Source organism: Archocentrus centrarchus, chromosome 5 (assembly GCF_007364275.1).
Source record: "Archocentrus centrarchus isolate MPI-CPG fArcCen1 chromosome 5, fArcCen1, whole genome shotgun sequence".
Taxonomy (NCBI): Eukaryota; Metazoa; Chordata; class Actinopteri; order Cichliformes; family Cichlidae; genus Archocentrus; species Archocentrus centrarchus.
In genome coordinates this window covers 8,870,580-9,155,584 of record NC_044350.1, presented here as the reverse complement: position 1 = coordinate 9,155,584, position 285,005 = coordinate 8,870,580, and the positions used below count along the sequence as shown (strand labels likewise).

General features: G+C 42.0%; 14 protein-coding genes, 3 non-coding genes and 1 pseudogene across 28 annotated transcripts; 14 read left to right on the top strand and 4 right to left on the bottom strand.

The window, feature by feature from the left end:
• Positions 1 to 10,867: 10,867 nt before the first annotated feature.
• Positions 10,868 to 28,462, top strand: LOC115779696 (inter-alpha-trypsin inhibitor heavy chain H3-like). Of its 3 annotated transcripts, none has more exons than XM_030728449.1 (22): positions 10,868 to 11,000; positions 11,754 to 11,789; positions 11,936 to 11,959; positions 13,917 to 14,071; positions 14,152 to 14,256; positions 14,342 to 14,504; positions 14,663 to 14,773; positions 14,884 to 15,012; positions 15,239 to 15,355; positions 15,442 to 15,610; positions 17,964 to 18,089; positions 18,963 to 19,144; positions 19,277 to 19,459; positions 23,749 to 23,888; positions 24,027 to 24,187; positions 24,289 to 24,318; positions 24,467 to 24,511; positions 26,374 to 26,487; positions 26,579 to 26,780; positions 26,943 to 27,118; positions 27,228 to 27,339; positions 27,477 to 28,462. In XM_030728449.1, exons 1-22 carry the CDS (start codon positions 10,893 to 10,895, stop codon positions 27,613 to 27,615), a joined length of 2,727 nt encoding a protein of 908 aa, XP_030584309.1. In that variant the 5' UTR covers positions 10,868 to 10,892; the 3' UTR covers positions 27,616 to 28,462. The 3 variants fall into 3 exon arrangements, with proteins under 3 accessions (XP_030584309.1, XP_030584308.1, XP_030584310.1); XM_030728448.1 differs by having other exon boundaries at positions 24,464 to 24,511; XM_030728450.1 differs by lacking the exons at positions 26,943 to 27,118; positions 27,228 to 27,339; positions 27,477 to 28,462 and having other exon boundaries at positions 24,464 to 24,511; positions 26,374 to 26,468; positions 26,579 to 26,722.
• Positions 28,463 to 88,612: 60,150 nt separating this feature from the next.
• On the bottom strand, positions 88,613 to 101,443 carry gata2a (GATA binding protein 2a). Of its 3 annotated transcripts, none has more exons than XM_030729194.1 (6): positions 101,372 to 101,443; positions 96,767 to 97,166; positions 95,374 to 95,949; positions 92,477 to 92,634; positions 90,508 to 90,633; positions 88,613 to 89,850 (listed from the first exon to the last, which is right to left on the bottom strand). In XM_030729194.1, the coding sequence occupies exons 2-6, from the start codon at positions 96,993 to 96,995 to the stop codon at positions 89,551 to 89,553; spliced, it is 1,389 nt and encodes a 462-aa protein (XP_030585054.1). In that variant the 5' UTR covers positions 96,996 to 97,166; positions 101,372 to 101,443; the 3' UTR covers positions 88,613 to 89,550. The 3 variants fall into 3 exon arrangements, with proteins under 3 accessions (XP_030585054.1, XP_030585053.1, XP_030585055.1); XM_030729193.1 differs by lacking the exon at positions 101,372 to 101,443 and adding an exon at positions 97,423 to 97,520; XM_030729195.1 differs by lacking the exon at positions 101,372 to 101,443 and adding an exon at positions 97,423 to 97,520 and having other exon boundaries at positions 88,614 to 89,850; positions 92,477 to 92,622.
• An 11,062-nt stretch (positions 101,444 to 112,505) lies between these two features.
• On the bottom strand, positions 112,506 to 118,868 carry rpn1 (ribophorin I). Its single transcript, XM_030730036.1, has 10 exons — positions 118,514 to 118,868; positions 117,752 to 117,816; positions 115,781 to 116,087; positions 115,479 to 115,688; positions 115,208 to 115,400; positions 114,993 to 115,092; positions 114,753 to 114,891; positions 113,962 to 114,081; positions 113,577 to 113,822; positions 112,506 to 113,487 (listed from the first exon to the last, which is right to left on the bottom strand). The coding sequence occupies exons 1-10, from the start codon at positions 118,751 to 118,753 to the stop codon at positions 113,305 to 113,307; spliced, it is 1,803 nt and encodes a 600-aa protein (XP_030585896.1). The 5' UTR covers positions 118,754 to 118,868; the 3' UTR covers positions 112,506 to 113,304.
• Positions 118,869 to 119,119: 251 nt separating this feature from the next.
• On the top strand, positions 119,120 to 119,192 carry trnaf-gaa (transfer RNA phenylalanine (anticodon GAA)). The gene has a single exon. It is a non-coding gene; the product is annotated as a tRNA-Phe (tRNA).
• Positions 119,193 to 121,365: 2,173 nt separating this feature from the next.
• Positions 121,366 to 121,438, top strand: trnaf-gaa (transfer RNA phenylalanine (anticodon GAA)). The gene has a single exon. It is a non-coding gene; the product is annotated as a tRNA-Phe (tRNA).
• A 464-nt stretch (positions 121,439 to 121,902) lies between these two features.
• Positions 121,903 to 126,163, top strand: rab7a (RAB7a, member RAS oncogene family). Of its 2 annotated transcripts, none has more exons than XM_030728880.1 (6): positions 121,903 to 122,251; positions 123,819 to 123,881; positions 124,063 to 124,189; positions 124,770 to 124,988; positions 125,200 to 125,328; positions 125,446 to 126,163. In XM_030728880.1, the coding sequence occupies exons 2-6, from the start codon at positions 123,829 to 123,831 to the stop codon at positions 125,539 to 125,541; spliced, it is 624 nt and encodes a 207-aa protein (XP_030584740.1). In that variant the 5' UTR covers positions 121,903 to 122,251; positions 123,819 to 123,828; the 3' UTR covers positions 125,542 to 126,163. The 2 variants fall into 2 exon arrangements, with proteins under 2 accessions (XP_030584740.1, XP_030584741.1); XM_030728881.1 differs by lacking the exon at positions 121,903 to 122,251 and adding an exon at positions 122,849 to 122,997.
• An 823-nt stretch (positions 126,164 to 126,986) lies between these two features.
• Positions 126,987 to 129,326, bottom strand: hmces (5-hydroxymethylcytosine binding, ES cell specific). Its single transcript, XM_030728879.1, has 6 exons — positions 128,910 to 129,326; positions 128,432 to 128,575; positions 128,098 to 128,322; positions 127,627 to 127,781; positions 127,350 to 127,542; positions 126,987 to 127,259 (listed from the first exon to the last, which is right to left on the bottom strand). Exons 1-6 carry the CDS (start codon positions 129,096 to 129,098, stop codon positions 127,068 to 127,070), a joined length of 1,098 nt encoding a protein of 365 aa, XP_030584739.1. The 5' UTR covers positions 129,099 to 129,326; the 3' UTR covers positions 126,987 to 127,067.
• Positions 129,327 to 129,846: 520 nt separating this feature from the next.
• On the top strand, positions 129,847 to 136,630 carry LOC115780700 (tubulin monoglycylase TTLL3-like). 5 transcript variants are annotated; one of them, XM_030730052.1, is made up of 14 exons: positions 129,847 to 129,940; positions 131,320 to 131,406; positions 131,876 to 131,979; positions 132,079 to 132,238; positions 132,357 to 132,412; positions 132,495 to 132,623; positions 132,708 to 132,822; positions 132,923 to 133,027; positions 133,123 to 133,312; positions 133,418 to 133,566; positions 133,645 to 133,888; positions 135,452 to 135,711; positions 135,858 to 136,033; positions 136,129 to 136,630. In XM_030730052.1, the coding sequence occupies exons 2-14, from the start codon at positions 131,340 to 131,342 to the stop codon at positions 136,285 to 136,287; spliced, it is 1,914 nt and encodes a 637-aa protein (XP_030585912.1). In that variant the 5' UTR covers positions 129,847 to 129,940; positions 131,320 to 131,339; the 3' UTR covers positions 136,288 to 136,630. The 5 variants fall into 5 exon arrangements, with proteins under 5 accessions (XP_030585912.1, XP_030585913.1, XP_030585908.1 ...); XM_030730053.1 differs by having other exon boundaries at positions 132,079 to 132,250; positions 133,123 to 133,273; XM_030730048.1 differs by having other exon boundaries at positions 132,079 to 132,250.
• A 690-nt stretch (positions 136,631 to 137,320) lies between these two features.
• uqcrc1 (ubiquinol-cytochrome c reductase core protein 1) lies at positions 137,321 to 144,435 on the top strand. The gene is made up of 13 exons (XM_030728955.1): positions 137,321 to 137,475; positions 138,530 to 138,670; positions 138,785 to 138,871; positions 139,695 to 139,824; positions 140,077 to 140,275; positions 141,365 to 141,444; positions 141,549 to 141,664; positions 141,855 to 141,998; positions 142,498 to 142,658; positions 142,784 to 142,869; positions 143,512 to 143,600; positions 143,745 to 143,820; positions 143,917 to 144,435. The coding sequence occupies exons 1-13, from the start codon at positions 137,413 to 137,415 to the stop codon at positions 143,979 to 143,981; spliced, it is 1,437 nt and encodes a 478-aa protein (XP_030584815.1). The 5' UTR covers positions 137,321 to 137,412; the 3' UTR covers positions 143,982 to 144,435.
• A 1,986-nt stretch (positions 144,436 to 146,421) lies between these two features.
• LOC115780808 (urocortin-3-like) lies at positions 146,422 to 147,962 on the top strand. Its single transcript, XM_030730221.1, has 2 exons — positions 146,422 to 146,643; positions 146,949 to 147,962. The coding sequence occupies exon 2, from the start codon at positions 146,961 to 146,963 to the stop codon at positions 147,330 to 147,332; it is 372 nt and encodes a 123-aa protein (XP_030586081.1). The 5' UTR covers positions 146,422 to 146,643; positions 146,949 to 146,960; the 3' UTR covers positions 147,333 to 147,962.
• Positions 147,963 to 149,510: 1,548 nt separating this feature from the next.
• On the top strand, positions 149,511 to 154,218 carry cidec (cell death inducing DFFA like effector c). Of its 2 annotated transcripts, none has more exons than XM_030730505.1 (6): positions 149,511 to 149,557; positions 150,861 to 150,929; positions 151,034 to 151,187; positions 152,077 to 152,226; positions 152,783 to 152,973; positions 153,724 to 154,218. In XM_030730505.1, exons 2-6 carry the CDS (start codon positions 150,877 to 150,879, stop codon positions 153,908 to 153,910), a joined length of 735 nt encoding a protein of 244 aa, XP_030586365.1. In that variant the 5' UTR covers positions 149,511 to 149,557; positions 150,861 to 150,876; the 3' UTR covers positions 153,911 to 154,218. The 2 variants fall into 2 exon arrangements, with proteins under 2 accessions (XP_030586365.1, XP_030586364.1); XM_030730504.1 differs by lacking the exon at positions 149,511 to 149,557 and adding an exon at positions 150,431 to 150,569.
• Positions 154,219 to 155,513: 1,295 nt separating this feature from the next.
• Positions 155,514 to 172,618, top strand: LOC115781013 (G-protein coupled receptor 22-like). Its single transcript, XM_030730503.1, has 2 exons — positions 155,514 to 155,586; positions 169,495 to 172,618. The coding sequence occupies exon 2, from the start codon at positions 169,606 to 169,608 to the stop codon at positions 171,145 to 171,147; it is 1,542 nt and encodes a 513-aa protein (XP_030586363.1). The 5' UTR covers positions 155,514 to 155,586; positions 169,495 to 169,605; the 3' UTR covers positions 171,148 to 172,618.
• Positions 172,619 to 174,976: 2,358 nt separating this feature from the next.
• On the top strand, positions 174,977 to 175,049 carry trnaf-gaa (transfer RNA phenylalanine (anticodon GAA)). The gene has a single exon. It is a non-coding gene; the product is annotated as a tRNA-Phe (tRNA).
• A 22,606-nt stretch (positions 175,050 to 197,655) lies between these two features.
• On the top strand, positions 197,656 to 204,506 carry LOC115779763 (inositol hexakisphosphate kinase 2-like). 2 transcript variants are annotated; one of them, XM_030728559.1, is made up of 6 exons: positions 197,656 to 197,813; positions 198,863 to 199,362; positions 200,816 to 201,038; positions 201,638 to 201,831; positions 202,275 to 202,450; positions 202,998 to 204,506. In XM_030728559.1, the coding sequence occupies exons 2-6, from the start codon at positions 199,101 to 199,103 to the stop codon at positions 203,697 to 203,699; spliced, it is 1,557 nt and encodes a 518-aa protein (XP_030584419.1). In that variant the 5' UTR covers positions 197,656 to 197,813; positions 198,863 to 199,100; the 3' UTR covers positions 203,700 to 204,506. The 2 variants fall into 2 exon arrangements, with proteins under 2 accessions (XP_030584419.1, XP_030584418.1); XM_030728558.1 differs by lacking the exon at positions 197,656 to 197,813 and having other exon boundaries at positions 198,615 to 199,362.
• A 13,146-nt stretch (positions 204,507 to 217,652) lies between these two features.
• On the top strand, positions 217,653 to 222,296 carry LOC115780341 (SEC61 translocon subunit alpha 1). Its single transcript, XM_030729480.1, has 12 exons — positions 217,653 to 217,806; positions 218,669 to 218,736; positions 218,836 to 218,901; positions 218,993 to 219,071; positions 219,290 to 219,421; positions 219,572 to 219,681; positions 219,923 to 220,076; positions 220,175 to 220,335; positions 220,448 to 220,645; positions 220,791 to 220,982; positions 221,065 to 221,141; positions 221,229 to 222,296. The coding sequence occupies exons 1-12, from the start codon at positions 217,800 to 217,802 to the stop codon at positions 221,413 to 221,415; spliced, it is 1,431 nt and encodes a 476-aa protein (XP_030585340.1). The 5' UTR covers positions 217,653 to 217,799; the 3' UTR covers positions 221,416 to 222,296.
• A 1,411-nt stretch (positions 222,297 to 223,707) lies between these two features.
• LOC115780971 (mitochondrial intermembrane space import and assembly protein 40-like) lies at positions 223,708 to 228,955 on the top strand. Its single transcript, XM_030730441.1, has 3 exons — positions 223,708 to 223,917; positions 225,691 to 225,789; positions 227,864 to 228,955. Exons 1-3 carry the CDS (start codon positions 223,896 to 223,898, stop codon positions 228,193 to 228,195), a joined length of 453 nt encoding a protein of 150 aa, XP_030586301.1. The 5' UTR covers positions 223,708 to 223,895; the 3' UTR covers positions 228,196 to 228,955.
• Positions 228,254 to 235,037, bottom strand: LOC115779905 (netrin-4-like; annotated as a pseudogene).
• Positions 235,038 to 245,864: 10,827 nt separating this feature from the next.
• Positions 245,865 to 280,978, top strand: LOC115780303 (dynein heavy chain 1, axonemal-like). Its single transcript, XM_030729424.1, is given in 79 exon segments — positions 245,865 to 245,983; positions 246,930 to 247,100; positions 247,205 to 247,286; positions 247,425 to 247,468; positions 247,470 to 247,609; positions 247,831 to 247,981; positions 248,063 to 248,177; positions 250,039 to 250,209; positions 250,322 to 250,577; positions 250,712 to 250,869; positions 250,981 to 251,192; positions 251,983 to 252,281; positions 252,436 to 252,586; positions 254,393 to 254,589; positions 254,726 to 254,948; positions 255,058 to 255,177; positions 255,268 to 255,350; positions 255,443 to 255,584; positions 256,776 to 256,931; positions 257,045 to 257,243; positions 257,354 to 257,607; positions 257,836 to 258,048; positions 258,155 to 258,319; positions 258,411 to 258,532; positions 258,727 to 258,832; positions 258,911 to 259,090; positions 259,168 to 259,308; positions 259,411 to 259,574; positions 259,679 to 259,792; positions 259,877 to 260,065; positions 260,167 to 260,272; positions 260,596 to 260,709; positions 260,798 to 260,947; positions 261,076 to 261,162; positions 261,268 to 261,454; positions 261,532 to 261,623; positions 261,699 to 261,853; positions 261,943 to 262,120; positions 262,210 to 262,404; positions 262,504 to 262,623; positions 264,137 to 264,295; positions 264,408 to 264,506; positions 264,594 to 264,734; positions 264,845 to 265,005; positions 265,112 to 265,269; positions 265,521 to 265,694; positions 266,079 to 266,257; positions 266,498 to 266,728; positions 266,821 to 267,017; positions 267,214 to 267,349; positions 267,488 to 267,696; positions 267,790 to 267,961; positions 269,088 to 269,279; positions 269,382 to 269,492; positions 269,746 to 269,931; positions 270,038 to 270,229; positions 270,360 to 270,527; positions 270,654 to 270,845; positions 271,279 to 271,410; positions 271,522 to 271,647; positions 271,854 to 271,973; positions 273,639 to 273,788; positions 273,890 to 274,050; positions 274,252 to 274,477; positions 274,622 to 274,817; positions 274,933 to 275,084; positions 275,177 to 275,373; positions 275,488 to 275,632; positions 275,759 to 275,917; positions 276,455 to 276,586; positions 276,763 to 276,933; positions 277,078 to 277,257; positions 277,437 to 277,613; positions 278,227 to 278,397; positions 278,544 to 278,674; positions 279,285 to 279,429; positions 279,725 to 279,931; positions 280,131 to 280,365; positions 280,735 to 280,978. Coding segments are annotated over 78 exon segments (12,594 nt in total). The 5' UTR covers positions 245,865 to 245,983; the 3' UTR covers positions 280,857 to 280,978.
• Positions 280,979 to 285,005: the final 4,027 nt, after the last annotated feature.

The following is a 285,005-nucleotide window of genomic DNA, read 5'->3' as shown; positions in this document are numbered from 1 at the left end:
ACTGCAATAGACAATTCACTGATTCATTCCTATGGATTCAAGGTAACCAATACGGAAAAGAAATTGAAGTAAACAAATATATTTTTACCTTTACAACAATAGTATAATTTATCCATAACAATTGTTAGGAATATGAATCAAACTGTGTTTCCCGACATGTGATCCATATGTTTGTAGTTTTTAGTAATATGTTAAATAGGGAAGTCATAGTATCATCTTAAGCTCTGTGCTTTACCGTGTTTCTTGTTCACACAGTCCCTTAAAGGTGAGGGAGATCACAAATACAAGCGGCAGAAATGAGCTTCCTCCAAAGGGTGGCTCTCCTCTCCCTTAGAGATAGGGTTAGGAGTGCAGTAATTCAGGTGGGGGTCAGAGTAGAGCCGCTGCTCCTCCACATTGAAAGGAGCCAGTTGAGGTGGCTCGGGCATCTGACTAGGATGACTCCTGGGCGCCTCTTGGGTGAGATGTTCTGGGCATGTCCTACCTGGAGGAGGCCCCGGGGCAGACCCAGCAGCATCTTCGTGTTTTTTGAAAACTATATGCTCAGGTTGAATTTTGTATATTGTGTGCTTTTGAAAGTAAAATGTTTTGTGGCTGCTCATGATTTCAGCTGCTGAACTGTATGAGGGCGCCTTTGTTGTAGTTTGCATTTCATAAAATGCACGTTGACTGCAGGCCGGCCTGTTTAGCCCATGCTGACCCCTGTCCACCGCTGAAAGTGCCAACAATGGCCACATGACCATCAGAACTGGACCACAGAGCGATGGAAGGAAGACGTCTTGTGTGATGAATCACGTTTTCTTTTACATCACGTGGATGTCTAGGTGCTCATGCATCACTCACCTGGGGAGCACCTGTCACCAGGATGCACTATGGGAAGAAGGCAAGCCAGTGGAGGCAGATACTTTGTGCAATGTTCTGATGGAAACCCTTGGGTCCTGCCATCCATGTGGCTGTTGTTCAAACAAAGTTGTTCTGACAAAATTCACTAGACAGCAGGGATGATAGGTGTCCAGCTACTACTGGGTTTACAAAGCAAAAGTAGGAACAAACTCATGGAAGTTCCTGCTGTTCAAGGCATGCAGACGCCTGATTAAGTAATTGGATGAACATAAAAATTTGTTGTTTTTTTTTTTTAAGATAAGATAAGATAAGATAGTGTTTATTTGTCACATGCACAGTTATACACAGTACAATGCACAGTGAAATGTATTTTGTACCTGCAACCATATATACTCACACATATAAATAAGAAGAATAAAAATAAAAAAAAGTAATTCACACTATACACTATACTCTATATACTATACACTATACACACTTTTTAAATTATAATATTTACATTGTGCAATAATGGTCCAGTTAGGGCTCAGAGTTGAGCAGACGGATGGCTTGTGGGTAAAAACTCTTCTTCAGCCTTTCAGTCTTAGTCCTCAGGCAGCGGTAACGCCGGCCTGATGGGAGCAGGGAGAAGAGAGAGTGTCCGGGGTGGCTGGGCTGTTTTAGGATCTTCATGGCCCTCAGCCTGCACTGCTTGGTGTAAATGTCCTGCAGGTTGGGGAGGGTGGTTCTGATGGTCCGTTCAGCTGAACGAACCACCCTTTTTAGGGCCATGAAGTCCTGCTTGGTGCAGTTTCCCATCCAGGTGGTGATGCTCCCACGCACGATGCTCTCGATGGTGCAGGTGTAAAAGTTCCTGAGCACCTTGAGTGGGAGCTTGAAGTCTCTCAGCCGCCTGAGGAGGTAGTCATGGGTGTACAGTGAGTACAGCAGAGGGCTGAGCACACAGCCTTGGGGGGATCCGGTGTTGAGGGTGAGGGAGGATGAGGTGAGGTGACCCACTCGTACCACCTGTGGTCTGCTGGTCAGGAAGCTGTGAACCCACCTGCACAGGGATGGGCCCAGGCCCAGGTCCAGCAGCTTAGAGACCAGCCTGGAGGGAACTATGGTGTTGAATGCTGAGCTGTAATCTACAAACAGCACTCTCACATAGTTCCCCTTACCAGTGTCTATGTGTGAAAGGGTCTTGTGGAGGAGGAAGGATATGGCGTCGTCTGTGGATCTGTCTGGCCGGTATGCAAACTGTAGTGGGTCGAGGGTGGTGGGCAGTGAGGAGGTGATGAATGTCTTGATGAGTCTCTCAAAACACTTCATCACCACAGAGGTGAGTGCTATGGGCCTGAAGTCATTGGGGCTGCTGGGGTGTGGTTTCTTTGGGACAGGGACTATGATGGACTTTTTAAAGTCCATCATAGTCGCTTTCCATAGACACCAGGAAAGCGTCTGGTCCAGCCGCTTTCCTGGTGTTTACACGTCTAAACGCCCTCCTCAAGTCGCGCTCCGTCACAGTGAGTGTCTCCGCCCCTCCGGCCGGGAGCGCAGCGGGCTGTCGGCTTCCCGACTCAAAGCGCGCAAAGAAGATGTTGAGTTCATCAGCCAGAGAAGCGTCGGCACTCACCGGGTGTGTGTGTGGTGCTTTGTAGTCTGTGATGGTGCGTAGTCCCTGCCACAGTCCCCTGGGGTCAGACTGTTGTAGTTGCTGTTCCAGTCTGCGGCCATAGCGATGTTTAGCCTCTTTCAACGCTCTGCGGACGTTGTATGATGCAACCTTGTAGTCCTCCATGTTCCCAGAGGCGAGGCCGGAGTTGTAGGCAACGGTGCGGGACCTCAGGGCGTCGCGGACAGATTTATCCACCCACGGCTTCTGGTTGGGAAAAGTCCTGATGGTCCTCCTAAGTGAAGTGTCTTCAACAACTTTCCCAATAAATCCCACAACAGTTTCCGTAAACTCCTTGATGTCTCCGCCCGCGCTGCTGCGAAACATGTCCCAGTCGGTTGAATCCAACGCACCCTGCAGAGCGGCCTCTGTTTGATCAGACCACCGTGTCACTTCTCTCACAGCAGGGGGTTCCTGCCTGAGCCGTTGTTTGTATTTCGGCATGAGAAGTACAGAGGTGTGGTCAGACTTCCCAAAAGGCGGAAGAGGCTTTGCTTTGTAGCCATCTTTGAATGGAGAATAGCAGTGGTCTAGGGTCCTCTCTCCTCTGGTGGGGCAGTCGATGCGTTGAATAAACTCCGGTATCAGCTTTTTCAAGTTTGCACTGTTAAAGTCCCCGGCTACGATGAGAGCCGCATCACGCTGGTTAGCCTGATAGGTGGAAATAGCCTCATGTAGCTCGGATAGTGCAGTGTTTGTGTCCGCCTGAGGTGGAATATAGACGGCGCTGAAGATGACCGAAGTGAACTCGCGGGGCAGGTAGTGGGGGCGGCATTTCAGGGTTAGGAGCTCCAGGTTAGGTGAATATGATTGTTTCAGAAGGACAACATTCCTACTGTCACACCAGTTGTTATTAATCATTAGGCACACACCTCCTCCTCTTGATTTTCCAGACTCACTCGTTCTGTCCGTGCGATGAACACTGAAGAACTCCGACGGCTGTACGGCGTGGTCCGGTATGAGGGGAGTCAGCCATGTCTCCGTGAGACAGATGATGTTGCAGTCTCTTATGTCCCTCTGAAACTGTATCCTGGCCCTGAGTTCGTGAGTTGCTTGTTGCTTGTAAATTGCTTGTTTATTTTTGCAGTACAGCTAAACATTGCCACCCATGGACAACCAATGCCGTGTACTCACGATGTTTAGCCTCAGGCTAATATGCAGCCTCTGTCACTGGTTAGGCTTTTTGATAAAAAGTTATATACAGTTATAAGTTAGTAAACAAGTTCCAAGAAAACACAAAAACTCATACAAGTAAAACATAAAACCTGTTTCTTTAAAATGCTGTTCGATGTCCACACTGTTGTTCTTTCTTTTAAGTGTTGCAGAGAAAAGTCTCACATCTGACCCTGCCATTAAATGCAGTGGTAAAGTGTTGAATAACTGTGAACCTCTGACTGAGAATGATGATTGATCCAGTGGTTCTGTTCCCACTTACTCCAGCTCTTCTCCTCACACCTTCATTGTAATGTTTTTGTATTAACTGACAAATAACTTCAGGGGCCAGGCCATTTACATGTTTAAACATTGTTTTTGCAAAAGAGTGATTAAGAAAGTTATCAGAACTCATTCTGATCAAATACTTTTAGAGATATAAAAGGCTTGCTGATGATAGGGCACCATATGTGATCAAATCATAGCATGCATATACATTGAGCTGCTTTGATGATGTACAGGGTCTTATTATCCAAAAAATTTGTCTTGATATTTTTCTTTATCATCTTTTTTCTAATATGAGAATCAAACTTGAGTTTTTGGTCTTCAGTTTCCTTTTGATCACTGTGGACTTGAAGCTTGTTTAAAAAGAAACACATTGAATCTGTTTTTGTATTGTTGGAGGGCAGGGATTAACAGTGTACAAATAAAAGGATCTTCACTTTTTTAAGGTTTGTGCATATTTAATAAGCTGCTGTTTGAAGACCTGGAAGAAATGTGCACATGTGGGCAAACAGTGATGAAAATTTAGCATCCAGGATGGAGCAAAGCTCGTGACCCACAGGAAATGATGTTGAAGCATGAGATATCATGGCTGCTATAACAATAATTTTAAACTGAGTGTAACCGTCCAGATGCAATATGTGTCTCCCTGAATGCAAATGCACACCAAAATTCTTTTAGTGAAAACAAATTTAATAAAGAAAGCTGCTGTTACACAAACTGTAAAGTTAAATTAAATTAAGACAATTTTTGTAAAAGAAAAAAAAAAAAACCTAACATGTACAGTAAGGATGAAAGAAAATAAACAAGGAATTCATTCAGTAGACAAACATTTTCTATTCAGACAAAGTTGGACACACTTTGTGGCTCCAAAGTACAAACATTGTGAGTTTTAAATATTTTCATGGTGTCTCTTAAAATAATAATAAAAAAAGAAATTACATTACAACAACAGTGCAGCTAATTAATGGGATGTTAAACATACATGTCCATTTACCCAAAGGGGCCTAAAAGTACTATAATTGATAATTGACCACAATTTCACTTCCAAACATAATAAATGCTGCTGAATCTTTTGATCCTCAGGACAGAAACCCGTCTGTGATGAAGCTGCTGCAGGAGATCAGGAGGACACGCTGAAATGGACAAAAATGACAGAGACGGTAGTAAGAGTGAAATCCTCAGCAACACAACATATGAATCACTGATCAATTTATGTTTAATTTTTATAAAAGTTTCAAATGAAAGAAACTTATCTTTCATTCTGCATGACGTCTCCTTCCTTCTACCCTCCATTTATCTCGTCTTCGCTCTAAAGGACAATCGACAGTAAAGGGGGACTAGCTTAATAACTTTATCAATCAGGTAAACAGAACCATAGATCAGTTTTCATACTCTGATTAAAAATAGATTGAATATTTATCTTTTTAGATGGCAGGGTTCACAGTCTAGGTTATCTTTGTGGTCTTCATGTCATTTTGTCTCCTCTCTGTTTTCTCTGAAAGACAAATGACAAACACAGGGGAAAAAAAACTGTTAATAAATGATTTCAGCAACAGACAGAAGTGCTCATCTGAGGAGGAGTTGTCATAATAATGTAAAATAAAATTATACTTATCTTTTTTTAAAAGAGAGTTTGCAGTACATGCTGTGTCCTCCCTTCTCTCTGAAAGTTAAATGGATGATAACAATTAGGGACTTCATCAAAACAAAGTAAAAAGAATTGCTGATCAGAGTCCTGATTGAGATCTAGATTAAATGTGTGAATACTTATCTTTCAAAATGAGAGTGTTTGCATCTCTTCTGGTCTTCTTGTTTTCTCTCCGCTCTCTAACAGGCTAACAGCAGATAAAAAAAGATCAATGTTAAACGACTATTTAAGCAGAAGTAACTTTCTAATAACCACAAAAATGATGTAAAAATAAACTGATTATAACAGAAATTATATTATAATAAAATGCTGTCTTATCTTTTTTTTGTGAGTGTGTCTTGCAGCGAGATGTTTCTTTTGGGATCTGTCATCCGTCCATCTGTCCCTCCGTCGATCAATCCATCCATTGGTCCATCCATCAGCAGGAGCTGTCATGCAACCAGAGGTGTGGGTAAACACTGGAGAGGCAGCCAGTCTAGGGGAGAGAGGGCAAACACAGAAACTCAAGACAAACATTTATTCCTGTGGACAAATTAGAATCACTGTTTCACCTAACAGGCATCTCTCTGGACATGGGATGAAGCTGTGTACCTTGAATGAACCCACACAGGAACGGGGACTTCTTGCTGTGAGGTGACATCTGTACAGTAATAACCCCTCAGACCAACCGTGTCCTTTCACATCCATGTTTCGAAGGTCTCAGTGAAAGATGGAGGATGGAGTAAACAGTGGAGATGACTCTGCTGACAGTGAGGTCGTCGATATCCAGAGTGTGGACACAGTTCTTCCGGTACATCTTCAGCACACAAAGATCCGCCTGCTCAGGAATAACTGGTGTCAGGATTTGAGGAGGAAAGCAGGAGCCTGCAGGTGGCACCATCACACCAGGTGGTGAGTCGGTAAGTGGAGCTGGTGTAGCATTCTCCCTCTGGCTCTGCTCCACATGGGTAAAAGGTGTCATCATCTGGACCAAATCAAAGAATCCTCTGAATGGGATATAATGAAAATCCCTGTAGCTGGTGACCCGGTTATTATACAGGCTGAGGATGAGGTTGTCCATGGAGTCAAAGGACAGTTCCTCATGTTTGGAATGACCATCTGAAGTACTGTTACTGGTCTCAAAACGCTCGGCTACAAGAAAAAAAAAACATTTTCTACATTAATCATGACGTGATCAGACAAATGTCAAGACATGGATTTATATCGTCACATGCTATTTCAAGAGAGGGCAAACACAGAGAGCCAAGACTACCATTCACACTCATTCAAATTCATACCTGTGGCCAATTTAGAATCACTGTTTAACCTAACAGGCATCTCTCTGGACCGTGGGATGAAGCTGAGTAGCTTGAATGAACCCACACAGGAACGAGGACTTCTTGCTGTTGATCGCTTTCCCCTGAAGTCTCTCAGTTGTCTTTGAGTCTTACTTCCTCTTTCTTTCTCCCAGTGTTATCACCTCTCCTCTTTTAAGAGACAAATGCAAAATAACACAGGACGAGAGTGAATTAATTCAGAACAACAGGAAAACTACTGGTTATTGTGAGGAAATGCAGACCAAGATAAATATATTTACAGCTTTGATGAAGGGAATTGTTTTCTGTGGCTTTTTCTCAGCTTGCCTCTTCTTATGATTTTAAGGACAAAAGGCAGAAAGGGAAAAATCAAAGTTAAAACCTTGAGATGTTTTCCAATATTGTGGGACATTATTTTAGAGACACTATTTACTACTTACCACTTTCTTCTTTCTTGCTCACATGTGAAGTGCAGAAGATGATCAACACTTGAAATGGTCCTTGGGGCTTTTTAGTTCATTTCATGCTGATTATATAATAAAGTCTTCTTTTCTTTATAGTCATATCAGACACACAGGCCAGCACCAAGAAATCAAGAAACGTGCAAGATGCACAACAATCGCTGACCTGTGTACCTCACTAATCATAAACTATATACATATGTACAGTAATAACCCCTCAGGCCAGCCGTGTCCCCTCACATCCATGTTTCGATGGTTTCAGGGACAGATGGAGGGGTGTTGTTTGCCTTGCCAGGCACAAGCCAGACATGAGAGGTTCAAAATTTTACTGTAAAGCACGAGGCTTTATAGTAGATGTTCCTGGTGCAAGATGATCAGTCCACAGCCTGATTATCTGTGTGGTGTTCCAGACACAGAAGCATTGAACCCATAGAGTAAAGAGGGTTTTGAGTTAATGTTGTAGTGACGGTGCTCCTGTGTGGTGGAGGTTGGTTGTATTGTTAAGTTGTAGTTGGAAGAAAATAACCAGTCGCCACGGGAGGGCGCTTTGGGTAGAGAACCGCCAGTAGCAAAAACAATAAATCATGGTTGCTGTGTGAAACTTCCAGTTGTCTGTTTGAAAAGTGTTTATGGGATCCAATATCATACACAACAATCTGTATGGACCAAAGCAGTTCACAGGAACAGTCTCAGTCTTAAAAGTAAAAGAGCCTTGAGGAAACTCTCCAGGAAAGACTTCAGTTTCCATCACAGTCTCAAACGTTTCCTCGGTGGAGCGGGGCTCCCGTTGCTGCTCTCTTCTTCAGTCGCATTTCGTTTTGCACACCGTGACGACTTTTCTGAAAACTGACACAGCACTGACATGAGGACATTGCCTTCTGCGCTGTAGTCCGTTACTCTCCATCGGTTTGCCATTTCAGTGTCTTCATTGTGGTAGACAGTAGAGATGACTCTGGTGACAACTTTGCCGTCAACATTCAGAGTGCTGACACAGTTCCTCCGGTCTGCCTTCAGCACATAAACATCTGCCTTCTCAGGAAGAGCAGGAGTCAGGAATTGAGGAGGAAAGTTGGAGCCTGCAGGCGGCACCATCACACCAGGTGGTGAGACTGTATGTGGCGACGGAGTGTCATTCTCCGTGTGCCCCGTTTGGGCAAAGGGTGTCACCAACTTGTCTGAGCAGAAGTTTCCTCTAATGGGGATGAAAGGAAAATCCTTGTCCCCGGTGACCAAGTTATGGTACAGGCTCAGGACCAGGTTGGACATGGAGTCGACATTGCTGTCGTTCAAAGGACGGTTCCTCAGGTTTGTGACCAGCATCGTACTGAGTAAGCCTTCATCAGCCGAACTACAAGAAAATAAAAAAATGTTTTCTACATTAATCATGACATGATCAGATATGCTACAGTAAGAGGGTCCACATTCAAAGTTTAACCCTTTTCATGTGGTACAAGGTGAGAAAATGATATTGAATTGTAAACGCTTAAATGAAGAATGTTAAACAAAAGATCACACCAACCACTTCAAATCCAAACCAAATTTTGCATGTTGCAGACGGACGCTCTGCTCATAGAAAAAATCAGCAAAATTGTGATTTTAACTGGATGTGAATTAAAATTTTACAGCTCCCAGTAAAGAACAATTCAGTGTGTTGTTGGTGACTGTGAACAAAGTTCAAGGGCATTCATGATTGAAGGAATTTATAATGAAATAAAAATGTGATCAATAAAATAAAAATGTGATGGATTACATTCATTGTGATCAATGAATGTAATCCATGTTTTTTGTGAATTGTGGCCACATTGACAACAAGGTTTCATGGCGTTTCAATGATGGTTTAACATGCATTCATATTTAGCACTTGCGCTTTTATATTTAAGCATTAGTCGGGGGGGGGGGGGGGGGGGGGGGGGCATCTGAAGTCAGGTGAGAAACCCCAAAGCGCTGCTTAAATCCGTCACATTTTAAATCCGTTTAAACACACATCTGGACAGCTGCATAGACGCTAAAAAAAAACAGAGGAACCCTCACACATGTCCATCCATCCATCCACCCATTTTCCTCCACTTATCGCAGGGGCAGCAGCCTAAGCAGAGAAACCCAGACCTCCCTCTCCCCAGCCACTTCCTCCCTTATCCCGGGGAACACCGAGGCATTCCCAGGCCAGCCGAGAAACATAATCTCACATAATATCCTCACATCAATATACTGGGCAAGATCGACATCTCGCAGCCAGAGTAACCATAACTGATTTTACACAAAAAGCGCGCAAGATAAAAATAATAAACTTTTCATGCACGTGTCTGTTTTTAATTCACCTGTCTGTGTAAACTCAGTGAGTGACTCAGTGAACTTTAAAAGCGCCATTTAAGATTTAAGACTTCCAATTCCAATGCCTGACGTCGTTGTTGAATTCTTAGTATTTTTCAAAACGAAAAAAAACAAAATAGTCCAGTGTCCCTCTTTGTCCTGTACTTTCAGTATTAACTCGAATATTTTGCACCTCCTAAAACAGATTTTTGGCATATTTCACCTAAAATGTTCCCACTCATGAGTTAATATCATTAATGATATGAATATGATGATATGATTGACATGTTTCTCAGATTTTAGGCCAAAAGGTCATTCACAACAGTTTAAATACAGCCAATCACTTTTTATCAGACGATCACGGCTGCAAAACAAATCTACGTTAGCCTAATAATAATATATGGTACTTTATTACAATGTTTTACCATAGCGGCGGTCCAGTATACGATGGATGCCAAGTGTGATCAAGTACTTTTCACGCCGTAAACCAGAGGAGGCCATTTTTGGATCTTTGAGTAGTTGTTGAAGTTTTTCAAAGTTTGGAAGTTTGAATTTGGAAATTTAAAGTTTCCACAGCACTTGCAGAAAAAGCTCCTGTCAGCGATCGCGTCAAACAGGCAAATGTTTCCAGTAATCAAAGAGACATTTGAAAGAAGAAAGAAACAGGCGAATGTTAATTTCTGCTTCTGCACATGTTCCGATCTCTGTTCTGTTCTGTTCGATTCCGATCACCATGACTCCCAACGTCACCTAAGCGACGTGGAATGACAGACGACTTAGCTTTTTTTTTTAATTATTGTAATTATCATATTAAAAAAATCATAAAAGAAAACTGCAAAAAAAAAAAAAAGTCTCATTTTTGTTTTACTACACAAAGCATAGACCCTACATAGTATTTAATTAGTAATTTACAGTTTCCATTGTTGTAAAAAAAAAAAAAAAAAGAAATCAGTAAAAACACACAAACAATACACACCCCAAAATCAAGCACTGGATAGGCAAGTTGGAACTAGATCATTTTAGCTCTCTTCCTTGTGTTTTTAATCTACCTGACATATGCAAATTTAAGGAAAGTACATACACACTGATTCAAATGAAGATATTCTAGTAAACAGTAGTGGGAGCAGAGTAGCCTCCTCCCACAACATAATCTGGGCGGAGTAAGTCTTATGGGAAGAGTGAACCGCTAGAATTCCCCCCACTCTTGTTTTCTGCCAGGTCAGAGGCCTTCTTGTTTCCCAGGCATGTTTGTGGTGTGGAGAGTCCTGCTGCTGGGTGCTTGCGCCTGCATCTGTCTTCCAGCTCAGACCCATGGAGCTCTGGTTATTTCCAGGAGAGATGCTCTGACACAGGTATCTTAAATAAGCCATATACAGTATTTGCATGTAAAGAAAGTGCTGTTTTGTTGTTTTCTGTTTCAGTTGATACTTTTTTTTTACTAGCGACTCTTTACCATGACGCAAGTCACATGTAAACAAAAAAAAAAGTCTCAAGTCCAAGAATGTTGTTGTATTTAAAAATTTCTTTTGAAAGGAACAAGATAGTTATTTAAAGACAACAAACTCAAACCAGCAACTCACGGTGTGAATTTTACAAGCCCTGCTTGTTTTGTTTCACTGTTCTAAATTTTTCCAGGTGAGCCTTGGAGGCTTATTCATTTTTGAAAATAAATGCATTTGAATATTGCACAACACTCAATAGACAGAGCATGAGTCACCTTTCAAGGAACTACTATCACATTTACATTAGAGAATGTTTTTTCCACCCTTGCCTTAAGTCTTGTCTGATTCTGGGTCCACAGTTTGCGTTCCACCAATGAGATGTGTGCTGTCTGGAAAAACCTCTGAAAGAGCGAGAGAAGGCAACATTAGTTGAGATGTGTTTCAAACGCACTGATAGTTCAGAGTGGGATAATTGGTGCATGGTTTGCATAAAGGTGTATAAAAAACAAACACACAAAGAATTATTTCCAGGGTGTCATCAGCGGTGTATAATCAGGAAAATGTCCAGTCTGGTGCTAATAGTCCTACTTTTTGTGCTCATGTCTTTACAGTCATGTGTTTCATTTGTGAACAACCTTACAGTCATTCTTTGTTGTGTTCCAGACGACCAAAGCCGCTATGGTCATCAGGTCAATAAAGGTACTCAGGTCACATTGTTGACTTACAAAAGTAAAATTTCTGATCCATCATTCTGTGTATTGTTTATATGTCATTCATTTATGTTCTGAGCCTGCTAAAAATCTTTATGGAAATATTTGTCACTTTTTTTCTTTTTTTTTTTACAGAAAAGAAGTACAAACTCTGAAAAAGTAAGAAACTGTTGACGATTCATTTTAAAATCAAATCTGAATCTAATAATTAGAAACAGACACTGGTCAAAATGACTGGTAGCTTCTATTTAACAGTAGTAGTAGTAGTAGTAGTACTGTAGTACTAGTTTTTCAAAATTAAGTCCACATTTCCAGTAAAGTTTATCACTCCCAGATGCACTTGTCCCAGTCCTCTCTTCCCTTTGGTGCCCACTGGCATGCTTTTATTTACTCTGTGCAAAAAATAAACATGCTGGAAGAGATGTGCCCATCTGTGTTTTATTCCCCTCCACATATAAGAAATTACATGCAATTTTTGCCTTTGGGTCTGTTTACAGAGCACTGACCTCTTTTAGGGTATACAGTGCTGTGAAAAAGTATTTTTCCCCTTCCTGATTTCTTAGTTTTTTTGCATATTTGTATCACTTAAATGTTTCAGCTCATCAAACAAATTTTAAATAGTAGTCACCGATAACAAGAGTAAATACAATACAGCTTTTAAATGGTGATTTTAAGGGAAAAAGCTATCCTAACCTACCTGGCCCTGTGTGAAAAAGTAATTGTCCCTCTTCTTAAATCACGAATTAACTGTGATTAACCACTTTTTTTTTTTTTTTTTTGGAAAGCTCAATATCTGTAGCAACACACAGGCCTGATTACTGCCAGCAATGTTGAATCAAGAAATCACTTAAATCAAACCTGTCTGACAAAGTGAATTAGGATAAGAGATATCTCAAGAACAGCTGAGAAACAAAGTCATTGACATCTATCAGTCTGGAAAGGGTTACAATGTCATTCATAAGGCTTTGGGACTCCAGTGAACCACAGAAAACTTGGAACAGTGGTGAACCCTCCCAGGAGTGACCGGTCTCCCAAATTGACTCCAAGAGCACACGAACAACTCATCCAGGAGGTCACAAAAGAACCCAGAATTACGTCTAAAGCACTGCAGGCCTCACTTGGCTCACTTAAGGTCAGAGTTCATGAGTCAACAATAAGTGAATGGCCAAAAGTGGCACCCATGAGAGAGTTCCAAGGAGAACCAACACAAAGGCTCATCTCACATTTGCCAAAAAACATCCTGATGATCTCCAAGACTTTTGGGGAAATATTTTGTGGACTGATGAGACAAAAACTGAACTTTTTGGAAGGTTTGAGTCTCGTGACATTTGGCATGCAACATTTCATAAAAGAACATCATACCAGCAGTCAAGTGTGGTGGAGGTAATTGATGGTCTGGGGCTGCTTTGCTGCTTAAGCACGACTTGATGTAAATGATGGAACCATGAATTCTGCTCTCTACCCATAAATCCTGCCATCCTGGCCATCAGTTTGTGCCCTGAAGCTCAAGCTCACTTGGGTTCTGGAGAAAGACAAAGATCAGAAATACACCAGCAAGTCCACCTCTGAATGATTCTAAAAAACATAATGAAGGTTTTGCAATGGGCTAGTCAAACTCCAGAGTTAAATCCAACTGAGATGCTTTGTCATGACTCAAAAACCCTCTAATGTGGCTGAATTGAAACAATTCAAAAATTTCTCAACAGAGATGCAAAAGACTCATTGCCAATTATCACAAACACTTGATTGCGGTTCTTGCTGTCAAGAATGATGCAACCAATTATTAGGTTTAGGCGGAAATTACTTTTTCATATCGAGTCAGGTAGGTTTTTTTTCCCTTAACAAATGAAATAATTTAAAACTGTATTTTGTGTTTACTTGGGTTATCTTTGTCTGATATTAAAATTGGCTGATGGTCTGAAACATTTAGGGGGGTAAATACTTTCTCACATCACTGTATATCAGAGTCGTCAAAGGTTCCCCACCATCTTGGCCACTACTTGTGCTTTCATTAAATTGGTGTGATGTTGTAGAATTTATTATTTTCTAAAGCTCTTAACCTACACTAAACAGCTTTTTTTCTGCACGCACATCATATTTCCCTTTTATTTAAAAGGTGGAGGTGTACAGTGTTCAAGTCGCCTGCACGGCGTCGTCTCGTTTCGCCCACACAGCCATGACTTCCAAAGTGCTAAACAAAGACAACTCATCCCAGGAAATCTTCTTTGAAGTGGATTTACCCAAGACTGCCTTCATCACCAACTTCAGCATGTCAGTCAACAGTACAGCACTTCTGACAACGAGCGCAGAGCATATCTTCTCATTTTAACATCAATCCTTGTGACTCACAGGGAAACGGAGGGTCGGGTGTATGTCGGAGAGGTGAAGGAGAAAGAGAAAGCCAAGGAGCAGTATGAGAAGGCTGTCTCCTCTGGACAGACTGCTGGGCTCATCAAGTATATTGAAATGAAGATGTCACAAAATGTTATAAAGTTGGGCCTCCCACCCTCCACCATAGTGTAATCCATCCTATCATTGCAGAGCCTCTGGAAGAAAGATGGAAAAGTTTTCTGTATCTGTAAACATTGCTGCCAAGAGCAGTGTGACTTTCATTCTGACCTACGAGGAGCTCCTTCAGAGGAAACTGGGCAGTTATGAGATTCTGACCCGAGTTAAAACAGAACAGCCGGTGCAGGAATTTCAGGTCGGGCTCACTCTCCACTTTTATTTTTTCTCATAATGATTAAAGATGAGCTGTATGAAGTAAATAGTGTGAGGAATTTGTGTTGGCATGAAGAAACTTTATACCAGAATGACTGCTGCATGTGCATGCATGTGTGTGTGGGTGTGTGTATGTAACAGATTCAGACAGACATCTATGAGCCTCAAGGTATTGCTTTTGTTGAGGCCACTGCAACATTCCTCAGCAATGAGCTGCTCCCCCTGGTAGACCAAACTGTCACAGACACAAAGGTAAAATCTCAACAGGATGCCTGGACTTCCATTTTTACTCTTTAGCATTCAAGTTTAAAGGATGTGCATGTACAGTAATGTAAAGTGAAATGAATCTTTTTGTTTCTCAGGCACACATCTCCTTCTCACCAACAGTGGGGCAGCAGCAGAAGTGCCCAGGGTGTGAGAGCTCATTAATTAATGGAGATTTCATCATCAAGTATGATGTGAAACGAACAACAAGTCTCGGGGAAGTTCAGGTCAGCGGATGAGGAAGAACTTAAGGCAACACACAAGCAGCAGTTATTTCAGCTATTATGGCCAATCTCAAATACAGTCTTGTAAAAAGCATTTTTATTTATAGAACTTTAAGCTGCAATCATTTCACTTTTAGGTTTACATTTACTTGCCTACCTATGTGATCACACCTATATATTGCTATATATTTCAATACTCATCTTAACTCGAAGCGCTATTTCCCTTCAGGCAATGAACGGATACTTTGTGCACTTCTTTTCTCCCCCTGATCTGGCCGGAGTCCCAAAGAACGTGATGTTTGTAATTGACAGAAGTGGATCGATGAAAGGAGAAAAGATGGAACAGGTAGGAGACTTCTTAATATAGGCAAATTCCAGACTGTATGTATCACAGTACGCACATCTCCGTATGTGTTTTGTGAATGTTCAAAGACCCGAGAAGCAATGGTTGCCATTCTGCAAGATCTTCATGAAGAGGATCACTTTGGTATCCTCCTCTTTAATGATACGATTGAATCCTGGAAAAACTATCTTACCAAAGCAACAAAGGGAAATGTTTTTAATGCCATCAGCTATATAAGGAAAATAAATGACAGTGGAAGTAAGTATCACTGACTTTTATGAACAGTCTTTTTTTTCTTTATTCTGCTTTTTCCCTGTGGTATTTGCTGGGTAAAAAGAGTGATGAAAGATGTCAAAAGAATGGTTTAATGATGAAAATGTTCCAAACCAAAGTTCAGGGTCAATGACAGTAACACGAGAAGATGGGCATCATTCTTCTGTATTACTGTTATGAAGCTAAAACAAGCAGCTTTGCCAAGTTCAATGGTGTTAGTGTGAGGTTGGCAGTAAACATGTACAGTTATGTACAGTTATGGTCAGAAGTTTACATAAACTCATCATGAGCTTGAATGTTATGGTAATTTGGGGATTTTAATGATTTCTTTGAATTGTACTCTTTCCAGGCTGGAATGACTGTACAGCATACATCTTTAATAACTTAAAAAAAAAAATTTGAATTGGGTGCCCAAGTTTAAATTTATTTGGGATTTTTTTCTAATTGACACAGTGTCAAAAGTATACATACAGGCTCAAATATATACATACATTCACTTAAATGTTTTAATAAGTGCTTCTGAAGGTTTTGCAATTTTGATTTCTTGTTAATGGTCACGATTGACCACAACTGGTAGTTTCTCTTTGCGAGCATAAAAAGGATCTGTTTGACAGCACTCAATACTCAGAAACAATGGGAAAGTCCAAGGAAATCAGTGAAGATCTAAGAAGGAGAAAGTTGGGAAGGTCTCTTGGAGCCATTTCTAAACAATTGCAGATTTTAAGGTCATCACTTCAATCAACTGTACAAGTTATTTTGATGTCACCACTTCACCAAGGTCTGGAGGAAGACCCAAACTGTCACCCTCAGATGAGAGGACACTGATCAGGATGTTCAGGGACAACCCAGGAACCATCAAGGCTCAAACCTACCATGAATTAGAATCTGCTGGAACACCAGAATCACTGTCCACAGTGAAGCGAGTTTTACATGAACTGAAAGGGTGCAAACCAAGAAAGAACCCCCTGCTCCAAAATCAACATCTCCATGGTGTGTGAAATTTGCAGCTACCCACATGGACAAGCCAAAAGTGTTATGCTTAGATGAGACAAAGATTGAGCTATTTGGCCACAATGTGAAGAGGTATGTTTGGAGGAGTAAAGATGAGGCTTTCAAACTTAAGAAAACTGTACCAAGTGTCAAGCATGGTGGTGGTAGCATCGTGCTGTGGGGCTGCGTTGCTGCCAGTGATATTGGTATGTTGCTCAAAGTGGATGGAATAATAAAGAAGGAGCACTTCAACTTTACCTCAAATCAATGGCTAGACAGTTGGTGGGCATACCTGGGCATAGTCGGGAATTCCAACAGGAAAATGATCCCAAATACACATCAGAAATGGTTTTGAAATGGATAAGGTAGGCTAACATTAAGCTTCTGGAATGGCCTTCCCAAAGCCCCGACCTCAACCCTACAGAAAATTTGTGGACTATGCTTAAAGAACATGTTTGTGTCAGAAAACCAATCAATTTAAATGAACTCTACCAATTCTGCCTAGAAGAGTGGTCACATATCCAGCCAGAATTATGCCAGAAGCTTTCTGATGGTTGCATCTGGTTGAGGTGCACCTTGCTAAGGAACATTTAACCAAATATCAGAGGGCTTGTATGTAAAAATTTGAGTCTGTATATATACTTTTGACCCTGTGTGGATTAGAGAAAATTCAAAAGAATTTCAAACTTGTGCACCCAATTGTTGTTTTTTTAAAGTCATCAAAGATGTATGCTGTACAATCAGTCCACCCTGGAACAAAAACAGCTTAATGATGTCCATGATGAGGGCATGTAAACCTCTGACCACAGTTGTAGAAGATCCAGGAAGTGGACCCATGCTCATAATACCATAGAAGAACAAGTAATATTTTCACACTAGTTTTTGTGTAAATAAAACAAACAAGGTGGTGTTTCCATTTGTGAACTTTAGAAGAGTTAATAAGCTTCTTTTGGACAGAGCTATAGGCTAATTAAATTGCATCCAGAGAGTAACAGTCTTTCTATCCTATCCTTCCCTTTATCTGGGTTGTGCTCTGGGCCTCTGTTGGGTCTTGGTGAGGGCCAAAGGCACTAGTGCAGACCTTCCTGCATGTTTCTGCTTTGGCACAAAGGTGCCCACTACTTCTTAGCCTTTGATGCAGGTTGCAGACACTTGGGTTCTCATCATCATCCTGTGTTGTGATGCTTGGACTCACCACACTGCCTGGTTTTGTTTCTGCTAGTCTCTTTATCCTTACTTAGGGGTCTAGATGCTGGCTTTCATTGAGGTGCATTTTCCTGGTTACTTTTTTGTAAAAAAAAAAAAAAAAAAGAAAAGTTACTCTACTCAAAGTGTCATTGTTTTTCAGCCACCGACATTAATAATGCTATTCTGGATGCGGTGAGACTGCTGAGGAAAGAAAGAGAAAAAAAGAAAGTTCTAGAGAGGAGTATGGATATGATTTTTCTACTGACTGATGGGATGCCAACCAGTGGTGAGTTTTCTTGGAAGATATGATAAAAGACTTTCAAAATTTCTGAAAGCTACTTGTGTCAGAAAGAGTAGTCAACGGATATCCCCTTTATTGTTTCATTTTGACACACCTGTGTCAGTGAAGACTTGAGAAACATCTTTGGGGATTGATAATTAGTTGCAGTAAAAGAGATGGGATTTTAAGGTGGCAAGCTGGTCAGTGTGGCAAATGTGGAAAAGATCTGGTGAGAAACAAAGGAGGTAGGTTACAAAGGACCTTACGTTTGAGAGGCCAAATCTTTAAATACTGCTGGAGTGATGGCTTCTGGCAATAATACAGGAAGATAAATTGTGAGACTCTGAGAAGACCAACTAGAGCAGAGCTGCAATAGTCAGTGCAGTAGAAAGGTTTAAGAGAATTGTGGTGTTTTTAGGTGCAAATGATGTCTAAAATTAATAGGGTGTAGGAGTTTTATACCCATTATAGCAGAGTGACATTATAGACATGCACTTCACAAGACAGTGTGGCAGCCTAGACATGACAAGAGAGTCTAAAGCTGAGAGGAAGAATGAATTATAGAATAGTGAGAGTTCAGAGGAAAAACAAGATGGTTTTAAGCTGTCACGATTCAGTTGTTAAAAAAGGAGAGTGAGCAAATAAGAGAAACTCTGAGCTTTTAAGGGCAGAAGAACTTCTCAAAGTCCATCTGTAATGAGGGTTCAGTTTGCCTGCAATGGATAGTCATTTTATTTATTCTTTTAGAAAGAGCAGATAAATGAATATTAACAATGTTAATATATGTTATATAAAGCTGACACTCAACTCAACATTGTCATTGGAAATGAAAGGTATTCAGTGCATGCTTATATGTAGTGAGTGTGTGTGCGCCTACAGGGGTTTCCAACCCACAGATAATCCAGCAGAATGTGCTCTCTGCCACTGGAGGAAACATGTCTCTGTTTGGTCTTGGATTTGGAAATGATGTGGATTACTCCTTCCTGGATGTGATGTGTAGGCAAAACAAAGGAATGGCCCGCAGAATTTTTGTGGGTTCAGATGCAGCCATTCAACTCAAGGTAGGGTAACACAAAAAGAACACCAAGGTACTGTAAAAAGAAAATCCATGTAAGCTTAGAAGTTTTTTAGGCTGTGCCTTAAAAAAATGGAAACACATATTTCAAGATTTGGATTGTGTGTCTTTGTTGCAGGGTTTCTATGAGGAAGTATCCACCCCGCTGCTCTTAGAGGTGGATCTGCGTTATTCAGACAATACAGACTTCTTAACCAAAACCCACTACAGCCAGCTGTTCAACGGCTCGGAGATTGTGGTAGCTGGTCAGCTGAATGAAAATGACATGGATAACTTCTTGCTGGAAGTGGTTGCCCAGGGGGTGAGAAATGGCAGCAAACAATATTTGTCTGGCAACATGAGTTAGACTAGAAGTCTATGATGGTGCTCAGACAAATGATACAGCCCCTGTGAATGAATATAGAATTTAAAGAGTGCTATTGTAAATAATCTGAGCTTAAATTGACTGTTTTAGTGCACACATTGAGTCTCGTTTATTCCATCCATCCATCCATCCATTTTCTTCCGCTTATCCGGGGCCGGGTCGCGGGGGCAGAAGCCTAAGCAGAGAAGCCCAAGCTTCCCTCTCCCCAGCCACCTCCTCCAGCCCATCCGGAGGGACCCCAAGGCGTTCCCAGGCCAGCCGAGATACACAATCTCTCCAGCGTGTCCTGGGTCTACCACGGGGCCTCCTCCCGGTGGGACATGCCCGGAACACCTCACCCAGGAGGCGGCCAGGAGGCATCCTAATCAGATGCCCGAGCCACCTCAACTGGCTCCTTTCGATGTGGAGGAGCAGCGGCTCTACTCCGAGCCCCTCCCGGATGGCCGCACTCCTCACCTTATCTCTAAGGGAGAGGCCAGCCACCCTTCGAAGGAAACTCATTTCTGCCGCTTGTATTCGCGATCTTATTCTTTCGGTCACTACCCAAAGCTCGTGACCATAGGTGAGGGTAGGAACGTAGATCGACCGGTAAATCGAGAGCTTCGCTTTTACGCTAAGCTCTGGGGCAGTGCCATTGGATTGGCAGACCGGGGTGGTGGTCCCCATCTTTAAGAAGGGAGACCGGAGGGTGTGCTCCAACTTTCGGGGGATCACACTCCTCAGCCTCCCCGGTAAGGTCTATGCCAGGGTGCTGGAAAGGAGGGTGCGTCCGTTAGTCGAACCTCGGATTCAGGAGGAACAATGCGGTTTTCGTCCTGGTCGTGGAACTCTGGACCAGCTCTTTATCCTCTCAAGGATATTCGAGTGTGCGTGGGAGTTTGCCCAACCAGTCTACATGTGCTTTGTGGACTTGGAGAAGGCATTCGACCGTGTTCCTCGGGGTGTTCTTTGGGAGGTTCTGCGGGAGTATGGGGTGTCTGGCCCATTGTTGCGGGCCATTCAGTCCTTGTACAACCACAGTGAGAGCTTGGTCCGTATAGCCGGTAATAAGTCGGATTTGTTTCCTGTGGGTGTTGGACTCCGTCAGGGCTGCCCTTTGTCACCGATTCTGTTCATAATTTTTATGGACAGAATTTCTAGGCGTAGCCAGGTGGCGGAAGGCTTCTTCCTTGGTGGCCTCAGAGTCTCATCTCTGCTTTTTGCAGATGATGCGGTTCTGTTGGCTTCATCACGGGGGGGCCTCCAGCTCGCAGTGGAACGGTTCGCAGCCGAGTGTGAAGCGGCTGGCATGAGAATCAGCACCTCTAAGTCTGAGGCCATGGTCCTCAGCCGGAAAAGGGTGGAGTGCCATCTCCGGCTCAGGAACGAGCTCTTGCCTCAAGTGGAGGAGTTTAAGTATCTCGGGGTCTTGTTCACGAGTGAGTCTCGTTTATTTAATTTAAATATTTGGTATTCATTACCTAATATACCTTCAAATATGTAAGTTTTGTCCCAATAGCCTGAGGTGGTTCGGGCATCTGATTGAAATGCTTCCTGGGCACCTCTTGGGTGAGGGGTTCCTGGTATGTCTTCCCGGGAGGAGGCCGAGGGGCAGACCCAAGACACACTGGAGAGATTATATCTCTCAGCTGGCCTGAGAATGCCTCGGTGTCCCCCTGGATGAGCTGGAGGAAGTAGAGGAGGAGGAGAGAGGAAGGTCTAGGTTTCTCTGCATAGGCTGCTGCCCCTGTGACCTGACTAGGGCTGCATAAAACGATTATTTTAGTAATCGAGTATTCTATCGATTATTCCAGCGATTAATCGAGTAATCGGATAAGAAATACTTTTTTTTATTAACAGTTTATCTGCATATTTTAACTTCCGTAATGCAGTTTCTCGCCATGTGAACAAACAGCGGTGAATGGAGCAGCTACAAAGTTCTCTTTTCTTCACCTTAACACTTGCTGATCAGGTGCTTGATGAAGGACCTCCAGCTGTTTCACAGATTTAATGGTGGTTACTAAAAGAAAAAGCTGCTGTTTTGGACGCTGGAAAAACGTTTCCTTTTTCACTACTTGAGCTCACCGTCACAGCTTCGCCTCTTTGCGCTTGCGCAGTTAAAACCGCTGCCTGCTATGAGTGTTTTGAAAAACTAGTGGCTGCGGGAGCCATGGCGCATGTGTGAGTAATGGTGTAATGCTTTGTATTCACAAGCATTCTCGAAAATACGTTTCTACTGCAGGTCTATATTTAGTCACTAATAAGGGATTAAAGTATAAAAAATATTTTGAAGGAGCCCCTCGGTCCTGGGGGGCGGGCCTTCCGGTACCGAACCATCGCTAGTGCTAATGGCCCGCGCTCGCTAGCAAACCAGTTCTGGTAGCTACAGCTGAAGTAAAGACAAAAATAGCAGCTGAAATTCTCAGCGAGCACAACACACACAGACACACAGAGAGCAGTGGAGGCGTGGAAATGCATGTCAGCGACAGTTGCCACCCGTCCCGTAAAGTACGGAACACGGCATGTTACGGAGTCGTATTCCACGGAGTCCCGTAACATACGGGGTTCTGTATTTTACGAGACAGGTGGCAACTCTAGTGATGATCCACTCTGTGTTAAATGAAATCCATCGCAGCGACGGAGAGCTTTTTAGAATGTGTGCTTGTGTATACGTGAGTGATTCACACTCCAGTCCAGTAGGTGGCGGTAATGCAGTTCTATGTTGGTTTGCCAGCCCCCAATAAACCCACAAAAAAACGTCAGCACAAATGCTGCTAATGCTAGTGAGGAGCGCCGCTTACACCGAGACAGCTGAGCGCTGCAGAGTTTAAACGAAGCATCGACACAGTAAATTTGTGTCGATAAATTTTTAGAATCGATTTAATCGAGTTAATCGATGAATCGTTGCAGCCCTAGACCTGACCCTAGATAAGTGGAAGAAAATGGCCTCTACCAGGGGCCTGGGAGCTTGAGGGTCCTGCACAGTATCTTAGCTGTTCCTAGGACTGGGCTCTTCGGTGAAAATCCCCGGCTTGGTCCTTGGCAGATCGGACAGAGCGGGACCCCTCGGCGGCTTGGACTGAGCCAGACCCTCAGATGCAGGCTTGGGCTGAGACGGACCCTCAGATGCAGGCTTGGGCTGAGACGGACCCTCAGACACAGGCTCAGGCTGAGCAGGTTGGAGCTGCTGGGCAGGGCACACAGCCTGCTCAAGAGACACTGGTGCAGCAGCTGAGGCTGGCAAGGACTCTGACTGTGGAGCTGCTGCAGCTGATGTGGACTCAGACCGTAGAGCCGCTGCAGGACTGAGGCAGAGAAACTGCTGTAGCTGACATGGACTCGGGCTGAAGGGCTGCAGCAGATGCTGAAGATGATGCTGGAGACAGAAGACAAAGCTAGGGCCATTCTGCAGGGCACACAGTCATCTACTCAGATGACCCGGGCTGCTTATGAGGGCCCTATGCTACTCTTTGAGGCTGGGCTGTCCCCACCTGAGAGACAGATACGGTGCAGGAGTGGGCCTGTCCTTGGCCACTCCCACCCGTGGAGCAGATATGGTAGCAGGGACGGACTGGTCCCATAGCTCATAGTCTTTTCAGAGTCAATAGTCTCTAAAAACACAGTCTCTTCTGTGGCCAATTTATTAGGAACAGTCTTTTTTGTGGGCAAAACGTGTAGAGTGGTGATTAAAAAATCCCTCACTGACCTGTGCAGAGAGTTTAACAGCCAAGGAAAACTGGTAACCAGTCCTTGGAGCTTGGCTGTTATGACTTCCTAATCCTCCACACAGGGGTCAGATAGCAATTCAAAACACAAAGTGTCCACAACACAAATGATAGTCTTCCTCACCTCATCAGAGAGGGAGAGAGCAGCAGAATCCATTGCACGAACAAAAAAAACGCTGGGTTATAAGGACCCAGGGCCATGACAGCTGGATTGTCTCAGGGGCATCTCTGCACAGCCTGAAGCCAGGATCTTGCCTGGTGTGGTAAACTCCAGCCTCTATCATGCTTAGAGCTTGTTACTGTGCTGCCATGATTAGTGCCTCTGTGCTGTCTGTCAGTCCAGCTTTGTCCAGCCATTGGTAAAATTTTTCTATATCATTCAGCCAAACTTATATCTGCCGGTGGTACATACCATGGGGAGACCTGTCCTTTCATAATGGTTCTCGTTTTGCTCGTCTTTTTTCTTGTTGGCTGTACGGGATAATATCTGTCCTTTAATCTTTCCTTTTCCTTTTTATCAAGCCCAAAGAGAACTTTATGGCACAGGGAAAGGCCAGTGTGGCCGACTGGCAGACAGTATACCCGGAAAAGGAATACATCTTTGGTGATTTCATTGAGCGTATGTGGGCCTACCTCACCATCCAGCAGCAACTGGAGAAGAGGTTGGTTCATGGGGAAATTTCACAGATTACACAGAGAAACCGTGCAAATAGTTTATTGATGTTGAATTTTAATTAGATATCATGTATGTTATACATCATAATAAATTACTACAGTCACCCCTCCCTCCCCCCTTCCAGTGACCTCAGGACTGAGCAGGAGAGGAAAAATATAACAGCCAAGGCTCTGAACATGTCCCTGAAGTATAACTTTGTCACCCCTCTCACGTCCATGGTGGTGACTAAGCCTGAAACTGAGGATGGAGCTGACAGCTCTGTCATTGCTGATAAACTGACCGAGAGTAGGAAAAAAAATACAGCTGCTTATTAAGTGGAAACATTCTTCTCCCATTACTTTTGCAATAATAATTTTTGTTTTTTTAATTGCTTTTATTTTTTGCAGGCCAGCGACAGGAAGCAGAGCGACATTTGGGTATGGAAATTGTTTTCATTTAATTTACAGTGGTTTTTATTTTATTTTTTAAAACTGCTATAATAAAAGAATTTCCCAAATCTGGGATAAGTGAAGTACGTCTTATCTGACTTACACAATACAAATAAAAGAAATGTGCTTTTAGCAGGTGCCCATGCATCACCTGCGGTCAGCTCTCATGGTCTGCCTGAGGGTAAGCTTTTCATACATTTATGCCAACATTTTAACTGAGGGGAGGGTCACAATTAAATAGCTGATAACCAGTTTCTTACAAACATGCAAAATTTAAGATATAGTTGCATTTGATGCCACTGTAACAGATAAGCAGTGCAACGTCCTAAAATATTCACTGAAAACATTTTAATGGTACATAAAAGATTCATCAAACTCAGGAATTGTGAATGTTTTCACTGAAATTGTTTCAATGGTCTGCCATTCAAACACAATAAGCATGGGGAAACTGATGGCTTGCACAAAGGTATTAAATGCACTTCTCCACTGCCGCTAAAACACAAACTGTATTTAACCCTGGACAGCGACAGGACGAGCTTCAATGCTAACTGAAGCACAAACCGCGGCACATACAGTGGCTCTAACTGTGATCAACAGAACATTTCATTTCTGCGTTCACATTATCTTTCATGCTCATCCAGGTGAAATAAGCAGGTGCATGCAACTACCTTAAATCCTTAGGACACACCCAATGTGACACGCTCCCACAACCAAAAACCAATGAAGTGAATGCACGTAAGCTAAACCCCTCAACAACAAAAAAAGGCACACAAATTGCTCCTACTATGTTGTTATGATTATTTAATCTTGTTTATTTTCTGTCAACACAGTTTTTTACCCTCAGCAATCACTATGTTAAGTACACCTGTTCAACTTCTCATTGGTGCAGATAATCAATCAATCACGTGGCAGCAATTTAGTTTGTTTAGGCTAGTAGACATGGGCAAGATGACCTCAAAATAGGGAAGAAAGGTGATTTAATTGACTTTGATTGGGGCATGGTTGTTGGTGCCAGACAGGCTGCTCTGAGGACAGAAACTGTTGATCTACTGGGATTTTTCAGCTTTTCTCCAGGATTTTACAGCGAAAGGTCCAAAAAAGAGAATATATCCAGTGAGTGGAAGTTCTCTGGGTGAAAAGGCCTTGTTGATGCCACAGGTCAGAGGAGAATAGCCTGAATACCTTAAGCTGAAGGCAACAGTAAATCAAAAATTCAAATCACCACTTGTTACAGCCAAAGTTTGCAGAAGAGTATCTCACATGCCGAACCTTGAAGCAGATAGGCTACAGCAGCAGAAGACCACGCTGGGTGTCCCTCCTGTCAGGTAAGAACAGGAAATTGAAACTACAGTTGGCTCGAGCTCATCAAAATTAGTCTGAGTCTTGATGGCAGGGTCAGAATTTGGTGTAAACAACACGAAAGCATGGATCCATCCTGCCTTGTACCAATGGTTCAGGCTGCTGGGTTGGTATAATGGTGTGGAGGATATTTTCTGGGCACCTTTAGTACCATCTGAGCACTGTTTGCCTACTGACCATGTACATCCCTTTATGACCACAGTGTACCCATCTTCTAGCTTCCACTAGGATAATATGCCATGTCAAAAAGTTCAAATCATCTCAAACTGGTTTCTTGAACATGACAATGAGTTTATTCAAATGGCCTCCACAGTCACCAGATCTCAGTCCAGTAGAGCACCTCTGGGATGGAGTGGAACAGGAAGTTCATATCACTGATGTGCAGCCAACAAAATCTCTGAGGAATGTTTCCAACATCTTGTTGAATCAATGCCACAAATAATTAAGGTAGTTCTGAAGGTAAAATGGTACCAAGATGTACCTAATAAAGTGTCCAGTAAGTGTATTTGACTTAGTTTCAAAATATTTAATTCTGAAAAATCAGGACAGGTTATACACTGCTGTAATAGGATGTGTAAGCAGATGGTATTACTGTTGCTGCAGACTTTATTTAAACATCACAATAACACACCTGCGAGCTTGATGATTATATTTGTTTTTTCTCTGACACACATCTTTTTGCAGTTGATGGAGATCCTCATTTTATGATAAAGATTCCAGACAGAAATGACGCTCTGTGCTTCAACATCAACGACAAACCAGGAACCATTTTCAGTCTGGTGAGAGACCCAAAATCAGGTCCGTCCTGAGTCTTACTAAAGGAATCGTTGTAACAGGAGAATTATCTTTTTTTAAAATCACCCTTATTCATTGTCCTCACTCATTTCAGGCTTTGTGGTGAATGGCCAACTAATTGGCAAGAAGAAAGTTGTTCAGGATGGTAACATGAACACCTACTTTGGTCGTTTTGGTATCACCCATCAGAAACTGGGGGTGAGGCTGGATGTCAGCACTCAGGATATTTCGGTCTTCTACAACAACAAGCAGGTCAAGCTGCTGTGGTCTGATGCCACCTCCCTCAAAGATACTGAGTGAGTAAAGTCCCTGAGTCCCAGATGTTTTAAGGTGAAATTACACTATTTAAACCAGACTCTTTTTTTGGTTACACTGACTACTACATGTACTTTAATCACACTGACAAATAAATCTTTGTTTTCCAAATCATCTCCTGTGATTTGATGCCTCTTCCCAAGTATGGAGCTCAGGCTGGCTAAAAACTGCAGTCTGACAGTGATGCTGAGGCACTCAGTGAAATTCATGATCATCAGACACACAAAGGTTTGGAAAAGACACCATGACCACCAAGACTACCTAGGTTTCTACACTCTGGACAGTCAACACTTGTCTGCTTCGGTTCACGGTCTGCTAGGTAGAAAATTACAGGAAACTTTCATATCATATTTCATATCTTTTTTATTAAAATAAAGCCTAGTTTTCAAAGCACAACAAGAGATATAAAATAAGTCATTTCCCTCCAGGTCAGTTCTACAACGGGGCTGCGTTTGAGCTGACAGACCTGCGTCCAGGTGAAGCCCAGGAGAAACTGGATGCCACCATGTATGTGAAGGGGCAAACGATCAGTGTGACCAGGTGAAGTGACACCATAACATTTAGACATGTACAAAAGTTTATTTCTTTTCATGTATGTGCGTATATATATATATATATATATATATATATATATATATATATATATATATATATATATATATATATATGTTCTATAGACACTGGCAGAAGGATTTCAGCAAGGATGTGAAGAATGGAGAAAGCGTCCCCTGCTGGTTTGTTGACAATGATGGACGAGGCCTCATCGATGGAGCAGCCTCGGACTACATCGTCTCAGACCTTTTTCTGGCTGTTTGAAAAATCAAAATGCGAGCGGCATTGCACCAGGAGCCGCGGGGTGCTTGTAAATGCCAAGAGTGGTGCGTGGAGAAAAGGCACTGCAGTGAGTCACTGGGTGTTTTCATTTTCAAATGACAAACATGCAGAAAATGAAAGTGAGCACAATAATGGCATGTTTATATATTAAGGCAAGCATATCACGTTACGGTATATTTTCAGATGTGGTGAGTGTGTGTGTTTGTGTATGTCAGGCATTACAGAGCATAATCAAACTGAACCTCTCCTGCTAAACATTACTTACTGCTAAATATTTGGTCAGATAGCATCGGCGAGATAGTTTGCTGTGTCCAAAAAAATAACTGACGCTGTGTGAGGTTTGTGAAAGTTATGACACAAATAGTTTCTAAATAGTTTAATAAGTTTGCATACCTCACATACCACATTAGTTTTTCTATGATTTGTTGGAATTGAATAATTATTTTGCTTTTAAAAAACTGATTACTGCCTGTCAGCACAGAGAAGATGCTGGACTCATGGATGACATACAGTATTCAAATTTTCTGCTCTTCAGCTGTTGACAAACCGGTTATTATACAGCAGGCTAAGTTCTGTCATGTTTAGAGTTGTGCTTGCTCAGCAAATATTCTTTAAAAAATAATTTTAGAGCACAGCTCAGTGCAGATTTTTACTTTTACTTCAAGTATCAAACATAAATAAGTGCTTAATATGCTCCACAGCGGGTGATGCACTATTCTAAATGCTTTTTCACTTTAAAACAAACTAATAATTTTTTTTTTTACTACACAATAACTAATTTGTTATTTCACTAACTGTATTTCACTGGCTGCACCTTGTGTCAATAAAAAAATCACCAGCTGTATCACTTTCCTATTATTTTTAACGCCATGCATCCTTTGTATAAAAAAAAGAAAAAAAGAAAAAAACTTCAGTGTTAACACAATGTCTGATGACCTGTGGTCCATCATTGTGCGTGTGACTGCTGACAAAGCACTGACGGCAGTAACAACGCTAATGAGAGCTGATAACTTTGGCTTGTTCAACTGCAAGGATCATTGTAGGTAATGTATGACTGCGCCACCAACTGGAAGTCACAGATATATACATGTGTGGTGCTCCACCAGCCGTAATTGGGTCAGTGACATAATGTTGAGCGACTGTAGACAGATACTAGCTAAAGTGGAAATAATTTCAGATGAAGCGAAAACACGGAGACGCTGGAAAACGCCTCAGGTAAACATGTAACCTGCAATTAAAAAAAAAAAAAAAAAGAGAAAGCAAACAGGTCACGAGCTTACACGATGCTAATGTGTGAAAATTCTTGTTTATTATTTGCTTATATTTTGTAGCCAACGCTTGACATTACTATCATAAACTACCCAGAATGACTTAGTTATGTTTCCTCAGTTTTGAATGGTTTTAGGAAGGAACACACCGACCTCACTGCACTGTGTGCAGGCCAGAGCCCTCTGGTGCAGGCTAGCCTTACAAACATGTTCAGTAAGTAAACCTTTTATTGACAGGTAGCGTCCACTCACCAGAAGAGAGAGAGAGCAGGTAACGTGGAACAGACCAGATTTAACATGTGGAGATGAGGTATGCCATTCTTCCAAGACTGCAAAAGGTACTGCGCGCGCGTGTGTGTGTGTGTGTGTGTGTGTCACTTCCCATGTTAAATAAATACCTTAGAATGCATAAGTACCTTTAAAGAGGCAGTTACCAAATAATTGATTCATTCATTTTCTGTATTTTTGTCTTTCTGCACTCTTTTTGTTAAATTCATGAATCCTTTTAGTGTATACAGTACTGTGAAAAAAAAAATGCCCCATCCTTTTTTTTTTTTTATTTGTTTCACATTTCTCACACTTACATGTTTTATATCATCAAACAAATATTAATATTAGGCAAAGATAACCCTGGAAAATACAAAATGCAGTTTTTAAATGATGATTTTATTTATTAAGGGAAAAAGGTGAGCCAAACCTACCTGTTAAATCATGAACTAACTGTGATTAATGACAGTTTGTGGAAAGCTGAGTTCAGTTTCAGTTGCCACACCCAGGCCTGATTACTGCCAGACCTACTGAATCAAGAAATCACTTAAAGAGAACAAAAACAATATCATATCAACATATCATGCTGGGTTTTAAAGAAACAGCTGAAAAGCAAAGCCATTGACATCCATCAGTCTGGAAAGTGTTACAAAGTCATTTCAAAGGCTTTGGGACTCCAGTGAACCACGGTGAGATCCATTATCCACAAATGAAAAACTTGGAACAGTGCTGAACCTTCCCAGGAGTGACCGCTCTCCCAAAATGACTCCAAGAGCGCATCAGCGACTCATCCAGGAGGCCACAAAGAACCCTGAACAACATCTAATGACCTGCAGGCCTCAGTTGCCTCAGTTAAGGTCAGAGTTCATGATTCAACAATAAGAAAGAGACTGGGCAAAAATGGCATCCATGGGAGAGCTCCAAGGAGAAAACCACAGCTGACTAAAGAGAACACAAAGGCTCATCTCACATTTGCCAAAAAAACATCCTGATGATCACCAAGACTTTTGGGAAAATATTCTGTGAACTGATGAGACAAAAACTGAACTTTTTGGAGGGTATGAGTCTCGTGACATTTGGCATACAACATTTCATAAAAGAACATCGTACCAGCAGTCAAGTGTGGTGGAGGTAATTGATGGTCTGGTGCTGCATTGCTGCTGCTTCAGGATCTGGACGACTTGCCGTAAGTGATGGAACCATTAATTCTGCTCTCTCTCCACACCCGTCATTTGTACTCTTAACACTGAAGCTCACTTGGGTTATGCAGCAGGTCAATGTTCGGAAACACACCAGCAAGTCCACCTCTGAGTGGCTAAAAAAAACAAAAAAAAATGAAGGTTTTGGAGTGGGCTGATCCAAGTCTAGACTTAAATTCAATGGAAATGCTTTGACAGGACCTTAACCAGGCTGTGTGTGCTGGAAACCCCTCCAATCTGGCTGAATAGAAACAATCCTTCAAAGAAGAGTGTCCCAAATTCCTCCACAGTGATGTGAAAGACTGCTAGTTATTGCAAATACTTTATTGCAGTTCTTTTTACTTTTTCACATGGGGCAGGTAGGTTTGGATAACTTTTTACCCTTAATAAATGAAATCATCATTTAAAAACTGTATTTTATATTTACTCTGGTTACCTTTGCCTAATATTAAAATTTGTTTGATGATCCAAAACATGCAAGTGTGACAAACATGCAAAAAACTAAGAAATCAAGAAGGGAGTAAGCATTTTCTTACAGCATGGTATGTTTGAAATTTAGTGACTCTAACAGTTGTCTTATTTAAAGTCCTGCACACAGTTTTGTTGTATGTTTTTGCATGCTTTGGTGGTGTGGTGCTGTAGCTGCCCCGATGCAATGAGCCTGGAATATATTGTGTTTGTGTGTCTACGCGTTTTTATTGCGTTTGTGTCTTTGGGACCTTATCCAGTATAAAAACAGATCTTGTCAGAACCAGTGGTCCTCTTGGGGACCAAACCCCGCTCCTAATGAGGCCAAGTGTAATTTAGGGTCCTGGTCAGGGTCTTTTCAGCATAAAGGATTTTAAAAAAAATTGCTGTTCAAACAAGTTTCAGCCTGAGCCAAAGTAAAATTTCCAGGATTATAATAAAATTATTGTTAATTGGGGTTTAATTTACTCAAGCATTACAGACAGCTTTGTTTTTAAAATGGTCAGCAATAACAGAAAAATGCATGGATTTTGGTTAAATACAGTAACACAGACTCATTACCTTTACAGTACACTGACCTGTTGTGCTTACATGTATACTTAACCCCCCCCAAAGGCACACTCTGAGCATGGAAAAACCCTGGCGGTTAGGGTTAGGGTTTGTCTACCCGCAGCAAGTCAAGTCCTAACAAGAATAGCTGTGCAAACTTGTATGAAGGATGTGAGAACTCCTTGTACTGTTACAAATCTCCAGCTCCTATTACATAGCTGTGTGCACCAACAGGTCCAGGGCGAGTGTGTTGACTCAGGTCATGTCGGAAGTTCAGGAGTTCAGAGGGATTTTCTGAAGGGGGTTCTTTGCAGAAGCGTTAGCCTATGTGTGTCCATCTCTCTGTATGTATGTGTTAGTGTAAGCTTTGCTGATTGACTCCAGATGTGCATGGCTCGGGGTGTCGGCAAAAGCTTCAGAGGGCTCCACTGTACTCCGCTCGTTCTTTGCTGCAGAAAATGCTCGAGCGACTTCTTCACAGATATTTGATATTACTATCTTAGCTCTTCATGCCTCAGATCCCCACAAAGTTAGAGACATGGGGTCAGTCTGAAATAAGGTTTTAATAAGGAGTTTGTGTAGCTGAGGTGTGATTAAAGTGTAGATCTCCTGGTTCTCCACTAGAGTGCAGGAGAGCTTCAAACATGTAGCACCGATAAACTCAGGATTGTATGCAGCAGTTTTCTCAGTGATCTTTGCAGTTTTTTTTTTTAATTCATGTACAGCAGGGAAACACTTTTGTGTTTTATTGCGGTGTAGAAATGATATTTTTAAGACAAATGCTAATTTTACATTCAAAAAAAAGTTTTGAATTTCATTAGTGCTGCATAATCTCTTGATTGTGATTTTGATTATCTGTTAATTGTCACAGCGTATTAGGAGAGACACACCCGTCACACTGAAAGTGTAAATGATTATGCTGTCCCATCAACAACTATTCAGTCAACTTTCTGCAAAAGAGAGACCAGAGAGACTGCCTGCCCACAGTCCCACAGCGAGGCATCTCTCTGAAATGTCTTAAGTTTATCACATTATTGTTCCATGTAACTTCTTTCTATTTCGATCTCACGTTCTTAAACCATTTCCTCCATCCTCGCCCCCCAGGTCTTCCCCCTCGCCCACCCTGTCTCCACCTTTTGTCCCCGTGTGAATATTTCACATTGCTGCTGCCGCTGGTGCGTGATGCAAGGGACTGAGCGCTCATTGTGTGCACGCAGTGTGGGCGCTGCGGTATGTGGCTTCTTGGCGTGCGGTGTGTCGTGACAGGCGTGTGGCTGCTGACGCCAGCCGGCCGCCTGCCCGTCTGTCGGTTCGGTTACACCTGACTGGCGATGACATTGCTGTAACACACACGTACACTCACACACACATATAGATTATGAAGCACAAGACATGATTCCTGGCTGTAGGCTGTCCGCGTTCCCTATAAACAGGCTGAATGTGACCTATATAATTAAATAACACTTTCATTTTTGTACTTATTTCTACAGCCTTTACATTCCATTTAGGCAATGTAATGTGAATGCTGTTTGCGCTCATGCACTTAGCATTTCTGATGATTATGTTCCAAGCACGTCTAACCCTATATCAGTAGACACTTGGCTGTGGAATTCTTTTTTTTTTTTTGCTGAAAATGCATGGTTTTGGAAATGGGCTGCGTAGGTCCCTTCTGAAGTGCGCCGGAAGGCCGGGCGATATTGCGGTGCACCTTGGTGTAATCCTCAGTATTTAGTGTGTACTCTCAGGCTGCCGAGGTGAAAAGTTGAACCTGGTGTTGACCTTCTCTTGAGAGCGGGCTTAGCTCTGAAGTCAGGCGCAGGCCAAAGGCACAGGGAGGATATTCTCAAGTTCCTACTTCACTCCCTCACGTGCACCACTCCGGTCCTCTCCGTGCCCCCCCCCCCCCTCACTTACGGAAACATTTAGGATCTGCGATAAGATGTCAAACATTTTTTCACCATTTTATCTCATCGTGTTTGTTTGCTTGTTTGCTTTTCCATCATGACGAGAGTCTTGTGTCCTCTTGTCACAGCGTTGTTAATCACAATTACATCTGATCTAGGTGCAAGGATTTGGAGAGAGAAGGAAGGAGAAAGAGACTGAGAGGGGCCTAATGTTTATCACTGCAGGGAGTTGAATTCCAGATGCTGAGATAATGAAGAAAATAAGCAAACAATTATGCAAAAATAGACAAAGTAGGGGGAAAAGGCACAAGCAGACTGACAGACGACACTAACGATGTTCAAGCCAAACTAGACAAGTTTTTATTTCTACGCCCTTGAGGGGACTTTGAGACGTCGCAACATCACAGCAAACGATTACAGTAACATTTTCCTTCATCAAACCTTGCCTTGATGTGCATCCGTATGCAAGTACGGCAGTGTAGAGATTTAACAGCTGTGCAAGGCTTAGAAATCTTATCATGTGTCGTATCGTATGCCTCAGACTTTTGCTAAAGCAACATGACCCAGAATTCAAAACCCAAACTAACTCTGACATTCTTCCAGTCCAGCAGAGCAACAGAATACATGGCCTACAAATGTGAGTCTGACAGTAGATGTTGAGTTGTGCTGCGCTCCGTTCTCCATCTGTTTTAGTTTTGGAGTGGTTGTGATAACCTCAGCCTGACCCCTGATTGGTCTAATCTCACCCTTATCTTTTCTCACTGGTCAGCTGACAGAACGGTGCGCTGCGATTGGTGGGCGCACGCCTGAGGAGGAGGAATTCGTTTAGCATTGTGTTGGGGTAGCAGTTAGACAGTGAGAAGTTTAGTCCACAGTCTAAACTGTGGCAAAGCTTCAAAACACAGAATAATAAGCAGTGTTTAGAGTGGGAATTTAAAGAGCCAAACACCGGCTTTCTCAGGCAGTGGCCTATGAAATAATCCTGATGCTGTTCCCTCCCTGGGCTCAAACATGACTGGATGACAGTGAATTCACTACAGTGGTCTACAGTAATAACTGAGATTCTGTTTTAACTGTAAAATCACAGTGATAAGAGCTTGTAAACTATTGCGGTCATAAGTTGCTGTAAAAGATATGACAGGCAGTGTAGTAGCTTTTCCAAGCAGTCTGTTTGGAGGGCAGATTCAGAGCCAGATTAGATCAGAGGGCCACTCTGTTTGTTTGTTTTGTTTTGGGAGAGGCCAAGCTCCTGAGGGATACCCCCTCCTACCCACCGACTATTCTACTATCCCTCCCCAGGATTCCCCCTCAGGGCACAGTCAACTGGAGCCCCCCTGACCTCTCTGTCACCCCTTCCTGCCCCACGTTAGCCAAGGCAACCTGGGAACAAAAAAAAGGAAAGAAAATGAAGGAAGATTCTGCTCTCTCTTAGTGTCTGCTGAACCAAATCACAACCAGACCTTTTCATTCACGGATGTAGGCGAGGGACACTGCCACCCAGGCAGGCAACCCTCTAGCTCTAGCAGAGGTTCATCCCAGTGAGCTGACCTCGCTTTTATGTGCATGTGGGTCTCACACCCAGTCGTCATTCAAGGTGAAAGGATTAGCTATAGGTGGTCGCAGCTGCATTTGTTCTTGTGTGCAATAATTGTCAGAACTGCTTTTAGGTAAACATCTATCTTCATTTAGCTTTGAATATGAGCATATTTATGAGTAAAAACGTTATTAAAATGGCTTCTGTTATTGGTTTGAAAACAGATGAAAGGTTATCCAGTTTAATGCCCTTTTCACATCACTTTCTGCTACTGCTTATGAAGGCTTCTGGCTTCCATGAGTGTGTACACTCATCTCATTTTCCACCTATTCCCATGTCTTGTCATTGAAACACTACCCATGCCTTGTTTCCCTTCTCTCTGTCTGTCCTGGCTGTATGAACTGCATCAGCACATACAGGCACATACACCTTTTGCGTGCACACATTAACACACACAGAAACACTCCCCCCCGCACCTCTGCTGACCTCTTCTTCATCTCCCACAAGGCCTTTGGGGTGAGGCAGCCTGGCACCAGACAGTTATTCAAACCCTCGGGCAGATTCACAACATGTCAGAAACAGAGAGAGTTAGTGAGGGAGAGAGAGTGAGACAGAGAGCAGCTGATTATCCACTGATTAAGTGGTTTGTTAACTCTTAGTGCCAGTAATGACAAGCTAACGGCTGACTAAGTTTAATGTGGGCGAAGCGAGCCTATGATCAAGGGGAAATGGCTGGAAAATTATTATCTGGGAGGTTAAAGAAAATGCAAACTGAGCTAACAACAAATAGTATAAAGACTGTGTCTGGTAATTTCACCATAGATCCTTTACATATACATACATAATACATTTAGATATTGTTATATGTCATTATTTAAATCAGAATTCATTTCTTGACCAGCTACAGTTTCCAAGAACAAGCAGTACTGGATAGTCTTTTAACAACAGAACATGCCCTGCCATTAGTAGTGGCAGGGCATCTGGACCAGACAGTTTGCAGTTTTTATAAAAGATTTAAAAAACAACTCTTGCAGAAACTCTTGCGCTTGCAAATTCATTAAGATTAGCTTTAATAACCCTCATATGAAAACCCAAATAAAACCCCAACTGAATGCTCATCATATAGACCAATTAGTTTAATGGGATGTGACACAAAAATCCTCTGTAAAACACTTTTTAGCAGATTGGACAGATATATTTCCCATCTAATAAATAATGATCAACAAAGCTTTGTGCAAAAAGACAAGGACTCCACGATATTAGAAAATGCAGTTTTTTATTATTTAATTTATCAGGGGAAAAAAGATTTCCAAACCTACCTGGCCCTGTGTGAAGAAGCCATTCTCTCCCTTGTGAAATCATGCATCTGCCTGTCACGCCTGGTATAAATAAATAAAATAAAATAAAAATACAAACTAAATACATACTAACAAGAGTAGCCTATTGTAAAACTTACAGAGCTATTCTTGGAAAAGCAAATATGTTTGGTACACCAGCGTATTCGGATCATATTCTGATTGCGAAAACTGCCAGACATGACAGGCTAAAAAAAAAAAAAATCATGCATTAACTGTGATTAAACACATCTTTTGGAAAGCTGAGTTCAGTTTCATTAGCCACACCCAGGCCTGGTTACTGCCAGACCCGTTGAATCAAGAAATCACTTAAATAGAACCTGTCTGACAAAGTGAAGTAGGCTCAAAGATCTCAAGATGCAACACATTATACCACGATTTAAAGAAACTCAAGTACAGCTGAGAAACAAAGTCAAAGTCCATCAGTCTGGAAAGGGTAACAAAGGAATTTCTAAGGCTCTGGGACTCCAGTGCCATTATCTACAAATGGAGAAACAACAGTGAAGCTTCCCAGGAGTGGCCAGCCTACCAAAATGACTCCAAGAACGCATTTATGACTCATCCAGGAGGTCACAAAAGAACTCTGAACAACATCTAAAGAACTGCAGGCCTCACTGACTCAGTTGAGGTCAGAGTTCATGATTCAACAGTAAGAAAAAGGACTGGGGAAAAATTGGCATCCATGGGAGAGCGTCAAGGAGAAAACCACAGCTGACCAAAAAGAACACAAAGGCTCGTCTCACAAAAACCAGCCTGATGATCTCCAAGACTTTTCTGTGGACTGAAGAGTCAAAAGTTGAACTTTTTGGAAGGTTTTCATCTGGCTTAAGACTATTATGCCTAAATTACTGTATTATTTTCAAACAATCCCACTGCCTCTACTAAAGATGTTCTATAGAAACCTTGACATATTTTTTATCGGGTAATATATGGAACTGTAGAAAACCTAGACTCGACTTTAGGTTATTATACTTGCCTTATTGTTATTGATATTAGATGTTAGATTCAACTCATTGTGCACACAAGGCACACAACGAAATGATCGTTCCAGATGCACCCAGACAAGCATCTGCGGTCATGCAGGCAGAGACCGGCGCTACTGTTAGGCAATGTGGTTTAAGTGTCTTGCCCAAGGACGCAAAACAGCGCAGGGACAAGGGCTCGAACCAGCAAACCTCTGGCTGCAAGGTGAGCGCCTACTCACTGCACCACTGCCACATATACATACTATTTCCATACAACAGCACCGCAAGCCTGGGTAAGCATCCATCCATCCATTTTCTTCTGCTCATCTAATTTTGGATTGCAGGTGGAATTTGAGCCTATCCTAGCTGCCACGGGGGTATACCCTGGACAGGTCGCCAATCTGTCACAGGGCGAGCACAGAGTTCACACTCACACCTATGGTGAATTTAGAATCACCATTTAACCTAATTGGGAGGAAGCCAGAATACCCAGAGAGACCCGCAAACACAACATGCAGACTCCACACAGAAAGGCCCTGGCCATATGGCGGACTTAAACTCAGGACCTTCTTGCTGTGAGATAACCGTGCTAACCACTGCGCTGCCCTGAGCCTGAGTAAGCACAGTGATCTACTGTTACATTTATATCTCTGCTTTTCAGATGTTAATTCTAATTAATAATCACAGGATGATGGCTATAAGGGGTAAGCCATCGCTGAGATAAAGTGGAGTTATACCTAGGGATGGCACGATACCACTTTTTTATGTCCAATACCGATACCGATATTTTACATTTGGATATCGGCCGATACCGATATAAATCCGATATTTAAAATTGATCCAGGCATTTAAAAACATTAAGAAAAAAAAAAGAAGTCAACAGTCTCTCACACAACAAAATCAAAGTCTTTTACTTGTCCCACATACAAGACTAAGGACCAGGGCGGGCAGAGCTTTTTAGGCAGTGGCACCAAAGCTCTGGAACTGTTCACCACTCCAGCTCCATTTAGCTGACTCTGTGGCACCATTTAAAAATAGTTGAAAACTTTTCTGTTTAACCAGGCTTTCTGGTTTCTGACTTTATTTTTATTCTTTTTCTTTTAATATGGTAATGTTATTATGTTTTTAACATAGTGTTTTCTGGGGGTGGGGGGGGTGATATTGTGTTTTAATTATTGTACAGCGCTTTTCTGTCTGTGAAAAACGCTATATAAATAAACTTTACTTACTTACAACAACTATCACCTGAATCCTGTTGCTTCTGTGTGAGAAGGTGACGCTTATGGCGTGTTGCAAATTTCATTAGGGCTGCAACTATCGATTATTTTAGCAATTGTGTATTCTATTTATATTGATTACCCAAGTAACTGGATAAGAAATACTTTTTTTCATATTAACAGTTCATCTGCATATTTTAACTTCTGTACTGCAGTTTTTCCCTGTGTGAAACAAACAGGGTGGATGGAGCAGCTACAAAGTTCTCTTTTCTTCACTTACTGATCAGGTGGTTGATAAAGGACCTCCAGCTGTTTCCCAGTAAAGGTTTAATGGAGGTTACAGGGACGAAAAGGCTTCTTTTGGACACTAGAAAAACATTTCCTTCTGCTCCATCTGAGCGCGCCGGCTCCGCCTCTTTCCGCCTCTTTCCGCCTCTTTCCGCTTGTGCAGACAGACTGCACGTAAATCATTACATTTTTTTATTTCTTTCCGATATCCGATCCAGTAATTTAGGCCAGTATTGGACCGATACCGATACTGAATATCAGATCGGCGCATCCCTAGTTATACCCAATTTAAAACACAAAAACGGGGAGGTGACCATATACCACAATGCTAAACGCAGCAGCCCGGGTTTGACCCTGACCAGATGATAAACACGAGATGTAAATTGCTTCAGTACAAGTGGTTGATGAGAATGTGTATAACTCCTGTCGAGCTACATCACATGCCTGCTAATATTCCAGAGATGTGTGCTAAGTGCCTGCATGAAAAAGGTACTTTGTTTCATTGTTTGTGGGAATGTCTAAAGATCTAAAACTTCTTTATATGAAAATCCCTTTATGTGCCAAACTCTGTGTGCTTGGAATATATTCAAAATATTTAACAGCAAAACAGACCAAACTGTTGGACTTCAGACTCCTTCAAACCAGGAGAATTGCTGGTTAGAAGAATACGGATGCGCCGTCATTGGAAATATGAACGGGTGCTTTTATGCTGCATTGGTCTGGGGAGAATAACTTGCATTGCTAAGGGCAAGTGTGAAGACTTCATCCAGCTGTGGGAACCTTATATAAAAAAATATTTGTCTGAGTGTGGTGTGGACAACGTAGGAAGTTGATTGTGTTAATAGGCATCTTTCATTATTAGTAATGCACGGTGAAAGTGAGTATGTGAGTATGGACGTATATGTCTAATGTTTGTACTGCCGGCTTTGTTGTAGTTTTTGTTTGTTCATTTGTTCTTGGTTTGTTCTGTTTAAAAAACACTGATTAAAAAAGTGATGTGTTAACATCAGATGGGGGAGGCGGAGTTTTTCTGTTGAACAGAAGAACTGAGAGTTTTTGAAGTCCTTTTGAATAATATTCAAAGACTGTCTTACATTGTTTTCTGGATTCACAATAGAAATTCTTTGGGAAAAATACAAAATAAAATTGAAAGTCCGGGAAACTAATGTGCTTCTTTGGCTAATTATTACCTTTGTAGATTTCAGCTCAGTCTTTCAAACCTTTAAAACAGAAGAAAATATGTTTTTCAGCCATAAATTAATTTCGTTTTAATATATTTCATTTAATTTTAATCCCATGAAACAGGAAATAAAAGCTGTGGGGATGCTCTGACTGGATTAAAAGTCGTCTTTGTAAACATTGTGACCCATGTCTTTGACACGCCTTCTTGAAGAAAGTCTCTTCATAGCACGAACAGCAAGAGATGAAGGTCTCTTTTTAAAACAGGACATGGGATGGGGAGGCAGACTTTGGAGTCTTTGTTAGGCACGTGGGCCTGTGTTTTGTGTTGGTTTTGTTCTTCTAAATCCTCCTTGGTTTGTGTTTGTCTCCGAGCTCTGCTTTGAGCGATTAGGGACGAGGGTTTAAACAGCTTGGTTAAATGAAGACATAATTTCAGCCCTTTATTGCAGCTTTGAATAGTCTTTCTTTATATCAATAAATGACACTGGTTTGAATATTAGCTATAACAAAGGGCTGCTCTTTAAAGAGATACAGACCAGAGTGTTTTTAAAAATGTTTCTGTCACATTAGACTCGAGGCTCATTTGTTCTTTATTGCAGGGGAGTATATTGTATTGGACAAGTGATGTCAGTAAACCGTGCCACCAGAGATGAGCCATATCACAAGAGGCATCGCTAGAAATCTGAGTTGTGCCATTAGACAGAGAGAAAGGCAGTATCTTGAGAGAGAGACACAGAACGAATTGTTCCACAACAGACTGACGGACCTTTTAGCCTTATCTTCCTGAGCTACTCTTACAGAAAACCAAGGAGAGGAGGGAAAAGAATGCCCTGCTCTTTCTCTCCCTCCCCAATTCCCATTCTCTCATTTCTCCTGTCTGCTTCTCCCTTCCTTCTTCATTTCTTCTTCTCCTTTTGTCCATCAGTCTTTACCCAGTGTTTCTTAAAAATCCTCTTAACCCATGAACCTCCTCCCATTGTCCCCTCTCCTCCATATCTTACCTTGATGTTTTAATATCTTGTTTCTCTCCTCACCCACAACAATCTTATCCCTCCTCAACTCTTTGGAGAACTCCCAGAGACCGTTGCTCCGACAGACTGTTAAAAGGTAGGTTTGTAAGCCACTTCTAAGCAGCGATTGGGTGTTAGCATTACAGTCTGAAAAACAGATCCCTCTCTCCATCTCAGGCTCGTACTGTATGCATGACAGCTTTTCAGGAGGGGTGCCACACAAACACGGGCCCAGCCGCTTCTGCAAGAACATCTTATTTGCATTTGTTTACATGTGCCACTCTCTGCACGTTTGGATTTGCTGCATGTCACAGTGTTTTGGTGCAGCCCCTTGCCCGTCTCCCGATATACACACACACACACACACACACGCAACAGTATTTTGGCAGTGATGACACTGAGTCGTCCCTCTCCTCCCTCTCTGACAGAATGAAACGGATGGATAATTAGATATCAAAGGAAGGCAGGCTGGGTGTGGCAAGGCACGCAGGCCCCTACGATGGTAAAGCACTTATTAATGAGATAGGCCTTATCTGCTCTCCTCCCAGGAATTCTGCCTTTGATCGGCCCAGACTCCGGACTTAATACATTTTTGATTGATAGGCCAAGATGACAGAGAGAGGCGGTGTGGATAGGGTAGGTGGGTGGAGGGGAGTGTGCATGTGCATGCAGAGGTGGGGGGGGCAACCCTCAGATGCAACTGTAATGATGCCCTTCATATGATTAAATAACTTGTGACAATAATGTTTTACCTCATAGAATAGAGGCATACACAACTTAGGAGTGCTCACATGATGAATAAATCTTCACAGTACACACGTGCAGCTCCACATTCCTCTGCCCACACAGACATAAATTCACTAAGACAACCCAAACAGACAGGCCTATTCAGTCACCTTAACCCCAACTATAACTCACACACCGGGGCACCGGAAAATCTTTTCCCCAAGACAGAGCAGGCGAGGGGCAGGCCTGCGGAGGGGGACTGAGATAAGGTCCTATCCCCATATGAGGATGAGTTATAGCCCACCCAGGAGGATGTGGCTAGCAACGACCCACCCAGACACACTGCTCAGCTCGAAGGGATTGGTGTGGCTGCTCTGCTCCTGTTAGTGAGGCAGCGAGCGACCTCATCGACAGAGATAACAGCACCACTCTCAATAACACCTTGACCAGAGGGAGGAGAGGCAGCCGCATCGAATCAGTGAGTGCCACACAAACCAAATCCACACAAATCATACACCTACGCCCCCCGCTCCCATCTCTCCGCCCGACAAGAGGTGACTGAGCGTAACCATTACCGCGCCGTGTCACCTTGTTATGAGTCTCTGTCAGTGTGAGGCGTCGGGTAAATTAAAGAAGCCATAACTGCTGCTCCGTCACCTGCCCGTCAGCCCCCATTTATTACCATGCCAACGGGTGGAGGGATAAACCCCACCCTCTCTCAATGAAATGGACAGATCGATCAGTGTGACAGGCACATTTCAGGTCTTCAAATCAATCAGGCGAACAAAGGCAGTTGAAAGGGGAGGTGTTTGTAAAGGACCACAGATGTGTTTCTGGATGAGTCAGGAGAACAGGCCAGACCCAAAGACTCAAACTTTATCTAATACCGTGGGTCCGTGCGCCCATCTCTGTGCTTTTTCATGTCATTCAGGTGTTGTGTCTTCATGCCACAATAGCAATTTTAACAATTTTATTCATTTGGTATGATAATCCACCGTGGAAGGTGCTGCGTCAGTGGTCGAAAAATAACCACAGGCAGGTTTTTAAGTCACACATCAAAGTTTTTATTTAATAGACAGACTGGGCTTTAATGCTGGACTCAGCGTGAGAAAGCGGCTCCCTGAGAACAACGATGAAACAGAAGCAGAGCTGAACGGAGATGGGGTGGGAAGCGAGACGGCACGAGGAGGGGGTTAGATGATAAGAGTGGGAAGAACTGATAGAGTGGGGAAAAAAAAAAACGTGTAGAGAAAGAAAATGATTAAAAACAGCAATCACCCGTTGGAGACTGATAAACCAAGCAGTTGTTAATTGGAAGCGTGCAACTCGTGGGGATGTGGTTGGATTAGATTCACTTCTTCCCTTTGCTCTCTGCTTCTCTTTATTCTCTGCCCTCCTCCGACGACTCAAATGTGTGAGAGACACAGTCCATTATCAAAAGTTAAAATGATCATAATGAATGTAATATTTCTATATATTTTTTTTCACATTTGCCAATCAAAGAGGAGAAATTGAATGGACACTGTTATAGAGTCCTTTTCCTTCTTTATGTCTGTAACAAACTTGCCTACGCCATTTGTTAGAGCATAAAATGAAAAAGGAAGACAGTTAGAGATGGAGAGACAAAAGGCAGTAGGTAGTAGCCTATTTTTGAGTGATCTTAGTTTTTGGGGCATATTGGAGATGGGAGATGGGTGGTGGTCCATAAACAAAGGGCTGACAGCCCACCCATCACCCCAGCAAGTCTGGCTTGCACTGCCTAGATAAAGCAGGGCTGCTGCCTCCTGTATCAACACCATCCATCATCCATCTTTGCCTGCCTGCCTGCCCTCTCATTCGCCCTCACATCAGCCACTCTCACTCCCTACACCTGCTTCTCTGCCAGCTGTGTGTACCCTTTTACCCATTGGAGAAAACTTTCAATAGAGCAGCAGCAGCTATGTACATTTTTTGTTTTCACTGAAATCAAACCTTTAATGAACATTTGTGTTTTAAATACAGCAGTCCGTACAAGCTGCATCGTCTCTACTGAATTTGTTTGCATCTGAAACCCAACTTTGGAAGAATGAGCATTAATCACTGATATGTCCACCAGCCTCACGTGCTCTCCATATTTCTTTTTTCCAGCGATATCCTAGGATTCTGTCAAGTAAAATGAAAGGCTTTGTTTTCCTTTATATTTCGTTCTTGAATATTTGAAGACTATTCACGTTCAGAGTATTTTGCTCGTCCAATCAGACAAAGCAGGGGTTTGATTGAGCTCTGGCAAAACAGTGCCTTCCAAAATTAGCCCGACAAAATATTAAACCTTGATTTAGAAAATTTTAGCCCCCTGCAAAATGACCCTTCAGGCCACCATTGTTCCCTCGTCAATTTGGGTTTTGTGTGAGCATCTCCTTCTTTTCTTTGTAGCCCGTGGGGAATGGAAATTATGCAAATGGAGATGGGCACTCTGAAGGAAAAATGTTGACATCTCCCATCCATGCTGCCCCCTAAATACACACACATCATGCACACACCATTCAGTTAGCTTTCTTTTGGCCCACTTTGGTGGGTCTGTCTCTTTTGGCTGTCTCTCAAACATACTTTAACAATTGCAGCCATATTGCCTGCGCTTCATCCTTTCTTCTATCCATCCGTGGCCATTTTAGTCATATGGACAGGTGCTGAGACAGGAAGACAGAACGCTGTCAGCAGCTGTAACAAACAACACTGGGTTATCTAACTTTGGAAGAAAGAGAACAGAGGAAAAGTTGTCTTGTGTTTTGAGGAGAGGCGTCCTTTGATTACCTGCCTTCATCACTGCCACCTCTCCACATGCTCAAATTTTTAATGCAGTGTATCCTTACACAATGAATGGCTTTTTTTTCCTTCTTTTTTTTTTGGCTTCAAAGACACGGACAATTTAGTAATGGTTTGCAGCGGCAGAAACTTTGCAGATGCAGTTCTTATTTCTTTGGTGCTTCATTCAGTTCCACCAATCACAGGGGAATTAAGAGATAGAGTAGAGACCTGGAGACTGAGCAGAGCAGCACGGTCGGGGAAATGGCTCAACTAGCGGATGAATTAAAATGAATAAAAGCCAAGAAATGAGAAAATGGGCTATCACTTGTGCAGCATAATGAACAAAGTGCAGATATCACTGTCTTTATATGCCGGGGGGCTGGAAGCTCTATGTTCTCACACTAGAAGAACAAATGAGAGTGAACAGAGCCAGAAAGCATAATGACCATCCATTAGGCCATCCCTAAACTCTACTTCCTGTTGTTGATGCAGAATTTCTGAATTGTGGCAACCAATCACGTGACCTCAGTCCACCCTCAATACCTCAATACCTCTATCCTGTCCTAACAGCCCAGACAAAGCTACCTGTGGCTCTCTATGAGGCTGGAAGTAGACTAAAGGACAAATTGGGTGACTTTGTATTGCAGTATAATGTAACTTAACAAAAGGCTATTTTATGGATTGTTTGCAATAAAATGAGAATTAAAAAATTAAAAATGATGACATTTGTGCACAGTTCAGCTGTGGTGATACAAGGTTAATTATTTTTCTTTAATTTCATCACTTTTCATACATATGTTAATGTGATTTGTATACACAGTAAGGGATGTGAAGCACTGACAGTTTAATGTGAGTTGTAAGTAGCCAGCTGAGCATTTGCCAGCTGGTGGTTCTGGCAGGCCAGCGGCAGGTTTTCAAAGTCTTCATTCCATATTTAGTGATGAGTCGAACAAAATTCAAAATTTGGTGGCTGTTAAGCTACATACAGGAGAGGTACACTGAACTTGACATGTGAAAGAATATAATGTACATTCGCAACAGGAGAATGAAATGTACATACTATACAATACCAGTCAAAAGTTTGGACACACTTACCCGTGAGTGTGTCCAAACTTTTGACTGTTACTGTTCATGAAGATCAAGAGAATTGGGAATTATAATAAATGTTTTAAAAAAAAACAAAAAAAACAGAGATAATAATTTCTCTATGTGTGTGGTGATGTTCAAGCAAAGTTTCATTCGGGTTGGCCCACCCGTTAAATGAGGGAGATAGAGTACATACAGACGTATGCCACGATCATTATAGTAAGATTACTTGTTGTCTTGTACTGAGTTGTTGCTATTTTGTGGTTTATAAAATGTGAAACAGTGTAAATTGTTCTTTGTAATTTGGAGGACCCTTTTGAACCTCAGTCCAAAACCAAAGATATAAATGTTACCGTGAAATGAAACAGATAAGCCACTGTAATCAGAGGGTGTTTGGTATTTCTGCTTGAAAGTAAACAAAAAGAGTTCATCTGTGTCATATCGTCTCGCCTATGATACATGCTATAAAAGTGTCATGTCACAATACCACTAATGACGACAGTTTCCTAGCACACACAACAAGCCCAGACATGTCTGACAGTGAGAGCCTTTAAGCAGCTGGTTGAAACACTCGACCCAAGATAAAATATCCCAGGTAGAAAGTAATTTTCAGTTTTATTATGTGATAATATTGTGCAGGCTCCTGAGAAGTTTAAAGGTTAAGTTACTTTAGTTATCGTTAAGCTAAAGTGTTAAACATGTATGTTATACTTTTACTTAAAGGGTTAAACACTATCTAGGCTACTTTTGTTCTTCGATTTGCCTTATGCTGTGTCACTATTGCACTATAATGCAGCTGTTGGCACCTTGTGCCAATAGATTCACTCTTTGAATGAGGTAGTCTGTCATCAATGACAGTAGGTCATTGGAAAAGAAGGATTCAAAAGGCACTTTGTCTTGTTTGCACTCATAAATGCTGCTGCCTGCAAGCTGGACTCAACAATAAAAAACACTGTTAACCTTTTTTTTCAGTATGGTCATCAATATAAGTATCTCAGATTTCCTTGAAATATCATGATTTAATTTTGAGGCTATATCACTCATCCCTAATTATCAAAATTATTGCTAATCAGTGTTTTGTTAATTGACTATCAAATTATTATTAATTTGTTTGTAGCTACTTGAAAGTAAATCTGGTGTATAGACAGGGCCATCAGTGTGACAAATAGGGTTGGGTACCTTGATAACTTGATACATTTTAAAGTTCCAACTGAACAGCATAGTATTACTAATGACTGATTGATTCACACTAAATCCGTTGGTGCCAAATTTCAGTACCAGAGCACATCTGGGTTAAGTCATCACTGTTTGCCCTTGTCACCGTTGCAAACTGTGGCACACACCAAAAGTGATGTTACAACTGCTGCCGCACACCAGGTTTATGAGCATGTCTCAATTTCAGACAGTGCAGCCGGCCCTCCTGCAATGATGGTAATTACTGCCATTTCAATGTTATATCAGTACAGGGGCTCAAAGATTCCCAGATTATATAGAAGGAAATGTGACAAGAGCTTGAAAAGATGACACACACATTCAATCGTTGAGAAGAATACTGCAGCGAGTATGGCTCTCACACAATCCTCTCCACAATAATTTTAAGTGCAAAATGCTAAGCTGGCCACAGCAACACATCTAATCTGGTCAAAACACAAAGGTTTTATTTTGTATGATGTGTGAAATGTTTTAACTAAATCACACGTTTCAGTTGAGAACGGTGGATTTATATTGTAAGAGAAAATTAATTTCAGAGTGAAAGATGAGTGGAAGAGGATGGATGGATGGATGAGTGTGTGAGTGAAGTTCTGAAAAAAGGTATCATTGGATCGTTGGATACCAACATCAGGGTTCACTGTACTGCATTACATTTTTTTTAAATATTTTTTGAAATCCTGGAGCAGACAAAATATTATTAACAGTTAGCCTGTTGGCTTTTTGAGAATGTCAACAGAAACTAAAAGTAGAATCTTGTGAAAGATGAATTTATTGCAGATCTGGTTTATAGGATCGCATTAGATTTCATGAGTGTTTGTCATCAAGCGGCTTGTGAGTGCGTATCAGTTTTGTAAAGCAAAGGAATCAGTTATATTACTGTCAAAACACGACACTTTCATTGAGTGAATGAGTTACACCCCCCCATAGACATGACAAATGAGCCTGCTCATTGCTTCATCATGAGTTCATAGCTGCATACTCTCAGTTCTAATGATGATGATCTTCAGTCACGCGTGCCTAAAGAAAGACCCTCACACTTGCTATGATCTCCATTAACCCCCCATGACTCAGCTGCTAACACTAAGCCCCCTTTCCCAGCTTAAAATTCACACATCACACATCCCTGACCGACATCTCAGTCTGAGCTGCTGGACTGACATGATCGAATGTGACACAAGCAGACGGAGACTGGACAAGTGCAATATGTGGGAGAGAGAGAAAGGAAAAGCGTTTCATGATTTTAGTGCTGAGGAATGTTATGTGTTGGAGGTCATGTGAAACACCGCTGGCACTCTGAATAACCTTCAGGAGGGCGATCGCGACACGACCCGGAAGTATTCAGGTCACGATTCAGTCCAGAAAGCTCGACTCTGTTGACAGCACCCTTTCCAATCTATACACAACTCTCACTCCTCAGTTTCCTGGGAACCTTACTCCCTGGCTGTTCAGTTTAAAGGGCTCTGTCCACACAGGAAAAGACATGTTGACGTGACCGACAGAAGCATAGAGAGCCTTTGTTGGCACCCCAGTGATCAGGGAGCCATTTTCAGGAGGTGCTAGCAGAGAGGAAAACTTCCCCAGGAAGTTCTGTGGCGGACCAATCGAAACCACATCTCGATATCTTGATACATCTCGCTGATCAAACCTCCTGTAGTTTACAGTTTTAAACCAAGGGAAAGGTGCCTCTGGCTTAAGCTACATGAACCATTGATCAGTGTTTGTGGGTTTAAGAGAGCGGGACAGAGGCGGAGAGGCAACTGGTGGAGGAAGGGCTGACGTAAAAGTCACAGAGTTCAAGTTGCATGTTAAACAAACAGCGAGGCTTTTTGAATGGCCGGAGCCTGACGTAAATTAATGTAAATTTGCAGAAGTAACTTAATTTTGAGGGAAAACAAATGGCGGAATTTTAATTGAGTGCAACAGGCAAGTGGCCGACTCACCAGGCAGAATATGGAAAATGAAGCGAGACTGATGGAAAGACTAATGGCATGTGTAAGCTGCAGCCACAGCAATTATCACTGGCCTTTATCAAAGAGGGCAGAATAAGCTCAATATAATGATCTTGTGAATGGGAAATCCAATCTCATAAAAGACATAACAGTGGCGCAAATTGTCACGATCATTGTTAGCCAACAGCAGTTGCATTATGGGCATCTAAACCTCAGCTTTGCTGCTGTGCTGCTCTTTGTGAGAAAATGGCGTAACACAATATTTAAATAGACCAATAGATAGATACTTTATTGATCCAGAAGGTTTATAGTTTATGTAATATATATTAATGATTTGTGGGATTAATCATTTAGTGCTGAAACTTTAGTTCATAATCAGCAAAAAAAAAAAAAAAAAACTATTTTGATCATTGATAAATCAATTAAAAGCTCAGATTCCTTAATTAATTTTCAGCTGACTTTTGTATAATTGTGATGACAGTTAATGTGCTGCGTACAGTTTCATCATGCTTACACTATTAACATTTTTATTTAAGAGAAAAGAAACTATTTGTGTCTAAAATGAGCAAAACAACTGACTTGGTATCATTAAAATATTAGGGTGAGACTTCAGTAATTTGTGCTGTTAAACTGCTAAGCAGTGTCAGTGTGTGGGTGCTTTTTTTGTTTTTCCTTGATAATCTGTATGAAGAAGCTTTATTTAAACAAATCCCTTCCATGTCAGTGGCACAGCTTTTTAGCAAGTTCAGAACAGCGCAACTTGTTAGGGTGTGCGCATCTGTATGCAGCACTAGTGCGTGTGTGTGTGTGTGTGTGTGTGTGTGTGTGTGTGTGTGTGTGTGTGTGTGTGTGCATGCGCTCTAATGTGCACTTTAATGTTTTAACATATGCAACCCCTTATAAACAGTGTTTTATGCAAACAGTGGCAGAGCTCCCATCAGATAAGACTCCAGGAAAGGGAGAAGGATACAGCCTTGTGAGACAGAGAGGGGGATGGAGGAGAGACAGAGTGAGTGAGGGGGTGAAGGCGGAGGCGATGGGAGAAATGAGCACGAAACATTGTGACCAAGAGAAGTTTCTCTTCGGAGCATTTTTTGAGACAGCTAAATAAAGAGGAACGTTTGGTTTGGTTGAGGAACCTCCCTTTACTTTTTGACCTTTCAGCATTTTAGCGTGCGGCATCTTTGGCCTTCGCTCAGCGTTGTTTTGTGATAAGAACTTTAAGGGGAAAAAAAAAATACAGTTGTGTATATATGTATAAAGTCATGTTGACACAATTTAGCTGCAGCCTTTCACACCAGGTTTTTATTTTTGGCAAAATCAGACATGTGTAGGCGATATCAGCTGTCCACTGTGGTCCGGGGTTTATCTCTGCACTGTTTTTTGGTGTAATCTGTGGTGGTGTGTATCTGATGGTAAGACACAGTCCGGCATTGGTCACTTTATCATTGCTAATGTAATCTCTCTCTCTCGCCTCTACTTCCCCTACCAACACTACATAAAAGAGTGCTGCCTGATAGAGAAAAATACAACGCCCGAGCCATCCTTCTTTCTATCTTCTATCTCCCGGTCTTTCTTTTGCTCTCTCGCTCTTTTACTTGCTAGCAGCGGTGAGAAAAATGTCTCCCATCCTCTCTGACTTTTGATTTGCCTTCCATTTTAACTTTCTCAGCATTTCTTCTTCTCTGTATTATGATTTCTTCTGTTTTGAAGATTGGGGAAGCACTGTGGTGTTGACTGAACTACTACTCTGCCCTAGATCAGCTAAATCTCTCATTTTGAACACCCCCCGCCAATTTCTGTCACTCCAGGAGACAAATGTGCATCGCCGAGTTCATTCCCCCCTCTCCCTGTGCCCACTGGCTCCCTGAAACTCAGTTCCTTTCTCCTTTGAAGTGCTGCGTGCAGAATGGAGATTCTTTGCATGGTAAATTCACCCAGTTGCCCGCAGCGTATCCATTACACAAGTTTAAAGAATGCTTCGGAGTCGTTTTGGAAGGGCCCTTTTTTCTCACTTCACAACCAATTTCTCTGTGTTTTGAACTTCGGTAGTCATGAGCCATGTAATCTGTAAATTGGGCCCTTTCTTCCAAGTTGCGCTCCACCATCGAGCAGCGTTTGATGTGCAATTATTTTGCTCATTACATGTTAATTTTATTGTTATAGTTTGCAAATGTTTCTCGGGGTCATGATGTTAAAAGTTTCTGAAGAAGTAAGAAAGAGGGAGAATTAGCGAGTCGCGCGTACGTCACAGCCGTGCAGAGGAGCTCATTTGAGATGCCAGGGCTGGCTATCTCTCTGCTCACTTTCAAGCCTTTTAGAAACAACCTGCTGGGTGGTTTGAATAGCTGAGGAGAGGTTGATCTGGGATTTAGTGTGGAAAAGGGATCCAAGACCCTTTATCTGCTGTAAAAGGTTGGGAAAATGGAGATTTGTCGTGTTTGTTAAAACCGAACCATAATCTCCTGCACAGAGAAATCTTGGGAGTATGGGAATCATACGCCGCGTTTATTTAGCCCTTTGTCCCTATTCTCGCTTCATACACATCTTGGCAACCTGGCGTGATTATCTGTGATTGCTGACATGCTGTTGATGTGAGAGGGAGGGGTGATGAAGAAGAAAATCTGCCTTTTTTTTTTTTCAAAAATAGCAGATTTGAGTGGTTTGCTAATTACATTATAGAAGAGGATCAGTGCAGTAATTATGTCTGGGCCGTGAACAAAGCGATATTTAGAGCTGGTAAATGTTACTGTTGGAGCTTGGCAGTACAAATCTGAACATTATAATGGTAAGCAATAAAACCATACTACTGAACCAGACTCTTTTCATTTTATTTCAATAGCTGCTAAATCCTCTGATGGATATGATTGTATTTTATGTTTAATTTTATCATAACCAAATTAATTTGGAGAAATGCTTTATTGTTTTTGCCTCTCCCGGCTTAAATAAAGGCAGCTGTTTTAGTTTTAATGCTGTTTTATGTTTGATCCAGTCACCCTCGGCTCGAATACGGTTAGAATTAGCCTTCAGCTGTGAGACAGAATAGCTCACACACACACACACACACACACACACACACACACACACACACACACACACACACACACACACACACACACACACACACACGTGCCCAAATTGTTTGTAGACTTTCCTTTTCATCTGAGGACGAGATAGCACTCTGCGCTCTTTCTTTTACCCCTCTTTCATTTCTTCCCGTCTAATGGCAAAGGCAAATTCTGTTGGACTGTGTTCTTTAATACCATCAGCGCTAAATAAACTTTGTTGACAACAATAGCTGCTGGCAAAGCGCCTCCACAAACAAAGGAGAGCCAACAGGTTCAAAGGCAATGCATCACTCTGCTTCTGACTCTTCATTATTCATCCTACTGTCTTTACCTCTCATTCCCCATTCTCCTCTCTCTGTGTGTGTGTGTGTGTGTGTGTGTGTGTGTGTGTGTGTGTGTGTGTGTGTGTGTGTGTGTGTGTGTGTGTGTGTGTGTGTGTGTGTGTGTGTGTGTGTGTTTCTTTGTGGCTCTTTGTCTGTTAAACTGCTACATGGTCTGGATACTGAGGCTTATTAGCTGTTGAGTTTAATTAAAAAAGGCCATTCATATGAAAATGGGAGTCCGATAGCGATTGCTGTCCCCGGCAGCTTCCTCCTGTTACTTTTAATTAGACACCCACTTGATTGACATCAAGCCTACTGGCGGCTCAAGCTTAGTATGTGTGTCTGAATGTGTGGGAGAGACTGTGTGTGTGTGCTCTTTTACAGCACCTATGTATGTGCGTTGAGCATGTGCAGGCATTTTCCACACAAACACGTACAGAGAAGTGCAGAAATACCAGCTCTAAGGTCATTAAAGCATTACAGCAGGAGACCGTACATCAAAGTTCACTTTGTCGTCATGAGGTAATTATCCGCACAGTAGCGCAGAGTCCGGCTGCCCACCTTGTCACTCATGTCCACTGGGTCATGTGGAACAATGAACAGTAACCTTGTGATTATGAACAGGGTGTGCAGTGAAACCGCGTTCGCTCATGCCCACACCACCTGACACGCTGATAGAAAAGGTGATGAGGTACTTTTCTCTTTCTGTTTGTCCTCTCTTTCTTCATTCACTCCTCTCTCTCTCTCTCTGTCTCTTTCTCCTTCTGTCTCTGGAGAGAAGTGGCTTTCTTTATCTGTTTTCAGTGCACGCTCCAGCTCTTGCTACCTTATTATTATACTGTCAGCAGCACGTGCCTGGCTGATAGATGTTCCTCTCAACTGTTTACTACAAGCAGATGATTTAACTAAGGCTTTCTGTTCAACTTGACCTCTCCTCCTTCCTTCTTCTAAAACAAGATGACTTCATTTATTGTTTACGACGACTCCATTTTATTGGAGGAGGTGGTGAAATAAGCTGCACAAGTGATAGTTGTGTTTTAAAATGAATGGTGTGTGTCAGACTGGAAATCGAGGAGGTCCATGTTTTCCTCCCATCTCTGTTATGGCAGTGCAGATTGCATGCAGTAAGACCTCCTTTGTGCAGCTTTCATTTCTAAACACAACAGCTCGTGTGTTGTAGTAACAGTGCACCGATACCTTCGATGGTTCCAGCTCAGCATAGCCCAGAGTAGCAGCCTGTTTCATGTTAAGGCCTTAGTGAGGAGGCCCACCTCCACACAGACTTCAGTCTCCAGCAGAAATGGCCCATCAGAAGTCACTGCTCTGTAAAGTTGTGTTCCTTTCCCAGTGTTTTGTTTTGATTTGCCGGACGTTTGGGAATGATTTGGGAGACGGTCCCGATGGCGGCAAGGATATCAGAACAAAACGTGCATGATGGATCTGAAACGTTGTTCCAATTACTGCCTTCATTATGAGTTTGTCATCTGCTGTTTAGACGCACTGTGGCCTGCATTTCATGGTGTGTCAGTAGAGCCTGCTTGTTGTTTTTTTTTCGTTTATGCCGATGTATGCCTGAGGCTAGTGCTGCTCAGTGTGGAGACGTCTACCAACAGGGGGCACTTAAAGTAAAAACATGAATAAAAATAACTATGGAGGGACCGAATTAAACGGTTTAGATAGCGATGTCGGTTTTGGCCTGTCTTCACTATTTGCAATCGAAGGCATCATGTTTTAAATAAAAATGTAATATGCATCAAGTCAGCCTTTGATATCCATTCATCTGTGAAATATAAATGGCAAAAAGTTGTTTCTTTTTACTTCAGAAGGCTGCCATTTAAAAGGCCCACAGGCCTCTCAGTTTAGTTACTCTGTTACCCAGTGTTCTCTCCTTCCTCTCAGACAGATTAAATCACTTGTGTTACTCGGAAATGCTCCAAGCAATAAGGCAGGATGGAGCACGTACAAAAGAGCCTAACATGGTTTGAAAGAGCAAGACAGCGAGTGAGACGGAGGGGAGCGTGTTGATGTAACATATCATTGTGTCGAGTCTCCTGAGTTAACACCATTAGCCAACCAGCGCAAGGGCCCAGCTGTCTCCCTGAGCCGTCGAGGTGAGTTACCTGGGCTGACTTACCTGGCCTCCCAATGCCCCCCAGGATACAGTGTTTCAGCCAGGCCCCATGTCCTCCCTTCTCCACAGCACTTAGCAGTGATTAACCCCGGATTCGGCCAGCCCACCTGCCATCTGACTACCATTACAGCCCTGCTTATCTGCCTCTCCATCTCCCTACAATAGGGCCTGGGCTATGCTGGGGGATTGAGCTGGGGAAGGCTGCCTGCCCTGTTTCATAATAAATCATTAGCTAAATACTTTTGTCCATTTGTGTCATGTTACATGTACTTCAATTTTCTGCTCTGTGTCTGTCCAGCACGCCCCTCCCGCATTTTTTTTTCTTTTCTTGTCACTGCCACCGTCTGCTGCCGCCATTCATCCTCGATTGCTCCCAGTGTCTGCCCACCAGACTTCTTCCTTCCTGTTTTTTTTTTTAAATCTTTTTTTATTTCTCTTTTTACTCTAATAGATCTAATAGGTCCTGACTGTTCATCTAAATGATTCATATCAAAGCGAAGCCTGTTACTTTTTCTTCACCTACGCGGCCACGTAACCATATGTATCCTGTGACCCAGTAACAACAAAAAGTTTATGAAAAGTTCTGTGAAACACAAAATCAATTTTCCACTTTGGTTTGATGATTTCATTGTGTTGAATGGTAATTCAAGCAGACATGCCTGCTTCATGTATTTGTGCCTGTTTCTTAGAAAAGGCTACATTTTGAATGGCACCATCTAAATTGGCCTGTTTTGGCTGCTACTGTGTCAAAACCATCCATTCAGACGTATCACTAACATTTATGCTCCACTGTACTCTATTTTTTTTGTCTGGATACCACAGAGGCTAACACTCACACATACACAGCACAGGCAATCTGGACAGAGAGGAGGAGATAAGTCTTTTTTGTTAATCTAACTTGTATAAAGTGATTATGGACATACTGAGCCCTCCATATTTAGACTTCTTGACGCCCCCACCTCAGTCACCCCCTGGTACGACTGTTGTAATCTAATTTTCCGCTGACAGAGGCCGTGGAGATCCTTGGGTCACGGTGCAAGTCCCTCCAAGCCCACCCCTCCTCACCCTCACGCTCTAACTAAGAAGTCGCCATGCAGCAGACAGCACGCATTAGATCTGTCTACCACTACGTCAGCTAACCCACCCGATTCATAACCCTGCACCGCCTCGGTAATCAGAGAGAGAGAGATTAGAGGAAAAAGGCGGCAGAAAGGAATTACATTTATCCTTGTATCCACTTTTTGTTGTTCCTATCATCGCTCAGCACCTTACAATATCTGTCAGTGTGAAAGGTGAACTGTGAATTGCATATAATTTTAAACTGCCAGAGATCATTTTCGAGGATAAAAAGGGGGCATGAAGAAAGCATGGAAGCTGCTTTGGCACTGAGACGAGTGGCCACACCTGGAGAGGTCTCGCTCCTTGTTGACCTTTGGAGTGTCACTGGGGTGAGTCTCCCAAAGCTTCACCATACATCACTCTACCTGCCAACACTTGCATATGGCCTCCACTGCTGCTGTTATCGGAAACATCTCACACACCACAGTTATAGTTTTGTCAATGGGGAGCACTTGAGCTCTTGAACTTGTTTTGTCCATTGAGGGATTCGTTCCAATCATTTGCCTGCTGCAGTAAAACATTCATGTCGATATCTGGCCTGCACAAAAATGCAGGCTTTTAAAATGTCAGGCTGGTGTATTTAAATGAGCACTTTTTCAACCTAACTTCCAAGCTGATGCTTTTTATTCAGTGCATTCTGTTGTATCCTCTCGCTCTCTCTCTCTCTCTCTCTCACCCTCCCTCTCTCCTCCAGGCCGTAGCATAGCTAGAAGCTGATAGGCATCTCCTCTGGAGTCTGCTGCAGTCTGCCCCGGCTTCAGACAAAGTGCCTCCATCAGACCAGTGAGGCTCCCTGGGAACCTAGTAGCAGCCCCCCAGGCCCCATCACTACTCTGTGTGTGTGTGTGTGTGTGTGTGTGTGTGTGTGTGTGTGTGTGTGTGTGTATACAGTATATGTATGTGAGTGTGTGTGGATAAATAACAAGGGCCCAGTGTAGAACCTTTGTACTCCAATCCCAGCACTGTAAACGGGTTTTGCAAAGTGGGAGATGTGGAGATTTGTAGCATCCATGATATTTAGGCCAAAGCATGAATGCTCGCTTAATTCTGACTTACCGACTATTTCTAATATATGTTTGCATTCGTTGTGCGGTTTTGTTTTAGTCCGTGTGAAGGAGCCAAATCAAGATGTATCCCCTTTTTTTTTTTAAAGCCCTGAGACAGTGAAGCACACTTTTACACTCATGCAACAGCAGACGCACGACACACTCTTCAAATCTCTGCTCAGCATCAGGGAACTTGGAAACACTTTGGGTTTTGACTTTCATCAGAACTAGAAAGAGAGCGACCAAATGGACAAAAACAAAAACCAAAAGAGGAAATCAGAATAAGTGCTTTTATCAGGGGCCCACTTTCAGGGTCCGACACACACACATATGCACACATATACTCTTCCTGTACCTGACCCCCATGTGACCTCCATAACTTTCCAGCATTTAAAAATGCAGTCAAGGAGGCTATTCGCCCACTGGAATTTGTCCGAGTGTGTGTGTGTGTGTGTGTGTGTGTGTGTGTGTGTGTGTGTGTGTGTGTGTGTGTGTGTGTGTGTGTGTGTGTGTGTGTGTGTGTGTGCGTGTGTGTGTGTGTGTGTGTGTATGTGTGTGCGCGCGCATTCCTCTTAGGCTATCACCACCATCACTTGACAAGAATTATATAATTGCAGTCTGTGATCTCATTTTCCTCAAAGAACATTTTGAAGTTTCCTCTTTTGCTCTTTTTGTTTCCTTTCCCACTTTTTTTTTTTTAAGTTAAAATGACTCACATTGAATGTCTCAGCGCTCTGCGTTATGCCATGCTGCAGCACATTAGCTCTCCATCATGGAAACTTTCACAGTTTGAGTACATTTAAATAACTCAATTCAGAGCATTTTTATTCTGTAGATGTGCGCTTTCATAAAGAGGAAAACTTAAGCCGAAGTCGCTGACCTTTTATTCACGCAGCAGGCGTGAATAAAAGGCAAAGAAAGAAAGAAAGAAAGTTCATTTACAGAAAATGTGATTATTTTTAAACATGTGGTACAAGAAAAATTCAGGTACATCTTTAAAATATTCATCCAAGCATATTCAGGTACTACACAAAGTACTTGTTTGTTGTGATGAAAAAAATGTATATTTGGAGCTTTTGTGGAGTCTGCACAAGTTAAAGTGTGAGTGTAATTAATGTAAAATAAATTGTGATATTATTCTTAATTATTTCTAATTCTGCTATTTTTTTTAATAATATTATTGAATTATCTAAAATATTCCCTCAGACTTCTCTGTCTTCAAGTTAATTTCCCAATTTAATTTTTGTGCTGGCTGTCTCAAGAATAATATTTTTCAACAACAAATTTAAAAGCTGTAAATCATAGATTGATACATAGGTCCTAGTTTTCTGTTTTTGCTGTTATTTAACTTGCTGCCAACACCAGCCACTCATTTATGGTCTGACTTTTGGATGTTGCAGAAATAGAAGAAATATGATTTTTACATCTTGTGTACCTTCTTTGTGCAGTCGCAGTCCTGTTTGTGGTCAATAGAGGGCAGAAGTGATCTGCAGAGGTTAGTCTGCATATGAAAGGAAATGGAGACATAGTGTGTGTGTGTGTGTGTGTGTGTGTGTGTGTGTGTGTGTGTGTGTGTGTGTGTGTGTGTGTGTGTGTGTGTGTGTGTGTGTGCACGCCCTCGTTTATACCTTTGATAAACATCTGTATAACACTGATCCAGCTGTTTCCATTGGACAGTAAAGCATGAACAACACTTAGTAGGACAATAATAACCCATAAATATGCCATATTTAACATGTAAAATATAATGTTAAGAGTATCAAGATTACATGCGATTATAACTGGTGTTGTGTCACAATGTTGTGCCACAATCTGAGACTTAAACTAAACAAGATTCCCATAGATGTATCATGTTTTTGTTCCCAAAGAGACAAATGTTTCTAAAAGCACATTTAAGCAGCTCATATTTACCTTCATGTGTTTACCTTAATTTATTCATTTATTTTGTTTGTTTGTTTGTTTGTTTTTGCATTTGTGCTGTATGAAGACATTAGGCAACTGGTTATAATAATTGATTAGCTCATCTGCACAGTACATTGACTCTCTGCATCTTTTCTTTAGTTATTTTAACAGTTTTAAAGAAGAAAAAAATTGCCATCCTCTTCTGTGCTGTCATAAATCAAATAGCACCAAATGTATGGAAGACTCAAAACCTGTGCATCCCCTATCCCCCCGTCCTCCTGGTTTAGTGGCTTTATTGTCACACAGGCCTTATCTCCGATTGACACCTCTGGAAATGTCCCAGGAGAGCGACAGATTTGCTGCGGGATTAAACTAATTTACCAGATGATTGAATGCGAGTCCAAAGCCACTCTTTTGGAAAAAATGCAAAAGGGGCTCATGGCCACCACTCCAGTGGCCATGATACACGAATGACTTGGCAGTCGTGCTTACGTGTGTGTGTGTGTGTGTGTGTGTGTGTGTGTGTGTGTGTGTGTGTGTGTGTGTGTGTGTGTGTGTGTGTGTGTATGTATGTATGAATGTGTGCAATATATCAAAGTGCATGTTCTCCCTTCAAAAATGGGCAGAATTTAATTTCTGTATGCACAGAATTTATGGTTTATTAAGCAGAGTTAGGAGCAGGTTTTTGGTAGTACTGCAAAACGCTGTTTCACTGTTAAGGTTTTGGAGATGATCATTTAAAAGCAGGCAGCCTGACACCCAAGCCAGGCTCCATCTCTGGATTTACAGCATTAGCAGCAGACGTGAATCATCATCAGGATATAGAGCAGATGGAGACGGGGAGAGATGGCTTTGGGACTGACAGTCAGGGAAAAGGAGGCTTCTCTTTAACGCTTCGCAGAGACCAAACATCTTTTCGACACTTTTAAGGCATGTGAACTCTGTATTTTCTTCACGTTCTTAACTGTCTCCCAAATATGTAAAAATATGGTTTCAGTGCGTCCAAACCAATTTGTGCCTGAGGGATGTTTCTTAATTGGAACACATTCAAGAGAACACTTACATGCTCCCGAGTGGTATACAAAATATTACATTAATTAACATGCAAAACAGTCCTGCTCAGCGCACGCATACACACACACACAAATACACATGCACACACGTACACACACATACTATAAGCATGCAAAAAGACTGCAGCGACAGCACAAAACAGACATAGGCTAAGAGGAAATAAGGGCAAAGAATAGGAAGGAAATTTGCTTGAAAATTTAGCTGTAAGCCTGCTGAAGATCTTATTACACAGGCTGGAGATAGTGATCTCAGCTGGAATAATACTTAGCACATGCTGCCCTTTTAATTAAGCAGTAATATCTGCAGAGAGGGGTGGAGAGCAAAATCTCTCAGTTTCTGTCTTCAACATCCTTGCGCTCTCACTTTCATATCGCAGTCCCCCATCTTTAGCCTCTGCTCCTTTCTCTCCCCAAATAATCTCCTATGAAAAGGACGGGCCAAGGTGTGGAACAAGGGACACACTCTTCTGTGGAGCGAGTGTCTTCTTGAAAGCCTTACATGTGTTTCTGTGTTTCTTCCTCATCGGGCTGTCTTAAGCGCCCCGCCGATGGCCCCGGGGCTCTCACTTTGAGGTGCATTAAATGTGCTCCTGCGTGTGTGTACATGCGGGTATCTGCTGTGTTGTTGTGGGTGAAGACCATTTCTAAACCTGGTGGGTGGTACGTGGGCACCTCTCTATCACAGTGTTAGAGCTGAGGCCCGGCCCCGGCATGCCCTCAGGCTGTGATACCTCATAGGATAGGAACCACTTGTCTAAACAGGGTCGTCCAGTGCGGTTTTGGTCTGAATATGAGGATCTCTCACCATGGGGCAGCCGTCAGGGACAGAGCCTCGGCGTCGGGACCACAGGCCTCATTAAGCTGAGTCGCCAACGTGTGGACAAGTCAAGCTCAGTGATATTAAGGAGTTCTTTATTTAACCTGCTATGCTCAAAATAACGTTCACCAGTGTTTGTTGAGTTGGAAGCAATAAACTTTTATAATAGTAATATATCCCTTAAACACGGTGGTAGCAGCTACGGTAGGTGAGCAGGCTGTTGAATGCCTGCTTGTTATACTGTTCTTGTATTACTGTTCTTAGGTATAAAACCTTTAATCCTGTGAGTATGCTTTTTAATCTAGTGGTTGGGTGACGCCTATGCGCACTTTCAATTGTGACACGTAGCACATAAAGCCTTTATTCAGATGTGTTAACCACTGCGCTTTGCTCCATACAAGTGCAAATCGAGTTAACGCTCTCTGTTCGCCTGTGTTTACACTCGCTGCGTCATTACTCCGCTCCTACTGCCAGTGCAGCTTATTCTGGGCTTCTGCACACACACACATGCACACACACATATTGCACACACAGATCCTCTGAAAGGCCACATGTTAATCAGCTGTGAGTTAAACTTGCAGCAGAGAAAAGACAACAGATCAGCTCAATTAACACAAAAAAGAAAGTGCTCCCTACGCACACAGGCACACACAGCCTTAGCCATTGCACCTGCAGCTGAAGGGGCATTGTTCCAGAAACCCCCTCCTCTCTCTCTCTCTCTCACACACACACACACACTCTCTCACACACACACACACTGCCCCTCTCTCTCCCTCTTTCTCTTTCTCTGGAGGAAGACTGTTTTGTGGCTGCTCTTTTCTCTCCTCTCTGGGCCTTGGCCTTTCCATGGAGCCCCCTCCTTTCCCCCATTTCCCTGGGTCGCTACTCTCTTTTCGAAGATGCAGGGCGCCCCTCGTCTGCCTCACTGCAAACACAGCTGACAGAGGGCTGCTCACGTGCCGCTCCACGGGGCCCCGAAATCCCTTTGAGTGCGACTAAGTGTGTGAGTGCTGGGGAGAATTTGGGGGGTTTGTGTACTTTGGGAAGATCCGTGCCATTCATCCCATTGCCCTTGATGCTGCGGATGTCTGTCCATTCTGCACTGTCTGGTTAGATTGTTTGCTGAAACAATCCAAACATCTTACGGTCTCTATAAAAGATGAGATAAAGTGTGCAGCTAAATGTGCTTTAATTAAAGCGCTCATTTGTATTCATTAAATCTGAAAACTTTGTTACATTGTAAGGAATTACGCCGCAGTCTGTGCAGCACCTGCATTACTGCATGTTTTTACGAGTCATAGATGACTTGACACTAAATAATGTAAGAATATAGAGAAAATTACTAAATGGTGGCTATCGGGAGGTTATTATTGACCTGTTCGTACTAAGACGGTGAAATGTTTTGTCTCCACTCCTCTTGGAACATCACTCTGTCCTTGGCTCTGATGCCGTTTTGCATCGCTCTCCTCTTTGGCTCCCTGTCCCATTTGTCACCGCAGCCCGTATTGCTCATTCCCACTGATCATCCTATCACAGTGCTATTTTTCATATTTCTCATATCCGCTCCCCTTATCTCTCCTCCAGTGCCTGGGCCAGACACGCAAAGCTAATACAGGCTCCCAATACGTGCACAGAATTCAGTGACCAAAGATTACAGCGGTGTGAAATACATATAGATTTCATATGTTATTCTCTGTTTGCTTGTAATAGGATCAGGCTTATCCCATTTCCAATAACTCAGGAGATAACATAAAAGTACACACTGTTGATCAATGAGGAGCTGAAAGTCCTAACAGGCCCTCAGCGAGCCCAAATTATAACATTGGTTGGGCCTTTATAATTATTTGCAATCTCATTTATTCACTGACCACTGAGTCAATTTGCGCATTTGCTTTCGAACCCATGGAAAAACACAGACATTTACACAGAGCTTATTTTCATGTCTGCGTCTCCCAGCAATTGTGCATATGCAAGTCTGTGTGTGGAGGCTGTGATGGATGAGCTGCTGTAACTGTTGTTCGAGTGCTGCTGCTGGTATTCTAACCATGCTGCCTGTGTGTTTTATTGCTCTGCTTTCATATAGACCCTGCATGGCTGCATCTATCTCCTCAGGTTAAAACAAACAGAAACACCCTCCACCAACATTCTGCCCGGCCTGCTTGGCCTGCCTTCCTCCTTCCTTGGCTCCAACAGCCCCGTCCAGGGGGCAATAAACTCGTTATCTCCCTTTCTCAGATCCTAATCTGACCGCCCGCCGCCCTGCACGCTGCCAGGTGACCTGGGGTGGGGTAGGGTGGAGGAGAAGCAGAAGCTCCCTCTTCAGCTCCCAGCTTCAGCTCCCCTCTGCTTGCCTTTTAAATCTCTTCAGCTTTCCCTGCCTGTCAGCACCATCTTAACCCCCACTTTCTGAAACCCTCCCTTGCCTGGGGCTCTGTAGACCTCCTCCTCCTTCTTCTCAGTCTCCTCCTCCCCTCACCCTTTCAGCAATTAATCCAGCTATTGATCACGGTAAAAGTCTAAAGGCTGGGAGGCTGTGAGCAGGCTAGTTGAGGCCTATTCAGGCCTGTGGCTACACAAGGCCACACTGCTAATGAAGTTAGAGCTTCATGGCCTACCTGCCGTTTAGGGTAAAGGTCCTTTAAATGGTTACATTTTTTAAAAAATAAGATCATTAAAAATTGAATTTCATTTTCATTAACTTCAGTTCTCCATAGTTTAGGGACAAGCAGACTTTGTTTTTCAACATCTGAGCAGTATACTTTTCAGGCTTGCCATATTGTAGCAGTTGATCTGTGTGTCAGCGAGGCTGCAGGGATTGGAAGGTTTTGGCAGAATTCCAGTCATTCTTCGCCTCTTTTTGAGGCGTGTTTTAAGATACTGCCCCACACTTTGGTTATTATTCTTTGCATGCGGGGTCAAGAAAGGCTCTCCAACATTTTACTGTAAAGTAAAACCAGACAGATGCTGTGACACTCCTTTGGCGTACTCTACTTTAAAATTTATTCATAATGTTGACATAACCTGACTATGTTTAGTGTGGCTCAGACAGCATCTAGGGGCTGGCTCATAAGGCCAGACCACCACCTGTGATAGTTGCTCAGGAACTGTGCAGATGGATGTAAGCTCTGTGTGACTGCCCTAGTTGCAGCATATGGAAAAGTCCCCAAGATATCTATTTATTAAATATCTGTTTGACCGCGTTGTTATGCAGGTTTATCTTTCAGTATGTGTGCGCAATATTTGCTTCCATGTAGGTGAATGTGAGTTGAATTCTTTGAATCACAGCAGTCTTCTTAGTGTATCATCAGATGTGATTGTGAAACATCTCGTGGGGTTTTCCGTGATGATCACAACTGCATTTGTAAACTGCTGTGCTTTTCCCTGGCTGGTGACACAGTCGCTCTCTGTGCTGGAGCTGAGGCTGCAGTTCGGGTCCAGGTCTTTGATGTAAGGAGTGAGGCGAGCTGTTTGGGTGTTTGGGCAGAGGCTGGGACAGACGGGGGCAGAATGTGATGGAGTGATTACTCTCCTTGCTGCTCTCCTGTCTGCCCTGGCATGAATGCCGCTCTTCATCCACCCTAAAAGGCACATTATTGGCCTGAGGAGAGTGGGATATCCTGGCCACTGACCCCAGTGTAGGGGTCAAGGGGAACAGGGGGGCAGATGAAAGGGAGTGTAATTATGAGCAAAAGACAAAAAGAAACCTTGTCTCCAAACAACTATTTTGGTGGGAAGGGGGGAGAGGGTCGGGAGCAAGGAGGGGTACAATTGAGATCAAGACTTTTTTTCCTGGCAAGTTATGTCCTTATCGCGTCCCCTGTCCCACCATGTAAAGACGAGGACCGGCTCTGATTGGTAGAGTTGTGGTTCTTATCTGATGGCGATTGGCTGGGGCCCGCGGGCACAGGAAGTGACAGCACGGTTCCCACAGTCCCACCTCTGTGAGAACGGTTCTGATTCACTGTGGGAGTGCTAACAGGCATGGGTGTCTGTGTGTATTTACATGTGTGTTTTGGGTCTCCATGTCTCCATATATTCAGCTTATCACCTTTTGATATTGAGCTACTGTGGAGCCTTTTTATTTACATTTATTTTTATTTTTATACTCTGTATATGCATGTGCACAGTTTATGCACTTTGTTCTGTGCATTTACTGTTTAAATGCTTTGGTGATTTTGTGCTTTTGTAAAAAACGTATTTACAGATTATATATTTAGTCAATGTGGGAGGGATTTCCTGCACTCAAGCTTTGGCCTCTGACATTGTGGCAGTCTTCGGGTCTGTGTTTATTTGACCTAGCATGCTCTAACTGGTCAAATGACCACCTGACATTGAGTTTTTTAGGCTTATATTCCAGGAAACATTTTTTTACTGGAAGAAACTTGTCAGTCCCTGAGTTTGCGTCGTTTTAGAGGGCTGTTGATTGGATTTAAGGCTCATCTGAGAAATTACGAAAGTACGGGAGAAATGTAACAGAAGTTATGTTTGGAGAAGCTACTATACTTCACTCATCCCCAAAAAAGGACCACTGTGGGACACGGTGGTTTAGTGCGGTAGTAATGTGATGGCTGCCTTTGTGAATTAGGGGAGTTCCCAGTTTTTGAAGAATGACCCACCATATTGTCAGGGGAGCCATCCACTGAGATATTTTCTGCTTTTGCGGTACTTTTAAAAATGTCCTTGTGTTTGTGTGACATGTCGCTGAGTACATATTTTTATGTTCTGTTATTGCTGCTGTTTTTTGTTTTTTTCTAAATAAAAGCCCATCCTTAGAAAAGAATCACAATAAACACTGCAGAGCATTTTTACTTGTCATTGCTGAGCGCTCCCAAATAAGAAGTAAATTAATAATACTGCAAAACTTGATCTGAAAGGGCACTGTGTACTCACTGAGTAAATTTATTAAATCTGTGTGCGTCCACTATAATTCTGATAGATCACTTGTGACCAATCTAGAGAAATAAGGAAAATAATCAGGGTTATACTGCATTCTTGCGCTGATCCTCAGAACGCATGTCCCCTTTTAAGATATAGAATATGTAACCTGACTAGCTTCATCTGTCTGCTGGAGCACCGTATTCATTGCTGTTCATTAAAGCTTTATTCACGGAAGATGGGACACTTACGGAAACTGCCTCATTTGATATTTGGCACCTGATGCAAGAGTGAGATGAACGCCTGGAAAAAAATAGCAGGCGGAGTAAATTTTCTGTTCAGTGAACACACCGAGTGTCAGGGAATTCCCTAATATATGTTTGCATCAGTTGCATCATTTAACATTATCAGAGCAAATCGTACTTCCTGTTTTAAAACGTTTGATAAGTGCAGCACTTCAAAGCTGAATATTTACTCATCCAATGTGCAAAGTTTTAAAACGTGCTTTTTCTTACTCATGGAAGCCAAATGGGGTTTTTTAGACTTAGATTTAAATGTACTCTTTTAGATGGTTAAGAAAATGTTTCCTTTTTATTTTTTTTTTCTTACCTTTAATTTACCAGGAAAATCCTGTTGAAATTTAAAGAGTGTCTCTTCCTTTTTTCTCTTTGCATTAGAGAATAGGTCAAGCTAATGCATTTATAACATTGTTCTCAGAAGGGTTAATATTGTGCTACTGCAGACTTTTTGTTTATTTGTGTCATATTCATACTGTTACAATTTTGGATCCTCATGTCAAGCATGGCCAAAGTGTTAATTAAGGAGGTCAACATGTGTACAAGTAGAGCCCGACCACCGGTGAGCCGGCCAGTATTAGCTATTTCTGATATATCAGTATCTCCATTTATGATGACAGATTGTCATATTATCTTAGCAAGGTCTCATAAATACACACAAAATAATGTCAGACATATTTCTGTCTCGTCTCTGTTCAGTCCTAAAATGTTTCTGGCATCCAGCAGTTTATGTCATCAGTGCAGCTTATTCCTTTGTGAACAGAGGTTAGATCATCAGAGGAAATGATGGGTATAACAATGCATCATCTGCATACGACTGATTTATGATACTACCAAGTGGGAGCGTGTAAAGACTAAAGCATAACAGACCTGATTCATGAAGTTTTGAATAAAAATGTCATGATCAGTAGTGCTGAAGGCAGCAGTGAGATCAAGCAGAACCAAGACTGAAATGCTCTGTGAGTCGCTGTTGATCTTCAGGTCACTGGTGACTTTAGTAAGAGTTGTTTATGTTTTTATGTGCTATGATTGGTTCTGAAACCTGACTGGTACTTAGCATAAATACTGTGAGTTGAAATATATTTTTTTCAAATATTTTGTGGAGGAAAGAATGACTAGAAATAGGTCTGTAGTTATCGAAGTTATTTTTGTAGAGTGGCAGAGCGAATGCAGCACATTTGAGGGACTGGACTAAAGCAATGAAATACAGATTTGGACAGTTTGATGGGGATGGCATCAAGAAAAAAATGTACAAGACTGACTGATCTTCCAGTTTGTTGTGAGACTGTAGACATTGATGTCATGGCTGTAATTTCATAAGAATGTGAGGCGGCGCTGGATAAATTACTACAAGAGGTTAAGATATTACCTCAAATATTAGAAACTGTACTCTGGGAGAAAGTAGCATATTTGTTACATCTACCGTTGGAAAGAAATTCAGTTGGTATGGTTTTGGAAGGATTAAATGGTTAACAATAGATGAGAATAAAAAGACAGAATTAACACTGATTATGTTCAAACCTTCTGTTTGGGAGAGGCAGCCAACCAGAAAGCATTTGGTTTACGAGAAGGATGGCCTTAAAGAGGGAGGAATAGAAATATAGAGCTGGCATAGAGAGTAATATGTCCCTGTGAAAATCTTACAGACTTGTGCTGTGTTGAGAATGATGCAGACAAATAGGAACAAGCTAGTGAGACTTCCAGTGTGACTTTAATCATTTTATCCCTTCCCTCTGTCTGTGGTCGCCTGCACTTTTTGTTACAGTCAAACTCAGGATTATGTTGCTCTCATGGGGTTTTCTTGTTTGTTTGTTTCTTTTGTCAGACAAATCTCATAAATGATACTTATTCAGGACTATGAGTACTCATGTGGTAATCATCAAAGAGTTGGTCAAGCGTGACAGAAAATTGCCTTCTCAACTGGCACACAGTTCAGTCTTTCATGAGTTTAATTTTTACAGTTCAGTTTGTTTGGGTGGAAGTGAATGTTAAAAGCTTTTCTAAGCTCACATTAATTTTAGTAAGATTGCAATAAAGAAATTGTGTATCATTCTTATAATGTTCTTGTATAAAATTCTGTAGATATGCAGAAATGTAAAGGCTGATTGCTGCCTCTGCTTGGCCCCAAAAACAGTCCACTGCTGAGTTAGCTTGGCTGCTTTGCCACTTTGAGATGAGTCATAACAGAGATCACATTTCTGAACCACAGTGAAATCAGTAGTTGTTTTCTATGAATGACATCCTGCAGTGATTTGGGGGGGACATATCTCAGTCCCCTAAGACCCAGCTGTTGAAACATGCACAGATCCTCTTACTGTAGACCAAAAGATAGTGCTCGTGAGAGCAGAGGCATTCTGGGACATCCTGGGCCAAAAATAAGCAATTTTCTTTTTAATTGTATGTGTCGCACTTGCTTTTCTTAGGTAACAGCCTGCTCTTGTGATCATCGTCACATTTTGCTGTATTAACGTTAGTCTGTCCTTGTTGTTGATATAATAAAGGATTTCTAAGTGATCAAGAGTTGAACGTTTGACCACTTGACAGAATTATCTAACAGCTGACTGATTAAATAGTTGTGGGCTGCGTGCTTGAAGCATGTTTTGACACCTGTGGGCTGCTGGAGTGTGTGTGTGTCCACATGAAGGGCAGATGGATTTAGAATACGTAGGGGTGAACACTCCCCACCATCTGATGGATGGAGGTCAGGGAAGTGTGGGGTTCTCCTGCCCACCCAAGGAAGACTTTATTGGGGATAGGAGGAGTGCTGCCACAGCCTGCTTTACCAGTTCAGGACTCAGATTCCTGGCCAAGATTCATGATTGCCCTTTACAGGAATGTGGTCAGGCAAAGGGAACAGTGTGTGTATGTGTGTGTCAGTGTGTTTATGTGCCTATGTTGTTAGAGGTTTTTTGTGAAGTGCCCAGCACATCAGCGCACTAATGTGCATGTTTATGGTGTGGTGCTACACTCGTGTATGTGTTTGTTCTAGACTTTGGACCTCCCGATACACTTAAACCTGGATTGAGAGCTGACGCTTTAAGATGACTTAGTGGGAGCAATGAAAGACAGTCGGGGCTTGTCTTGTAAAAAAGTACAAATTTGTGATTAGGGAGAGAAGAACCAGCATTAGGAAGGAACATTGGCCCGAGCAGCTTTATTACTGCCAGAGATTTACGCTCTACTTTATTCCCAACTGTCACTCGTAAAACTAAAGGAGAGGAGAGGCGCAGAGAGGGAGGGGATGATAAAGTAGCATGGCGCTATATGATAATCAAACCCAAACAGGAAGTCAGGCGGAGGACTTGGCAGGGGACGCGGATGTCATCGTGAAGCTTGATGCTCTGATGGGGAACGATATTTCTGTTATTACTCAATTCACCTTCAGTCAATCTTCCCCTGAAACTTCTTTCTAATGAAACCTTTTTTTAGTCTTTCACAGAAGGAAATGCAATAAAAAAAAAGCTAATAATAATTTTACTTACATCATCACTGACTGCCTTATGCAATAACATAATTGCCATAGCCTTATTAATTCCTTTCTAACATAAACATCCTCTGTGACACAGACACACACATGATAGTGTGATCTTGAAGGCGGGGGCATATCCTCGGGTGATCTTTCTAAGAAAAAAAAAAAATGCTTTGACAACTTGAGGAGGAATTTGAAAAACTGTCCTGAGGAGTGTTTCTGAGAAAATAGATAAGATAAACCGATGGAGGAGTTCAATGAGGCATTCAGAAAGATCAACCCCTTTGATAAACTGGGAGATAGAGAGAGGAAAGGGGGGAGAGATAGTGCAGGTATGTGTGAGGTAGTCAGATTTAGGAGATGTAGTTGGCAGGTTTTGTGTACTAGATTGTTGTTAGATTGTGGTATCTTATTTGAGAAAGCTAGATACATAGAAGTGGTCAGAATCACTTTTGAGTGCAGTGCCTGAGCATGTGGAATGGGCTGTGTGCTGTTGTTCAGCCACGCTTGGCTATACGGGCCCCTCACTCGGACTGCATTGTAAAATCACATTGATCTGGCCTGACAAGGCGTTGAGTCTTATCCCCGCAGCGCAAGCTTAGGGGTTGACGCCACCGGCTGAGGAGGATAGCAGCGGCGGATAAGATGAGGGAGAGGCGAAGATCCTCTGCCTCATCGGCCGCATTAAGAGATGGGAGGAATCTAAAGTGTAAAATCGGCCTCTTTTGCGATCAGTTGGGATTTAGCACTGGTTTATGGCAGTCGGCGCTGGCGCTGAGTTCTCCTTCCTGACAGGGTAATCGCCCAGGGGCTTAGCGCAACAGGAAGAACAATACCTCCCACTTCCTCTCATCTCATCTCACGGATGATCTGGACAAAGTACACGTCCACATCGACCATATCTGCCGGAGCGAAGCAGCCAGGGAGAGACAGGAGGATGACAGGCCGAGGCCTGAGAGAATGCTTAGAAGACCAGCGTGCTGTCAGTGAGGGGCAGGCATGACGGGATGTTTGTGTTTGTCTGAAGAGTGTGTGTGTGTTGTTGTTGTTGTTGTTGTTGTTGTGTATGCACCCCCATTTCTCTGAATATACTGTTTATGCATCACTTTGTGAGTTTGTCTTTTTTTCCTCTGTGGGCTGTTTGTGTGCCTACAGCTTTATTAGACTATGTGTGCGCACACCTTAATCATGTATGTGTGTTTACAATATTATTATTGAATGCGTGTACCTGCACTCAAATAATATGCTTATAAAGATATGTGGAAAAAAACAGCAAGTAAAATCGGGGGGGGGGGGGGGGGGGGGGGGGGGGGGGGGGTCAGTGCTAAATCTGCCTCAGGTTTTAGAATCTCAAATCCTTCCTGTTTCCACTAATAAGTATCCTAAATAAAGCTGTATCTCTGACACATGCAAATGAAGCAACGCAGCAGTAAAAAAAGATCAAAAGATGAGAAAGGCTGCTATTACAGTAATCTACCTCAGCGGAGATGAGAGGCTTTTATCTGGCCTAAATTAACTGTTCTGATCCGCAGTCCATCATCAGCCACGGGATCAGAAAGCGTCAGGTACCGCAGCGCTACACAAATGTGTTTCCCACATAAAACACTAAAAAACAGCAAGCGGCCTGCTTTTATCAGTTATGCAGCGTAAACTCATTTGAAATCTTTTCATCTACATCAAGCTCTTTCTGTATGGCACGCACGGTCTCAAAAAACCTGCATGAGAGGTGAGTTCGACAAAACTGTGGAATTGCTGAAGTTGTTGAATGCAAATGGGATACACTTATGATTTGAATCAGGAGGCAGACGCTATTCTGCCAGGTTTCTCTGTTTCATCTGTGTAGGCTGAGCCGGCCACATTGTAACTAAAGATATAACTCTCTTCTCCTTAGTCCCTCTGTCCAGGTGCTGGGCTTCACTGACCGTCTAAATCTGTTAAGTACAGTCTCACTCCTTTCTGTCTAGCACTGTGATAAGAAGCAGAGTTTCCAGTCTCTACCCCACACGTGCATTCTCATATAACCCGGCCATTACTTTGCATCATTGGGGTTTATTTTACATGATAAGTACACTGAGGGACCATTCACTCACAGCAGATCTTAAGGAGGACCTGTTGCCCTAAAAGAGGTTTTTGCTCTCTGAGGTATGACCGCCATTTTTATGGCGCTGGCCGTTGCACTTAGCAGCTTGTTGTCAGGTTCTCATGTCAAGCTTGTGCACAGCAGAAAAGTACCTCATTGTGTAAATAAAAAAAATCAGGGGTAATTATGTTACCGTAAAAGTCCGCCGCTCAAAGCCCGAGAGTCATTAGAGTGAGACCGAGTTGTTTTTGCATGCATAAATCACTCACACACACACACATCGGCACACACCAACAGCCACATCTGTGCATGCGCACACAGATACGTAATGTAGCCCAAAGGCATGACCTCTGCCCTGCAGGAGCTGCTAATATGCCTAAATGACTGCCTGACAACTTAAAAACATCAAGAGGCTGCCTGCTCAACATGAATAACATCAGCCTTTGACCATCCAATTAGCACCGCAAACAGCCACAAGGGGTCCCGCCTGTATGTGTCAGTGTGATACAAACTGAAGGTCATATACATGCTTGTTTGAGATCATATATTCCAGTCTTTGTTTTGTGTGCGCGCGTGTGTGTTTGTGTGTTACCTGCTTCTTTTGGCTGGAAACTGTCACTGTCTCTGTCTAATCGCATTGAGAGAACACCAGCGGCTAATGCAGCCTGCTGCCATCAAGTCGTCCATTTAAAGCAGCGCTGATCTGATTGCTGGGGTTTATTGATAAATGGAGTGAGCAAGGGCAGGGCCGAGCTCCCCCGCGTTCTCTCCGCTGTAGCTCTTTTCACTGACTGAACACTGGGAAGTGCTTCAGCTTTTACCTAGTTAGCACCCTTATCAGTCACAGTGAGTTTGGGGTCACTTTGGACAGGGACCTAGAGGGAAATGTTAAATGTAATTTCATTGACAGGAAATGGGGCTTTGGATGCGATTAGATACTTGTGGGACAGGTAGGGGAGAAGAGAAGTGCTGTGTGGAGTTTGTTTAAAAGCTGAATGTGCAGCCTGCGGTCCTTGTATCGCCAAAGGAATCAACCTGCCTGCAAAGTCGTGCAGCCACTTAACGTCAACCTCTCAGTGGGATTAACAGGCTGCTACAGTACATCCGTTTGTTTTTTATTTTTACCGAATCAGGGGAGAGTGGAAGAGGCGTAGGTGCTCTGTTGTCAGTCAGTAAAAATGTTCAGGGCACACTCAGATTCAGAAAACAAACTGAGAGCATGAGCGAGTCGTTCTGGTGCCACAGAAAGACAGAGATTTCCAGATTGAAATGTTTGTGTGAATAAATAGCTCTCCCCAGTGACTTGCTTTCAAGTGTGCGAATGTGTGTGCAAACCCTTCACTAATCGTCTCCCTCCTTTTCTATGACTTCCTGCGACTCCCCCCCACACCCTCCACCCTCCACCCCACAACCCCATCCCCTCCCCCCTCTCGCTTGTGGCCACCACTTTCCCAGTTTCTGTCGCTCCGCGATCTTATCACACCTCTTCTGATTTCATTTGACCGTCGACGGCTAATCAGAGGCCAACATCTGGATGGTTCCCATGGCAACCGGCAGGACCAAATATTCTGGGCCTTAAAAGGTGGGTTGAGGTCTCGGTGCAGGGGTGGTGGAGGAGCAATGAGAATTTCCCCAAGATTGACAGCTTTGATGGCGAGAGAAGAACAGAGGCCTGAATGGTGCTACACTGCCACTGTGTTTTGGTTTTTTTCTATTTTCTTTTTTCTTTTTTATGTGTGTATGCAGTGTGTGTGCGTGTGGGTGTATATGTGTTACCTCATTTCCCCTGAGTCCGCTGCCCATCCCATGGACCCAGTGGGAAAGGGTGGAGTGGAGGGCTGTTTGTTTGTGAGTCTGTGTGTATGTGTGAGCAAGAAAGAGAGCAGGTTTAGCAATGGAGCTATTTTCTAACTGTACCAAAGGCCTACAAGCAGCCACAACAGTGGCTACGGCTTATAAATACATTCATATGCACAATAGTGTTTTTTTTCCAATAGTGGGAGAGAGGAAGTGCGCTGAGGGGTGTATAGACCTCTGCTGCCTCCATGTTGAGTCACTGAGAGCTTTATAGCATTGCCAAGGGCTTAGTTCAATCATTTAATGTCACATCTGCCGGTAAACATCTGTAATTCTGTTAGCTTTTTTGTCTTTAGGAAGCAGCTTTGTCACTACCAGCAAGACAGATAGATTCACATTTGATTGATCAGAGGATTGAAGGATCACTTCACCTGTTAATTACTGTCACTCTCCTTCACTCTCCTCTCATATGAGCAGCCCTTGCTGCACTGGCCTGCCTCTGTTCTCCGTATTCATTAACCAAGGTCCATTAAAGTTGGACTCCCCGGGGCAAGTAAAAACCTCATTTAGTGCAGTCGACTCAGCCAAGACGGGAAACGCCAGACCCCCTCAGCCCTAACCGGATTAGGAACCAGCCAACGGATGGGCCGCAGGACAGAACTCTCTGGTCCCAACCACTTAAGACCATGCTACACCAAATGTGAGGTGGATCAGATGTGAGTAAACCACTAGACAGTTTGGGGATTTCCATAAATGAAAATTAGCATTTTCTTTTTTCTGATCTTTTTATAGTTTCGTTTTGTTCTTTCTTGAAGGTAAGGTGTGGACAAACACCATTTGTTAAATTGAGCATCGGAAATATTTACTGACTGATAAAGGAGAGTACTTAAAGCTCCAGGAGATGGGATCTCAAGTAGTATATCCGTTTCATTAAACTGTCGTAGGTAACATCAAGGTTAACGTTGGACAAAGTAAGAGTTTAACACTGAGCGGTTACTGCTAATGGCTATCAGGACTTTACTGATGTGGTTTGATAGTAATATAATGAAACAGTCCATGAATTAAACGATTCCCATCTTGCTGATTCATAATTGGTACAGAGACATATTTGACATACTTTAAACTGAGCCCACTTCAAAGCAGTGAACACAGAAATATTTATATTTAAATGAAAACCTCTTCACATTTGTAGGACCCTGTTGCTCATTTTTGAAAAGGCTTGTTGAGAAAATACATTTTCTGGGCCACTAAAGTTTTTCGGGGTTTTTTTCCCTCTACAGAAGTTTGCAGGATGAAAAAAATGAAAAATCTCTTCCTGTTTTCCTCTAACGAAGACTAAACAATAACAAAATTACCTAACAAAATCTGTTGATTCTGTCAGTTGTTATTTTGTTTTGATAAAAATGCCATTTAATATCTACAGTCGTTCCATTTAAGTGAAACTTAAATTAAATAAAAGTATGTTTAAAAAAAAAATCCTTCAAGTAGACGATGTGTGTTAACAAAACAAAAAAAAAAAGCCATTTGGAGATGTCAAGGTTATTCAAGTGTTTGCATGATCACTGATAAACATACTGGTATGTAAGCACTCCTCTCATCCTTCCAGCCCTCCCTCCCTGATTCTCTTATCTGGCTCTCTCTTGTGACACATTTTAAGACTTTTTTTTTGATGATTTACACGTCTTTTCTAAACAGACAGACTAGGATCACAGCGCGCCCCGTGTACACTGTTATCTCCCCCTTCAGATATTAGTCACACGGGACATTAATATGTTTTATTACAAGAGTTTTGGTTCGTTTTTAACCACGATGATTCATTTCTTATTGTTGTTAGTCGTATAAGCATTGGGTTTCATAAGAAGAATAATTTAAAACTATGAGACTTTCTGTCTCTGCACCTGATGTTTTCCTTTCTCTGTAAAATCTCTACGGCGCTCCCGTGATTGAATGCTTGGGGGGGGTGAAAAAAAAATAGAGTTAAACCAAGGTCAGAGCAGGACAGAGTTTTAACTAGCTTTACAGTTTTTTAAGACAGAGTTTTAAAGAGGTAAAGGTGGGGTTAAGAGTCAGAGACAGGGTGGAACGTTCCTCAGAGATCGCAGCATACCTAGAGAGGATGGGAGGGAGGGAGAGAGAGAGGAAGACACGTTTTAGACCTACGCTTACACAAATGTTGTTTGATGTGTCGGGCGCTGTAACTCACAACAATAAAATTAGCTGCTGCTTCATCTCCCTTCCCCTCTCTTTCCTCTTGCTTTGACACCTAAATCAATCTCCTCGTTTCCTCACTGAGCTCTGGCGTTCTTTTAGAGGTCAACAGATGATAAATTTCTACACAGTTTACATTAAGGTCCCTGAATGCCTTTATGATGTCTCATCATGTTGCTGATTATTAACCAACAGCCCCCCCCCCAATTATGTGTGATCTGCGCAGAATCAGATCCTGCAGTGATATTATCTGGTTTTGTGCGCTCATTACCAAGTTACAGCACAAACAAAGCCTACAGCAGGATGAAGTCTTAGTTGACAGTTGTGGGCGTTTTCTCATTATCGCCATGCACCATTGGTAAGTCTGAATCACTGCGCACCAATATACGTCAGCCATGTCTGCACCAGACTGGCATTACAAACCCTACCGTTAGAAATAATACTCCAGGGACCCCAGAGAAGCTGGGGGTGGTGGGGTAGAAAATGAGGAAAATGAAGAATAAAGAGAAAGCTACTGAGTATCAGGGGAATTGTATGGATCCATTTTGGGGTAGCAATAATTAAGAGGGACAAACAGGATGTGTAGAAAGAGTATCATGGTGCTAACCACAGCCCGCTGGGATCAATAAGTCTCGATTCACAACAGGCCAGACAGGAGCTGTCCAGCTCTCCGAGTGCTGAGCCTCATTTTCTGCGGTATGACTCAGGCTGAAACATCAAGGACTTCCGTTAAAAAGTGAAATATTATCTACTTAGATGTATAGTGTAACACACCAATGAAAGATTCTCATGTCTGACACCTGTGGAAGGCAGCTAAGAGTAGATGAGAACAGAATAAGAGAGGAACCTGTTGGAGAAGATAATAAAATCAAAATGACAAGACAAGAGCGACGGACAACAGGAGCCCACATTGAGAAGATGATGACAGGCAGAGGGAGGAGCACTGATAACCTTGCTAGCTAAAAAGCTTCCTCTGGAGCTTAATCAGGCGTCCCAATTACAAAGACGAGCTCCCAATGGCTGCCCCCTGCCACTGCCCCCCCCCCCCTTCCAGCGCCTGATGTTCCCCTCGATAAACGGCATTATTAATTAAAAGGCTCCAATTGAATCTGGGTCTGATGGACGAGGCTTGGGACGATTAGCTACAGGACCTGACAGAGCTTATTTCTACATGATGGAATCTGTCGATAAAGGGAAGGAGACAGGTCCATGCACTGATACAATGTCATACACACGGAGACGAGGACAAACACACTGACAGGGCCTTTTAAGTGAATATTTAGTTTTTTGTTTGGGATTTGTCACTGTAACGTAAAAACTAGGGGATGCTTGTGAAATTCTGGGGCTGCTGCCAATATCAGTTTTTAATATAGGAGTTTGACTGATAGCTGATACTGATAATTTTTTTTCAGTCTTTCAGCTCTTCATCACACGATTTAGGACATTCCAGCTTTTGCAGAGATGATACAATGCAACAAATAAACACTGGCTTTTGCCAGTCAGTCAACTGGGCCAGTATGAGCTGGTACCAGTATTTGACCAGTATCCCTGTTTCTTGAAGGAATGGTCTCTCTACTCACATTAACACAATTTTTACTGTTCATGCAATAAAAAACCTGCAAATAAGTCCAGGACTACTGTCCCTACATTTTTAGATATTGGTGTTTCAACATCATTAAAATGCTGCTTAGATATGAATGCATTAGTAGAAATAAGCCTTTTTTTCCCCCCTATAATGTGGAAACGATTTTAATTTATGGCTCTATAGCCTTTGGTTTTATGATGGTTTTAAAGAGTTTCACCTTGTCAAAGCTAGCTAACAGTTAACACATTTTCATCTTCATTTAAACACATTTTGCAATCTGGATCGCATATTAACACCCTTGAAACCGTGTATTTGGACACATTCTCACAGGTTGCACATCTCTGATTGAAGGTTAGGCAATAACTTGTTATTGGGAGGTATGTAGACATGGCTTGGCTTCGCTGGGATGCCCCACCACCTCAGCTTCTTATCCTCAGGGGAGGCTTGAGGGATCAGATAAGACCGGGTTCCCAGATCAGGGTCAGATTGACAGCTGAATGCCTGAGGAAGAGTGATTGGCTTGGGACTCAGATTGGGAGGAGGATCCCTTATACTGGCGGGCCCCAAAGGGACCTCCGGGGCCCAGAAAATATTTGGACCATAATGGTACTGATTGCTTGATTAGGAAGAAGTCACTCTGATGGCAATACATTAAAAAGAAGAATATTATTATCTTAGATTTTATTTGGGTAATTTTATAGGGCTGAGTGTGGTAGACTCACCCTTCCTAATTTGTTTGTTTGTTTGTATCCAGTTGCCTTCCGCTTGTGAATAGGCAATAAAATATTTATAGCTCATGCAGTTTGAACAGAAAAAAAAATGATAATTAAAGTCTCCTGGGATGCTTTATGTCCTCCTGCTGTTCCATGACAGAACAAGATAATTAAATAATGATAGCTTTAGTTGTGGTTGAGTCCCACATATGTATCAAGCATGGATGCAACGACATGTTGGAGCAAGGGTCAAAGGGTAAACGCAAGGATTTTATCTAGAGAAAACCATTCAGTATAGGCAGTAAGAGTCCCCTCTGGGTGCAAGCATGATGTGGCTTTTAAAATTAGACTGCAGTGAGGATTTTGGTTCACCCACTAAATGGACAAATTTAGTCCGTTTATTTCTTGTAATTAATCTTATCTACTTCCATTTTATATCTTGTGGCTGTTTGATTAAATAGTTGTGTTTTGTAATTTGTTCGTGTTTGAAAATGGCTGTTTAACACAGTAAACTAAAGAACAGATGTAGCTTTCAGCAGCTTCTGGGAAAGGGATTGTACTCTGTGCTGTCCTGTGTTTAAAAGAAGGGAAAATAAAAGAATATTCAGGGTGGCTAGAAAAAGAGGCGACGCACTCTCAAGGCCATCTAGGACTCCTCCGGGGCTTCTGACTTAACCAGAGAAATAATGTTGGTGCAGACACAGACGGCATTATTGTCCTTAGCCTGCAGACAACCTTTCACATATTTTCCCTTTTTGGTTGATGGAGCTTTGAGACTTTATGTCTCTGGTGGACACACATACAGGCACACGCACGCACGCACACACACACATGCACACGCTTGATTATATACACATACACATGCCTTTTATAACCATGAACTGACCTATTAACCCACAAGACAGCACCATTTACATCCAGTCACACACACTCACATATGATTACGCGCTCGCCCATCGCACTGAGTACGCACACAGACTCATGGATGTGCGCTCACTGACTGTTTCCGTGTGGCACATACACGTGCTGGATCACACACGGTGTTGGTCGGACAGACTAACTGGCTCTTGGGCTAATTGAGTAGAGTGTGTGGCCCCGCGTGGCCCCTGTCTGACCCCTCCATAGCCAGGGACACCACTGAGCCTTGGCTTTGATACATTTGATACGGTTTAAGTGAAGAATGAAAACCTAAGCTTGTTTACATTTGAACTGGATTAGTGTTGGTGATGGTGCGGTAATGACAGAGAGAAAGTAACTGAGAGTGAGAGTCAGAAAAAAGCAGAACTTTTGGGGGGCATGAAAAGAGGAATCAGTTGCGTGTTGTCATTGTTTCATGTGCATCTTTGTCATCTCCACTTGTTTTTTATGCTAATTGTGTGGACATGAGATGGATATGTTGACATCGCTGCAGTTGCGAGGCCTACCTAGAGTAAAGAGAGCAGTGTACTCTCTTTGCTTTACTTTGTTTTACATCTATCATTCCATTATGTATTAGTAAAATCGCTACCTGCGCATTATTGTAATTGACTCACTGAAAAGAGGAGATATCTGATATCTCTGTCTCTGTTTCTCTATGCGTCTGTTGTTCTTTCTCTTACGCTTTTTCTCTTTTTTCTCTCTCACTCTCTCCTTTTTCCTCCAGTAATGATTTGATGTTGCTAATGGCTTCCTAAATTTTGTAGAAAGGGCAGAACCAACACTGTCTAGAGTTTCAGTCATTGGAGGTGTGCCAGACAAGAAGGGGAAAGTGGGGGGAGGAGGGGGTTCAAGGGAGGCTAGGCTGGATTGAATACTCTAGGTAAGGAGATCGATTAATGCGTCTGAGGATCAACAGGGTGTTATCTTCATAACAGCGTGTTTTCAAGATATTCACATTTCTTGTTGTTCCAACATTCATACTTAACAAAATTGAGAAATCCCCCAAATAAATCAAAGTGCATGAAACCTTAATTTTCTCTTTTCCACGAAATATTAATAGCAGTAGTCTTGTCAAAAGAGAGAGCATATAAATAGTGTGGAAACTCTCTGATTCATAACTAACATTAATTAACTTGTCACATAGAAAAACAAGTAACAAATTCTGGACTTGGCAAGGCCATAAGTGCAGTGAGTAAGTGATAACATTTTGCCTCAAGGTGTGTCTGGCCGCTGCTGGGACTAACACACATGGACGCACAGCCTTGATGCTGCCAGTAGAATGGATTCTATTGTTGAGAAGCACCACTGCCCATTCAAGTTAGCCCACATGAAAGAAGTCGACGGAGGGAGAATGACGAATGAGTGTGTTGATGCTTGTAGTTTACATGCTTGTACGTCTGCTGATGTGTGCGTGTGCGTGCCCGTGTGTGTGTGTGTGTGTGTGTGTGTGTGTGTGTGTGTGTGTGTGTGTGTGTGTGTGTGTGTGTGTGTGCATGCGCGCACGCGTGTGGCAACGTGTTTGCTTGTTTGTCACATGATGTCCTGTGGCAATCCCTAACTAACCGTACAGGCGCCAGTAGATGTTGGGGGGGTTGAGGGTGGGAGACGGGCATGAGCAGAGACCACAGAGCAGTGAAGAGCAGCTATGGAGCCGTGGAGGGGGGCACTCTGGCTGACTACTGTCACATGATGGGTATATAATGAAGCCAAACTACATTCAAACTGTTGAATAACTGTACAAATGACTCATGACCTGACTTAGCATTGTGTAAACATGTGGCTGCAGTTCAGTCTTCTTAATAAACCACCTTATGAGTGGATACACTTCTGTCAGCACTGAAAGCAGGCACCTTCACACTGTTTAAAAAGGCCCAACGAACACTAAGAACCTGTGGCCTGGAGTTGGGACTTGCTAATGTTCCCTTCTCACGTCCTTTGATACTGTACGTGTGTGTGTGTGTGTGTGTGTGTGTGTGTGTGTGTGTGTGTGTGTGTGTGTGTGTGTGTGTGTGTGTGTGTGTGTGTGTGTGTGTGTGCGCGCGTCCCCTAGAAACTTGGATCTCCTGCCAGCTTTCAGTATACGGCCTGTGAAGTATAATGTCAGTATTAAAAATACTTCACAGAGGCAGAACATTTCATCACTTTCAAATTAAAAACGGAACATTATGCCAAGGTGCTGTTTCGGACCACTTTGCCTTGCTGGCTTGAAAGGAGTCCATAGTCAGCGGACAATGTATGGACACAAGCGATGCTGAAAGGAACCACAGTGGCTTTTTGGAACTCTTTATCACAGAGGCTTACTAATCCTGTCATATCTAATGCTCACACTCCATTAATCAGCTAGGCTGTGTGTGTGACCGGGATTGCGTGCTCCATGTGGCCGAGGTGGCGGTGTTTACCCAGTGAGCAAGCCTCGGTTGGCCTCAGGCCTGGTAAGCCTGGCCGTGATAGGCCACTGTGAAATGTAGCTGACAGAGGCAGCCCTCTCCACTGTAATTGTATTTGCGTTTGAGTGTGTGTGCTTGTGTGTGTGTGTGGTGTGTGTGTGTGTGTGTGTGTGTGTGTGTGTGTGTGTGTGTGTGTGTGTGTGTGTGTGTGTGCACACGGGCATCTGTATATCTAAAGTCACAATCACTGTCAATTCTGCTGGCTTTACTGTGTTGTGTACACATTGTTTCGAACTTCAGTGTATATAAGTCTTTTCGTGTCAGTGTCTAGGGATTATTTTTAATACTGAAAGGAACAGAAGGCATTTAGCTAATAGCTGAATAGTTTTGGATACGATAGAGAGAATGTTAATAGGGTGGGAAAGGGGAAGTGAATCAATGGAAGGCCCTGGCATTTTAGCTTGGTCAGCCAGCCCCTCTCCACCAGTCTCTCTACTGTATTTTCCCCTCTTTTCGTTCTTTGCGATCACTTCTCTTTTCCCTCTCCGCTGCATTCCACACAGTTTTGTCATCCTGCCAAGGAAACAAATCAGAGAGCTCTCTCTCGGCCGCCACACTTTTCCTTTGTCTCATTTTGCCTTTCTCTGCTTCTGTGTGCTCCGCTTTCCTGTTCGGTCCCGCACCCTACAGTCTCACCACACTTCGCCGTGACCGGCCGCAGCCTATGATGTCACACAAGGAGCAAAGGCTGTCGGGTAGTGACCCAAGGTCAAATGAGCTTGTGTCCAGCGAGCATTTCTGCCGCCTGAAAGCGTGTTGTAAAATGTTCATTCTTCCCTTTCAGGAGAGTGCTTCCCTTGTTTGGAGAAAGTGTCTCCTGTTCAAGAAGTCCGTCCTGCCCTTTTTAAAGAGTTTCAAAGTGGCTGCCTGATTCCATATTTTTCTTCCTCAGCTAATTTGATGTGTCTGTACGTGCCAGTTATCATACTACAGAGCTTGTTATTTGCACCAATAATTGAATGAAGCCATTTACAGCGCTGACTTTTAATTAATTTTCATGGGTTGTTTTCTTTTCTTTTTTTTTCCAAGATGCTCTCCAGTGAACCATGGCAGTTGTGAAATGTTTTAATCAGACATGTAAATGGAATAATTCTATCAGTCAATTTGGTCGTGTTTTTATTTTTTACATGGGTGATTAACCATGTTACCAATTGGCTGGGTGGATTAGCTGGATTAGATGCTCCGCATTTGTGTGCGTGTGCATGTGTATGTTTGTGAGTGTGTGTGTATGTGTATGCTTGTGTGATGCCAATTAATGATGGTTTGGCAAGCTAAAAGTCAATCAGGGGCATAAACATAGCAACAGAGAAATGGACTCGACTTCGCCAGAGCAAGAGAAGTGAGATTATACCTGCCCACATGACCACTGGCCTCACCCAGTAAGAGGAGAGGATGGGATGCCTGAGGTGTTATGGAGGATCTGTTTGAGCATTTCTTGTTGGTTGTCTGTAGGTGTGCTTGTGTCAGGAACATATACGGGGAAGCTCCCTATGACAGTAAAACCTCTCACCATCATCTCTGTCCTGGGCAACCTTTAGTACCGTGAGCAGCGCAGGAGTAAACGTGTTGCTCTGCTGTCTCTCAGCTCTTATCAGTTCAGATAGCCCTCACATAGATATTCATACCCGCACAGTCAGAGGCTCTGCTAGCCACAGCAGTTGATGGCACTGATGTAAGGCTTCTGTGACGACAAGAGGACAGGGCCTTATCTGTAGTTATGGCGATGGCCACGATGGAATGATGACAGTCTGCTTTTGGCTTCTTGTGTGTTTTCTTACGTGACGGTAGGAATGCACATATGTACACCTGTGCAGGCGTACAAGCACAGTCCGTGATCAGGTGTTGTACAGCATCCAACAGCATGCAAATAGTTGCGTTTAATATCGTGCATCCGTTACCGTGTACAGTGCATTTGAGTCGAACATCTTCTCAGCCAAGGACTCCAAACAAACACGCTAATGATCATGGTCATGCAGAAACCACAGGGAAGTGAGTTTATGTCACTGACCGTTTTTTTTTTGACTCATCGTGTTCTCACCGCTGTGTCTTTCTTTCCGACAGATATGACAGATGCATATCAAGCTGTGCAGTCTGCTCAGGGGAGATAAGGACCAGTTAGGTGCTGGGGTTGCAACATCCCACTGAGCCAATGAGTGAGCAGAACACCTTTTTCATACCGATCATCAACAGATAAGTCTCCAGTGCATGTGTGAATGTGCGCATGTATGATGCCTCTGATAATTTCTGTCTCCACTGAATTCTGGCATCTGCGGTGTTATGGTTCCAGGTCTGCATACAGCTCCTGTTCTGAAACTTGTTTGAAGTAAAACAGAAGTTGTGTAAGCAGGTTTGTCTGTTCAGCGCACGAAAGTTAAGGCTGTCAATGTAACAGCTAAAGACTAAAGTCTTACTGACCTTATGTATTTTTTGTTTTTTTATACATATAGCACCAATGCACAATGAAAGTCCTCTCATGGTGCGTTATGCAATAAGATAAACACCCGACAGTATTAGAGAGAGAACCCCAGTGATCTGATGAACCCCTTTGAGCAGCACTCTGCGATGGTGAAGAGGAAGAACGCCCCTCTAACAGGAAGAGAGCTCCAGCATAACCAGGCTCAAAGAAGGACAGTCATTTGCCATGACTATTTGGAAGGTGGAGGGAAAGCAAAGGGAAAAGAGCAGAGCATAGAGAGACCAGTGAAAAAACAAAACTATGGAAGAGAGAACACAAAAGTAAATAACACACAGCAGTCATGCTGTCTAGAAATCAAGCTTTTTTTTCCTTCTTCTTTCATCTGTTGTTTGGATCTAAGAGCAATCATCACACCATTTTCACATTAGAAATAACACTTTCACCTCTCTCATTATTCACATGGTGCTTTTTTTTTGCTGATTGTTTCCTCTGAATAAAAATGGCCCGTACATGTAACCATGTGTGCTTATCTATATTAAAGTCAGAGACACAACAAAATGTTTTCCCGAAGATAAATGGAAAAAAGTTGCTTAGGAATGCCCTCACCTCATGTACTGTTTTCCGCTTGAGCGACTGGACTTGCAAGACTGAAATGAGATCTGGCTCCTGTGAAATTTAGCAGCCATGTCAAGGTTTCTCTGGTGTGCCTCTGCATTTATGCAAACTTGATTCTTGCTTTTAGTGGAAGCAGGTAATCTAGAAGAACCTGAATACCTCAGTGCATTAGGGGTAGCTATGCTTTGTTGCAAGGACAAGTTGGTCCATGAGAATTAAGGAGGCTTGAAATTAAATTCAGGGCAGCCACAGAGCAGCTCTGTCACTTAATCCACCTCACAAGCAACTATCGTTGGTCTACAATAGCGACTTGAACAGCTTGGGAGTTTGAGCTTGGCACATCAGGTCTCTGTGGGCTTCTACTGTCCTCCTGTTCTCTCTCTGGTCATCATTTTCCAGTGGGAGTGTCCAGAGGATCCATCCAGGGGTAGGCACCTGGGTCCTATCCGTTCACTCCTGGCATTGTTTCAAGATGCCCTCAACTCCCCCACTCATAGCTTTCTCCAGTTACCTGTGAATGAAAGCGAGAGGAGCGGGACCGAGGCTGGGAATGGTGTGGGACATTATATGGGTGCGGAAGAGGATGGCAGGTCCAGACGCCCACTCCCCTGAGCCCTTCTAGGTATTTGTACTGTACTTGCCCCCCAGTTTGTCAATAGAAGCCTCCAGATGAATGGGCTCATTTGTCCTCAGACAGTCAGGATGAATTTTGCCTGTTGGAGCAGGTGAGCAGCAGGGCCTTAGTGCAGCATAACACAGCCTGAATGAGAACGTGAACACTACCTGTCCCAGGTGAACATCCTGAATGCTCCCTGTCCCAGGTGTGAGGAGGCTGACCTCGTTTTCAGGGTGAGTTGAGGGAAGGGTGCTCTGCATGCCCACACCCTGCTTCCGACATGGACTTTTTTAGCAGGTTACAGACAAATGACACACAAAAGATGTATGCATTCATACAAAAGAGGTTAACAGTCGGATGACTGGAGCAAATTTATAAAGGTCTCAGACTGAATCACAACAGGTTCTTGTGGTTAGGAGAGCTGAAAGGTATCCTGATTTTGTGTCCGAGGCATTTCAGTCGGGATTGTGTGCAAACAGAAAAATCCAGACACATTAGTGTGGAAGCAACTTCCCCAGAGTGAGGCAAGTAGATATGGACTTTTAGAACGAATAATCATTGTGGAGTACAACGCAACACAAGCACAAAGAACTCCATGCATGATTCAAAAACTTCTTTCAGTATTAGAACACCCCTCCCAGAAACCTTTTCGATAACCACAAACTATGACGCTGAGGTGTGTTTTCTTTCCCCTCTTTCACTTTTCAAGTTTCATATTAACAAGCTATCCAAACCTACTGATGCTGACAAAAATGTTAAAGAAATACTGTCCTGGGGTTAAATCATAGTACCTTTTTATCTGATATTCATATTTTTTAAAACTATTACACTGTATTTTGGATGATTCATGGTCAAATTTTGTAACATGATCTTAGGTAATCGAAAAATACACATTATATGTAGCAGTGTGGTATGTTAACTCTTGGGCCCCAGCATAATCTATGGGAGAAAATGTTTACTACACCAAATAATTCAACAAATAATATTTTACTAAAGTCAGTGGCATGGTGATTTTAGCAATAGGTGCTTATACTACAGACTGAAAGTTACCCTGAAGCATGAAGCCTTGCACAGAATTACCCTTAAATACTGTATAACCATTCGCCCCCTTGTAATCAATCTCTTTTTACTGTCTCTGTCAGACCTCCGTGGTCTTAATTGGCCTTAATAGTACAACAGAAGTATTTCCTGTTTGAACTTCTCGCTTCCTGTTTTTCTTTATCAGTGCTTTGAAAAGCTATGTCCTCAGTCAAGCTTGGTATGCAGCTGCCACTGGCTGGTGGCCTTTCAGTGCTTGGCCTGAAGGAGAAGAAAATAAAGTGTCGAGAGCCTTGAAGGTCATGAAGAAGCGAAAGATTACCCAAGATCAAAACACTTCTTCTGAATAATTTTCGGCATATGGAGAGATCATTGGTGAGATTTGGTGTCGTAGCGGGTCAGGATGCGGTTGTTTCCTGTCAGCAGAGGTCATCGCTGATAATCTCCTGTCAGCTCTGGATCTCACTGAGTGACAGCCATGACTGTCAGAGCTTTGCTCATCACATCATCGCTACGTGGTAAGGTTGATTAAATTTAGAAGAGTTGCTCAAGTGGCAAATGGTGTGTATCAGTATAGGTTTCCTTGAATAGTGTTCGCCAGGTGTTTTACTGAACATACCCACCTTTTTCCTGTCAAGCTCGGTCAGAGGGGTATTTCTATGAATTTCTCTTGATCTGTGAAAAGAGGAAGTTCACGTGTCGGTCTCTTTATAGCACAAACGCTGACTTGATAATCATTACAGTTCAAACAGTTAAAAGCTTCGTTAATGCTTCATCATAGCACAACTTAAGTTCTGTTTTTGCTCAAGTTCAACAAATGAACTACTTGGGGAACTTTATAGTAACCCAAGGCATGAATAAATGCCCTATGTTTGTATTATCTAAATAGTGTCCTGAGTTGCAGTCTTAATATCCTTCTAGGGGTCTGAGGAAGGAGGGATGCTTTTTTAGCTAGGCCCAGGCAAAGGTCAATCCCCACTGCAACACACACACACTGAGAGACCTGCATTTGAACTGCACTGCACTTCCTTTCATCTTCTACGTCTCTCTCTCCCTAACTCAACTTTGCGAGGGGATGGTCGGGATACCTTTTGATTCCACTAATTCAATTTGATGGAAAAACAAATACACTGGGGGAGTGGGAGACAAGAAGAGACTGGGAGTAGTAGGGGGATGGAGTGGGGGGAAAATGAAGAGATGGTTAGTTATATGCAAGCACAGAGGGGGGAATGAGTGCTGAGGGAGGCTGAGTACAAACGGAAGAGCAGAGGGGAGAAAGAAAAGGAGGCAGAGAGTCGAGATGAGTTGAAACATCCAGTTCCAGGTTGAAGTCGTAAACCTCTCTGTGCTCTGATCTAGGTGGCCACCATGTTCAACCCCGCCAACGCATCTGAGATCTCTTCATCTCCTTTATGGAATGCCACTCTGATAGGGAAGATAAGTAACATCCTATTTTATGGCTTTTTTGTGTCACATAATTCAGGATGTGAGTTAGGAGGAGATGTCTTGTTCAGTGTAGCTGTTGGTTTAGTGAGACTTGGTGAGTAAAAAGTATACAAAACCCTCGTGCTGTAGAAGCTTAATCAATTTAATAGGGTAGAAAATTGAGCAAAAGTGGCACATGCAGATACAGAAACATTTAACCAAGAAATAATTTGACGCACAAGTGTGCATGCCACGTCCCTGCAACCTAAAGTCTTTTCATAGATGTGAGTTAAAATGTAGGCCTGATTCCTACAAATATGGACATGGGGTATATGATGCTTGCTCACACACCACACCGACCTTGTATGCATTGTGCACTTGCATGTTCATGTCTGCATATGTGCTTGCGAGCTGCTAGCCTGGCAGACTCCGGTATTATTTTTGGGAGCGCTGCTGCTTCCCTCTGGAGGGCCTCATTGAAGAGTGCTGGCTCTCTCCGTCTCCCACTCTCAGTCCGGGAGTCCGGCCAAGCCCGGTCGAGCAGGCTCGCTGACTGTAGCGGTGCACAACTCGCTGGAGTCGTGGCCTGTACAAGGCCCAGCTCCAAAAACACTGTGCTACACACAGATGCTAGGCTGCTCACTGGCAGTGGAGCGTTACATTTTCACTGGTGTTCAGCAAGTGGATCAAGATGATCCCACCCCTCTGTGAAAACAGACATTCAAATGGAGTCCTTTAGTCCTATATTCATGCATCTTGAGCCCGTCAGTGTTGAAGGCTGCTACAATGTAGTGCAAGCTAACCACGTGGTCTTCCAGCCACACTGGATAGCAGCATGGCTCCTATATGTAAAGCCTGGAAAAATATTATTTTCAATGTGAACTGATCAAACCTTTGGGAAACCCCAGCAGACCGTACTCTGCAGCAGTCCAGCAGATGTGAAGAGGGTGGAGGGTTCAGGGAGGGGTAGTTGTCTGATTTTAGCCTAGACTGTTTAACTGGATAGTTTGTGCTGTGGGTGTGTGAGGGCACGCTGAACTCAGTGATGATGACCTCAAATTGGCCCTAATCGAGCAGACTCATTAGTGGCTGGCTCTGTTCAAAGTTTCTTCAGTCTCTTTATTTTACTGTAATCATCCAAATGGGAGGGAGAAGCAGAATGACCAACATGGAGAGAAGAATAGAAGACAAACAGAAATAGTGGGAGAGCACAAAGAGGGAGAGTGAAAAAAAAGATAAACAAAGAGAAAGAAACGGAGGAGGAGATGAGGGAGAAACAGAGCTGACGCCTGCTTCCTGGCAGCCTCAGCTGCAAGCACATCTGTGTGCGAAGGGTTCAAGCAGACCCCCATGTGTTTGCTCAGGTCGCCTGATTGCCTTTCCTTCCTCTTCTCTCTCCCACTAAAGACCCACTGTCCTTCCTCTCACTCCAATCACCCCAGCCGAGAGAGAGAGGGCTACTTCGGCAGATGCAGGGAGCAAGAGCAGCTCCCTCTGAACTGAACTCATGACTCAGTATTTTTCACATGCAAATTCACAAAGAATTTGGCTGTTAGAGATTTAAAAAAGCGAGAGAGAGAGACCTTGTGGATTGCTTAGTTAAATTAGGGTGGGAATTAGGGTTTACATTTGTGTGTGAGCGTGTGGGTCTGTGCATATGTATGACTGTATGACTCAGGAGTCCTTGGCTGGAGCCTGCTGTTTGGGTACAATGGTCCAGCCTGGGGCTTTAACTCCACAAAGAGGCCTTCTCTTAACAACAAGCCATCACAGATAGAGGAGGAGCCTGACCAAAGCATTACCATGCTTAAGGGATCACAGAGCTTCCTTTGATACATCTGATATCACTTATGATTTTAATAATCAAGCACTCTTCATTAAAAGGAGAGTTCAGGCTAATGCTGCAAAACTGTGTAACCACTTTAGACACATGATGTGTTCTATCACAGCAGTATATTATCGACCCTAAACAAACAATCACAGTGAGAAAATGAACAAAAACTGCACTCAGGTGTAATTTTTTTAAAAGCCAAGGAGTGGTCACAATATGTTTTTTTGTACAGTATGTAAGGATAGAGACAGATCTTACCTCAATATTAAACTTTATTTCCTTTCCTTTGTGAGATGGAAAAATGATAAAAACGTACAGCTCAGGGACTTTTTCATCTAAGACAGGTCAGTGTTTCCTTTACATAATAACCACAAATTTAAAATCAAACGTTTTCCATGTGTTGGACGAAAGCTTAAAGAGTGAAAATAAATTATCGTAGCAATAATTATAACAATATAACAACAATAATAGCAATTAAGCATTTATAAACACTCTGTTTACTGCGGGGCTTTTTTTTGTTTGTTTGTTTTGTTTTCATAAAACTCTGTTATCAAAAACAGGTGGTGTGTACAATCCAGCATGTTAGAGGGGCACTGGTTTTTGTGTACTGTTGTATGAGTCTGACTGGTCGGTAACAGGGGTGTAGCAGTCTGTTCAGCCAGTCTGCAGACTTCCAGCACCGAGGAGCAGTTGTGGACGACAGCCTGGGGATGGACAGGGCGCGTGTATCTCGGTATATAATGAGATGGTCGTGAGGTGAAAACAGCGGTTCTTTTTAAGACCTCTCGTGAGTCTCCTGTTACAGGATCAAGGAGAGGTGGGTACCAAAGTGACTTAGTAAAAAATAAGCAAAAAGAATGACAAACATCTCTATTAACTCCATTCCTGCTAGCCCCAGTCACTCAAGGACTAACAAACCCCTCCTCACATTAGCTCTTCACAGAGTCCCCTTAAGTCCCACTCTCTGCAGCGTCCCATCAGTGAGGTCAGGCGTGACGCAGCCTTCGGTCATTAAGTCCAAAGTCTTTCCCCTTCAACCACTGTACACGAAACAAGGCTGCTCAGCTGTAGTCTCGGAGGCCATTTAGTGTTTATGGCGATGTGATGACTCCTACAGGCAAAGGGGGTTCTGGGTCTGAAAAGGCCTCAGTGAGGCTCAGCCCAGACTGGCGAGCGATTGGAGTGGTGGGGGTGACCAAATGAAGGGTGAATGGGCGTGGGTGTAGGCAGCATGTGTCCCGAGTGGCTGAAGGGGGGCAGGTGACCCATGTGGGTCATGTGACTGGTGAGGCCCGGTGCACCACCAAAGGGAGAGGCCTTGTCCTGCATGCATTTGGAGAGCTCGTCAAAGCCGTCCACTGATCGTTTGTTCCTCTTGGACTTGCTGGACATCTTGCGGTTGCGTGTCTGGATGCCTTCTTTCTTCATGGTCAGGGGTCTGTTGACCTATAAAGAGCAGAAGAGTGGCACATTAGCTAAAGGCGTGGCAGACAAAAGCAGCACTGACAGTGTGAATACTGCATTATAGACATTTAGGGGTTTTTTTTACTGTTGGTCACAGCTCCTTCACTGACTCTTCATTTAAAATGTTACCAGAAATATGTCAAACATTGCAATGACTCATTTTTTTTAATAGTATCCCAATAGCCTTTTATGAATTACCCCAGTGTGAAATCAATGCTATAAATATTGAGCAGCTGTTTTGCATATATAGCTCCATTATGAGGCGAGTCAGGGGCGTTTTTATCTTTTGTGTAATTGTCTAAAGCAAACAGAACCGTCGTGGTCATTCAGAATACACAGCGATGAGGACCAGGCTGGGCCTGAAAGGAGCAGCCTCAGACAAATCCTCATCAGTGTAACCGACGCCGTTACACTGAATGACAGTCCCACCCGGCAGCCTCTCCGGGGAGTAACGCCCCCCATTGAAACAACGATGGTTTAATAAAAAGACGACCGGTGGGTTCTGCTCGACAGGGTGAGCAGGCTTTGCCTCCACACTCTCAGTTTCTCTGCTCCTAAATCGATACGAGCTGTCCGCCCACTTAACCAGTTAAGGACCAGGAGCCCCCCCACCCCCACCCCCCTTCCAAAACTACTTACATTGTGCAGTTTAAAGTAAAGGCCGCAGGCGTTGCACACCGGATCTCCGTTCCCGTTGCGCCTCCAAAGGGTGGTGGTGGTGGTCTGGCAGTTTGCACAGCAGGTGCCTGCACGTCTAGCGGCGGACTGAAGGAAGCAGAGAGAATACATCATAAATAATAACCCAATCACACATAATGAGGAGAGGCGAGCGCAGGCGCATCACAGTAAATATCATCTCTGAATCATCATCATTTAGCTTATAATAAAGCCTATAAAACTGACGGCACATTCCAGCAAAGGAGGTTGATGAGGGGGTTTTCTTAAACTCTTAAACGGGGACACGAAAGGGCCCCAGCTTTGGCCGCAATAGTATGCGCAGACAAGCATCAAAAGAAGCGACACACAGACTGGAAAAATTATTTAACTTCTCTATTCAATCAATTATATGTCTGCCGACCGCTACAACCATGATCAAATTTTTTAATTTGTGCAATAAGACATGGAGCCATTTTTTTTTTCCCTACAGATGTCTCTCACGCTACTCTACAGGCCTGCTGGTAATTTTATTTAACGATAAGTATGCTATTAACGGAGGTCTTGCGTAAACTCTGCATTTAACATGATCCAGGAAAACTGGGCTGCAGGTCGTGTAAGACACTGTGTCCTGCCTGACAATACGCTGCTGCGCCCATTACGGATCAATTCTTCACACATAATAAAAAGCATTAGCTTCACATCCAAGGACCCTCCGGTTCTTTGCTGTGCACGCAGCATCCAGGTTATTCTTTTAATTAATTTCAGGTGGACTCGTTGCTGTTTACCTTGAGAGCAGCAGCGATAACAACCATCCGGGTTGTTTTCGTACGAGGTTAAAAGAAAAAAAAGAAAAAAAAAAGTGCACCATAATTTAAAAAAAAAAAAAAAAAAAAAAGCGGCTGTGCATTAATCCTAGCACTACCCACCGATAATGACAAACAAGAGAACAACATAAATCCATTTATTTTCCAATCCCCGCCCCTCACGGTCTGTCTCTTCACACATAAGCGGCTCCTCCAGTGTTGTGATAATCTCTTTACAGTATATGTCAGTCTAGCCATAGAGAATGCAGCGCGCTGGTTGAAGGCGGAAACAGCCGGGAGCCTGACTTCCTTATCTGGGCCGGCCAGATATCCGGATAGGAAACAACTGGATGCCCCTTTGAACACAACTCTGAAAAACACTTGAGCTGAAAATGCAAACGCTACAGCCACATAGGCCGACCCAGTGGAAAATGTAATGGGCATTTTTTTTTTTTTTTTTTTAACGAGGAGAAACTACGTGGAGATGGTCAAAGAACAACACGAAAAAGTATCATTTAAAAACGAGTTTTAGTGTTTCAGAAAATCCCACACGCCAGTTTATTGTGGAATTTTATTCCAAACTGTGTTAATGAAGACCATTAGACCCAGGCTACAGGCTCTGCAACAAGCCTGTGTCAATGAAGTGAAAGGCTATACAGCTCTAAACTTTTTATTAGTTATCTATTGTTAGAAATAAAGACATTATTATTATTATAATTATTTAAGAAAAAATATATAAATGTATATATGTTGAAAATAATAATTATTATATATACAAAACATATAAAACGTGAATATTTAAGATAGATAGATAGAGCTCTGGAACATGGTACATCCACCACAAGATTTCTCTGTGCTTGCTGCCTTTCATTTACTCAAGCATGGTGTTAACTAAAGCAGCATGGGCATTGGTATCAGTAACAGTATCAGAAGTACCAGCAATAATGATAGCAGGAACAATGGCAATAGTAGCAGTATTGTAACAGGCCATGAAGGCGGATCATCGGGGGGTGAGAGGGACAAACAATTCCAGGAAGATCATAGGGAAAATATAACTTTCCTGGAATTGTGCTGCCGGCATCTGCTTTGTGCTCATATTTGGGTGCCTTCTCTTTGAGTGAAGCGATGGAGTGAGTAGCAGAACTCACCAGTCTCCGTTTGGGCTTGATAAGTGGTCGGTTCTGGCCGTTCATCTTGTGGTACAGTCCGCAGGCGTTGCACAGGTAGTGGCCGGTACCGTCCCTCCGCCACAGCGGGGTGGACGTGGCACCGCAATTTACACATTCACGACCCTCTGCATATAGTTCAAGAGGAGGACACAAAAGGAAATTTTATATAATTAAAAAATTCACCCTCTGTCTGAAGCAGCACGCAACACCTGTCAGGTAGCTTTACTACAGTTGTGCATGACCTCAGATGGCCTTGTAATATGAAGTCAAAAATCTGCCTTGGGATAGTGACAATGTCCATATGAGTGTGCAGGTGTACCAAGTGTGCAGGGCTGCCCAGGACACAGACACCTCTATGTAAACTGATCCAGAGCGGGGAGGCCAGAGACAGCCAGAACATGTCCAGAGGTGTCCAACAAGAAGATTGAGACACACCATCAAATTAAGGCTACATTATTCATCAGCTTAGTGGGCACCCATGAGAGGAAAGCAAGTGTGTGTGCTGGTGGTATTAAATGTGTCGGAAAGTGTTTGATGTGAAGCTTGCTTGCATTGAGACAGCGTTCAGTCAGCATAAGTTTTGATAAAGTTTAGCTCATTCTTAGTGCCTGATCAGTACTGGATCAGTACTCAGTGTTCTGTGTGCATACATGCCTGTCTGTATAAAACCCTGCTTTTATTTATTCATTTTTTTTATTTATTCCCCAACTGCTCTTCTCCCCCTTTCAGGTTTTACAGACTTCAAACAGCCTGTTGCTAAACCGGCAGTTCATTTATTTCAAGTATTCCCCTCTCCCTAGAGCATCGTCTCATTATTTCTGTTATAATGTCGGCGACACCCAAAGTCTCACCCTTGCACCACAATGGGATCTGACCTGAGCAAAAAGCGAGCTTTCTTTTGAAATGCATCTCTTGTGCTTTTGTACCTCCCTTCTCTTCCCCTTAAAGAATTTCGCAAGTCAAGCAACCACACCGAAGCGGTCTCATTAATATTTTAAATATTCAGCCACAGTGACTTATATCTTTTGTCTTGCACAATGTTTAGTGTTGAAATAAGAAAAACAAATGAGAACACAAACAGCTCTGTGCAGAAGGTGAGTTGTAAGAGGGAAGGAGTTCTGGTTTGAGGCTAGTTCAACAGGAAGTGGTACAGTAAGGTGTATGTGCTGACAGCTAAAATGTCATTGTGGCATTTGGTCCAACAATCAATCACAATTACTGGCACTGGACATCGACTTTGACAGATAAGAGCCTTTTTTTAATGTCGTAGCAGATATGTTTGTGTTGCTGATTCGGGCACAGTCTGGATAAATGTCACGTTATAACATTTCTCCACCACAACAGCTCATATTCACTCGAGATTATCAGGCACTGAGCACTCCCCAGGTGTGTTCAAAAGCACGGGGACAAAGGATGACAATGCAGATAATTATACAACTGCATTTGGAACAGTTTGCTAACACGCTACGCTTTTGTTATTTTCTGTCCACTCTTTTGTCCAGTAACTCAAAGTACCACAGCTGGAACAATGTAAGGAAATTACACACTCATTAACTAGACTGAGTTGTTTTTTCAAATGTCTGCCCATTAGTGTCAGGCATAAAGTCTAAGTATCCCCCCAAATTTTACTCCCAGCACATGCAGTATATTGAATCAAGTTCCCGTCCAGACAGTCAGAAAATATGCTGCTTTATTTTAAACATTTTCAGTGACTTGAAAATTAAGGGGAAAGAGGAAACTGCCTGAGTGCTTCTTTTTTTTTTTTTTTTTTTTAAATCATGATTGCTCATAGAAGCAGAATGCACTCTCATCTTCACTGAGAAGTAGATCTGCTGTGAACTTGCTCGCCCCTCCACTTCATGTCAGTGCACTGGGCCAAGGCCAGGCTTAAAAACACAAACAGCAGGGCTCTGTCGCCTGTGCTTTGTTAGTACTGGGGAGAGTGGTGGGCGGGGTGGAGGTCGTGATTTGTTCACTTGGAGGTATACAGGATATGGCAGGAGCCAGGACGTCGTGACTCCTTCGTTTTTTAAGTGCAATAAAGGCCACATTTAAAAAAAAAAAAAAAAAACAAGCCTATGGCAGGAACATGTACCTGTCTGAACACTGTTAATGGTGCCAGGTCGAAGTATGATAGATTGCAAATGTAAAACTATCGTAAAATAAAAATGTCAGTGTTAAACTTTTTCTCTCTGCATAAAATATAGCAAAATTATAAGTTATTAATTTTACAGCATATACTTAAATAATTATATGAAGCCATTTAGTATAATTAATATATATATATATATATATATATATATATATATATATATATATATATATATATATATATATATATATATATCAGACAGTGTAATAGTAAATATAATCCCACTTTGTTTCCCTATTTTGTCTTTAATCACCCCGATTACACTGATGCATTTGTATCTAAAGTGACCCATTTTAAGTGGATGGATCATACAAGCGTGAAAAAGTGTGATGGGACAAAAATAAGCCTTGAAGGAGCCGGTTTGGAAAGAAGTGTCCGATATGAAAATTAGCGCTCTTTTCGTAAGTGACCCACTGGAGCAACAAGTCTTAGCTTCAAAACTTACATACAAGCGTTAAGAGTTAAGTGGAACAGCTGGGAATAAATTAAAAGAATAAAACGATTCTCAAACAGTTTCATGCGTGACACTAGTGAAAATACTAATATCACCTTTACAGGGCTGCAAATGAAATATTTATGAACCGATGATTGATTGTGTAAACTAACCTATATTGTGCAACGCTTCACCGCTCAGCTGAATAAACCATAACCATTTAATTAGGCCTTATCAATTTGATCTGCCATCTGATGATAGGGGAGAAACTCAAACACACGTGAGACTCACCTGAGCTCGATCTGGCTTTGCTTTTGCATTTGGGCGTAAAGCTGGATGAGGAACCGCCGAGCAGGCTGCCGGGGTGGAAGAGACTGCCGCCGTATTCGTGGGGTGTAGGCAGAGAGTAGGCCGGGTAGGTCGGGATAGGGTGATGCGTGGCTGGGGCCTGGCTGTTCATCGAGGCCAAACCGCTGCGGAGCGGACTACAGCTCTCCATTTTCATGCCGTCCGTCAGCGGCAATTGGTACTTTATCGACTCTTTCTCGTCCATCCTGGTTGAGGTGGAGGTCGGAGAGGTAGGGCCGGGGTCTGGGGACACGTCTTTGGGAGGGGTAGGGGGGAAACTATACAGGTGCGGGCTGGAATGCGACGCCGGAGTGAGCGAAGAAACCGGAGCTGTGCCGGTGCTGCTACTGCAGGGGTAGCCGGAGCCGGCGGGGTGAAGGCCGGGTTTGCTGAAGTGGCTGACCGCCCATGCGTTGTGGTGGTGTGCAGCAGACAGCGCTGCTTTCCCGGGGTCCAGCCAGGGAATTCCGGGGCTGTGGATGAGGTGTGGTCGGCAGACCTGGTTCCCAGTGAGGCGAGCTGAAATCCATAACAGTTTATTAAATATGGCTACATTCTGCTTTAATTCCTCTAACTCACCAGTCTTACCATGAGTTTGCAACGCAGTTTTTTCTTTTAAAGCTTACCTCTGAAATTCCCTGAATTTATCAAATCCGACATTTAGTTCCAGATGTAGATAACATGCCCGTATTTAATTTTAAAATAACAGATTTTTTTTTAATCACAATTAACTAAACTATCAACAAATGGTTTCCTTTAAATGACAGCAGCCTCCATAACATTATAAAAGCCTACGAAGTGTCAAATAAAAGGAGCTCCTTGTCTGGGCATTATCTTTTCGTCCGCAGCAGCTCTCGGACTAAAGGTTGTTATTAGTAAATTTGCGCTTTTTATTTTATATCCGGGAAGTGCCTCTCTCCCTCCAGAAACTCCTGCCCCAACAGAGAGGGGTTAAGTGACATACTTCCCTTTCCTCTTGCTGTCATTTGCTAGAAATTCCTTTTATGTTGGTGAATTGACCCAGGAAAGTCAAGAAAGACTTTTTCAAACTAAATACTGCAAAGGCATTTATCGTTAAACTGGTAAGAAGCCTTTTTCTACACAAAAATGAATAGTCTTTAATGTCACACACACACACACAATGCAATTATGGTACTACACATACTCTTAAATCCTGGATATAGATAAAGAGAATATTTTTTAAATATATATATATATATATATATATATATATAGAAATTTTTATTTATAAAAGCTTTTTTTGTTTTTTTCAAACATCTTGTTTGTCATCACACTTCACAGACTGGAGTGTGTCATAAACTTGAGAGCATCTTACCGTGTGCTTGGCTGTAGGTGACCCTTGCCCGGGAGTTGGGGTAGTAGGGGTTCCCTTGAGAGTCCAAGTGGTTCAGAAACATATCAACTTCATCCTGGGGCAGTAAAGGCGCCATGGGCTCCATGTAGTTGTGGCTCAGACTGTGGTGGTGAGAGTCCGGGTGCTGACCGTTCAGCACAGCATGATGGTGCGCCATCCACCGAGACTGATCTGCCGCTGCGACCTCCATGTCTGAGCCGACAGTCTCCTTTTCCCTGAACGCGTCTCTGTTTAGGCTATATTTGCCTCCAAATGGAAGTCCAGTCCTCCTTCAAATATAGTTCCTGAGCTGTGATTTTTATTTATTTCAGAAATAGAATCCTTAAAGAACTCGATCTCCCTCTTTCTCCTCTGGATTTACCTGCAAAGAGACGAAAGCAACACGTTAGTTTAACAACACCGTGGCCGCTCCATTTCTTTTTCCGTGCAAAACGGAGACATCCTTCGTTATTTTTTATCTAATTATAGCAGATGATACGTGAAGTAAACTTTGCACAATTTAGGCTTCTTGCCATTACAGGTCGGAAAAAACAAAGTAGCACATCGCTGTCTCCAATCCAAAGCAACGCATCCTCTCTCCGTTTAACGAAAAATATTTAAATGTCTCCTCTGGATACCTGTTGCAGTTTTGATCAGCTGATGGCACATAGAGCCCTGGATGTGTAAACCTCTTGATCCATGCAGTGTTCAGGCGCATTAATGAGATGTGGGGCAGACTGCTGCGGCTGGCGCCAGTAAATTCCCATATCAAGCCACGTGGGGCGGGGCGTCGGTCTGGGCCAATCATAGCGGGCGCTGCCGCAATTGGCTGACCGCATCCCTGCTCTCCTTCTTTCAATTTTCATTTTCCTGCACCGAACAACTAAAAGACTTATCAATCAGCAGTGTAATTTCTCGGGGGTCTTTTTCTCTCATGACGCTCAAACGGAATGAGCAATCGACCTGTGATAATCTGCTTTTTTAGTGAGAGCCTAAAGACAGACATCTAGCAATGTGTGAAATTTGCACAATATATATGGCTTAATGTTAGGATTTGAAGACGTATTCATGCACGTCTAACTCGCCCTACCCTTATGAATCCCATTTAGAAAATATTCTTAAATCATGTTAGTTTTGTTTGTTTGTTTGTTTTTTGTATGATTTTGGGGTGATATTTAAAATTCTCACTTACTTGTATAATCTTGCTTTTAGTCGTTTTTGCTTTTTCTTTTCTTTAAAGCCACTGTTAAAGTTGCATATTAATCCTTATTACTAGCAGTAACCGTAAGTGTTTGGGGCTGTTGTTAGCCCAATGTAAATAAACAGCAATTTCAGCACCTCTTAAACCAACAGAGGAGGAGCCGATTTATGACCCCGAATTGCCCCCCTGCCCCCCCTTCATTGTTGGAAGCACCTAATTGTCCTTAATTAGTAGCACGACATTCTTTTTGTGAAAACAATGGTTTTGTCTCGGGGGGCAGAGCAATCAAACATAGTTTGCATCTCTAATAACGCCCGCTGATAATTTGGCCAGACAAAAGGGATGGGCGCTAGGCCTCACGTACAGTATCAAAACCAGTGGGTGACTGTCAGAGCGTCTCCTAACTCCCAGTACAAACAAAAACTCGTGGTAATTAATGTTTTTCAAAAATGAAGGGTGCTTCTATTAAGTTATATTATTTTTTAAACTTAAGTATTAGCTGCGCTTCGTGCGTAAAATGAACAGTATATGCGCTCTATTTCATGTTTGCGCGCACGCAGATCTGCTTGCAGTGCCGCTGAGAGTGACTGACAAGGAGTAATTGGAAGGTGCCCTGAACAGACTGGCCGCCACGCCGACGCCGGGACCAAAATCTCACAGAAAATATGCCACAAAATCTCGCTAAGGGTTGAAGGTGGGGGTTGCTGGGTAGCCACGTGAGGCTTCTAATACCTGGGCAAATTCTTCAGCTAAAAGAGCCGTCATAACTCATGATGACATGATGCAGGTCATGTAGGCGACAGTCATATTTGATGTCGTAACTGTGTGCCTCTGTGTGTGTGTGTGTGTCACTCATCAGTCATTAAATCTAGGGCATGTTGCCAGAGGCAGCGAGTTGATGAGCTCAGCCCTTTGAGCTTGTCAACTCGTAAAATCAACAAATTAGAGCGTGTGTGGCAGCAGAGGGCCAGCTACTCCAATAACTGAGATTCCAGTGAAGAGAAGCCACAGTTGGCAGGTGGAGTGACGTCTACCTTAATGTGCTTATTGTTGTCCCTGACAAATATTGTATTATAATTCACATTGTATCAGTCAACACAACAATTACACGCAATTTTATACAACGTAGTAATTGCTGTCACACATGTTTGAACCTGGATTCCCTTTGTTTGAGCCTGAATGAGTAACCAGTGATGCTCTTGATCTTGCAGCTAGCAGTGAAAGGATAGTTTTTTTTCCTGCACACTGTAGCTCAGACCAATCGGCCTGTGTTGCATTCTGGTTGTGTTAACCACTGGGAGAGTGGGTCAGGCTCAGGATAGCTGCTGCAGTATTCCCATTGTTGTTTGCATGTTTGCCAAATGGATTACTCAGCAGGATTTAGCCCTCTGTAATTTATACCTTCATTAATCCCATTTGTATCTTTGCTGGAACAAAAGATGGGAGAGGGATATGCAGGGTTAGTGGAGAGGATGGGGCAGGGGGAGTTGCTGTTGCCTTTCCTCTGTCTTTCTCAAGGACACAGCAGTATTGTTTCACCCAGTGATGCTATCCTACAGGGGAAGAACGCATCCCCGTGCACAACACCTCCTGAGCTGGGTGAGAACTGTGTGCAACAACTGTATCGCTGTGCAGCCACAGTGGCTAATGAACAACAAGATTATCATTCCGATCCATGCTGTTATTAAATGGGATTGGCTTTATCTACCTGTTTGTTCCCATTGGGCACGGTCATCCATCATTATCCAGAGTGGAGGTGTGTGACTGTGTGCCCAACTCTCTCTCTCTCTCTCTCTCTCTCTCTGTCTCTCTCTCTCTCTCTCTCTCTCTCTCTGTGTGTGTGTTGTTTTTTTTTGTGTTTTTTTTTGGGGGGGGGGGGGGGGGGGGGGGGGGTGAAGAGCCACTGTGGGGCTTGTGAAGATAAGCAGAGCCAGAGAGAAGAGAATGACACAAACCAGCTGAAGCATTATTGTCCCCTTTACTCACGGCTAATTAGATCGAGCCAGGGCACTTGGGGGACTGGGGGGTGGGGGGGCTTTATAGACAGAAGCACCCAGACACAAGACCATATAACTGCTGAGAGAGGGGCCTGAGAGCAGCATACTCTCCAATTTAAGTCTTGTGGGATAAAAAAAAGAAAGAAAAAGGGAGAGGACGTTACCATAGACTGCACACACTTATCATGGACAACAAGATGAGCCTTAGTCTTATAGCCAAAACTTCTTATTGGCGCTATACAATAAGATACAAATACAAAACGTATTTGGACTTCTTACTGCATTCACGTACAACTCCATCTCTGTTCCACTGTTCTCTGTCTCTCACACAATTTGCTGCAGTCACACAATCACGTCATGTCATTTGAACCATGCACATAAAGCAGACAGCAGCACAGGTAAGAGAGGATGAAAGAGAGGTTGGTGTTAGGGTTAAAAAAACAAAGAAAAAAAGAAGAAAGGTGCTTCTGCGTGCCTGCGGAGACCCCAGCCCGCCTCTGTCTCCGCTCCACCAGTGTAGTGATGTGATTGCTCTTTCTGCTGATCAAAGAGGACTGCTCAAGTCATTATACGTTTTAAAGCGTGACAACTGAATACCTTTGTCGTCACTAATATATTGCTGATGATACACTAAACAATTTCGTGATCGAGGATTTTCTTTTTTTCCCTTCGGGACCAGAACACCTTTCCCACGACAACATGAAAAAGGAGCTACATTTAAACGGATTAAGCGCACGGATTCGTGGCCGCGCGAATTCTTCGAAATTTTTAAGAAACTATAGCGCAAGTACTTCTGCTGGGCGCGCTGTTATTATGAGTGCGTGCTTAATTCATTTGAACTTCATCCTGAACCTTTTTTTTTTTTTTTTATATATATATATATATATATATATATATAATTCGATCATTCAGGAAAACAATGGTTGCTGTTCTAAAAGTGAAAAGAAAAACAGAGCGCGCTGCCAGCGATGATGAAATACATCACAATACAAGACTACTTCAAAAAAATATTTTAAAAAAATCGCTGTATCGCCTTTCAGATTTGGGGGAGGTTTATAGTTGGTCTAATATCTAACTATCAATAAAGAGTGCACGTGTGTCCAATGTACTTTATTCCTCGACAGTCATGAAAACATAGCTCAAGTAACCTTATTTATTTATATATATATATATATATATATATATATATATATATATATATATATATATATATATATATATATATATATATATATATATATATGCTGAGTATGTACCAATTATTATTGCCATTACTTTTGGATGACCCCACATATAATTAAAAAAGTACACATGTAAAGCAAATAAATAAATAACCTAAATAATCATTTTAAAGTGGCGGATAGTTTAAGAACGCATTAATTGACTTACCTCATTCAGTCTTGACCAGACAAAGTCAAACCGGAGAAAGTGGAACAATCTGATTCACTGCGCAGCTCCGACTGTTCTCCCCCATCCACCCCCCCCCCCAGAAATATAACGGTGCAAAATAAACGACCCCAGCAGAGAGGTGTCCAGATCTGCCCCGTTTTTAAGATGTTGTCGAGACACACAGTCGAGACTAAATGGAAAATCCGGTGGCCTGTGGTCGCTGCTCTGCGTGTCGTCACCCGGCGGAGAGCGGTGCGTGTCTGCGCGCAGTACCCCCCTCTTCTCTCGCTCTATCCAAACCTCTCTGAATATGAGCAAAAAAAAAAAAAAAACTTCTGTGGCTGTGTGAGAGGCTGCGGGCACACAGCAACGTAATGGCACGTCAGCCAGCAGCCTGTCTTCCGGGTCCTGGTTAAATAGAGAAAACTGGCAGCAGTACCCGTTCCCAAGAGATTCTCAGCATAGTATAGGCTAACTTGCCCCTTATAAAGGTTTCCAGCATTTTATCATTTTATATCAAGGTTACTGTGAGCTACGACTCTACCCTGAAGGACTGCTGTGCTGTTTATTTAAGGCTGACTTGTTTTTACACTTTACTTTGGTGGAATTTGAGGCGTTTACATAGACTACATAGAGGCAGGAAAATAAAGAACTGCACAAGATGTTGGAGTCACCCAGAGACTGAGCAAAGACCCTGCTCTCAACCTGTCCCATCTGCATAATGCCTAATAATCGTGATTAATTTGGGGCAAAACCAGCGGCTTGTGGCCAAAAGAACAAGTGAAGTAAAAACTGGACTGCTTGAAAACGCACGGTGCTATTTCTCAAGCTTATTTCTTGGTCAGTAATTACGTCCATAAGCTATATTTTATTCACAATAGACGTTCTGTTTTTCTGTTTTCTTTGTCATTTTCTTAACAACTCGGAAAGAAAGCCTCGGCCCTAATTGACTTACCGAGATTTTTGCTTCGTTGCTCTCACCCCCCTGCTCCTCCCCCCACGCCCACTGTGTTAAACGTGTTAAAGAAGAAAAATACCCTTCCCCTCCCTGCCTCCCTCCCCCGTGTTTCTTTTTTCGTGCTTTATATCCCACACAGCAACAGTAACTTTGTAAAACATGCAAAGCCGCTAAAATCTCCTGCACGCGACCTGGGCTCGTGCGTTGCGCTGAAGCCAGGCAGGTGCAAGGGGCGCGAGGACCTCTGCGACTCGGGGCCCGTGCTCCCCAGAGTGCGCACACACACACACACAAAAACAAAAAAACAAAACAAGAAAAGAGAAAAGAAAAGAAAATGTGAAGTCTGACTGAACTGGTAAACATTTGTTTTAATGTTTGGAATTGTCAAAGCAAAAAGCACGGGGGTACGCTCAGTGACGAATAATATAGCCTGATTTCTCAGTATTATTTTGACTCTTAAAGTCTAAAAGTAGAAGCTTTGGGGTGAATAACAAAACCTTCTTTTTATTTATTGTTACTATTATTAATAATAAGTCTGGACTGTTGTCTTGGGTTTTCTTTTTATCATCTGACTTATTTTAGATGAGTGTTTGTTGACTAACCAATATTCAGTATTATGTTTAATTTTGACAATGCAAACGCAATAAATTTCACTTAACATCTTTGCCCTCAGTTTATTAGAATTTATTTAGTTTAGAAATATGATGACAGTGGGTCTTTGCAATCTGTCTTTCAAATACAATTTAACATATTATTATTATCTTTTACTTTCCAGTGGGTTGAATATCGCTATCACTCTATTCACAAAAGTATAGCTTAATATTATAATATTTAACAATATTTAATAAGTAATATTTGTGTCTCCTTACACTTGTTTTGTTAATTTTCTGTGCGTTCCGTATATAATTTGTGTGTGTGTGTGTGTGTGTGTGTGTGTGTGTGTGTGTGTGTGTGTGTGCGTGCGTGCGTGCGCGCACGGCTTCTGTGAGGGAGATATTATATGCACACTGCATTAGATGCCAGGGTCCTTCTCCTTCTGATTATTACCAGGGGTAATATTTCATCGGCACCGCGCAATCTTTGTTCTCTGTGAAGATAATAAATGGCCTAATCGTTATCAGCAAACTGCTGGGGGTGTCAGCACCGACCGAGGCTGGAAGCGGGGTCCAAAGTGCTGCTGAATAAATTGGTGTTCCTTATCTCTCACTCCCAGATTATCGCCGCCTTTTCAAACTTGCACAACAAATACATTGAATGCATCTAATGCATCATTTGTGGTGGTGGTGGTGGTGATGGGGATCCCGCAGGTTGATAGAGACAGATAGGCGCAGGGAATGAGACGTATTTACACGTTTTCCGCGCCGCAGCTAATATAGGCTCTATTTGACATTAGAAGGAGTTTATTGGCCAGACCACTGGTGCACGCACTTTACATATCTCACTGCAAGCTGTATTAACCATACATCAATGTGATCTGATGCCTATCTCTCTGATTAGTCGCATCCTTTGCTCTGTGATAGATGAATCTCCGTTTTTTTTTTTTTTTTAATATTCCATCTTTTGGGAATTTATGATTTAGCTTATTTTCAAATTTTACTAAATGAGGCAACATTGTCACACATTTACAAACTAAATTGCAGTTCGTTCTACAGTTGATTGAGTTAAAAAAAAAACGATTAGGCTATCTAAGAGCATAAAATACAGATAAGGTGATAAGCTCAATTTCCAACTATAATTGCACTTGTGAAAATGATTCCGTCCTAATAAACACATCGGAACACGATAGCATTATCTTCGCTTCCACAATGGGATAAGCCGCTTAACATGCACCGTTAGTTTTCTCTGATTTGTCCGGTCAGCAGGGCCTACTTCTCCTCAGCAATCGGGCCTCACTTTAAAGGCCCGTGTTATCGCTTAAACAAACTGCTGTGGCATTTGGTTGAATGCGGCTTGTCCACAACAATTCAAGACATAGCGGGCCTTCTACATTTTATAACTGTTGTCAGGCGAACGCATTTTACATTTTAATCTGTCGCTTTCCTTATGACTGACCTTTTCCCGTGTCTTTAACATTGACCTCATAATTTCAACATGCTGAGGGCTTCATTTTAAATGTGGTAAGGAAACTGTACGTCTATAATCGAGCACGAAATGCAGCATTTATGAATGACACACACTTATACAAAAAAGAAGAAGAAGGAAAAAAGAAAGAAAGAAAACACCTTCCAATAGGCACACACAAACACACACACACACACATAGACACACACTCCCCCCTTTTAATACCACGGCATCTCCACCGGCCCCGGTGCTCTGATGGTCTCCTAGACAACCGAGATAACGGTGCAGCAGTTTTCCATATCGGTCCCGGAGTCTATTATAGCTCGGGATTAGCTCTCTTTCCGAAAAGGTCATATACAAAGTCACCAAACCTGCTCTTTTCGCCGCCATATGGCCCCACGTGTGAGGGCACACTCATAAACATGCATGTGTCATTTGGTTTAATGCCATTAGACTAATAGCAGTGCGCGTTTTACTGCGCTTCGAAAACTAGTCATGTAAACTGGAGCCTTGTGAGGAGACAGCAAGAGCCCAGTATCCTCAGGACTGAGGCTGCGAGTTTCACTCTGCAGGAGAGCCGGTTGGGCAGCAGACCATGTGCTGTTATATAGCGACCCCTGGCGAGGAAGGGATGTAGTGTTGTACAAACATACAGAAAGGTAATACTATATCGGGTTCAGAAAAGCACGACCCTCACTTTGACACCTGTGTCGCAGGCTTACTCTGCACTCAGCAATTCAAAATGCCAGATGGAAAATACCTTTATTAAAAATCACCCATTTGGAATCCAGTGTTGTTTCAGCAGCAGATTGGATCACATTCTACAACTCTGCAGGCCTGGATCGGTGCAGTTCACACTGCTCTTGGCTATCACTTTCCATGTGATAGTGTAGCCACATCCGTTCCTCCCAGTTTGAAAAAAATAAAAAGGAGTCTGTGGGTGGAGCTGGTTCAAATACTAAACCCTAACAACCTGACCAAACCATCTGCGGTGACAATGCAAGAGCTGAATTATGGTCCCTATAGTTTCCCCACTTTCTGGTTATAATGGTTTGCTCTGCTAGTATATAGTTTGATCTCTCTCTAATGTTTAGGTCAGTTTTTTTAAACAGCAAACAATACCATTCACATTAGTCAGTCTCTTTTGCATGCCCTTACTGTCACTGGCCTGTGTTTTTGATAGGAAGCTCATGTTCATGTCTTTCCACAGAGGTCCAGTGGGGTCTAAGTCTGGACTTGTGCTTAGACGCTAACAGACACTCAGAGGTGTGTCCTGAAGCCAGAAAGTGGTTTGACTCTATAAGCTTTGATTCAGTGTTGCACTCAAAGTTGAACTGTCCCATCAATATCTGATCGCTTTTTCAGGGATCTCTCTGTACTTGGCTGCATTCATTCTTCATTCACTTAAGTCCAGTCTTCCTTTTTCCTGCTGCTGAGAACTTCCCTTATAGGTGATATCACCATGCTTCTCTGCAGGAGTAATATTAGTAGTCAATATTATAAACACGGTGTGCGCCAGACACTGTGCTTGGACCTTTACCAGATAGTTCAGTTTTTAACCACCTCAGACCAGAGAATGTCCTTTAACTGTGGTTTGAAAAACACCAATAGCGATGCCATGTTCTTTTTACTGATCAGGGTTCGGTGTGAATTATGAGATCTTGCTCAAGTCTGTCTTTTTCTTAAAAAAAAAAAAAAAAAATTAACAAATCAGCAACAAATAAATGAACAATAAAATTTTGTCATGATGATATTGGTATTGAAATACCTTCTCAATCACTGAAGACTGAGTAACAAAGGAACTGTGGTATTCAAGCAGCACAGCAAGGGAGGGAGACTAGTGCACAGCTGGAATGTTCCAGCTGGGATTCCCGGTGGCTGGACAGGAAGTTGGAGGAGTTCTGACAGGAAGTGTGTTCTCAGAGAGGGTGGAGAGAGAGAGAAAGGGGGAGCTGTTTCCTGCTGGTTCTCTCCACATTTTTTGACCCCTTGCTCATTCTGGGTTCACTTCACACCCACCGTGCACACATACCAGTATGCAAATGCCGTCGGTCGCATCCGCCTGTGCTCACAAATGAGTGGACTGCTATTAGGGGACAGTGGTAAGCTGAGAGAGTAAATCGTGTACATAGGGTAGGATTGTGTCACAGGATGCAGATGTCACCACATGAAGTGAAACTTCCTGCCCATCAAAGCAGTCAGTGCCAGTTTAATGGACTCGCAATCTGGAGCCCACAACAGAAAGTGAGTTTGGTTTTCACGTAAATTAAGCATCAAAATTCAAGACAGAGAGATGATGTGGGAAAGGAGGAGAAAGTAAATGTGTAGGTGTGTGTGTGTGTGTGTGGGGGGGGGGGGGGGGGGGGGGGGGGGGGTGTTGTAGGAAGAGATTTGATGGAGTGATATGTGGATTGCAAGAGGAAAAATCTCTTTGTCTCTTCTGAGCTCAGTGGACAATCAAAGTTTCCTATCAGCTCTGGAGTAGGGGAAATTGGCTGCCCTGGGAAGGAGAAGGCCACTCTCACAGCCAATGGGAAGTGCCCCTGTCACTCTAATCAGGTCTGATAGAGAAAGTAGGAAACGTGTGTGTGTCTGTGCACGCGCTCAGACGAGAGTGTTTTTTAACAGAGAGCAGCTTTGTTTCACTTGTCTTCATGTGATCCAAGATGATACAAAGTAGCGTTAGGCCTTCATCTGCAGCTTATCCCCGTGCACTGAGGGACATACACGAGATACATGGGCACGTTTTTTGCCAAAAACTTGCCCTGAGAGGCATGACCATCGGTGCTTTGATGGAGCGCCATGTGGCAGAGATCAGTGGGTCTTAGTGGGAGCTGTGGACAGTTGCACATAAGGACGGCAAGGGAAGAGGATTACTGTCTCATCAATACAAATCCATACAGAGAGGGAGGCTGACATCAATATGCACAGAGATATAGGCAGAGCCTTTGAGTGAAAGCGTGCGTGGTGTAAACATCCGTGCAAGAGGAACACAGCGGTGAACTTTGGGGTTCTTGCAGGGTTTTTTTTTTTTTTTTTTTGTGCCATCCGTCTTTCTTGCCGTCCCTCCGTCCCCACCTTCTCCATACCAGACAAGAATGTGTCTCCCCAATCCTCTGTTTGAAGTCCCATCTCCATCTCTGCGCTCCCTACACTGTCCTTCCCTTCCTCTGTCTGAATGTCATATCTGTCAGCCTCGCTCCTCCCCGCCTCCTGCAGCTGCAACGAGGGCTACAGACGCCTTCATTGTCCTCCTCTTCCTCACCCTCACGCTTCTGCACCCGGCCACATCACACCTGCCACCTGCACAGGACGCAGAGCCCTGGGACTTGAGCCGCGGGGGCTTTCATCCACTCCTCACCTCGCCCTTCAGAGCCTCTCATCCCCTCGTCCCAGCGCCCTGTCACTGAGGAATGGCTGGTGCAGAGGGCCGCGGCAGAGTGGGACACAGAGCTCCCGTTGTAAAAAAGTGTGTTTTAAGCGGAGCCAGAGGGAATCAGTGCAGCTGAGGTGTGTGTTTGAGGGGGAGTTTTGCGTTTAGATTTGACTCATATTTCTTCTTTTTGATGACATCCCCTTATGGCTGAGTAGCAGGATTGGATGAACTGAATGAATGTATGTCGTGAGGAGCGTGGACCTGAGAGTGTGTGCATAATAACATGCTGACAGTGAGGGTGGTGGCTCTGTCTCAGTGATTTATGAGAGTGTGCTGTGAAGGGTCCTCTGAGCAGGATATTGTTCCCTGACTGGTGACTTCTGCCGCTCTCCCTTTGTGTGAGTGTGTAATCGTGTGTGTGTGTATTTGAGAGCAAGAAAGATTAAGAGGGAGAGTACTGCAGGTGAGCCCTCAATGTAATCAATCACCACCACGTCACAAGGCCTGGGACTTGTGGATTACCTCTTCAACTGATATCTAGTTTGACTCCACATTTTTTTTTTTTTTTGCATATTCATTATTTCTGACAGAAAAAGAATGAACACACTCTGCATCATTACTTCAAGAAAGGAAGATAATAATCAACTCCATGCCTGAGGGGGACCAATGACAGCTCAACCACATGGCCCAACCAGTCCAACACCCTGCACAAACCCCACCATCCACCTCAAACACACACACACACACACTTACACACACACAAACACACGGTTTGCCACATCAGGATACAGTGCTGCACATGAATTCCGGTTTAAACAGTATTTTGCTCAGTTTACACCAACAGATAAACCGCAGCTCTTCTGTGACCGGTAATCATATCCTGGCCCAGAACTGAAAAGACTGAAAGGCCTCCAATCAGCCACAATAAGACAATGAAACAGCCATGCAGGGAAGCAAACACATTAACAGACTCGTGTTTGACACAAGCATGAAGCTGCAGCCACATTCAATAATGTCTCTTTCAGTCAGATCATATGCGGTGCAGTTGCAGGAATAAAATTTTAGTGCAATTTTAAAAGCAATCACATTGATCAAATAATATGTCCTTTAAAATTGACTCTAACTCCCCCCATGGTAACCAGCTCTCATACTTTCAGGCTCTTCTGCAGATTATCCCAGGAAAAAGGTGCAGCATACCGTACTGTGTAAAAGTCTTGAGTCACCCCTTATTTCTTTATATTTTGCTTCCAAGGAGACAGACTTTCTTGTAATTTTCACAGTGGTTGCTGAGCATTAGTTCTCAGGGCTTTCTGAAGGTCTTTCAAAGTTTTTCTTTGGACATTGGCTGCTTTTTCATGCATCTGGCCTTTCAGGTGATCCATCTACTGTTCACTGAAGCCTCATCAGAAATGGTCTCGGGGTGATTGTCAAGAAGCCATTCTTAAAGAAGAGAAACAGGGAGAAAACACTGCGGTATGCCAAGTTACACAAGAACTGGACTGAAAAATCAGTGGCCACACTTGGTATGGAGTGATGAATCCAAATTTGAAATTTTAGATCCAAATCATTGTCAATATGTACGGAGGAGGTTGGGAGAGAGATCCAACAGTGAGTGTCTACAGCTGTCTGTAAAATAGAATAGAATAGAAGAATAGAAACCCTTTATTCATCACACTGTAGAAAGTCCACACATAAATATATAAAATAGAATAGAATATATAAAATAACTAGATAAATATATACATATAAATGTGATGTACAGTGGGTGAGTATTGCACTTTGGTGAATGAATATTGCACATTATAGGCACGATAGATATTGTTCAGTATGAATAATATAAATATTGCACTGAGATGCGGGTATTACAGAGTTAGAGTGGGTGAGTGTGTGAATTCAGGGTTGTTATTGCTAAAACATGGTGGAGGCTCTGTCATGATTTGGGGTTGCATTTCAGTCAGTGGTGTTGGAGATCTTGTCAAAATTGATGGAATTATGAACACAGAAAAGTACCATCAGATTTTGATCCACCATGCAATACCATCTGGAAAGCATCTGATTTGGATTGGTCATTATTGGCCTCCCCAGAGCCCAGACCTCAACATTACTGAAGCAGTGTGGGACCATTTTGACAGACAATGGAACAAAAGGCAGCCAACATTCAAAGAAGAGCTTTGAATATCCTTCAAGAAGCCTGGAAAACTGTAAGACTACTTAAAGAAATTACAGAAAGCTGCCTAAGAGAGTTCAGCTGTTGAAGAATAAAGGTGTTCATACAAATATGGACTTTCCAGCTCATTAGAATTGTGTAAACTCTTTTTTTTCCTTTTTTTTGTTGCATTATATGCTGTATTTCCATGTATGTTTGGCCATGTTAAAATAAATTGCTGCACCAATTTTTAGCAAAATAGAAAGAATTGAGGGGGTGACTCAAGACCTTTGCACAGTACAGTATTTGAAAGATTTTTTTTTGTCTAATTTTGTTTTAACTCTGAGGGCAAACACAGCAAAGTATTTGTGAGACCAAAGGACATATTGATTATGATTTTTACACATATGTGTACCAACCGGTGGGAGAATCTGCAGACATATAGAAAAGCAGCAGCATAGAGAGAAGAGTGGCAATCAAATGTAAAGCACATTGGTATCTAAGTTCTTTAGGTGTGAGTCAGGTGCATTTATAAAGAGCAGATCACTGTAATCCAATAAAGATTAAAAAGAAAAGTTCCAGAAATCAAGTGAAACAGAATTTATTTCTTAACAAAACAACAAATAAAAGAAAAAAATCCATAGTTTAAATCTCACTTTGGACACGAGGTGTTCAATGTGTGATTTAAATGTCAAATTGAGATCCATAATAAGGCCTAAATTAAGAGCTTTCACTGCTATCTCTGCAGTCCCTGACCCCAAATCCATCTTCTCATCACTTCATGTCGGGATAATAACTTTAAATTGCATATTTTAATGTAATGAATACAAATCAAATCTATTAAGTTAACCCAGTAGTTCAAATGAACAAGTGCTGAAAATTCAAAAAACATTTATACTGATATGTTTTTCCTATGGATTTATTCTGAAACTCTCTTTCAGACTAAATCACTTTAAAAGTTCATAACTCCATAAAAGTAAGTAAATGATATTAATGTTTAATTTGCAACTCATAAATTATGTTGATGTCATTCATTGTAAAATAGGTACTGCATTTATATTAGTCTCCAACACGGGGTTTTCCAGAGAACTTACAGATTAAGTCAGACTCTGTATTTACTAAAGAAAGTACACTCACTGGTCACTTCATTTGTTACACCTCGTTGGTACCTAATTGGACTGCCTTTTGAGTTCAGAAGTGTCTTCTTTGTGGCAGATGTTCAATAAGGTGCTGGAAACATTCCTCAGAGATTTTGGTCCCTATTGACACGACAGCATTGCACAGTTGCTGCAGATTTGTCTGCTGTGGGTCCAAGACTCGAATATCCTGTTCCACCGCATCCCAAAGGTTCTCCGTTGGATTGAGAGCTGGTGACTGTGGAGGCTATTTGAGTACACTCAACTCATCATCATGCTCAAGTAACCAGTTTGAGAAGATTTAAGCCCTCTAACATCAGCAAAGCATTTTCACCCAGAGAACTGCTGCTCACTGGATATTTTCTCCCAGTAGATCAGCAATTTCTGAAATTCTCACTCCAACCACCATGTCACGTTCAGAGTCACTTAAAACACTTTTCTTCCCCATTCTGATGCTCAATTTGAATTTAGCAACAGGTTGTTTTCAGTCGCTGCCTTGTGATTGTCTGATTAGGCATTTGCGTTAACGAGCAGGTGAACATGTGTACCTAATAAACTGGTTAGTGGGTGTATTTTCACAGACATTAATCTGTTCTCAGAGTTTAAGGTCTCAATGTTATTTACCACTGTCACATAAAAAAAATCATCAATTCCATCTTAAGCGACAGCATCATAGAAGCGGAAAGCAGACGTGAGCTCAGCGGTTTGTTCAGCGCAGTCTCTGGCGCTGAGGTGGACGTGTGTGTGTGTGCGTGTGCGCTGCTGTGAGAATGAGACTCTGCAGCTCTCTGAACTCTGACTGCTCCAAATCTCCACTCAAGTACAAACACGCAAACAAAAATGCTATTGTGTGGCCTTTCACCAGCACCGAGCATCAGTGCTAACAGACATTGTCTTTGCTTTCTCCCTGCTGTGTATTTTCAGAATGATTATTGTATGGCACATACAATATGCGCACACTGTCATTGTGAGGGGAACTGGGCTGTTATTATAGAGGAGGAAATGACCTGCCAGGACCCCTGGTGACCTCTGAGGGAAAGCGATGACCTCAGACTGACCCTTATGTTTGTCCTGAGCTCAGACTGTGATTGAGGCAGGTCAACTTCTCTGCTGACTGGGTAGAAGGCCATAGGTGGGGTTAGTTTGAACCAAGGAATGCAACAATGAGCAGGAAATTCCCTCTGAGGTGCCAGTTTTAAAAGAACTAGTCAGTGTGTAAAAGTGTCTTTTTCTTGTTTTGATGATGTCAGGATGGCACACTCTGTTTCTTCAGTATTAAAAGGCACAAGCAGTTCCAAAATGTAGTGCAATATGGTTTTGTAAAAAATGTATGGTTATGTGGTGGTCCTTGACACAAGTACACCCCCTTTTGATGAACCAAGAGTACTACTTTCCCAAAGAGCTCGTACGCCAGTCAAAACCAGGCCGCTTCCCCATCATCTTAATCAGAAACATGCTGAAGAATGACTTCCTCAAACCTTTATTTCAAATTTGACAGCTTTCCATATTACTGCCCATTTCACAAGTGCGTTTTCCACTTTAGATGTCTTACATACAAACAAATCTCCTTTTTTTTTTAATCTCACAGTCAAAAAACAATTTGCACCAACAAAAAAATTGTAGAAAATATGACTGAGGGACACCTAAAACAAGCATTTTGGGATGACAGAATCAGAGCTTCAAATTTCTCCAAACACGCGTCAGGCAGGAGAGAGTAAATAAAAATGCAAATGTAAAACAAGTTTGCAAACAAAAATGAAAAAACGATCATCTTCAAACTTAAAAGTTAGAGATGATTCAGTTTTAAAGTACAGTATACGAGTAAAGACGGGAGACTGAAAACCCTCGGGCCCATCAGTTACACATTTCAAAAACAGTCCCTTAGCCATACATACATAGTTCAGAGTGGTGGGGGGTTTTTAAAAAAAAAAAAAAAAAAAAAAGGACAGATTTGAACATGAAGAGGAAGAACAAATCTATGACATGTGACAAAGTTTAAGATTAGCTCCACTGAAAAACCAACAAAAAAAGCAAAAAGTTGGGATGTAGCTGCTCTAGAGCTGAGCACGCAGTGACTTTAAGTTTATCACAAGGCACAAGTGTTTGGATAAACCCATCACTACCGTAAGAGCCGGTGTTCACAGTCCATGTCTTGATTTTAAGATGGTAAAATAAAAATGTGTGAGCATGAGCCACTTTGTGAAATTCTCATACAAATACGTTGGGCGGCAGGGGTGCCTGTCAGTGTATTGTGGTTTAGAGGGCATCCAGCAGACTGTCGATGCGGCTGACGAAATCTTGTCTCTTGATGGCCAGATTCTTCTCGCTCTCGATGTAGGCCTCCTTCTTGACTTTGCCCGCCACTAGTCGCTCCGCCTCCTGGCAGGAGCGGCACACCAGCTCCTTCACCTGGCCGTCCAGCTTCTGCACTTCTCCGACCTGACGACACAAAGTGATAAGGCACTATTGCTGCACATCCCAATGATGAAAAAGTAAATTTTCTCACTCACGACCTCCAAATCACTCACCTTATCGGCCAGGTCAGACCCCTCTGCTTTGAGGCGGGCTTGCAGTGAGCTGATTTCATTGGTGAGAGTGCGGTGGTCGGCCTCCAGAGTCTTCCGACCGCTGTTGAGCGCCCCTGTGTCGCGGGACTGCTTGTAGCGGTTGACCACCTCGTCCATGTGGCGGTATAGGCCCAGACGTTTGTTGACCAGGGTTAGCACCTGCTCTGTGATGGAGGCCACTTTCATGCGAACCTCAGCCGCTGGATCCTGAGCAAAGACAAGGAAAATAGAGAGAAATGAACAGAATAAATATAGTAAATATATAAAATAAATATAGTTTTGTGCAGACTAGCTGCTTCACAAGGAGAGCTTCAGGTAAAAATCAACCAGAAAGGTGTTTTCATACCTTTGTGATGGCAAAGTCCAGACGTACATAAATGATGACAGTGAAGAAGAGTATGTAGAAAGCACCTACAACCAAGAGAGGCTCCTGCAGCATCAGGATCTTGTTGAAGTTATAATGAACCTGGTAATCAGGAGAGAGGGTGGCACAGAGAATTACATGATGCAAATGAAGCTTATGTGGAAATAGTTTAAATGCCAGTGGCGTCTTCATTCTATAGCCAATGTATTGTGCAATCAATATTTTACCGCTCAGCACATTCACACACCTGTTAGGTCAGCCTAATAAGGCCAAGGTCTTGATATTTTTGAAATAATTAAATCAATGCGTAAAACTTTGCTGTTGTGAAGAATTATGTTAAAGTATTCAGTGCGTACACGTGTGTTCTAACATCTGTCGAAACCAGAAAAACAAACAAACAAAAACAACTGTCTACAGCTCTTCAGATGATCTGAACATATTTGAACATGTGGCTAATAATAAACATGTATATAGGCGTCACCGCCATGCCAGCATCAGCAGAGATGGACGTCAGCGGAGGCTTATTTATGAATTATAAACTCAAAGATGAAGCAGCAAATCTGGCACAAGAGCCTCCAATTTTACGTTAACTGTGGCGTCGCACATTTGCCCTGATGATAATGCCTACCAATAAAGGGCGCCAGGCTCCAATCACTGATTGCCTAGTTACAAAGAGAAGACCCCCAAAATGAGGCCACTTCTGACCTAAATAACCTCAAACTTGATGGTGAGACAACCTGCATGGATTCTTCTCTTTCTACAGTGGATCTTACCACAAAATCCTGAATGTGCTGCTCAACCAGGTTGCTCTTGGTGGCGACCAGCACTGGTCGTCCAAAAGTGTCCAGATATGTGTAGTGCAGCTGATTAGGCATGCGGTTGATTTTGTAAGGTGTGTCCACATGAATGTTCCTGAAAGACAAGTCAGCGATGTAAAGGGAAAATAAATATCAGGCCCTGTATACTCTCTCTCCTCAAAGAGGGATACTTTAGATTCGTTTGCAAACACTGACCTGGCTCCCTCTGGCAGGATGATTTTCACAGTCATTTCATCAATGACCTGGTCATCATACACATGGTCAATTAGTCTCATCTTCAATGCATACTGGTCACCTGGAACATACAATGTTGCAACATATAAGCTAATGCCATCTAGGGATTCAGTGTTTAATAAAGTGATTGTTGCGCACAGAATAGGTTCAAAACAGATTATCAAAAATCAACTCACCCAATGTGTAAAGGTACTCGTAACTAGGCAGATTGTAGCCAATTATGTAGTGAGTCTTCCAGCCTCCAAACAAAGGAAAACGAGGCCTAACCTCTACCTCCACTGAGTCATCCAGAACCTGCAGGTGGGAGGTGGAGATGTTGCCAATCTCATCTCGATAGTAAACGTCTTGTGCCGAGGCAGGGAGGATAGTCTAGTGAGGAGAAAGGATGTGATTATTAGAAACTGTGGAAGGTCAGATGACAGCAGTCGGTGTCTACAACAAACAAACCTTGAAGGACTTGACAGATGAGATGCCACTGTCTGACTGGCGCTGGTAATCATAACGTGAAAAGGGGCCCTTCAGGATGGCTCCGGTGTGCCTCAGGTCGATGGTTTCTTCCACAGCAATGTTGCCCCAGTGAGACACCTCAATGGTACGAGTGATGCTGCTGATGGTGAGGAAGGGTGTGTTGTTTTCATAATGGATCTTCATTGTATCCTGAACAGCAGAGAACACATGCAAACAGCAAATTAATTAGCGGCTGCTTTGCAGCTTCGCTTGAAGCTAGTGAAATCTGATCAGAGCAGTACCTCACTGAACGGAGCAATGTCCCGGAAGGGTCCATACTCGATAATCTCATCAGTTTTGCTGGGGTTGCCCAGCTTGGTGTAGCTCTCCACAGTCTTGGAGGCAAGGCGGACACGTGTGGTCTGGCTGCGGGTGGGATACGGGGAGTAAAAGTAGTGGTTCCCCTGGAAAATCACCAGCTGACGCTCAGCCTGGGTGATGTGTGTGGGGAAGGGCTTCAGGACGTGGCTGAATGTCATCTCCACCTTGGTTTTCAGCTGGGCACCTGCTGCCAAACTGGAGGGCAGCTGCACTTTGTAAAACTCCCCACTGTTACAGAACCAGATGACAGAGAGGAGGTAAAATATATTTGATGGAACATACCAGATTCTCAGGAGATGCAATTTGCAGGAATTCATCTTTAGATTCTTGAAAAGAACTCTAGAGAAATTTTTTTCCCTCTAAATTTTATATTACATACATAATCTTAACAAAATTATCAAAAGACTACGAACAAGTTACCAAGCTCAGTTTTATGCTCAAATCCTTTTATTTCATAATAAAAGTCACTGGACATAAACTATTTGTTTTTTGTTTTTTTTAAATTGCAGGAGTTAGGAATAACTCCCTACACTAAAGTTGTATCATAACTGACACTCTTACTTGAGATACTGCCCAATATTACAGGGCAGTTGATCAAAATTTATTTTACTTACAGTTACAAAAACAGGACAACCAAAATAAAATGACTGTTACACATTAAATTAAGCACACACCACTTTACAATGGTAGCTGTAGCCACTCCCTAAAAGACGACTTATCCTGTCAAAAGTCTTGAGTCACCCCTCATGTCTTTACACTTTGCCAGGAAAATAGGTGCTGTGATGTATTGAAACATGTGAAAACATACATATGAATGCAGTACATAAGGCAAAAACTGTTCAATTTCTAATTATTGTAGGGTCTTTACAGTATAAAGCACCTTGAGGCGACTGTTTGTTGTGATTTGGCGCTATATAAATAAATCATTTATATATGAGATCATCTTTGTCAAGATGATCCCACACTGCTTCAATAATGCTGGGGTTCGGGCTCTGGGGAGGCCAATCCATGACTGACAGCGTCCCTTCCAGGTATGCTTTTACTGCACTGGCAGTGTGTTTGGGATCATTGTTGTACCATAAAAAAAAAAAAAATTAAGCCCTTGCCAATCAGATGCTTTCCAGATGGCAAACAATGACAGAGCCTACATTATGTTTTACAGATGTCTGTAGACTCTCTCTTAAAGGACACATTGCACACGATGTCAAGATAATGCCAAGATTTTTGCTAATAGCTCTTTGGGAATCACCTTGTTGGTGCAAAAATACAATTTTATTCCTGTCAATGTGTTAACTTTGGCTTTTTTTTCATAGATTCAACAAAATTAATGGGAACAAATGACATGACAACATGACAGGCTGCCAGTATCAAAGTGCCTAAATATAAAATTTAAAACTGGTTCTTTGCTAAGTTGTCTGTTATATGTAGCCAAAACACTGGTTCGTCCCTTGAGTTTGGTGCCCTTTTTTTGAATGAGCCACAGTGTCAGAGTGAGTGTTAAGTGGCGTAAAACAAACAAACAAAAAAAAATTCCTCTTAAAATGGTCAGGTACAAGGATTGGACTGAAAATGAGTGAAAAAGCAGCCAATGTCCAAAGAAACACCTTCAGATAATTATAAGCCTGGAGAACTACTGCTCCAGACCACTTTTAAAATTATAAGAAAGTCTAGAAATGAGGGGTGACTCAGAACTTTTGCACAGTACTCAAGCCATTCCACTTGTAAATACCCCAGCCAGTTCAAAGGCTTCTAAAGATCATGAGTTAAAAAAAAAAAAGTTAAGAAACCGTGCCATGAGTATTGATCAAAATAATCATTATTACAATATCCAGGAAAAAAAGTGTTTCAAATGCACCAGTTCTGCAGTGTGTTTTCATCATATAATCTCTCACCTTTGGCCATTAACTGTTGTCTGCTGTACTTCAAGTGTGCCATCCTCCTCTTCATCACCCTTCACCTGTGAAAACATGGCTGTGAGAGGATATTCTTCTTGTAGTAGCGCGATATGAGCTTTATAACGCCACAACACTTTGAAGGCATCGTGTTTAATTCATTATTTCTGTTACTATGTCGTTATTCTGTCAAACACGGCACTATACCGTTTCATTGATAGTGGAAGGGGGCAGGCCCGTGCGCAGTCACACACGGAAGTGAGCTGCCCAGCGCATACGTGTCATTCAGCCACTGACAGAGCGTGGTGCCCTGCGGAAGTCAACGTATTGTTACCCGCATCCATGGCAATAGAAAATAAATTTGGCTAGTCTTGGCCAAGTTAACAAAATTTCCGGAACTGTGGGGAATACACTGCATCTAGCAGTACATTAGCAGTGCTTGCCATCGTTAGCTAAATGTGGCTGTGTGACTTCGGAGCTTGCAGAGCTCATTGTCCGCTATAGCGCATCTCATACTAGCCAGTAGCTTTGCTCCCATACATTCAATGAACCCGCTGTAACCTTATGCTGTAGCAGGGTACTAACCTCTGCACGTTTGCCGCTGGCATCTCAGAAAAACAAATACAAACACATGCAAGCATCAAGCTTTTGCACAGCCCGTATATTGTGGCGGATGCTACCGAACGGCCAACATGCTAACGCTAGCTAGACAGTTACAAGCGGAGTTGTTAGCGCCGTTTAATTCACTGATGTTTAGCTCACCGAGGCTCCGATGTATGCCAGATGCGGAGCCAGGTCTTCCTCCACCGCCAGTATAAAACTCTGGACGGCGGAGTTTCCCTGGTTGGATAGTACAATTTCGGCAGTGAGCTTGGCCAGATGCGTGCCCAGGTCCAGGGTCCGCTTCACATCCTCGTTCACCAAACCGTCCGCCGAAACCTGCGAACTCAGAGCGACCAGAAGTAGCAGGCAGGCGGCGAAAAGCGGCGACGTCTGGGTCATGGTTATAAGAAGATACTGGCTGAAATAATGTGGACAGACTGGAGGAAATGTAGAGCAGCAAAGAAAGGCCGCCGTGCCGCTCTACATCGGAAAGGATGACGCCTCATTCAAGCCGGCGTGATGACGCGATTACGCTCACTTTTGTAACGTGCAGTGCGTCGGCGAAAGAGAAAAGCCGTCACTGAGCGAGGCTTTCAAAAACTACTTTAAATGAAAAATTGTACGGTTTTGTTTTCTCTGCATAATGACCTTTCCCGACCCACTCATGTTGGTCGACACAGTTTACCATTGAAATAACAACTTTACCCTGTTTGCAGCCGTCTGTAGTCACGTTGTGTGTATTGGTCTCTTTAAGTGGGTTTATGAGCCGAAATAGCTCAGTTGGGAGAGCGTTAGACTGAAGATCTAAAGGTCCCTGGTTCGATCCCGGGTTTCGGCAATCGTTGGGGAACATTTTGAACGTTCGCAGAGTCGTGACAGTACGTCAGGTAAGGTTTGACCTGACCAAGAATCCCCTCGTAATAAGTGTCCATACCAAATTTTGAACTACAGATTTATTTAGAGTGTATAAATAGCCTATCTGACATTAATAAATAGGTGATTGGTGTATAATTACTGTGTCAGAGAGCAGACAGAGGTTACTTTCTAGGATTTACAATTCTTGTTGTTGGTGAAAAACATCAGTTTTCACACAATATAATGTCCCATTTCCCCAAAGACATGAAAACATAACTGAAATAATGATTTGAATATATTCTCTTGAAAGTGGAAATGGAAAGAATTTTCTGGAACTGTCGGGATTTATTATTCAACCATATATAACTTTACAATGGTTAAACACTGTCCTCACTTCTGTATCATAAAAAAAATCCTAAAAACTACCATTTATAATCATCCATCCATCCATCCATCTTTTTCTGCTTATCCACTTCATGGTCTGGGGGGTCTGGAGCCTATCCCATCTGCCCTAGGGGTAGACCCTGGATAGGCAATCTGTCACAGGGCTAAATGCACACAGCTAAAAGCCAAAGTTGGAAGTGTTAGACTGAAGGTCTAAAGGTCACTGGTCTGATCCTTTTGCGTGTTTCTAAGCATTGTCTATATGAATGGAAACACTTGTGTAATCAAACCATGATTATCAATATTAATTCGTTATTACTTAACACTTAGAGCACAAACAGTACTTATTGCAAAGTAGTCTGTGCATTCACACCCTGCATGTGTGGTACTTAAATGTGTTTCCCACAGTCACTGAAGCAGCTCAGGTGCTTTTGTAATTTTATGACCCCCACACAGACATGGCACGTATAGTTTTACACATTCCCTAAAACCACAGTATTCCTTGATTTGACCCACACTGGTGGTGATGATAATGGTGATCTATGTGGTTGAAATAGCTCAGTTGGGAGCACGTTAGAAGATTCAAAGGTCCCTGGTTCAGTCCCTTGGGAAATACTAAGCTTGCCATTTACATCATCTCTGTAGCACAAAATTTATCACATCTCAAACATATAAGAGCCAAGAAGCAGGTATCAGCAAAAAGACATATAGAGACATGCAGGTAAGGTGGAATGATGCTTCGGTGTTGGGGCTTTGCAGCCTACAAAATAACCTATGTATGTGGCTGGTGTTAATTACTGTGTGATCGTGTCCTGTTGTTTTACCTGCAGTGCCAGCCGCCAGAAACAACTAAAATGCTGAGACTTTTTTTCCCTCCTGGGTCCTCGCTCTTTGTTGTGGTCAGCTTTTGGCGTGCAAACATATTTGTCCCTCTAATTTTTTCCTCTTCTTTATTCATTCCCTCATATCCATTCCAATAGTTTCAGCAATCTCCCTCCAGGAATTTGCTGGGATATGTAAGTCCTTATATTGATCCTAAGATTATTATTCCTTATATTGAGACAGTGATTTTTATTTTCTCAGTGATTCAAAAACTCTGGGGAAAAAGGTATTTTTTTCAGTATTGAACAGGCCAATCACAATAGATGTGGGCTGCGCAGATGAGACGTGTAGTTACATTTCTAGGGAGGTGCATGTCAGGTTACGCATAGGGTTTCAGAGGGATTTGCAGTTACTATGTAGCTTTCCTGCTACTCTAAGTGTTTTACTACAAGCCTTATTCACCCAATCACACACACATGTATTCATTCAAACACATTTTGCTCTACCTAAGCTCATTGTCTAACATTCACACTCCAGTGGCTGTATCAGAGGCAATTCAGGGTTCAGTATCTTTCACCAGGGAGCAAGTCACCAACCTGTTCATTAGTAGATAATTTGCACTGCCCCCGAGCCACTGCTGCCCCCTAAATCAAGACTATAACTAAGAGCCTATGGCACTAATTTGCCTTCAAACTCCTCAGGCCTCAGTGTTTTTGAGAATTCTCCACATCAAGCACCGTTTTTTTTTTGGTTTTTCATTTGTTTGTCAACTAGACCTTTGACTGGTTGCAGTAGTGCATGATGTGTCTGAGCTAAGCTTTTAATACAGTGTGAAAAAGGTGGTGATATCACTGAGTGCATGTATAGTTATGACCCAGCTGTACACATCAACGTTCTCATTTTAAAAATTACAGTACTAAATGTTTTTGTATCCTTCCTCGATTTTTGAAGCCGAAATAGCTCAGTTGGGAGAGCGTTAGACTGAAGATCTAAAGGTCCCTGGTTCGATCCCGGGTTTCGGCAAAAGGGGTGTGATTTTAAACATCGTCTGTGTGAATGGAGGGCTCTTAGTAATTAAACCCATTACACTATAACGAGCAGCTTCCTGTTGGCAGCAGAAATGTTAGACGAACTGGCTGCATTCTGATCCGTGTTCTGCACAGTTATTTCTGTTTTTTAGCAGAAATTCTTAAAATAGATTTGAGAGAGTCATTATGGTAACTGGGTCAGGAACCACCCATAAGACATGGTTGGACGGAGCATTTTAGCTTTGTAACTATGAAAACTCCGTGATAAAATCATATCATCATCATCATGTATACTGCGAATAAGTGCCCTTATTTTCATCTTTGAGTGATAATCACGGTCATCTGTTTTGCACGTTATATGAAGCTCGAAGCCCTTCCGTGATGATGTTTTTATGTAGTGTGTAAACGTTAGCAATGTTAGCGGGGTCTATCACGGGAGCGCGTGACGTCAGCGCGCACGGACGGTTCTTGTTTTGGAGGAAGTGAACGTAGCTCGGCTAGAAGCTAGCACGTTAGCTCGACAGGAAAAGCGAGCGTCAACGGGAACTGGACGAAAACTGTTGTACCAGATCGTTAGACGAGGGGAGTTATAATTTGGCAGTGGCAGCATTGATTTTGATAAGAAGGGTTATTTCAGGGGCTCGCTGTCAGAAATAATTTAGTTGTCAGCGCGGTGTACGCGGTGTTTTCTTACGGCAGACATTTGGAGGAGCCGTTAGCCTGCTAGCTAGCCTGTGCGTTAGCCTTCCAGACGAAGCAAAGGAAAAGTCCACTTTTGATATCTGTTTGCTGAAGGACCATTGCCCAGGTTGGTTTATGGTGACTCCGATTATCGGTTTTACTGAGAGCATATGGTAGCAGAACAGCTGTCGGTATACAAGTTTCAAGTTGGTTAATCAAGCTTGCGCAGTGAATGAGACGTTAGCTAAAAAATCAGAAGTGACACAGATGTGGTAGCTAGTCGTTACTGTGCCCCCCCCTTCCAGAAAAAAAAGGAGAAAGAAACGCCCAGTCTCCATTGTTTTGGAATAATTTTGTATTTATTAATGACGCGGTTTTCAAGCTTCATCGTTTTGTTACATTTGCTCACCTAAGGATTTAGCATTTGGTGTGTTAAATGTGATGTTTATTCTGCCTCGCTAGCTCCTTGCAAATATGTTTGAAGCCTTTATGGCCGTTTGATTAAATGCAAGCACAAGACTCTCTCTCTTACAGTTTATAAAGTGGAAATAACTACAGTTAGCCGGGTCCACAGATGAATCCGTATCGATGGCTTCTGTCTCTCTGTGCACCGAATCCAACCAAAGTACTTATTCTGCTCATCATGCTTGCCAAGTCATGGTTCCGTTAGTCCTGTGTTTGAAACCATGTGATCAGTCCCTGACACAGTGTCATGGGGCACAGATTACGAGAGCCGCACCGACAGCGCTATGCTAGTTTTGCCTGAAGTCGTGGCTACTTGTCTTCATAATGGGTTGGTGTGTGAAACGCTGCGCGATTTGTGATTAGGATCTGTAACTTCATTCAGCAGTCCTGTCTCCGAGATAATAAAAAGTAAGACCTGATTGGAATGATAAAGCCTATCTGTAATTGAGTTTGGACTTTGGTCATTACAGCAGTGGAACGTGGCTATTATTATGTAGCACACTTGGTCAAAGTCGGAAATGCTCAGTGATGTCTTGAGCAGCTACAAACATGAGGATGTTTGGCGAATGGATTTTAGTAAAATAAACCCAAACTGGACATCGTGATCAGGAGGGTGTGGGGTGTTTATTGCGGCTCTTGGATTTGTGACACCCTGTAACACAGATTAAACAATGGGAGTGGGAGCTGACAACTATAATGTATTTTCCCATTTCCCCAAATTTAACAAACAGGAACTGTTTATTCAGACTTGTACATTAACTAAATTTTTTAGATAAATAGTGTGCATTTGGGCAAATGCAGGTCTCAGAGCATGCATCATAATTTATTAATATTCAGTAGGTTTTGGAGCAACTGTGCATGCTTTCCAGTTACCGTCTTTATAAATCTACAATAATGGTTGCTTTGGAATGGAACAATGTAGTTTATTCAGTTGAATGGTGTATATGCTTTATAAATAGAACAAAATGAGTGCCTTATAGCATAACAAAAAAAAACAAATGTCAGCTCAGATCAACAGCCTCAACACTGCATTGTTGTATTTTGAGCCTCGTGGTACAGTGCAGTGCAGCACATTGTTTTTACGGTATTTTTCTTTGTTTTCAAATCGAAGAAAAGACAAGTACAGAGGAGCACTTGGTGCATTCAGTCTCATTCCTATCCAGCTCATTTGAGCTTTTCTGGTGCTGACTTTTCTCCCCATCTAATAAAAATTTTGTTTGTCTTCGCAGCTGTGGCACAATGACGTCAAGGAAGAAAGTACTACTCAAAGTCATCATCCTCGGAGACTCGGGGTAAGTGATGCTGAGCAGCTGCCTCAGTACTAAAGAAATATGAATTATAGTTCACTTCAAATTAGACAGCAGCAGGCATAAGTAGGCTTTGTAAACTTTACTAATCAGTTCATTATGGTGACTTTGTTTCATGTGTTTCTCCCCATAATATGTGATAAATATTCTGTAATCTTTATTCTAGAGTTGGAAAGACCTCGTTGATGAATCAGTATGTGAATAAGAAGTTCAGCAACCAGTACAAAGCCACAATAGGTGCAGATTTCCTGACGAAAGAAGTAATGGTGGACGACAGACTTGTCACAATGCAGGTACTGCCAAAATATGCTCACAAGAATGCTGCATTCAGTGAAGACTGAATGAAATGTTTAGTCTTATATTTAAAAGACTGCTGATTTTACTGCATTTTTTATGGTACCACTGAGAAAATTATGTGAAACTCTGTGTATGCAAAAAATAAGATAATCAAGTCTATATGTACATTGATATTCACACCTTGAATATTTGGTTTGGTAAGTGAAGATCAAAATCAGAGTTAGGCATTCACTGATTAACAAAGCTGGATATGTTGACAGTCCTTGCAGTATTACTTAAGCTTACCTACAGCTTTTTGTTCCTGTTTTATTTCTTAGAAACTTCACAAAAGCAACAAAACTCAAATCAGGGGCAAAAGTAAAATGCCGTCCAATTTATATCACTTTTCTTGTAGCAGCGTATCCTGATGAATACCACTGATAGATCACTGAGTTCAAATCAAATAAAAATAATACTGTTAACACGGTGGCAACTAGAGATGTGGTTAATTTTAACCATTATAAATATTCACAGGTGTTTTTTTTTTTTATTTCAAATTATTTGGAGCATGTAAACATAAAAATTACTGTCTCTTAGATTTGGGACACAGCAGGTCAGGAGAGGTTCCAGTCCTTAGGCGTTGCGTTCTACCGTGGAGCAGACTGCTGCGTCCTGGTGTTTGATGTCACTGCACCCAACACCTTCAAGACCCTAGACAGCTGGAGGGACGAGTTCTTGATCCAGGCCAGCCCACGAGACCCTGAGAATTTCCCCTTTGTGGTGCTGGGCAACAAGATTGACTTGGAGAACAGACAGGTGAGTTGAGATTTAAATGTGCCATATCTGTCACATCATTTATCTGACGCTTTATCTTTTATTGCCCCTGAAAATGTCTGGAAAGTGGTTAGAAATTTTTGAGGGCACAACCATTGGTTTATCATAAAAATAGCTCAGATTAAACAAACCAAAAAAAAAAAAAAATCATTGTCTTTTGCTTTATAACATCATCATCTCCTTTGTGTTTCAGGTAACAACCAAGCGAGCACAGGCTTGGTGCCAGAGCAAGAACAACATCCCATATTTTGAAACCAGCGCCAAGGAAGCAATCAATGTGGAGCAGGCCTTCCAGACTATTGCACGCAATGCTCTTAAACAGGTAAGGTGATGCCAGCAGGACAATATAAGTGCAACATAAATTAGTTTTAAACATCAGCATCTGTGAAAGCTTTGAGCTGTAGAGCCACACAGACCCGGTTACCTTGTCTGATTTCAGGAAACCGAGGTGGAGTTGTACAACGAGTTCCCCGAGCCAATTAAACTGGACAGAAACGAGCGAGCCAAGGCGTCAGCAGAGCCCTGCAGCTGCTGAGGACTCTGAAGATCTTCAGGGGGTCATCATTGCCCTCACTACCCTGTCTTGCCTTGTCTATATATCCTTTTTCCCATGGCTCACTATGTTATTCCCTATTGCCCAACATACAAACAGCATCCCACTTATTGAGAATACTATACACAAACATACTGCACTCACCTCCTTATGTATACAAAATATACATTTTCTATTAAATAAAAGTCTCCTAGCCCAAAGAACACCTCGAGGAAACAATATGGCATTTACTTGTATTATGCTTATGACTTCCCAGTGTTTTCTCTACGTACTTTTTCATGGCAGTGGTGGTGTGGGCTGATCTTTGTTTATCATTGCTTTCACACCCAGTTTTGGTTGTAACAGTTTTTATTTGAATATGTCCAAGTGGGAAATCAAAGCATTACTTCTGTACTTATTTGTATTTCTAATTTAAGTTAAACTTTTTTTATTTTATTTTTTTGGTGGTTTTCTTACTTTCACAGCCCACTGCTGCTGCATGAATAGAAGAAACACTGCTCCCCCATTTGAGTCATTTGTGTTGTGGCTTATGTTAGTTTCACTCTCAAATACTTGTTAATGTGGTTTCACTTTACCTCGTAAAAACTTTAAAAAAAAAAAAAAAGAATTCTGACAACTTAAACAGGGGTACTGTGTAAAGGTCTTGATCACATCATTATGCTGCCTGCTGATTCTCAGTAATTGGCATAGAATTGAAAAGGCACATCATTAAAGAGTCCATTAGACAATTGTGTACAGATTTTTTTTTGTTTTGTTTTTTTGCACTTTGCTTTCATCCTCAGTAACTGAAAACTTGTTGAAACATCTCTTTTTGGAGCCACAATAAGTGTAATTGTAGCTCAGGTTGAGGACATTGTGTGAATACAGACTCAGCTCCTGGATCTAAGTGCTGTTCCTCTATTGGGGAAATGAAGGTTGTAATATTCTGAATATGACATTTGACACGAACCAAATCAAGACAGCATGTCAGTCTACCTGATAGTCCTAGAGAGGAGAGATTTTTCTTAAGTACAAATCATTATTCATAACTGAGTACTATTAGCTAGTACGTTTCTTTTTACTGTCAACTGTTGCAAGACTTTGTATATTTGCAAAAATCTCAATCATTGTGTGGGGAAGGCATAAAGTTGTGTTGTAAATCTCCATATCTGACTCTGCCAGATGCTTGTGTTGGCAAACAATTCAAGTGCTTGACATTTCTTTTAACTGATCAGATCTTTAACTGTCTGTTCGTATTATGTTAAAAACTCTGAAACAAGATGACTTACATACTGTAACTCTGAAGAATGAAAGAAATGCGGGGGGGGAAGTATTGGCATTCATCATTATTATATTATTAATATGATAAATGCATAGCATCTACATTGTTTCAAAATGTCTGCATTTCAAGTAATAAGGGTAATAAAAATCTTGAATAAAGCATTATTGTGTGACATTTATTGAGATCTTAAATTGAAGTACAACACTATCACATTTAAAAGTATACAAGCAGTTTTCAGTTCATGTATTTACTTTGTTCTTGGTTTCTTGTTGGCTCCCTGAAGCCACTGCTGAAGTCCTCCTGCAGACTTGCGCTGAATCTGTGGCTTGCTTTCTTGCTCTTCTTTACTCTCACTTGTGCAGGACTCCTTCCTCTTTGAAGGGGAACTGCTTGACAGCCAGTTCGCCATCATTTTACTGCTTGCAGTGGGCTTGGGCTCCTACAAGTTAAGGGTCAAATTTGTCAGCTGTAACCTCACTTCTTGGTACATTATGGTTAAATTTCCTAACCACCTGATTACATTTAATACCTTTTTGCTGTTGAGATCCACTGGCTGGAGGCATTCTGGAGAGTTGTTGCGCGTGTTGTTGACTAACGAAGAGACGGGGTGAAAAGTCAGAATATTTTTTGACTGGAGCAGTTTGAGAGCTTCTAGAGACTTCACCTCCCCAAAATCAAGCCATCGTCGCACCTCTTCCTCTCCATCCAGGATCGCAGGCATCCTAAAAAAACAAAACAAAAAACAGTGATTTATGATTTAATACAGACACAAATTAAGGGCATGTTTCTTCATCAGGGACTCTTACCTATCATGGATGCTTTGCAGATTTGGGGAAGCACTCACAGTTATTATACTGTACGAGTAAAGGGGTTCTCCACCATCTGGTGGTGTCCAGCAGTCAAATACTCCCGCCATAGTCAGCAGCCTCCATCCTGTCCACTCACTTGCTGCTTCACCTCCCTAGCACATACACAGCACAGAACAGAGGGGCATGTTCACATTTTTATTTAACAAAAAGGAAATGTGAAAAGTAAGAAACCTTCTTGGTATGGTTACTATTTTTCCAGCTCTTAGCCTAGTTTTAAATCATAGGTTTGTATGCAGCATTACATTTTGAATGCAAAAGAAACACCTGGTGGGCACATGCACATTTTTGCCCTGGCTCATCTCCCACACAGGAAGCTTAATTTCCGCCAAAGCTGCATTCTCTCTGCTCTTGAGTAGAAGAACAAAATGTTTGTGATACTTTTATTGCAGCAGAAAACCCAAAGCAAACCTTCTTCAACCCTGAGGAGGGTTTGCCTGGAGGGTGCACTGTCTCTGATTTCTCCTTATTGCGAGCTGAGGTTGCAGGGTCATCCTCAGTCTTTTTTGGCTTCTGGCTGGGTTCCCGAGTCTGAGGGAAATAGATGAAGAAAGGCTGTTTGCCTTTTTCAACCTTTTGCCACTCATAGAAACCATCAGCTAGGATGACGCAGCGCTGTCCTTTTAACATGGGATCCTTTGGGGAGATGACAAAATGGTAAGACATTCCTATGTACAAAAACCCAGAACTAGAGCCACACATGATGCACAGGACAGTCAACATTGGTTGTTCCAGATTAAAGCACCTTGTAGGACTTTTTCTGCAATATATTCTCACTGCGACAGTTGCTGGTACTGTATTGCATCTTGCTGGGGTCACTCTCCTTGAACCATGAAGGTACCAGACCCCACCGCATTGAGGCCAACACACGCTTATCCACAGGAGCCTCCTGAAAACACATACACACGATGGACACAGTATTCAACACAAAAACCCAGCAGGACACAACATGTTTTTGAAGCTTGTTATGCTTGTTACTGTTAGCAGACATTACTGTCACCGTTTTATTTCTGTAACTGTAATTAAAATATATATATTTCCATTACAGGTTAGAGACAGCATCCATGACTGGTTTCGCCTAGTCTTCTACCAAAACTTCTTCGTCCCCCTTTCACTTGAAAACGTTTAAATCTTCTTCGAGCACTTCCTCAATGTAGGTTAAGCAGCTAAATTAACCTATAGTGAACTGTTAGCGTGTTAGCTTCTGTGTAAATCTCAGTTACCTTGTCAAAGTGCCTCTGTGACAGCAGGACGGGACTCATGGACTGCGGGTTCTTATTGTAGGAGGGTCGGTACTTGTCCGCGTCTCCATCCCTCCAGCGGGGCTTTCTCCTCTGACCCGCTCGGTTTCTATAAGAGCAAGCTCGTCTCAGCTCGTCAGGAGCCAGAGTGCACGCTGTTCTTCCACACATTTTAAACGGGCCAAAACGCAACTTTTCCAACACCTGAGAAAGACGTTAAACATGTAGTATTAGCATGTTATGCCGACCAAAACATAGCTCTCGAGCTGTCGACACTGTTTAGGAACACTTCTTGCCTCACTGCTGTTCGAATGTGATATCTACTGAGCGAGTTAATGCGCGGGTAGGCGTATATTTGAATATTTGCCTGGGCGAGCGCCGTGAAGCGGCGGCGGATGTACACACCGTGACGTGCAGAGCCAAGATGGCGGCCGGGCGGAGACTATTTCATACAAATAAAAAAAAATGAAATAAAATCATTATTTAAATATTATACAAAGATGGCTACAATGTTGAATTATACATATGCATTTAGCTCCTCTATGTGCCACTAAAAAGTAGCAATACCACTGTGTGATTAAAGCCATAAAGGGATTTATCTCAGAACAGGCAAACCGATAACATTAAACACACACACACACACACACACACACACACACACACACACACACACACACACACACACACACACACACACACACACACACACACAGAGAGAGACAAGAAAGAATGAAAACGAAGAAAGAAAAAATATTGTATTTTCTAAAGTAATATTCGGCATTAACTTCAATAACACACTAACCAAGCGGAACAGTCTGTTAATGCCCGTTAAAGAAAAAAAAAAAAAAAAAAAAAAAAAAAGGATAAAGTAAATAAATTCCCCCCAGCGCAAACAGATAAAAACGGAAACATTAGCAGCTTTCCTTGGGTTACCAAGGAAACCGTAAACGGGTCAAGGCTCACCGTGCGCTCCTCTGGTGACAGTCAGCACCGACACCTGCGGATCTCAGCAGGTGAGAAGACGACACTCTGTACTACGATGCCGATATTCTGTGAATCGTTACCGTCACATAGATGCTTGTGGTGGTTGGTGCATTTTAATTTTTGCGAATGGAGTGCGATGAGGCAGTGGTTTGTTTTGGCATACAGTGATGCTAAAGTTCGCTGGATTTATTATTTTTATTAGAAAAAATATGTGTTAAAATATCTTGTGAGTTTTGAGTGACTGATGTGAGTGAAAGATACAGCAAAAATTATTTTTGCTGTTGGTTTTTGGGTCCACTTCTGGGCTTCCGCTCAAAAAAGTAAGTGAAGGAAAGTATCACACCACACATTTAATATTAATTATTAATATTGAGCAGAATTGAGTTACGCTTATTGGTGAACACCCCACCACCACACACACACACACACACACACACACACACACTAGTCCCAATTTCTCATGTTGCACAAAACTGTGTCCCCAGTTTGTGTGGTTCCCCTGAGGAATGACAGCTGATGTCAGTATGGTGTTCACCAGGTATGAGCGGTCTGTCCATGTGGACCAGGGTGGACACCAGCCTACAGCTGGCTGCTGTGCTCCATGCTCAGAGAGTGGAGAACACAAAACTACAAAAGACACACTGCCCTTTTTCCAGGGACCAGGCAAACAAAACAGAAAGTCATTAGGTTGTATTTTCTTTTTGGCTCCATCCACATTTCATTAAGGATTGGAACCATCTGCTGCTTCCCAGTTTTTGTGTCAGTAACCCTACATTTATTTACTTTTTATTACCCTATATTTACACAAATGTACAGATTATACCTTTAACAGAGGAAATTCTTGTTGTAACTTGCTGCTGAGGAAACCACCATTGAACACTTAAACTTGAACAGTATAATTTCACACCTAAGGACAACTTGGCCTTTTCCTTCACAGACATGGCTTATAGATCGCAAATCCTGAATTAATCATGAGGTCCCACTCAGGATGGGTGGCTAAGTGTTTGAACGCTGAAGCCATGTATTAAAGTTTCATAAGCTTGCTCCTTTGTGGGTCTTCAGATACCAAGCCTCTAGTCTCTAGTAATATTGTCCTTGTCTTTGTCATTAGCACGGTGTACCTCGCACGTATGGACACTTGTATTTAGTTTGTTTGATGTATTGCAGGGCATATCTTACTCACAAGTGATTTTATTAGATTGAAAGGAACTGTATCCACTCATTTTAAATACTCTCTGATGTGCCTCCTTCATGTCATGTCACTAATGAAGGCTCTGGCTTAAATATTACTGGTGTGCCAAGCTTGCACGATAGTCTTCTAGCTCAGCTGACAAACCTATTTACATGGGATATTGTATGAATTATTGTATGTATTAAAACATTCCTGATGTTTGTGTTAATACATGAGGAACCAGAGGCCCCATCAAGATGGAAAAAGTCACAGCTGAGATACAGCAACGTGACCAAGAGGAAGCCAAAGGCAACCGGCAAACAAGTAGGTGCACTCTGGGCTCTCATTGAATCATTATCCCAAAGTCGGGAAATTTCTTTGTTTGCAAACTGCGAATATCAGCGAAGAGATGATTCTCTGCTGCACAAATGTGCTGCATTATAAAGCTTATATTATAACATAAATATATAGTATAGTATTTATCATACAGTAGGAACACTGTAATCTCTGAGCTTTAGAAAGTACGTTAAACATTAGCAATACATGCTCAAACAATTTGTGCATGTATTGCTCATGTTATGTGGTTGTAAATCAGTTTTCACACCCACACTTTCACACTTTTTTGTGGGGGGAAAAAAAGCAAGTTTTCATCACAAAAGTTGCTACAGATTTTTATGGTGAAGGCTTAGTTTAACATTGGCTTTGGTTAGGCTAAGTCTCCAGCAAAGAAATGCAATTAACACGTCCTTTTCAATGATGGAAACGTGACTGTTTATGTGTTTGTGCATGCCAGCTACCCATCCTGGGGCCAGAGTTTGCCGTAATCTTGTCAGCCTACCTGTTCTAAACCTGGGTAGACTGAGAGAAGCCAAAGCCCTTGTAGACAAAGCTGTCAAGGTGAGCCAACTCTCTCGAATTTGTTCAAATCATTTATGTGTTCACGTGAATGCACGAATGCAAAGCCACTGGTTTTCCATCTGCTCTCTGTCCTCGCAGATGCATAAGGTGTTCTCTATCCAGGGCAGGTATCCTGTAATCAGGGAAGCCCTGAGGGCTAGAGGTTGGGTTGAGCAGCGTATGGTCTGCTCTAAGCGTCAAGTGCACCACCATCGAAGCGGTGAGAGGAGAGCCAGCTCAAATGATGCTGGGGACAATGGTACTGATGATGGTGAGCTAGAAGCGTGACTCTTTCAGAGTCCATATTCCCTTTGTCACTGATCAGGGATATCTCTGTAAACCCCATCGTTTTATTAACCTTCACTCATTCTTCTCAGACAACTCAAATGATCCTGAAAAAGAACAAAACCCTGACAGACTACATAATCTCATGGTAAGACCAGCAAGGTGCTCAGCATGAAATTACAGCCAATCCCAGATTCAGATCCCATCTCTTTTCTCTGCTCATTTCAAAGTCTCGCCTGGTGCAGAATGAAATGGTTTATTTCTACTGGACAAACTGTAGAGACGCCATCAAAACTAACAGCTTGCATAAGGAACAGATGACTAATCATTTTGCAAAGGCAGGCAGCTTCACCACCAAGGTACATTTACTTGCAGGTATTGTTTCATACAGCTGTAGGATCCTCCTCCATGATCCCCATGATTGTTTGTCTTTTCTCTGACAGACAGGTTTGTGTTTGAATCTGAGGAACCTGAAGTGGTTTGATTCAGCTGACCCAGACACCTTCTTCCCCCGCTGTTACAGACTAGCAGCACTGGATGAGAGGCATGACTTCATTGGTTAGATCTGATTTTGTCTTTTCAAACTTGAACTCTTCTACTGTATCTCTTTCCACCCCCATGCGTAATTCTGCTTTGCTCATCTCCGATCTCTGTGCAGATGACTACAGGAGGACTGCATGCACCAGTCTTCTGAAGTACATTGTGGAGAGGGACCAAGATGTTCAGGGACAGAGAATAAGCCACAGCATACAAACTGTTAAGGGTATGACCCCTTATTTTTCTTGCATAAGTGTGTAGTTACTGTGTAAAAAAAAAAAAAAAAAAAGACCTATCAGTTTTTTTCCCTTCTGCGTTCAGATAAGAAACTACGCAAACAGTGGTCTAGGCCAGTGGATATTTCCCAAATGATCAACAGTGCACTCAGAGTTTGCCAGGAGTTCCTGGAAAGTCTGGACCACAGTGACTTAGACACAAGCTTGGACACACAGTGCACACCTACACAGGAAGAGTGGGCAAAGTTTTTAGACAGTTACTATCTTGTTGTTCAGTGAGTATGCATCAGCATGTGTGTGTTTGAGAGCGGCCCAGAAATTTTAGCCGACCAAGGCGCTCTTCTAACTTAAAGTACCACTCTCTGTGCGTCCTTGCTCAGTGGTGAAGCAGAGATTAAGAGCAGTGATTATTTAGTCCCCCGCTGCGAGGCCATGCTGCAGAGGATGAAGAGGGTCAATCCACAGCTGGATATGGAAGGCATACATAACATCTGGATCATCAAACCTGGAGCAAAGTCCAGAGGCAGGGGTGAGAGGTCACACACAATCAGACCATTCCCATAATATCTGACAAAGTCGTGGCTGACCCGCTTTACCTGCTTTCTAGGGATCAAATGTGCAAATCGTCTTGATCAGATCCTCAGCCTGGTGGACGGTGATCCAAAGCTTATTAGGGAAAGCAAATGGGTGGTGCAGAAGTACCTGGAGCGCCCCTTTCTGATCCATGGCACCAAGTTTGATGTGCGCCAGTGGTTCCTGGTCACTAACTGGAACCCTCTGACAGTGTGGTTCTACAAAAAGTGCTACTTGCGCTTTTCCACACAGCCTTACACACTAGATAAGATGGACAGGTGAGATTAGTAACTTTATTAAACATAAGAGCTCAAATTGAGACAAAGGAGAAGATATGAAACCAGATTAATATTAAAATAGAAAAACAGGAAGTGAAAGGCAGAAAAGGGGCAACGTTATTTTGCATGTCATTTTTGGAGGTGCATCATTTGAATAGCTGTTAGCTTTCTCCTCTGGGTATAGCCAAATTTTCACATCTGCCTCAGCAAACTTCAAATGAATAGAAACATACAGTACACAGACTGTAAGTGCTTCACTGAATTCAGAGATAAGAAATGTGTGAATCCTCAGTATTTATGTATTGGAAATATTTGAAAAGTGTGGGGAAAGGAAGAATTATTAGTTTTGTCAGGACAGATTAGGTTATTTTAGTTTGTTTTAACCCCATGAGTTGCAACTTGGTTGCAAGTCACGGGTTTGGTTAACTACAGTCACCGACCAATTTGTTAGGTCCACCTGATCTACTTCTCATTAGTGCAAATGTCTAATTAATCATATGGCAGCAACTCAGTGCATTTAGGCATGTAGACATGAGCAAGGTGACCTGCTGAAGTTTAAACTGAACATGGGGAATGGGGAAGAATGGTGATTTAATTAATTTCCCAGCAGATTTTGAAATACTCAAAATCTGCTGGGATTTTCACACACAACCATCTCTAGGGTTTACAGAATATGGTCCAAAAAAGAAAAAAATATCCAGTTAGCAGCAGTTCTCTGGGCAAAAATGCCTTGTTAATACCAGAAATCAGAGGAGCATGGTTGAACTGCTTTGATGGGGAGGCAACAGCTACTCAAATAACCACTTGTTACAACCAAGTCATGCAGAAGAGTATCTTTCGACGCACAACACATTGAGCCTTGAAGCAGATGGGCCGCATTAGCAGAAGAACACCAGGTGCCACTGCTGTCAGCTGAAACTGAGGCTACAGTTTGAACGGGCTCATCAAAATTGGAGGATTGCTCACCAAATTGGACAATAGAAGACTGGAAAAATGCTGATCTGACGATTTCTGCTATAATACTCAGATGGCAGGGTCAGAATTTGGCGTAAACAACACGAAAGCATGGAGCTGTTATGTATCAACGTTCAGGCTGCTGCTGGTGGCGTAATGATGTGGGGGGATATTTTCTTGGTACACTTTGGGCCAACTGAGCATCATTAAACACCACAGTCTACCTGAGTATTGCTGCTCGCCATGTCCATCCCTTTGTGACCACAGTGTACACTTCTGATGGCTTCTGATGGCTGCTTCCAGCAGGATAATGCACCATGTCACAAAGCTCAAATCATCTCAAACTGGGTTCTTGAACATGACATTGAGTTCACTGAACTCAAATGGCCCCTGACCCCAACCTTACTGCCTACGCACAAGAATTAAATTTAATGTTCATCATCATTGGCAGAGGCCATAAAAAAAAATCGATAAGTGGCTCTGAAGCATGTCCTGAGTTTGTGTGTGGCCTGTAATTTTTTGATGCATCTGTCGTCTATATCCTGCATAACAAACTATCTCTGTCCATTAACTGTTTTGTTTGTTTAATTTTGTCTTTTATTCTTTAAGCTCTGTGCACTTGTGTAACAACTCCATCCAGAAGCACTTGAGGCCCTCCCTACAGCGGCACAGAAGCATTCCAGCAGACAATATGTGGTCAGTTGACCAGTTCAAGACATTTCTGTGTACCCAGGACCAGGAAGCTCAGTGGGACACTGTAGTAGTGCCAGGAATGAAGAGCGCTCTGATCCACACATTACAGACAGCACAGGATCTGATAGAGTCACGCAAAAACACATTTGAGCTCTATGGTGCTGATTTCATGTTCGGTATGACAAGCCCACCATATATTTCAAATTACCTTCCCTGCATTCATTTCATTTAAATAGCATTTAAATTGAAATTTAATATTTTTCCATGAAAAATAAGAAAAGAACCATTAAAAGTAACATATTTTAATATGTTTATTTCTCAGATCGTGACCTGTGTCCATGGCTAATAGAAATCAATGCTAGTCCCACCATGGCTCCATCAACCCCAGTGACAGCCCGTCTCTGCGCTGCAGTGCAGGAGGACACTTTACGAGTCGTCCTGGATCGGAGAGTTGACTGTACTGCAAACACAGGAGACTTTCAGCTCATACACAGACAGGTAAGGAACAGCTTTCCCCTCATGTTTCATGCATACTTGAATGGCCCAAATGTAGACAATGATAGAGCACTTAAGATATCGTTTTTCATCTTTAGGCAGCTGTGGAAGTCCCTCGGTACGTAGGAATCAATCTGCTTGTTGAGGGCTTCACTCTTAAAGGCCCCTGCCCACCTCCTCCGTTGAAGTCCTGCAGTCGTTCAGTGCCAAGACATCGAGGCCGCATCAAAGCCAAGAATCCTTTGGCAGAAAAGTAAAGCCTCTTCTTAAAATGCCATTAAAGGATACAGCTCAAAAACACCAACAGAAGAGTTCTACTACCTCCTCCTCTCCCTTCTAAACTACTCACTCCCACAAAAACCTTCACAACTCACCTGCCAGCCACAAGTCCAGCCACAATCTGCACAATCTGTGCTTTTGTGGGTGAGGAGAGCACACTGTGCACGATAGGCAGTAATACACCTTTGCCTCCTTAACTGCCTAAAATTATTCAAAGGGAAGCTTGTTTTCCAAAGAACTGACGCACTCCTTTAGTCTGCACTTTCTTTTTGCAGGGATTTTTTTTTAGCCTTCTTCACATTAAAGCCCGAATTTAATGGATCTCACGTTCATCTCATGTTCTTTATTCACATTTTCAAATCCACAATACATTTTGTCAACATTTTGTAACAAACTCTAACAGAAAGTACTGAAAAAGCATGCTTTGTTGTAATTGGCTACCCAGATGATTGATCACAACAAACTGATCACAGCACCCGTGATGCTAAAGTAATATTGATATTATTTTAGATTAAAAAAAAAGAAGAAATTGGAAAATGATCGTTAAATGTAGATACGGCATGGTGTGCAATTTTACATTCAACACTCTGCCCCTATGATGGTGAGGTAACTCACGAATGTGTGACAGAGATATGTAACATGTTATAGATAACAGTGTAGATATTAGGATATTAGGATGGCTGTGTTCAGGTTGAAGAGCCCGTCACTGGTGCAAAAGCGGAATTCACTTCACACTCATAGGAAGTGTCATAAACGTAAAAGAAATGGAGGAAAATGGCAAACGAAAGCACCTTGATTAGGCTTTCTGTTACTATTGCACAGTGATCGGGTGGCGGCGATCACATACAGCTGAAGGATAATGTCGGGGAAGTCCCCGCGAAGAAGACACAGGAGCGGGCCTGGGCTGGTGCTAGATTGGATCAGCGGGAACTCTATTCTGTTATGATTGGCTGCTTTGCTTCGGCTAACAACGTATACACCAGTATTAGTAGAGCTGCCGTCGCCTCCGTCACAGCGTATAACCCAATCATAGCGTAGTTCCTTCGGTAGATCCAATCTAGAAGCTGAACAGCCAAGGCTACCTTCTGTAACCGTACGAAGAAATGGCTGCGTCCGTATGCCGAGTGGGGAGCACTGTGGGTCGAGCGCTTGCTAAAACCCACAGAGTAAGTCTATGTTTGAAGGTCGGACAGGAACACTTTGTTAAAAATGTGGAGTATATAGGCGGAACACCGGGTTTATTTTCCGCACCACTGAAAGTATTCTGTTACGTGTTAGCCATGCAGCTAGCTAGCTGTGCTGTCCGCTAAACAGCAAAGGAGAAGCTCTAACCAGTTAGCATTAGTTAGCTAGCAGTTAATGCAAGGTCAATTGGCCTATGAATTAACACATCTTATAACAAACTCTTAGAGTACTTTGTCCGCTTTACAAAAGCTCTTTCAGACAAACTGGCCGTCGTTTTAGTTACATTTGGTCATTCACAAGGTAACATTTGCAGTTTGTCCTCACTTGCCCTCAAAGAGTTCTGCTAGCAGCGGTAGGTTAGCTACTGTTACTGATGTGGCTGAAATGCTTTGATGTCACCTCGAAAGTAACATGAAAACGTCGTAATAGCACCTGGTTTAGGTTATATTTGTGGTATCAACTCCAGTCATGTTTCCAGTACAGTTCTGTTTACTGGTGACGGCCCCTGACACCCCATTAGACCTGTACTGTCAGAAAGCCACGGCTTCAGTGATTTTCTTCTCAGGCATTTACAATTTTGTAATTTTGACAGTGGTTGATAGCGATTATGCCAATTCATAGTTTTGTTTTGCTAGTTAATGTACCTAGAGCTTCCTGTTTAAGTAAGCCTCTCCTTAACCAATTACAGCGTGTCCTCTTTATTTCCTGTGACCCCTCATAGTGTGAAAACAGATCCCACATGCTTGTGGGTTAGGATGAACTGATATTTATTACTGATTACTAGGATACAAAGCAAAGCATGTGTTTTTGTACTATCAGGCAAAGTGAAAACTGCGCTCATTTGAAATGAGCCTACAACTAATAGGACAACACTTTTTAACATGCAGGCGATCTGTATGGTACAACTGCAAAAAGTTATTATAGCTTAAAGTTATGTAGTATAAGAAAATATAAAAGTAGTTCTCCAAAGAATTAAACAGGAAAGTCCTGTTTTTGTTGTTTATGCTTTTGTTTTTGCATCTGTACCTTCTCCAGCCCATCCTGCTATCTTTGAGGCGTGGGCAGGCCTCAGTAAGCTATGCCCAGAGTCTGTTAGGAGCCCCAGAAACCCGTCTTACTACGCTGGACAATGGTTTGAGGGTTGCGTCTGAGGAGACGGGACATGCTACGTGCACTGTAAGAACACATTATAAACCATGCTATAAGTTGAAGTGGTTTAAGCACATAAAAGACATGTTCATTTACACTTCAACATATTCATTCTGCACATACATCTCTTCTCTGTCACAGGTTGGACTGTGGATAAGTGCAGGCAGTCGATATGAGAGTGAGAAGAACAATGGAGCAGGCTTTTTCCTGGAGCACATGGCTTTCAAGGTAGACTTATGCCACTTTTCCATGAGTACCTACTCAGTTCGACTCGACTGTGCTCGTTTTTTTAGGGTTTTCCATTAAGAGGCATGGTACTGGGTCCTTTTTGTTTTTTGGGGGTTTTTTTGTACCTACTCAGACATTTTTGTGTTGGGTGGCTGAGTGTTTTTTGAAAGAAAAAATATTGCACATTAGATTATAGTTGTATAAAAATAGTAGCGTGGTGGATTTTTGGTCGTAAACAGTTCTTTACTTAGAGTTAAGGGATTCCATCAGTCTGTGGCAGGAATGAAGCTTTTAGGGAATCAAGTCCTGCAGTTCAACCCAGCCTTCCTGAGAAGTTTGATGAAGCTTCTGAGCCTTTTTTACAGTGGCTGCAGAGTTTGCCGACCAGCTCAGATCAGATGACACAAGAAGACCAAGGAACTCACGGCTGTTCTCTCTCACCACTTCACTCATGCTGATTGTGAGGGGGTGCAGTTGAGGGGCTTTTTTCCTCAAGTTAATGGTGATTTTGTTTGGTTTTTCTATCTAGAGGATGAAATCATTGTCCTCTCTGTAAGCAAGTGTGCTATCAACTACAGCCCTATATCTGGTCTCATGTCACATGCAAATGATGCCACTGGACTTTCAGGCCACCTTGGTGAGGCGACACTCAATTGTAATGGAAAAGAGTCGAGCCTAGTAGGTACTGGTGGAAAAGAGGCATTAAAGACCTTTGCTATCCAGCAGGGGTTTTTGTCAATTTTAAGCTGAATTTATTTCTTCAACATGACAAGTGTTGCCATTACACAGTCCCTTTCATACACATCTTTTGTCTTCTCTGCAGGGAACCAAGAAGCACCCTCAAACAGCCCTGGAGCAGCAGGTGGAATCTATGGGTGCTCACCTGAACGCCTACACTTCCCGGGAGCACACTGCATACTATATGAAGACCCTGACCAAAGACCTGCCTAAAGGTGACAAGAAGCAAAATAAACAGATCATTCTATAGTTTTAATAATAATACACTGATTGCAAAGGCATCATTATAAGATAATTTAATGAATAATAAATCAGTCGTGCAGTTCTACACCACAGATTTACACTTTGTTAGAGAAACACAGATACTTGGTGCTTTACTGTAAAGAAAGAAATTCCAACTTTCACGGTTTCTTAGCACAAAGTGTGCGTTTCTCCTCTTAGTTATGAACAACCTCTGTGTTTTCCAGCTGTGGAGCTGCTGTCAGAAGTTGTGCAGAGCTGCTCTCTGAATGAAGCAGAAATTGAGCAGCAGAGGAGTGTGGTCCTGCGTGAGCTGGAGGAAGTTGAGAGCAACCTGCAGGAAGTTTGCCTGGACCTGCTGCATGCCACGGCCTTCCAGGGGACTCGTCTGGGACACACTGTGCTGGGCCCCTCCAGCAGTGCCAGGTGGGAGGAGCTGCATGCTCATGGATATCTTTAGATTAGTCTATGAGTTAGAACAGCTGTCAGTAAAAACAAAACAAAAACAGTGTTGTCATGATAGCATTTTGGGGGGGGGGGGGGGCATATATATTTCAAGAAAATGAACGATAGTGTTTCTGACTATATAGAAATAAAAATATTGAATGTTTATTGTAAGGAAATGAAGGGCATTTTCCATCCTTCTTTTCCAATGAATGTGTCAGCAACGGTTTCAATCACTGATACACACACTTCCTAATTTGATATGTGAATCTTTTGAAATAAGGTGCCAGCAGCATAGTTACAGTGTAATAGTAGTGAAACAGCATTATATCCAGCGACACAGCACAAGTCAAATGTAAGTACAAAAGTAGCCTAGGTAGTGATTTCCCTGGAAATTTTAAATAAAATTCTAAACTAACTGCTTAACACTTCAGTTTAACAATAACTAAAGTAACGTAACCCTGTAAGTGGTCAGGAGCCTGCACAGTACTGTCACATAATCAAACTGAGAAATATTTTCTACCTGGGATGTTGTATTTTGGGTCAAGCTTGTTAAGCCTGCTTTTCCACCGCGTAACCTCATCAATCATTTCCATCCACCTTTTGGTCTTTCTGTCATATGGAGTGCAGCTAGTGAGCGCTCCAGCGACACTCGGTGGAGTATTTGTTTACATTTGGGTTGTACTTCACCAGCTGAAAGTATCTCCTCCTCCATAGCCTGGTTGTACTCGATGGTGTGTTTTGCTTGAAGTGGTGAAACTCGCTTGTCGTTTCCTCCTTCAGCATGAACAGTTTTCTTGAATATTTTGTAAAGTACCATGCTTTGTTGGAGGTTGTTGAAGTAGCTCCCTTTACTAAGATGTTATCGGAGGCTCCCTGGGCTTGTCTTGTTATTGGTCACAGTAGGGAGCATATTGCGATATGACACTTTTATATCATGTAAAAATATATACCAGTACTACTGCATGATCAGTAGTACAACCCTAATGGCAGTTATACTTTCTGAACTAACACCACACCTTTTATACATTTATGTAAATTAATGACCAACCTTTTATTCAATGCTCCCAGGAATCTGACTCGCCAGGATTTGGTGGATTACATCAACCTCCACTATAAAGCTACTCGTATGGTGCTGGCTGCTGCTGGAGGTATGTCTTCTTCCTCTTGCACTATTAGGAGGCACTACGGTGGATTGTGGTGTTCTACTCTTCCTTGAAAAGCTTGATGATTATCTGATGTGTTTCCTTTGCAGGTGTGAGCCATGACGAGCTGGTTGGTTTGGCCAAGTCTCACTTCAGTGGAGTATCTTTTGAGTATGAAGGAGATGCCGTCCCTGTGTTGTCACCCTGCCGGTTTACTGGCAGTGAGGTGAGATGTGTGAATTTTATTTTTAAACACTTTTTGTAAGTTACATTTTTTTCAATACCTGTATTCTATTTTTTTTATATTTTATGAATGTTCATGTTTAAATGAACATTTCTCTTATTTAGAATGAGGGGTAGATGGGACACTTAATTTCATGGTTTTGTTGATCTATTCCCATTCTGCCTTTCCTCAGGTCCGTATGCGTGATGATGCTTTTCCCCTGGCACACATTGCCATCGCCGTGGAGGGTGCTAGTGCTGCTAGTCCCGACATCGTGCCCCTAATGGTGGCCAATGCCATCATTGGCAGCTATGACCTTACCTACGGAGGTGGAAAGGTTGGAAAAAATATATATATTTTTTTCTATTTACACAGCATAGAAAAGACTGCAATGATGAAAATTTAACCATAATATTGTAATAGCTCCAAAAATGATGTCATGTTGGTTTTGTCCCCTTTAAGCTTTACCTGTTCTAAGCTACAAAAAAACTTGTTTGTGTCACGGGTGGGTGGGTGGCTATTCTTACTGTCATTTGAGTATGGCAGCATGTATAAGTTATCAGATTTGAGAATTAATCCCAGAAAGGAGGCTGTGGCCAAGATGAAAGACTTAATCCCATGTTATGTCTGGCAATAAACTGATTAAAAGAAAAAAAAGTATATATATTACATTAGTAACACTGTCACTATACTCTAAGTGTCAACTATCAGATACACAAAGCAGATCAGCTAAAATTCAGAAATGTCTTCAACTTAAAACTGGGTTCTGGGCGTCTTCGTTAGTTATGAAGCAGAACTATAATAAAAATAACATTCCTCCCTCTTCTCTCATGCAGCACCTGAGCAGCCGCCTGGCTCGCCTGGCAGTGGAGGAAAACCTGTGTCACAGCTTCCAGGCCTTCCACTCCTCCTACAGCAACACCGGCCTGCTGGGCATTTACTTTGTGACCGACAAGAACAACATTGATGACATGATGCACTTGTCCCAGAATGCCTGGTCAGTAATGGTTCCAGGACAAAGCGACGCACAATGGACATCAAAGACAGTGATTTGTTGTACTTAGTTGTTAATTAAAGGTGTAATTTCACATTTATCTTCCCTTCATGTTTTGCTCCCTGCAGGATGAACCTGTGCACCACAGTGACAGAGAGTGATGTTGCCAGGGGCAGAAATGCTCTGAAGGCTACCCTGGTTGGACAGCTTAATGGTACGTAATGTCTGGCATGCATCACACACATGCATATTTTTCATACACCCTGGAAAACCTGGAATTTTTAGATCTGTTTTGCAGTCTCTTAAGCTCCTAAAAACTAAGGGGGGAAAGCCCTAAAATCCTTTTTGAGCTGTCCTGTAATGAGCTTCACCACTTACAGGTGTATTGTTTTCACAGCTAGTAATGATATTAAGTTGGGTTGCTAGCATTAACATTAGAATGATATACGGTTTGGACAATTTTGCAAAACGTTCATAATTGCGAATGATCCCTTAAAGTAAATGTTTTCAGTATAATGTCATGAATGGTGACATATCAAGGAACATGTAAGGTGCATTGAATCAAATTAGTATTTTGGATTCGTTGCACTTTCCACTTTAATTGTGAGCTTAATTCCAAAGAAGGGAATGTAAGTCATAAATGTAACTGGAGCTGAGAGTCCAAAACAGTAACTGCAATGAAGGGAAGTGATTTGTTGCTGTTTGTTGTGTCACCTCTGTGATGAATTTTATTAATGGTGTCTTTTGACAAAGCAGAATTATGCCGTTCTAAGTCTTAGCATCACAGAAAAAGTATGAAAATGTTATTTAAAAACTCTGACCCACCACGTTAATGAGTTATAAATTTACCTTCTAGGAACAACACCAATTTGCGATGACATTGGCAGACACATTTTGAACTATGGGCGACGTATTCCTCTAGCAGAGTGGGATGCTCGGATCGATGTAAGTTTACTCTCAATGTTCAGAAAGGACAAAAAAGATCATGATGCTCTGGATCGTCACAGCATCATGCAGGACCTTTTCAGATTGGCCAAGTCTTATAGGGTCTCCAGGTTAAGCATTTTAACTTGACATCTCTCCTTTCAGGCTGTGACCCCCACGATGGTGCGTGACGTCTGCTCCAAATATATCTACGATAAGTGTCCTGCTGTGGCTGCTGTTGGTGAGTGCTGCTGTATTTCTAGTCCCTTCGCAGTGAGGACAGGGCTCATGCTGCAGTGGCTTTCTCTAATCTCTGCCTCCTTCTTTTCTCCACCAGGCCCCATTGAGCAGTTACCTGACTACAACAGAATGCGCAGCGGCATGTACTGGCTCAGGTTCTAAGATGATTAGTTGCATCGTGTGTCCCATTTATGCTCCTGTTCTCCCTCAGCCTGACTGCACCTTCCTCTTCTTATCTCTGCAAGAGTGAACAATGGATTGTCCACATGTTGGTGTGACAGCAAAGGCAGCCATCCAACCTTTGCTTTCCTCCTTTGTCCCACCCACTCATTACCAGTAGCCATCAGGAGGCAGCCGATCTGCACACTTTGTTTTTAAATTACGCTCTGGTTACATATTGATTGTACTCCACAGGTACTTCCTCACCTTAAACTGATTTATAAAGGGAAGGGAGGGCTGACTTGAATATTGAATAATTGCCTGTGTGACAGTCAGTACTGAATATCACCAGATGGAGCAAGAGTATATTTATAATTTCTGTAACATTTGTTTCTGTCCACTATTGTACATAACAGAAGCTCTCATTCCAACAAAAATAAAAAAAAAAACTGTAAAATGTTTGTCTTGTTTCCCTTTATTATTCATACAAAAGCTTCTTATCAAAGTTACAGATTATTGAAACACAGGAATGACGAATGTAAACAAAACGTGAAAAAGCCACATGCATCTTCAAACAAACATGAGCCTGTTACTTTTTACTGTGACTCAGGGTGTATATTGTGACACTTACACATTCGCACTGTGCGGTGTTTCTAAAATATGAAATGTGAAACAGCTGTAAGGAAAATGTGCATCCCAGCTCTGTATGTCCAGAAGGCTCCTGGATGCTTAAAGCACTGATGATGTCGTCACTGCGCAACCTTCACTTTGATTTTTAGTTTTTGCTGGGACTTAAATCCACATGGTTTTTGAAGTGTAAACAAAAACAGGATACATTAATGAGCACAGTTATCAATTTATGTCATCTTTGGAAAGCAGACCTGATATTTGTGTTTTCTGTGCTCTGATATTTTGGGTTAATGTGTGATCTATGGCTTGATATATAAATTGTGGCTGTGGGCAAAGTACAGTTTACCTATTTCACTTTTGCCACAGTGAATAAGGATTTGTGATTATCTTCTAATTGTTGTCCTTACTGCTTGCGATTGCTGTGTTTCAACAAGAATGTCTTCAGAACTAAAACATTTTAGCAGGCAGAACAGTTGGGTAGATGTACTGATGGAATAAAGTCCTCTCTGATACACATCAGGCTCATTGTAAACAGCCTACGTCATTAGCCAGTTGAATGGGCAAGTAGGACCTGCTGTGACGTATATTGTGTCTTGAATCACACAGATGACATCGTCTTAGGTTCATGTTTTGCTCTGTGTCATGTTGTATAATGCTGCTGGTACATCTCAGTACATCTGTTGCTGCATGACATTAGTGTGACCTGTGGGTAACTGAAACAGCTCATAAGCCCCGAGGCCTCAAGAACCCAACAATTGTAATCAGGCTGTACTCGTAATATATCATTAGTCGGATCACGGTAAGTTCTTTGATGGCCCCGAATGGAGGTGACTCAGGAAATAAGATAGGCTTTGTCTTGTCGAGTCGCCCTCCTGGCCCTGTTAGACTTTTCCTTCTTGTTGTTCTCCACAGGGCTTTATCTGCAGTTGCTTCTCTTTGTAACCTCTTTATACTCACCTCCTCTCCTCTGTGCTCTATAAAAAGAAAGATGTGTTCTCACAGCATGTTCCTGTAAGTGTCAACATACCGCATTTAGATTTTTTTTTTTCTATGCCGTAGCATAAAGTGGCTGTCATCCACAGGATCAGATCTAAGAATCTGACATTGGTAAAAGAACCAGTTCTATTTTCAAAACTGGCATCCTTTGAAAATGCTGTTACTTTTATTCTACTTTGTTCATTTGTGTTAACACAAACAAATTGCATTTGGAAAAATTTACCTCCCTCCCCTCATGTGATGACACATTATCCAGTTGCTGTGACTCCAGCTAATGCATCCTGTAGATCAGAACTGCTCACACTGTCGTACTTTTTTAGTATCATCAATGAAAGATCTAAGATCTCAACCAAAACTACCTGAAACTCCCCGAATACATTTGGTTAGATTAGACAGAGAACAAAATGCTATAACTGCACAAAAATGTTCATGTCTCCCACAGTGTTGTTACCACTGCCATGTTTGTATGGTCACTCAGTCTGCATAGAAAATAACCCAAAAACACAAACTCACGATAAATGATGAACAATTTATGGGACATTTTAATATTCAACCATTATTTTTCTTTTCTCTTGCAGCTTCTCGATGCTTAACTTTTGAATGGAAGTGGAGCTGGGGTGTGCTTTGACTCCAAATTGGGGCAACTTTTCAACTCACGCCAAGCAACCTATTGTGATTACTATTGTGTTATTTTTAGAAAGAATAAGATGGCACTGAGTGCAAAGGAAATGAGACGAAATGAGGGGAGGGCGATAGGGTGTAGAGATGTAAACGATAAATGGAGAGGGGAAGGGGCAGTGTCACGGCGAGGACTAAAGTGGTTGAAGACGAAGTAAAGGACGAGCAGCTGATTGTCAAGTCCAGTTCAACATCCGACTGTATTCTGAGCTCATTGCTCCTCCGATGAAGAAGTAGAAGACGTGAGACAGAAAAATCACAGATCCCAGGACGTCTGAGCACAAAAGAGCTGCTGGCTTTAGCACAGAGGAGGGAGAAGTGCCTTTTTGTCAAGTTACCAACTTTTGATATTGGTGACTGAGTAAGTATTGATTTTGACTGATCCTTGACAAACTCAAGCAGATTTATGCATGTATCTGTCAAAGTACATTGCAGAATATAATAGGAAGATAAAATAATGAATGATTGAAAGGATAAATAACTAAATAATCAGATCATTTTAAAAATGTCTGCAAAGAGCTGTATAAAGAATTTAGTGTTTCAACATGCTTTTTAGCTTATTCTCATTTTGTACATCACTTGGATATATTGTTTTTCCATGCCATCACTCACTGAAGTCTTGCACTGGCACAGTTGTGTAATACGGAGCTGATTTTTTGCTCGCAGGCAGTCCTGACCATGAGAAGTGTGCGTGCCTGTTTCTGTCTGGCTCTGCTGCTTCCTTGGTGTGTTCAGAGCCAGAGGAGCAGTCCAGCTGTTGCCAAACTTGATGAAGACACAGAGAGGGACAGGCTGGCTGTCGACATCTTAAACCGCAGCGGTGTGTTGAGCTCGCTGCTCCGATCACAGCATCACCTCGTGCTCAGGCGAGCCCCACGCCCTGCCTCCCAGGTGCCAAAGAGAGCCCAGCAGGGGTCCCGTTTTGCCCTGTCCCTTGACGTTCCCACCAGCATCCTCAGTGTACTCATAGACCTGGCCAAGAATCAGGACATGAGGACGAAGGCGGCAGCCAATGCAGAGCTGATGGCACGAATAGGCAAAAGGAAATGAAAGTCCCTGGGAGCAGTCTGAAAGCTCGATGGAGGAAATCTCACTTCACAACAGAGCTAACACTTTGTGGCACTGACACCTGGTTAGAAACAATGTTAGTTCATGTGAAAGTAGTCATTGCGGTCAGTATCTGTCATTTAGAGCTTAGATCTGCTTTACTTTTATACTTATATTAAATCATTTTACATTCTACACACAAAGCACTCTATAGACTGATTAATGGTTACAGTGATGTAAAAAGCACTCACAAATAGGACACTGCAAATGATGTAAAATGAAGCTGGTGTTTAGTCTCAGATACTCACCACTGGCTCACAAACTGTGACTTGGAGAACTGTTTTATTGTATTTGCATGCAATTCAGACAAAACATACAATTAAATCCAATATCATAATCATTTCTTTCTCAAGTCTAATTCATTTCTGCACTGAGATCAGGCACGCTTGCCATAATTACAAGCATCAGCAGCCAATAAAGCACAAATGAATGGGTCTCAGCCAAATGAGCCTGCGTCACCCACAGCAGGCGCTGATGTGTGATAACAGGACAAAGACACGGGCAGGATATTGACCTCTGAAAAGAAGAAGAGACCCTTTCTAAAAATCTTTGTTCACTGCCGACACATTTGGCAAACAAGTCACAGCTATTCTTAGTCTGATGCGCTATCTGCTCTAGATTAGATTAACATCTATGGCATAATTAATCTGCGCTCCTGCATCAAGCAAGAAATGTGAAGCAACAGAGTGAAATAAACTGCTCATCTGATTTACACCGAGAGTCTTTTTTTCTCTGTTTTATGCTGATCATGACCATGGCTTGATTTATTTATCACGTCAGAGTTTTGGACCTTTTATAATTAAAATAAAAAACTGTGCAAATATCATAGAAAATATATGCCATGAATCACTTTGAATGGTCATATACACCACACTATATATATATATATATATATATATATATATATATACTATCTGGAAAAAAGCAAATGCTCTGCCAGTTATTTATACAATAGCATTTGATTGTTGTCTTAGCTGGCATTAAGGAGCTTGAGGTTGTTTACACTGCCATGAGAATATTGTAACAATATTCACCTTTTTTTTTCTTTTTTTAGCAGTTACCACGGGCAGTAAACCGCAAATAAAACAAGTGTTCCTGCTTTTAAATAGTACTTTTACTGTGTGTTTAAGCTGGAGCCATGTTTCCCATCGTACAGCTCCCTAGTATGATGTAACTGTCTGGTGAAGCATACTTAAAATGTGAGCTTATTACAGAGTTCAAATAAATAAAACTCACACCATCATCATCATCATCATCATCATCATCATCATCATCACAAGGCAGTTATCACCATAAAATGCAACTGGAGTGTACTCTGATTTATGTAATGAGTGTCCTCATCTGCAGTCTTTAGTTGTCCCTTTCAGTTTGGGTTTAAAGTTGTTTCACACATTGGCCAGGACAGCTGTTAAGAGTACAGGAAATACACTTGGACTGAACATTTCAGTGGCAGAAAGCAGCCATTTTCTCTCCTGACAAAGACTACAGTGTTTCGGTATCTGCACAGCCCTCCTCATCAGTTTATTCAGTCTGTTGGTGTCACCAGCTCTCATGCTGCTCCCCCAGCAGACCACAGCAAAGCACATTGACTGCACTTGCCACACCTGGGTGATAGAAATCTCCTTCATGTTGCTGGACACTGAAGGATCTCAGCTTCCTTAGGAACTAGCCTGCTTGACCCCTTTGTGTATACAGAACTGTTTTGGTCCAGTTTAGCCTGCAGACACCCACCACATCAACATCCTATCACATTTTATGATTAACAGTCCGTTTCTGTACATTTACAATTTTAAATGTTTTGTAATAAAGTAGGCTATCTATAGATGATATTGCACAGTAAAGCTGAATTTGTAACAGCAGAAAGTTCCTACCTGCAGTTCGCTGTGCGTCCACAAGATGTCCTCTTTGCTTTTAGTCTTCCGTAATTAATTCAAGCCACCATCTACTAGACGTGCCATTTTAACATTTTGGATAAACGGGTGTTGTCACAAGTGTTCATTACGGCAACCGAATAGCATGTTGTTTAAAAAAGCCCCGAAGTTGACACTAAAACAAAGACAGGTACATTCAAAATGGCGCAGGCTTTAATTGCAGGCGCTAACAGGTGTTATTAATTAGCGGCTCAGCAGGCTTGCGGGAAGGCGCTTTACAGAAGGAGCACGACAAACGTAAGGCCGCATTTAAGGATTTTGCTTCGTTTTGACGTTTGAATTGCCACGAACTCCTTTAGAAATGGCTTGTTTTGAGAAAAAAAAAAAAGTTATCCTAAGGTTCTGCATTTATAGCGTGTGTGAACTCCGGTGCTCTTTCAGTCATTAAATTTAAATCCTGAGCCATATGAACCATTTAAGGAAGTAGCTGAATTGAGTCTTAAATAATGACAAGTTCTTCAGGTGCTGTTTTTCCTATTAGAATATATAGTATTAGTCATTTGGGTGGAGTACACAGGTGATGTCAGACAATGACGTGTAGCATGATATAACTCTAGCTGGTTTAGACCCACCAGTGTGAGACAGCGTGTGCTGAGCGTTGAACTACGACCTAATTTGTGAAAAGTACATGTTTTCATGTTCTCCAGCATTGTTTTCCTCTTCTGACAGTAGAAGCAGAAACTTGATTCTTAGCTCAGTGTTTTTTTTCCTCAGACCACCAGAATGTTGCTTCTCATCGAAAGCCCCTCGTCCTGTAATTAAAGTGGATCCCACAAATAAGACTTTGGGAATGTTATACTGCTTTCCAGCCTCAGATATTAAGTTCTGACGCCGCTCAGCAGTAGAGCCGCGTTGATTATACTTAAGTTTGTGTCGCTCCACTGACCCCACCGCCTGTGTCTTCATAGGTGTCTTTTAGCAGCTTTTTTATTTTTTATTTTTTTTTAATAAGCTGAACGGTTCCTTACTCCGTTACAGTAACAGACTGGAATCCAGGGCCAGTGGGAGTGTTTATGGAGCATTTCACAATAAAGCTGAGGACTTGCAACCAGTTCAACAGTTATCAGCACAAAGGTCAATGACCAAGTGTCGCAAGAAACGGTAACAAGAGGAGAGAGTTTACTTTGTCAGAGGTTTTAGTTGTCCACACTGTTAGGAGCAGCACTTCAGGACCAAAATCGATCAGCATAAGGATTTTAATCGGAGAGGGCTGGGAGAACAGCTGGTGAAGTCTCACTTTTCCTAAACTGTAAGATAGTTGATGTTATTGATGGATTTTTGTCTTTTTATTAGGACATTTTTGTGAAATGTTACACTGAAGGAATGTTTATTATACAAGTTAGATTATTTATAAATGTGGAAGTTTGGTTACTAAATATGACCTGCAGTTCCTGAATTCCCTTTAGATCATTTCCCTTGATTTATTATTGGTATATTCAGTTTTCCAGCTGCAAAACGCACTCAAAGCTGCTACTGTCTCCCTCTGATGTCTCTTTTAGTAGAAGTTTAGTTGCTAAACTGATACTACTTATAATTGCAGGTCGAGTAGTTCTCATATGGATTATGCTATGAGGTCTCTCAGCCTTTTCACGCCATCCAACCTCTCCAAGTAAGCTCTTTGTGATGGTTGACATCAGATCTTTCCCCGTGTTTTTTTTTTGGTTTTTTTTTTTTTTATGAGCCGACGAGCTGATGTATCACACCTTTCCTCAGGTGTGTAACAGCGAGCGTGTCAGCCAGCGCTTCCATGACCCAGCAGCTCCTGTCGGGTCGAGTTCCTCGGCCAAAGCCCTTCAGAGTCACAAACGCCGATCGCAGCGTGAAAAAGGGTATAATGGCAGACACGCTAGAGGACCTGACAAATAAGGTGAGAGATAGACGTGAGATGTCAAAATGGCTCAGGCGGAGTGACTTGGTAGTTAATAATAATGGTAAGGTGGTGAAAAAGCATTTGGACTAAAGACAGACAGGATGCAGGGGGAGAGTGTGGTGTATATGACCATTCAAATTAGGCCACCTGTGAATGGTTTGCCACTTGTTCCTGCTCCGTTTGAGGTGCTTGAGTGTATTTTAAGCTCATGTAGGTGAAATGTAACAAAGAGTAGGTGTCTGAGTGTGATAAAGCTATTTTTAGGGATGACAGAGGGATGACAAATTTAAGAAAGCCTGAAGTGTCTTAGTAAGACGGTGGGCACTGCCAGAACAGCTTCAGTGTGCCTCGGCATTAATTCAGTGGTCTTTGTACCTTTTAGTAAAGGGATGAAACACAGTTCCTCCAAAAGATATTCCCTCAGGTGGCTTCTTAATGATGGCTGTGGAGAGGTTGGTCCAAAGTCTCCTACAGGTGTTCAGTTGGGTTGAGAAGGTCATCGAATAAAATTCATAAGGTTTTTATACTCAAGTCATTCAGTCGTGCCTCCAGCCTTAATGATGGGGTTATCCTGGCTCCCAGAATAGAAATGTTTCAGACCAGCTGTGTAATCTTTGCAGTGACCCGCCCCTCCAAAGGGGACAGGTGGACAAACCATAACCACCACCCACCCACAGTATAGCAGAGCCGTTTAATCCTCGACTCTTCCTTTAACCTGTCACCCCTCTTTTGTGGTGAGAATCATGTCTGAACTATTGTCTCTTGAGTAACGTTTAACTGCCCTATGACTTGTGGCCCATTTTCTTACCAAGTGATGCAGTTACTGTATCTTTTAAAATTTTTTTTTTTTAAACTTATTTTTTGTCTTGTCTCTACTCTCTCTCAGGGCAGTGACTCATTGAGCATACAGTGCATCAGTGCGTTGGTGCTCGATGAAGATGGCACCGGTGTGGACACAGAGGAATTCTTTCAAACGCTCCCAGAAAATGCGGTTCTAATGGCTCTGGAGACGGGACAGAAGTGGACCCCACATCTTGTATGTAGTTTTAGATTAACCACTAGATGCCACTCTTATCCAGCTGCTTCATTCCATTGCATAGTACAAGGTTTAACGCACAGTATTGATAGCCTCCATTTATTCAGCATTGTTATGCCAGTGATTCTTTAATGTAGACTGATAGACTGTAGGCATAATGCAGCAGCCATGAATATGGACGGATGTGTGTTGTGATACATTGGCTATTCAGTGAAATATTTTATCGATTTAAATAGAAGAGTAACATGCCATTTATTGTGCAGAGTCAACCCAGAGTGAACACTTGATTAGTTTCTTCCCTCATGATTTTGAGAAAAATGAAAGGCAGGAGTTTAATACTAATCAGACATGAGGCTTTTGCTAGATTGCAGTTGCATTCACCCAAAAGCAACTAATTTCCACAGAAAGTGGTACATGCATTACTTTGGACTCCTACTGAATGTTTACCATGATGACCCCAGGCTGACCTTGTCTCACTGTGTGTGCCAGTGGATCCGAGCGCTGCCATTTGTGCCCATTGGTCTTGATTCATGTCCCTCATCCTGTCACCCCACAGTACAGCATCTCCAGAGATCACCTCGGTGTCTGCAGGCAGCAGCAGCGGAGAGATGTGGCCAAGCTAACCTTTGACCTCTACAAGAACAACCCCAAGGATTTCATTGGCTGCCTGAATGTGAAGGCAACGCTGTATGGTGTTTATACTGTGTCCTATGACCTGCGCTGTTATGCTGCCAAAAAGATGCTAAAGTGAGTGATGGAGCCTGCCAAAATATTCTGATATTTTTAAGCATTTGGGTTGAACTATTATGTAACTGATTATTGTTTTTTTTTTTTTTTTAAAGCCATCCCTGTGGCATCTTTACTGAAACACTCTGTAGTAATAGCTTAGAGTTGAGCTGAAAACAGATCAATGTGAATACATTTCTAATCCATAAATTAGCAGATTGTGTGTTGAGGATTTAGTTTTTTTGCTTTCTCAATTCATACTGTACTGCTATCACAACAGTATCGTGAGCAACCCCTTGTGTGTAAATGAAGTCATGTTTGAGCATGTACACTTGTGTGGGTGGAGAAATGGTCAGACCCTAGAAGACCAAAGGCTAGATTTTACTGAGATTAATTTTGTTATGTCATCGCTGCTGAGACCTGCTGATTTTCAGCTTTGGCACAGAGCCTCAGTTGAGAGGATTACATTTTGCAGAACTGTCAAATGTAATGCTCCCATTGAAGGATATGTGGTTCGGAACATCATGGATACCGGTTTTATGAAATGCAGTTGATGTCAGAAATGAGCATCTGAGGTTGTGACGCTTTCCTGACATTTTCTGATATTTCTTGTTGGTTATTCGAATTATACCAGAGTGATTGATGCTGCTTATATCTCATTACATGAAGACCGTGTGTGTGTGGGCCTGCTTGTTTCTAGGCATGTCGCTGCAAATGGGAACTGGCTATTTATGACCACCCTCCCTCTTGTTCTCATGTCTATGATTCCAGGGAGGCTCTGCGATGGACCATCTTCTCCATGCAGGCCACAGGCCACATCCTGCTGGGCTCTTCCTGCTACATCGAGCAGCTGCTGGAGGAAGAGGAGGAGCGAGCAGAGAAGAGCCTGCCGCTGCCACAGGAAAGCAGGATCAGGCAGCTGCAGAACATGCTGCTGGGAAAGATTTCTTACTTATGATAGACTGACAGTGGTGAGGTTGATCTCTTATCCACTCTTAGATGTAGGTCAGTGTATTTGTCACAGATGAAACATGCGGTCTGTTTCTTCAGCTCATAGTTTCCAATGTAGTTTGGCAGGATGTTATAAATTCAGCAGTCTCTTCTCATTGTTCCTGTTTTTTTGTTTTTGTTTTTTGCTGTTACACTTGTCTGCCTGTATGTATAAAGCAATGCCACAATTTATTTCTCTTAAATCACTTTTACTCACTGCTGTGCAACTTTTTCCTATGATATAATAAATAAAAATAACAGTTTTTATTTTCCCAATCCTGAAAGTTCATTTAATGTGCATGTAGTGGACCCACAAGACACTTTAGAGGTGCTCTGTGTGTGTGTGTGTGTGTGTGTGTGTGTGTGTGTGTGTGTGTGTGTGTGTGTGTGTGTGTGTGTGTGTGTGTGTGTGTTTTTTTTTTTTTACTGATCACTTGCAACAGGTCCAGCTGTCTCTCCCACACTTCGCTAATTGACCCCTGGGCTGCAGTGTCCTGTCAGCTGCAGCCTGCCTCTGTCTCAGAAAACCAGAGGAAAAGATTGAAGGAACAAGGAAGAGCTAGCAGCTGCATGGGGTGAGGGGACGGAAGCAAACCATTACACAGGGAAAGGGATGTTTTCAGCTGGTAGCAGAAGTGCCACTTGTGCCATCTTGTCGAGGAAGGCGGTGGCAAAAGCGGGGCAGATTTTATCCAAAGTGGCTGCCTTACATAACCTGGAGATGTTTCAGATTGAGCGTGGCTGTTGTCCAGTTTCGCACGATGTCATCTTCTCATTTCCTTTTCGCTTTGCAACTATTTGTGTAAAATACAAGCAGAAAAATTAACTTGGTCTGTTTACTTTCATTCCATGTTCTCATAAATTCATGAACTGTGCTTGAATAAACAACACAAATATGAACGATGGACATTTCTTTGCAGTGAAGTCAGCCATGACATGTATTGAGACTCTCCTGCTTTAATCCACAGCCACAGTTGAAAACGAGGCATTACTCAAGTGTATATAGTGGCAGGCATTCATTTTGTGTTTTGATGGGCTTAGATGGCACTCGCTCTTTGTCAGGCTGTGGAGCTTGTCTGCAATGAAAGGGCTTTGATTTTATGCACAGGTGCTCCAGTAAAAATAACTGGTCATGTGGTGCCTTAATATTAGTTGACCCTGACCAAGTTTGATTACAAAATTACAGCTGTATTGTATTATCTGATCCAAAGAAAATAAGGGGATCACCATGCAAGAAAAAGTTATTAATTCAAACTTTTTCAGTAGCTACTGGGACAAAAACTCAGGCTCATAATCATTTGGTTCAGGCTCAGAATAGAAAAGCTGCTCCTGAGAAACCATCACAATCTTTAATGTTCTTTAACTTTGTGATACACTGTGTATAGTCTTGATGGTCCCTCCTCCTTCAGCCAGTCAGCTGAAGTCATCCTGACAGCAGGGTCCTCTATGGATCCAGCAGGAGTGTGAGCTGCAGCCTGTGGACAGCGCAGCAGTCTGTCTGTCCCACTAGGCTGTGTTGCTGTTACTACTCCCGCCTGGAGCTGCTACCGCTGAGCATGCGCTCGGACCACTGGACAGAAAGGACGCTTCTCATCAGCGCACTCACGGTGAAGACATGGATCGTTGAGCACACGGTTCTGAAAGGTAAGAGTGCAGTTTTGCAAAATAAAATAATAATAATAATAAAAGGGGTAAATCAAAAGAGTTTGTATCCATGCAACTATTTGTCTGAAAAAGACATTTCAGTATATAATGCGCAGCGCTTGGCAAGTAGTTGGGATGCAGGAATCCTCTGTCAGTCCATTCCTACGAGCTGCTCATTAAAGGTCTGTTGATAAGTACAAATAGATTTCATATATAAAAAAAAAAGAAAAGATGTTTGGATTTTTTTTTTTTTTAACTTTCACGCAGCGTATTTTTCATGAAGATGTAGAACCTAGTGTTTATGAACTATCACGACTGCACGTAACACAGATTATATCCAACTTTATGTGCTGACTCTGTCCATGCCGGGGTATATGTAGATTTGTATGCAGAGTGCATGTGTGATACAGATATTACTGCGCATCGCTCCGCGCGCTGTTTGGCACAAAGTGCTTCACGAAATATCGATTTAGCAGAGGAATCTGGGTTTTATTAGAACCCCCGGCTGTGTGTGGGAGTAGGTGCTTGACACAGTTACGGGCTCCGAGGCTGTGTGTTTCTCCCACGCTCCTGAGGGAGTCCTCACTGCGGTCCGCTGGAAACATTTCACCGCGCGCATCAAAGTGCGGCTGTCTGTTTGGATTGTGTGTATGCTTGCGATGTTTTGCTGTGTGTGCCAACAGCCTTGGGGACATGCACTCCCCGAAATATGTCGTAATCTCACAGCCCGTCAGGCTCCAATTATTACTGACTATATATATATATATATATATATATATATGTCAGTAGGGTGAGTATAGCTTAAATTGGGATGCAATTCAATTATTTGAAATGATAAAAGTTACTACAAATACGCATTTAACTTAATATGTACCAGTTTAAGGTTTAAAGTCCCTGCACTTTATTTTAGTTAAGCATCAGCAGTTTTTTTTTTTAATTTCAAGCAAAATGGCAATATATAGCTTATTATTTCTTATTATTTGTTTTCTCCTTGTTTTCTGGGATTGTACTTTAAACAGTGTGTTAGTCAAACATGCAAAAGATGACCTGAGATAGGGAAAGATGTGATTGCAAGTCTACTTTTTAAAAATATTTTTAGATCAAATAAACAGTCTACAAATCGATGCTGGGAAAAAAAAAAAAGTAATTGTAGTTGCAGTTAGTGGTCCAGATATAAGTATTAATTTCGGGGAAGAGAGGCCAGTAAAACAAACAGTTTAAATTCTCTCAGGGTGGAGTCAGACTTGCAGTCTGCCATTATAAAGTCAAATAAAAACCTCGATACTCATGCAATCTGCTGGCTGCGTCATGCAGCTTCTGTCTCAGCTGTTAATCGCAAGCAACACTTTGTCAAAGTACAAAACAAGTAAAAAAGATGTGCAGCGGACAAAGGGAGACTTTGAAAATGAAACTAGACGCAGCAGGCGAGATGAGGAGTAACAGAGAAAGGAGGGGTGGGTGACAACAGTGTGGAGGTGGAGGAAAGTAAAGAGAGAAAAGGGGAGAAGTCTGATGAAAGCATTTGGTCTGAGCTCTGTCTCCGCCATACGGTTCCCGTGTTCTGCTGTGGATGGCTTTGATTGTGAACATGAAGGAGGGAAACCAAATCCTGCCGGACACATGAAGGCAGAAGGCGCGCGCGCGCGTGCGTGTGGGTCTGTGTTGCTGTCGCCACCTCACCAAATGGATAAACTGTCTTCTAATTGGCTCTTTTGGCAAGTTAAATAACCTCGTGAGTTTTCACTATCTTATCTGACAACACACATCTTTTTGTTTTTCTTGTCTCTTCTCTCCTCTCCTCACCTGTTCTGCTTCTTCCATCAGCTTAGGTTTTCAATGGTTGGCTATTTCAGGTCCATATTTCAGCACTGCAATGAATTATTCAGGTAACAGGACAACATAAAGGCCCTCAGTAGGATGCTTTGCTCAAACCTGAATTACCCATCTGCCATCCGGAAAGTCTGCCTGAATAATGGATTTGTTTCCCAATACCAAGTGTTTGATGGTCTGTAACTGAAATGGCAATAGGTGCACTCACAGTGTGTGTGTGCAAGGTAACTCCTCCACCCTTCTCCGCCATCAGTTAAAGATATGAATGCATTAAAGATTATTCTTAGAAACAAAAACACTGAATTGGCTTGATTATACTCCCCTGCTCTCTTGAAGCATTCTCTGGAGTTCTACATATTCCATGCCTTCATGATGGCTATTTGTCAGTCTCTTTGCAGCTGCATTATGAAATGAGCCAAAATAATTATGATTTGGGGAAAATATAACTAGAATTTATGATAGAATACATGGACGAAACTTAAACAACAGTCATTAAGGTTGTAAAAACCCTGGACAGTCAGTCTATAAATCAATCAGAGGGAAGCAGATCACTGACCCTGCTAAACAGAAGGGAGATAACCCACAGTACTTCTGCTCTGTCCTAAAGGATATCTTTATACATAGCTTAAATATTTTGGAGCACTTTTGGATTGTTATATTTTCCAGTCAAGTGGAAGCCAGCTATTTTTGCTTTCATACATTAGCCTTGATTCCTGGAATTTTTCAAAGAAAATACCTCAAAGTCTGACTGGGCTCTGATAAACACAACAGGATGCACAGATAGAATACACAAAACCTCAGCATCTCTTCAGTTTCATGCTACAGCAATACAGCTCGTGCTTTTTTGTTATGGCTGTAATACCCGGTGCTCTATACTCACATATGGACTACAATGCAGTTCAACACTGCTAACTTTGATGTGAACCTACAGCTATGATCACACAAATGATGCATTTATGTGTTTATTATTTACAGGTTCCTTTATTGCAGTTACAAGAAGAGGCGTGTGACTCCTTTGGAGCGTTTTTCTTGTTTTCTTTAGAATCTTCTGTGACCTGAAACATCATCTGATTTTCACACAACTTCTAAAATTAAAACATATTGCTTGTCTGTTATCGGGGAAAATGCGACTGGCAGCATAGGCAGTAAATTTATAGGTCAAATGCCATTCAGTGGGAAGACGATCAGGTGAACGCGTGAAGTGTGGTGTTATTTAAATAACAGGGCTGCATTAAAAGTCTGATCTTCACAGCTCATGTTTGAGGAAGCGAATAGCGGCATGAACAATTGTGATTTCTGAGGACTTCGTGGAAAGAGATACTGCTGATCATCAGGCTGGAAACCCATCTCTCAAGGTTGTAGAAGCATCTCTAAAGCGTTTGGACTCCACCAATCCACAGACAGACTGAATAAATGAAGGAATGAATGAAGGAAACTGAAGACCTCGTCACTCTCCACAGGAGTGGTCAGCCAACAAAGATCACTGCAAGAACAGGACACATAATAGTCTGGGCGGTTTCAAAGGGACCATGTAACTTGTAAGCAACAGAAGGTCTCTCTCACACTGACTAATGTTCGTGTTCATGAATCCACCATCAGGAGAAAGATGAGAAAGAAGTGCTCTCCAAAATCAGGCCTACAGTGGGGTGGCAGAGAAACTGTTTTCTGTTCTTTTTTTTTTTTCTGCGTGCCAAATTGCCGTAGACCAAAGAATCTACTTTTTAGGTCACTAACTCTGCAGGCCACGATCACCTCTTTGCTCCACACCTGCAGGCAGAGAAGCCAGAAGGAAAACAGAAGTTTTAGGTGTAAGTGTTCTTTTGAAAAATCAAAAACGCTGCCTTCCAGCAGAACATTATCCAATCTGTAAACCACGATGATGGTGGTATGATGGGTTGGTCGTATTTTGGGCGAGGACGGCTCACAGTCGCCGATAGAGCGATGAGTTTTGAATCATACCCTCAAATTCTAAAGGACATGTCCATGGAGAAAATCTCAAGAGAAAGTGTATGCATGCAGTAAGTAAATGATGCAAAATACACAACTTGTTGTGCAAAGAATGGACAATGATAATGTTTTGTAGTGGTTAAAACAAAGCCCTGATCTTAATCCTACAGAAATATTGTGGAAAGTCCTGAAGCGAGCAACCCCACCAACATCCCGAAGATGAATGTGGTCCGAGCTCTGGAATGGGCTGAGACTCCTCAAAGCGGCTGTCGAGGACTGATCGACAGTAACTGGAAATGTTTAGCTGCATTTAATGTGACACAGGGGAGTCATTTAATGACACAAGGGAGTCAAACCAGATGCTGAAAGCAAAGGTTCACAAACACTTCCTCCTCACAGTTGTTGTTGTTTTTTGTTTGTTTTTGTTTTTTTTTTTACTTTTAGGACTTGCTTAAAAATCAGATGAGGTTTTAGGTCATATTTGTACAGATGCATATGTGGTTCCTGACGAAACCTTTTCTTGATAATGTTTTCTCCCCTTCCCACTTCCATGCATCTAGCTGCATGTCCCACTTCCATGGATCTTGAGCTGAAATTGTTTTGTAAAATTAACTCATGGAGTTCTGCAGCTGTACTGTGCACCGTCCATGCTGTGAGGGCTGATGGAGATGTACAGAATAAGGCAGCAGTGCAGTGTGGTTGTGCTGAATTGTGTTTTTGCATGATAATTATAGTAATTCTGAAAACGGTAAACATAATCTAACAGTCCACACAAAGTTTAAGAGCAGATTCACTCAATGATCTGGAGTTCAGTTTGGATTTGTTAACATTTCATTTGCTGGCAAAGAAATAATCCCCAACATTTACAACCCTGCATCTACAAGACCACTTACTGTAGGCTCGGCAGGTGTTCTGTTGTACAACTAACTGTGTGTGTGTGACTGTGCATGTGTGTATGTGCAGTGATATATATATCTTAATCTCTCTGGCCAATTGTGATGCAGAGGAGCAATGTGTCATGCTCTTATATGACATTTTGTCTCTGTCTTGGCTTGGTGACCAGAGAGAGAGCCTGATGTCTCAACAGGGAGTCAACACACACACACACACACACACACACACACACTGGTGGGTGTTTATTGTACCGCCTGAACGTGCAGCATGTTCTGTGTTCTCATGTGAGCTTCAGCCTTTTTGTTTTGTTGTTATTCACCCCCTCACTGTAGACTTCAGTGCTGTCATTTCTATTCTTCTTCTGCGCTGCTTTGTGCTTCGTAATGAGAGAATCAGAGCTCTTCCAGCTTCTCGGTGGCGTTCTTGTGATTAAGTTGCCTTATTTTTGGTGGAACGATCAGATTCCCAGAGGCTAGACTTTATGATTTTCCTAATGCAGTGTTTGCAAAAAGTATGTGTAATGTGATTACATTCAGACTGCACATACATTATAATAAAATAATGTGATCATTGGCTTTTTCTGCCACACTGTCTCTCAACAGCAGAGCAGACAGGAACTTTATGCTTTCCTCACGGCTTTCTTTGTAGGATTTGGCAATCTGATTAGGTTTTCAGGTATCTTTTCTGCATAACTTTGCATCTTTATATTGAAAACCATCATTCTAGCATGCACTTTGGTTAGTGTTTAGACAAAATACATGTTGCACCTGAGTACAGCATGTGCAAAAGTCCTTTTCAACCAAGCATGTAACCAAATCTCACAGGAACATGCGAAACACGTGACCTGTTAGAAACACATTACACTGGGAAACATCATCTGTGAGTCTGGTTGTGGTGCGTGCTCAAATTCCTTGGAGGTGACGTTGCATGAAGTTCAAGGTAGCACAAATCAAACCAAGGAATGTCACCCGGGGGTCTGACTCTCCTGTGGATTTGTCAGGCTGGGTTTAGGAAAAGATTAGGGTTGCGATTGTGTGAATTAACATGTAAATTTTCTAACACATCACTGGCTTACTGTGCCCCCCCCGACATACTCAGGGGTTGACAACTGCTCCTTTGACCCACAATCAAAAAAAAAAAACAAAAAACATTTAAGTCCAATTTAAACTTCTTCTAATCTCCTCTTCAAGGCCATCTTTTTGTGTGTCTCTCGACTGCTTTCAGCGCTGCTGCAGCTATTTTTAGATTTCTCCCTTGAAGTCTTCCTCTTTCAGTGCATCCATGCTTATCATTCAGCGGTGTTTGCTTCTGCTTATTTTGACACTGGGGGCAAAATAGTAATGTATTCATTGCTGCCAACCTTCTCATCTATTCATAAAAATATCATTTTCTACAGTATTCCCATAAAAAAATCCAATCCATTTCCCATTCATGTACTTTTCTGCCTCTCTTCTCACTTGCCATGTCATTTTGAAAACCTGTTACATCAGCTTGTCTCAGAGGAAAAGCAAGATTAACTTTCATCTTTTTAATCTTTGTCCTGCTGCTTCTGGGAGTTGCTGATGTGCCTAGCTGTTTAATTATACATGCCATACAGTGTCTTTCACACACTGTCTGGCTTCCCACACCAGAGGGGAAGAGGTTGCAAGCCATCTCTTAGATCTGTGTGGAAAGCATTAGTTCTGAACGTGGTGTATGGCTTTGCAAATTCACCTGCCCGCTGAGGCTTTGATGCACTGTTAGAGGCAATGAGTTCATTATTCTGTTAGATTATTTTTTGATGATTGGAAGTTTTGTGCTGAAGTGTTACTCAAAACTTGTTGATTTCCTACATTTCATGAAATGACTTCACACCCCTTAAAATAGGAGTTTTTTTTTGTTTTGTTTTTTTAATTATTTATTTGCGTTTTAACACTTTAACCATTAATGTCAATTAAAATCTGCAAAAAGAAGGACATATTAATCAGATAAATACTTTTTTTTTTCTCTATTTGGGGCTATTGTCATTTTATATGTAGTCGTGTTAAAGGCTGGTTTAAAAAACCAAAAAAAACCCCAAAAATACTAAACAAAGTTAATTTGGATAAGAAAATCTCTGCTCTAACAAACCTAATAAATCTGCCATTTAGTTTCTAAATAGTTAAAAAGTTCTGAATTCCCAAGTTGGTCCATTGGCAGTAAATAAACAGTATCACACAGAGTACAATAAACACCACAAACCTGTCACATAAAAAAGTGATTTTACAACAGTTTCCATTTAAATGGAACTAAAATGAGATCAAACAAAAGACAGAGACACGCCTTCAAATGGGGAAAAAAGGGGAATTGTGGTTCAGGATCCAGATGGGATGTCAAGTGAAGAATAAAATTAAAACATTTATATTCATTTATTACCTGCATATGGTCACGTATTATTTCATGCATATTCATTGTACTATAAACAATAAAAAGGCAACACATCAGCTGTTGGGCTTATAACTTATAGAAAGTACTGTATAAAGACTTAAAATGTCATGTCACATTTGACCTCTGACCTCTCCTTCAAGGCCAATAGATAGAAGGTCAAAGTAATAATAATACTATATATAAAAATATTCTCTTAAAGTAAACAGTGCCTAGAGAGTGAGCTGCCGTGGTGGAGGTTTGCACTCTGAATGCTTTTCGTTGTGAAAGTTTTGAAAAATATATATGCTCGTTTTGGGTTCAATACCAGCAGCACAATTCAGAAAAGTTGGGACCGGAGCATGCTTTCCACTGTGTAGCATCACTTCCGCTTTGAAAGGCAAGCCATATGTTTACTCATTCTTTCCTGATATGGGATTTAGCTATTCACCATTTCAGAGCTTTGGTCAGATTTTTCATTTCATAAAGCAAATGTTTTCATTGGGTGAGAAGTCTGTGCTGCGGGCGGGCCAGATTGAACTCATTGCACAACAATGCTGCTGCAATATGTGCAGAATGTGCTTTGCCTTGATGAAATAAGCAAGAGCTTCACCGAGAATGAGGTCTTTATGGCAGCAGAGGTTGGCTCTAGAACTTGTATTAACAGTCATGTAAAAAAAGGTTTTTATAGGAACTGTTTTCTATATGACTTTATTAATTTCTCACATCACTGTAGAGAAATTTTGGTCCACTCTTCTTTACAGTGTTTCAGCTCTTTGAGATTTGTTGTCATTTTTTAAATGCACAGCTCTCTTAAGGTCCCACCACAGCATTTCAGTCAGGTTGAGGTCTGGACTTTAATTGAGTCATTGCAACACCTTGATACTTTTCTTTTTCAGCCATTCTGTGGATTTTCTGGTGTTTTGGACTCTAGAATACTTTGGTACACAGAGGAATTCATGGTCAATTCAATGACTGCAAGGTGCCCAGCTCCTGTGGCTGCAAAACAAGCCCAAATCATTGCCCCTCCACCACCGTGCTTGACATTTGGTATGAAGTGTTTGTGCTGATATGCTGTGTTTGGTTTTCACCAAACATGAAATTGTACGTTATGGTCAAACATCTGCATTTTGTTCTCATCTGTCCAAAGGACATTGTTCCAGAAGTCTAGTGGTTTGATCAAATGCAGCTTTGCAAATGCAACACTGTCAACCTAAGCCTAAGGATTTTTTTTTTCTGGCAACCCTTCCAAGCAAGCCGTACTTGTTCAATCTTTTTCTAACTGTACTGTCAAGAACTGTCAAGATGCCCACTCTCAGCTAGTCCATCAGTACCCAGTAAGAAACAACGTTCCAGGTTCTAGCTGCAGTCAACAAAATGCACTCACTTCTACAGATCACCATCCATCCAATCTCTTCCACTTATCCTTTTCAGGGTTGTGGGGGGGCTGGAGCCTATCCCAGCTGTCATAGGGTGAGAGGCAGGGTGCACCCTGTACAGGTCACCAGCCTGTCGCAGGATTAACACAGAGAGACAGACAACCATTCACACTTACATTCACACCTATGGGCAATTTAGAGTCCCCAGCTAACCTAACCCCAGTAACTGCATGTCTTTGGACTGTGGGAGGAAAGTGGAGTACCTGGAGGAAACCCACGCAGACACAGGGTTTCAAACTCCCGGGCCTCTCTGTGTGCAAACGCCACACAGAGAGGCGCGGGCCATGGTGGGTTCAAACCCAGACCTTCTAGCTGTTCTTGTAGCTGTGAGGCAGCAGTGATAACACCACGCCACTGTGCCACCACTGTATCTTATTTGTATAATCTGTACAAAACCAGAGTGTTAGGACAAAGCTGACTTCACATGGGATCTTAGATGCTTGGCCTATTTCTTGGTTTCCACAGTGACAGAGAAAGCATGGGAAGTTATTGTACCTCTCCTGGCCACAAAATAGCCAGGCACATCATCCACGTAAAGCACAGGACTTGTCTCTTTGTTTGTTTATGGATTAAACCAACACAGTAACAATATGACAATTGGTGAGCTTTAGAGTTTCTGGTTGGCTTTATTGCTTCAGTCCTTCCCTTAGGTTTCCCCTACCTGCACACAGAAGGATGGGAAGGTCCCACATGACCCATGCATAATTATAGAAATATAAACTACAGCAGATAGAAATACTAGTACTGTTTTCACTATAATAGCCTTGACTCAATTAACAACTTCTGCACTACCTGCAGAGTCCAGCTGTAAGTGTGTCACTGCTATCAAACGGAACCTCATTACCCTGTCCCAGGTTTGAAGGGAAAAGGTATTGCCGAGATAATGCAGCCACTTATCAAATGTATCACCTCGATGTGGCCTTTTCCTGGCTCTCAGTGTGCTGGGGTCTGAGTGAGAATACTGCCTTATTATATTGTTGCAGAGCCACAAAATGGTCTTACGCACACACACAGTTACCTGGAGCTCTCCCTGGTGTGCAGCTTAATTAGCAAACCATCTTAAGAAATGCACCTGGTTTCACACTTGCTTTCCTCTAACGAAGAGATAGTGACAAAGAGCGGCGGTGCTGGTTTTGGAATGAAGAAATGAACGCCTAACTCGACTCACTCATTCTGATTGGAGTTTTTCAAAGGGGAAACAAATTATTAATAAGCAGCTTGTGAATAAAGAACAGTGTGAAACAGCGCATCAATCTCCAGGGTCAGACATGAGTCACTGCGGTTCAAGCAGGGGCATACTGATTGATTTTTTCGCATGTCTGCATCGCGCAAATGCCCTTTGGAACTGAGCCTTTTAATATGTACAGTGATCGTTTTTAACCATAAAGCATACCTTTACAAACAAAAGCCACAGTTTAAAAAAAAAAATCACAGCAAAGCCACAATTCTCTGAAAACAGAATACTATAAACTGAGCACAGAAAAGCCCTTTAATAATAGTCCCCACAGGGAAAGCTTTGTTGCAGGTTGCTTTTCTCCAGTAATTTTACGCTCTGTAATATCTGCACCTTTCCCGTGTCTAAGTGTCTAACCTGTGCAGTCATCATGCAGCTTTTCACTCAGGCAATCATGAGTGGAGCCTTTGGGGACTGAAGCAGTCTTTTGGGGACTGTATGCAACCAGGAAACCAGCAGCAGTTAGAGGAAGGCTGATGTAAGACTGCCACCTCTGCTCCCTGGGACATCTTGTTTACCGCTGCGTCTGGTTCACCCTTCTTTTCTACTTCCTTCCTTCACTCAGGCATTTGCTGTAATCTGTCTCAGTGCTCCCAGCAGACATTTCACATGCACTTTAAGATGCATGAATTCATTAAAAAAAGAAAAGAAAAGAAATACACTACAGCTTTGAAAAAAAAAATCACCATTTCAATTTCCCTCCAGTCTCCCTCCAAACCCTTGTTACAATCAGACAGTCTGCTCATGATCAGGGCAGCTGGAAACCTTCAACATGAGTCCAGCAAAGTGGCTGCAAGTCTGCGCTTCTGCGCGCCGTCAATTCTTTTTTTTATTTTCCCCAACCGGTGTTTTGTTCTTTTCCCAGTGGCCTTTCTTTCATTTCTCCTTAAATCCCCAAACAGGCAAGAGACAAATTAAAGGAAAAACCCGAACCCTTGACCCCTACCGTTTGGGGATCCTTTTATCTCTCACTGCATCCCCATGGGGCACTTTACAGCACAAATCTGCATCCTTTCTAGCTTAGTCAGTGCTGTCATAACTTGCCTGTTGATTTCATAAAGTCTAGAATTTGCTCATATGAATGAAAATAGTTTGATTTAATAATCTTATGGGACTTCAATTTCCTCCCACACTGAGCTGCTTGTATTGCCCAGAGGGAGGGGGAAAAAAGGAACACATGAAAGTCAACAGAGCCACTGTGATATGGACAATGAGAGACATTATTCAAAGTATCTGTGGCACGACACTTTTACCACTGTTGGCACTTTGGCTCAAAACTCAACAGACGCCCATCGTACCATTTATTTGGCCTTCTCCATCTTTACCATGGGAATGGAGCCGGTTTCAAGGTCTCCGATTTTTGTAGTTGAGAGATGTTTTAACTGTTCTACTCTACTGCTCAGTGTGCCACACTTCAGCGCAGTGGTACCTGCGCGCTCATTAATGTAGTTCCTTGTAGCGTGGTTGCCGTGGCAACAGAGGTGAGGAGAAAATGAGTCTATCACTCAACCGAATGCCTTGTTAGCCAGAGTGGAGGCTGATATTTCAGGCTTGACTCGAGTCAGTTTCCTGCGCTCTCGACTCGCAGGCTAGTCATCAGATGTTTTGAGCACCTGACGCTAAGATATTCAGTCAGCAATTTGGAGAAAAAGGAAGCCGTGATTTTAATCATTCAGTTGATTTCCCGCAGGTGCAATTAGTTTCTGACTGCCTAATCAATGACAAGCGACTGCGTTTTACATGCTGACTTTAATCTTGCAGCTGTAACAATGACATGCAGCCGGCGTTTATCAGCACAGATAGGTTGTTTCTATGTGCACGCTGAGGTTAATGTACGTAGTTAACTAAACCTAATGAAAAACTGGAAGCGCATTTGAAAAGTCATTTTAGTTAACTGCACTAAAAACTGTACTTTAAAAAAAATGAAAATACAAGAACTTTCTTTAGTTTCAGTCCTCGTCAGTATGGTCAAAGTCTTCAGAAGGAATTCCTGCCACTCTGCAGCTATTTTCACATTATAAAGCTTTTTTTCCCTCCCTGAAATTCATACTCCTATCACCATGTTTGCTGTTGCATAATTCCTCCATAGATTTCACCGCAGGATTCTTTGAGTGCCGTGTCTCTTCCTTATATAATATCACAGTGGTGTGGTCTCATTTGTCATCATAACAGGCATGAGGAGGCACTGTATGTTTGTTTTTGGTTTGTTTTTTTCAGAGTGGGATCCATGAGTATCAGTCAATGCGCTTCCCAAAGTGCTGTTTTTGTTTTTGACCGTCTACTCTGGACTTCTTAAATCTTGAACATGAAAAATATCCCCCACAAACAAATCAATACTTTCAGTATTTAACAGCAGCTAACAACTGCTGTGACTCAAACAGTAAGTGCAGGACTTGCAAGCTAAAGTCTTTTTGTGCTATAAGGAAAGAGTTACAGCAGTGGAGTTTCTCTTGTGTTGCTCTTTCACTACACAGATTAACACTAGACACATATTAAATTTGGGTTATTGTTTTAAAGTGCTCCTAAAGGACAACAACTCTACCAGCGCCTCTCCAATCAGTAAATAAAATATACTGTATCTATATGATAGGCTCTGAGCTCATGTATGTTTCTGCTTCTTCCTCTCTGTGAGATATAAACTTATTTTTATTTAAAAGACTGATAGTTCTAAACATATTAGGAGAGCAGGCCTTTAACGATTTGTAAATAACATGGACATAAATAACTTAAAGAGCTTATTATATAATCTAATACTACAGTATATTTCTAGCTAGACAGCTCATTCTCTTTCTCTTGGCAATACTTTCTTTAAAAATAGAACACATTTTGGGGTCAACTTGAAAGAAAGGCAGATGTGAAATGTAAAAGGGAGGTCAGAGGTCAAATGTGACATATTTTAAATCTTTATGCAGTACTTTCTATACAGTAGCAGTCAAAGGTTTGGACACACTTATCGATTCATATGAATGGGTTAGTGTATCCAAACTTTTGACAATACACAGCACGCTCATAGTTTCTAAGTTATAAGGCTTTTTGTCAAATCTCGATCAATAAATCATTAAGCTCACCTTGAAGACCTTGGTGGATGTAAGCCAAATTTTAATAGATTGTTAATATGACCCCGCTCTACAACCCTACAAAGTTTGATCAGAAGTCATTCGAAACTTTTCGAGCTATCGTGTTTACAGTCAGAATTACACAAAAACGTGACCTCATTGGCAACCGGCATGCAGCTTTATGTTTTTGTTTCTGCTCATGTTCAACACACAAGGCATGTGTTAGTGAAAAGTGCCAGTGGGCTTAGCTTGGATAGAGCCTTGCTCGCTGTTTACCCCTTTTCCCTCTCTTTGCACTAAGCTAAACACCCGATTTCAACTTTAAGCCTATTTCCACAAAAAAAAAAAAAAAAAGAACAACCGTTTTGACAGGATTAGCCAGACTTCAAATTAGAAGCATCTGTTTTAAGAATAATCACATTAAAAACATATCAGTATGCATTACAATTGGTTATAAATTTCTGGTGTGATTTGCAGCCATTCCTTCAAATGAAATACAATAACTCCTCAGATTAGACGCAGATGCTGACACTGATGCTATGCAGGAATGTATGTATGGCTGTCAGTTGGCACAGACTTTCCAACACTTAATAAATATGCCCGTTTTGGTGCCAGAGGTATTTTAAATGCATTATGTGGTCTGTTACAGCTTGCAGAGAAAAGATCATAACCAATATTGTGTAACCTGCTGAGTGTGTTGTATTTACTGATCCGCTGAGGGCAGTTGATTGCTTCCAGGTCTGATTATTTAGCTTCATTCAATTTGGGTCATTCTCCAGAGCTCCAGCACACATTAGTGATGGCCTGCTGTTCTGGCAGCTTGTGTTCACGTCTCAAGCTGTGGCTGAGCCAGAATGGTAATACTGATAGGAGACAGAATGAAGGATGGATTGATGCATAATGCAGCACCTGTTCAATCTGCAGATGCTGGGGTTAATGCATGCAAATGTGTTAGATAGATAGATAGAATTCTTCTTTTGGTAAACACGGATAAGTTATGATCTCTGTATTTCTATCCAAAGTTATGTTGAGATCTCTGTCATGCTACGAGAGAGAATAATGTGTTTTGATTCTCTCCTCCACAGTTCATTTCTCATCTGTCTGCATTGTGTTCCCTTCTCCCCAGCGCTGTCACAGAGCTGTTATTCATCCCTGCATCATGGAGGCTCAGCCTGGTGCATCATGGGAGCTCATCAGCAGTGTGACAGATACAATATATGAAGACTGAGAGGTCGTCATGGAGACTGGCAGCTACACCTCAGGCCCAGCCACTACTGATGGGGCTCGGACAGCGCCGGGCCTGGAGGGACTCGGAGTCCTTCAAGAGCAAGGAGGAGAAGGAGGCTCATTCAGCACCCCCGCATCCTGGTACCCTCCATACTCGCTGGGCTTCCAGGTGTCACTCACCGCCTTCCTCATGCTGGAGCTGGTGTTGGGATTCAGCAGCAACCTGACCGTGCTGGTGCTCTACTGCTCCCAATCCAATTTAGTGGACTCAGTGAGCAACATGGTGACCGTCAACCTCCACGTGCTGGATGTGGCGGTATGCGTGCTGTGTGTGCCCCTCACTCTGGTTGTTGTTCTTCTGCCTCCAGGACCCAACCTGGCCTTGGTGTGCTGCTTCCATGAGGCCTGTGTCACCTTTGCCAGCATCGCCACAGCCATCAACATCCTGGTTATCAGCTTGGATCGATATGACATCTCGGTACGACCGGCCAACAGGCTACTGACGACACACAGGGCAGCACTGCTCCTGACTGCCGTCTGGATCACCTCGGTTACTGTGTTTTTTATCCCATTCTTGGAATTGCAGTGGTCCACTGGAGAAGGAGCAGAGGAGACAGAGGAGGAGAAACCCTTGTCTTTGTCCCCATATGGCATTAGTGCCACAGTGGTACCAGCATGGCGTAACCGGACCCTCCTATGTGTTGGTGGTCAGGGTTTTCACACAGGCGTGGGTAGGTATTACCATCTTATCCTCCAAGTGCCCATCTTCTTCACCACTGTGGCAGTCATGTTGTTTACCTATTCAAGAATACTGAGGGCTTTAAACATCCGCATTGGCTCCCACATGAAAAAGAACCAGCGGTTCAGGGGCCCCGCCTGCAGGGGACGCCACAAGCGACAGAAAAAGCAGAAGCCGGGGGTTGCGAATGATGGTGGGGAGTTAGGAGGGGAACAGTGCACCGTAGATAATACCAAACAACTCAGCCACCCTCCCCTCATCCCATCCCCAACCCCGACAGCTACCTCCCCTCATGCCCTGTCCTCTACTGCTCCACTTGTCAGCTCCGACGCGGGCGCTGCCACCCCCATGCCAGCCACAGTTGGGGTTCAGGCTTCTGTGTCGGCCATCATTGCCCTACGACGGGCAGTGAGGCGACATCGAGATCGTCGAGAGCGTCAGAGACGTGTGTTCAAGATGTCCCTCATCATCATTTCGACCTTTCTGGGCTGTTGGGCTCCCCTCTCTGTAACCAACGTTCTAATCTTGGGCATCGGCCCCAGCGACGTCCTCGTCAGCCTACGCCTCTGGTTCCTTGCCTTGGCTTATGGAACCACCGTCTCCCACCCACTGCTCTACGCTTTCACCCGACAGAAACTGCGCCGAGCACTTCGCGCCAAGGTCAAAAAAAGGGTGGTATCCCTGCTCCAGGTAGACCCTTCACCAGGTGGAACGGTTATACACAACTCCTGGGTGGAGAACAGAAAGACCAGCAGGCAGGTGCGTCTGGAAGCGAGTGAAGGTACCGACCGCTGCCTGGGAGAGGCCCTGTGAGACTGAAACACACAGGTCAGGCTAGTGCAATTAAAAACCAGGGGTTGTTCCATAATCAAACTCACCGATGCGAGCAGCCAGTGTGAGAAATGTGCACAACAACATTTTCACCTTGGGGAGATGTTTTAATGTAACCACCAGCAGCAAGGCCTTGCTACACTCTCACCGCAGCGCAGGCTGCAGTGGAAGCAGGGTGTTGTAATCACTGTGGCGCTCACATCCTCTGCAAAGTATCATACAACAAACAATGTATATAATTTGCACTCTTTGAAGCAATGAAGTCTATTTACATATGGAGCTGAATGATAGCGCATCCTCATAGTGGTGCTTACATAACTGCTCCAAAGAATGTGTTTAGCCAGCAGAAGATATGATCTGTCTCCCACTCAAAGGCTCCAAGACTTAAACAAAAAAACGTTGATACACTTCAAACACATAAATACTTTGAATGTATTTAATATTATCTCTGCCTTAAAAGTTCTGCTAAATGGTATGACATGCATTCGGAACAAAAAGGGGGAGCATGCTGGATATTTAAAAGGAGGACACAGTGACAGCTGTATGAAGTATGATGACGTTTTAATGTTTCAGGGTTTAGGCGGGCCAGCCTGCAGAGAAAAGATAAATAACAAGTCAGAGGATAATTAAAGTGTAAATTAGTGAATGCAGTTTTGCTTTAGTGTGAGTAGTTATCATGCTTTCAGATATTAAAACATTTCGCAACACTCCTTGATATAAATGCAACTTTTTGCTCCCCAGTTTATATCACATGGTGTAATATATTATTTGGTATTGCAGGCCAGCTGTCTCCCCAGTCTCCACTTGTTATGCTAAACTAAGGTAGCCGGCTGCTGGCCGTAGATTCACTGTTAACATGAGAAATCTTCTCATGTGACTGTTGATGAGAAAGAAAAGATCACATTCCTTAAAATGTCTGCACTTCCTTTAAATTGTTGACTGATGAAGTGTTGACACAGAGAATTGTTCATAGAAACTGTATTTATTCCAGGTCTATAGTTTTACATTGCAATATATTTATGGTTTCCCTGTGGCTCACTTTGGAGTTTCGGCTTGTGAAAGTCACTTAAAGCTGTTTAGAAGCAGATTCGTGTAAATGATGTAAATACTGCCCACATGATGAAACTGAATTTATTACACGGTACAAGTTACTTGGCTGTATGCAGTTATACACTCACTTTCCTAAAGTAGAGGAGCGTTCCAGCTGCAGCTGCTTCATCTCTGTTTCAGCACCCAGACATGTGGTCCCACAGGTCAGCTCATCCTCGGGGTTGTCTGGAGTGTAACTGTCACCACAGCTGGGCCCTGACAGATTGCTGGCATTATAAGGAGTGGTGTTGACTTTATTCTACCTGCTTGTGTCCACTGCTCTAACACTGTACTCGCACTAGGGTTCATTGCAGAGGCCATGTGATTTATCATGCACACAAAAAAATGCATTTCTGAATGTTAACAAGTGGAAATATTTATTATATGTACACCAAGAATATCTTTAGAGTTTTTCGCCACAGTGTTTTTATGTGAATGTATCACAAAACAGTGAATTAAAACAATGAACATGAAATATTGAGGTCTGAAATTGCTGCCTTTTTTTTTGTTTTTTGCGTGCAGAGGTTACATAGTTCCTCATCAGGGTTTTAACCTTCTGCAAGAGGAACAACATCAGGACAATATGCAGCTCTGTATATACAGCCTACATAACTCCCTCAAGGCTACACTACAAAAGAACATAATGTCCCCATGGACTCTTGCTAACACATCCAGGAATCTCTGTATGTCTGTCTGGTGAAATCACAAATCAAGCATGAGAGCCTACAGTGACGTCTCAACTGTGAGAAGAGCTCAAGAAGAGCTACATCCAACTGACCTCGAACTCCACGCTGGACTCCGTCAGCAAGTGCGATCACACACAGATGGATGAAACACAAATGCATACAGAGATTCCTCCATTTCTTAGCGAGATGCATAATCACTTTAACATTTATTGCGTGTGGTCTGTGTTGAACAAACATTGCATTTTGCCCATTATATTGTGTTTTGTGGATGTGTTCATTTATCACTGTTGGTTGCAGCCAATAATGAGTGGGTAGTGCCATTTTTATGTGTTAATTTTAGTATTGTCTTACCAGGGGCTGGTAATGCTAAACTCAAACCTCAATGCTGCACTGCTTTTAGGCATTCTCATGTGAAGATGTACTATTTCAGTCAGTGCATCCATGTTCAGGAAAGGTGCCCTATGTAGGAATGGGGCACATATACCTGGCAGTGATCATCACATGCTCCTCCCACTGAGCGCTCGCCCGCAGACACACTGGCTCAAAAGCTGCCTGCATGTTTGAAAACTTTGCGTGGGCTTTCTGTTGCGTGGGAGGGAGGCGCTACAGACCTCTGCGGTATAGGAAAAAGAAGGTCATCAATGTGGGATGAAGCCTGCAGGGCAAAGTAGGCTAATTCAGCAGCACTTAAGCCTCAAAAGAACAATTAGGCCACTGCAAATACCAGTGACATCATTTTGATTCAAATTAAATGACATGTACTAAATCCCAAATACTTTTTTTTTTTTTTTTTGTACATGAAAAAAAATAAATAAATACATACACCATTTAAAAGGAGACAGTTTCACATTTTCACTGCAACTCAAGGGCGACCTCTGCAGTTATTATCTAACATCAAACGTCAAAGCTTCAGTTAGTATGGATATAATGAAGCTCCCCTGTTCTATCCTAGGTGCTTTTTGTTTGGTAATCATAACACAACAGTTTGATGTCAAGTGTGACAATTCATCACATAACTGCCCCTCAGAGTAAAAATATCAGCACCTGAGTGAGGCAATTTTCAGGCAAGGTTAAAGCTAATTTAATTGGATACTCATCAGGAATGATTGGTGAGAAGTGGCAGCACTAAAAGTTGTCCCGTTTTTCACTTTTAAAATTAACTATCCACAGGAAACGATAGGATACACCCGTGGCAACCAATTTCTATAAAGCATGTCAGACTAAGAAATATAGAGGACAGTATTAAGCTGTAAGGACATCCGTGCAGATATTATTTTTTATGGGTAGAACCAGCATCCTTTCTGGTGCACTGTGAGGTGATCACAGGCTACAGAGAAAGCGTTCATGTGATGTGAACTAATAGAAACTATAAAAACCCACGGAAACACGGGGAGAACATGCAAACTCCACACAGAAAGACCTAAGGTGGGATCGAACCTAGGACCTTCTTGCTATGAGGCAGCAATGCGAACCACCATACCCATATATTATGTTAGGCTATATTATATTATATTGAGCAACAAAGCCATACACTGTGATTTTAAACATTATGACGCACTGTGTAACTTTATGACATAATAAACTAATTTATCTGGATCTTTCACTGGGTAGCAAAATAAATAAATAAATGTTATCTAGAGGGCTGTGGCACTTAACATCCTAAGCTAGACCACCCTCTGGTGGGCGATGTTGCCAATTGCAGAAGTGGATAATTCATGATGAGTTTGTGAAACTAAAAATTTGAAAGGGCGGGCGATTTGGTATTGTGCTGTACAAACTGGAATATATAATATATTTAATCAAGTTAAACAGAAACATTATTGTTTGTATTATTGTTGTTTGTAATCGATGTAGATTTGAAAGGTTTGCCTCGTTCACTTAATTCAGTTATTCGTTTTTAGACGAAGTTGTGAAACCTAACATTAAAGTTATTCTTTATTTTCCGCTTGTTATAGTTTCTTCACCGGATCAACCTTAGCGGAAAAGTTGCTCGTATTTTCTTTATTGACGGTAGGTGGCGACAATTCTCTACGCCAGCCGAAATAGCTCAGTTGGGAGAGCGTTAGACTGAAGATCTAAAGGTCCCTGGTTCGATCCCGGGTTTCGGCAAGCGAGAAGGGACAAATTTTGTTCATCTTCTTCTAACTCTTTTTATGAATAATTTTTATCTACACGTAACTTTAAGAGTGATTTGAAACTGTATTCATATTTAAGTAATTGCTAAAAAAAAAAAAAAAAAGAAAAAAGTATGCCTAATGTATGGCAACTACTGAGGCCACAAAGGAAATAGAAATAAAATCTGAAGCAGAAGAAAATGGATGGATGGAGGGTTTCTGTCAGGTCTCTGTCAGGCAAAATTATGTAATTATGGGCTTGTGTTACATACCAGTATTTAGGTCGCATCAGACAGCAGAACATGCCAGAGGAGCCTCAGTGGGACTGCAGCAGATTATATGGGACCTCCTATGGTACATTTGGACGTTCTAGCTGCGTCTCAGCTGTTCTGATCTGTCCGAATGCCAGCCAGGGTGTGTACAAGCAGGAAGGCCTCAGTCCAAGAAAGCAGGTCTGGGACCACGGGGCACCAAACAGGTCATAGATTTGCGTCATTCCCTTTGAAACCAGAATGAATGGCCAACTGGCTCTCTGTGGTGATGTTGTAATCAGCAGTGCAATGATAATGAAAAGACAGAAAGCGGTTCAGGGAATTAACAAGGTGCAAAGTGTTCAGATGATTTGTGTTTGCATACACGTCTGCAGGCTTGCAAAGAAACCCCAGTATTGAAGAGGACTGGAAACAGGAAGACAACTGAAGTAGAACAGGTCTGAAGCATTTAGGATTCACACCTGCAGTAATGAGAGAACTTCCTAGAAAGAAATGTGACAGTGCTCACTTGAATGTAATGCAGTTACCAAACTGGATATCAGAATACTGCATAATGCAGTTGATGTTTGCCTTAACTTTAAAATGTATTGTTATATTTGAGAGTGACAATGCTCAGGTTACAATGTACACCTCTTCAGTTTAGTGCTGGCTGTTTAAAACCCATTTGCTGACAGAGACCACAAATTAATTGTATGCCTTTTCTCTGTAAAGGACGCGCTCCTCCCTCATTTGTTGCTATGTAATTTGGCACCACATAATATCTTGTGCTACTGGTTATGCAAGGTTGCCTCTCTCTTCCTTTTCATTGTTGTTTGTACTGTGTTTCCACTGCTGTTGTCTGGTTTCCTGCTGGCTTCTTCCCCAGTGCTCTTGGAGAGCTCCAAAGAATGCTTGAAGAGGCCAATCAAGCCCAGTTCTCCAAACCAATTCAGTTTGGTGGTTGAATAAAAACCCCACAGGTGGAGAGCGGTCTAGTCAGCCGGACGGATGGACAGGCACAGGGAAAGGATGTTTTTGCTCTAATTAATCAAAAAAAAAAAAAAAATCTATTCAGTGGTGTTCTATTTCCAAGCACCTCCCACAGGCATCTCAAGTAATTTGGAATGGCTTCAAGGCTTGCATAACTGGAGCAAAGTGACTTCTAACCAGCAAAGTTTCCTCATTTCTGTGCCATTTGCAAAACGGGTTGAGCTCTTATTAGAAGATGGGTTCATGTCCTGGTGCCTGGCTGTATACCTCAAACCGCTCCTCAGTTTTCTGCTTGTACTAAACCAAAATTAGGTATTGCTAACTCACTACACTTTCAACATATTAGCTCAAGAAACAAGAAAGTGGGATGTTCAGTTGATGAAATTACCATAGCTATATACACAAGACAATAATTTGTGATTACAATGTGCAAAAGTCTTGCATCACCCTCATTTCTTTATTTTAAAAAAAGGGAAATAGGTACAAACATACAAGGAAATGCAGTGTATAAGGCAAAAACAGAGTTTGTATAATTCTATTAAGCCTGAAAGTCAATATTTGGAAAGTCAATATACCACCTTTATTCTTCAACACCTGAACTCTGGGGTCTTTGTCATACCTCAGACACTTTCCAGATGGTGTTGCATGACAGATCAACACCACTGGCTGAAATGCAGCCTCAAACCACAACAGAGCCTCCATCGTGTTTTACAGATAGCTGTAGACACTCACTGCTGGACCTCTCTCCTGACCTCCTCCATATATATATTGATGACCGTTTGAACCAAAAATTTCAAATTTGTATTCATCCCTCCATAACAAGTGTTGAACTGATTTTACTTCACGTGTAATTTGGCATACCTCAGCCTTTTCTCCCTGTTATCCTTCCTTAAGAATGGCTACTTGACAGCCACTCTTCCACTGAGACCACGATGAGGCTTCAGTGAACAGTAGATGATCAGCTGAAGGGTCAGATGCTTGTGTCAGGTCTTTATTGGATGTTTTTCCTATCTCTTAAAGACGTGACTTTCATATGCTGTTCATTTACTAAATATAGTTTTTTTTTTTTTTTTTTTTAAAGTTTGCCACTTTTTTTCTTTTGTCCTCCACTTGTCCAGTTTCCTCAAATTTTTATAGGATACATTGCACACTATCCTGAGATATGCCAAGTTTTAGGTAATAGCTCTTCAGGAATGACCTTGATGTTGCAAAAATACTGTTTTACGCCTGTCGAACTGTGTTATCTTCGGCATTTTTCATAGATTCAACTAAACAAATGGGAACAAATGATATGTTTTTGCAACAGGCTGCTAGTAACAAAGTGCCTAAAGATACAGTTTAAAACCGGTTCTCTGCTAAGTTGTCTGTTGTGTGTAGACACAACACTGGTTCTTCTCTTGAGTTAGGTGCCTTTTTTATGCTTCAATGATACACAGGTCAGTGTTAAGTGGCCTCGCAAACTAAAAAAAACAAAACAACAACAAATGGTTGGCACAAGGACTGAATTGACAAGTGAAAAAACAGCCAATGCCCCCCCCCAAAAAACTTTGAAAGTTATTCAGAAAGCCTGGAGAACTATTGCTCAAGAGCACTTTAAAAATTACATGACAAGTCTGACTCCTTGGAAGCAAAATAGAAAGAAATGAGGGGTGGCTTAAGACTTCTGGACAGTACTGTTGTCAAGACAGTGATACTGCACATTAAAAAAATGTGATTTATTGAGTGTGACATCATGCAAAATTCCCATGATGCACGGTTTGCATTGCAACTGCAAAACTGCAAAATACAGTTACAGCTGCTATTCTACTTTTTTAGACTGGCACCGGTTTAACCGTGTCTGTCTAAACACATATTCTTTAATAATTTTACCAGCTTCACAAACTGAGCTTTCAGCAAAAATATATTTAAAGCTGCAGAAAGTTTGTCCAGATTTTGTTTTTAGTGTATCATTCATTGTCCTACTTAGGTGTAGTAGAACAAGCTGTTAAGACCAAACACATTATGACCTACTGAGTTCATACGCTGACCGTGTTATCAAATAAATGTCTATTTACACATTTAGCATCTCCAGCGCATCACGAGCGTTCTTTTTGAGACTTGTTTTTGGTGACTGGATTAAATTAAATCCTGTATTTACTTCATCAGAACTTCATCAGATAATTAGAAAAATCTGCCTCTATAGCTGCTGAATGTTCTACTCTGTACAGACTATAAACAGTCATGAAAACAAAAATAAACAAACAAAAAAATCAACAGCTGTCATCCATTTCTGAGACCAGATTTTAAAATGCATCTCGGGCAACTGGGACACATCCCATTGTTACACCTATGACACATAGAAAAAAACTACAAAAATTCAAGAGCTACATCTCTGATTCTACAGGCCCCAGTTAACATTTTAAATGTTAAAGTTCATGAAAGCCCAATTAGACTGAACAAGTATGGCTTGTTTAGAAAGTTGCCAGGAAAGAGCCTCTTCTCTCTAAAATGAACACGGCAGCACAGCTTAGGTTTGCAATCTTGCATCTGAACAACGTCCTTTGGACAGATGAGACTCAGTGCAGATGTTTGGCCATAACACACAGCACCACATTTGGCAAACACCAAACACAGCGTATCAGCACAAACACCTCACAGCAACTGTCAAGCACGGTGGTGGAGGGGTGGTGATTTAGGTTTGTCTTGCAGCCACGGGATCTGGGCACTGTGGGGTCATTCTGTTGACCATGAACTCCTCTGTATACTAAAGTATGCTGGAGTCAAATGTGATCTGTCTGACAGCTGAAGCTTGGTTGAAATTGGGTCAATGATCCCAAGCGCAGCCTCAAATCTACAACAGAATGGCCGGGAAAAGAAAAAAATCAATGCGTTGCAATAACCCAGTCAAAGTCCAGACCTCAACCTGATGCAAATACTGTGGTGGGACCCTAAAAGAGGTGCTCGTAAACAAATGCCCACAAACCTCAATGAACTGATGTGCCAGACTGATAAACTCACACAGAAAATAATTATTTCAAACTATTGCTGCTAAAGGTGGTTCTACATGCTACTTAGATTTTCACACAGAGCCTCTGCATCTTGGCTCAGCTTTTGTTAAATAAATAAAGGGCACACCTTGGACAAGTTGCCGGCCTGTCACACTCACATTCACACCTACAGGCAGTTTAATATCACCAATTAATCTAACCCACTAACTGCATGTCTGTGGACTGTGGGAGGAAGCTGGAGCACCTGGAGTGAACCCACACAGACACGAGGTGAACATGCAAACTCCACACAGAAAGGCCAGATGGTACCATATGTATATAAAAGTTTAAGGTTTACAGAGGGTCTACCTTCTTTGCACCATGACTGCAAGTGTATCCCGCATTCATTGCATATTTTCCTGTTACATCTTTATTAGGGATGCATGAAAAAAAAAAAAAATCTGGTTTAAGATATCTGGCCAAAATGAGTGCATGAGCACCTAATCACAATGCATCTTGGCAGTTGTTTACATTTATTTGTAGTGCTGTCCACTTATGGTCACCCCAGACACCCAAAAATGAGGCGTAAACGGAGTCACAGGGTATATCACCGCATACGTGTCCACATGCAGCTTTTATTACCATTAAAAACTTTTGTGTCCTGTCGTGTTGTGTGAAGAGAACCTGTTCATAAACTTCTCAGCGTTTGGTTACTGTTTCCTGAACCTCCATCAAAAGTTGTCGTACTTGTGTGAATGTATGGGCACTGAGCATGCGTTCTCTCTGTGCGCTGCCGTTGGATACCTCAAACTGCTGTCAGCATCACCAGACTGTCAAATACAAGGTTATGTGTCTCATGTGCCATGCAAATGAATGTAGCTCAAAACATTTCATAGAAAGCAGAAATTCATTTTCATTTATTTGCATAACTCAAAGAAAGGTGACACTGAGGAGAACTAGTCTGCAGAGCCAAGACATCCCAGTTACAATAAGGTCTTATTGTAAAGCTCTTGTGACATAACCCACCATGATCCATACAGTCCCAATGTGACAAGGGGATGTTGTCTGAGGGAACAGTGGACGTCCTCCGCTTTTGTCCTTTGAGACAATAAGTAGGCATTGTCTCCTCAGACTGACTGAGTTCAAAGTAACAAACCCACTCAATGTTCCTTGAACAAGCTCCAAGGACATTAGGGAGGCTTGATTCTCTGTGTTAATCTGTGCAGATGTCATCTTAGAGAATAGTGTTGTTCTTTTACTGCACTGCACTGACCTTTGTGATTGCTTGGGCGCTGATCTACGTCATTATATGAAAGCAGCAACAGAGTAAAGTCTGCTGTCCTTGCTCTTTTGTTCTCCGCTGAACAATGCAGCTAAAGTGGTGTCTGTGCTTATGTAATAGAATTAAAACTAGCTCAAATATTATGAAATGATATGAGTTCTGTAATAAATTTATGAAAATAATAATAATTTTACTGTAAAAGATAAGCCAAAAAAAACCCCACATGGGAATAAATCTGAAGTTCTCGTGTCTGATTCAGTAAATCTTTGCTTCTCATGTTCTCTGCTTTTACCCCTCAGCGTGCGTATGTGGTGGATCATATACAGGCCGGTAGTGCAGAGACGGTTCGAAGGTTTGTGCAGGTTATAAGCAGAAGGCATTTCATGATCCAAGTCAGATGAAGATCACTGACATCATCCACAAGAGACTGACACCACCAGGTGCACAAGTCCCTGTGCTCTGTCTGTGAACCTCCACGTTCGAAAATTTCAAACACATCACATTCACTAGTCCCCATGCTTCTACATTTCACATCCTTTCCCCTTGACTCACACAGGTCACAAAGGTTAACGACCGCCGTCGTGGTTGTTACCCAATGCACTGTGTCACCATGTGACCACCGTCGCTCTTCAAAAAAGTATTGTTGTATTAGCCAGTCTCATTCTTTCCTTCCTCTCCGGTGTAAATGTGCACATCACTGTGTGTGTGTGTTTCAGCACGTGTTCTTCACATGGGGTGATGCATCTGAGGTTTTCCTACCATCTGCCAAAGTCTGTTTAAATGGCCAAATTTAAAATAGAAACCGAGTAATGGATTCAGGAGAGGCACTGAGATTACAAGGGATAGCGTTGGTTCCAGAAAGCGAACACTTTCAAAGCGTGCCCTCTTTCTCTGTCTGTCACTGTGCATAAGCAATCGCATGTGCGCGCGCACACACACACGCATGCACGCGCGTGCACACACACACACACACACACACACACACACACACACACACAGAAAGGGAGCATGGGTGGGTGTCTGTCTCTGTAAAGCATTTGTCTATTGATATGTGTCTGGATCCTGGCTGCTTGCCACCCCCTCACCCCCCACCCCCCCAGTGCAGACTCAGGTTCATGACCTGTTATGTAACTCTGCTCCTCGGCCATTGTAACAGATTCAGAACATAACTGCATCTAAAACAGATGTCGGTTTCACTTTTTCTAAAAAAAAAAAAATCAGCCAGCCATTTGATACTGTGTAATAAGCAGAATTACTTATGCTTATGGTTTAAGTACATACAGTGGTGTGAAAAAGTATTTGCCCCCCTGCTTGATTTCTCAATTTTTTTTGCATATTTGCATATTTGTCACAGTTACATATTTCAGATCATCAAACAAATTTTTATATTAGACAAAGGTAACCAGAGAAAATATATAATACAGTTTCTAAACGATTAAGGGAAAAAAATACCCCCCCTGAGCAAGTGCCAGAACCAGGCCCAGTCGTACACACACACACGTGCAAACAAAGAAAAATGCACACATCACCCCACTTTCTGAAGTTTGGGTGAACTGTTGCCTCCCAGGGCCAATAGTGACCCCTGGATGCAGTCAGCCCAGCCACTGAAGCACCAGCCAAGCCCCAGCCTGGGTAGGGTCCAGGAAACAAGGTTGTAGCAAGACTCAAATGGTCCACCACCCACCCCGCTCATCAGTGTTGGAAGTGATATGTTGGGTGCATGTGATGGTGTATGTGAATGTATGAGGTCTGAAGGATGAATATAACTGTGTGTAAACTAGAGTCTGGGTTCTTTTGTGGCCTCCTGGAAGGGTCGTCAGTGAGTTCTTGGAGTAATTTTGGTAGGCTGGCCACTGCTGGGAAGGTTCAGCACTGCTCCAAGTTTTCTCCATTTGTGGATAATGGCTCTCAGCGTGGTTTGCTGGAATCCCAAAGGCTTAAAAACAGCTTTGAAACCCTTTCCAGTCTGACAGACGCCAGTGACTTTGTTTCTCAGCTGTTCTTGAGTTTCTTTAGCCCGTGGCATGATGTGTTGCTTTTTGAGATCTTTTAGCCTACTGCACTTTGTCAGACAGGTTCTATTTAAGTGATCTCTTGATTCAGCTGGTCTAGCAGGCCTAATCAGGCCTGGGGGTGGTTACTGAAACTGAGCTCGGCTTATCAAAAAAAATGCGGTTAATTACAGTTAATTCATGATTTAACAATCATCTTTTGAAACTGCATTACGGTCATCTTTGACTAATATTAAAATTTGTTTGATGATCTGAAACATGTAAGTGTGACAAGTACACAAAAAACTAAAGAATCAGGAGGAGGGCAAATAATATTTCACGGCACTGTAAATCATTTTGTGGTGAATAAATTAGCCTGCACAAGTTAAAACACTACAGTGAAGAAGCCAAAGCAATGAAAAGATTTTAATAGTGAAATTTGTGACTAAACTCATCATAATGCAAGGAATGCAACATTTTAATAATTTCACTAAGTCTACCATATTTGAACCACATACGCAAATATATTGATTATACTAGATTATAATATTTTTATAATATTTTTATTTTCATTTTAGAGAGTTTGATTTTCTGTTACATGGCACTGAACAGGAGTGGCCCTTCAATCTCATTGTACATCCTGTATAATGACAATAAAGGCATTCTATTCTATTCAAAGCACTAGTTCACACAAACAGACCATTTTCACAGCACATTTAGTGACAGCAGGGAAAGAACAGGTACTGGGCCACTGTGAATTCCACCTTTTTAAAATTCAAACTGTGACAAGTCAAAATGCCTTAAAAAGATATAATGAACCTAAGTACACACGCTAATTGAGTAAATGTAGGTTAATTAATTTTTGTTTTGTCCTCGGAAGCCACTCTAATAAATCCGACACCATGGGATCATTTTCCGGAACCAACATCGGAAATGAAAGTTGAGGGGAGTTGAGGTTGGGGGGGGGGGGGGGGGGGGGGGGGGGGTGTTAAGGGTGCTTGGTATGCCACACCTTGGAAAGCTAAACAAGGAAGGAGAGGTAATGTTTAATTTTCTAGTTTCTGCATATGGACATGTCTAGACTACTAAAAAAGTAGTATAATTGTGCAATATATATAAATGCACTGACTGTAGATGAAAGAAAAATGTTAAGAAAGCAAATATGTCTATCGTGGACACTCCGACAATAGACATATCGTCTTAATTGGAGGGGAAAGGGAAATGTCAAAAAGATAACTTAAAGGGCCAAATTGTCTTGTTTTTTTAGACATCAAATCGCGGGCCGATTTGATGTCTATTTTCTTTTTTCTTTTCACAACAATTATTCATGTCTTCTTGATTTTGGTATCCTTCTGATTTTGGTATCCTTCCATTTACATTATGCCCATGAGCATAATGATCTTTACATTAGGCCAGTAAAAACCTCTGAGATCTCAATCAGTGCACAGGACCCTTCTTTAGCCTTACCTAACACATAGAGGGATTCCCCCGCTCAAGTGAGGACGCTGACTGGGATGGCTGGCCTCCCCTGAGCTGGATAGTGCCCCTGGAAACTGCAGTCAGGTGGTTGCATGAATGATGACAAGCTGTCGTCAGACTGAAAATAAATTTTGGAACTACACATTTCACAGGCGCTTCTCATTTTCATCTCCCACAGTGCTTGTGTGCACACTTGACCCAGACGTGTTTAGACTTCCTTTTTAGTCTTTTCACCCAGTTTGATTTACTGCATGATAAGTAACTGTTTAATCTGTATTTAGTTTCTACTGTTACATGTTTGTCTCATGTCTCATGAGGGGCTCGTTTTGTAGGTATATAAATGTTTCCTGCAACTGTTTTATTTCTCTGCATTTGATCACAGAGTAGGAAAAAGGCTTGCATCTGACTCAGATGTGCTCCACTGCCATGACTTTGTTGTCATTATTCTGTATTTCAGGAGCACTCATACATTCATGCGCTTGTTGCAAGTGCATGAGACTGCTTGCTGTATTTTACATGGTGTCCACAGAGTGGGAAATGTAAAATGTCTTTCTAATCACCATTTTGAGGCTGAGGCAAAACTAAGCATGCAGCAGTTTACAGGAACTAGATAACAAACCTGCTGTAGTTCTTCCTATGTGACAAGGACTGATTGAAATCATATGCAGAGATCAGATTCAGCTGTTTATGCAAAGTAGATAATTTAGTAGAAAACTTGTGACATTCCTTTTTTGGAACCTTATTTTCTCTGAGCCAGTATTTGCTCGGCAGATAACCCTCTTTTTTATTAACCTTTTAAAAGTCATTTATAGCTTTTGCACAAAGACCCACAGAATGTAACCTTTCTGTGCCTGTTTTGGATGACATCAAAGGCATTTCTCACAAGTCTTACCCTTGCGATGCTCATTCAGTTAGCCTAACGTCTCTTATAGAGATTTCTTAAAAGCATGGAGTTTCTTGCAGTCAGTCTCACTATCACTCAGCCCCTGTTAATCTCACATACCTCTGATGTGGGAGCGCTGGTTACACACAGTCATATCCACTGGACTGTTTGCTTGCTCAGAGCTAACTGGGTTTAAGAGGCTTTTGCTGGAAGCTTATGAACAAAATGAATATGTATATAAATGACCTGATTTACCTTCTTTGGACAGTTTTCAGTATTCATATCCATAGTGTAGTGGTTTAAACATTTACCTAACAAATGAAAGCTCCCTGGTTCAATCTTGAGAGGAGACACAAATCCCTTTGGGGTTGAATCAGAAAGGGCATCTGCTCTTAAAAAAAAGAAAAAAATCTGCCAAATCAAACATGCAGTGCTACCTGCTGCGGTGACCCCTTGTGAATAAAGCAGTAGCTGAAAATAGCTTTATATGCATAGGTCTTTACACTTTGGGTTGTTACGGAGATATACCACATACCTTTAACTTGTTGCTGCAGTGAGATTACCTGGCCAGTGAGCATTTGTAGGATTCTTTAATGAGGTTCATAGAGTATCAATATTGTACTGTGCCGGAAAACTTTTGAATGGTTGCCCTAATACCTCAAGGTGTAAAGCACAGTGTAGTCCACAGCTCTTCACCAGCACAGGGTGAAATAGATGCTTAGCACGAGCTGGTGTTGTTATAGAGAGAAAGCGACACATTTCTGCTGCTTTAGGCCCACGTATCAACGAATGGCTGAGTCCTGGAGCCACCAGCAGTTCTTTGACCTTCCTAAATAATTTAGGCGCTTACCCCGTTCATGCTGTGCTGTCGTTCCCCTTTATGGCTGGGACTTAGCAGTTAGTCGTCATCTCTCAATCATGGAAGGTGTGACGAGTTTTAATCCTGAGATTGGTGATAATCCCCCCACCAGCTTAATTTTTTCTGCTTAGCTGCTGCGGGCCCAGTTTGAAATGACAAGCATAGTCCTGTAAGGTTCAACATCAGTATAGATTGCTGGCTTATGCCAGGGAAACCAGTTGGACAGAGAAGTAGAGCGAGGTATTTGTCATTGAGAGGACACTGAGCGAAAAGCCGTTCTATTCAGTGAGCGACCGACCTGCTCCGAGTCGTTGTGGTAAAATCCTGAGCAATTGCCAGCTGCATTCCTGATTCCACCTCACTCCCTGTATCTCCCACTCTGCCATTCAGGCATACTCATTAAGTGCCCTTTTGTTGGGGGATTACAGAGTTTATATTTAACCTGTGTTCTCACTATCACTGGACTGTCAAAGCAGTCACTGGCAACGCCAGCTGTGTTCATCTGGCGTCTCACTCCCACAAGTATCTCCACACATTTTCAGCCTCTCTGACTCTCATCTCTGTGTTCCAAGGACTTTTCTCCCTCTCGATAAATCAGAGCTCCTTGTCTATTCCAGTTATTCTTTTATCTATATTTGTCAATAGAGGTTTAAGTTTCTTCTCGTGAGTGTCCAGCTTCACACACTCAAGCCCTGAGCACCAAGAGAATTACCGCCTCAGGGTTCCAGCCATTGTCTTGCATCTGATTAGTCAGCCATCCAGTGTTTCCTGAAATCTTCCTGACTGTACTGTATGTGTTTGTGGTCATGCGCATATACACATACAAAATGCATGCACGCAATGCACTTTTCCTTGTCTGACACTATGAGCGCGCACTGTGGCTTCAGGGACATACTGTGCTCATTCTGTTGGGCAGAATAACTCATTTGACTTCTAATTTGTCACTGACTCATGCGGAGTGCAGTTTTAGCAAGTTCTTAATTGCAAAAACATTGTAATGGTAGATGAGATTGGAGAGATGAAAGCAGCAGTTTCTATTTTGGGGTTTTGTTTTGGATCTGTTTGTCCCTGAGTGTGTTTTTGACCATGATGACTTTTTTAATAGCATATGCAGAGTATGTAATAATTCTGAAGTGGTTCTCGTGTAGTTCTTTGTGATTGCAGGTAGATTAGTAGGCATTGTTTTTCAAGCACACTACAGCAGGCAAAAGGTGCATTTGCTTCAGGTAAGCAAAAACCTTTACAGACTCTCGTTGGTCTGCAACAAACACTAGACTTTCTTTACTCTCTGCCTCCAGTTTCCCCATCTCCTCCCTCAGGCTCAGTTTCTGGCTCTCTGTCGGACGTTATCTCAGGTTTTTGTATTAACTACTCAAGGCATGCTAGAGTTTTGGATATATGTTTTGGACTTGCAAATACAGGTCAGATATTTCGGCTCCTGTGTCCTGTACATAGGTATGGATCTAAATGTTCTTGCCAAGCGATAGGAATAAGCTGGATTGCTATGGTTCCAGGCTCCCCCATGGCGCCTACAGTGCAGCCACAATTGAAAATAGATGTGCATATTTTGGCTGAGCTCTTAGAGGTCTGTTTCAAAGGCTACATGCTGAATAAATATCTGTAGGCCACTTTGCACCTCAGACTATAGAAGGGTGACAAGTGAAAGGAAAATCAAATTTAAAGTGTCTTTAGAAGGTGTTGTGCCACGAGGAAATCTTCAGTGCACTTCAGCATTTATGCAAGTCTGCTGGAGAGATGGAACACCTTTCTTCCACAAGACAGTGCAGTCGTTTTTTGATGGTGATGGTAGTAAGGAGCCCCATCTGTTATACGGGTCCACTCGTCACTACATAGATAATAACATATGATTCACATTTTCAAACTCATAAAGCCATTCAGTCATTTCTTTTCTCCTGGGAGAAAACAAATTACTTACTGTGGGAAAAATAATTATTTGATCCCCTGCTGACACTGAAAATTTGCTCACTTACAACAAAATGAACAGACTCTGACCTTTATGGTAGTTTCATTTTAATGGAGAGAGACAGAATATCAACCAAAAATCCAACCAAAAATACTCAGCTAGAGTTCTGTCTCCCACTGACTGGCTGTGTGGATATAGTATGTGGCACATCAATCAATTACAGCTACTCCTAATCTTAACTCATTATGTGTATAAAGCACATCTGTCCACAGAATCAGATTCTTCCATTCCAACCTCTCCATCACCATGGGCCAGACCAAAGAGCTGTCACAGGATGTCAGGTACAAGACTGTAGACCTGCATGAGGCTGGAATGGGCTACAAGACCATCAACAAGAAGCTTGGTGAGAAGGTGATAACTGTTGGTGCGATTATTCAGAAATAGAAGAAATATAAAATGACCATCAATCGCCCTCAGTCTGGACCTCCATGCAAGATCTTTCCTCATGGGTTGAGGATGATCCAGGTGGTGGATCAGTCCAAAACTATGTGGGAAGAGCTTGTTAATGATCTGAGGGCAGTTGGGACCACAGTCACCAAGCACACCATTGGTAACACACTACGCCATAATGGATTGAAACCTTGCAGCATTACGAGGTCCCCTGCTCAAGAAGGCACATATACAGGCCTGTCTTAAGTTTTCCAGTGAACATATAAATGATTCAGAGAAAGTGCTGCGTTAGATGAAACCAGGTTCGAGCTCTTTGGCATCAACTCAACCCGCCATGTTTGGAGGAAGACAAGCTCTTCTCCTGCTAGGCATGCCACAGTTTCTGAAATGGTACATCCCTACTGTGTGCATGTGTCAACACAACATGACTGGCTAAAAGTCCACTTGCTGACTGACTCTTTGGGCCGAGAGACAACCGCCATGTTTAGCATGTCTGAATTCTCCCATAGATTTCTATTCAGGATTCTTTGACTGCCACATCTGCTCTTAAACAATGCCTCTAATATTAGACATTCAGTCTTTTTCTAATTAAAACTGCACTACAAACTTCTTAAATTAAGTTTTAAAAGAACAAATAAAACAAAGTGAATAAATACAAAATATAATACTATTCCCTTAAAAGTAAATACTCCCCAGAGAGTGAGCTGCCTTGGCAGAGGTTTGGGCTCTTGATGTAAATGTTATCTGGCTGACTGTTAGAGATTGGGAGGGTATAAAAAGAAGCTTCATTGTTGTACATCACTTAGATGTCCTCTTTTCTACCTCCATGGGCTCCAGGCGCCAGGTGTACAATCAGGACCCACTTAGAAACCATCATCTGATTCATCACCCCAAACCCCAGGAGTCTCAGCAACCTCCCCACAATCCTGCACATCTGTCACCTCCACTGCTCATTATCCAGGTACAGAGCTGTGTATTAAGCAAGACTAATGGGAGGAGAGTCATGAGGTCTTTTCAGTTTTAACTGAACTGGAGGATGAGAGGTTCATAGGAGGTATTGAAGTTGGCTTCACATTTTGTCCCAAAATGGAAGTTTCCTTCTTTAGGCATCAGTTTTGTGGACTGAGTGTTGTGTGTATTGTGTCATACTGCTGGGTAGTCTGCTTATTTGAGAGGATGAAGTGCTTGTTATGTTGGATAAATGCTGCTGTTTTGGGGAAGATTGAGGACTGGATGTTCACTTGATAAAGAGATTGAAATGATGGCCGTATTAGTGCAGGAAGGGGTGTAGTTTCTGTACACACTCACTGTGTGTGTGTATGTGCGTGTGTGTGCGTGTGTGTGTGTGTGTGTGTGTGGGGGGGGGGGGGGGGTCCTTCAGAAGGGGATGCGGATGGGCTCATCTGTAATCCTCTGACATGTGCGCTGTTTCTCACGTGCACACACAGCCACTGCACTGCAGAGCAATCTATGGCACAGAAACATGCTGCACTGCTGCCAGTGCAGCCCACGCTGCTTTGTAGCAGCCAACATCCCTGCCCACACAGACTTAAACCCACAGTGCATTTCACTGCCTCACTATAGGTATCTGGACTGGGTTTTTTTGTTTTTTTTTTTAACCTGTGCTACAGTGGAGCTTTGTGCATCTTCACTCTCACCTTTTTTCTGCTCTGCCACACAAAATCTGTTCATTAAGGCCACAATGGTGCCTTTGTACATTTTGATAGCAGTTTCTGGCCTTTGTAATTATGTGAATCTCTTCTGATTGATTGCTTCTTGACTTACTTACAGAGTTAGTGCTGGATGTGCTACTTATGGTTTTTAGTGATATTATATGTTTAATACTAATAAAACAGCTGTATGTTTTCTTTTGGATAAGTATGATGGCTGTTATATTGTAATGCTTTATTGATATCTGTACTATTAACAGTTTGTATATCACTGTGAGAAGGAGTTTAAATTAAGAGAAAAAGAAAGTAGTTTGCTATAAGCTAAAGTGAAATTTTGATATAGTCACCACTTTAGCAGGTTCAATAATGCATAAATGAATAAGCATAAAACTAACTATAAATCCTTTACAGGTGACTTGAGGTATGTTGTCCTGTAATCAGCATGAGACACTTTTATTTCTCATGCTGATTATAGAGCTGTTTTTTGTTCCCTGTACTGAGTTCACATGCAGCCTGTGCTGCAAACCGTGTGAGCAGCAGTCAAAACATTAAGCAGAGTATCACTGAAGCACAGCAGACTGGTGTTTGATAGCGCCTAGTGTGTCTCATTTCCATCACAATAAAGACGTATGCTTGCTTGCAGCTTTGCATGTAATAGTATGTGCATGTACTTGAGGTCAGTCAGCACCAAGCTTCTAAGTTGCTGCTACTGGACACTGTATTAGAGTCTTATCTTACCGTATTATGTTTATGCACGTGTGTGTGTTTTTCTTTTTTTTTTCCAAGGATTAAGATTCATCTGGGCAGCAGTCAGTAAGGGCTGAGACTGTGTGTGCTTTCTGCACGCTGAGATACTTTACAGTGTTGGGTGTCCTGGATGAGTAGTCTCTTGCCTTCGGCGCAGTGGTCACATTTCTTTTAATATGATGATAGGAGGTTTTAAGCTGTCTGACTGACTTCACTCATTGTATCGCCCTTCAGTCCTATCTTTGCCTGTGTTTTTTTCGCTTTTGTGTCCAAATATTTCTTTTCTTTTTTTAAATCCAAAATTGCTGCCCCTTTTGAGTGTGGGTCTGCTCCATCCTTATAAAGACATAAACAGAGATGCACGTGGTTTGACAGTGTGCTGTCACCTCTCGTTATGGCGCATTTCCTTGTTGGGTAGAAAGTAGCTGAATCCAAATGGCTGCATCCGGCTAAGCACAATGAGTGTCTGAACAGAGCCTTGTTATAGAGATTACACTGAGGACATTCCATTGTGTTTATGTCAGATCCCAGCTTTTAAAAGTTTGCAATAGGGGATATGCCTGCTGTTATTTAAGGTGAAAGACGTGTGTAGGTTTATATTTGGTCTGAGAAATGTGCCGTCATACTTAATGATGCATCGCACTCCCTCCATTCCATCACCTCACGTGAGGCAGTAAACAGTTGGAGTCGACACATTCTGAAGGTGAGATCATGTCGGTAATTCACATACTGTATTCAAACACACACACACACACACACACACACACACACACAAACACATCCTGGATGATTGTGTGCTTGTTATTTTCACAGAATGTCAAACAGAAATGGAAACATGTACATAATCATACCTATGTATGAAGGCAAGTCAGACCATATTTTTTATGTGTTTTAGATTGTATAATGACATTGGTATTACAAATAAATTACGTCTGGAAAAGCTATTGATACTGCATTCAAAAGCTAAAAAAAAAAAAAAAGATTGATGACTGGCTTGTGCATCTGTAACTGCGGCATCTGCTCTGAAACATCTGAGAAAATGTTTTTGTACTGTCCAAAACAGCAGTGCTTGTTTCTGTAATCACCATCACTGCTGGGTTGGATACTGACTTATTACTAACATTACTTATTAACAACGACACCATCAGACCGTCTGTTTTGTGCAGCAGGAAACTTTGCATCAAAGCACAGGACAAACCTCAGTTCTGAGAACGGTGACTTGCGCGCTTTTTTTCATTGCAGCCACCACATGCTCCTTTAAAGAGTTATCACCACAAATGCATTCACTAGCACATTTAAACATGCAGATACATACACATGAACATACACCAAATCTACCTCATCCAGGAGATACAACACTGATGTAAGAAAGCCCTCCAAGAGGACAGAGTAAAGGCTATTTTATTTTATGCCTTAGTTTAGGTTGTATGTATACCTTATTATATTTGACATTACTGCACTTGTGATTACTGATTTATTTTTGCATTTAAGAAAAAAGCAAATCTGCAGGCTTACTGTCAGTATCTTGTCTGACTCCAAGCTTCCTGAAAAACACATAGAGGCAATACTGGAACTAATGTAATGTTTATGCAGAACTAAAACTTTTTAGAATATGCTCTGTTAAATCATGTTTTTTAAAAAACTTGCAAAATGTCTGTTTTCTTTGTCTTTTCATGGAAAAGACTGCTCTTTCCAATTCTCTCCCAAGTGTGGAATGAAAATAAATTATTTTCCTCCGAGAAAATTCACAAATTTCTTTTTGACTGTGATCCGTATAAGAGGCCGGCAGCCAAAGGTTTTTTTTTTTTTACATCCACGCTATAAAACTGCTGTCCTATCTCTGTTATAATCCCCATGCTTTAGCTTTTAAAAACTAAACCAGATAGTGTGGGTTAGCCAATGCCCTTTGACCTTTCTCAGCTGCAGTGGAGGAACATGGCCAGCTGGCCATGGGAAAAGTCCACTCGAGGTCTGCATGAGCACAATCCCAGACCCAGATAAATTAATATGGATTATGGGTTTAATGTCACTGATATGCTTATGTTTCCAGTTGTGAAAATGTATATAAAAATATTAATTGAATAATTTAGTAACATGTTATTCAGAGTATTTCTGTGCATCATAGCTTAATGAGGAAAGCCTCACTTTTTGACACGCTGTATTGTCAAATTAACTGTTAATCTGTTTCCTTCAATAAAACTGCAGTGTGCATGAGGCATTAAACAGTGCCCAGGAGTCCATTAGCAGTTTTGTGCCAAATTAGAGCTGGTAACCTGCATTGTGTTAATGGACTGGAGCCAGCTCAGTCTCTGTCAAATGCTTCTGTGTCACTGTGTGTGTGTGTGTGTGTGTGTGTGTGTGTGTGTGTGTGTGTGTGTGTGTGTGTGTGTGTGTGTGTGTGTGTGTGTGTAAAAGAGACACACTTTAAGTATGTGGCAAAGCTTAAATCCAGGAAATACGTGACGTCCACAGTCTCATTTCCTGTACATCACTGAGCTTTACGGCTTCTTAAATACTCCCCTAATTCAATGACTCACCGTCCTGTCACAAACTTTGGCAGTACTCCTGGATTAGCAGTTACTTGGAAGACCTTATTATACGATCTAAGAAGCATTGTCAATCCTGTTTGGCAGCACTCTATGCTGTTTAAATGAAATACAAGACCAAGTGAAGTCAGACAAGAATTTTGCATCCATCTCCTTAGTCAAATTCTAAAGACTCTGTTAGGATGACGTGCCTTTCTATATGCATTATACCGAGACTAAATAATTAGTTAATTAAATCATTTACAACTTCCAAAGGATTGGTGTCTTCTAGGACAAGTTCTAGTTGAGCACTCCAGACTTTTTTTTATAAACCCTGAAGCACAGTATGATAACCATGCTGTCCCTCACATTTCAGCCTTCCATTAAGCCTAGCCAGGACCATAAACCCGGTGCAACTACATGGAAGGCAGCCACTATTAAATGTTATGCAGTACTTGTTTTTTTGCAAGTCAAAATATATTCTAATGTACTGTGTAATTATTGTTTATTCACATAGGTAGTATTTATAGACCATTTAATTTTATTGAGAATATTGATACCTCATGTTTGTACAAGGTTTGTGCAAGGAAACAGATCGCGTGTGTGTGTGTGTGTGTGTGTGTGTGTGTGTGTGTGTGTGTGTGTGTGTGTGTGTGTGTGTGTGTTTGTGTTTGTGTGTACAAGTGCGATGACCTCATTGCTGATACCTCCAGACCCACATGCATTGTACACATTTTTCACACTAAGAAATTGCCTTGCTCATCTTGTAGCTGTAAAAGTTTTAAATTTTCGTTTTATGGTATCCGAAAAAAAAAAGAAATGAGCACAGAGACTAGAAAGAGTGCTCATACATGTCTCCCATATTAGCTTCACTTCACTGGCTCCCTAATAAATCCAGTATTGAATTTAAAATCGTTCTGCTCGCTTACAGTGTTTTGAGTGATCGCGCAACATTGTGTCTTAAAAACCTCAAAGTACCATAGTAGCAAAACAAAGCCCTTTGCTCTCAGTTTCAAAAGAAGCACTGGAGGCAGAACCTTCAGCTATCAGGCTCCCCTCCAGCTCCCAGTTTGGGTTCGAGGGACAGACACCCTCTCTACTTTTATGGTTAGACTTAAAACTTTTTAAAATCAATCCTGTGATAAAAGCTGGATCACATGACCCGCTGAACCATTTTTTAGTTATGCTGGTGTAGACTCACACTGTTGAATGACTTCCCATGATGTACTGAGCACTTCTCCATTCCCCACATGTTTATATGCCACTATTGCATGATACTATCATCAGTCTTCTGTCTTGTGCATCTTGTGTTTTGCTGTGTTTGTTGTTCATGGTCTCTTTTCCTCCTGCTCATCAACCAGTTGCGGCAGACAGCTGCCTCTGGCAGAATCAGGCTCAGAGAGCGGCAGGGATTTTTCGCCTGTATGTGCTATCATCGTGTCAGCTTCAAGTATATTTGCATTCATGATAATAAAAAAAAAAAAAAAAAAAAAAAAAAAGACAAGACCAAAAGTAGACTGTACAGCCATGGACGAAATATGACCAGTGGGTACAACCGTACGGCTTCTATTTATGCCCTTGTCTACCGTGGCAGCCACTGAATTGTTTCCTCTTTGTGTGATCTCTGTGTTTAATTGTCTGTTGTTTTTGGCATGGTGCAAACTTTGTTTTATAAATAGCTTCTCTCTGGCCTAAATTACGAGCAGCATGTGGTATTTTTAGTAGAGGATTAGGTGTTTGGTGACCCATGAGGATTTGGTTAGCAGGTTTATCGGGCTCGAAGTGAGGTGATCAGTCTGGAAAATGACCCCGTAAATCTCCACACAGGTAAGATTATCCTTTTTCCACTGCAGCCTTGCCAGGTGCCAGACTAGGACTGGTAGAACATGTAGATGTTTGTGCAGTGATATGTTTTAATTGTGTCTTTGTATGTTACACCTGTGTATTCATTTCTCAGTTTCTTCCTGTCTGCATGTGTGATACCTGGGTTCTGCACCCGTGAATCTGAGTCACTGTAACTTGCATATTGATATAAGGTCAACAGAGCAAGCTAGTTAGAAATTCAAAACAAAATACTGTGTATAAACATCATTTATTGGTGACATGTCCATGGTTGTATAAAGAAGCAGTTGTTTGTAAGATTTTTTTTTTTGGGGGGGGTGTTTTTCAAAGTAAAAGCATGCTTCTTTTTATTTTGCACTTCATGTTCCCCTCGGATGCCTCTGTATTTTTCCTCTGTCTGATTACAAGGAGACCTTACCCACCCATCCTTCCTGAGCTCCCTTGACCTCTACCAACCCATCTTTCTCTATAATTTTCTTCTTAATAGAGGCATCCAGTCCAGACTGTAATTATGTAAGTTTAATGCGTGTTTAGTGCGTAAAAGAGGGCACACATCTTGTAGGGGTTTGAGATATCCCGATAGCAATGTTACATATTCCATGTCACAAAGGCCTGATGACTGTCCTCAGAAAGTGGAAAACAGTCAGACTGGGATTTGGTGATTTAACTCGGTCACTCAGGGATACAAGGTGTGATCAAAAAGGTGTTTAAGGAACTATTTCCCATGAACCGCTCTTACTACCTATCAATTAAAAAAGTGTGACTATATGAACGTACCTTCTGATCATAATTTTAGAGCAGTCACGTTTTGTAAAGCCTTCTAAATCTGCTGCAGCCTTGAATCAATATTACACTGACCCACTTGATATCCTCAGTGACATACCTGCTCTCACTGTGCCCCCCTGGCTGCCATATTTTGTTGATAGATAAAAGCTCACCATTTAAGATCGCTAAGTGAGCCCTTTGATCTCACTGTACTTGTTAATCATAGTTAATAATGCTGAGACAGCTGTCTGTATGACTTTGAAATTCATGCAGAAGGTGTAGGACAGTTGAAAGAAATTTAAGATTAAAGGTGTCAGTGTATCTTTGGAGTTTAACTACAGCCACCGTTTCTTTTGCAGTTCATATTATTTCCATGGCAACAGCTACAGTAGAACATTTAAAATCTGTAATTGAGATGCCAAACTTTGAACTGCAGCTTCACAAAGAGCTTTGAGTAAAAATGCAATGGCCTGCCTGCCTTATGGTGGACTGCTGATATTCACGATGCAGTTCCTTCTTCTTTCCGCTCCATAAAGGCTCCGCGTCTCTGTTGTGTGTTTATTGGGGATTTAGATTCGCGGTTTGCAAAGCCGTTTCCTTCACCTTCTTTGGTAGACAGGGTCAGAAGACCTTATCACCTTATCAGAAGATGTTTTTCTGACTGCACAACTGTTGTATACTTTGCGGAGATGAGGGGCTTGGATTGTGACTTTGCGTCACCTGCATATCTCATATCTCAGTGTCTCTGTTTGCGACCGACACGTGCATCAGCATCATCTTGAAAATCCCCTGCTAACTGTCCCATGCTGTGCACAGCTCAAGGTTATAGCAGACATTTCCACCTTCATCTTTTCCTCATATTTGTTATTTTCTCTGTGCAGTTATTAGTCATTTTCAAATTTGATCTGCTGTATCCCATTTTAAATTCCTCTGAATACGTTAAAAAGTAATTCATATCATACTAACTGAACATACTTACACTATTGTTTGAATTAAATAGATTTGATTGATTGTTTGCGTTTGCGCTGGCCTGAGCTTTTAGATGTTAGCGAGATGAAATGTGTGCCTGAACTCTTATAGCTTCAAATAGCATGTGCCACGTAGCTTTAAATGTACATGAGTGCCATCACTCTGTCCTGCACGATTTCATGAGTTTATGACATTGTCAACTGTCATTTTCATATCCTGTTTCACTTTAAATATAGTGAGCAATGCAAGTGCTGACATTGACATTGTTCCTTGTTTGCACAGCAACACAAGCACAGGGTCATAAAATTGTTGTTTGTTGAACGGTCTCGGTGCCACAGCTCAGGGATTGCTTTAAGCACTGGTCAACAGGTACCATATTAGTCACAATCAAATCAGGGTTTAACGTGGCCATCTCACTCCAAGTAAGTAACATCATTGAGATTTGTTTGTGTTTTAGTTTGGAAATTGAAATAAAAGTCATCACAGGCAGTTGGAGATGACAGAGATTTTCCTGCAGAGAAAAAAGCAGCCTTTATCTGTCAGTGCTCATAGATGAAAAGGGGACATTCAGAAGTTGGTGGCTACCCCACTCTTTTGTCTACAATAAAGAAAAGTGTATGTGCTAAAATGTACAGGTTTGTTTCACTGGGAATATTCCCCCCTTGTTTATCATGGCCATTTCCCCTTTTGTTCCAGGAGGCAGGATTAGAGAGATTAGGGTTGACTCTATTCCTGCACAACCAGCCAGCCACCAACTCCAACGTAAAGCACACATGCAAACACTGATATGTACACAAAAACATGTCAAGACATGCATTTATATGCATTTATAAATAATACACTGTGCATTTAAATTAGCAGTTTAAAGTTGTCCTCACTTGAATGGAGGCAGCAGTGAGCGACTGGCTTAATCAGATGTTGTTTTGCCTGTTACGATAATCTATGTCAAGGAGGGCCGGGAGGGTGCAAGATGAGGATTATAGTTTCCACTCAAGTCAGAGCATGAGCTCCTAGAGACCTTACAAGTCACCCCTACTGACGCCTTTACTTCATAACAACACAGCTCTATGACTGAAGAAATCACCGAAACTGAAAAGAGTAAAAGATGATGCAAATGGAACCGGCTTTACTTTGAACAGCACTTTATTATAGATTCTTAACTCAAGGTATGGGTTCCTCTTTTTTTTTTAAATTCTGTTTACTATCCCAGTATTGCTATAACACTATAGCTGTGGATGTAAGTTTAATGGAAATCTATGCAAAGATAAAAAGTAAAACTATGTATCAGTGCATTCATGGGTAATAAGCTTGCACTAAAAGGCCTCTTTTGTTTACTTAGAATGTGAAGGTTGGTTTGTTAGATTGCAGTATTTAACTTTAACAGAAATTAAAGGCGAAAACATTTGATGTTTTCATTTTAATTAACCTTATAGCAGTTATTCTTGCAAACAGCAGCAATTACAACAAACCTATAATCATGGTATGCTGTAAATTGTATGAGGAGCAATTCCAGGTATGCAAAAATCTCTTAAGTGGGATACTACACTATAGACATCTTCATTTTGCAGTGTTTTTCATATGCGGTTAAAGCTATTTGCCCTTGTCTAGTTTGCCATTTTGCTTATATTTGACTACTGCTTTGCATTGCATGTCAGTTTGTGTGTTTGACTCTCGTCCTAGTTCTGTGGCTCTTTTAAGGAAATGCTGTTGCTTGTTCTGCCGGTTTGTTAAAACCCCGCTGACGCACAGAGAAACAGCTGAGTTCAGCTTTGCCCTCCCTCCTTGTTTTTATTCTTCTTTTCCTCTCTCCCTTCACCCAGACCGCCCCCTCCCTCCACTGTCTTTGTTTGCTTGCTTCTCTGGGCTACCACCCAACAACCTGCTTTGGATGCACGTGATTGGTGGACTGCTTGTGATGGGGCGGGCCAAATGTCGGGCTTGTGAGAGCTTTACCAGTAGTGAGCCAGCTCTCATCTGTCATAAAGCGTTGAGTCTGCAGAGAAGGCACAAGAAGGAGCTGTGTCTGGTTGCCTTATCTGCCACAGCAGTGCAGGTCCAAACCTTAATATTTAAAGGACAAAAAGGGGGTTGTTTTTTTTCTACTCAGCTACAAGGACTGCCAGGCAAGGAGCTGAAAGGAATTAAATATCCACTAAACCTGAGTTGTGTCTTCTGTTTCTCTTCCTCCTTCCTGTCCTTTGTTTTCGACCAGCAGAATTTCTGACATCGTCGGCAGAGCAGTTCATCATCACAGCAAGAGCTTCGGAAAACATCGTGGGAGTAACTTACAAAAACAAGCTGAGCTCTTTAGTGCAGCGTGCTAGGACTAGTCCTCTGGGGATCTGCAGCGTGTGAGTGCGTGCGTGTCCCTGCGGGATAGGGCCCCCACCATATTGTGTGTGCGTGCGTGAGGAGTCTAATGCCCGCGGTAGTGTGGTCAGGGCCAGAGGAGGATGAGTCCGGCTGTGGAGGCTCAGGCCCAGGAGGCCATGGATGCAGAGCAAAAGCAAAAGCAGCAGCAGAACAAGCTGCAGCACCAGCAGTGCTACATGGAGAAAGGGGTGATGCTTGAGCCCTTTGTGCACCAGGTGGGGGGACATTCCTGCGTACTACGCTTTGGGGAGCAGACCATCTGCAAGCCCCTCATTCCCCGTGAACATCAGTTCTACAAGAGTCTGCCTGCTGCAATGAGGAAGTTTACCCCCCAGTACAGAGGTAATGAAAACGGGCCTATTCTAACCTTTGTGGTGGCTGCTGTGTTGTTTTTATGCATCTCTTTCTTTATTTGCCTGCTATTTGTGTGTGTGTGTGTGTGTGTGTGTGTGTGTGTGTGTGTGTGTGTGTGTGTGTGTGTGTGTGTGTGTGTGTGTGTGTGTGTGTGTGTGTGTGTGTGTGTAAATCAGATTGGTTTAGATGTTTTGCAGAACCTTCTTATGTCAAGTGTGCAATTTGAGAGTACTCGGAAATATAGCTGGCTATGTCTGCACAAGTAGGTGCCTGCCAACTGTATACCAGATTGTGCCACAGGAGGGTGCTGTAGCTGAGATTGTAACTGGGACAAACAGTCCGTTCAATTGTGCTGCTCAGTTTGTTGTATGATGAGATAACACAGGTAAGTCAGGTAAGCAGTTGCGAGCCGCTGTTTTTGTTTTTTGTTTTTTTTTGTTGCTTTGTTTTTCCTGACCAATGGACAGGTGCAATGAAAAGGATACAACGTGAGATTCTTCATTTGGATCCAGAAATTCAAGCAGCTACTGGAGGAGGTCACCTGAAAAGGTCAACATAGGTTGAATGACTTTGTGTTAGTTCACAGGCCTGATGGAGTCACTGCCACACATTCTTTTTAAAGGCTGTCAAAAGTGTAGCCCTGCGAGTTGGACTAGTTTGCCATCTCTTGTTTACATATCTAACATCTCACGCAGTCCAGACATTCATTTCATTATTTCATTCTGAAGGTGAGGTATTAAAGCCAACTCGAAAAGAGTAGCATTATTCTTTACAGCAAAGTGTCCTTATTTGCCTTCACATTACACTTCAGCACATCCCCTTTAGATGCCATCTAAGACCCTGCCTCACAGGCCAGCAGAGTCTGTTCTTTTGTCCCTAGCAGAGAAATGTAAGGTGATACAGAGCAAACACACATCACTGGTCATCCTAAAAAGCACAGTGCTGCTTTCAGTGTCCCGTCCAAGATAACAATTTGCAACAAAGTCCTAGTAGTGATGAAGTTAAATACATTCTGTAACATGGCTTTTTTGTGAGACCTGCGCATTGTTTTCCATGTCAGCAGTTTCCCCCCTTTTAAATTTGTCTGTATAATATTGATTAGTTGTTTTTAGGTCATTTTTGGTAATGAATAAACTGAATTCTGACCTCAGGTTTTATAGCCTCGTGTCTTTTGTGTTTGGACTGTTATTCAAATATATTGATATCCTTAGAAAGCTCAGTGTGTCTGAACCATCCACTTCAATTCATTTATGTGTCATTTCAACATGCATCTCTTATCTCAGTCACGCTGCTAAAAGCAGTGCACGATTGTCTCACTGAAGAAATTTCCTTTAAAAGTTTGTATCTTTTTTGCTTTTGTGCGCTTTGGTAGTTTCCCGTGAAACACATTCCCTTCATTTGTCTAAAACGTGCCCTTCTGTCTCCATCTCTGTGGTTTCAGGTGTGGTGTCAGTAAGCTTCGAGGAAGATGAAGAAGGGAATCTTTGCTTAATCGCTTATCCCCTCAATAGTGACCCAGCAACAGATCTAGAGAACAATGAGCACTCGGTAGACTGTGACTCGAAGAGTAAGATGATGAAGTGGGGAAAAATGATGGCATCCTCGCTGCTAGTGGACAGCAAAGATGGCCGAAGCCGCAACTCTCGCAAAGACAAGGACAAAAGGTGAGGCAGAAGAAAATACCACAACACAGACAGTAGTTGACTCAGGGACTTGTTAGTCATGATAAGGTAGGACATGTTTGATGCATTAGTAGGTGGGAGCAAAGTGAGTCACTTTCACACTGATCTCACTGCTCATGTAAAAGAAATTAAAGATGATTTATAAGCTGTTTTTAACCAACCTTTAGTTATCCATGATGGTACAGCTGTAGACGCAGTAGTTGCATACATTGACTTATGACGCACACACAGACATAGACATAGAATCTAAGGCAAAACTGTCCTTAAATACAGCTGGAGGCAGATCCTTGGAGTTGGCAGCTGGAGAGAGGGTCACAAAGTCAGTGTTGCATAATGGCAAAAGATGCGTTCTCGTGCCTTTATACAAAAGCAAAACTTTGATTTAGTTAGCCCTGAGCCGGGGATTAAAGAAACAACTAGAAGGATGATAGTGGGTGAATAAAGAAGACTTTTCTATGATTTTTTTTTTTTTTCATGCTCCACTACCCATTTGCTGCTCTTTAGCCATAAGCAACTACAGTGGGTGAGTCTGTTTTTTGTTTTTGCTAATATCTAATATCGCTCTCTCTCTCTCTCTGTAGTTCATTCAGTGTTCAAAAGCTGCAGGAGGACATGGAGTTGGAGTGGCTGAAGCAGGCCGAGGTGCTATACTACAGACTGGAGCACAGCCACAGTAACGCTGCCCCACAGCTCAAACACAACCCCTGGAGCCTCAAGTGTCACCAGCAGCATCTGCAGAGGATGAAGGAGAATGCTAAGCACCGCAACCAGTACAGTATCCTCTCACTGACTGACGGCTGTTTAAAAAAAATTTTTTTTTTGCTAGCTTACACATGACGGTGGAGAGAAACAAGGTTATTTTTTGCCGTAGAGATTGTAATGAAATACATTGTAGGTTCCAAACCAATGCACATGGCATGAATCCTTACCAAGTAAGCCATCAGGTTATGGTTATTGGCCTGTTATCTAATACAGCGTGTAGCTGTCTATTTTCTCTCTTCTGTGGCTTTGTGTTTCAAAAGCACTCTTATCACTTACTTGATATTGCCGTGACTTGATTTTACATATTGTAGTGTCAAATGTGAACACAGCTGAACTGAAAAGTTTAGACTTGTAATTTACTTATTTAGCCTTTTCGAGCTGGTTTTACTTAAAGCTGATTAGTCTAGAAGAAGGCAATGTTTTGTCAGTTCTCTCTTCCTTGACTCAGTTTCTCAGAATTCATCCTGCTTGAAAACCTGACCTGGCGGCACACCGTTCCCTGTGTGTTGGACCTAAAGATGGGCACGCGACAGCATGGAGACGACGCTTCAGAGGAGAAGAAGGCCATGCAGATCCGCAAGTGCCAGCAGAGCACATCAGCATCAATAGGAGTCCGTCTCTGTGGCATGCAGGTGAGTTTTCAGGCAAAGGCTGTTACCTGTAGTCATGACTAGGAATAGTTTGATATTTTGGGAAATATGTTTACTCAGAATGGGAGCATTAATCCTCATATATGTCTGTTAAATGCTGTATAAGTCGACATTTAGCACAGCGTAAAGACTCTGTCCAGCAGTTTAAAAAAATAATCCACTTTATGCATTGGAAGCTGTTTGTTTATTCTCTTAAACAAACAAAATATGAAGCAATATCTTGGTGTTTTATGGGGATAATCCAGCTTCTGTTCCAGGAACTGGGACTCTTAGAAGTTATTGCTTCCAGCGTACAATGCTGCAAAATGTGCCACAGTTCCTATTGCAGTGGCTATTAATTATATCTGAACAAGTCTATTTGTCTCTCTTCATATCAAAACCCTTTTTTTTTTTTTCTTTTTCACTGTGAACATTATGTAGAGTTTGAACTTTTGGAATAAGGCACAAAATATCTGAATGTATTGGAAAATATATGTTTAAGACTCTTTTACAGCCTTTACAGCCTTTCTATGTTGTCTCATCACTCCAGGTGTACCAGAGTGACACAGATCAGCTGATATTTATGAACAAGTACCATGGCCGCAAACTGACCCTCGCTGGCTTCAAGGAGGCTCTGTTCCAGTTCTTCTACAGCGGTCGGCGTCTGCGACATGAACTGCTTTCCCCGGTGCTCAGCAGGCTCAGAGAAATGCAAGCCGCACTGGAGGCCTGTGAATCCTACCGTTTTTACTCCAGTTCCCTACTCATCATCTATGATGGAGCACCACACAGAAAACACACACGCCGACGCACTGAGGACGGGCTCTCTGAAGAAGAAGAAGAAGAAGAGGAGGAGGATGAGGATGAGGACGAGGACGAGGAGGTGGAAGTGGAAGTGGAAGTGGAAGTCGAGCCAGAAATGGATGATGATGATGATGAGGAGGTGGGAGAAGTTGCAGGTGCACTTGGATTTCCACACAGTCCCTCCACATCTAGTGATGGCAGCAGCAGTTGCTCCAGCAGTAGCAGCAGCAGCAGTAGCGGGAGCTCAGGTATCAGCCAGGCTCACCTGTCCTGCTCAGACACCCGCAGCTCCGTGGTGGATGTGAGAATGATAGACTTTGCCCACACCACCTGCAGACATTACCGGGAAGACAGCGTGGTCCATGAGGGCCAGGACAGCGGCTACATCTTTGGTCTCCAGAACCTGATCACCATCGTCTCTGAGCTGGAGAACCACAGCACAGACTAAATACTGACCCGACACATACACGCGTGCAAACACAGACGCACAATAACGCACTGTCTGACCCTTGGAAGAACAGAGGAGGAGCGGACTACATTAAGCAGAGGAAGGTTTCTTCTCTCGTCTTTAAAATTGGACCTCGTTGTAGCTGCTCTTTTATTGGACCCCCCCTTCCTGTTTCTGCCATTGGTGCTTTTCATTGTTGCCGTCGTGCATGTCCATCCTCAGGATGTGAAACAGACCTGCAAGTAACATAAAAGCCATCCGTGTGAATGATGCAGTGATTTACCTGTTGTCATCGTTCAGTTTAACCCGCGTAACAGTTAAGAAAAGGGTAGGCAGCAAAAAAAAGCAGTTTGAAGTTTGAGACAGTAGAAATGTTTCCTTGTGTATGATTTCCAAAGAAGGTGTTGTCATTTTGCACACAGACACATGCACTTCTGCTGAGTGTGTGTTTTAGATTGAGGGCTATCAAAGAGAGCAGTAGTGTGAGAACAGTCTATGGGAAGAGAGACAACGAGTGCACACCCTCCATTCTTCTCTTTTACCCTGTTCATCTACGCTCAGAGACGATATTCATATAGGTGTCAGAGAGAGATGACATAGAGCTATTTATTTATATGACATATGTTTCATAAAATAAACTAAAAGTTCAAAAAATGTGAATGGAAGGTAGTACATTCCATGTTATTAATGTTACAATAATGATATTAATAAATATTGTTATTTGACATGTTTGGATACCTCTATCTTATATATCTGTGTTGTCCACAGTTTGTTGAAAGAAAAATTAAAAACACTGGTTTGTGGTAACATGAGTGTCCTCTTTAATATGTGGTGCTGTTTTTGGACCTGTTTGCAAAGAAACATTTTCTACTCAAATGAAAGGGAAATGTTACAGCAGTCAAATATTATGTAAATGACTGGTTGTTACCTCTGTGTGTGTGTGTGTGCATGTATGAGGCAGATGACCTCTTTTTGGCAAGCCAGTCAATATAAGGTCAGTACAAGCCCATGATGACTGATTTCATTAATTAATTAGAGCACTGCAGTTCAATACAAGAAGGTGCCCGAGGCCCACTCCCACCACCTGCTGTGATATCAATTGAGACACATGCCCAGGCTACTGCAAATAGTTCTTGTAATGCTGTGCAGCCAAGACATTCCCCAAACATATTTACAGCCTTACTCCCTCAGTCTAGAAGAGTTTCTGTTGCAGGGTGAGGTGAGAGGATGACGGCATCCCGGGCTGCCTCAGCCGGTCCTGGTCATCTGCAGCTGGTCTGCGGCAGAAACGAGGCGAGTCACAAGCTTTGCCTGGTGTGAGGAGCGCCGGTGGTCTGAGTGGAGGAGAGCTGTTATGCAGACAAGCTTGTGTCAACAGTGTGCTCCATTACTGCTCCACTGTACTGTCTCTGGAATGTGCTGTTGGCACAGATATCCATCTGGCGCCCGATGTCAAAGCAAAGTCTTTAATTTTTAAAGAAACTTTTTGATATTTCAGTTAAATGCTCGTTGTAGTCATTCACACTGTTCTCCTGTAAAATTACAACACACAACCTTTAAGGCATTTTTTCAGATACAGTCTTGGTTGTAGTATAATAAAAATGATGAACACTGTGTGCTCAGCCACTGCCCGCGAATCACCATCTGTCACATGTTGGACTGGTTTTGAATGTGCGCAGTTTGTCCCGTGAGGTCTGACATATCCTTCCTTCCTTTAACTAGTCTCTGTGCTTAAATGGGCAAATACAAAATGTCTAATAATCATGTTTTTGAAGGTTTTGTTTTTCTGTGTATAAATGATAACATTAATGCACATTTAAGCCTTTATTTGGCTAAATATTGAGAACAAATCTATAAAATATTTTATGTTGATCCATATTATTGGGATACTTTACTGTAGTGTAATAATCTTACTTACAGCACTGATCCCAGTGGTTCACATATGCATGCTCTTAATACTGTATTACAGCCTGGCTTGGCCACGATGAAAGGTGAGGACATGCAATTTTTTTAGCCATTTACCAGATTATTAAACAAACTGAAGGAACTTAAATGCATAAGAAATAGTGTGAAACAAACAGAGTGTGAAAATTAGGTAATGAGGGAGCACAAGTCCCTGGGTCATCAGTCCCAGTTTATTACCTTGCTGATTGTACCAGCTTTTTTACAGAAGTTCAAACCCTTACAGAGTGAGCAGACAGTTTGCTCCTTTAGAGTTCTGGTAAGAGTATCGTTGGGGGAGAGAGTTTTATGAGCACTTACTGTATTTGTGTTAACAAGAGTCCTTCAGACCCCAGTGTTTGCCATGTTAAACAGAGTGCCAGGGAGCTGCTGTCAGTTTTGCAATGTTTCTGAGTTGTGGTCATGCAGAGGGATGGGAAGACTGATAGACAAGGGGATGGAGAAGATAAGCTCTCCATCTCCACTCTGCTGTGAAGGGGGGGGGGGGGGGGGGGGGGGGGGGGGTTAACCACTGTTACACAACAGCCTCAGGGTCAGTGGGCTGCTTTCAGCCAATAAAGTGATCCCATTCTGTCGGTGTGTTGTAAATAAGTGTGTGCATACGTGTATTACACAGATTCAGTGTTATTCACAGCCACAATTCTTGCATATCTACTTCAGAGACTGTGTGTGTACATGTGCATCATTGTGGCCCACAGCTTTGTGAAGGTTGCTGCTAGAAGTGGAGCACTTGCATAACATTGGTTAAAGTCGCCATGGCAACAGCAACCGGGAATGAAATGGTGTCGAAGCTTTTTGGGACACCCGAGACCCCCACCCCACCACCCAAAAAAAAAAAAAATCACTATATGAATACATTTTCTGTCCCTACAGGCTTCATTCATTAAATCTGCACCGATTCTGCTCTTTCACATTGTTCACTCTCGCTTGAGGACGTGTTCCTGCACATTTAAGGCTGATGCACGTGAAGCAAAGACCCCGTTACACTGCTTCGAAAACTGCTTCCATACTGAAGGTTGGGTTTTTTCACCTCTATCAGCTTCTTTGCTTATCTCAGCGCCTCAGTCTTTCAGTTATTTAATAACCATAAAGAAAGCCCTTTTAGTTATTATACAACTAACCCTTCCATGGGTACTCTTGGCTGTTTTATGTTTATAGGACCTGTCCTTGACTTGTACTCAAACAGAGGTATGCCCCAGCATGCAAACATGAGGAAAAAAATAACACAACTTTCTATTTTTAAATGCGGGTTTTTGCAGTTTTCGACTGTGTTTGTCTCCTTGTTAAAGGTCCATTAAATCTATTTTTAATGTCCTCCACCTGAAAACAGTGTGAAATCCTGATAGGTTCTACATAATTTAATTCAAACTTTTGAACCTTACAGAAACTCACCCACATGCATGCACACAACAACTTATGGTCTGAAATATCAAATAGATGTGAATCCGTTTAAGGACTCATCAATTCAGGAGTATACTGTAACCAGTTAAAAAAAAAAGAACACTGGGTGCTTCCGGGCTAACTGTCCAGTGACTTACATGTGATCTGCTGCATCATATGTCTCACTGCATCCTCTCACTGACCTCACCTCTCACCATCTGAGAATTGCACCATTGTTTTTCACACAATTTAGAGTACGAGCATGCTGCTGCCTTGGGCTGAAGCCACAGTACACTGGTGCTATTTATTTCTTTGATAGGATCTAATCATGTCATGCCAAAATATATGGGTTTACTGCTGTTATACGGTTAAGAGCATTGCATTTTTGGTTTATATCAGCAGCCTGACCTACATCACTTGATAAAGTCTAGCCTTATATCCTGTTTGTAAGGCTTATTTTGCAAGCTTGTAGCCTCATCAGACCAAAAGATACCACATTAATTAAGTAATTCAGTAATTAAGTTTAACATATGCAGTTCATTTATATTCAGTGGAGTAGCACCCGAATCCAAAAATGAGCAGCAGAATGAGGACATAGAGACAAAAATATTTAGGTATGAGTAGGCAAACTGGCCAGTGCTGTCACATTCATGCTTACATACTGACAGAAAGCTGGAGCTGCATCAGTCAGTTACAGTTGTTTGTTAAATTGAGCTTACTCGACAGTGACAAGCCCTGCACAGGCAGTTACACAAACGGGTCAATAATGTAATGAGAGGGAGGCGAAAGCATGACAGAAAAACTGAACGGAGTTGTTGCCTTTCTACTATTTCTCACCCATTAGGATTAAACTGAAAAAAATAAACATTGTGTAATATGATGATGGTTGTGAGGATTAATCTCCTGACCTGCTTAAAAAAATCTACACACAATTTAAATAGAGTTCAGAGATCAGTAAGGTGTGTGTGCGCGCGTGTGTGTGAGAGTGTGTGTGTGTGTGTAGCACCTACTCATGCAGATGCTGAATTTGGTTTTCAGGTCAGTCTGGGATAAATTATACAGCTGTGCTTCACTCGGAGATACATCAGGACTTTTTATTGTTACATATAAATACACAACAAAAGCTGTGTGTTTTTAGATGTACAGAGGCTCTAAAATGTATTCACCCATTGTAAATGATAGTTTTATTGTATTACAGTATTCAGCATTGATTAAGAAAGGACTCTTTAATGTCAAAATATGCGATGACATGATTTTGCTAAAAGATACCTCCTGAGCTGTAGGCTCCCTGTCATAGGAGGTAAAGTTCTTTAATTTTTCATGTGAGGCAAGAGGTGAAAATGTGAAATGAGGCTTGATATTTGATACTTATTTTCATTCAGTCTTCATGTATGTCACAGGCCGCGTAAAACGGTTCATACACGAGTAAAATCCACAACCTTTATAATAAATAATGACTGAACAGGCTCAGGCTGAAACAGTGCTTGTATACATGCCTGACCTATGTTCTTTTTGTGAAAGCTATCGTACTGTCCAAATAAAAGGAAAAGAAAATAATAATATTCTCACATATAACCCTCAAAGATATAATTGTGGAGCATTCTTTTGAAACCCCAAAATGAATGACCTAACTTGACGAGTGCGTGACAGATTTGAAATTCCGATCAATAATAAAACAAACAAACTGTCTTTTAAAGTGCTTCCAGAAACAGCATGAAATAACCAGAACAAATACTGAGAATTGATGACATAATGCGAGTGATTATATATTACAGGGAGATGAAATCATGCCATAACCTCATTCCAGTCTATTTCATTCAGTTCATCAAATCCCCACTCTCTCACTTCATCCAGCTCTTACACATACAGCAGCATTAAAACTCTATTAACACTAGGAGAGCCCAAGTCCAGCAGGTTTTAACCACTTAATGCAATCAAATGGACTGTCCAGTCACAGAAAGAGCCAGAGAAATAGTCCGAAAACACAACAGAGGAGAGGCAAAATCGAGCCAAGATGTAATTAGAGTGTTACATAACGGTGGCAGTGACGCTGTCTGCCGGGCACCGAGCTGGTCTGAGGCTCTTGCTGTGTCCATGCCTGTCAACCTGTCATACTCATTTACACTGACCTCTTAATTAGTGTAATGAACCGTCACAAAAACAGATTAACAATAAACAAACTATTTATTTAAGCTAACCCATGAAGGTCAAATCAAGGAAGACTTTCTGACCTCTTAAATCAGTCTTTGGGTGTCGCTGGATTTGTACTACGCCGCTAGGCTTCCACAGGATTAGTCAGGGATTACAGCAGTTTAGTCTTTAGTTGGAAATTAGATAAATACTGCGAGTACATAAAACCATTGTTGAAAGGCTTTGCAGTCATAAGTGACTGCCAAAGCGAGTTCCCAGCCTGCTGTTGTTTTAGCGATAGACAGACACCAGACATGGAGTTATGAAATGAGAATTCAAGTATTGCAGCCAAAGCATCACATTTCTCTCTCTTTCTAACCATGCTGGGATGTGCCCGAGCCTCACTGGTGGGTTTATATAAGACCGTCACATATAATAGCCTAAATAGTACTTGTGTGTATGTGTGTTTCTTCATGTGCTTATGGCGTGTGTATTCCCATCTGCTGAATGGCTCAGGACTGATATAAACCTGAGAGGGGTGATGGACATGATTACTGGGGAGTTGTAACTCACAAACATCTATAAAGCCAGGGTTAAACAAGACAGAGGAACAAGAAGCACACAAATGTGCTGACTAGACTTTCACAGACTTTTATTAGTTTAAGTCTACTCCCAGCTGCTGTCATTTCCAGAAACTCCCTGATTTGCTGAAGACTGCTGCCCACTGACTGAGTAAAGCTCACACATGCCCCCACGCCCTTAGGCGCAATTCACTGTTTACATTCACACATCTCTAAAAATAAGGATGAAAAACTGTGACTCATCTGGAACAGACGCACACTAGCCGACTGGCCTCCCACTGCTCAGGCACGCTGCACGTCTGTGTCACCCTAGACAACATCACTATGTGGAGGCATATGTATCTGCTTATGTGTAGGTGAAGACCAGCGGGTAATTTCTTCTGAAGCTGTGGTCAGAAATCATTGATGATATGTGATGTACTTTACAACTGCAGCAGCATGTGAGGGGAAATTAATGGGCTTGTTTTTACTTCTTAAGTCTCTTTTTTTCCTGTGAAAAAGAGGGTGTGTTGCCGCTTTTCATTAAGAAACAATTCGCCAACACACAAATTAATGATTTTAATTACACTACTGTTTACCGGCTGTGGAAAGGGAGTATCATCGTGTGACAGCCATTGGGCTGTGCTCATCTGATGCCTTACTTGGCAGTAAACATGCTCCTCATATGAAATGTGGTTTCTTCACCACCACAGATGCCCTGATATATCAACTGTCAATATCAATATTGGCTGATATAGGCTTTGTTGAGTGATATCATTCTACAGGCAAATAATAAGATTACATTAACCACAGTGGTGGATTATGTTTACTTGTTGTGTCCATCAATTCTGCCCTTATGAAAAGTTCAAAGACAGCCCGAAAAAGAGCTGAAAGACTTTAAAACAGTATGGTTATATGGTTAGTTTACATAATGAAGATTTTAAACTTTGGCAAATTGCTATTTTAAACATTAGTATGACATGCAGTGCTGTGCAAAAGTCTTGAGCCACCCCCTATTTCTTTATATTTTGCTTAAAGACAGATTTGTACATTTTTAAAGTGCCCTTGAGCAATAATTCTCCAGGCTTTCAAAGTTTTTCTTTGGACATTGGCTACTTTCTTACTCATTTTTAGTCCAGACCTTGTAGCTGACCATTTTGAGAGGAATGTTTGTTTGTTAAGCCACTTAACACAGACACATGAATCATTCAAGCATAAAAAGGCACCTGCTCAAGGGATGGACCAGTGTTGTGTCTACACATAACTTAGTTATTAGTTAGAACTAATTTTAAATTGTATCTTTTGGCACTTTGTTACCAGCACCCTGTCATAAAACCACAGAGTTTGTTCCATTTCCTTTAGTTGAGTCTGTGAAAAATGCCAAAGAGTTTGAAAATTCCGATAAAACTGTATTTTTGTACTAATGATGTGATTCGGTGTGGCAACAAGTCTTATGGCGTTCCAAATTTGAACTTTGGTTCAAATCGTTGTCATGGATCATCATGGATTGGCCTCCCTGGACCTCAACATTATTGAAGCAGTGTGGGATCATCTTGACAGAGAACAGAACTAAAGGCAGCCAACATCTAAAGAAGAGCTTTGAATGTCCTTCAAGAAGCCTGGAGAACTGTTCCTGAAGGCTACAGAAATGACAAGAAAGCTGCCAAAGAGCGATCAGGCTGTGCTGAAGAACTAAGGTGGTCATACTACATATTGGCTTATACAAACTCTGTTTTGAGTTACATACTGTAATTCCATGTCTATTAGACCTCATTCCTTCAAAACTACTCAAAGAAGTCCTCCCACTGATAAATGCTTCAGTCTTAAATATGATCAATCTATGTCTACTAATGGGCTATGTACCACAGACCTTTAAGTTGGGAGTAATTAAACTATTACGTAAAAGTCTGTCACTTTACCTAACTGTCTTAGCTAATTACAGGCCAATCTCCAACCTTCCTTTTCTCTCAAAAACTTTTGAAAGAGTAGTTGTAAATCAGCTAACTGATCATCTGCAGAGGAATGTTTGTTTTTTTTTTGAAGAGTTTCAGTCAGGTTTCCGAATTCATCACAGTACAGAAACAGCATTAGTGAAGGTTACAAATGACCTTCTCAGGCCCTCTGACAGTGGGCTCATCTCTGTGCTTGTCCTGCTAGACCTCAGTGCAGCTTTTGATACTGCTGACCATAAAATTTTATTACAGAGATAATAACATGCCATAGGTATTAAAGGTACTGCACTGCAGTGGTTTGAATCATATTTATCTAATAGACTCCAATCTGTTTGTGTAAATGGGGAGTCTTCTTCACACATTAATGTTAATTACAGAGTTCCACAGGGTTCTGTGATAGGACCAGTTCTGTTTACATTATACACGCTTCCCTTAGGTAGTATTATTAGAAAGCATGGCATGCATTTTCATTGCTATGCAGATGATACCCAGGTTTATCTATCCATGAAGCCAGATGACACACATCACCTCTGACCTCTAATTTACTGTAATGCAGATTTTAAGTATTGGCATATTGGTCAAAGAAATGCCAGAACATTTTTATTCTTACCAAATTATTCTTGTTATTGAAAGAAAGAGTTTTAATGTTTATGATGAAAAACTAAAAATGTGGAGGTTTTGAAAGCTGTTCAAACACAGTAATGTGGTTTATGAGCCTGCAGCGGGCCAGTAGCTAGAACTGTTGCCTCACAACAAGAAGGTCCTGGGTTCAAACCCAGGTAGGACTCTTCTGTGTGGAGTTTGTATGTTCTCTCCATGCTTGTGTGAGTTTTCTCAGAGAGCTCTAGATTCTCCTACCACTTGAAGGCATGCTGGAGGGCACTCTTGCAAAAAAGCTTCACTTGCTGGTTAAATAAAGGTTCAAAAAGTATAATTAATTATAATGTTTTTAATAGACACCACATGAGGAAAGTAACGGTAGTTTATCCAATAATGGCAAAAATCCATACCTGCAGTCCTAAAATTACCTAATATTCTTATATTTTTATTAAAGGCCTGTCTATATGATTAAAATACTGTGCAAAATGAGGTTTGTGCAGATGTGTTTTAGGGCGTCAATATGTTATTTATGAAAATAAAATAATTTAAATATTATTCTTCATCATAGAATCATCTTGTCCAAATTTTCTTTGGTGACTTGCTTTCTACACTGACACGCCTGAATATTTACTTTGTAGTTACTTCTGTCATGGCATTTAAAAAGTCAGTAAAATGAGTCAGTGGAATATAATTGGTCTTATTTGAAGAGTTAAAGCATATTTTTAGTGAGGCACTGTTTCCCCTAATGGGAGCGTTTTGCTTTTAGCAAAACAGGAAATCTCATCACGTTTAATTTAATGAACTCCTGGGTACAGACCAGAGGATAGCTTTGACTTTGAGCACCTGAACCTGAGGCACGATGCAAATTTAAAATGTAAAACAGTGTGGTGAGCCTCTTTGCCATGGTTTGGGGTTTCATGTGTTACATAATTGAAGGCTGCAGGCAGACTCAGTATCCTCCACAGGTACACACTTTTACTTACTACCGTGTCTGCTTAATTTGTTTGGATTTTTCTAATCCCATCTTAGGCTGCTACCTTTCTTCGATCATTAGAGAATTGAAAGTTTAATCTCTGATTCATTTGTTTTCCATTAAAAAAATACACATGATTCACTCTGAAGTAAACGCACATAAACTTGTAATAACTGGTGTATAGCAGATCAAAGTTTCCACATGACTGACAGGAAAAAACTGTAACTTGGAGTTGAACAGAGAATTCAAAGTACTGTGAAAAGCAGAGACCGGAGTCGGGCTGTGTGGAATTCGCTTGTCCTCACCTAAGTGTTAGCTCACAGCTCTGTGGTCATTATGTAACCACATGAACAAATATCTCTTTATCTGAGGGCAGATGAGCAGGCTCCCAACCATTCTCCACAGTGTGTGTGTGTGTGTGTGTGTGTGTGTGTGTGTGTGTGTGTGTGTGTGTGTGTGTGTGTGTGTGTGTCAAATTCTGATCAGACCGATCAGAATTTGACACACACAATGCTGACTGGCTGAAAGCTCCAGTCAGCATTGTGCTGTTGTTTGCGTTTATGGGTCAGTGCTTGCCACCATTCAACACTGATGAAGAGTTCACCAAGAATAACAAAGTGATGACATTTGCACAGAAATTCAGCTCTGAATCAATGAATTTAAATGTGAAGGACATTTAAATACTCGTCACCGCAGCAAAACCAACAAAAATCATTACACACGCACAGACATGCTGAGCAAGGCTAAACATCACAGCTAAAGCAACACTGAGCTCTAGTGGTGAGAACTGATGCTTAAAAAAATTAAGATTGTTTCATGTCTAATAATTATGTTAGAACTACGTGCTTTATGCAATTTCCACAGCACTTTCAAAAGTGAATAAACATTATATTTGTATGCCTAAACCTCACACTTGAACACTCTGAAATGGAAAGTATCTCTTTAAAATAGTATTTGCTCTTCAGGGGCCACTCTTATTCTGATAATGGAACATTTATGTAATATATGACCTTCAGTTCAGGCATCTCCTTCGCGCTCTCTCGGTCATTCAGCTGTGATGGGTCTCTTCCTGACAGTGGGGATGAGTTCTTCCCCAAATTTGAAGTGGAACTGATCCTGGATACGTCCTTTTCTTAACACAAGGCTCCTGGACTTCAATGACTTGAATTGCATCCTGGCACCTGTAATGACCTTCCATAAATGTTCCAGAATTCACCGACCCTCTGGGATTGATCTTGCAGTTATTGTTAGGTCATCAATAAATGCCTTAATTGGAGCGTGCTGAACACCGTTTGCCAGAACTGCTCCTCTTCTTGGCTTTTCCACTGTTTTGACCAGGAGATTGTTAAATCATTTTCTTCATGTATGCAGTGACAGTTTAATTATTGAGCTCTTTAATTCATTCAAACTCTTAAGCAGATAAAAGCATCAAAAAAAATCTCTCTGTTAGCCCTGTGGTCTTCTTTGTGGTTAAAAACATATGTATATATTTATATGCATTTATGGATGGATGGCTATTTCATTCATCATTATACCACAGCACCAAAAGGTGACCTGGCAAGCACACAGAGCAGTTTCCAAATATTTAAATAATACAAATTCAATGTCTGTAAAACTTTGATCAAAAGTAATTTTAGCAGAATTCAATTCTGTGAGAGAACTGGCCAAGTCAGTGTTTAAACATGTGGTCGCCGGCTTCACCACGAAGCCACCCAGGCGCCCAACCATGACCTTTTTAGAGATAAGAGGCTTTCTCCTGAGACAACCCTTCCAAACAGGCCATATTTGTTCAGTCTTTTTCTAATTATACTGTCATGACCTTTAAAATTTAACATGCTGGCTGAGGCCTGTAGAGTCTGAGATGTGAGTTTTTTGCAATTTTGCACCTCACCTTTGAGTGAATTTGTTGGGATGTCCAATCGTAGAACAACTGGCAGATTGTTTGGAAATGACTTTATAATCCTTCCCAGACTGATGGGAAGTTCATTGCTGATGACTATCCTTCTTGGCACTGTATTAACACACACCTGCATGCTCCAAATCAGCAAACTGCCAAAACTTTTTGTCATGGTCCTGGGCCATTGGCCCACTGTTTTTGTGTTTCCTGTGAAGTTCTGTTCTTTGTTGTCTCCCTGGTTGTGTTTCTTAGTTTTTCTCCTTACAGTTTAGATTCTCAGGTTGGTGTTGTGTATTCTGTTTTTGGTTGCAGCTATTTGTGTTATTCTGGGTTCCCTTCATCCTTGTCTTCCCCGTGTCTGTGTACCTGTGTCTGTCTCTTTGTGTTTAGTTCCCTTCCCATTGTTTCCTTGTGTTTGGTGTTTAGGTTCCCTCTGTGTGCCAGTCTCCTTATGTGTCAAGTCTGCGTGTACCATATTTAGTTACTTGCTGTTTTATTTTGACAGTCCCGTGTTCCCTGGGCTTTGTGTTTGGATCTGCTTCCTCTGTGTTATTAGTTTCATTTGATTCACCTGTTATTCCCTGATGTTTCCACTCTCCCTAATTTCCTGGTGTGTATTTAAGCCCTCAGTTTTTCATTGTTCTTTGTTGCACTGTCGTATGTGTTCCCCTTTTGTTCTATAAGTATGTCATCATAGTTTTTGTCTCACCTTGGATTTTGTTAAAGAGCTTCAGCATTAAAACTTCCTTAAAACTTTAGCTTTGCCTCATGTGTCTTGCACTTGGGTCCACCTCTGCCAGCCACTCAGCCTAAGTGTGACACTTTTGCTTTTATAGAGGTGCTCACACTTGATGATGAATTCATTATTCAAATAATAATCAAATTAATCAATTAGTTCTGCATTTTGGCTTCTTTTTAAATAAATAGCGGTGTGTGTCATGTTTTATAGAACATCTGAAGTTTAAGACCTACTAATGACCGGATTATCATGTCCTGATAAAAAAGGTTTTCAGCTAATGACCCTGCATCGGTGTGGAGAGGATACACCCACAGGAGACCCCCCCCCCCCCCACACACACACACACACACACACACACACTGTGGAGAACCATCAATTGGCCAACAAATTGTGTTTTACTGCAGGTTCGACAATCCCATTTTCTCACCCCTCACCCTTTCCAGCCACAGCACAGTGTTAAGAGGATGTCCAACAACTCTTCAGGAGACAAAAGACCAGGGGAGGCACCAGGTCCAGATGGTGTGTCACCCTCCTGCCTCAAAGCCTGTGCTGACCACGTGGCCCCATCTTCACACTCATCTTCAACAGATCCCCGGAGCCGTGTCATCCCATCCTGTTTCAAGCACTCCACAATCATCCTGGTCCCCAAGAAACCCTCTGTTACGGAGTTAAATGACTACAGACCTGTCGCACTGATGTCATCAAAAAGGCCCTGCAGAGGATGTACTTTGTGCGACAGCTCAGAAAGTTCAGCCTGCCTCAGGAGCTGCTGATCCACTGCTACACTGCAATAATCCAGTCTGTTCTCTGCACATCCATCACTGTATGGCTTGGACCAGCCAGAAAAGAGGACAAGAACAGGCTACAATGGACAGTGATGTCTGCGGGTACATATCTATATATCATTGTACACATCTATAGACTATACATAATAGTGCTAATTTCTCATGCATATACTGTAAACATAGTAATCTGTTATCCATTCTTTGTTTATTCCATAATCTGTTTCAACATCTTTGCATTCTGCACCATTGCACATATAAATATAAATATGCTATATGTGTTGTTATTGTCTGTGTCATGTTTCTGTTGTTTGTCTATTCTGTTAAGTAAATTAAGAGCTAAAAAAAATGTAAAAAAACTGGAGCCCAGTTCATTGTATATGTACAAATACTATGACTGGAACAGGATAGAAAAAGTAGGGCCATACCAAATCTAATATAGACATAATTTTTTATTATTATTTTTTTAGGGTCTCTGTGCTTGTAGAAATGAAGAAGCTGACAAGACAGGAAAAAGAATTGTCAACTAGAAGGAATTATTTCTGTGATACCACTGCGAAATAAATCTGTTTTTAATACAGGCCCGGTTCTAGCCCACTGTAGTTGGGTGGGCAGACTGAAAATGTAGGTGGGCAAGTATAAACGTACAGTGGCTTGACTGAGTCAACCCTGAAACATGTCAAATACTACCAATTGCTGACTGTTTCAGAACGTGTGGACATCCAGGGCAGCCGAGGGCAGCAAAGCGCTTCTAACGTGCAGTCTTCTCAACAGAAGAGGAAAATGACGCAAACCGGAGGTTTTCGGCGCCCTCTGTAGGACGGGAGGACTGTGTGTTATCGCGATTAGATTCTAAATATTAAAAGTTAAAATCACGCTTTTCCCGAAATAATATCGGTTCATTAGCTCTGAGTAATCACGCTCGCAGACCGGGCGGTGAGTGGCGTGCAGCGCGCTCTACGCTGGCTCTGTGAAGCCCGGAGCAGTGACGTGGGCAGCGGCTTGTCTGGTGACGTGTCTCTACGGCTCCCTCTTTCCTCCCGGAGCGGCTGATGGAGCCACACTGACACCGCACAGCACTCAAGCGGACAACACAAACACGGCAAGAGTCGGACTTCGGGCACCATGGGGAGTACGTGCTATCTTTTTCTTGTCTTTATGCGTGTAGTGGATGTTCTAAGATACCTGCTGTCCTTTTTAAAAAACAAATGAAATCTCAAACATTAAAGGGCGCTCGGCTCTCGTCTGGGAAGCTAATTGGCTAACCTTGGCCAGGGTATGTGGCACTTTGAGCTAGCTCATAACGGGAGCAGGGTTACAGCCTAGTTGTTTTTCGCTACGATAAGGTAACATTGTGGTGATTTATGTCACGCGCAGATACAAAACCTAACCTCTCGTGTTTCTCCGTGAAGTGTGCGTCAAAGCTTCATTTTGTAAAATGATTGCTAACTTGTTTTGTGAATGAACGCTAGTTAGCATCACGCTAAATGAATAACCGTATACGGCGCAGGCGTCTCTGCTTTCTCTTCACTTTTAAGATGGCATTTAGTTCGTTTTCTGAGTGAAATTTGTCTGGTTGTGTGGCTTAAATAAAGAACTGAAGCGTGTGTGTGAAATGGCTGTCTGTCAGTCAGTTTCATTGATTGGCGGAGCGGATCAGTGACACACAAAAGGCAGAGAGCCGTATACGGTTTAAAAGTGAGCACACACCTAATATTAGTTCCTCCCAGCTGTGCTCACGTTTCTGCATCCATGTTGCTGCGTCTTAGCGTGTTCACGACTGGCTTGTTTAGTTTTTCTGGCAGCTGTTTAGCTGGTGGTTAGTGATGACGTAGCATCAAAGTTGACCTGAGTAAAGATGAACAAAAGCTCAGATGCTGTTGATAACACCCAGGAGAGCTGCTGGATATGTGGTTTGGTGGGAAAAAAAATAAACTAAAAAAAAATTTTATATATAAATACAATTTTAAAACTTTTAAACACTGTCTTTACAGTTAAATTTTTGGAGGTCATCAAACCGTTCTGTGCAGTCTTGCCAGAAATCCAGAAACCAGAAAGAAAGGTAAGCTTTGAGCTTTTTTTTTTTTTTTTTAACACATTATGCTTTGAGTGGAAGGGAATGACAGCTCATTGTCTCTCTCTCTTTTTTTAAATCTTGCAGATTCAATTTAGAGAAAAAGTACTATGGACTGCCATCACGCTATTCATCTTTCTGGTGTGCTGCCAGGTTGGTATCTGTAGATGACAGCCTGCCTGCTGGTTGTGTTTTTGGTTGTAGTGTGTTGTTTCACAGTGTTTTATCTCTTTTTCTTGTCCAGATCCCTCTCTTTGGCATCATGTCATCAGATTCAGCAGATCCCTTCTACTGGATGAGAGTAATCCTCGCCTCCAACAGAGGTGCTTGATTATATTAAACTGGTTTCCACAGAACGTTTCTTTATGTCAACTGTGGCTTCACCTAGGAGAGATAATCTGATCCTATTGTCTAATCACACAGGACATGATCTTTTATCACATGTCACGAGTCAAGGGTCAACGGTTATAGGCCCTCTTACATTGTTTTTGGTATTGGTGATGCTGACTGTTTGATTAGCAGTACCCTCTTTGTTGTTCAGGTACTCTGATGGAGCTGGGTATCTCACCCATCGTCACTTCAGGCCTGATCATGCAGCTGCTGGCTGGTGCCAAGATCATTGAAGTTGGAGACACTCCCAAGGACAGAGCCCTCTTCAATGGAGCTCAGAAATGTAGGTGTTATTATTACTCATCAGACAGTTTATATTTTCAGAAGCTGTCTTTTTGAAGCTTTAAAGATGTCTTACTTTTGAAGCTTGCGCTTTCATAACAGCTCATATTTCAGTTGTGCCTGTTTCATATTTTTTTATGTACTTTTGCAGTGTTTGGAATGATCATCACCATTGGACAGGCTATTGTGTATGTCATGACTGGCATGTATGGAGACCCTTCAGAGATGGGTGCTGGGATATGCTTGCTCATCATCATCCAGGTTAATAGAAATCACCACTGCTAAGTCCATATTAAAAAATATCAAGCACTTAATCTACCAATTGTTTTAACCTTTAGACCTACTTACCTACAAAATAAGCATTTATCAAAAAGAATGTTGAACTATTTATGAGCAGTATTTCTTTTATTACATAAAGTCTACATACATTGTGAAATTATCTAAAGTCTTGCTGATATCTACCTGTCCTATCATAGTACAAACCTCCTGCATTTGTCTCCAGCTCTTTGTTGCAGGTCTGATAGTCTTGCTACTGGACGAGCTCCTCCAGAAGGGCTATGGTCTGGGATCTGGTATTTCTCTTTTCATCGCAACCAATATCTGTGAGACCATTGTCTGGAAGGCCTTCAGCCCTACAACTGTCAACACTGGCAGAGGTATCCGCGCTGGGAACCAAGGGTTTTAAAGCTGAGTTATTAAAACAGTGCTTCTGTATATCTATATTACACTGACTTAATCTTTGGGTTTTTTCCAGGTACTGAGTTTGAGGGAGCCATCATCGCACTCTTCCATCTGCTGGCCACCCGTACAGACAAAGTGCGTGCCCTCAGAGAAGCCTTCTACAGGCAGAACCTGCCCAACCTCATGAACCTCATCGCCACTGTTTTTGTGTTTGCAGTGGTCATATACTTCCAGGTGACTTACTGTTGCATCTCACCTGATTTTTTTTTTTTTTTATTTTATTTTAATTAAACTTAGAGGAATATGGATTGCAGAGCTTGTATTAAAATATTTGTTTCTTCTTCAGGGCTTCAGAGTGGACTTGCCCATCAAGTCAGCACGCTATCGTGGGCAGTACAACACCTACCCCATTAAATTGTTCTACACCTCCAACATCCCCATCATCCTCCAATCTGCTCTGGTCTCCAATCTGTACGTGATTTCTCAGATGCTCTCAACACGTTTCAGTGGCAACTTCCTGGTCAACCTGCTGGGAACCTGGTCTGTAAGTATATAGTACATTCAGTCCCAGTCACGGCAGCATAGGTATGAAGCAGGAGACTAAGCGAATGAGTACAAATGTGACTTTATTAAGAAGATTCATGACTCATCTCCAGTCTATTCAATGCAAATACAATCTTTGTGTTTAGGACACCTCAAGTGGAGGACCTGCTCGGGCCTACCCAGTGGGCGGTCTCTGCTACTACCTTTCTCCACCAGAGTCATTTGGCTCGGTTCTTGATGATCCCGTTCACGCCGTCATCTACATCGTGTTCATGCTCGGCTCCTGTGCCTTCTTCTCCAAGACCTGGATTGAGGTCTCAGGATCTTCTGCCAAAGATGTAAGTGTGTCTTCGTGCACACACGTTATGTCAGAGTCCCGTATTAAAAATGTCCACTGATGTTTCATTTTGTGCGTCTCAGGTGGCGAAGCAGCTCAAGGAGCAGCAGATGGTGATGAGAGGACACAGAGAGACCTCCATGGTGCATGAACTTAACAGGTACAAAGAAAAGAAACCTTGGAAATGCACTCACAGGCTTAATGTTTGCAGCACGTAGAAGTCTTTATTTCTAATTTTTATCTGCAGGTACATCCCCACAGCTGCTGCATTCGGTGGGCTCTGTATAGGAGGGCTTTCGGTCATGGCGGACTTCCTGGGTGCCATCGGCTCGGGTACAGGAATCCTGCTGGCTGTGACCATCATCTACCAGTACTTTGAGATCTTCGTGAAGGAGCAGAGTGAAGTTGGCAGCATGTCAGCACTGCTCTTCTAGAAAACACTAATTTTTTTTTTTTTTTTTTTTTTTTGCAGCACACGTCAGACACAAAAAAAATCCATCCCCATCCATATATTTTTTATGTTGCATTGTTTTTGCAATTTGTACAATCAGTGTATTTAGCAGCTGGGAGAGGTAATTTTATGCCATCATCTTTGCTCTCCACCATACTGCGTGTCAATGCTGAGATAACTCTTTTGGTTACGCCCAGGGTTGAGCATAGTATTGTGACTCTTTAGTTCTTTTTTTTTTTTTTTTTCTCCTCTCTTCAGTAGCCGTTACCATCTCTCTGCAGGCTGCCTGAATCCCCACTGACTGTCTTATCAGCTGAAGAATGCCTAAAAAAATGCGAGGTGCTGTCTTTGACTGACCTCAGGCATTGTTCATTGCAGCATGTTCAAGGAACACTTAAGACAGCATGATGATGCTTATTTCAAGCTGAAAGCACTGTGCCTGGACGTTTCAGGAGGAACTGAAAGAAAGCCATCATGTTCATCGTCTAGCAATCGTTGAGGTTTCTGTAATAGGATGTGGGAAGTACAGATAAAATATGCTTGTACTGATAAGGTTTCTGTAATCTCAGAAAAACAGTTTATCTTTACTTTGATTTTAAATCTCATGGACTATGTTTGTATTCACTCTGGTCTGATTTAAGGCACAGTGTTTGTCCTCTTGTCTCTGGATCCTCAAAGGAAAGTGTTTGTCTGTGTCGTCATGCTCTTTTTATTCCCAGACTGAATCGCTGCACAAAACTGCCGAGATGGTCGGGATGAGGGTGGGTTTGATAGGGATGGAAAAAGGGGTCTCATTTTTGTTTTTACTTTATGTAACAGACATAATTGTGTTATTAAAAAAAATAAGATTTGTTTTCCAACAGACTTGAATTGTTTTGATTCCTGTTATGTTTTTTTTTTTTTTTTTTTTTTTTTTTTTTTTTACACAGTAGCAAATGTTCTTACCACATATTAGTGACACAACAACTAAAAGTGGTGTAATGACTTAACTGTAGTTGAGCTTTGTTGGGTGCTGTGATGTGTGGCTTCCTCTAGAGGTCACTCTGAGGTTTGAGATAAATTTGCTCCACATATATTTCTTTAATCTTCTTTCAGCTGATATGGCAAGACAAGAGTTGCACCCACAGGTTGATTGTCTGTCACAGAGCTAACCATGAGAAACAACCACACACACTTGTATGCACATCTACAGCCACCAGTTACCCTAAGGAGCATGTGTGTGGGCTGTGGGAGGAAAGTGGTGTACCTGCTTAAAACCCCCACAGGTGCAGGGAGAACCCAGATGAGCACTAAGTGTGACTCGGTTACTCTTAAAAGTTTTCCCCTTATAACTTCTTCATTTAATGGATGTTTGTTTCATAAACATTTCCCATATTTAATATAGTTAAAATGATGCTTGTAAGTGAATCAGCTGTAATACTGTATAACAGATGTTCAGGAACGTCTAAACCTAAATTTGTATTCTACGTTTCTGTGTCGTCCCATAGACACATGTACACAACCAGCTCTTGACGTAAACTCTTGAGCCCTTTTTGCTTTTAGGTCGTAGGTTTTCATGCGCGCTGATGGGGCAGAAATGGATCATCTCCCTGAAAACAGTCTGATGCGTTCATCATGCTAAACTCAGAAACTGTGATCAATTTAAGACCAGAACTTATTATAATAGAACTAGCAAATTCAGATGTTCCATTTATTTATAATATATGATCATGTTTTGTAAATGGACTCAAAGCATTTTATACAGCACGCCTCATTCACCCAGTCATACCCGCACTTTTTTTTTTTCACGTTCACACTCCGATCAACTCATCCAAGAGTAATGCGGGGTTCAGTATCTTGCCTAAGGCTACTTGATGCAGACTGGAGCAGTCTTGAAAATCTGTTCCCCCTGTGTCGGCAGCGAACAGCCAGAGGGGCGTAGCCGACGGTCTTCGCGGCGCTTCTGATCGATTTCTCGGTAAAAGTCTTTTACAGTGCTTACTCCTCTCATCAAGGACAGCAACACCTGTGAATATGAAAAGATTTGCTCTTTATTTGCCAAATTTACACGGGGGGGAACCAAATATTTCAGCCATCCAAAATATCCTGCCCCCCCCTCCATAACATGGGAACAAATTAATTTAGCAGCAAGTCTTTTACAGTGTCGTTTTACCGAGAAATCGATCAGAAGCTCCGTGAAGACTGTCGGATACGCCTCTCTGGCTGCAGTGCGCGCTGCCGACACAGGGGGAACAGAATTTCGCACAAGACCGGGAATCAAACCACCGACCTTCGGATCAGGAGCTAACCTGCTGGTGTGACGTCATTATTGTGCGCCCGCTTATGGACAGGTCGGGGTTGGGGGGCGGTTGGATGCCGGGCAGCCTGTCAAATGAACCCGTCTCATTTGTTGGATAATCTTCCTCGCGCTGGTCACCTTTGCTCCCGGAGGACGAGGCCTTACGAACCGAAGCATCAGCGGACATGTCGTACTGCAGACAGGAAGGTAATTTTGATCTTCTTTCATTCATTTTCCGTCCACGGCTGAGCAATGTCACCGAGCGGGCCACCACCACCTCCATGCTATGCTAACGTCTACACCCAACGAGAATTTGCCGTTTGGTGTGGTACGTTAGGAAGCCGGTCAGCCTCCTGCTGTAGTAAACGCAGCTTTGAAGTAGACGGTAGTACTTTTTTTTTTGTTTTGTTTTGTTAATGACTGTATGTACTGTGATTCCTGCAGTGGGGGGTACGTGAGCCAGATCAGCGGTGCTGTTTAACAGCTAGCAGTGGCTGTTGGTGTTGTCATGGGTTTAACCCTCTACAGCACAGCCCCATGCCCGGTACACGTGAGCTTAAATGATGCCTGCCAGCCAGTCAGTGTCCTAAAAAGTATCAGTCTAATAAGATGTGGGAGTCACTATCAAGCCTGATTTGAAGGCAGGACATCCTTTTCTGACACATGGTCACAAGGACCACATGGTGTGAGAAGAAGGTAAGAAAATTTGCCCTTGTAATCATATTTAAAATGACACAAATTATAAATAAAAAAATACAGGTGTGTCTATGAAGTTGTAGTAAGGGTTTTTGTGAGGTTTTATAAAGTTTTTTTTTAATTTGCATGTTCAGGAATTCAGTTTTTCTTTTCGTTGCCTAAGGGCAGCGTTGCGCGATAAGGAGCACTTCTTGAAGGAGACCGATAGGGCCTGATCCTCAAAAAGTGGTACCACCGCCTTGTCTTTCATTTGATAGACATGGCAGCGGTGACCTGCTGGCTGCTCTGCAGACGGGACTGCACTGAGAATGGGATGATTAAAAAGCGACCACATGCGCTTCTATGCATTCAAAATCGCAAATTGCACAAAGTCTGTGCAAATCCAAAAAAAAAAAAGAAAGCAAGAACAGAGGGCGAACCTCAAAAGTATGAGGAGAAGAGAAAGACGCAGGGACTCATGGCTCCCATTCCAAATCAGGATGTCTGCTTGGACAATACATCCCACTGGCCAACTATATAAGAATAAGAACAACTTCATTGATCCCAGATGGAAATTCACGTTTGGCATAGCTCATCTGCTATTTATGTGAGAACTGAAAAGCCTGATGGTTGTGGGTACAAATGATTTTCTGTATCTCTCTGTTTTCCAGCAGAGAAAGAGAGAGAGAGAAGATCTTCCAGTTTTTTTGTTCATAAAGGTCATTACAGTCAGCTTTCCTCACTAGTTTGTCCACTGTCCTTACAGACTGATAGAACATTTTCATCTGTATTCCAGTCTAGTTTGTTATCTAGGTGTAAACCTAGATATTTATTTTTTGTTACCACCTCTATGTCCACCCAACAAACTTTCACAGGCTGTAGAGGGGGGTCTCAATCTTCAGAAATCTATTCCTTCATGTAAAAGGTGTTCAGTATGAGGTGGTTTTTGTGAGTCCAGTCACTGAAGGCTTTAACAAGATTCCTATATTCAGATTCCTTTCCATTCCTGATACAAGCCACAATGGGCAGTGTCATCCGAGTATTCCTGGCTGTGTCAGGACTCGGATACAAAAGGAATCACAATATGTGACAACAAGTGAAGATGCACAGGAACACCAACAGCGATGTGTATCAAGTGCAATGTGCACCTCTGTTTTACTGCACAGAAGAACTGTTTTGTGAAGTTTCACACGGAGTCACAGCAAACTGTCTACTTGTTACAGCAATGAAAGATTATAAATTAGCACCACAGTCACAGTAACTGATTTGCTCATGTTTTGGGGTTTTATCTTGTTTTCATTTAAGGTAAAGATCGCATCATCTTTGTGACAAAGGAAGACCATGAGACACCCAGCAACGCCGAGCTGATCGCAGATGACCCCAACGATCCTTACGAGGAGCAGGGTTAGTCATTGTTGTGGTTCCCAAAACAATTATTTGAGTTATTTAGTAATGAACAGTTTTGTTTTGTTTGTTTTTTTTAAAGTCTCCATAGTTTAGTGGTTTACACATTTGCCCACCAAATGAAAGATCCCTGGTTCGATCCCAGGAAGGGCATCCGATGTAAAAAATCTGCCAAATCAAACATGCAGAGCTACCTGCTGTTGTGACCCTTTGTGAATAAGGGTGCAGCTGAAAGTAGCTTCTTATTTAGTAAGGTACAGTACTGTGCAAACATCTTAAGCCACCCCTCATTTCTTTATATTTTGCTTCCAAGAAGCCAGACTTGTTTTCTTTCTTTCCTTTTTTTTGTTTAGCCATTTAAAACTGAACTGAGAATCATTCAAGGATTAAAAAAAAAAGTATCTAAATCAAGGGATGAACGAGTGTTGTATCTACACATAACAGACAACTTGGCAAAGAACCAATTTTAAATTGTGTCTTTAGGCACTTTGTTCCTAGCAGCCTGTCTCAGAAACACATAATTTATTCCCATTTCTTTTTGAAAAATCCCAAATATAACAAGAGTTTGACAGGCATAAAACTGTATTTTTGCACCAAAAAATTGATTCCCAAAGAGCTATTAGCCAAAACCTGGTATATCTCAGCATGACATGTAGTGTATCTGTGTTAAAAAAAAAAAAAAAAATTGAAAAGCTGGACAACTGGAGGACAAAATAAGTGTCAGGCCTAAAAAAAACAAAGCAACAAACATCTACAGCAAATGAACAGTATCTAAAACTCATGTCCTTAAAGAAGAGGAACACAGGACCTGTGTGATGTATTTGGCCCAGATGGTTCAGTTCACTGAAGCCTCATCAGAATTGGTCTTAGGATGGCTGTCAAGGAGCCATTCTTAAGGAAGGGAAACGGGCAGAAAAGGCTGAAGTATGCCACAAGAGCTGGACTCAAAGTTTGAAATTCGAAATGGTTTGGGGCTGCATTCAGTCAGCGGTATTGGAGAGCTTGTCAAAAGTGATGGAATTATGAACACACAGAAAAAGTACCATGAGAAAGCATCTGATTGGCAACAGTTTCATTTTTCAGCATGACAGTGATCCCTAACACACAGAAGAAACAGAAGAAAAGGCCACCAACATCCAAAGAAGAGCTTTGAATGACCTCCGAGAAGCCTGGAGAGCTGTTCCTGAAGACTGCTTAAAGAAATGACAAGAAAGCTGCCTCAGAGAGTTCAGGCTGTGTAGAAGAATAAAGGTGCTCATACCAAACACTGACTTTGACGCTCATTACAACTGTAGTAACTCTACTTTTACCTTATATGCTTTATTTCTATATATGTTTGCACATTTCAATAAATGGCTGCATCTGTTTCCCATTTTCCTATCAAAATGCAAAGAAATGAAGGGTGACTCAAAACTTTTGTCCAGTGCTGATGGATGTGGTTAAAAAGAATTAAAGAAACAGAACTGAAACATTCATTAGTTCCTAAAACTAAACTAAAACTATGTAGTTATATAAATGGATCATTTATATCATTGTGCTATGCTGTATACTTGGTTTAGTTGCCTAGAAACCACATAAACCATAATGCTTTACATTAACCAGAAACTGTTCATTTTCAATGAAGAAGCTGATTGTAGTACGTGTTTTTATTTCTTTAATGACTAACTGATGTGAAAGCTTCCCCGCCATAAACTAATCTCCATCCCAGACAAAGACCGTTAGACCCTCACTGAGCCCTGTCTTTATAGCACTGAATATTTGTGACTAATTAAGCAAACTTAGTGTTTTTGTTCTTAATAAATAGTTAATGATCCAAAGGTGAGCTTTTTTTTTTTTTTTTTAAATCAAGACTGAGTCATTAGTAACATACCAGTTAAAAGTTGAGACTTTGTGGTTCAGTCAGATTTTGGTGACTCAGTACACGCCGAGATCTCACTTAGACGTTACTGGTGTTCTTGGTAGCGCACAGAAAAGAGTTTCCATGCAGGATCCCACTCCTCACACTACAGAGCAGATTTCTTTTCGTGAAATCATAAAGGTTTTCTGCTAACCTGCCACTCTCTGGTTACTTTAGGCCTAATCCTGCCCAATGGAAACATAAACTGGAACTGCCCGTGTCTGGGGGGGATGGCCAGCGGACCGTGCGGCTCTCAGTTTAAGGAGGCCTTCTCGTGTTTCCACTACAGTAAGGAGGAAGTGAAGGGCTCCGAGTGCATCGACTACTTCCGTAACATGCAGGAGTGCATGCAGAAGTACCCTGAGCTTTATCCCCAGGAGGAAGATAAAGACGAGTCTGCCGCCCCATCTGACAATGCTGCCTTATCGTCTGAGAGTGACTCTACTGCGGTCACTTCAGCTGTCTCCTCTGACAGCACTTCACCTTCAGACGGCCAGACTGCCAGCTAGGGTCAGATCAGTTTAAAAGACTGTCCGCCGAGGAGCTCTGATTGGTCTCTTCTCCTGCTCAAATCTTCAGAGTGGGACTGTTGACACAGTTCTGACACTAATGGGAAATTAACAGGCCATCAGGAGAAGAGTTTCAGAGAGGTGTGTGTGTGTGCTGCTTTGTTAGGTGGGCACTTAAAAAAAAATAAAATGAATTATCTGATTATTGACAGTGGGCCAAGCGATTTGCATCAGGGACATTAGCTGAAATACTCATTTTTATGCAATACATAATTTGTTCTCACGCCGGTCAGAAGAGCTGTTAGTCAGCATTTGTAATGGTGTCCAGAGGTCAGTCGTTCAGGAGTACACATAAACATTGATCCAACTCTAATTAAGAAATCTGTAATCTGTAGATCTTTTGATTCACAAGACACTGAGCTTTATTTTACCTCAGACACTTTTTCAGCACTTCAATTTGCTTTCCATCACTTGAGACCAAAGCAGAGTTAATCAGCAGGAAAGCTATTGAAGCATCTGTGCAGTTTAGATGTTCTGTTTCTAACTGACTTGTTGGCATCTTGTAGAAACCTAATGGGTCTCTATCTATAACTTGGATTGGTCATCACTGTTGTTGGCTTTCTGTCTGGCCTGTCATATTCACCTGTGAACGCATCAATGTTTTTGTTGTCTTAACCTTCTGAGAGTCTTCAGTTGAATGCTGTGGTCAGCACTCAGTGGTTTTTCTCAAAAATATCCAGATTAAAATGATTGTCTGATGTTTCTGTTTTGCTTTTTTTTTTTTTTTTTCTAAAGAGAAAAAAAAAACCAACATAACAGTTTTTTTTTTTTTTTGTTTTTATGGGATAAACAGTTACATTTATTAAACAGTCAACAGGTTAGAGTTGTCTTCATAACTCATTCTTCAAGGTTCAGATTCAACAAGGTGCTGGAAACATTCCTGAGTTTTACCTTCATATTGACATCCTAGTTTTATGTGGCTGTTGCAGGTTGGTGAGCCGCACCTTCATGATGTTACATTTGACTGCTCTGGTGACTATGGAGCGCTTTACCCCACTTACTCCAGCTGATTGTCATGAAACCAGTCTGAGATGATATGAACTTTGTGACACGACATGCCGTCCTGCCTAAAGTAGATAGTAGATGATGTGTAAACTGAGTTCTTAAAACAGGGCAGATGGTCAGCAACAATGCTCTGGCAGGCTGTGGCATTTAAAGGGGACAGATCATGCTTTTAAATCCTTCCTTTTCATATGTAAATCATTCACTTGTGGTCTATATAAAGTAGAACTGCAATGCTTTGGTTTGAATTCCTCATTATTGTAGCTCCACAGACCCCTTATTTACACCTGTTCTAAGGCGTGGCTTAGAGCAGCTCGTTTTGGTGCTCACGCCCCGCCCCCCTCCAGGTCACTGAGCATTCCACTCCACCCCGTTTGGCCATTTTTGTAGTTTGATAGCAGTGATCCGATTCTCTACCCGGCAGAGAAACAGGCACTTCGAAGCAGCTCTGATGCCGTTACGTGTGGTACGTACGTGTGGGTAATACACCCAACAACCAGAACATTTTGACTCCTCTACTTGCAACTTCAGCAAAACTCAACTCAACTCAACTGGAATGGACTACAAAAATAAAAAATGGAGGATTCACGAAATTGGTTAGCCAGAAGTTGATGACCTTGTTTAGCAGTTCCACAGCAATACTGTGACGTAATAGACAAGAAACATAACGGGGAATAGAGAAATTGAACAGACTGAAAAATATGACCCCAAAAAGAATATAAAGATATCTACGCAGCACGGGAGAGAATAAATTTAAATTTCTGCACTCCTAAAAACTCACAGTACACAAAAAATGTATTTAAGGGCTTAAAAAAGTGGATTTTGCGTGATATGTCCCCTTTAAATGATGCTCAAATGGTACTAAGGGTTATCAATAACCTGCCCGTCACACAGACACACCAGTACACCTCAGAATACAAAGGATTATGGATCCATGGGTTCAAGTCAAATTGTGACCCTATCATCTGGCTCATCATACCAGACAATGTTTTTCCATTCTCTGTAGTCTAATTTAAGCTCACCTGGCTCCAACAACCACATCACATTCAGAGTCACTTAAGTCACCTTCTTACTCATTGCAGCAGATCATCCGGACCATAATTCATTGAGTCCTGCAATGTGGTTGGCTGATTAAATATTTACTTTATGAGCAGATGTAGCTGATGAAGTTAAGTGCAATATTTTGCACTTTTTTTCTGCTAATTAACTAAGAGGAGGGTGTAGTATTATAGGGGGATTTGTTAGCTTAACAGTCAAGGTATTTTTACAGTTTCTATCCGATCCAAAATGGAACTGGTGTAAGGAAAAACAAAACAAAAAAATGAACAACTTTTTATGCAAGTAGGTCTCGAGCACCAAGTACAACACTTAACATCCATTCACTCTCCTGCCCACACATGTTGTGGGTACTTCAGTTATGTGGCCTCAACCCAAAAGTTTGACTCTTGGATTTTCATCCCACTTTCTGAATTGTTCACTCACTCTTGAGTATCTTGTAGAAAACCTCTGAAGTGTATCCTGCCTTTTTGGATCATAGGGCTCAGGGCATCCATTTCTCAGGCTCCTGATATAAACAGACCTAGATGAGGTGTCCATGGAACCACAACACTCTGCATGGTGACCAGCAAACGGCCTGTTCCAGTCTCCTCTTTTCCTGCAAGCAAGTACTCCATACCTGGGAGAAAAATCTAATGAATTAGTCCCTTTATTGTTTTGGTTTTTTTTGATAGTGAATAATATTTTGTTTTGCTGGTGTCTTTTAAAGATATGTTTGAAACATTTTTACCTGGGTTTAATATAGGGCAGGTGCAGCCACGGCTGGTCCAGGACAGAGGATAGACGCTGTGGTTCCTAAGTGCAGCGTCCTCTGACCTGATCGAAGGACCTGTGAACTTTGACATGAACTTCTGCATAGCTTCCTTTGTCGTGAGCAGACAGCACATTGGCCTTGATTACTGTAAGAGGCCATAAAGAAAGAAGATAGGGAAGGCGTTTTGAAGCATAACCAAATGCAGATTTATGCAGCGGGTTTTTTAAACAAGTGAAAACTGCACCTTTTGTTGCTTACCATATTCAGGTTTGGTCTTGCAGAGTTCAGCTGCACTTATCAGCTTTTTCTCCTTACAGCTACACTTCCCTGTGTGTAGAAATTGAGTTATACTCTGTATATTAGCTGGTAGGAATGTTGTTTTTGAAGCATTATATTTTCATAATGGGGACTAACATCACCTGTGTATTGCAGAGCAGAGACTGCAAGCGTCTTTGACAGTAGTACCTCTTCTCAGTTGAGAATATATGATCCAAGTCAGGGATTTTTTCCACCAATGGGCACATTTAACATTTGCTATTGTGTAGCTGTGAAGGCAGAATAAATTATTACCAACTACCATAGTCATTAAATTCATCTCATTAGTGAAAAAGGTTGTGTCCACCTGTGGAGACATTGGCCAGTGAATGGATCGCATTGGTGAGGGCATGCACAACGTTTGCATCCCTCCCCTCCAAAGCCCCAGTAGCCAGGCAGACAGTGGCTGCAGCTTGTGCCCCCCACACCAGATTTACAGAGGCACTTGCCACTCCTAGGGTGGCACCAGGGTCCCTCCTTTCAGGTAGAGGAGGCAAAGATCCCAGAGGATCACACCAGCAGCCTGTGCAGCAAACACAAGATACAGAGCTGAGTATAAAAATGCCAGCAGATGGTGCTATAGGACATTTGTAAGCTTCCCCTACATCAAATAACTTTGACTAAGAACAGCTATAGACATATCACATCACCCAAGCCAAAGCCACAGTAAGTCACCCCTCTGCCTTGTGCCTCTTACGTATGCATGTGTGGGGGGGAGCTGAGGGGCAGGGACGGGCGGCGGTGGTAGCCGTGGCGACAGCGATGGCACCTACGCCCGGCGGGTGTTGTGCTGGCAGTCCTCACAAACACCCCCACTGAGTCTGCCGGAGGAAAGCCATGCCCGCTGAGAGAAGTGACAGCTATCTGCGTGGCCGTGACACTCACACTCTTCAGTCGTGAAGATGTGTGACATCACAGCGATCAGAGAGATGAGACAATATCAGGACATTAGGGCAGGGAAGAGAGAGAAACGTGAACAGGTGACACACTGCCAGGGTCTGATATACAAATATAGCAACCAAGCCAGGAACTGTGTATTCAATGTAAAGTGTTTGGACTGCACTGTTGCCTCTCTCATTCGCGCACACACACATCCATGCAAGGGACTAGCCTCCAATCTGGAGCAACACTGGGTTCAGGATCTTGGCCAAGAATTCTTTGTTCACAGGAGGAGCCGGGGATTGCACCACCAACTCTGCAATTAGTGGACAATCTGCATTCTGCCACCTGTGCCACTAACTATTTACATCTTTCCTCCACACTTTAAAATCTTTTTCCTGCTTGTCAGTAAAGTGAAAACTCACTGATTGTAACAGCTGTGCAGTCCGGTGGTGGTCACTTACTCTGGCATGGGTTGGCCTCCCCACTGCTGCCATTGGCAGGCCTCCAGGGTCGATCATTGTAGAGTGGGGCACACTTTTCACAGTGATCTCCTGCTTTGTTTGTGAGTACACAGACACCTACCAAACACCTGGAAGACACACCTGTGTAATGCTTAGTTACTTCATCTACATTAATTTTTGCTACCCTGCTGTCCGAGACAAACATAAAGTACGCTGCTCAAAAACTAAAGGAACGCTTTTTAATCAGAGTTTAGCATCAAGTCATTAAACCTCTGGGATATTGATCTGGTCAGTTAAGTAGCAGAGGGGGTTGTTGTCATTCAGCTGCTTCAGTGGTTCATGAAATTAACAACTGGTGCACTAGAGGGGCAACAAAACAGGATGGTTTTACAGGTGGAGGCCACTGACATTTTTTCCCTCTCATCTTTTTGTTTTTTCACTAGTTTTGCTTTGGCTAGGGTCATATAATAAAATTGAATTGAATCAAATTACTTTTTTCGCCCCATTTTTTTCCCAAGCGTTCCAAGTTCCAAAATGTTTATTTTGGGGGACAGTGTACATCCAGGCAGGTGATGTAAAGTGTAAACTCAAGCTATTTAAAAAGATGTTTATTAGAATTTCAGTTACTACATTTATACCTGGACTAATATCTTTACACCTCTGTTCTGAGTGTGTAATAAAACCAATGTAAAATGAATGCACCAGTATTTTGTCTTTTCTTTGATGCAAGAATATTCAACAAGATAAAATACTCACCCATGTTACTGTCATCTATCTTCTTGTGTACATGGTTGTGTGGAACACAATACTCAGCATGCCCATGACACAGACAGGTCCCTCTTGCTAGTAAAGTATAAAATAGCATAGGTGCTGAAGCAGAGCTTTTTGAACTGGATGGGGGGGTCAGGCCTGAGGCTGTGGAGCTTCTCCATTCTGTCAGACTTGGGCCACGGTCTGGGATTTTAGCAGTCTGATGCGGAGATTTGTGATGGTCAGGCGGAGAGGAGAGGGCCTCTGGACTGTAGGGGTCAAGTGTTATAACACTGCTGGGTTCTAGAGTACGTAATAAACCTAGAAGGAGAAAACAGAGCTTTAAAGTGTACTGAAATAAACATTCTGACAACACATCATATCTAAATATTGTCTACCTCTCCGCCCGTGCAGGGTGTAGCGTCAGTATAACGGGATGTACACAGTGACCCTGGCTGATCAAAGTCATCAGGCAACCAAAATCTACGCTGCAGTTGTATGCAAAGACTTTGACAGCTTCCCAGGTTTTTCCAAAGTCCACTGAACGTTCAATGGCCATGGCAGCAGGCCGGGGTGACCTGAACACCAAAACCATGTGAGACAGACAGAATTGGTTTCCAGGTCCAAACGTATCTCATCCTGCTGCCCACCCACAGTAGTACCTCCACCTGATGCCCACCAGGTATCTGGATGCAAGAAAGGGTCATCAGTCATGTGAACAGCTGGGTGAGGATCCTGAGAGCAGGCGGGGGACTCACGGAAGGTTGGGGGCACAGAGGATGTTGTAGTGTGCTGTTCCCACAGCAGTTGAGAGGGTGAACAGGGTCCTGCCGCTTGCCAGGTTCCCTATGGGTGGACTACAGGCCGGCCCATGCTGCTAGAAACTGAGGCAGAGGGGGAGTCAGTGAAAGTGGAATATGTTTATTCAATGAAGCCATAACTGAGTATTACAGATTTTTTATATATATATATATATATATTATATATCTATATATATATATATTATATCTATATATATATATATATATCTATATATATATAATATATATATATTATCTGGTGATGTCCAAGATATCAGTACATTTTCCCACACATGACATCATGGACAAAGTCAAGTGCGCATATTGCGTTTTCCATGAATATTAATCGTCTGACCACTGTGCTGCTGTCACAGAATCCTGTCCTTTCGCCGACTGAACACCGTTAAGATTCAAGTTACATGTAACGTAAGGACACAAAAGCTATCAAATGTATCAGGAGCAAGTATGACTTTTGCTTATTTCGCACATCAAAAACATGAATTTAATTTCACTGGCCCCTAAAAATGAACTATATTTTGACTGAGTGAGGTCTTCAGTGTCATAAAAAAAATGACCTTTTACAGTAATTCAGTCAATTAAAACACAACCCGAAAATAAAATGCGGACAATGACGGTGCTGATTTAGAAATAAGCGCATGAACACAAACCGATGATGCGCCTCACCTGCTTCGCTGCTGCGCGTCACAAATAAAAATAGCCAACCGAGCGCCCCAGCACCAGAAGTCGAGGTGTCCCGAGCATATTAGACAGCGTTGTCCTTGTTTCTGTTGTGTTTACAACATACACGGTGCGACACGCGCTTTCTTCCAAAGAAGAGTCCCACATTATGTGCCTTAATTAACAGTCAAACTCATTTCTTTGCTAATTACGCAAAGTGTCCGGATGACTCCAACATCAAGTATTCCCCCCCGACGTCCTTCCAAGAACAATGTAGACGCCTGAAGCTCAATTCATCCTTATGTGCAGCAAATAATAAGTCAGTCTGCTAATTATTGTTAATTTTCACGTGATAGAGCTTCATATCTTCCATTTTGCGCATTCAAATGCAATATTCCTCTGCAAACAAACTCAACTACATATGCAGCCAACCCGACATCTGGTGCACCAGCCAAGTCCAAGCTCCATGCATTTATGCACAGAGAGCCGTGTGCGCTCTATTTATGGATCCCTCCGCCCACACACGCGCGCACACACACACACACACACACACACACACACACACACACAACACACACCACACACACACACACACACACAAACAAAAAAAAACAGCCCCCGTTGTATTTTTTAAACAATCTGCCAGTCTTTTATCCATATCTCTCCTCATTTACCTTAATTGGGTTGGTTAATTACTTTATCTGCTTCTGCCCTCTTGTTTTTCAGCTGCATTAATTCCAAGGACTTCCGGGCTTTTTGAATTATAGCAGGAAACATCCCGGGCATGGAGGCAAAAACAGGTCCTCTGTGCGTTATTTGCAACTTGATGGACAAAGTGGCAACAAAATGTGCCAGCTGGTGTTTAATGCAAATGAGATGGAGAAGAAGAGGACAATTCTTCAATAAGGCTGGCTGCCTGGATTTATTACAGTGACATTTTTCATTTTTAACCATGGAAATAAAACACATGGTCTGGGACATAGCAGCACGTTTTTGAATTATTTTTCACCCACAGGAACCATAAAGTCCTCTTGCTGAGCTTGATGTATTTTTCCTTTCTGGCACACAGCACTCACACACACAGAACAAACTGGAACAATAAAAACAGTGTATACTCAGTTTTATGGCTTAACTTCAAATACAGGGAGCTCAGAAAATTGGAATAGATGCAAAGAATTGTATTGGTTTCCATAAATGGTTTCCAGTGACATAAAAACATGTTACAGGACTGTCTGCCTGGTTTCCTTGAAAATCAAAAATAGAATTACAAAAGACAAGTATGGACCAGTGATGATGATGACCTGTATATTTTGTTACCTTTAGGAAAGTTACAGTTGATTTTCATATTAACTACAATCAACAGTAGCCCTTGAAAGTACATTTTTTATTCATTATTATGTTCTTGTCTTAGTCCTATTCTTTCTGTCAGAATTTTCAAGAAGACATTATTTAGATTATTATTTATCCCCACTCAAAATAAAACTGGAAATTCAAACATCAACACTTTAAATAATTTATTTATTTTTTAATACAAATATAGAGACCTTAGTCTCAATATGGACCTCTATCAAAAACAGCTGAATAAATCAACCAAAGTGCACATGATTTGTGACTGCTTCATCTGTCTCCTTCAAAATGACTGACAGAGTACCCCTACCCCACCTGACTGCGTGTGACATTTTAAATTGGGAGCCATGGCATTGCAATAAATACGTCTACCTATAAAACTGCAAGACCCCCCCAATGTGTTTTGCATTTTGAAGCCAAAGCGAGCAGTTAAATGTAATTTACTTGCAGAGGTGATTGCTTGCTGCTCTTTAAAATGTTTTATGGCTCTGCTGCAAACTTTTACCTCAAACCTACAATTTTAGAGCCTTTTCAACAGAAGAAAAAAAAAAAGATAACATTCAGTTACAGTATGAACTTCCACTAGAAACAGCTGGACCATGTCATTTGACTTTCTGTTATATCCATTACCATCCTCCTTAACGCACGAATCCACACGGGTCCTCACAGGGACACCCATGAAAGATGTGAATATCAGTTCCACATGTCCTGTTAATACAGATCTGACTCTAAATTGGGCTAAAGCAGTCATAAACTACAATGTGTCTGTGTGCCACCAGCACTACCAGATAACAGCAAATCCCTCATAACGGCATGCCCTAATCTCCCATAAAACTATTCTAGCATACTGGAGCTGAAACAAAAGGAGAAAACGTGAGATGTGTGAAGATTGGAGACCAGGCTTCTCAGGCTTATCGGCATGCAGGCCTGCCAGGCATTAGCTGGTGTTAGAGTGGAAGCAGGAGGAAAGACAGCTGAAAGGACAAAAGAGTGAACAAAGATAAACCCACGACCAGATAGAGATGAAGTGATATCTGTGCGTATTTACACAAAATAAGTTTTGACAATAAAAATTGACATTCTGCTATAGTCTTGGATGTTTGTCGGAAGGATGAATGGGAAAATGTCAATATATAAACAAAGATATTAAAAAAAATGCATTTCACTGTTTCCATCATGAGCCGCCACTCTTTTTTTTTTTTCCAAGCAAATACATTCTCTCAATGTTCAAGATGCATTTTCATCAAAGTTTCCTGCTGTGAGAGGTCAAATACCAGCCTGAAAAGGTCATGGGGATCTCCTATCCGCCACATGACTGCTTCTCTAATTGCTCCTCTTTCTCTCATTTACAGGACTTAACGGGGCCGGGGGGTTAGAGAGCCAGGGTGAGAGGAACAGGGACCCCCACCTCCCTCCCTTAGTGTTTGTCCAGGCTGTTCAAGCATGTGCATGTCAAGTACATGTAGTGCACACTTCTGCATCTCCTTCTCCCTTCATGTTTTCTTTGTGTTCTACATGTCAGCTCATTTGGATCTCCAGGGATGAAGAGGATTAAGCTCCTTCCTTACTTTCCTGACTTTACTGCACATGGGCTTCCAAGGCCAACATGATCAAGCTTTGATTTTTTTATTTTTTTTCCAGCCTAATTTGAAACATTTCCATTTTGTTGTGGACATTTTGCTATGGCAACACGCCGTAGGACTTCATATGACGTTATCCGCTGGCTGCAAGGGCAACCAGTAAAACCACGGTGTGCTTAAGTTAAGCACTCGGGTCAGGATTAATTGGCACACTGAAATTTTTTAACTTTGAGTCAGATTTCTTTCTTTTTCTATGCTTTGCATGACGAACACTACTATAAACGGGATGGATATGCCCAGTAAATCTACCAACATTCACTCTTTAAGAATATACAATAAAGCTTTAAAATGCTTATCTGAAAACATCAATTAAAATGTAGTTGAAAGATCTATGGTTCAATCTAATTAGAGATCAGAGCTGTGTGTCCCCAGGATTGCAGGACTGAGTCAGTCTATTGCTTTAATTGTTATCGCTGTGAGGATGATAATGGTGGTGGAAAGCTTTCAAAGAGACATCTCTGCTGATGTTATTGTAATGATCCTCATGTCACACAGGGATATTAATCAAGCACTCAGACAGATTACAGGCAGACTGCTAGCTGGTGCATTTGCCATCTACTTTGCATGTGTGTGAGACGATGGCATGCTTACATTCAAACATCATAGGTTCAGATTACACGGTGCCTCTTTGATGTGAGAGGAATGAATGACACAGATTAAGTTGTCGGGCCCGAAACTGATAGACGCCAGATGAGGCAGAATGACAAATAAAGTCCTCTGGGAAGCCCAGGGGCACGCTGCCAAACATAATGTGTGCATCTGTGAACTTTGGGTGATGTGATGTTCACAGATGTGTTATGGCATACTTACATATGTGTAACCTTACTAAGCAACCCAGAACTGTTCCATATATTCTTTATTAATTCTTAATGGGGGTGGCGGGGGGGGTCCCTTGGATTGCTAAAGCATGGCTCACTTGAAGAGGAGCAGCAATTGAATGGTGATGGCTTTTTAATAAATGAAGATTCTGTTTACTGTTAGAAAAAACACCCCCCCCCCCCCCCCCCCCCCCCCCCCCCCCCCCCCCCCCCCCCCCCCCCCCCCCCCCCCCCCCCCCCCCCCCCCCCCCCCCCCCCCCCCCCCCCCCCCCCCCCCCCCCCCCCAACACGTGCTCACATGCAAGTACACAATCCATATGCTGTCCCCTCAATGTGGGGTCTCTGTTTTTTTTTTTTTTTTAAGTATATCTGTTATGTAATCTACTAAGAAGCTCATGTTCCTGATGTCAGTTCGCTCACACACTGTGTCCTTGACCACACGGGATATGCATGAACACTCGTGTGTGCAAACACAGATGCAGTCACTTGATAAACTCTTTATTTTGCCCACCCACATAAACAATGCTGCACACACACACCCACTATCGCACCCTACATGTGTTGCGGATTCCATTCACTCCTTTCTTATTCTTCCAGCTCCGAGTTGCGCTCCCACGCTTGATAAAACACATTTCAAACAACTTCAGTAACTTCAAAGAAAATAGTTTGGCATGAAATGTGACATAAATAGTAAACAGCTAATCAAGAAAACTGAGTGTACGAAGCAGTGATACATGATTAACAGAAAGTGACACTAATGCTAAGAGTTTGGGATCAGTTAGACGCAATCAGACACAAATGAATGCTTATGCTTAAATAAACCCAATGGATTTTTAGCTTGGAGTATTTTATTTTGTCCCCCCCTCAGAAGTCACACTTAGAACGAGAGGAAAAAAAAAATCAAAGGCAGCCTGTTCAGGTCCAGGACATAGGTTGCCGGCTCCAGGCCACTTTGTTGCTTTGAGGCCCCTTCTCAACCTCATTAAACGTGTTTTTATTGGCATACCCAAGTCCACCTGGAGTATCCAACTCATGATAGCAACTTCAATGTAGAGTTAAGCACAAAGGTCACCGTTTTTTAAACAACAGAACTCATACGTGCAGACATTGTCAAAAATGAAATTGGGTAGGTGCCAAGTCATGCACGTGCTGCTCGCATCTGCTTTGCCCCCGTAAAATGTATTGGTCACAAAACACATCAATATTAATGTTGAACATTTGCTGCCCGCATGGTGCTGCTTTTTCATTTATGAACCGACACTTCATGACCTTCATTGACCACCAGTGGTGGTTTATTCTCCCACATCAGAATGCCCTTGAATGAGAAAAAATCTTTGAAATTGGGGCACGTGCGAGGGGATGTTGCGGATGCATTTGTAAGTTCTACATAAATGATTCTTAGTGTTTTTACAGGAGTTTGAGCTCGAAATGTGCAAATAAATAATCCCTACTGGCATTTATTGTCTATACTCTCAGGATATTTAATGATACTTTCCTGGGAAGCCTATAGTATAGTTTTGTGTTTCCACTGAAGTGTGCAAATGGCAAAAAAAAATCACACTAACACAAGGGTGTGTGCCCACTTTTGTGGTTGGATTTGTGGTTTCTGCATAAGAAAAGAGGTATGTGGGAATATGTGCAACCATTAAGCCTCCCTGGCTTGCCCAGCAATGCCACAGCGAGAGAGGAATAGGCAGTGTTTGATCCTATTAACCAACATCTGGCCTTCAGGAGGAGCTAAAGTTAGCAGCCCATGCTGATGTCATTAGCATAAAAAAAGCAAGTATATTCACAAAGGCATGATGCTCCCAACATGACAGCACTGTCAGTGTAGTAGGGAGGTGGCAGTGAAGTGGACTGGATGAAAAGAGATGAGGATAGATTATGTCTCTGGGTGATTATGCAAGTGGCTGATCTTGATGTCCTTTAACATCTGATCTCTTGTCAGTCATCTGCTGCTAGGGCTGCCTGGAGTGAGCAATGAGGCCCTACTGGGAGAGAAAGAGGAATACAGGGTGGATCAAGGCTGTAAACAAAGCTTTTTAGAGTTTAATCAGTTCCACTCATCTAGAGCTGAAGGCCACATCTGTCCAATCAAGTCCCATTTCCATGGCGGGCTCCTGGCTCCAAGATGGCTACAGGACTGTCAGCCAAACGTTGGTAGGCAACTCTGTTTTGAGGACCACCACCTCATCAGAGACTTGCGGTTCTTGTGTGGTTTTCTTTGGAACCTCTGTAGACCGGATCTCCTTGCTGATGTAATCAATAGCTCTGGCATGTGTTAATCATTAATAAACTGCTGTGGTTCAGGATGATTTAAGTGCCGAGAACACTCTGATATGATAATGTCATTAGATGTGGGTTGTTTATGTCCTTGGGAAGTTTTTTATTTTAATTTCCTCTTTGTGTGAGATCATCATTTTGGAGCCTGAGCTCTAACCAGACTAAGACAGTGACAAAAAAGACCTTTTAGCGGGCCCATCTTAAATAAACTGATTCATACTGATATGTGTGCCACACAATTGCAACATCCATAGCACCCATATCAAGTCAGTGTGAGTATCTGGCGTTTAGTCTTTGTTTTACTCTATCATAACGAATTTTGTTCAGAAACCTCACAGAGCTGAGTACAGTAACATAAATCACCTCTAAAACCTAGCTACTGCGAGACACAGAACCTCTTACAGCCTGACAACTCATTCAAACTGAACTGTATTGAAACCCATCCTGTGTGGGTGATACCTGTTATCTACCCTGGGGAACAGGCAGAACAGTGATGCCATTTTGACTTAGGAGTCTGGAAATCATGTGTTTTTTAAAGGGGTTTTCACCTTTGCAGACATTAAGTGTGAGTGGAAAAGATTTAGGCTCAAGAGAGGGTGAGTGCCAGTTGAATTAGGTTATCATTATAGCCATTACATTAAACACATTAAACAATACATCCACTATCTCTGTGTAGATTCTCAGTCATCCAGGTCATAGTAGTCTCTGGAGCTTGAAAAAGGCGACTGGGACTTCTTTTTGTTCTTGAAGACGTTTTCACCTCTCATCCGAAAGGCTTCTTCAGTTCTCAACCAAATGGTGGAGAGACCCCAGGTATTTAAACCCCTGTGGGCGTAGTCCCTGGAGGTGGTTATGACCCTCTATTGATCATGTGCGTGAACACATGTGCCCAGGTGTGAGGGGGCGTGGGTCATATTTAATCAGTGGTTTCAGTTGAAACCAATTTAGGACTCCGCTCCATTGTTTCCTGTGGCCTATGAGGTCACTGGAACAAAGGTGTGAATGGGGGCTGAGACGTCTGGGAAGGGAGCTCAGGACAGCACTGTAAGCAGGGGAAAGTTGGTGAGTAATCCACCTCCTCTGTTCAATGATGGTTGTTCACAGTGGACATAGATGGCTCTTTCACTCCTCTTCAAACCATCTGTTTTCCCTGTCCAAAATGTGAACCATTGGCATCCTCAAAGAGTGCCCTTTTTCCTTCAGATGCAGATGTACTGCTGAATCTTGTCCTGTCGAGGTGGCTCTTCTATGTTGTGCCATTCGTTTGTGAAGAGGCTGTTTGGTTTCACCAATGTAGAGGTCCGAGCACTCTTCACTGCACTGAACAGCATACACTACATCGCTGATCTTGTGTTGGCGGGTTTGTCCTTGGGATGAACCAGTTTTTGTCTTAGGGTGTGACTTGGTTTGAAGTATACTGAGATGTCATGCTTGGAGAAAATTCTTCTGAGTTCTCTGACAAGCCTGACACATATGGGATGACAATGTTGTTCCTCTTGTCCTTCCCATTCTCTGTAGTTTGTGTTGGCCTTCATTCCTGTGCATCTTAGCTGATTTGATGAAGGCCCAGTTGGGGGTAACCGCATGTTTTGAGGGCTTTCTTACTGTGTGTGTGTTCCTTATGCTTCCCTTCTGCCTTAGAGGGAACACTTTCCGCACGGTGGTGTTGTAGGGTCCTGATCACCCCAAGTTTGTGTTCCAGAGGGTGGTGGGAGTCAAAGAGGAAGATACTGGTCTGTGTGTGTGGGCTTCCGGTAAACTTCAATGTTGAGGCTTCCATCTTCCTCGATAAGCACCGCACAGTCCAGGAATGGTAACTTGTTATCTCTGGTGTCCTCCCTGGTAAAACGTATGTATTTATCCACTGAGTTAATGTGACGAGTGAAGGCTTCTACTTCTTGGGTTTTGATTTTGACCCAGGTGTCATCTACATATCTGTACCAGTGGCTAGGTGCCATCCCTTTGAAAGAACCAAGAGCTTTACTTTCCACTTCCTCCATGTAAAGGTTGGCTACAATGGGAGACCCTGGGGAGCCCATGGCACATCCATGCTTCGTCTGTAGAATCCATCATTGTATTTAAAATATGTTGTGGTAAGGCAGAGATCTAAAAGTGCACAAATCTGATCTGGGGTGAAGCGGGTTCTGTTCAGTAAGGAATCGTCTTCCTGTAGTCGTCTTCTGACGGTCTCCACTGCCTCAGTTGTAGGTATGCAAGTGAAAGTGAAACCACATCAAAGGACACCATGGTTTCATCTGGATCCAGTACAAGATTCTGGACCTTGTTAGTAAATCTGTAGAGTTTTCAATGTGGTGGGGTGTGATGCCAACAAGCGGTGATAAGATGGTGGCGAGGTGTTTGGAAATGTTGTAGGTGACCGAGTTTATACTGCTGATAATGGGTCGAAGTGGGACTCCTTCTTTGTGGATCTTTGGGAGTCCATAAATGCATGGAGTGCTTCTCCAGGGTACAGGCGGTAGTAAGTGGGGCTGTCAATGGCTTTTTCCTTTTCAAGTTGTTGCAGGCAGCAAACAACTTTTTTCTTGTAGTTGCTTGTGGATCACGTCTCAAGACCTCATAAGTATTGTTGTCACTGAGGAGTGTAGTAATTTTGTTGTGGTAATCCGATGAATTCAGCACAACCGTGCACCTCCCCTTGTCGGCTGGCAGTATGGTGATGTTTTGATCCTTGCTTAGGGCTGTGATGGCCTTCTTCTCCTGAATGGTGAGGTTGGATGGAGGAAGTCTTGCACTGGAAAGAGTGGCTGAAACTTTCATCCTGAATCTGTTCTGCTACAGGATGAGAAAGTTTGTTATTTCTTATAGCGGTTTCTGTTGCTGTGATGAGGTCTACTATAGGAAGCTGTTGTGGGGCTATGGCAAAGTTGAGTCCTTGGCTAGCACATTTCTTCTGGTTGGTGAGGACCCTGTCTGATAGGTTCTTCACCCACTTTCCTTGGTTTCCATTGCTTATCGTGTCGTCCTGTTTGTTAACAGATGAATGGTATGCCTTGGTTTGCAGAGTTTGAAATTTACGTAGTTGTCTTTCCTTGCCTTTGATGTGTTGGTGCGAGCTGGGCTTTTGTCCACAAATGTAGAAACTTCTTCTGCGATGATGTGAGGTAAGAGTGATGAGAGTTTCTGCTGCGTCTGGTGGATTTTGTTCTGGAGTGCATCTATGGTGAAATGGACCTGTCTTATCCTTTCACTTAAAAGGTGGTTCTGTGCTCTCCATAGAATTTGGTCAGCTCTATGTCCTTTTACTGTGGACCAAGGTGCAACACTCTTGGGAACCAGTCTGGACTGTCTGCATCTCAAGTTGAAACGAAGGTGGTTCCTGTAGTCCGCTAGCTTTCTTGAGTTCCCTTTCATACTCCCGCACATGTGTTCACGCACATGATCAATAGAGGGTCATAACCACCTCCAGGGGACTACGCCCACAGGGGTTTAAATACCTGGGTCTCTCCACCATTTGGTTGAGAACTGAAGAAGCCTTTCGGATGAGAGGTGAAACGTCTTCAAGAAACAAAAAGAAGTCCAGTCGCCTTTTTCAAGCTCCAGAGACTACATCCACTATCCCTCCTCTGAACATATCCAAAACATATTTCATTGTCCAAATAATATATTTTCATTTCTAATCTTGTCCATCCTGGTCACTCCCAACGAAAATCTGAGCATCTTCAGCTCTGCCACCTCCAGCTCTGCCTCCTGTCATTTTGTTAGTGCCACACTCTCCAAAACATACATCACTGCAGATCTCACTATCTTGTAAACCTTCTCTTTCACTGTCACTCTTTACTCTCTCTACGCTCTCTGGGGACACTCTCTACCACTTCATCCAGCTTATTCCAGAATTTCTCTTTCTTTTCTGACATCCAACCTGTGGGCCATACACACTGACAGCATTCGACATCACACCTTCGATTTCCAGCTTCAAACTCATGATCCTGTCTGATGCTCTCTTCACCTCTACAACACTACTTACGTTACTCTTCCTTCAAGATTACCCCTACTCCATTTCTCTTCTTATCTACACCCTGGAAGAACAGTTTTAATCCACCTCAGATGCTCCTGGCCTTGCTCTTCTTCCACCTGGTCTCTTGCACAGACAATATAGCTCCCTTCCTATTCTCCATCATATCAGCCATCTCTCTCCTTTTACTAGTCAGTCAATAGTCCCTACATAGTCCCTACTCTCACCTCCACACTCCTACTTTCCTTCTCTCTTGCTGTTTCCTAACACACCTTCTCCCTGTCCTCTTCCTTTTTTTTTTTGGCCAATAGAAGCACCTTATTGTTACAATAAATGAAGAAAAAATGGTTGTATTGCAGCTTAAGACAGTAGTAGGGCAGGTTGTAACAATGGAACCTGTTGTGTTTGACATAAGTAAATTAATTCTGTGTATAGTTGCAGATAGGATGACCAGATGTCCCTATTTATGTGGGACTGCATTTTATTCCTTGTCCCCCTGGCCCACATCTTGAGACAATGTCCCATATTTTGACTGACTCTGCAGGGAATGCACTTTTCTGAAGGTCTGGCTTTTACCCAACACATTTGAAGGGAAGACTTTTCATTATGGTCAAATGGATGTTAGCCTGCCTAATGCTGGAAAATACTACAAAGAAAATGAGGCAGCAGTGTATCCTAAATAACAGAGATTTTGAGAATATATCGTGTCAAAATGTAGCACGAATCTCTGGGCTGTTAGTGCTGAAATAAAAGGATACCAAACACGCCGGTCTGTGTTACCCTGCAGCTGTTACTCTGCAACCCTCTGCTGGCCTGCTCGTCCCCGTGACAACCGTTACCGCGTCAGTCACGCGACGCTAACTGCAGTTAACTTCCACTCAGAAACTGAGAGTCATTAAAAGAGTTCAGCTCTGCAGTAGTTTAGCTATGTGGGCGACACACGGAAGAAGCAAGTGAATTAAAAATACGGTATGTCGTACTTGTTGTTTCCTTTCGCTTACAGAGTTTACATTACCAGATGCTGCTTGTTAGTTTTATGCTGAAAAGGCAAACACAAATTCTGAATGCTAACCCTAAGCACCCAGCTCATTTTATAACAGCCAGTCGGTTACAAGACTTCTATCACTTGGTCACTATTGTTTGGCAGCTAAAGTCGGTCAAAATGTACCGGCGTTGTGCCAAAAAGTGATTTTCTGCCAAAAGTGAGTTTTCTATATTTGCCAAAAAAAAAAAAAAAAAAGATTGGCTGTATTAAACTGTTAAATGTCCTTTGGCCCAGAGTCTGTGAAATATATGTTAGATATATCCCTCATGAATTAATCAAGTCATTTTGAGCCAGAAACAACATTCCAGTCACAAAGTAGAAACTGCAATCAGTTTTTGTCAAAGTGACTTTTAGATATTCGTTATTTATCAGGGTAAAAAACTGTCACTGACATTTTTAAAAAGTACTTTTAAGAGAGATCTGGCCAAGAGGGTTTTAAAATCACAGTTCTTTAAATATAAATGAAGTGGCCAAAAAGAAGTGGATTAATTATAATGTTGGTACAATAACATAGAGTCATAAAGATACTTGCAAAACAGGTCATTTCTTTATTTTATATATAAGCTCTTCATAAATCCTGTTGACTGCAGTCTATTTACCAATATAAGCAATGATATTACACATAAAAAAACACAGAATCACTTTTTGACACAACAGGTGTATTCAGGGTTAAGTAATGTCAAGTTCCCTTTCTCCTTTTCGCAATATAAGCTGCATTAGTAGTGCCTAAATCAGTAGCACATAAGCTTCACATCCATATTTTAATCACCCTACATTTAACATTTGTTAAAGCATATCCTTAAAGAAGCAGGTGACTAAACCCAGTGAACAATGAAGTTCACAGGTACATTATTTTTATCCTACATAAAGATGGACGACGAAGGATTTCCTGGTTTCGGAGTGCCTCACCCCCCCAGAAATCCCCCAGAGCCGAAGACTCCAACTCGAAGTCAGAGATACAAATTCCTGCCAGTCGAAAAATTCTATATGACAGAACACAAGGGAATATACTCTGATATCATTTCTACCCTCAAATTCCAGGTAAGGGCTCATTTGGCTCTTCTAATTAAATAATTGTTCTATGCCTGCAAAATAGTGGGCTGCTGCTGTTTTGCTCTGAGTGACTGTTTATGCGTATGCTTCAGACTTGTACATCCACACCAAAGCCCCAGCCGACTTCACAGGGGCAATCCATGCTGAAGTCAGGTCATTCTAACACACTAAAGGGTGAGCAGTACATGACACTTTTAGTCATTTTAAATCAATATTTCTGACATTTTACTATTGCATTATAAAAGTTCTCCTAGAAAATAAAATTTTTGTGCTATTTGTAAAATCTTCCTTCTGTTTTTTTTTTTTCACTAGGAATCATCAAGACTCCACCCGATCAGCTCAGCTGTGCTGCCGAAGGATTACCATGTACCACATGTACCACATAATTCATTTTCCTCACAGACTTCATACTTTTGTCAGGGTGGAGATAAACCCAAAGTCCAAATAGCCTACGAAATCCATCCAGGCATGATACCCCGCAAATTAGCGATAGAGAGGTATGTACTGTTTATGTGCACTACATATGGCATCTTCTTCTGTAGTCAGGGCTATTTTGAATACCGCAAGACCAGATTCACTGGTCACCTTTGAGGGAGTAGGATACATCTCATATAGCATGCAATACATGTTCAGTTTTCTTTATTCTACAGAAGCTTTTAATAGAGACACAAGTACTGCTGTGAATTAACTATTCATTTTTATACTGTGTTTTTAACAGACGTCGACGGGAATACTTAAATTTACATGTTGAAGAGCTCTTGGCTCAAAAGGGCATAGATTCTGATCTCCTGTTGCCAAGTCTTTTGGAAAATGATGATGAGCATGTGACCACACCAGACAGTCCTGTTTCTCCCTTCCTCCCATTGGAGGTGAGTCTGTTACCAGCTTTTTTTTTTTTTTTTTTCCTTTTTACAACATAAGACACTAATCTTTTGTTGTTTTTTATTGAGGTATTTGACAATGAGGAGTATGACTGCCGGACTCCAGAAGACTGGCTAGCTTTAGGTAATGCTGAAGGATCGCCTGATCAAAAACCTGTTCCTGGAAAAGCCCTGCTGCCTACAGGTGATGAAATTGCTCCTGGTAAAGTATCATAAATATGTACATGTAGATGCTGTATTGCTGCTGTTGGAGTTGGAACTTGGCCTCCTAGGTCTGTGTAGGCCCATTTTGGTCCAGTCTCTTCTACTTAGTACTGCTGGCCATGAATATGTCCTAACTTCTGGTATTCTGCACACTAAATAAGCCCATCTCAGCAATGCTGTTCTGCTTTAAATGCTTTTGTAGCTACAGTTTAGGTACATATGCACGTTAACTGCTACTGTACTTGTTAGTGTCACGAAACAGATTTAACGCTTGGACACATAACTTAGGTAATTTAGGACTCCTTAGCACAATAACATATACAACTCAATCTCTGGTTGACAGATTAACAAATAATATTCACATCCATCTATTTTCTTCTGCTGATCCTTTTCAGGGTCGCGGGGGGGCTGGAGCCTATCCTTCTGATAAATTATTTTATCTAGTACATGTCCATGCTACAGTGTTGTTTGGCCTGTTGGTGGTCTTAGCTGTAAAATGAAAATGATTTGATGTTTTCGTAAGGTGTTGTAGGTGCATAAATGTAAAAAAGGGGTCATTTTAGTCATTGCTAGGTGGTTACTAGGTAACACCATAATGTCATAATATATATAATTTAGCTTTTGTGGATATAAATGAGATAATACTGTTATGGAATTCAAACGATAGTATGCTTTTATAAGGTGTTATAGGTGCATAAATGCTAAGAACAGGTCATTTTAGCATGTTAATTTCATAATGTTTGATATAGGTAAGAACCTTCAGGTGCCTAAGACGTGCTCCTGTGACAAGTTTGGTTGCTCAATTCCTGATGTTTGTAGGGGGAGCTTGGTGGTCCAAAGAAACAAACACACGCACACTCACACACACACACACACACGTACATGCACAGATTTTGTGTATTATAGTAAGATTAAGATGTTCATTTTGTTATTGTTTATCAAACATATTGTAAGCTAACATTAGCTAAGTTTAGCATCAGCTCAAAAGAAGGATTGTTTATTGTAAATACCAATTTAAACACACAAAGTAAAATATTGTAGCAACTTTGCACGTGCCTTTTGCTTAATTTTGACTTTAATTTCATTGCAACATTAAAAAGCAGCACAAAAGTCATGTAGGACAGTGCCAGAGCCTATAGTCAGAACCTCTGAACAAAAAGGGTGGCGGCAGAGATCTCAGAACCCACTGCTCCACCTCTCCTTTGCAGCCATGCCCCGAACCACACCCTACCGCCATAATTACATTTGTGAGAATGTAACTATGAGGCGCAGTTTAGCTGGGATTGGGCCATTGGAATGCTGGAGGCAGGTCGGACCACCAGACAAGTTGCCAGAGCAACGAGCCCTGATCTCAATCCTATGGAAAAACCTGTGTAGTTGTTGTTGAGTGACAGAGTGGGGCAGCATAATTTTCTTCCACAAACTCAGCAGCAACTCTGGGCAGCACTGAGTGAAGAGTGGGCTACTATCCCACAGGATTGCATCCAGAGGTTGTGCCTGTCCACGAGGAGGCATGTTGCTGCCATAATCAGTGCAGATGAGAGGCAGACTAATGACTGATTGTGTCTTGTGACCTGCAGCTATGTCACCTCAACAATGTATGGTGCTTATGTTTTTCAGCTTTCTTTGGTCCTTTTATGGTTGATTTGCCACTGATTAGGTTAGGATATTCAGTTTAAGATAATCAGAATCAATTATGAGTGGTCATTTGCATACAACACAAACTACATTTTTACAAATTTACAAATAAAGATATTGGTGCGTTATTAAATCCCTTGAGTGCATATCTGTGGTTTACATCTCCTTTATGTAACATGATATTCTTTTCTGTTCTTTTGCAGATGACCCTTCAAGCACACCTCTGAAGTACAGCTGGCACTTAGTTGGAGTTCTTGATTACTCCAAGGAGAAATGTCAGTATCTGGTACAGAAGGTCCACCATGACAGCAGAGAGACAGATGAAAAAGGAAGTCCTGTTATGAATGATGAACACAAAACGAGTACATTCCCCGGTTAGTTTATATGTCTTTGAACTCTAGTAACAGAATTGTCTCATAATTTTTCTTTGTCTCTGTCTTTGCTGTTACTGACTACGTCACTGATCTGTCACCCTCTGCTGTGTAGGCACAAACTCTTTAGTTGCGGGCAGCAAGTACTGGGTACCCAGGATCAGACTGCTATTCTGTGCTGAAGACCCACGTATCTTTGTTGAGCGGATCCAGTTTGCCCTGCAGTACAGGAAGGAAACAGAGGCTCTTCTTCTCTACCACTTATCTGTGGACTGCATGCCCATCTGTAGGAGAACACCATCTCTCAATACTGGCAGTCTCCAGAGTATCAAAAGACATGCCCTGTCAGCGCCTGGTCTTAAACTGAAAAAGTGAGTAATTTGATGTCTTAGTACTGCTGCAGTTTTCTCCTTGCTTATTATGATCTGCTTTTTTAAGTTAGATCCCTCTGAGTTTAAGTGTTAACTAACTAACAGCATGAATAAAGGCAAGATTATGTGTGCAGTTTAGAGGAGTGTGTTGCGGGCTTGGAGAAGGAGGTCAGATTGGAGTATGACCGTACAATGAACCGCTTGATCTTTGACAAAGTAGTGATGAGCTACCCTGAAGAGTTTTCAAATATCACCCTGCCACAGAAGACCCCTGAGCATGTACCACCAAAAAGTAAGACATTTAGCCTTTTATACTTTTGTGTTCAGTCCAGTTCCAATTAAAGGAATGTAGCATCAGCTAACACCTTCAGAATCAAAAGACTGGTTTCTTTTATCTATGCAGGACATGTAGCAGTTCCTTACTCTGCCTATGGGGAGAATCGAGCTGCATTTATCTTCAGGTCAATGCTAACTAAGCCAGAGGTGATCTGTGCGTTGTCTGAAATTTGGTGTGAGTGCAAACAAGTAGAAAACATGAGGCTATTCAACGTGAAACTGGTTAAACCGCTTCCACTGGAGAAATTTGAAGCTGTCCAGTCTCAGATCCACACTCAGGTACTGTAGCACTGAGAGGGTATTGGGGTAAAAACATGGGTCTTATTATTTGGATTATGCATCAGCAGACACGAACAATTTAAATGCTTTCATTAAGGAAAACTGCCGCTCTCTTGTTCTGACTTCAGAAACTGATAGAAGGTTTGAAGTAATCTGAGAGTCAAACAGAAACGTGCATTAACCATGTAAGTAAGTTGGGCGTCTGGGTGGCTTAGTGGTGAAGCTGGCGACCACATACACATGCCGCGTTGCGGTGCGGGCGGCCTGGGTTCGTGTCGTGTCCCGGCCCGGCGCCGATTTGCCCGTGTGTCTTCCCCTGTATCTTTCCCCCATTTCCTGTCTCTCTCCACGGTCACAAAAAAGCAGCTGTGGCCAAAAATGGAAAAAAAAAAACATGTAAATAAGGTAGTGTACATAGTTAATAAGCTAATATGAGAACATTCATTTCATCTTTACCAAAATCAGACTAGATCTTAAAGCACTGAAGTGTTTGTTTCTTTTAGGTAAAGATTTGAATTTACTGTTTGATTGTATGGCGATAACTACACATGTAGCAAATGTGGCTTATATGTGGTCAAACCTTTCCCAGAAGATTATCAGCAACAGCTTAAAACAAAATCCCAGTCACAGCGGTACAGGAGAAAAGGAAATATAGTTCAAATTTATTTAAATTTAACAGTGAATGAATTCTGTTGCTGATTATCACTAGCAGGGAATGACCAGAAAGACAAAGACAAAGAATAAACCTGAAACTCACACAAATAAAAAAAATCTCTTCTTCCTTATCCAGATAAAATTGTTTCTTAGGGACACCTGGATCACCAAGCTGAGCAACAGCATCCGGTACAACCTTAGGAATGTGGGCAAGGGCGCGTACAACATAAATGAGACTTGTTGGGACATCTACAAGGTTTCCAAGCTGACTAAACTCCTGGCTGTGGTGCACTACAACATGCAGGACTCCCTGCGCTTCCTTGTGCAGGACTCACTTGCCAGACTTACCAAGGTGGTGATGGACGCCTGCCACAGTGTGCTGACATGTCCCCAGGACCTGGTCTGGGGGAACAACCTGAACACTAGCCCCTACATGTAGGACAGAATGCATTTGCACAACTTTCCTTTTTCCTTTTCCATTGTCTTAATATAATTTGGAATTCAATATACATACACAGAGGCTGCTTTTGTGGAGTTTTTAATGGTGAATTATTTTTGTCAGTAATATGTCATCATTATCCATGTCTAGGCCAAAGAAAAATCCTCTTTTCTTGGTGGACTTGGTTCTGAATAAGACTGGGGTTCATTACAGCACTCCCTTGGAGAATTTTTCGACATCCATGGTGAACCTGTTCGATAAGGCCATTATTTCCACACGTAGCGTACCACTGCTTGATAGGGTAAATCAAATCTGCTGGGTCACACACCATGAATTGCAAATGAGAATGCATTGAAAATTTCATAATGCAGTACTGTGCATAAGTCTTAAGCCATCCCTTGTGTCCTTGGATTTTGTTAGGAAAATGGTAAGTAAGTGCAGCAATTGAAATGCTGCAACATAATTAGAAATAACATAGTAATAATAATAATAAAGACCAAAACAGAGTACAGCTGTACAATTGTAAAGAAGTAGTCTTCAGGAATAGTTCTCCAGGCCTCTTGAAGGACATCCAAATCTCTTCTTTGGATGTTGGTGCTGCTGTAGTTAGAGTTTTAGGCCCGCCATATCTTCTTTTGTCCTCCACTTATCCAATTTCCTTAAATTCTTTTTTTTTTCTTACTTTATTTATAAGTTTTTACGTTACAAAACATTAACAAACATAGACAATATATCAATATACCTTTCCCTTCCCAACCCACATCACACACACAAAAAAAAAAAGAGATCTCCAGGAAAGCAAGACAATACCATGGTGACTGGACTGACAGCATTATAAAATGTAATATGTAGAATCTAATAGAGGCACTAGCATAGTGCCCACATAAGTCAAATAAGGCTGCCAAATCTTAGCAAAGGTTTTATAATCGCTTCTAAGAGAGTAGGTAATCTTTTCGAGTGGAACACAGTTATTCATCTCTGAGAACCACCTGGAAATGGAGAGCTGGGAGTCAGACCTCCACGTAATAGCTTTATACTTTCTGGCAACGCATAGAGCCACTTCCAAAAACTTCTGTTGACATTTTCATAATTGTGTACCCAGATTTGTAAAGTCTCCTAATAAACATACTTGAGGATCAGATGGAAATGACACCCCTATAAGTTTTGACATAATATCAGAGAAGTCCTGCCAGAATGTGCTTACCTTTGTGCAATTCCATGTGCTATACAGGAATGAACCCTCTTCAATGCCACATCTAAAACACAGATGCGATAACTCTGGTTTATATTTATGTATTTTTTGTGGCGTAATATAGGTTTGATGGAGAAAATTATAATGGGTCAACCTGTACCTACTACTAATGGTTACATTTACACATTTTTGACATAATTCAGACCATAATTCTGGATCAATTGCTACATGTAAGTCGGTCTCCCACCTCTCCCTTGACTTGTGTAACCCTGGCTTTGAAGCAGCACATTAAGACAAAATACATCTTTGAAATAAAACAAGGCGAGTTCCCTTCATAAAGCAGTTTCTCCAGGTCGCTTAAAGGAGGTAGTGCCATTTTCCTTAAATTCTTCAGGGACACCATGTCAGGTTTGTCATAGCTCTTTGAGAACCATCTTGTAGATGCAAAGATGCTCATTTATGAATGTTAACATGTGTTATCTTTAGAATTTTTTGTGGTTTTGCGACAGGCTCTTAGTCAATACCTAAAGATATAATTTAAAAATGGTTCTTTGCTACATTGTTATGTGGTGACACAACACTGGGTCATCACTTGAGTTAAATGTATTTTTTATGTTTGAATGATTCATAAGTCAGTGTTAAGGGGCTTAAAAACCATAAAAACCCATTCCTCTGAAAATGGTCACGTATAAGCACTGAAAATGAGTGAAAACTTTGAAAGACCTTCAGAAAGCCTGGAGAGCTATTGCTCAATACCACTTTGAAAAATTACAGGACGCTCTGGCTCCTTGTAAGAAAAATATAAAGAAATGAGGGGTGACTCAAGACCTTTTTTTTTAACAGTACTGTACACTCCTGTGGTCATGGATTTTGAAAATGACGATATTTCAACTGTTTTGCTCGTGCCCGTACCAGTTTGTGTTGCAGAAGTTGCTGATGGTTGGAGAGCCTTTGCTTGAATCTGTGCATTTGGGGGAACCAGAAGTCAGTGAGCTGAGAGAGAAGATCCGCAGTGTTCTAATCCAAGCAACCATACCTCTCAGGGCTTATGCTGCTGAATATGAGAAATACGTGGAGCTACATAATTTGGACATAGAAACTTACATTCTCACGTAAGTTTGTGTTTGAAATTATGTATCCAGTTTTCACAAGTGTAAGATTTGGGTCAGTGGGATTTATGGTCTATTTAGGATGCATTCTTTATTACATGAACTCATGTTTTTTTTTTGTTTGTCATTTGGCTACCAGATCTCAGAATGCGGAAGGCTCATCACAAGAACTGAAAAAAGAGGTGGAGCAGCAGCTCAAAGAAATGGAAATAATTGAACAGTCCTTGCCATCCTCTTTAGTGATTGGTCCATTTCTTGTTCGTGTTGATGCTGTATGCAAGTCTCTCACAAAGAAAAAAAAGAGTTTAGCTACGGCACTGCTAGACCACTTTGCTCTGAAGCTACGTATACAGATTGACAAGGTAAGGCTATGTATTTTATTCTATTTTGCACATAAATTATTATCTTTTACATACATCCTACATTTTTATTGCTTTTCTCATTGAATTTTGGTTATTTTTTTATGTTTAGGCATGTGAAGAATGTGACATCATTGACAGAAAGCTACGTGAAAAACCCCATAACGTCGAGGACCTGAGTGAAAAGAGGGAGTGGATGAAACAAATCCCACAACAGCTTAAGAGTTACAAGGTTGAATGGATGAAGTGGGTGCTTCTGTAGTACATATTAAATGAAGAATTAATTTATGAATCTATCCTTCTTTTTCTAATCTGTCAACAGGAACATCTTGGCAAGACATTATCAGACTATGAGCTCATAGAAGAATTTTTCCACTGTATTCCAGACAATGATGTCAACAAAAAGTAAGTGTATAATTATCATCAATTAAAAGGGAATTGGTTTTAGATCATTGGATACCTTGTGGGATTTACAGTATAGGGATTTATCTGTGCAGGTGGACAGCAATTGCATGGCCAAATAAGATAATCAACCAGATGAAAGCAGCAGCCACCCAGCACTTGGAGGATGAGGAGTCCTTCCGCAAGACCCAGCTAACTGACCAGAACAACTTTGAGGAGCGTTTAAACAATCTGCAGGTCTACTCAACTGACAAGTTTTTTTCCAGGATGACTTCTAATTTTTTACTTCTGAATTCAGATAAAACTGAGGTTATTGCACTTGGCCCCACAAATCTCAGAAACATGGCGTCTAACTAGATGCTTACTCCGGATGTCATTACCTTGCCTCCAGTAACACTGTGATGAATTTTTGACCAGGATATGTCCTTAAACAGTCATGCACACACGCCAAACAAATATGTACCAGTGCCTTCTTTTATTTGCACAATATTGATAAATTAGAAACATTCTGTGTCAGAGTGATGCTGACAAACTAATTCATGCATTTTTTTTACTTCCAGGCAGAACTATTGTAAGTCATTATTATCAGGGTGTTCTAAAAACTCCCTGACAAGCCTTCAGTTGATCCAAGCTGCTGCAGCTAGAGCATTGACAGGGACTAGAAAAAAGCATCTTTCTCCCATACTGGCTTTTCTTCATTAGCTCCCTGTTAACTGAATTTAAAATCCTTCTCCTCACATAAAAGGTCTTGAATAATCAGGCTCCAACTTATCTTAAAGAATTAATAGTACAATATTATCACAAAAGCACTTAAGCCAGCTCTTGTGGTTCCTAGGCTATTTAAAAGTAGAATGGGAGACAGAGCCTTCAGCTTTCAGGCCCCTCTCCTGTAAAACTAGATTTCAATTTAGATTAGTGAGACAGACACTCTCTGTGCAGCAATAGGCTGCTGGGAAGCTTCCCATGATGCACTGTTTCTTTTTACTCTCCTTTTCTCACTGTCCATGTGTTTATACACCACTCTGCATTTATTAGTTATTATTAAACTCTGGCTCTCACTTAGTGTTTCTTTTGTCCTGTCTCCCTCTGATCTTTCCGCTTTCCCCTTACCACCAACTGGTTTCAGCAGATGGCTGCCCCTCCCTGAGCCTGGTTCTGCCAGAGGTTTCTTCCTGTTAAAAGGGAGTTTTTCCTTCCCACTGTCACCAAGTGCTTGCTCATAGGGGGTTGTCTGATTGTTGGAGTTTTCTCTTGAATTTTGTAGAGTCTTACAATTTAAAGTGCTGTATTTTTGCTATATAAATAAAATTGAATTGAATTTTGCTTTATTCAACACAGTGCACCATGCTTCCACTATATGGCAGAGCTACTAATTACATTGATGTTGTTTCTAAATTACTCAGTCTGTTATCTAATCTGCATTTCTAGATGATTGTTGCAGGGTTTGCTAGCCATGGAGACATTGATCATGCCCATGAGATGGCCAACGAGGTCAGGCTTAGAAGCAAGCAACTTAAGGAGTGCCAGACTATGGCCCAAACTTACAACAGCAGAGAACGCTTGTTCAGTATGCCTGTCACAAATGTAAGTGAAACCAAGTGGATCATGTTAAATCATTTTTGTGTGATTAATTCATTCCAGAGGGTTTCAAAAACTAAAGAGTATCAATTTGTTGTGGGTGTGAATGTATATGACAGTACGATCATCTGCAGAAGCTTGTAAAAGACTTCCAGCCTTATAGAGATCTGTGGACCACCACGTCTGATTGGCTGCATTGGAGTGAAAGCTGGCTCCATGACCCGCTGTCTTCCATTGATCCTGAGCAGCTTGAGCGAAATGTCACTGAAGCCTACAAGACCGTGAACAAATGTATTAAACAGTTCAAGGACATTCCTGGTAGGTGACACGCGTATTACCATTTAAACTTGACAAAGTTATGTTTCCCTTTGAAAATGTGACTGACTTGTTGTTTAACGGGCTGCTCTTGGTGCCTTACATGACTCTAGACTGCCAAATGGTGGCAAATCTAATTCGCACCAAGATTGAGGACTTCCGGCCTTATGTCCCTCTAATCCAGGGACTAAGAAACCCAGGGATGAAGAGCCGCCACTGGGAAATACTTTCAGAAAGAATTCAAATTACAGTCAAGCCCAAAGCCAACTTGACCTTGTCCCGCTGCCTGGAGCTTGGCCTACAGAACTTTGTGGATGACATAGCTCAAGTGGCCGAAGTGGCTGGGAAAGAATACACCATTGAGCAGGTACTGCTGAATGAGAATCCTAGTCTAAAGTGTTTTGAATAGGGTTTGTAAAGATTGGTGTGATGTTGCTTATTTTTATCATAAAATAAATATAAAAGCTCAGATAGGGGTGCTCCTGCTGTTTTAAAGTAGTGGTAACCACTCACTTTGCCAATCTACGCTGTCAGTGTGTGTGAATATTTTCACAAAAACTGGTGCTGCTTCCGCTTTGCATACATTTTCACCCAGGCCCTGGAAAAGATGGAACAAGACTGGTCGACAGTAGTTGTTGATGTTTTGCCCTACAAGGACACGGGAACCTACATTTTAACAAACCCAGTCGAAGCATCCCAGCTGCTTGATGACCACATTGTCATGATGCAGAGCATGTCCTTCTCACCCTTCAAAAAAACTTTTGAGGCACGGATCAGCAACTGGGAGAGCAAGCTCAGACTGACTCAGGTACACACACGCACGCAGAAATCTATCAGCTCTGGAAGTCTTGCGACTTGCAGCATTGTTGTGTGATGTCTCATGTTGTGCTGCTGCCCTCTTTTGGTGGATACAGGATGTGCTGGAAGAATGGCTGATATGTCAGCGTTCCTGGCTGTACCTAGAACCCATCTTCAGTTCTGATGACATCAACCAGCAGCTGCCCGAGGAAGGAAAAAGATACCAGCAAATAGAACAAAAATGGAGACATATTATGAAAAGTGCCTTTAATAATAAAAAGGTCAGAGAGAGGTTTAGAGTTCCATGTGACACAAAATTTGATAATACTGGTGTTCGTGTGTATATATGATTGTTTTTGCGATTGTTTCCAGGTCATTGAGCTGTGTCCAGATGCTCGTCTACTAACAGAACTTAAGAACTGCAACACTCTTTTGGAAGAGGTGCAGAAGGGTCTCAGTGAGTACTTGGAGACAAAACGAGTGTTATTCCCCAGGTAAGTCACGGGAAAAGTGTCCTTAAAAACATTTTTTTCCTCTTTAAATTTCACGTCTTAACAACTCATGTCTCAAACAGTGAGACTCCCCCCCCCAAAAAAAAACAGCCTTTTCCTGCTATAAATGAGCAGAGTTGCGGCACTACGTAAAGTAACTGTGTTTAATGTGCTACACCATTAATATTTGTTTGCAGGTTTTACTTCCTGTCAGATGATGAGCTCCTGGAGATTCTGTCCCAAACCAAAGATCCCACTGCTGTTCAGCCACACCTGCGTAAATGCTTTGAGAACATTGCACAGGTTTGCTTTGGCTCACTGTTACATGTTAAGGAAAGAGAACGTGCGTTCACTGCGACTAAGACTTCTGTCGGTTCTTAGCTTCAGTTTCAGTCAGACCTGCAGATCACGCACATGTACTCTGCAGAAGGGGAGGAAGTAAAACTGTTCCTTCCAGTGCGTCCGACTGGTAATGTGGAGGACTGGCTGAGGGATGTGGAGAAATCTATGAAAGCAACTTTGAGGGATAACATTGACCGCTCACTCAAAGACTACCCTGAGGTACATGAACCTGACTTTTATTGTTTTTCATATGTAATAAGCATTTTAGTAAGATGTTATATGCTCTCCTTTCTCAGCAATCACGTGTAGAGTGGGTGTTATCATGGCCGGGTCAAGTGGTGATAGCTGGCTGTCAGGTCTTCTGGACTGCTGAAGTGTCAAAAGCTTTGGAACAGGGAGACTTGGCCACCCGTCTTTATCCCCAGCTACAGACACAGGTGTGGACATAATATTAGACTAGGCAGTAAAAAATATAACCATTTTATTATTTATTGCTCATAGTGAACGGTATAACAACCTTCTATCTGTTATTTGTGAAGTTGGGTGACTTGGTGCAGCTTGTGCGAGGGAAGCTCTCCAAGATGCAGCGAGCTGTGCTCTCTGCCCTTATTGTTATAGAAGTCCATGCTAAGGATGTAGCAGCCAAAATGGTGGAGCAGGAGGTCTCAAGCATCAATGACTTTGAGTGGATCAGCCAACTTAGGTTATCTGTTTATTTTGTTGTTCTGCATATATGCAGTGTAAATGTGAAATATTGTATATTGTGGATGCAGGATAAGTGTTACATTGATCGTCTGGTGTTTGTAGGTATTACTGGGCGAGAGGTGATTTGTACATCCGTGCAGTGAATGCAGAATTTTTGTATGGGTATGAGTACCTTGGTAACTCTGGACGCCTGGTCATTACTCCCCTCACTGACAGGTAGGTGTTAAGCCTAATGGTTACTCTACCATGATTTTAACTGAATATCATACACCCATTTGAACACTAATCTGGCTCTTTTAGATGCTACTTGACCCTAACAGGAGCTCTGCACCTGAAGTTTGGAGGGGCACCCGCTGGTCCAGCAGGCACAGGAAAGACAGAAACTACTAAAGATCTTGGAAAGGCTCTGGCCATCCAGACGGTAGTTTTCAACTGCTCTGATCAGCTGGACTTCATTGCAATGGGCAAATTTCTCAAAGGGCTGGCCAGGTAACAGCCTGTTAGCATGAAACAGTGTTGGTTTTGCTTTCACCTGTTCCAGAACGTGGAATCGTACATTTGTGATTCCTTATCTGGCTTACATTTTGCAGCTCGGGTGCCTGGGCGTGCTTTGACGAGTTTAATCGTATTGATGTTGAGGTGTTGTCTGTGGTGGCGCAACAGATCACCACTATACAAAAGGCCCAGCAGCAAAGGGTGAGAAGCTGATTCACTGAAAATTCACATTCTTACAATAAATATTTAAAGCTTTCTTTTGCATTTCAGTAAAAAAAAAAAAAAAAGATATGGTTGCATACATTTTATATTGTTTATATTTGAGTTTAATACGGCTAACATGGGAGCATTAGTGTATTGTACAGTGCTTTATACATAAATATTGTTTAAAGCTTTTAGTAAAATAGCTTTTCATATGTGTGTGTGTGTGTGTGTGTGTGTGTGTGTGTGTGTGTGTGTGTGTGTGTGTGTGTGTGTGTGTGTGTGTGTGTGTGCGCGCACACGTGTTCATGTTATGTTTTTAGGCAGAGAGATTTGTATTTGAGGGGGTGGAGATCCCTCTTGTCCCTTCTTGTGCTGTATTCATCACTATGAATCCTGGTTATGCTGGCCGCACAGAACTGCCCGACAATCTCAAGGTTTGACGTGATTGCTTGGACTGCAGTAACTGTATAACACTGAGGATAAGCTGATGAGGTTCAAAAAATTAGATCATATCTTCTACAGGCCCTGTTTCGTCCTGTGGCCATGATGGTCCCCAACTATGCAATGATAGCTGAAATCTCCTTGTACTCATTTGGCTTCAGTGATGCCAAAGTTCTATCCAATAAGATCACCACAACTTTCAAGCTCTCCTCTGAGCAACTGAGCTCTCAGGTATGGACTCAGAGAAGGATACAGCCTATAGTGAGATGTACTTTGTAGTGCACGTGTTGAAAAAAACAGTCACAATGTTACAGATGGTTGAACTCATTGTGTTGACTTTGGCCTTTTTTCCTCTCAAGGATCATTATGATTTTGGTATGAGAGCTGTGAAGACTGTGATCTCAGCTGCTGGAAACCTGAAAAGGGAAAATCCCAGCATGAATGAGGTGCCATTATTTTTCTTTTGTGTGTCTTGAAGTAGCTGTGTGAGCCACGAAGACGCTTTTGATGGCAAATTTTAAAATTACATTATTGTGCAATCTGTCTTGCAGGAGTTGATTTGTCTTCGGGCTATTCAAGATGTGAATGTACCAAAGTTTTTACAGGACGACCTGAAGCTCTTCAGTGGCATTGTGTCCGATCTTTTTCCTAAGATCAAACAGGAGCCGATCAATTACGGCCCACTGGAAGAGTCCATCCGTCGTGTCTGCACCGCAAACAACCTCAAAGATGTGGATGGTCAGTGTTTCCAAATGTTTAAGCTTTCATCTTAATATTTTGAGTGAGTAGATAACAGTAGTGTGTGGGAATTCCAGGGTATATTAATAAGTGCATTCAGCTGTATGAAACCACTGTGGTGAGACATGGCCTGATGTTGGTGGGACCTTCTGGATCAGGTAAAACCAAGGTGAGTAATTTCTATGTCATTATAATGTTTATTATTTTTGTGTTGTTGTACCTCAATTATCACTGTGCATTTTAGTGTTATGAGACTCTAGGTGCAGCAATAACAGCTCTGGAGGGCCAGCCCTCCATGAGCGGCGGTGTCTATGAAGCTGTTGAGATATATGTCCTCAACCCAAAGTCTATTACCATGGGACAACTTTATGGAGAGTATGACTTGCTCACACATGAGTGGTAAGAATGCCTCTTTTTAAACCATTTATAGAAAAGATAAAAAAAAAAAAAAAGACACCAACATTTTGGCTTTTTCTCCACCCCTGTAGGACAGACGGTATCCTCTCGTGTCTTATTCGTGGAGGGGTAGCATCTATGGACCAGAAGAAAAAGTGGTACATGTTTGACGGCCCAGTGGATGCTGTGTGGATTGAGAACATGAACACTGTGCTGGATGACAACAAAAAGCTGTGTCTTAGCTCTGGCGAAATCATAAAGCTCACTGATGTAAGATGAAGGTTTAGTTTTCTCAACCTCGGACTTTCAGTCAGTCTGTTGTCTCTTCTCCAATTTTGTTTTGCATCTTTCTTGAGTAGGTGATGACCATGATGTTTGAAGTGCAGGACCTGGCAGTGGCATCTCCAGCGACAGTGTCTCGCTGTGGTATGGTCTACTTGGAGCCCAGTATTTTGGGCCTTACCCCTTTCACAGAGTGCTGGCTGAGGCAGATACCGAAAGCCCTGAAACCATACAAAGAGGAGCTCAGCTCACTGTTTGCCAGGTTCCTGCAGGTGAAAGAGTAATCAGCATGACTGAGACAGTACAGCCTTAAAGCTTTTAGCTGGAATAGAATGACTAAAATCTATGCACTTTCTCTGTATTTTATTCAGGACTCCATTACATTTGTTCGCACATCAGTGAAGGAGGTCATCACATCTCTGGACAGCAGCCTCACCTGCAGTCTGCTTAAACTGCTGGACTGCTTTTTCAGTCCCTTCCATGTCAAAGAGGTTTGTGTGAATCTTCTCTGTGTCCGAATCAAAGACTGTAAAAAACAAAATCTCACATCCAGTCATTGGACAGATGAACTGAAGAATAGAGCACTGTTACAGCTGCATGTGGTAAATACTGAGTGCTTTATTGAAGTTCTTCCATCTGCTTGGAAAGAGATGAACAAATCTGGTTTCCTTAAAAAATGTAATGCTGTTTGCATTAATATAAATATACAGTTATCAACATATTTGGTCATGTATAATCATACAATATAGAAAATAATCTGACACTGAAAAATGCTGGGTTTGTTGGATTAAACAGTACAGTGCAAAAGTCTTTAGCCACCCCTTATTTCTTTATATTTTGCTAGGAAAATAGGTGCAGTAATGTATTATGTGTGCACATTTTAATGATATTAAAATTTTTATTAAAATGGAAACATTATATAAAGCAAAAACAGTTTGTACAATTGTAATGAACTTGAAAGTCAATATTTGCTCTGACCGCCTGATCTCTCTGAGGCAGCTTTCCTGTCATTTCTTTGAGCAGTGTTCAGGAATAGTTCTCCAGGCTTCATTCCAAAACTCTTCTTTGGATGTTGGCTTCATTTTGTTCCATTCTTTGTCAGGATATTATTGTAGTATGTAAGAGTAATATCTGTTTCCAGTGACTTTCAGTCCAGTTCTTGTGCAATTTGGCCTTTTGAATGTAAGAGCAGCTTCTTGAGAGCCACCCTTCCACTGAGGTTTCAACGAACAGTAGATGCACCAACTGAAGGGCCAGATGCATCTCTCAGGTCGTGTATCAGATCTTTGCTGGATTTTTTTATTATCATTATTTTTTTATCTATATTATTTTCAGATGCTGCTCAACTGTTGTAGCTCTTTTTTTTTTTAGGCCTGCCATGTCTTTTGCCCTTCACTTGTCCAGTTTCCTCAAGTTTTTTGGGACATAATATGAAAAGTCTGGCAAGGGATAGGTGCCTTTTTTTTACACTTGAATGATTCAGTGCTCAAAGTTAAGTAACTTAACAAACAAGAAAACATTCCTTTAAAAATGGTCAGGTACAGGGACTGGACTGAAAAAAAAAGCAGCCCAAGTTCAAGGAAAAAACTTTGAAAGACCTTCAGAAAGCCTGCAGAGAGCAAGAGTCTGGGTCCTTGGAAACCAACTACAGAGAAACAAGGGTTTGCTCAAGACTTTTGCACACTACGATACCTATTGCTTTTCTGTTAATAATATTTGCATCATATTTCTTGATTATTCAAAAACATTTTCACCTTTAAAATGATGAAAATGCTTTTTATGTACTTTTGCTCTTCTTACAAATCTTTCATTGGGGTGCCTGGGTAGCTTAGCGGTGAAGTCGGTGACCATATGCTTATACTGTGTTGCACAAGTGGGCGTTGCAGGTTTGAGTCCTGGCCTGTCGCCCACGTGTCTTCCCCCATATCTTTCCCCCATTTCCTGTCTCTCTACTGCACTGTGGCCAAAAATTGGGAAAAAAAAACATCTTTCATCATCTTTTAGAGCGGGAGGCCACCACCTCAAAAGAAACTGAACCGTCTGAAGGAGCTGATCGAGCCCTGGTTCTTCTTCTCTCTGGTGTGGAGTGTAGGAGCCACAGGAGATGCAGCTAGCTGCCAGCGCTTCAGTGCCTGGCTCAGAAACAAAATGGCAGAAGAGAAGGTCAGATCACCATCTTTGCTTTGGGATCCCAGATACTGTTTATTTTGATTATAATTTATATGAATTTTTGTCAGCAGTTTATTTCAATATTGTAAATGCATTTCTCTTTCAGATCATGTTGTGTTTTCCAGAGGAAGGCTTGGTACATGACTACAGGCTCGATGATGGAATAAGTAATCAAGATGATGACGAGGAAGATGAGGAAGGAAAAGTAAAAGAATAGAAATTTTTACATGGCTGACAGATTAAACTCTCAGGTGCATATTTGCTCAGTCTGTCATTTTTTTCTGTACTGTAGGTCCAGTGGGTCAGCTGGATGAAATATGCAGAGAGTGTTGTAATCACACCAGAAACAAATTATTCTGACATTATTGTTCCAACTGCTAACACAGTGAGAATGTCTTTCCTGTTGGATATGCTTTTGACCAATAAGAAACCTGTGAGTACAGTTACCTTTGACTGAAGTGAATTTTAAGATTTTTTGTTGGAAATTAAGGTTAAAAAATTAAAACTGTATAAACTGTTTAATGTGTGTGTATGTGTTACCAGGTGCTGTGTATTGGGCCAACTGGCACAGGAAAGACTCTGACCGTGTCAGACAAGTTGTTAAAAAACATGCCCGCTGAATACATCACACACTTCCTCATATTCTCTGCCCGCACTTCAGCCAATCAGACTCAAGATTACATTGACAGCAAACTAGACAAAAGGTACGGTAATCTGTTAAATACCAGATTTGACCAACTAGATGTTTTCTGCAAGGCAACAATATCTCTGAGCCTCGCCCTTTGATTGGTGCATGTGCTTGTGTGTCAGGTGGAAAGGTGTGTTTGGACCTCCAGTAGGGAAGTACTTTGTCTTTTTTATTGATGACCTAAACATGCCCATGTTGGAGAACTATGGTGCTCAGCCTCCGATTGAACTGCTGAGGCAGTGGATGGACCACGGAGGCTGGTACGACAGGAGTCAGATAGGTGAGAGCATTCAGCGGATTTCATGTTCTTACCCTGTTGAATTGTATTATGAATATTTTGATATAAACATTTGACCAATTGAGTTTCAATGCACAATTTTCTCATCTAACGGTATTCCTACAATATTAATCATTAATGTTCCAACACTAAAATGTGTGTTTTATTTCAGTATTTTTGGATCAGAAATGAAGCAGTCACAATATTGTGGTTCTTTTATTTTTTTTTTATTTATATTTTTTTTTTAAACACAGGGACTTTCAAGAAATTAGTGGATATCAATTTTGCCTGTGCCATGGGACCCCCAGGTGGAGGGCGAAACCCCATAAGTCAGCGTTTGACACGTCACTTCAACTTCCTTTCCTTTACTGAAATGGATGATGCTGGCAAGAAAAAGATCTTTTCTACCATCCTAGGAAGTTGGATGGGTAAGCAGGGCTGCTTCAGTTTATGAACACATTTTAGCGTTCGGTTAGTGGATGCAGGATTGAGAATACCTTTATTAGCTTTTTTTTTTTTTTTTTTTAAAACCTTCTGATTTATTATTTGTTCTCTTTCACATGGATATATGAGTAAAAGGGGGCCAGGCAGTAATTAAGGGATACAGAAAATAGAAATGTTGCTTAAAACTCAGTTTTATACTTGTGTTTCTTTAATACAAGAGGAGTGTTTTTGAATTCTTGATCAGGTACAAGAGCTCATATGATTCCTGAAAACAACAACTTTGCACCAGTACTTTGTGAAACTATTCCAATTTAATGTTTTTCCTCATTTCTCTCTGCCTCTCGATCTCGCTCTCTTTTTTCTATCAGAACCTGTACAAACAATCCAGCCACTGAATGAGTCTCTTGTAGACGCCACTATTCGAGTCTACTCTACCATTACCTCCCAGCTGCTCCCAACTCCGGCCAAATCCCATTACACTTTCAATCTCAGGGACCTATCCAAGGTCTTTCAGGGCATCCTCATGGCTGAGGCTAGCATGATAGAGGTAGGTCCAACACAATGAGGTAATTATTATTAAATAATCACATCACTGTGATTGTGATGTGTTGTGTGATTGTGGGAATATCCTGTCCTAAACTAAAGTCATATCAGGACCTTGATTTTATACATTGATGTGCAGCCAGTGAAACAAGTAAATTCATTACATTACACCACATTCAGATGGGTGAGATTATTTTAAAATCTCAAATCCAAAGTTAGCTTTATTTTTGTTTGTTTGCTTTAGGATAAAATACAGCTGCTGCAGCTGTGGTACCATGAAAGCTGCCGGATTTTCCAGGATCGTCTGGTGTGTGCTAAGGACAAAGAGTGGTTCAACAGGCTCCTGAAAGACTGCATTGAAGAGTTTGGCTGCAGCTTTGAAGAGGTTGTGCCCTGCCATCCTCTTTTGTATGGCGATTTCATGGCTCCTGGAGCCGACCACAAAGTCTATAAACTCATAGATGACAAGGAGAAGGTGAGTGGTGTTATTCCAATCTTAAAAATAAGTGGGTCACACTTTTTCCAAGCCAAGATTTATATTGTGTTTCTTTATATTAAATTGTCTAGTTGGTAAAGGTAATGAAGGATTACATGGAAGACTACAATCAGAACAGCATGACCAAGATGAAGCTTGTGCTCTTTATGGATGCCATTGAGCATGTGTGTCGTATCAGACGGATCTTGCAGCAGCCCCTGGGCAATGTCCTGCTGCTTGGAGTGGGTGGCAGTGGACGCCAGTCACTCACTAAGCTGGCCTCTTATATGTGAGATTTCTGTAATAATAGCTGTCATGATATGAGCTGTAGATACAGTGCTTTAGGATTATCAACCTTTAGTTGCTTGTATTTTAAGTTGCATTATTTATTTATTTAAGGATAGTTGAGGTAGAAGTAGTTACATACAAAATGTGCTCCAATCATGTTGTGGCCCAGCTTTCACAAAGCATTTCTCCATATTCAGGTCAAAATATAAGTGTTTCCAGATTGAGCTCTCTAAGAACTATGGCCAAACTGAGTGGAGAGAAGATATTAAAAGAATCATGTTCAGTGCAGGCCTCCAGAACCAGCAGATCACCTTCCTCTTTGTAGACACACAGGTATACATTCTTACCATCTGACATTCCTGTTTAAGAAGCGGAAGCAAACTGTATACACAGATATGTGCCGCTACTTCCTGCAAAACACCTGGATACAATTTTAAACTCACTGTTAAAAGTTAAATGTCCAATCACCAGATTAAGAGTGAGTCATTCCTGGAGGATATCAACAACATTTTGAACAGTGGAGATGTTCCTAACCTGTATACATCAGACGAGCAGGAGAGTATCCTGACGGGAATGAAGCCAGTGGTGCGAGACCTGGGCCAGCAGCCAACTAAAACCAACCTTATGGCTGCCTACATCAGGAGAGTCCGCAGCAACATTCACACCGTTCTCTGCATGAGGTTAAAAATGCTGATTTTTAATGTCCATCTCTGGTATGTTTAATTTCCCTTTCCCGCTTCTCATATTTCTAATCTTCATGTTTTCCTCTGCAGTCCCATTGGTGAGGTGTTTCGTGCACGGCTGAGGCAGTTTCCCTCGCTGGTGACATGTTGTACCATAGACTGGTTCAGCACCTGGCCGGAGGAGGCTCTCCTGGATGTGGCCACCTCATTTCTTAAAGAGATACCCGAGCTGGAAGCCAGCACAACTGTCATGAGTGGGCTGGTGAGGAGCCTGTGTGTTTGTGTCTGTGTGTGCAGGTTGCCAAAGCCAGGAAGTACCATTTTGCAAGTAGATATGTGACTAAGGGGTCATTCCATATGAACTCAACCAATGGGTCAGCAGCTCACCGACTCAGATTTGAGTGAAAATTATTTTGAAAGTACCTCTATGTGTATAATGAACACATGCAAAAATATCGGCCTCAGCTCCAAAGGGTTTCTGAGATATGGCCCTCCAAACTTTGGGTGCCTTGTCCTATATTTAAACTCGTGAATCATGATTTTCAATTTTCTAATATTTCAACAGGCAACATCTCCCACAAGAATAATATGCTTAGCCTGAAAATTGGTGTCCTGGGTAATTTTGGGCCATACTTTCAGAATCTGGCATCATAAATTTTGGAGGGGCATATCGCAGAAACCCTTTGGAGCTGAGGCCGATAATTTTGCATGTGTTCATTATACACATAGAGGTACTTTCAAAATAATTTTCACTCAAATCTGAGTCGGTGACCCGGTAAGGATTTTGGCTTCATATGGAATGACCCTAAGGTTGAAACCAGTTTGCTAAGGGTGTTGAGTTCAAGATGTAGTTAAAATAGTATGTTTGGTTAACTAGTCATTCTCACTTATATCAGCATCTGTCTTTATGTTTTCTTTTTTAGGATAAGTGATCAAATAAGTTAAGAAAGTTCTTCATCTGTTCTAAAATCCTTGTTTGTGTGGAACTGTACAGAAAATGGTTCAGACCTAACAGATGGAAATTAATTGTTTGGAAACATTAGAAAAAATGTATAGTAATAGAAATCTGAAAAATTGCTGTCAAACTGTTTCTGTTTTACTGAGCCAGCATCTGCACTTGTCCTACTGATTTGAATTTAGAGTGATTTCAAAAGTTTCTAACACATTAATATACATAGTCATAGAGTTTTGAAAGCATTTACAGCAGCAGGAGTTCTATGCTGATGGATAGGCCAACAACAGCAGCTTCCAGGTCTCTGCAGCACAATTTTATACTTTGATTGTGTAAGGTGAAATCACTGGCTGTGTGAAAAGCAAAAACAAAACAAAACAAATCAGACTAAATGATTTTTTTTCACAATCCCTTCATAATTGATTTCTTTCTGCAGACAACAATGTGTGTGAGGATTCACCAGATGGTGGCCAGGAAGAGTGATCAGTACATGGCTGAGCTGTCTCGACGCAACTATGTCACACCTAAAAGCTACCTGGAACTGTTCAAAATCTTCTCAGCTCTCATTGTATGCAAAAAACAGGAGCTGTCTGGTGCTTGTCAACGCATGAATACTGGTGTGGACAAGGCAAGGCATTGGATAATAACAAAAAATTAATGGTTCATGGTTTAAATTGGTGCATTTAATGAAAAGTCTTAGCTGAATATATGTTATATGGTGTCTCTGTAGCTTCTTCGCACAGCTGGAGATGTGAGTAAAATGCAAGAGGAGCTGGAGACTATGAGACCTCTTTTGGAGGAAGCCACTAAGGACACTAAAGTCACCATGGAGACCATTAAAGTAAGAAAACAATAGTGTTAGAATAGTTTGACTCACTTAACAGTTTGATTCACTCAACACTCGACACCGATATGAATGAATGTCCCAGCTGTACATTTTAAAAGCAAGCTTTTTGTGCTTGCTTGCGGCCAATTTCTTTTGTTCAGCTTTTCTTTTCTTTTTTTCACATATCTTTCATGTATTTGCATGAGCTGTGTATGTTGTCACTGTACACACCATACACACTGTGTTGTAATTGATTCTGTATCATTAGAAAGACACAGTGGTTGCAGAGGAGACCCGCAAGTCAGTGCAAGAAGAGGAAGCAAAAGCTTCAGAGAAGGCCGGTTTTGCAGCAACCATCGCAGCAGATGCCCAGAGAGACTTAGACGAGGCTCTGCCAGCCTTGGATGCTGCCCTTGCCAGCCTCAAGTCACTTAACAAGAATGATGTCACTGAGGTCAGGGATTTTGATAATGACTGGCTAATATATGCATCACTAGGTTATATGTAGATGTACAGCATATGTATGTTCTTTGTTTTTGGGGTTTTCTTTTTTTAAATAGGTGCGAGCCATGCAGCGACCTCCTCAAGGGGTGAGGCTGGTTATTGAGGCAGTGTGCATTATGAAGGGCATCAAACCCAAAAAGGTACCTGGGGAGAAACCTGGCACCAAGATTGATGACTACTGGGAACCTGGGAAGGGTCTGCTCCAAGATCCCGGAAAGTTTCTGGAAAGTCTCTTCAAATATGATAAGGTGTAGTGGATGTTGCTGAGAACTTTATTTTTGTTTTTCTCAGATTTGAGTTAATGCTTTAAGTTTCAGTGATGTTCCTGGTCTGAGATTTTTGAGATAAAAGCAGCTTTTTCTCCCTCCAATACTGCAGGATAACATCCCAGCGAATGTGATTAGCTTAGTCCAGCCGTATATAGATAATGAGGAATTTCAGCCAGCTTCCATTGCCAAGATTTCCGGAGCTTGCACCTCCATTTGCCAGTGGGTCCGAGCCATGCATGCATATCACTTTGTGGCCAAGGCTGTGAAACCTAAACGGGTAAAAACTGAAGTCCCCATTTAAGATACTGTGTTGGTTATCCATGCATGACATACAGTAGCTGTAGTAACATGTCTTTCAAATGACAGAGTCATCAGTACAGTAAAAGTGTAACTATGTGTACAGCTAGCTCTCGAGGAAGCCCAAGAGGATTTAGCAGTAACCCAGCAGATTCTGGATAAGGCCAAAGAGAAACTGGCAGGAGTGGAAGCTGGCATTGCCACTTTGCAGGCCAAGTACCAGGCCTGTCTGGCTAAGAAAGAAGAGCTGGACAACAAGTATCAACTGTGTGAGGCTCGCCTCATTAGAGCAGACAAGGTCAGACACCCAGAAGGAAAAATCAGCTTTACAGCCACAACCCAAACAGACAAGAGAAACAATCAGAAACAATAAACAAAGGCTTTGTTAAAACTTTACAGATAACAGGTAAATTGGAGTTAGAAACTACATATTCATGTTTACATGTAAGTGCCAAACATCAAATAGTTGATATATTGGATGTTTGCTGCATTAAATCAAACCTAAAGTTAAAACAGAAATATATAATATAAATATATTATGTACACATAACACAGGAACTCTGACTTACAGGCTAATGCAGTTGTTCATGTATATATGCTAAGTTGGTTTATAACATATAGTGTACATAAAAATTTTTAAACAATTATATGACAGAAAGCAAAGAGAAACATTCACTGTACCAACTACTATGTGTTCTTAAATGTCGGTAATCATTTTTGATCTTCTCCAGCTTATCGGTGGACTGGCGGATGAAAAAGTGCGTTGGACGGAGACGGTGCAACATTTGGATTACAAAGTCAATAACGTAGCTGGTGACATGCTTCTGTCTGCAGGATATGTTGCATACCTGGGACCCTTCACTGTATGTTTATCATAATAAACTGTTGCACTACACATAATATACTGTATCTGTCCATATTTCTCATTGTAACATGTCCACTACTTTTGTTGTCATTGTTGTTATTGGTTTTAGGGAGAGTACCGGGCAGCCATGGCTAAAAATATGCTGCAAGGTTTCAAAGAGCTGAGTATTCCACACACTGATGAACCCAACCTGATCAGCACTCTGGGCGAACCAGTCAAGATCCGCTCCTGGCAGGTTGGAGGCAGTTCATAGGCTGACCTTAAGCAGATTACAACTGCTTTTAAAATGAGACTGTTTTTTCTTTCAAATTCTGTTTTAGAATTTTTTTATGTGATTGACTTAACTGATTTTTGTACCTTTTCAGCATTAAATTTACTTTTTATGCCTTGTTTTGTTTTCCTTTATTGTATTCATATTATTTTTAATTTCCATGTGCATAGATAGCAGGGTTGCCCAAGGACAACCTTTCTGTGGAGAATGGTGTGATTGCTCAGTACTCTTTGCGCTGGGCCCTCTTCATTGATCCTCAGGGACAAGCCAACAAATGGATCAAAAGCATGGTGAGGTCAAACTGTGGTGATCATGCCGTAACTACAGAGCACGTCTGCGAGATTTGAATGTATATAGTATGTAATTGTAGGATCAAGCATTGTTATTATAAAGTATCCAGTGCACATGTTTAATATGTTAACAACATCACAGTACCTGCAGTGATATGCAACAAACTGCAAAAATATCCTGCTCAAAAAATTAAAGGAACACCTTTTAATCAGAGTACAGCATCAAGTGAATTAAACTTCTGGGATTGTGATCTGGTCAGTTAAGTAGCAGAGGGGGTTGTTAATCAGTTTCACCTGTTTTGGTGTTAATGAAATTAACAACAGGTGCACTAGAGGGGGTAACAATGAGACACCCCCCCCAAAACAAGAATGGTTTTACAGGTGGAGGGCATTGACATTTTATTCCTTCCTCATCTTTTCTGTTTTGCATTTGGCTAAGGTCAGTGTCACTACTAGTATCATGAGGTGATACTTGGACCCTACAGAGGTTGCACAGGTAGTCAAATTTTTCCAGGACAGCACATCAATACGTGCCATTGCCAGAAGGTTTGCTGTGTCTCCTAGCACAGTCTCAAGAGCATGGAGGAGAGTCCAGGAGACAGATAGTTACTCTAGGAGAGCTGGACAGGACTGTAGAAGGTCAAGCCACCAGCTTCACTGGTATCTGCTCCTTTGTGGAAGCGCCCTAAAAAATGACCTCTAGCAATCCACTGCTGTGAATGTTTCTGACCAAACAATCAGAAACAGACTTCATGAGAGTGGCCTGAGTGCCCAGTGTCCTCTAGTGGGCCCTTTGCTCACTGCCTGGCACTGTGGAGCCTGACTGGCATTTGCCATAAAATACCAGAATGTGCTGATCCATCACTGGCACCCTGTGTTTTTCACAGATTAGAACAGGTTAATCCTGAGCACATGGGGCAGAAGTAGAAGGGTCTGGAGAAGCAGTAGAGAATGTTATCCTGCCTGTTCAGCATGACTGGTTTGGTGGTGGGTCAGTGATGGACTGGGGAGGCATATTCACGAAGGGACGCACTGATCTCTACAGGTTAGGCAATGACACCCTGACTGCCATTCGGTATCAGGATGAAATTCTTGGACCCATTGTCAGACCCTACATTGGTGCAGTGGGTCCTGGGTTCCTCCTGGTGCACAGCAATGTCCGGCTTCATGTGCTGAGAATATGCAGGCTGTTCCTGGAGGATGAAGGTTGCACCTTAGACTGTCTAAGAGTTCAGAGATGCCCTAGACCAGATCTGGGAGGAGATCCTCCAGGACACCATCCATCGTCACATTAGGAGCATCCCCCAGTGTTGTCAGGCATGCACACAGGCACGTGGGGACCATGCAAACTACTGAGTTGGTGGAATGAATTTTCAGCAAAATGGACTAACCTGCTGCATCAGTTTTTCACTTTGATTTTTGGGGTGTCATTCAGCCCTCTGTAGGTTGATGATTTTCATTTCCAACAATGTTGCATCCTTTCATTGTTAACACCCAGTCCATATCAGCATAGATATCCAGCATGATTTTTTTTTTTCTGTTTGAGATCTGATTTGTTTTCAAAGTGTTCCTTTAATGTTTTGAGCAGTGTGTTATGAACACATGTATCCCTAAAGTGAGTTTTTATTTCTTGCTTACCTATAAATGTTTCCTGTGGTTACCCAGGAAAGGGACAATAGGTTGGAGGTTGTGAAACTCAGTGACCGGGACTTCCTGCGCAGGCTTGAAAATGCAATTTGTTTTGGTAAACCCTGCCTCTTAGAAAATGTGGGAGAAGAGCTTGATCCTGTACTAGAACCTGTCCTGTTACAACAGGTGATTACCTGTACACCTATTGCAGACAGTGCATTTTTATTTCAGTGTTACTCACATTTTTAACACATCACTATGCTTATCTTACATTTATGACTATTAAGACTTTTAAGCAGCAAGGCCGTACATTTCTGAAGCTGGGTGATTCAGTCATCAACTACCATGAGACTTTCAAGATGTACCTCACCACCAAGTTGCCAAACCCACACTACTCTCCAGAGATTTCTGCCAAAGTCACGCTCATTAACTTCACCCTGTCACCCAGGTAACACACATTTTAATTTTAGTATCTACAGTGATTACAATTTATTCATCCCCGTCACTGATAAGGTTGGCAGGATCAGGCAAGAAAAAATATGTTACTGATGTTAATGTAACTGTCCTGGCTCCTGTAAAGCTGTTTCTGTTAATGAAAGTTATTCATAATGTCTGAGTTTTTGTGACTGTGCATTCTCTGTATATTCAGAGGTCTTCAAGACCAGTTGTTGGGGACGGTGGTGGCTGAAGAGCAGCAAGTCTTAGAGGTTACAAAGAACCAGCTAATCACCAGCAATGCCAAGATGAAGCAGGAGCTGAAAGAAATCGAGGACGAGATATTGTTCCGTCTCAGCTCCACGGAGGGTAACCCCGTGGACAACGAGGAGCTCGTCCAAGTGTTGGAGGCTTCTAAGATCAAAGCTGGAGAAATCAAGGTCAGACAGTGGAAGAGCTTTATAGAACATTGAAATGTTTATATAATTTCCTTTAAAAGTTTGTTTACAAAATTTTGGTAATGCATCATTAAACTTATAAGCTACCTTTGCTCTATTTTTTATGCATTTTCTGGTTCTTGGCAGGCTAAAGTGATGGCAGCAGAAAAGACAGAGCAGGACATTGATACGGCCCGTCTGGAGTATGTCCCTGTGGCTGTGCGTGCACAGATCCTCTTCTTCTGCGTATCAGATCTTTCCAATGTTGACCCAATGTACCAGTACTCTCTGGAGTGGTTCCTGGGCATCTTTTTGTCTGCCATTGCCAACTCTGAACGAGCAGGTAGCAAGATTAGGTCCAAGATTATATACAGAACTATGTGTGTGAAGATATGTTTTATGATGTGCACATAAGAAAACCAGACGTAACCAGGTGTTTCTTGACATGGTTCACACAGATACAGTGAAGGAGAGAATCAGGAACATCATTGAATTTTTTACCTTCAGCCTGTACAGCAATATATGCCGCAGCTTGTTTGAGAAACACAAACTCATGTTTGCGTTTCTTCTGTGTACTCGTATCATGATGAACGACAACAAAATTGATATGGTGAGTAATTGAGTAAAGGGATTCTGCCATGTTCTTTAAGCAGTCTGTATTTAATCCAAGTACGCTTGTTGACACTGTGTTGTCTTTGACAGGCTGAGTGGCGCTACCTGCTGTCTGGAGGAATGCCTGTCAGAGAGCTGAACAACCCACCAGTTAGCTGGCTATCAGAGCGTGCCTGGCAGGACATTTTAGGCCTCAGCACTCTGAAAAACTTTAGCAACCTAGCAGAAAGCTTTCCAGAACATCAGGAGGGCTTCAAGAAAATTTTTGACAGCTCCCAGCCTCACAGGCATGTAAAGCCAAACACCGTGTTAACACATGCACACTTTGTGTTTTCATTTGTACTTTGCAGATGCTGTCAACATCTAACAAGGTGTGCTTGTGTCTGTATATTTGCCTACAGGAAGCCTCTCCCAGGAGCGTGGAACACCATGCTGGACTCATTCCAGAAGCTGTTGGTCCTGCGGTGTCTGAGGGCTGACTGCCTCATTCAAGGTCTGCAGGATTTTGTCTCTGCTCAGCTTGGACGCCGCTTCATTGAGCCTCAGGTAGAGTCCTTCTTCTCCCTCCTGTTTTCAAGTTCATGGTAAAACCCAATTTTGAGCAGTGACACAAAGATATGACAGTATATGACAACAGCATTTATGGCTTGTTTCTCTCTCCATCTTTTGCAGACATCAGACCTGTCTGCTGTTTTTAAAGAGTCATCTTCCTCTACTCCCTTGATCTTTGTTCTCTCCCCTGGCACTGACCCTGCTGCTGACCTCTACAAGTTTGCTGATGTCATGCAGTTCTCCAAGAAAATGAGTGCCATCTCTCTAGGCCAAGGCCAGGTCAGTGTTGGGATGGTGCCTGGGAATTCTCACTCTCTCTTATGCGTTCTCTGAGCCAAAGGACCTGCTCTAAATCATTTTCACACCAAACCAGGCCACTGTCATTTGTCCTGGTGAGAATGGATACTTGTGTGCTAATTGTTTTCACTATTTATGACCATTCCAGGACAATGTACTCCAGGGGCCATAAATGAGCTTAAAAAGCAACCACGTGTGCAGCTTGTACGATAAATCCAGACTCAGTATTCACAAACTTTAAACCTTGCTGGCTACGTTCTTCTAGCAGCACACTCTCCCTGTGGCCGTTCAATATACATTAGCATCACATTACCTGCAATTACGTGAGTTAGAATCTTGGCTCATGCCGGGCTTTTGTATCACCCCTTTCTCAATTTCTGTCTGCGCTGAATTGAGTGCTCCTAATCCTTCTCACTGTAGGGAGATGCATTGAGACCCACAGTCAAAATATTACTTATAAGACCAGCTTCTTTAATAAGGATTAAACCTATTGGAAATGCTGTCATTTGTATGATTCAGGGCCCCTGGGCTGAGAGCATGATGCACGATGCCATGGAAAATGGTCACTGGGTCTTTTTCCAGAACTGTCATCTGGCACCCAGCTGGATGCCTACACTGGAGAGACTTATTGAAAACATCGACCCACTAAAGGTGACAACAAGAGCATATGCAGAAGGGCACAAATGTAAACCAGATGCAAAATACAGTACGAAACAGATCCTCAGTGTGTGTATGTTAGACTGGCCCAGAACAGAGCTTTCTAATCACTTTTACAGATTTGAGTGCTTCCTTTACAGTAAAAGGGAACCCTGTCTTTTCCTGCGCAGGTACACATGGACTTTCGCCTGTGGCTCACAAGTCTTCCCAGCAATAAGTTCCCAGTGTCTGTTCTGCAGAATGGATCCAAGATGACCATTGAACCTCCGAGGGGCATCAAGGCCAACCTACAGAAAGCCTACATGAGGCTCACTAATGATTTTCTCTCCTCCTCCACCAAGGTCTGTCTCTCAACTCTTTGTCAGTGACTCTGCTCTGCTCCCCATATTTAACTCCTGCTGTTTTGCTTTGAGAAGATATAGTAAAGCATTGTCATGTAGTTCATTGATTTGCTATGGGTGGTTCCTCTCTTCCTTCCTGTCTAGAAAGCAGACTTCAAGTCTTTGCTGCTATCGCTCTGTATGTTCCACGGCATTGCTTTGGAGAGACGAAAGTTTGGCCCTTTGGGCTTCAACATTCCCTATGAGTTTACTGATGGTGACCTGAACATCTGTATCAGCCAACTCAAAATGTTCCTGGATGAGTACCAGGACATCCCGTACAAGGTGGAATATGATAGTGAAATGTTTCCTATAGAGAGTTGATGTATAAGCCATAAGCAGAAACACAGACCATGTAGAAGGAAAACTAAGTTTTGGTCTTAGGTAGAGAATATGCATGTCCATATGCCTGTGCTGAGCATGTTCATTTGTCTGTCTCCCATTGCTGTCCTCCACCTGTCCAGGTTCTAAAATACACTGCAGGGGAGATTAATTATGGTGGCCGTGTGACAGATGACTGGGACAGACGATGCCTGCTCAGCGTGCTGGAGGACTTCTATTGTCCTGCTGTTCTCAGTCGTAATCATGTCTACTCTTCGTCTGGAGTGTACCAGCAAATAGACACAAACCTGAATATCGAGGTTAGATAAACACAGGAGCATTTAAAAGAATGTGATAAGTAGATGAGAGTGATGTGTGACCTTTGTCTACATTTGTTGTTAAACTATGTGGGGGGTTTTTGGCCTGGGAATTAAAGGATAACTCTCTGTTTACTATACATAATGTTGCACTTGTAACAATTTTTTGTAAGTAAGGGTCAGTTTGGCAAGCCTGGGGGAAACGTCAGTCCTGTAGGACATGAGTCACACAACCTTCAAATACAAATCAACCATAAAGAGCAGAAAAGGTTGCCACGGATCAGAGAAGTTAAAATATCTACCACAGGATTTACTGCAATGCCACAGTATGTCTCCCTTTGTGTGAGTTTGTTCTTTAACAAGTTTACAACAACCGAAACTGTTTTCTCTCTTCTCGCTGCCATTCACAAACAAGGGAATATAACAAGAGAGGCTGTGAGTACAGATTGTGACATTGTACAGATTGTGGAGAAGTCTAAAAGCTTGTGATTTAAGCTTGGACTATAAATGCAGTCCAATAAAGATATTTTCTTAAATCTGCTGTAAGATGTTAACTCAGATCATGTCAAACACTGACTTCCTGAGTGACTTGTTGTCATGGCAATTCTGACCCTAGGGTTATTTGGCATACATTCGTGGTTTGCCCATCAATGACACACCTGAGATCTTTGGTCTCCATGACAACGCGAACATCAGCTTTGCTCAGAATGAGGCCTTCGCCTTGCTGGAAGCTGTGGTTCATCTCCAGCCCCGAGTGGCAACTGCTGGGGGTAAAACTCTTGAAGAGGTGCAGATACAGATTCACTTCTCTTTTGATGTTTTTATTAATACCACTTGCACCATGCTATTGATTGCTTACTAATTAAATAGAGCTTGATAGGTGCAGGGCATGTGATGTGCTGTCTGTGATCTGTGTCTCTTTCTGTGTTATAGATAGTGGAGGAGATAGTAGCAGTCATTGTCAAAAAGATCCCTCCTTCTTTCAACATTCCAGAAGTGGTGGAAAAGTACCCGGTCCTGTATGAGGAGTCCATGAACACTGTACTTGTCCAGGAGGTCATCAGGTAACATTAAGCTGTAACTATATGGCAGCAAATGACATGGATTACAAAAAAATGTGATTTCACTCTGCTGTAAAGTTTTAAAAAGGGTTTTAAGAGGAATACCACTCAACTAGATGTCAACATTTACTGCAAAAAAAAACAATAACTTTGTAATCATATTTTTATATGAGCTGAGGTAGCTGATGTCTGCAGTTTGTCCACAGTGAATCTGGAAGCTTGAAATCTCAGAATCTAACATAGTATCTCCAGAGTCGTTCGTATCAATCAACAAAAATTCAGTTTGTTTGTTGTTCCTATGGGATAGTAAAACTTAAACTTTCCATTAAGTAAGGTTTTATGTTATATTCAAGAACAATCCAGAAAAAATAAAACATACAGCATCATTTCATCATCCATCTGCAAGGTGTATGCTTATCTGTTTAGCAGCAGTTATGTACAAAAAGAAATTAATCAACCTCATCTGGCAGCCTCTCATCAACTGACACCAATTAGTGGTTTTCTGAAAAGTTTAATATATAATTCCAGTCATTATGTTTGCACTGAAAAGTGTGACCATATAGTTATTAGTGCTTTAGTAAGTAGGAATTTTTTTTTTTTTTTTATCTTTCAGATATAACAAGCTGCTGGAGGTCATCTCTCGGAGTCTCGGTGATATTGTGAAAGCTTTGAAAGGTTTCGTGGTGATGTCATCTAAACTGGAGCTCATGGCACGCAGCTTATTCAACAATGTGGTGCCTGATATGTGGAAAGCCAAGGCAAGGCACACACACAACTGTTACTTTACATGTGATGCACTTTGGAGAATGGGCTACACATCTGAATGCTTTCTCCTCTGTTTCAATTCCAGTAACAGAAAGGTGTGTTTTCGAGAATCAACCTTTTATTAACTGTTTTTCTGTATCGCTGGATTGCGTACAGTTGAGACTTGAATATTTGAAACTGGGGAGAAAATCTAATAAACTTTGGTGACGTTTCTGTCCTCCTCTTTCTGAGAATGCACAGAGCGTACGTCCTATGCGACATTTTGCCTCACCTGCTCTCTTTCTCCAGGCCTACCCATCTCTGAAGCCTCTGGCCTCCTGGGTATCAGACCTACTTCAGAGGATCAATTTCCTCCAGAGATGGATCTCTAATGGCATTCCACCTGTCTTCTGGATTAGCGGCTTCTTTTTCCCACAGGCTTTTCTCACTGGCACCCTGCAGAATTACGCCCGTCGCTCCAGCACCTCAATTGACACAATTGGATTTGACTTTGAGGTCAGACCGTAGGCTGCCTCACTAGCAGTGATATTTTAAAGAATAGCCCTACAGATTTAGAAAGCTGATTCAAATCTGTATGTGTATAAACTGTTACTGTCTTTTGTTATATTTGTAATCACTTTGAAACCTTAGGTTGCAGATGGTTTCCACTGGTCTTGACCCTCTTTTTTTTTTTTTGTAATACCTTATTTTTCAGGTAATAGTGAAGTCAGTGTCAAAGATAACAGAAATGCCAGACACAGGCTGCTACATTCATGGTCTATTCCTGGAGGGGGCTTGCTGGGATAACAAGGCAGGTCATCTCACAGAGTCCAGGCCCAAGGAGCTCTACACTCAAATGGCCGTCATCTGGCTGATCCCCAAACCCAACCGAAAACCTGCGACCTCAGGGGTCTATATATGCCCTATCTACAAGACGCTCACACGAGCCGGTCAGTATATACAGGAAATGAGTGAGGGGATTCAGATTAGTTAGAGAAAAAATTAGTTAGAAAAAAATTCCATGTTTGTGAGACTGTTGCTCAAGTTACGATCTCTGTCAGTAGGTGTGCCGTCATACGTTTGTGTGCATCTCTGTTTGCTGGTTTTATTACTCACCCAAAATAGACTCCAGTGGAGTGTCCAATTTCATGAAGCATCTGAAAGTGCAGCTCAGTATTTTCCACCGCACAAAGCCAACGTCTTGGGCTGGCACCTTAGACTACTCACAAACTCTTCGCTCAGTGTAACGGTGAAAAAACTGAAACAGTTTAACACAGTTCCCTCTTTCAGTCACTGAACTGCTCTGTGTGCTTTCGCAGGGACTCTGTCTACTACCGGCCACTCTACCAACTATGTGATCGCGGTGGAGCTGCCAACACGTCACACTCAGAAGCACTGGATCAAACGGGGTGTTGCACTCATCTGTGCACTGGACTACTGAGCACATGCACACTTTTTCATGTACTTGCAAAACCACATGCAAAAACACACCAATCAAAAAAAAAACAAGGTTTCTATTTGCACCCTGTGGCACCAGAAATTAGTTATTTGAAACTCTTCCTTAATCTGTTTAATTAATAAACTGCTTTTCACAAGCATTATTAAAACAGCATTCTCTTCTGTGCTTATTTAACTTCACAAAATCACTTGGTAATTGGATCCTGTTGCAGTGGTTATAAACAGAAAGTAATCTCTGCGGTTTTTTTGTATTTGTTTTATTGCACAGCCAGATATACTGTTATTACATTTACCTAGCTTCACCTCTACAGTTTATGCCCCCCCACAGTGATCACTGTTTTTTTGAATATGCGTCCTGCTCCTTTAAGGCGGCCGCATAGGTCATTTGAGAAATAGGACTTGACTGAAGGAGGGTGGCGCTTAAACTACTGTGACAGTGTCTGGCCATGTGAATACAGCTGGAGGACTCAAGATCAACGGGAAACCGAGATCAACAGATTATCGTCGCCACTGCTTTTTCTCCCCCAAATAAGAATGATTTTTAATTAATTAATTTATTTTAATTGATTAATTTGCGCAGAGCCGCCCGAGATCGGTGACGTTTACAGAGCCTTAATGAAAGAAAACTGTTGTGTTGTTTCACCAAATTGAGTGAATTATAAAACTCTGAAGATCCAGTGGAATCACTGCGTGGGGTCCTTACAGGACCGGCAGATGCGTTAGAGGTCTCAGCTTTACGCGTTTACCGGAGGACGGCAGGAGTCATCGCAGTAATCCGGAGAGTTACTCACACTTTCTCCTTCTGAGCACCGCTGTTGACGACAAGTCGGTGTGAAACATGCTGCAAAATGGAAAAGGAAAGGAACAAGCTCCCCAACCGCCAAGTGCTGCCGAGGCAGAGTCGGACTCCCCGGCTCCCCGGCCCCGGGACAAACAGCAGCAGCAGCAGCCGGCAGAGCCCCCAGCCGCCGACCAGAAGGACGCCGAGTCCACACACTTCCCCATGCCCGCTTATCCCAAATTGGACATAAAACGAAACGCAGTAACGGACGATTATAGGGTCTCCAGCCAGGTTCTGGGCTTGGGGATCAACGGCAAAGTCCTGGAGTGTTTTAATAAGAAAACTGGAGAGAAGTGCGCGCTGAAGGTATTGAAGTCATCAGACACTTACAGGACTATGTCTTAAACTGACACTGACACCCTCACAGCATAACTGCAGACTCTTTAGCTTTTTAAACGATAGATCCAGATCATCCCAGCTGAAAGAACAAACACTTGCTTTAGGTGCAAACGTTACTGATACAAATTCATCTTTCAATTTGTTTAGATATTAAAACATAGCTGCCCGCTATTCTGATTGGTCAGTCTATTTGGAACAACAGGCGTCAGTCTATTATGTTGGATTTTGGTGGTGGGTCTGTGTGTTTGTTTATATCACATGTTGATTCTCTAAATTTGATGATAACCTAATACAGGTCATTAAGTACCAAACGGTCTGAGAATATGAATCTAGGAGCTCTCCTGTGGGTTTAAAATATATGAGTGGAAACTTGCGTAGATAACAATCAAGAACTTTGACCTCTATGGACGTAAGATTTTCCTCACAGTGAAACCAGTGTTTGTGTTCTCATATATGGCCCATGCATGTGTAATGATGGTTTTATACCTGCTGATCATACTGGGTTTGACATGTACTGTACATGCTTTGAGCTCACATGTACATGTTTGCAGGCTGGATATAATCATGGCTCGTGGCGTTTCCTGGAAGGTCAGCCTATTGCAGTCAGATGCAAGTTAATGGGTGTGTGGTCACCCAGCCATGAACTATGTGTTGCACTGCTTCAAAGGGACGCGGATTTTGATGGTGACACTTTATTCTGGGAGCGGTGGAAACCTTCACACGCATCTGCACACATGCACAGGTCGTCAGGCTGTCACCTGTCACCACTGCTTCACAGACCCAGAGAGAGATTTACTGGCTTACAGTAATCCATCTGGATCTGAGCTGCCAAAGCAGGCAGCAGTGTCAAAGGGAGAGTTTACTCCAACTCTGGGATTGAAAGTAAGGCAAACATTTGAAAAGGAGGGATAAACATAAGAAGGAAATTGAAAATTACAATTACATGTTAGGGTGGGACCGGAAAATAACACAATTACTGCTCAGAAATAACTGCAGAAAGAATTACTGAAAACAAAAAGACTCATATTGCTGAAAAAAATCTTCAGGCAACTTGCTGAACTGAATCCAGCAAGTTTTTGCTTTTCTCAGAAGTAATAACAGAACTGAAACGCAAAAAACCGGTTCTCTTAAAAGGGCTTTTTGAGTGTGTGTCTGTGCGTGTGTGTGTGTGTGTGATGTCTCACTGCATCCACGTTATTCCATAAGGGAAAGCTTTCAGCAGATCACTGTGACCCAAGTGGAAAAGGACCATCACAAACGCACCACATTAAGCCTCTGACCGTCTTCTGCTCTCTGAAAATCCTGTTAAAAGGTGTTCGAGACGACAAAAGAGACACTTCTGATGTTACAGTCTGTCTTTTCTGTTGTAGCTGCTGCAGTTTTTCTTTTGGTGTGTGTGCTTCTTTACTTATGAGTGGGATTATGCGGAGCATAGTGACGGATTTTTTGTTATGGATGATGTGCCATTTAAGCTAATTTTAATTTTTTTATGTCAAGCTAAATTATGACGGCTGATCTGATGCAGAGTTGGGGCCGGCCCATTGGGTTTTTAATTAAGTGTTGCTCTCGGTGCTAAATGTAATGGATGGATATGGCTTTAATCTATTTTGCAGCAGAGCTCGAACAAAACCATCCTTTTAATGTAATCCGGTTTAAAGTTATCTTGATTGTTTTTCTTACTTAATGACAGCGGTTGAGGGAGAGAGAGACCTGCGCTGTTTGGTTGGGTTTGTGAGCTCTCTCATTAAGACAGAAGCACAAATCTGGCCGGTGATTGTTCCATACATTGTGCCTTTTCAGGTTACGCTGTATGACCCGCAGGTCTGTTTCATTCATAGTTAAAATCTTATCAGTGAGTCTGGAGCCTGTGGTTATCCCTACAGCACACTTGTGCACACATGAATGTCTTTCAGTGTGTAAATTGACCAAACCATAAAGGAAATGCCCACTGGTGTGGTTAAAGGCTGTGTGGGAAAAAATGACCTTTGTTTAGACTCCCTCCAACAAGTTAAACAAATGAATCAGTCTCAGAGGTCTCTGGATGACCTGAGGGTTTAAAACCTCACCAACCAAGCTTGATGTGTCTTGTTGGGATCACTCTGCTCTCTCTGTGCCTTTACAGCACAGAGGAACTTTATGTTTTTACTATCTTGCTTAAACTTTCCATATACAAAAATGTATATGGTGTTTTTCTGCTTGAGTCCAAAGGTTGTCATCTTTTGAGTGAGTTTTTTTTTTATCATCATAAAAGAAAAAAAAACTGTGATTCTAGGATTGTCAGCATCAGTCAGTCAGTGTACCACTTTGGAAAAATGAAATCTGTGATGTTTTCTGGTCATGTAGCATTTACACACACTCCTGCTTATAACTTTCCCGCTTTGCTGTAGCCTTTGCGAGCAGATCTTTATTGGCAGAAGTTGTAAAGATAAACTACATTTTTATGAAGATATACAGACCAGCACTCTGAAATTACTAATATTTAATAGAGTGTAAACATGTTAGAGCAATTAAAGTGTGTGTGTGTGTGTGTGTGTGTGTGTGCGTGTGTGTGTGTGTTAAGCAAGGTTTGTGTGAGAGGTAACGTGTGGTTAAACTCAGTGGGCGTTATCAGCTAAAGGTGTGTGTCTCAGTGTTTCTTAAGCTTCCCCTGACACAGATCTGATACGTCTGAGTGTCGAGTCATCGTTGACTGGTTTATGTGGCCTTTCAATAAGAAACAAAATCCTTTTGAAGATTAAACTGTCTCACTCGCTGACTCCTTGGGCTGTGTCCCGTTTACTGTTTTCCTGCAGTGAGTGTGTTTAATCTACACGATCCCTTTTTATTAGGGCAGATTCGGGCTCACTGCAGGAAATTAAGGAAACCAGCTCATAAACTATCCGCTCTTGATTGGAGTCATTAAGCTGTAAATTACATAGCAAAAGCAAATCTGCCCACTGCTTTGCTTAAAGT

Bases quoted from the DNA above. Each gene is read 5' to 3' on its own strand.
- uqcrc1 (XM_030728955.1), top strand. From the start codon at position 137,413: ATGGCTGCGTCCGTATGCCGAGTGGGGAGCACTGTGGGTCGAGCGCTT. The intron at 138,872-139,694 runs GTAGACTTATGC...TCTTCTCTGCAG, and splicing joins TGGAGCACATGGCTTTCAAG to GGAACCAAGAAGCACCCTCA. The intron at 141,665-141,854 runs GTGAGATGTGTG...GCCTTTCCTCAG, and splicing joins GCCGGTTTACTGGCAGTGAG to GTCCGTATGCGTGATGATGC.
- cidec (XM_030730505.1), top strand. From the start codon at position 150,877: ATGGATTATGCTATGAGGTCTCTCAGCCTTTTCACGCCATCCAACCTC. The intron at 150,930-151,033 runs GTAAGCTCTTTG...ACCTTTCCTCAG, and splicing joins ACGCCATCCAACCTCTCCAA to GTGTGTAACAGCGAGCGTGT. The intron at 152,974-153,723 runs GTGAGTGATGGA...CTATGATTCCAG, and splicing joins GCTGCCAAAAAGATGCTAAA to GGAGGCTCTGCGATGGACCA.
- LOC115779696 (XM_030728448.1), top strand. From the start codon at position 10,893: ATGTTTGTGGTGTGGAGAGTCCTGCTGCTGGGTGCTTGCGCCTGCATC. The intron at 14,072-14,151 runs GTCAGTCAACAG...TGTGACTCACAG, and splicing joins TTCATCACCAACTTCAGCAT to GGAAACGGAGGGTCGGGTGT. The intron at 26,488-26,578 runs GTCCGTCCTGAG...CACTCATTTCAG, and splicing joins GGTGAGAGACCCAAAATCAG to GCTTTGTGGTGAATGGCCAA.
- hmces (XM_030728879.1), bottom strand. From the start codon at position 129,098: ATGTGTGGAAGAACAGCGTGCACTCTGGCTCCTGACGAGCTGAGACGA. The intron at 128,576-128,909 runs GTAACTGAGATT...ATGTGTTTTCAG, and splicing joins CACAGAGGCACTTTGACAAG to GAGGCTCCTGTGGATAAGCG. The intron at 127,260-127,349 runs GTATTAAATGTA...CTTAACTTGTAG, and splicing joins TGGATCTCAACAGCAAAAAG to GAGCCCAAGCCCACTGCAAG.
- rab7a (XM_030728880.1), top strand. From the start codon at position 123,829: ATGACGTCAAGGAAGAAAGTACTACTCAAAGTCATCATCCTCGGAGAC. The intron at 123,882-124,062 runs GTAAGTGATGCT...TCTTTATTCTAG, and splicing joins ATCATCCTCGGAGACTCGGG to AGTTGGAAAGACCTCGTTGA. The intron at 125,329-125,445 runs GTAAGGTGATGC...GTCTGATTTCAG, and splicing joins CACGCAATGCTCTTAAACAG to GAAACCGAGGTGGAGTTGTA.
- LOC115780341 (XM_030729480.1), top strand. The intron at 220,336-220,447 runs GTGACTTACTGT...TTTCTTCTTCAG, and splicing joins CAGTGGTCATATACTTCCAG to GGCTTCAGAGTGGACTTGCC. The intron at 220,646-220,790 runs GTAAGTATATAG...CTTTGTGTTTAG, and splicing joins ACCTGCTGGGAACCTGGTCT to GACACCTCAAGTGGAGGACC.
- LOC115780971 (XM_030730441.1), top strand. From the start codon at position 223,896: ATGTCGTACTGCAGACAGGAAG. The intron at 223,918-225,690 runs GTAATTTTGATC...TTTTCATTTAAG, and splicing joins GTCGTACTGCAGACAGGAAG to GTAAAGATCGCATCATCTTT. The intron at 225,790-227,863 runs GTTAGTCATTGT...TGGTTACTTTAG, and splicing joins CGATCCTTACGAGGAGCAGG to GCCTAATCCTGCCCAATGGA.
- rpn1 (XM_030730036.1), bottom strand. From the start codon at position 118,753: ATGACCCAGACGTCGCCGCTTTTCGCCGCCTGCCTGCTACTTCTGGTC. The intron at 115,689-115,780 runs GTACTGCTCTGA...TCTGCTGTTCAG, and splicing joins ACATTGCTCCGTTCAGTGAG to GATACAATGAAGATCCATTA. The intron at 114,082-114,752 runs GTAAGATCCACT...CCTGATTACCAG, and splicing joins AGCACATTCAGGATTTTGTG to GTTCATTATAACTTCAACAA.
- LOC115780700 (XM_030730048.1), top strand. From the start codon at position 131,340: ATGGAAAAAGTCACAGCTGAGATACAGCAACGTGACCAAGAGGAAGCC. The intron at 133,313-133,417 runs GTGAGTATGCAT...GTCCTTGCTCAG, and splicing joins AGTTACTATCTTGTTGTTCA to TGGTGAAGCAGAGATTAAGA. The intron at 135,712-135,857 runs GTATGACAAGCC...TTTATTTCTCAG, and splicing joins TGGTGCTGATTTCATGTTCG to ATCGTGACCTGTGTCCATGG.
- LOC115779763 (XM_030728559.1), top strand. From the start codon at position 199,101: ATGAGTCCGGCTGTGGAGGCTCAGGCCCAGGAGGCCATGGATGCAGAG. The intron at 201,832-202,274 runs GTATCCTCTCAC...TCAGTTTCTCAG, and splicing joins TAAGCACCGCAACCAGTACA to AATTCATCCTGCTTGAAAAC. The intron at 202,451-202,997 runs GTGAGTTTTCAG...TCATCACTCCAG, and splicing joins TCCGTCTCTGTGGCATGCAG to GTGTACCAGAGTGACACAGA.
- LOC115781013 (XM_030730503.1), top strand. From the start codon at position 169,606: ATGGAGACTGGCAGCTACACCTCAGGCCCAGCCACTACTGATGGGGCT.
- gata2a (XM_030729194.1), bottom strand. From the start codon at position 96,995: ATGGAGGTCGCAGCGGCAGATCAGTCTCGGTGGATGGCGCACCATCAT. The intron at 90,634-92,476 runs GTGAGTTCTGCT...TGCTTCCTTCAG, and splicing joins TCAAGCCCAAACGGAGACTG to TCCGCCGCTAGACGTGCAGG. The intron at 89,851-90,507 runs GTAAGTAGTTTT...TGCTCTTTATAG, and splicing joins TTTACTTTAAACTGCACAAT to GTCAACAGACCCCTGACCAT.
- LOC115780808 (XM_030730221.1), top strand. From the start codon at position 146,961: ATGAGAAGTGTGCGTGCCTGTTTCTGTCTGGCTCTGCTGCTTCCTTGG.